The sequence below is a fragment of the Coregonus clupeaformis genome, chromosome 10, assembly GCF_020615455.1.
Source record: "Coregonus clupeaformis isolate EN_2021a chromosome 10, ASM2061545v1, whole genome shotgun sequence".
Taxonomy (NCBI): domain Eukaryota; kingdom Metazoa; phylum Chordata; class Actinopteri; order Salmoniformes; family Salmonidae; genus Coregonus; species Coregonus clupeaformis.
In genome coordinates, this window is record NC_059201.1 from 29,638,920 (window position 1) to 29,903,020 (window position 264,101).

At 44.0% G+C, this 264,101-nt stretch overlaps 10 protein-coding genes, 3 non-coding genes and 1 pseudogene across 16 annotated transcripts; 2 read left to right on the forward strand and 12 right to left on the reverse strand.

The window, feature by feature from the left end:
• Nucleotides 1–12,146: 12,146 nt before the first annotated feature.
• Nucleotides 12,147–16,778, forward strand: LOC121575850 (netrin-4-like). The gene is made up of 10 exons (XM_041889143.1): nt 12,147–12,610; nt 13,190–13,659; nt 13,765–14,109; nt 14,273–14,399; nt 14,674–14,862; nt 15,162–15,378; nt 15,501–15,628; nt 15,747–15,815; nt 15,920–16,090; nt 16,255–16,778. Exons 1-10 carry the CDS (start codon nt 12,526–12,528, stop codon nt 16,422–16,424), a joined length of 1,971 nt encoding a protein of 656 aa, XP_041745077.1. The 5' UTR covers nt 12,147–12,525; the 3' UTR covers nt 16,425–16,778.
• A 1,842-nt stretch (nt 16,779–18,620) lies between these two features.
• Nucleotides 18,621–21,272, reverse strand: LOC121575851 (mitochondrial intermembrane space import and assembly protein 40-A). Its single transcript, XM_041889144.1, has 3 exons — nt 21,115–21,272; nt 20,314–20,412; nt 18,621–20,155 (listed from the first exon to the last, which is right to left on the reverse strand). Exons 1-3 carry the CDS (start codon nt 21,134–21,136, stop codon nt 19,749–19,751), a joined length of 528 nt encoding a protein of 175 aa, XP_041745078.1. The 5' UTR covers nt 21,137–21,272; the 3' UTR covers nt 18,621–19,748.
• Nucleotides 21,273–22,853: 1,581 nt separating this feature from the next.
• Nucleotides 22,854–31,154, reverse strand: LOC121574977 (protein transport protein Sec61 subunit alpha). Its single transcript, XM_041887693.2, has 12 exons — nt 30,911–31,154; nt 29,416–29,483; nt 29,259–29,324; nt 28,865–28,943; nt 28,386–28,517; nt 27,954–28,063; nt 27,519–27,672; nt 27,230–27,390; nt 24,919–25,116; nt 24,337–24,528; nt 24,139–24,215; nt 22,854–24,035 (listed from the first exon to the last, which is right to left on the reverse strand). The coding sequence occupies exons 1-12, from the start codon at nt 30,915–30,917 to the stop codon at nt 23,849–23,851; spliced, it is 1,431 nt and encodes a 476-aa protein (XP_041743627.1). The 5' UTR covers nt 30,918–31,154; the 3' UTR covers nt 22,854–23,848.
• Nucleotides 31,155–47,640: 16,486 nt separating this feature from the next.
• On the reverse strand, nt 47,641–76,933 carry LOC121574978 (inositol hexakisphosphate kinase 2). 2 transcript variants are annotated; one of them, XM_041887695.2, is made up of 7 exons: nt 76,625–76,933; nt 71,458–71,555; nt 52,491–52,924; nt 50,304–50,508; nt 49,560–49,714; nt 49,012–49,187; nt 47,641–48,856 (listed from the first exon to the last, which is right to left on the reverse strand). In XM_041887695.2, the coding sequence occupies exons 3-7, from the start codon at nt 52,726–52,728 to the stop codon at nt 48,293–48,295; spliced, it is 1,338 nt and encodes a 445-aa protein (XP_041743629.1). In that variant the 5' UTR covers nt 52,729–52,924; nt 71,458–71,555; nt 76,625–76,933; the 3' UTR covers nt 47,641–48,292. The 2 variants fall into 2 exon arrangements, with proteins under 2 accessions (XP_041743629.1, XP_041743628.1); XM_041887694.2 differs by lacking the exon at nt 71,458–71,555.
• A 12,756-nt stretch (nt 76,934–89,689) lies between these two features.
• trnaa-agc lies at nt 89,690–89,764 on the reverse strand. The gene has a single exon. It is a non-coding gene; the product is annotated as a tRNA-Ala (tRNA).
• Nucleotides 89,765–90,202: 438 nt separating this feature from the next.
• trnaf-gaa lies at nt 90,203–90,275 on the reverse strand. The gene has a single exon. It is a non-coding gene; the product is annotated as a tRNA-Phe (tRNA).
• Nucleotides 90,276–96,799: 6,524 nt separating this feature from the next.
• On the reverse strand, nt 96,800–147,847 carry LOC121575853 (G-protein coupled receptor 22-like). Its single transcript, XM_041889145.1, has 2 exons — nt 147,582–147,847; nt 96,800–98,786 (listed from the first exon to the last, which is right to left on the reverse strand). The coding sequence occupies exon 2, from the start codon at nt 98,671–98,673 to the stop codon at nt 97,168–97,170; it is 1,506 nt and encodes a 501-aa protein (XP_041745079.1). The 5' UTR covers nt 98,674–98,786; nt 147,582–147,847; the 3' UTR covers nt 96,800–97,167.
• On the forward strand, nt 131,041–131,881 carry LOC123491656 (the record flags this gene model as incomplete). Its single annotated transcript, XM_045223265.1, has 1 exon — nt 131,041–131,881. A coding segment is annotated over one exon (768 nt), but the record flags the coding sequence as incomplete, so codon positions are not given.
• Nucleotides 147,848–151,334: 3,487 nt separating the features above from the next.
• Nucleotides 151,335–151,409, reverse strand: trnat-ugu. Its single transcript has one exon. It is a non-coding gene; the product is annotated as a tRNA-Thr (tRNA).
• A 5,797-nt stretch (nt 151,410–157,206) lies between these two features.
• On the reverse strand, nt 157,207–192,189 carry LOC121575855 (cell death activator CIDE-3-like). Its single transcript, XM_041889146.1, has 7 exons — nt 192,109–192,189; nt 191,793–191,874; nt 185,263–185,356; nt 183,573–183,723; nt 180,202–180,351; nt 158,415–158,602; nt 157,207–157,953 (listed from the first exon to the last, which is right to left on the reverse strand). The coding sequence occupies exons 3-7, from the start codon at nt 185,313–185,315 to the stop codon at nt 157,752–157,754; spliced, it is 744 nt and encodes a 247-aa protein (XP_041745080.1). The 5' UTR covers nt 185,316–185,356; nt 191,793–191,874; nt 192,109–192,189; the 3' UTR covers nt 157,207–157,751.
• A 9,124-nt stretch (nt 192,190–201,313) lies between these two features.
• Nucleotides 201,314–206,496, reverse strand: LOC121574979 (cytochrome b-c1 complex subunit 1, mitochondrial). Its single transcript, XM_041887696.1, has 12 exons — nt 206,389–206,496; nt 205,348–205,488; nt 205,101–205,187; nt 204,846–204,975; nt 204,383–204,581; nt 204,140–204,219; nt 203,443–203,558; nt 203,003–203,307; nt 202,772–202,857; nt 202,610–202,698; nt 202,105–202,180; nt 201,314–201,927 (listed from the first exon to the last, which is right to left on the reverse strand). Exons 1-12 carry the CDS (start codon nt 206,449–206,451, stop codon nt 201,863–201,865), a joined length of 1,437 nt encoding a protein of 478 aa, XP_041743630.1. The 5' UTR covers nt 206,452–206,496; the 3' UTR covers nt 201,314–201,862.
• A 2,347-nt stretch (nt 206,497–208,843) lies between these two features.
• LOC121574980 (tubulin monoglycylase TTLL3) lies at nt 208,844–216,527 on the reverse strand. Of its 3 annotated transcripts, none has more exons than XM_041887697.2 (14): nt 216,183–216,527; nt 214,648–214,761; nt 214,342–214,445; nt 214,083–214,242; nt 213,918–213,967; nt 213,686–213,814; nt 213,398–213,512; nt 213,018–213,137; nt 212,733–212,925; nt 212,476–212,624; nt 212,095–212,338; nt 211,712–211,971; nt 210,081–210,256; nt 208,844–209,928 (listed from the first exon to the last, which is right to left on the reverse strand). In XM_041887697.2, the coding sequence occupies exons 2-14, from the start codon at nt 214,691–214,693 to the stop codon at nt 209,299–209,301; spliced, it is 2,376 nt and encodes a 791-aa protein (XP_041743631.1). In that variant the 5' UTR covers nt 214,694–214,761; nt 216,183–216,527; the 3' UTR covers nt 208,844–209,298. The 3 variants fall into 3 exon arrangements, with proteins under 3 accessions (XP_041743631.1, XP_041743632.1, XP_041743633.1); XM_041887698.1 differs by lacking the exon at nt 216,183–216,527 and adding an exon at nt 215,947–216,046; XM_041887699.2 differs by lacking the exon at nt 216,183–216,527 and adding an exon at nt 215,036–215,474.
• Nucleotides 216,528–244,013: 27,486 nt separating this feature from the next.
• Nucleotides 244,014–252,448, reverse strand: LOC121574981 (RNA-binding protein 38). Its single transcript, XM_041887702.2, has 4 exons — nt 251,956–252,448; nt 249,620–249,758; nt 249,206–249,260; nt 244,014–245,712 (listed from the first exon to the last, which is right to left on the reverse strand). The coding sequence occupies exons 1-4, from the start codon at nt 252,166–252,168 to the stop codon at nt 245,394–245,396; spliced, it is 726 nt and encodes a 241-aa protein (XP_041743636.1). The 5' UTR covers nt 252,169–252,448; the 3' UTR covers nt 244,014–245,393.
• Nucleotides 252,449–260,158: 7,710 nt separating this feature from the next.
• LOC121575875 lies at nt 260,159–261,206 on the reverse strand (annotated as a pseudogene).
• Nucleotides 261,207–264,101: the final 2,895 nt, after the last annotated feature.

Consider the following 264,101-nt stretch of genomic DNA (forward strand, 5'->3'; position numbering starts at 1 on the left):
TTGAAGCACCTTTGTCAGCGATTACAGCCTTGAGTCTTCTTGGGTATGATGCTACAAGCTTGGCACACCTGTATTTGGGGAGTTTCTCCCTTGCTTCTCTGCAGATCCTCTCAATCTCTGTCAGGTTGGATGGGGAGCATTGCTGCACAGCTATTTTCAGGTCTCTCCAGAGATGTTCGATCGGGTTCAAGTCCGGGCTCTGGCTGGGCCACTCAAGAACATTCAGAGACTTGTCCCGAAGCCACTCCTGTGTTGTCTTGGCTGTGTGCTGAGGGTCGTTGTTCTGTTGGAAGGTGAACCTTCGCCCCAGTCTGAGGTCCTGAGCGCTTGGGGCAGGTTTACATCAAGGATCTCTCTGTACTTTGCTCCATTCATCTTTGCCTTGATCCTGACTAGTCTCCCAGTCCCTGCCGCTGAAAAACATCCCCACAGCATGATGCTGCCACCACCATACTTCACAGTAGGGATGGTGCCAGATTTCCTCCAGACGTGACGCTTGGCATTCAGGCCAAAGAGTTCAATCTTGGTTTCATCAGACCAGAGAATCTTGTTTCTCATGGTCTGAGAGTCCTTTAGGTGCCTTTAGGGCTGTCATGTGCCTTTTACTGAGGAGTGGCTTCCGTCTGGCCACTCTACCATAAAGGCCTAATTGGTGGAGTCCTTCTGGAATGTTCTCCCATCTCCACAGAGGAACTCTGGAGCTTTGTCAGAGTGACCATCGGGTTCTTGGTCACCTCCCTGACCAAGGCCATTCTCCCCCGATTGCTCAGTTTGGCCGGGCGGCCAGTTCTAGGAAGAGTCTTGGTGGTTCCAAACTTCTTCCATTTAAGAATGATGGAGGCCACTATATTCTTGAGGACCTTCAATGCTGTAGACATGTTTTGGAACCCTTCCCCAGATCTGTGCCTCGACACAATCTACAGACAATTCCTTCGACCTCATGGCTTGGTTTTTGCTCTGACATGCACTGTCAACTGTGGGACCTTATATAGACATGTGTGTGCCTTTCCAAACATGTCCAATCAAATGACTTTACCACAGGTGGACTCCAATCAAGTTGTAGAAACATCTCAAGGATGATCAATCGAAACAGGATGCACCTGAGCTCAATTTCGAGTCTCATAGCTAAGGGTTTGAATACTTCTGTAAATAAGGTATCTGTTTTTGATTTTTAATACATTTGCAAACATTTCTAAAAACCTGTTTTTGCTTTGTCATTATGGGGTATTGTGTGTAGATTGCTGAGGAAATTGTTTTATTTAATCAATTTTAGAATAAGGCTGTAACGTAACAAAATGTGGAAAAAGTCAAGGGGTCTGAATTCTTTCCGAAGGCACTGTAGATAAAAAGAAAATAGTAACACAATAAAATAACACAATAAAATAACAATAACGAGGCTATATACAGGCTATATACAAGTGTCACGCCCTGGCTCTGGGGACTCTGAAATGTTGAGCCAGGGTGTGGATTTTCTATGTTTAGTTTTCACTGTGTAGCTTCTATGTTGTGTTTTCTATGTTTTGGTTTCTGTTCTAGATCGTATAGATATATGTTGGGCAGGGTGGTTCCCAATCAGAGGCAGCTGTTGCTCGTTGTCTCTGATTGGGAGCCATACTTAGGTAGGCTGTTTTCATCTGTTCTTTGTGGGATCTTGTTCCGTGTTGGTTGTGTTAGACCTAGGACGTCACGTTATCGTTTGTTGTTTTGTTTATTGTGTGCACTTAATAAAATAAGGATGTACGAATATCACGCTGCGCCTTGGTCCCCCTCCTTCGACGATCGTGACAGAAGATCCCACCACACCAGGACCAAGCAGCGTGTCCAGGAACACACGCAGGAGGTAACATTAGTCGATGTCCTCCTCGGTTGGGGGCAGATTACGGAGGAGGAGGCCGTCCGTTGCCGGAGGGCTATGAAGGGGGAGACCCAGGCAGGAGAGGAGAAGCGGCGCCAACCGGGCCGTGGTCGGAGAGGCGAGAGGCACCCCCAAAAATGTTTTAGGGGGGGGCACATGGCATGGACGACGGGGCTGCTGGAGGCAGAGAAGGGGCGAGTTCGTGGACGAGGAGAGAAGGCCACCGGGTTACGGGAGCCATTGGTGAGAAGAGGGAGGGAAGATGTAGAGGCACGGCGAGAGGTACTGAGGTGTATTGCCAGTCCGGTCCGGCCCGTTCCTGATCCCCGTTTAAGGCCAGTGTTGTGTGTTCCCAGTACGGTCCGGCCTGTTCCTGTCCCTCGCACCAAGCCTACGGTGCGCGTCGCCAGCCCGGCCCGGCCTGTTCCTGCCCCTCGCACCAAGCCTATGGTGCGCGTCGCCAGCCCGGCCCAGCCTGTTCCTGCCCCTCGCACCAAGCTTACGGTGCGCGTCGCCAGCCCGGCCCGTCCTGTTCCTGCTCCACGCACCAAGATAATGGTGCGCGTCGCCAGCCCGGCCCGGCCTGTTCCTGCTCCCCGCACCAAGCTAATGGTGCGCGTCGTTAGCCCGGCCCGGCCTGTTCCTGCTCCCCGCACCAAGCTAATGGTGCGCGCCGCCAGCCCGGCCCGGCCTGTTCCTGCTCTCCGCACCAAGCTAATGGTGCGCGTCGCCAGCCCGGCCCGGCCTGTTCCTGCCCCTCGCACCAAGCCTACGGTGCGCGTCGCCAGCCCGGCCCGGCCTGTTCCTGCTCCCCGCACCAAGCCAATGGTGCGCGTTGCCAGTCCGGCCCGGCCTGTTCCTGCTCCCCGCACCAAGCCAATGGTGCGCGTCGCCAGCCCGGCCCGGCCTGTTCCTGCCCCTCGCACCAAGCCAAGGGTGCGCGTCGCCAGCCCGGTCCGGCCTGTTCCTGCTCCCTGCACCAAGCCAATGGTGCGCGTCGTCAGCCCGGTCCGGCCCGTTCCTGCTCCACACACCAAGCCAGGGGTGCGCGTCGTCAGCCCAGTCCGGCCCGTTCCTGCTCCCCGCACCAAGCCAGGGGTGCGCATCGTCAGTCCGGTCCGGCCTGTTCCTGCTCCACGCACCAAGCCAGGGGTGCGCATCGTCAGCCCGGTCCGGCCCGTTCCTGCTCCACGCACCAAGCCAGGGGTGCGCGTCGTCAGTCCGGCACAACCCGTGCCTGGGTCACCGGTGCCTGGTCAGGTACCGGTCAGCTGCTCCACACCGGAGCCTAAGCAATCCGCTCCTACGATGTCCAGTCCAGCTCCAGCCAGCGGGGCCAGACCGGACCAGGGGCGCTACGGGGGGATTGTTGGAGGGTGGTGGTCAAGCCCGGAGCCGGAACCGCCTCCGAGGAGGAATGCCCAGTTTATGTTTAGGCGCGGTCGCAGTCCGCGCCTTTGGGGGGGGGTACTGTCACGCCCTGGCTCTGGGGACTCTGAAATGTTGAGCCAGGGTGTGGATTTTCTATGTTTAGTTTTCACTGTGTAGCTTCTATGTTGTGTTTTCTATGTTTTGGTTTCTGTTCTAGATCGTATAGATCTATGTTGGGCAGGGTGGTTCCCAATCAGAGGCAGCTGTTGCTCGTTGTCTCTGATTGGGAGCCATACTTAGGTAGGCTGTTTTCATCTGTTGGTTGTGTTAGACCTAGGACGTCACGTTATCGTCACGTTATCGTTTGTTGTTTTGTTTATTGTGTGCACTTAATAAAATAAGGATGTACATTTACGTCATTTAGCAGACGCTCTTATCCAGAGCGACTTACAGTTAGTGAATACAATATATATATTTTTTTATACTGCCCCCCCTGGGAATCGAACCCACAACCCTGGCGTTGCAAACGCCATGCTCTATCAACTGAGCTACATCCCTGCCGGCCATTCTCTCCCCTACCCTGGACCAATTGTGCGCCGCCCATGAGTCTCCCAGTCGCGGCCGGCTGCGACAGAGCCTGGATTCGAACCAGGATCTCTAGTGGCACAGTTAGCACTGCGATGCAGTGCCTTAGACCACTGTGCCACTCAGGAGGCTACGAATATCACGCTGCGCCTTGGTCCCCCTCCTTCGACGATCGTGACAACAAGGAGTACCAGTACAGAGTAAATTAACTATTGCAAACAGGGCTGGGGTCAATTCGAATTGAAGGCAGTCAATTCAGGGAGTAAACTTAAATAACAATTCAACATTTTAAAAAACACCATTTATTTTCAATGACTTCTCAATAAACTGAGTAGAAGCTATTTATTTTAAGTTTAAATCACTTCCTGATTTGACTACCTTCTATTTTAATTGACCCCAGCCCTGATTGCAATAGTTAATTTACTATTTATCATTTTCAAAGTATTTCTCCTCTTTATGAGGTGCGCACTCACAACGACAACACCAAGGCACTACATGAATGTCATATGTGCTATTTAATGGCTGAAATAGATACACCGTTAGGGCCGCACATGTCTCATTAACACTGCAGTGTTTTGTGGCTGTGGGTTTTATGAGTGGAGGCCATAGACCAGCGGCGAGAGAGGCTGTCCCTATGGAATGTTGGTACTGACGACCGGCAGGTTGGTGAGGGGGGGGGTAACTTTGACCTCAGTGCCTCCTGGGGGCATTGAAGTGGCCGCTTTGGGTTGGGGCAAGTCACAGGTGGACGCTTGGCATGCTCGTAATGAGAGCATTTAATGTGTGGCGGGTTTAAGGCAAGGACGTGGAGAGACAAAGTGAGAGACAGAATCTCCCAAACCCTGCACCTCTTAGACCCAAAACAGATGCATCTGCATTTGCCCCATTTCTGACTGTGACTTTTAGGGGGGAACAGTTCCCCAGGAACCAAAGTCACATTAAAGCTCAAAAATCAGAAACCAATGGTCGTAAAAGCATTCAGCAGAGGGGAAAGCCCTCACTGATCCAAAGTGACTGCGAGCACTTTGTGTGTCTGTGTGTGTATGTGTGTGTGTGTCTTGACTGTGGACATTACAGAAAGGTCTGCTAGATTTATTGCAGTTTCAGTTTCTCAGTCCTCCCTTACCTCTAAACCAGTACTCATGATGCTGGGAGACCTTGTTCCACTGTTGTCCACTACCCTTTAAATGGCATATCATTAATGGACCAGACAGTGCACAATCATTCATATCCTGGATATCCTGTAGAGTCGTTGGAACAAAACATCATGTAAACCAGGACTTTATGCTTCATCTTCATGGGGAAATGAGTTGCTTTGAGAGGGCAGGATAAGAAAGAGTGGATCTAAATATATGACATACGTGTGTACAAATGTATGCATGAGTCAGGTTGTGCACTGCAGGCATATGTGTTTGTTAGCATGTGTGGGCAGGATAAGAGAAACAAGAAACACTGCTCAGAATATAACATGTGTGTGCAAGTATGGTTATGTGTGTGAGAGTAAATGCGTCTGTGTAGTAGGCATGTATGTTTGTTAACGTGGGTGGGAAGATCAGCAGCGCTTCAGCTGCATTAGTAAAATAAGTCACTGCCAATAAACCCAAACCCTCTTCAATCAAAACCTTGCTTCTTAAAATTTCCAGTCATTCTTTCTTGCTAAAACTTAATAAAGGAGAAATTAAAGGGATTTGAAGTCTCGACACATGTAAGTGTTTACGAACATGGATTCCCTGGTAGTGCGCGCACACAACACACACACACACACACACACACACAGTGCATTATTACTTTGGCAATGTGCCCAAGCGTTGCACAGGGGCCCTGGTCTGTCATCCTGCCTCATCTGGCCTCTATCACTGGCTGGCCTGACAGCTTAATTTGTGTCATTCATTCTCTCAGATCAAAGAACCTCAATTTCAACCCATTACACCCACACGTAAAGACACAGAGACATGTATAGTATACACACATAAAGATACAAACACACACACACATGCGCGAGACAACATAAATGTGGAAATACATAGATACACACACACACACACATTAGAGATACTGTATGTGAGCAAACACTGAATTCAGATATGTGATGCAGCCCAGCGAGGACAGCAGGAATTAGGAGATCTTTCTTCTCTGTCTGGTCATGAGCGTCACCATGGAGGAGTATTTAGTTGAAAGAGTAACAGAGTAAACACTCACAAGAGGAGACCCTAAGGACATTGGACCACCATAAAACAGACCATAAGAATGAGAATTCCCTATTTTATTGGACCTTAACTAGACCTTTGGAAATGACTTCTAACCCAAACTTTAAGAGACTGATAGTATTTTAGGGTCAGATATGCAGAGAAACCCCACCTCGGTGAACTACCTCACTGCCTGCCTTGATGTCCACTGGTTTAGGGTGTACAGTAGGGTTTCACTATGGTGCAGTGTTTTAAGTATCAAAGCATGATGATAATGAATGCACATTAACCTTACTGACCGACCTAGGCTCTTAGTGACACCTCAAGCAGTTCCCATGTAAGAAAATATGACTCTAAGAGCCTTTGCACCAGATATCCACTATGTTTTGATGGTTACCCATAGCTACACAGAACCGAAACATCAATGCTCACCCAAGCACAGTCCACAACAACCATGGTCTTCACCTGTCTCTGTTAGGCCAGGAGACATTATTATGTGACCACCCACCCAGGTTGCCCTCAACCCATAGGCCCTACCACCGTTTTACGCTGCAGATAGTCAACAGTGGCAATGGAAAGAAAGGGCACAGAGTGAACAGACTGAGAGCAATTTCCCCTCTTATCTTATCTTTATACTTAATAGTGAATAGAGAAATGCAGTAACAAAGACAGATTTTTGAGAAATAGATGAATGTCAAACAATTAAGGAACAGGAAAAATATAGAGATGCTAATGATAGACCTAACCGTTTTCTGGTAGATGAAAAGGCTTTCCCAAAAACCTTCTCTATTAAATGTTAACTAGCTACAAAGTAGTATATGCCTACCTGTCAGAATATCATGATTATTTGTATCAATCCAGTGGCCATTTCTTTAGCAATCTCCATCAGTGGCCATTTCTTTAGCAATCTCCATCTCATGTGCAACAGAAACACTACTAACCAAACAACAGTGATAGGTGCCTGAACACTTGAATTAAAGGGTAACTACACTAAAAAAAAGACATCTTAGATTTTTTCCCAGACCTCAAAAGTGGTCTCCTGATGTGGTTCAAGCATTTTTATGGACTTAGAACACACAATTTTGTTGTATTTCTGTATAACAAAAGTGCGACTTTGAGAGCATAGTACAGCTTGGGTTGGCATGACTGTGAAAGACCAATATGGGATACAGTATATGATTTTAGGTCATTCAGAGTATATTTAACTGTTTCTCATATAATTTTTCACACAGGGCGCCTTTCCTTCGCTGGGCGGGCCGTTTGAAAATGTTTTGGCAAAATTAGAGTATACCCACTTCTCCAGGCACCACTACACCACTGGAGAGCAGCAATTAAAAGTAGAGTCATGGGGCAGGTAACTGAACTCTGGGATAACCTGGCTGGTATTTGAACCCTCACAGCTGAGGGCTGTGATGAACATAGAGATAGAGAACAAAACGTATTCCAGGAACAAATGGTGACAAAAGAGAATGTAGCCTACTCCATGTACCATTTTCCCCTTGACTGCTGTCAGAATGCTTGCTGTGTTTGCCAGTAGGGTTTTGCTTTCATTATCTTTTCAAATGTTGTAAACAACAGTTTTATTGCCTGTGGGCTGGCAACTAACTCCTTTTTCATAGTAAATTACCGACAATTACTATCAAGGCAATTAACATTTCAATGTGTTCTGCATTTCAAGCGTACATATGTAGGATCTTAATTTGATCACCCTGTTGCAGGAGAACATTCCTGCAATGCAGGACATGTAATACTTGAAGTGTATTTGAGTTTCAAAGATGCTTCTGAAGTTTGTAATTTCCACTTCGAAATTTCAGACTTGATTTACCCTTACAAAAAAAGCATCAACCACTTACTAAAAATGTCATTAATTATAATCCACATAATAATTAACATTTCCTGTTGCTGCAGGATTATTTTCCTGCTGTAGCAAACTGGCTCAAATTAAGATCCTACATCTGTAAATGAGCAGACAAATATAGGGTTGATTTACATTAGTAAAATATGTCTTCAACATCAGATTTGTAACTTTTCTGCTTACAATAGCCTTGAATGTGGTGTGGCCAAAACCATATTCCTGCTTCATGTGTGAGTGCAGCTATTAGCATACTGTAAATACCATAGTATATAGACAAACAAAATAAGGATAGCAATTCAAACTATGTAGGAGCTTCTCATCTAAACAATATTGCACATAGTGTTGCATAATTGATTAATGCAAGGATTCACAAATGTGTGGATATTTTAAAAGCCTTTCATTTTCAATTTTGCTAACAGAGCAAAAATGCTGTCTACTGGTATTAAGATAATTAAGATAATTATTCCATGGACAAGTGGTGTGGGAGAGCCTTTGTCTTTACACTGTACCACTCAGAGAGGGGGTATGTGGTGTAGATGTCTCCAACACTACCTCCGGAGGTAGAGTGGGAGATAGTGTGGGAGACATCTCTTAAAGAGATATTTGAATCTAGCTCCGTCTCTTTACACTACACAAGTATGTCTCCTAGACCAAGTTTGTGTCGTCAAAGTAGTGTAGTGGAAAGAGGCTCTATAGATGGCTCTTTATAGTGCTGCTTTCAACATGGTTTATAGCCCTCTCTCCCATCCTGTTTAACCCTTTCAGCTCTCATCTCCATGAGCTAAAATGAATCAAAATACATTATTAGATTTACAACAAAACTAGCAGAATTCTAAACGAATTAATAAACAATCCACATTTGCCAAAACTCATCCCAACATATGTCTGGTGTTTTAGCGATGTTTGTTTACTTTGCAGTAACACCAAAGCAACACCATAGTCTGATTCATTTGCATACTCCGTCCACTCTCCATTCTCATTCAATTTCTTGATCTGAATGTCCATATCATCCAATTTGCACACAAAAACTGATTACAGATAGCACACACACACACTTTCAGAAAGTATTTATACCCCTTGACTTATTCCACATTTTGTTGTCTTACAGCCTGAATTCAAAATGGATTAAATATATATTTTTCTCACCCATCTACACACAATACCCCATAACGACAAAGTGAAAACATATTTTTGGAAATGTTGGCAAATTTATTAAAAATGAAAAACAGAACTATTCACGCCCGTGCGTCAATACGTTAGAATGACCTTTGGCAGCTATTACAGCTGTGAGTCTTTCTGGGTAAGTCTCTAACAGCTGCACACCTGGATTGTACAATATTTGCACATTATTCTTTTTTTAATTCTTCAAGCTCTGTCAAGTTGGTTGTTGATCATTGCTAGACAGCCATGTTCAAGTCTTGCCATATATTTTAATGCCAATTTAAGTCAAAACTATAACTAGGCCACTCAGGAACATTCAATGTCATCTTGGTAAGCAACTCCAGTGTATATTTGGACTTTTGTTTTAGGTTATTGTCCTGCTGAAAGGTGAATTTGCCTCCCCGTGTATGTTGGAAAACAGAATGAACCAGGTTTTCCTCTAGGATTTTGCCTGTGCTTAGCTCTGTTCCATTTCAAAGGCACGGAGGCATTCGAAAAAACTCCCTTGCCGATGACAACCATACCCATAACATGATGCAGCCATCACCATGCTTGAAAATATGAAGAGTGGTACTCAGTGATGTGTTGTATTGGATTTGCCCCAAACATAATGCTTTGTAGTCAGGACATGAAGTTAATTTTTTAGCCAATTTTTTATTCAGTTTTACTTTAGTGCCTTATTGCAAACAGGATGCATGTTTTGGAATATTTGTATTATGTACAGGCTTTATTCTTTTCACTCTGTCATTTAGGTTAGTATTGTGGAGTAACTACAATGTTGTTGATCCTTCCTCAGTTTTCTCCCATCACAGCCATTAAACTCTGTAACTGTTTTAAAGTCACCATTGGCCTCATGGTGAAATCCCTGAGCGGTTTCCTTCCTCTCTGGCAACTGAGTTAGGAAGGACGCCTGTATCTTTGTAGTGACTAGGTGTATTGATACACCATCCAAAGTGTAGTTAATATCTTCACCATGCTCAAAGGGATATTCAGTGTCTGCTTTTTAAAAATGTTTACCCATCTACCAATAGGTGCTCTTCTTTGCGAGGCATTGGAAAACCTCCCTGATCTTTGTGGTTGAATCTGTGTTTGAAATTCACTACTCGACTAAGGGACCTTACAGATAATTGTATGTGTGTGGCACAGAGATGAGGAAGTCATTCAAAATCATGTTAAACACTGTTATTGTACACAGAGTGAGTCCATTAAGTTTATGTGACTTTTTAAGCACATTTTTACCCCTGAATTTATTCAGGCTTGCCATAACAAAGTGGTTGAATACTTATTGACATAATTCAACTTTGACATTATGGGGTATTGTGTATAGGCCAGTGGCAAAACAATCTCAATGTAATCCATTTTAAATTCAGGCTTTAACACAACAAAATCTGGAAAACGTTGAGTGGTGTGAATACTTTATGAAGGCACTGTACACACACACACACACGCACACACGCACACACTCTCTCTTTGTCACGCTCTGTGAGACAATTTTACAACATAAGCCTCTCTAATAGGCTTTCGAAAAGCTGACAGTCTCTAAATCATTATTTTTCAATGACACAATCATCCAGATCCTACATCTGTATGTCACTAATGTTACCATCTAACAGCTAATCCCTCAATCAGGATGAATACAATCTCTCATAGAGACATATATGACACATACTGCAGTTTTGGAGAGGGACCAAAGGAGAAACAATGAGATGTTTGAAGATGAAGGAGAGAATTCAGCTTTTTACTGCCTGGATGTCTACCAGACCCTATAGTGGGTGTAAGAGTGGAGTGGAAGAAGTGTGATATTGAAAGAGTTGGGTGGAGTAAGAGAACACAAATGGAGAACAGATAAAGAAATGGTGATGCAGCAGCTACTCTTGCTGGGGTCCACATAAAACATACAAATACATGACAAAGTACAGAACAGTTATAGACAAGAACATATATTACATTAAATAAATAAATAAAAGTTATAGGCCTATTTGGAATGATAATTAATATTAATATTTAAAAATATAAACATACCATTTTAGATTTGGCACATTTTCCTATATATTGTTGAACATAATATACTCTAGGGGCATATGAGAATTCTAGAGTGGGATCTCTGCTAGTTTTAGTGTTATGATCCAATTTGTAAGCATTACCAACAGAGTGAATGTGAAAATGTATTAAAAATGGTCGCCTGTCAACAATACTTCCTCCAAAGTACCCTTATGTAAATTACATTTTGTGTAACTGAAAATCCCCCATATCTGTCTTTTTTTTGTGAGGAATCACCCTTATCCACAGCTGCCTCATAAAGGCTTGCATGTCATTGTATTAGTTGATTTCTCTCCAATTATGTCCGATTTCCTTCCACTACCCGCAATGATAATATGTCAGATACTGAAAATCATAGAGGCCTTCATGTACAGCCATTCTGTTTAATATAAACGTAATTATGCCATGGTGGTTCCAATTTGTGTTCACTGCCTGGAAATGCCATCAGTCTGGTCTGTAAATAGTTTGTATGTTATTAAAGTCATTTATGGGAATAAAATCCAATTGTGTGGGTCTATTCAACAATTCTGAGCCCCTTACATTTACACTGAGCCATAATACTGAAGAGGCATGGTGTTTATTCCATTTACTGGGTATGTGTGTCATAGTGCCAGGGGTCAGGAATGCATCAACAAGTTCAGCAATGGACTGTTAATTTCCTGACATAGGCCTACATGTGGTTGAAAGGGAATTTTGTAGAAGCACTGTGGTATATCAACACTTTGAAGGCCATGTGTTTAACATCGAGCATCACTATAGAAACGATTCACATAAAATTACGTTTGGTAGAGCATGGCGCTTGCAACGCCAGGGTTGTGGGTTCGTTTCCCACGGGGGCCAGTATGAAAATGTATACACTCACTAACTGTAAAGTCGCTCTGGATAAGAGCGTCTGCTAAATGACTAAAATGTAAATGTAAAATAAAAACTACGGATTTCAGCACCAACAGAATATCCTGCATTTACACAGTAAATTGACCTGTGTAAAGTAATCTAGAGCTGATTCAAATAACCAACTCATCATCAAGCTTTGATTATTTGAATCAGCTGTGTAGTGCTAGGGCAAATGTTGTAATGGCTCAGGAGTCCGGACTCGGCATCGTCAGACTCTATCGTTGAGACATGGACCAGCCGCGTACGGGACACACTTCATTGTCATTTATTAATGTTAATGCTGATGCTCTGAATGCGAATACTTTCCCCGTCGTCATTATTAAAGATGTCAGACAAAACATATGGCTGAATCAAACTGCTGCTCTATTGGACTTCAAGTGATAGATAGGGATGTGGGCTAGGCTATGCGGAATTTTGCCGTTCTCATTGAAATGCGCTCATCTTTGGAATAAACAAACGCATGTGCTGCTGAGGCGTATCTGCACTGCTGCCAAGAATAAGAAGACTATTTGACTGTGGGGAGTTTTCTTGTAATTCGGATTGCTAATAATCCATCCAGTGGGAGATTCTCAAAGCCTATGAAACGACTTGAAGGTCGCCTTCGATTTGAGATGCTGGCGATTAACTGCGCTTTAATTGTAGCGCTCATGCACAGCGGGACAGGTGAGTGTCCATCACTTTGAATGAATTTGATATGATGGGATGCACCAATAGGCTAGGCATAATATAGGCTATATCTGGAATTCATCACCCATGCATATTTAATGACTCTTATGAATAATAGCCTAATATATTAATTCCCCATATTAGGTTAGATTTATGTCCGTCATAATAATGCCTGTTGGTTTCGCCTTTATTTGGCGCTAGTGTAACGCAGTGGATTATAGGAATGTATCATAATAAATTCCATTGTGGGATGAATTGTGAACACAGTGCCACCGTGCCTCCAGCTGGCGGTTCCGTTATCTGCCTTGTTATCTTTACAGTTATGACTGGAAAATATCGAAACTCGTTCTTGATAACTCTGATAGCGCAGTAGCCTATCGCCTGATTTACTCTGATATTATTGGGTTACCTTGGAAGATGCAACCTGAGATACACGCGTGCACATCGCTCCCTTTCCTGCCCGACACTATATGAGTGCATTGACACTCTCCCATGGGAAAATAGCCAATATGCAGTTATGAGATCACTTATTTTATATTTATTCTGCATTAACTCTCTTCATCCACCCATATTCAGCCTCCAGGTGTGTAGACCTTGCATGCAGTCCTCCCATGGGCAACCTGGCCAGTGGTAGGACCCTCACAACCCTCTCAGGCTGCTGTGGGAATGGGTCCCACCACTCCCCATGCCCCACTCCCCTCCACACCTGTCCAGATCATCTCCACCCGCCTGTCCACATGGTGGATGATCCCTTCCTGCACCCAGACACCTGGTGGGCCTCGGGCATGGGCACTGACCAAGAGGAGGAGGTCCGTCTGGACCTGGAGACCCGTTTCTGTCTGACCCACGTGGTGCTGCTGTTCCACTCACCCAGGCCCGCTGCCATGGCCATGGAGCGCTCGCAGGACTTCGGCCGGACGTGGGAGACACTCAAGCTGTTTGCACAGAACTGCAGTCTGGCATTTGGTCTTCCTGATGACACCAGTCAGCCTGGCTCGCTGTGCACGTCCCGGTACTCCAGTGCCAAGCCGTGCAGCAGGGGAGAGGTAAGGGGACAGAGTGTCTCATGCACTTTGTGGGGTAACACAAAAGCAGAGTTTTAGAAGCACAGTAGACATACAGTATATAGTAGACCCTTATGTTTCTCACAGGTGATATTTCGGACTCTGGGTCCTGGTGGATTAGTTGACCCCTACAGTCCAGAGGGCCTTTCCCAGCTGACCCTCACCAACCTCCGCCTCAGACTTCTCAAGGCTCAGACCTGCCCATTATCTGTGGCACCTTCCACCACTTCTTCCTCTATGGGACTCTCCAAACCTCCTGCGGACCTGAATCTCCCCCTTCTCCCTTCCACTTCCCCCCAGCCCAGCTCAGAGGCCCCTGCCTCAGCTCCGTTTTCCATTTACACTCTCCTGGCTAGAGGGACCTGTCTCTGTCATGGCCATGCAGAACACTGCTTAACCCACAGAGGCGGACAGGACACACTGAAGGACATGGTGAGTGTGGCCTGCTCAACCTGTGTGTGTGTGTGTGTGTGTGTGTGTGTGTGTGTGTGTGTGTGTGTGTGTGTGTGTGTGTGTGTGTGTGCTTTAAAAACCCTTAAGTAGTAGTATGTTGGTCCTTTATATTTGTGTTAAATAGCCCTGATGTTTATTGCAGGTGCCTGGCAGGTGTGTGTGCACTCACCACACAGTAGGAGAACACTGTGAGAGGTGTGGCCCACTCTACAATGACCGGTCCTGGAAGCCAGCCAACGGCAGCAGTGGGGAGCCACACCCGTGCCATAGTGAGTGCCCTACTAAGAGGGGCCAGGCCCTGTTGAGTTGCCAACTCAAATCAAGCTCATGTTGAGAGATTATAGAAATACTTGTTTACATTGTTTACATTTCAGTTATTAAGTTTCATTCAAACATTAACAAAATCTCCTGGAAAAGTTGTAGAACTTGCAGGGAGGTTAAGACTCCAAGCCAAACCGGGAGTGTTGGCAACCCAACCGTTGGGTGTCATCTCATAATCTATCCTCTCCCCCATCCCGTTGTTGTTGTCTCCCTGTAATCCAGAGTGTGAGTGTCACGGCCATGCAGAGAGCTGTCATTTCTCCCAGAGGGCGTGGCTGTCCTCGGGGGGCACCAGTGGGGGCGTCTGTGACGACTGTCAACACAATACAGCTGGGCGCAGGTGCCAGCGCTGTCGCCACGGTTACCACCGCCAACCAGCCATACCCCTCAACTCCCCCCATGTCTGCACACGTAAGTCAGGACAAACTATAGACAAGTGAAAGTTATAAAGAATAACGTATGATGATACATTTAATCTGTTGTACATTCATTATTGTTCCACATGGCAGTTAATTCCAGTTATACATCATGTATAACACTGCTTGAAACTGAAAACTTGTATATTAAAACATCTATTGTCTCCCTCTACTGGTATGGATTTGTAACAGCATGTGGGGATAGAGCGAGAGAAGACAAGGGAGAGAGAATGTGTGTGTTCTTGATAAGTCTATGTGTCTCTGTTTCTCTCTCTCTCTCTTCCTCTTTCACAGGTTGTTGGTGTGACCCACTGGGTTCATTACCAGCCAGCTCTGGGGAGGAGGGCCCATGGTGCCACCCCAGGAGTGGACAGTGCCACTGCAGACCTGGTGTGGGGGGAACAGGCTGCAGCCACTGCCTCCCAGGGTACTGGGGCTTTGGGGGACAGGGGTGCAAACCCTGTGCTTGTCCCCAAAACTGTGACCCCCACACTGGGCTCTGCCTGGACAGGTAAGCCCTAAGCCTATTTCTCTCTACTAAATCCAACACTTAATATGTGGCTTTCTTTCCTATTTTTCAGTTTCACTCTACAATGACATCTTACCTCTGTGTTCTCGTTGTCACTTCATCAGCTATGCAAATAACCAGGTTTTAAATGTCCCTATGGGGGGCAAGATTCCTGACATGGACCATGCCTTGACCAATGAGGGCGAGACAGTGTGGTCAAAGCAACTGGCAGTCTCTGCCATGCACTACACAGGTAAATGATGATGCACACTAGCATTAGAGTTATGCACCACACACTACTTAATGCTTGCCGTCATGGGTTTGAGTAAACATATTAATGTGCTGCTGACAATGTCTATGGCTCCTTCCAGGGAAATGCAGCTGTAAGGAGAGAAAGTTGAGGAGTGTCTCAGATCTCTGCAAGACCAAATATGCCTATGGTAAACTATTTCCCAAGGTTCTCACATACCTGTTACATCCTACATTATTTTAATGTACCTCTCACTTTTTCAGTGATGTATATGTCTCCGTGTGTTTGTGGCAGTGATCAAAGCCAGTGTGTTGTCGGCTTATGACAAGGGGAGCTACGCAGAGGTACAAGTCAAAGTTCGCAAGGTCCTGCGGTCAGGACAGGTGCCCCTCTCCCAGGGCACCCACAGTCTCTACCCCCTATCCTGGACTAGCCGGGGGTGCACCTGCCCCATCCTTAATCCAGGTAGCCCAACATATACACTGAACAGAGTATTGTGCGACTATATTCAGTATGTTCTAAATATCGTCCTTATTTTTCCACAAGGTTGGTAGCTACTCTGTTAACTCTGATATATGTTCTTCTAAACAAGATTGATGCTGAACTCTCTCCTCTCCCTCTTCTTCCAGGTGTGGAGTACCTGCTGGCGGGTCAAGAGGAGGCAGGGACGGAGCGGCTGCTGGTCACCATGCAGAGTGTGGTGGTTCCCTGGACCCCCCAACTGGGAGCCCACATATCAGAGGGCCTAAGACAGGGCTGCCCCGAACACCCTCTCCAAACCCATAACAGAGCAATTTGAATGGAAATGGACCAAGGGAATCACTGGTTCAATAGATCATTCAGGAAAGGGACTTAAACTCAATGGACAAGTCTTTGCCAAGTGTCTTGACCAAGGACTTCTATGGAAGATCTTGCCCATATAAGACTACAACCCTGCCATACGATACAAAGAGGATGGACTGGAATCTTCTGAGCCAATCTTATTAAGATGATTTAACTAGACAGAAAAAAGCATCCTTCTGGAATCCAATGAATGTTTGGGTGGTTATGGGTGGTCGTATTTGAGACCTTTTCTGCAAGCCAGTGTGAACTATTGGACACAACAAACCCTGGTATACAAGCTTTACAGACTTTGTATGTCAAAAGCCATGCCTTTTATAAATGATAAAAACATCAAAATGATGCTAGGTTCTGTCTCAATACATTACATTCCAGTGCCGTCTCTGCTTTTAGTGTACTATATATTTCTCAGAATCCAATTCCAATCATTTATTTTTCATTTGAAATGTTCCAATTAAAATGCAAAAAATACACCTACTTACTTAAATATTGAGGCACATAAGGCATCTACAAGAGAGTGCACTGCTCTAGTCTGCAGCCTTTTTGGTGTGGTCAGGCCACACTCCCAACTTATTTTCTATTGTTCTTCTCTATGTCTCTCTTGAGCGTAGTGCAATCACAGGGTGCAGGTCTGGTGGTAATCTAAGTCTACACATGTCCCAGCCATCACCATCTTATTTTCCTCAACAAATATGGTCTACAAAGTACATCAAAAGATAAACCTTAGAAATGTAAGTGTTACGGAAATGTAGCTAATATCTTAATCCAAGGCTCAATGTGTGTGGTGCAGTTTTACCAAAGAATGAACTCAGGATCCCTGAGGAAGAAACACTCAAAGCATCATGGTCCAGTCGTATATATGAAGACCTAATTTCATTTGTGCTTGAACAGTATTTAAACATATGATTAGAAATAGGAAATGAGACATGGTTCAGTATGATATTTAATCAGAAGGTTAAATAGAGTACCAGTCCATTAAGGCTTAAATGACATGTTTTAAAAGCAGGTGAAGGAAGTGCCTTCTTCACTGTGGATGGTTACTCAGGCTTTGTACAATTTCATCATTGACAAAATTGTTTTCATACAATGATTGCCTAGCACTTATGAGTGGATGCTACTGTATGTACTCACCAGCCTTTCTTCATCAGAACAAGAGTTGTTGATAAAAGCAGCCAGCACCAAACATATCTGGCCTTCTAGGACCCGAGGCCTCTAACCCGAAATGTCATACACTACATACACAAAAGTATGTGGACACCTCTTCAAATTAGTTGATTCGGCTATTTCAGCCATACCCATTGCTGACAGGTATAAAATCGAGCACACAGCCATGCAATGGCCTTACTGAAGAGCTCAGACTTTCAACGTGGCACCGTCATAGGATGCCACCTTTCCAAAAAGTCAGTTCGTTATATTTCTACCCTGCTAGAGCTGCCCCGGTCAATTGTGAGTGCTGTTATTGTGAAGTGGAAACGTCTAGGAGCAACAGCGGCTCAGCCGTGAAGTGGTTGGCCACACAAGCTCAGAGAACGGGACCACTGAGTGCTGAAGTGCGTTAAAATAGTCTTTCCTCGGTTGCAACACTCACTACCGAGTTCCAAACTGCCTCTGGAAGCTACGTCAGCACAATAACTGTTCTTCGGGAGCTTCATGAAATGGGTTTCCATGGCCGAGCAGCTGCGCACAAGCCTAAGATCACCATGCGCAATGCCAAGCGTCGGCTTGAGTGGTGTAAAACTCTGCGCCATTGGACTCTGGAACAGTGGAAACATATTCTCTGGAGTGATGAATCACTCTTCACCATCTGGCAGTCCGACGGACGAATATGGGTTTGGCGGATGCCAGGAGAATGCTACCTGCCCCAATGTATAGTGCCAACTGTAAAGTTTGGTGGAGGATGAATAATGGTCTGGGGCTGTTTTTCATGGTTCGGGCTAGGCCCCTTAGCTCCAGTGAAGGGAAATCTTAACGCTACAGCATACAATGACATTCTAGACGATTCTGTGCTTCCAACTTTGTGGCAACAGTTTGGGGAAGGCCCTTTCCTGTTTCAGCATGACAATCTCCCCGTGCACAAAGCGAGGTCCATACAGAAATGGTTTGTCGAGATCGGTGTGGAAGAACTTGAATGGCCTGCACAGAGCCCTGACCTCAACCCCATCGAACACCTTTGCCCATAATTTTGGAATGAAATGTTCGACGAGCAGGTGTCCACATACACTACATGACCGAAAGTATCTCAAAGGCCCAAATCCTGAGATTTACACACATTACATCTCAGATGTTCACATAAATCATGTATTGATGTTATTGCGATTTGCATAAAAGTGTGCATTATAAACACACATCTCAAGTTAGGATTCAGCCCCAGTGTTCCAAAGCTCCCCCTCTGATTAGTAGTGTCACTGTCCAATACATTTCCAACCTCTCTCTTCCATGGAGACTGCATTATGCACCCCATAAACAAACCCAAGGCTCACAGTGTTTCATTCTCTCCTTAAGAGGAAATTATTGCATAGACACAATGGATTTCCACTTTCTTAGGGTATGGCTTATGAAGGGTGGTCATTAGATGGAAAAATCAATTAAATAATAGTGAGGTAATGTAGGCTGTGTGCTAAAACTCAGATTTAACTGAAAAATACAGACTGGTGGAAAAACTTGCTGCCACCAGCGACGTTCAGGACTTTTGACAAAACTTAAGTGGAAAAACAGACATGTCACATGATCTTTGGCCAGCAATTGAGTACACAAGAGTAATCAAGCTTTAATACTAGCTCAATCGCTTACTATGATCCGTCAAGCACAAACATGAAGTCAAGTGATCACAAACTAGTCTGACCAGTAACATTGACAGTAGGTTACACACCTCCAGTGTAGCATTAACGCAGAATGGCACAATATATCTGATTTGAAGCTTGATAAGCAGCATAAAATGTTGGTTGCGAGTCTTAACTGTAGTCCTCTGCAGCAAACCACCCCACCCCACCCCACAAACTCGGCACTGTAGGAACCTCAGGAGCTCAACAACCACTACAATAAAGCCTATGAAATAGATTGGTATTGATTTTGTATTGTCCTCCTCTCACAGCATTAACTGATATTCCTGTAAGAGACAACTACTCTGCAGTACTAGGCCCCCTTTAAAGTCATTATCCTTTGTGATTAATGTTAAACGAAGAGAACGGGTCTGAGGCACCAGTGAACACACAGCTGAACTCCCCTGAGAGTGGCCTGTGCTCGGCAGTGGTTTCAGAGAGAGACTGGGGGATGGTGGGTGATTTTAGCTGGCAGCCTGGCTGTCTGTGGGTGGTGTATTGTCGGATGACGGGGCATACTCAGGTGTTGGTGGGGACGTGGTAGAGTTACTAGAGGGCACTGAGGCTGGGGAAGAGTCCTCAGCGGGCACGGGGGCAGGTGCAGTATAATCAATGGGGGGAGGGGCAGCAGCGTCAGCCCCTCCTGGGGTGGCTCCCTCATTCTCATCCTCCTGGGGGTAGAGCTCGGGGTACTTCTGCATACACTCCTGCATAGCACGGAAGTTGTCGATACACTCTGAACCCTTCACCTCCTCATTGCTGTAGTGGAAGCAGGAGAAGGCCTCCTTGAACTGTGTCCCACAGGGCCCGCTAGCCATCCCTCCCAGGCATGGACAGTTCCAGTTGATCTCCCCACTGGGCAGGATTAGGCCTAGAGGAATAGGGATATAAGAATGTATTGACATGGTTGTAATTGCGAACCTTCATCATTCTTCAATATACACCTCTTTGGTATCCTTGTAATGACTACACTACTGATGAGTTTCATAATCCTTCTACATGAATTCACAGAATCCACAGCCCACTGACCCTGATCTTCGTAGGGGTCATTGGGGTCGTCTGCAATGAGCTCAGCGTTGCTGGGCGCTTCATGGTCTTCCTTGGTAACGAAGATAATGCGATCTTTACCTGGCAGGGAGAAAACAGGTGAGAGGTCAGCATGAGAAGATGGCATCTCCAAGGAAACAACAGGCACAGAGTTGTGACCATGAGATACTAAATGCACTTCCCCTCCCCGGTCTCCAGGCTGGTTTTAAATCAAAGTGGGAGACCATTAAAAAGGAATGGTTCACATTGTGTATATTGTCTGACTGACCCCCCAAAAAACACAATAGTGCATTTATCTATTGGATCATTGCAAGCAGTAGGCTATTAATGTTGGCCATAATGTCTGTTAAGTTAACAATTCAACAGCTGTTTTTCAACAGAGTTCTGCACACAGAGTGCTAAGTCAGCAGGGTCCTGATATAAAACAAACGTAACTGTCACCTGACATGAACTGCTCTTAGACAGCTCCGAAAGAAAGTCCTCTAGCCTTGCTAGCTAGTATCTGGCTAGCTAGCATGGAAGCTGATGCTCTCGACTCGCACTACTAATAGCCTAGCTAGCTACCTCTACAAATCGGATGAATACTGAGATAATTATCTGATTGCCCTATTTATAGACCTCGTTGAACCTATAACTGGCAATCTACAAGGAATTACTGCACCAATAAAGCTGGAACAAGCAACGCTGACATGCTACTAGTAGCTAGCTAAAATGCTAGCCCCGTCAATGACATTGCACGAGCGAAATGAATGAAAATGTGAGGATGTGCGCCATTAACGTTACCCTCTTGCTTGCAGTACGACATGACTGCCGGTGGTAATATCCGTCAGTCCTCTACTTGTCTTACAAGCAACGACGGTTTTTGTCGAACAATTAGCAGCTGTGCAGTCATTTAATAACCGCCCGGCTATCAATGGCTTGTCAGCAACACTTAAAAGGTACTTCCGGGTCACGGAATTTCGAAACGTTTCTAAATTAAAGTCCCCCACGTAAAAGTAGAAAAGTGTCAATGGCCTGTATTTATTAACAATTATTCATATTTGTTCATGTAAAAGTGAAAGTTGCATTAAATTTGGGTTTTAAAACATGTTACAAGGTCAAATAAATGACCCCAATGCGAATCACTGTATATGAAATACATATTGGCTTATAGAGCAAAAACTATTCTAGGTGCGCAGTAAAAGTATTGTAGGGAATACTCAGTAGGGTCTGTAGAATGTATATATGGTGTCATTTCATGGGGCTCTGAATAATACGGAGTGTTGCTTGCCTTTTACTCCACCCATTTCATTGGCCACAATGGGAATCACTCTATATGGAATACATATTGGTTTATAGAGCACAAACTATTCTAGGTGTGCAGTAAAAGTATGTTAGGGAATACTCAGTAGGGTCTGTATAATGTATATATGGTGTCATTTCATGCGGCTCTGAATAATACAGAGTTTAAATTAGGGAATGTCAACTGCTCAGAGAAGACCTCAGACTGCCAACTTAATATGCAATATGTACACACTTAAGGATAAATAACCTGCTTCTGATTTTCATCCTGATGTAGCCAAGATTTCGTATGAGGAAGTGTCAGTGGTGCAGCTCAATCAAATATCAGACACCCCAAATAATGGAAATGAATACTACCACTTAGAGACAGAAAGTTGAGGTAGAGGTTTATCAGATGAGGAAATCTCTAGCTCTATGAAAACCAGTAGGCTATTATTATGTTTTGACATTCACTTACTTTAGCTCCAACCATTTCTCAATGTGCTTCACCTTAATATTTCTTATATAAAGTAGTAATTGTCTTTAGTTTAGATTTTCCCCATGTAGTTATTCATATTTTGTTACATTATGCAAATCTGCAAAAAAATATTGATTTCGTATCAGTGTTTTCAATCGGACTTTTATTTTTAAAACAACATTCCAAAAACCGGAAGTGTTCATATGGATAGGGGATCCAGCTAGTGCTGCTGCCATGACACTAATCGCCCGGCTTCTGTCAGACATGCAGTTACCTTTGACCGCTCTATCCTTCGACTCATACTAATGACGTCACCTGGGCGTCCAGTCGTGATTAAAGCATCTCGAGGTAGATCTAGGATCAGATTACACGTCCCCTTGAAGATATAATAATAATATGCCATTTAGCAGACGCTTTTATCCAAAGCGACTTACAGTCATGCGTGCATACATTATATATATTTTTTGTGTATGGGTGGTCCTGGGGATCGAACCCAAATATTGGTTTAAGATAAAATAACAATCTGACCCTGGACCAGTGGTTAGGGGCAACTCCTACCAACCCCTGTGGCGTACCAGACGACTATTTGGCAGTACTGTACCACAGAGAAGTGAAACCTGACTGTGCTGAGCTCTGTTGGCAGTATGTACCACAGAATTATATATAGGTTTGTACCCGGTTTGATGCATATTGTAGTGACTCCTCCTGCCATGTGAATATTCAACACAGAATGATATGCTTTCTAGCTGTTATTGAAAAACATTGGCCTAAACAAAGACATAGGCCCTGTCCATAGTAGCGTTTTATTTGTAGTCGCTGCAATGGTTTCTCTCTGTGGGTGGCATGGTGTATAACATTATGAAATAAGTTAATTTAACTTGAGTGTTGGGAAAAAAAACACTTGTTTTTTTTAATAATACAATTATGTCCAATACAGAAAGTAAAAACCAAAAAAATTAAACCCCTTTCCCTCCCTACCAAACCCGTCTAGGAACTATCTGCAGCGATTCAGTCTGGGAATAAAAGACCACGACAACACAGACAAACCCTTCCCTTTAGGACTCAGAGACAAAAGCACAAACATATGCCCTTGCTAAGACCAGCACGAATACAAATATATTCCATGATTTAAAAAAATATATAAAATGACAAGACTTGTTGGAAATTTCCAGAGCCATTTAAGGAATACAATACATGTACAAGTATATTTAACTTATATTTTTTCACCCCAATATGTGGCTCTTCAAAATCCATGCACAGCTTGCGATGACCTGAAATGAACATGACATGGCTTTCTTTCCACTCTCCAAAAATGTCCAGGTGTAGTGCTTGTGTTGGTTTAAGCAGACTCCTTTAGATGGTGTCTCAGCCTTCAATTTCCTTGAGCACGCTTCAGCCAACCTCGCTTGATGTCAGACAACGACATCATGTCAGACCTTTGTGCTTTTAACCTGTCTATAGGAGATGACAGTCAGCAGAGTAGCCTGGCTGGTCAGATCAAGAGAGGACAGTAATGGTATTGAAAAAACAACAATGGGACAGAACAGGTGCAATTCCATTCTGAACACTGGGACAAATGCTAACATTCTTTCCCCAATGAGATCCAGTCTGCATTTGAACCCTCAAGAGCTACTGGGAACACAAAGAAGCTGAGAAAGAAGATGCATCCCAGAGGCAGAATGTACTGATTTGTGCGCATTAGATACAATGCAAAATAAAAAGTAAGAATTTGTGGAGGGTGGAGGCTGTCTGTCTGTGGTATGTGTTGGAGGGGGGTTTCTAGAAAAGCAGCGCGCCCATGCTTCCCACTTCACTCTGCTCCTTGACGAAGATCTCAAAGTACTGGTAGATGATGGTGACAGCCAATAGGATTCCAGTACCCGAACCGATGGCGCCCATGAAGTCAGCCATGACAGACAGCCCACCTATGCATAGGCCACCGAAGGCTGCAGCCGTGGGGATGTACCTTCACACAGAACACAAGATATTAGAAATGTGTAGAAAGGTATACACACCAATAATTTTTGACACTTGGGCCAGAGTGCAACCAAAGGTGCATATGTTTTTACCTGTTGAGCTCATGCACCATGGAGGTTTCTCTGTGTCCCCTCATCACCATCTGCTGTTCCTTCAGCTGCTTAGCCACCTGTCGGACATACAGACCTGAGTTAGAAACTACCATACATACATACATACTTCACTGTACACAACCTAAAGTACATCTATAACATATGGAGCAAATATATCTGGTGCATCAAGTGACTCACATCTTTGGCAGAGGACCCTGAAACCTCGATCCATGTCTTGGAGAAGAAGGCACAGGAACCCAGCATGAAGACTATGTAGATTGCAGCATGAACGGGGTCATCCAGAACAGAACCAAAGGACTCCGGGGGAGAGAGGAAGTAGCAGAGACCTCCAACCGGGTAGGCACGAGCTGGTCCTCCAGTGGAAGTATCCTATACACAAACAACCACACATACAGTTAATACACGATGTATAGATTTGAGTAAAACCTGCCAAAGGCTAGCCCGCTTACACAGGCCTGCTGAAATGAAATATTTAATTATGTCAACCCTCCCAGTGTTCTTACATAGTAGTACAAAACGTGATCATAACCCCATTATGGCTTCAAATAGACTCTTTGTTGTTTACGGTCACCCATGACTAGACGTCACATAGAAGTATTCAGTACTGTTGAACTCATGAAGGTTTAAATGTGATGCGATAAAATAACCAAGTATGTGCATTTTAAATAGTACTGGTGTAATGAAAGTTAGTAAGGCAAGTCTTCCTCTGTGTGGTGGACACTAAAGCAGCACTCGAAGGTCATTCTGATAGGTACTTACAGACCAGGTGCCCAGCAGGTTAACCAGGAAGTTGCCGCTAAATCGCGTGGAGAGCATCTGAGAGATGACGTACAGGTTGGACACGAGGGCAGATTGGAGGATGATGGGAATGTTGGAGGTGTAGAAGAGCTTGATGGGATAGGTGTTGTACTGGCCACGGTAACGGGCAGACTTGATGGGCAGGTCCACCCTGAAGCCCTGGAAGGAAGAGGAGAGAAGTGTTCAAGACCTTTCAAACAACTACGGAGAGTCAATGGTACAGTGGGGAAAAAAAGTATTTAGTCAGCCACCAATTGTGCAAGTTCTCCCACTTAAAAAGATGAGAGAGGCCTGTAATTTTCATCATAGGTACACGTCAACTATGACAGACAAATTGAGAATTTTTTTCTCCAGAAAATCACATTTTAGGATTTTTAATGAATTTATTTGCAAATTATGGTGGAAAATAAGTATTTGGTCACCTACAAACAAGCAAGATTTCTGGCTCTCACAGACCTGTAACTTCTTATTTAAGAGGCTCCTCTGTCCTCCACTCGTTACCTGTATTAATGGCACCTGTTTGAACTTGTTATCAGTATAAAAGACACCTGTCCACAACCTCAAACAGTCACACTCCAAACTCCACTATGGCCAAGACCAAAGAGCTGTCAAAGGACACCAGAAACAAAATTGTAGACCTGCACCAGGCTGGGAAGACTGAATCTGCAATAGGTAAGCAGCTTGGTTTGAAGAAATCAACTGTGGGAGCAATTATTAGGAAATGGAAGACATACAAGACCACTAATAATCTCCCTCGATCTGGGGCTCCACGCAAGATCTCACCCCGTGGGGTCAAAATGATCACAAGAACGGTGAGCAAAAATCCCAGAACCACACGGGGGGGACCTAGTGAATGACCTGCAGAGAGCTGGGACCAAAGTAACAAAGCCTACCATCAGTAACACACTACGCCACCAGGGACTCAAATCCTGCAGTGCCAGACGTGTCCCCCTGCTTAAGCCAGTACATGTCCAGGCCCGTCTGAAGTTTGCTAGAGTGCATTTGGATGATCCAGAAGAGGATTGGGAGAATGTCATATGGTCAGATGAAACCAAAATAGAACTTTTTGGTAAAAACTCAACTCGTCGTGTTTGGAGGACAAAGAATGCTGAGTTGCATCCAAAGAACACCATACCTACTGTGAAGCATGGGGGTGGAAACATCATGCTTTGGGGCTGTTTTTTCTGCAAAAGGACCAGGACGACTGATCCGTGTAAAGGAAAGAATGAATGGGGCCATGTATCGTGAGATTTTGAGTGAAAACCTCCTTCCATCAGCAAGGGCATTAAAGATGAAACGTGGCTGGGTCTTTCAGCATGACAATGATCCCAAACACACCGCCCGGGCAACGAAGGAGTGGCTTCGTAAGAAGCATTTCAAGGTCCTGGAGTGGCCTAGCCAGTCTCCAGATCTCAACCCCATAGAAAATCATTGGAGGGGAGTTGAAAGTCCGTGTTGCCCAGCGACAGCCCCAAAACATCACTGCTCTAGAGGAGATCTGCATGGAGGAATGGGCCAAAATACCAGCAACAGTGTGTGAAAACCTTGTGAAGACTTACAGAAAACGTTTGACCTGTGTCATTGCCAACAAAGGGTATATAACAAAGTATTGAGAAACTTTTGTTATTGACCAAATACTTATTTTCCACCATAATTTGCAAATAAATTCATTAAAAATCCTACAATGTGATATTCTGGATTTTTTCCCCTCATTTTGTCTGTCATAGTTGACGTGTACCTATGATGAAAATTACAGGCCTCTCTCATCTTTTTAAGTGGGAGAACTTGCACAATTGTTGGCTGACTAAATACTTTTTTCCCCCCACTGTATTTAAAGTTGGTGTTCAATCATTCTATGCATTCAGGTTTTTGGTCTGACCATTTATGTTCACATTGTCAACAGATCCAATGGTCATATCATAGGTCACTTAAAGCTGAAATCCGTAAAGGGGAAAACTGTCACATCTCTTTGGGATATTACAACAACAAAAAAGTTACTTCAAACAAACACTATTTCCTTCGGACATCATTGCACATTTGATAGAACACCAGAATATGCACACTAATTGTTTTACCACACTGCTGGACACTCCTTTCCTCCATTTCATCAACTAAACAAAAACAATAAAGGCGCTGTAGCGAACCGTGGCGTTGTTTCCCATTTACGGATTTCAGCTTTAAGCATTGAATTGAAAGCAATTTGTAAAACCAATCAAAAAACAGCCAAGTTGATATAGGCTACAACTATAGAGGGGGTTGTCTGTCCACTGACCTGGAAGTATATGACTACAGCAAAGACGAAGACAGTGGCGATGAGGTTCAAGAGGTTAGGCAGGTTCTGGCGGTAAAAGGCCTCTCTCAGGGCGCGCACCTTGTCTGTGCGTGTGGCCAACAGGTGGAACAGGGCAATGATGGCACCTTCAAACTCCGTTCCTGAGACACAAAAGACAAGGTTACTCAACCAACCACAGAACAGAAGGGGGAGCAACCCTGACTGAAAAACAAGAGAATGAGTACATTGTCAATACACTTACAGGTAGCAGTAAGGCCAGTATACATACCTCTGCCAGTATTGACAGTGGTGGGGCTGAAAGCCTTCCAGACGATGGTCTCACAGATGTTAGTGGCGATGAACAGGGAGATACCAGAGCCCAAACCATAGCCCTTCTGCAGCAGCTCATCCAGCAGCAGCACAATCAGACCTGCCACAAAAAGCTGGGGAAGAAAGAGAGGGACAAGAGAGCTTCAAATACAGTCTGACCAGGCGGATGAAAGCTGAGCATCGCTGATTGAAAGATTAGAGAAATGGCAGCCAGGGGTTTAAGTAGTGAAAGTTAGAAATGTCTCTGTACTTAAAAGGGTCAAATTAATGAACTGTTTATATGAACTGTCCAGTTCACTCATGACCATTATCCCTAGGGTTTCAACCATTACAGAGAGTGTGGTAGTGGTAGTATTAAGTGTAGTGGTGATGGGGGGGGGGGGGTCTAACTAACCTGAATGATGATGAGCAGGCAGATCCCAGCACCCATCTCTGAGGGGTCTCCGTACATGCCGGTCATCACATACACGATGGACTGTCCAATGGTGATGATCATTCCAAACACTGCAGAGGACAAAGGGAGATGGGTTGTATATAATATAAATAATAATATGCCATTTAGCAGACGCTTTTATCCAAAGCGACTTACAGTCATGCGTGCATACATTTTTACGTATATATTCAATATCCTTGGACAGCTATGAGTTGATAGCCGATGAAAAACGGAATACACCCCAGCTTTATGACAGGCTATAGACCCTTATTCGACTACCCATCACATACAAGCCCACAACTCAGAGAACAGTTGTCAGGTGGTTAAATAACCATCACTTATCTCATTATGATTAATCCCATTCTTGGTAAAAACTTTGTAGGGTGGACATACGTTTCTGCGCTCCATTGAAGAGTGCTCTGTCCTTGGGGGTGTCTCCAACCTCAATGATCTTGGCTCCAGCCAGCAGCTGCATGATGAGACCGGAGGTAACGATGGGTGAGATACCCAGCTCCATCAGAGTACCTGTAGAATGGTGGGATCACAGTACTGTTTTCAGTCAACTATTATTATGAACCAACACTTGTAATGGGAAAGAGGATTATACTAAGGCTAAGCTATGAATACAGCGACAAATCAGCCAAAGAATGTCAGCTCTTGCCAAGACTGCTTGTCAAAAGAGATAAGACCTGATAACATCACAGGGAATAATTATTTATCCATGTAAGAGGTAGGAACAAACAGCGAAAGTATAATAGTGATGTGTTCAAACAAGATCAGTAGCCAAGATTGAGAGCTGTTTATCAATATGACTGATGATAAGATACAGGCAAGCATTCAAACTAAGTAGAACCAGACTGTTGGTTTCTCACCTCTGTTGGAGGCCAGGATTACTCTCATCCAGTAGAAGGGATCTGCGGAGTCTGAGGACATGATGCCGAAGAGGGGAATCTAGAGGACAGAATACAAAGAATGAATCAATACACTGAACCCACAAGAGCTACAACTGCACCTCTGGCCTTAACTATATTATCAGCTGGTGAGAGAAAATGTGCATTATTCCTCATGTTATTTTTAAAAATATATTTTTCTCTCTGCATTGTTGGGAAAGTAAGTAAGCATTTCACTGTTAGTCTACACCGGTTGTTTACGAAGCATGTAACAAATAAAATGTGATTTGATTTGGGCTGCAGGGTTTCTTTGCAAGCGCCATACAATAGATAGAATTACACTGAGAAACAGATTTTCAGGCCGGCAGATACTAACCTGGCAGCACACCAGGAAGATGAAGAGAGTGATGGCAGTCCATAGTACTTTTTCTCTGAACTGAATCTGTAGAGGTAAATGAGGGACATTTTAAAGAGACATCACTAGAGCTAAGATTGTTAAAGAGCTATTGCGGAGAAATTGCAGTATACTATACCTTTCTCTCTGGTTTCTGAATCTCAGGTAAGACCGCACAAAACGGCTTTATGACTTCCAAAAATTTGACTGGAAAAAAACAAGAGGACATTGGTTAGTTTCTTTGGACAAAAACTACATTATACATCAGTGATTTAACATACAGTAATATAAAGTCTTAACCAGTGAATGACATTATGCTGAACAGTGAGGTAGGTCTACATACATAGGTAGGAGGATACTTCTGAAGTAAGGAGTGGGTTGTACTTTGTGGGGAGCTAAAACTTCATCACAGAGTCCCAATACAGAGAATCTGCAAACAGCGGAGACGCCCTGATGACATCGAGATGCCTGCCCTTGGACATGCTGACCTGACCACCACCTCCGACTACCATCTAGCTATGATCATCTCATGACCAAGGCTGCCCAAGCACTCAAACGGACTTGATCTAGCTAGCTACTGTTGTAGCCTATATTTATTTTTAAATTACTTCTTGTTGTTTATTTTTCTAAACAAGCGCTTTGAGATTCTGTCTGTAATGAAAAGTGCTATAAAAGTGTAATTACTATTACATGATTCTACAGCTCATACACCAAAAAAAAACAATATGCACGCATGACTGTAAGTCACTTTGGATAAAAGCGTCTGCTAAATGGCATATTATATTATTATACTCAAACTTTGTCAGGATGAAACGTCATCACTCCCACACATGCAAAAAGTTGGTTCGACTCACTAACAAGATAAAGAAGCTAGTACTGCTAGCTATTCAATCTAGCTAACTAGTTATATTGTAAGTGGGGACAAACTAGTGGTCTTATAGATAATTATGAGAGTATATTAAAAGAGGCAATAGAAATAAGGTTAACTACTGTTACTGTAGATAGCTAGGCTCAAAGAAATTGACATTCATTGGCAATGCACTGGCTTATTCAAATCAATGAGCGAGCTAGAAGCAAACTACAGTCATGATGATAACAGTTACTGTCACATTCATTGCAAAGACGGTGTTACAGTTCCTATAAGGATGACACCAAGACTGTAGAGGGTAGATAATGTTGTAGATGCACACAGCAATCTAAATGCCCCAAACAAGGGCCAACAGCAACAATTGATGGGCCCTCGAGTCTGGCTTACTAAGGTTACAGTAGCTAGCTAACTACCGAGTCCTGCCTTCCTTGGCTTTATCGTTAGCTGCCAATTCCGTTAGTATTGTAACTAACATTAACTACCTAGCTAAATCACAATGGAATATTTTGCAAGCTTCATTTAACAGTTCATTGATAAGTAAATGGTGATGTATGTAACACAGATGAGCAAATGTTAGCTAAGGACGCACAATAACTAGCTGTTACTAGTTAGCCAGCTAGAGTAACAACGTTAGCTACAGCTGATGTTAGCATTACAGCTTCATAGCTACATATCCATTCCTAGCAAAGTTAAATATTTCTAAGATAAATGTAATATGCAGTTCACAGGTACATGAACATACATAGAAGTTGGAAAAATCACTCACTGCCCATGGTGTCCTTGATCCGATTCCTGTTGTGTTAAATTGGTGCCACTTGAAGGATCAGCACAGTTCGCGTGGCACCATCTAGCCTCTCCGCACTGAAAAGAAAGCTCTGTAAAGACACGTCACCAATGAAGCGCCTACTACCATATGCCATGTTCTAGTATTAGTCGGAACAAGGAAACTCTGACATTGTAGTTATACACGAGCCGCGTTCAACCAGTTAGAAAGTCGCACATTTCTGCGTTTCTAGTTCCGACTAGCACGTGAACGCGGCATTTGACATTAAAAACCAGCCAACTACAAGTCAGATCTTGAGGATCTTTCCTCCCGCAGATTTATGGAGCAACGTAGCTGAATGATAACCATAGCTAGTTCACCTTGGGGATATGCTCTGAAAGTAGATGTTTGATTGAACAGATGTGACCACTACCAACTACGTTAGTTTTATTATTGACTGTTTATGTTTGAGATATCTTGACACTTCACAGAAAAAATATGCGTTTGATTCATGTTTGATTATGATAAACAATATTGCTCTTGCAGGAAATTATTACAATCTCAAATTATGACACGAGACTGCTAATTCAGTAGTCTAATTTACCTTCAATTAAATAAAAATGCATGATCATGAACAAATTATGTTTATTTGACGTCAATGATTTCTGAATCGAGAAAATATTGGGCCCTGTGTGACCATAAAGCTATTTAGCCTTGTGTCTAAGAGGTCACTTGTGCTGCTGCAGCCGTTTATTTTTTTATCTCAATATCAAATCATTTCTGGGTAAAAAAATAAGCACCTTAATTAAGTACCATTGTTTTCAAACCATTCAAAAATATAATCTTAGCAAGAGCAATTTCTCAAGCAAGAATTTTGCTATGACTGGTGGAGTTCGTTTTGTATAAATAAACAACAATAGCTTCTTAGGGAGTGGTCGAAATGTACAAAATTGTTACCTGGAGGGAAATGTGTGAGGGTCATGCTTTTTCAATTTCAGTCAGGGGGAGGGTTTAGTATTTTTTAAAATTTAGTCCAGGGGAGGGTCATGTAATTTGTAATTGATTAAATGTCATATTGCTCAGGGTTTGAGAATTAGTTGATTATTATAGTATCTAGATGAGTGCCCAATGATGTCCCTCATCCCTGATTCTCTGCTGGCTAGTGTGGTCTGAATAAAATTATCCTTGGCTATACTATAGGCTATACGCCTAGGCTGAAGATGGCGCCAAAGAAGATGGCAGCCGTTTTACAGCCCTCTAACCAATTGTAATATTATGTGTGTTTTTTCGCGTTATTTGTAATTTATTCTGTACATAATGTTTCTGCCACTGTCTCTTATGACCAAAAAGAGCTTCTGGATATCAGGACAGCGATTACTCACCTCGTATTGGACGACTATTTTTTAATCAACGAGTCGGATGCCAAGGATATCCTACAGACACCCGACAAGGCCCAAATCCCTGTCATTCGCATGAGAAAGAGACAGAGATATCGTGGACGTAGGTCGGGGTGCCTTGTAAGGATCCGACGGCGAGCGAGTAAACTGCCTCTTCCATCAATCCTATTAGCCAATGTTCAATCATTTGAAAATAAATTAGACGACCTAAGATTACGGTTATCCTACCAACGGGACATTAAAAACTGTAATATCTTATGTTTCACCGAGTCGTGGCTGAACGACGACATGGATAACATACAGCTGGCGGGATATAGGCTACATCGGCAGGATAGAACGGCTGACTCCGGTAAGACAAGGGGTGGCGGTCTGTGTATATTTGTAAACAACAGCTGTTGCATAAAATCTAATACTAAAGAAGTCTCGAGGTTTTGCTCGCCTGAGGTAAAGTATCTCATGATAAGCTGTAGACCACACGATTTACCTAGAGAGTTTTCATCTATATTTTTCGTAGCTGTCTTTTTACCACCACAAACCGATGCAGGCACTAAGATTGCACTCAATGAGCTGTATAAGGCCATAAGTAAACAGGAAAACGCTCATCCAGAGGCAGCGCTCCTAATGGCCGGGGACTTTAATGCAGGGAAACTTAAATCCGTTCAACCTAATTTCTACCAGCATGTTAAATGTGCAACCAGAGGGGAAAAAAACTCTAGACCACCTTTACTCCACACACAGAGACGCGTACAAAGCTCTCCCTCGCCCTCCATTTGGCAAATCTGACCATAACTCTATCCTCCTGATTCCTGCTTATAAGCAAAAACTAAAGCAGGAAGCACCAGTGACTCGGTTAATAAGGTAGTGGTCAGATGACGCAGATGCTAAGCTACAGGACTGTTTTGCTAGCACAGACTGGAATATGTTCCGGGATTCTTCCGATAGCATTGAGGAGTACACCACATCAGTCACTGGCTTCATCAATGACATCATCCCCACAGTGACCGTACGTACATACCCCAACCAGAAGCCATGGATCACAGGCAATATCAGCACTGAGCTAAATGGTATAGCTGCCGCTTTCAAGGAGCGGGACTCTAACCCGGACGCTTATAAGAAATCCTGCTATGCCCTCCGACGAACCATCAAAAAGGCAAAGAGGCAATACAGGACTGAGATTGAATCGTACTACACCGGCTCTGACGCTTGTCGGATGTGGCAGGGCTTGAAAACTATTACAGACTACAAAGGGAAGCACAGCCACGAGCTGCCCAGTGACACAAGCCTACCAGACGAGCTAAATCACTTCTATGCTCACTTCGAGGCAAGCAACATTGAAGCATGCATGAGAGCATCAGCTGTTCCGGATGACTATGTGATCAAGCTCTCTGTAGCCGATGTGAGTAAGACTTTTAAGCAGGTCAACATTCACAACGCCACAGGGCCAGACGGATTACCAGGACGTGTACTCCGAGCATGCGCTGACCAACTGGCAAGTGTCTTCACTGACATTTTTAACATGTCCCAGACTGAGTCTGTAATACCAACATGTTTCAAGCAGACCACCATAGTCCCTGTGCCCAAGAACACTAAGATAACCTGCCTAAATGACTACCGATCCGTAGCACTCACATCTGTAGCCATGAAGTGCTTTGAAAGGCTGGTCATGGCTCACATCAACACCATTATCCTAGAAACCCTAGACCCACTCCAATTTGCATACCGCCCCAACAAATCCACAGATGATGCAATCTCTATTGCACTCCACACTGCCCTTTCCCACCTGGACAACGTGAGAATGCTATTCATTGACTACAGCTCAGCGTTCAACACCATAGTGCCCTCAAAGCTCATCACTAAGCTAAGGACCCTGGGACTAAACACCTCCCTCTGCAACTGGATCCTGGACTTCCTGACGGGCCGCCCCCAGGTGGTAAGGGTAGGTAACAACACATCTGCCACGCTGATCCTCAACACGGGGGCCCCTCAGGGGTGCGTGCTCAGTCCCCTCCTGTACTCCCTGTTCACCCATGACTGCATGGCCAGGCACGACTCCAACACCATCATTAAGTTTGCTGACGACACAACAGTGGTAGGCCTGTTCACCGACAATGATGAGATAGCCTATAGAGAGGAGGTCAGAGACCTGGCCGTGTGGTGCCAGGATAACAACCTCTCCCTCAACATGATCATGACAAAGGAGATGATTATGGACTATAGGAAAAAAAAGAGCCCCCATTCTCATCGACGGGGCTGTAGTGGAACAGGTTGAGAGCTTCAAGTTCCTTGGTGTCCACATCACCAACAAACTATCATGGTCCAAACACACCAAGACAGTCATGAAGAGGGCACGACAAAGCCTATTCCCCCTCAGGAGACTGAAAAGATTTGGCATGGGTTCTCAGATCCTCAAACAGTTCTACAGCTGCACCATCGAGAGCATCCTGACTGGATGCATCACCGCCTGGTATGGCAACTGCTCGGCCTCTGACCGCAATGCACTACAGAGGGTAGTGCGTACGGCCCAGTACATCACTGGGGCCAAGCTTCCTGCCATCCAGGACCTCTATACCAGGCGGTGTCAGAGGAAGGCCCTAAAAATGATCAAAGACTCCAGCCACCCTAGTCATAGACAGTTCTCTCTGCTACTGCATGGCAAGCGGTACCGGAGTGCCAAGTCTAGGTCCAAAAGGCTTCTTAACAGCTTCTACCCCAAAGCAATAAGACTCCTGAACAGCTAATCATGGCTACCCGGACTATTTGCATTGTCCCCCCCACCCCAACCCCAACCCCAACCCCCTCTTTTACACTGCTGCTACTATGTTTATTATTCATGCATAGTCACTTTAACTCTACCCACATGTACATATTCCCTCAATTACCTCGACTAACCGGTGCCCCCACACATTGACTCTGTACCGTTACCCCCTGTACATAACCTCCCTAGTGTTATTTTATTTTACTGCTGCTCTTTAAATATTTGCTTTTTTTTCTTCTTTTTTTTCTTAAACTGCATTGTGAGTTTAAGAAAAACTGTGAGTGGCGCAGTGGTCTAAGGCACTGCATCGCAGTGCTAACTGTGCCACTAGAGATCCTGGTTCGAATCCAGGCTCTGTCGCAGCCGGCCGCGACCGGGAGACTCATGGGCGGCGCACAATTGGCCCAGCGTCGTCCAGGGTAGGGGAGGGAATGGCCGGCAGGGATGTAGCTCAGTTGATAGAGCATGGAGTTTGCAACGCCAGGGTTGTGGGTTCAATTCCCATGGGGGGCCAGTATAAAAAAAAAAAATGTATTCACTAACTGTAAGTCGCTCTGGATAAGAGCGTCTGCTAAATGACTAAAAATGTAAATGTTGGTTAAGGGCTTGTAAGTAAGCATTTCACTGTAATGTCTACACCTGTTGTATTCGGCGCATGTGGCAAATACAATTTGATTTGAGCATGCTCGGCAAAGCACAGGGCAAAGTTATATTTCTTAGAAAATGTACTTCCTTCCAGGGTTTTTGCGCTACTGGGATGGTGTATATAAAACTAGGCTACACTGCAATGGATAGGTGTTCCCAATCATGAGCCCCGGCCTGCCCTGCTGTTGCTGATGTAAATAAACACTTTTGTGCTGCCTAACCGATGACTGTTAATTTAAACAGTCTTCATTGTAATTTGACTTTAGGCTACTAACAACAAGAGGGTTTTGTGTTGTAGCCTGTTTCTTCCTATTCATGAAATAAGAGTTTGACAGACAAAATTATAGTCTACTATCCATAGATTTTGTCAGCCAATTCCTTCAGTCACCATACACTCCTTAAATATCTCAATGTCAGTGAAGAGCTTGGTGTGTTAAGTTATATATAATAATAATATGCCATTTAGCAGACGCTTTTATCCAAAGCGACTTACAGTCATGCGTGCATACATTTTTTTGTGTATGGGTGGTCCCGGGGATCGAACCCACTACCTTGGCGTTACAAGCGCCGTGCTCTACCAGCTGAGCTACAGAGGACCACAGGACCACAAGTTAAAACCAGGGCTCGAATTGAGGGTATTGTGGCTTTTGTTAAAATAAATGGCTGAAAGCAAAGGCCTACCCCTTGTTAGCTTATGATTTTGAAAACAATTAAATGGACCTGATTATTTAACGTGATCCATAATGGCGCTTTAGTCCGCAATGCTTTATGCTAGAAACAAGCTGTACTTTTTTTTTTTTTTTGTCATTACGCAGACGCTCTTATCCAGAGCGACTTCCAGTTAGTGAGTGCATACATTTTTCATACTGCAGGGGAAAGACGTAACTCCAATGCATATATAATATATTTGGTTTGTCTCGATGACATTCAGAGGCTGCGCTACAACCTTCTATAGCCGAGGAGACAAAAATTGACTTTGATTGATAAGTAATGTACAGTATGATTCTTTCACTTTCAATTGACATTCAACTGGCTACTAAACAACATACTAACTCTAAATCAGTCAGGAGCAAGCCAGGTAGCCTAAGAAGTAACGAAAATTAATTATTTAGGCTATATTATTATTAGGCTATAGCCTGCCATTTAAGAAATCAAATGTGAAGCATTTTTGACACCTTACAGGCTGGAGCGGTCAGCATTTCAACAACACATCAACAACAGCACTTCAACAACATGCCCACAAATTTCGCATTTAGGCTGTACAAAATTACATTTAAAAACATTATTACTTAGAATTAAATAAGAATGGGAGAGGGGGGGGGGATGTCATATTAGGCGATACAGTCATTATTTGAATTCACTTTTAGATACACGAGTTTGGCCAGTCTTTGGTTTGAAGATCATGCGGTTTGAGCTATGCATGCCTAGTTTTTTTTGTATTTAGCCAAGCAGTTGCTCTTATATTCCCATGTCCACAGTCAACACAAATCTATTTTGCAACAACAACATCATGGAATAAAATAGTATGATCGATTCCCAAATGAAAAAAAGTTAAAGGTGCATGTAGGCCTACCTGATGATATGCGGCTGCTGTGTTAAACAACGAATGTATTTTTCTCGAATTCATTGATGACCAGATACTTCAGTTGTAACTCGTTCTGTTGCACTCAATTTTTACAGTTGAAACTTAAGACTATCCTCTTTTTTAACAATAGCCTGTATAGAAATCAAAACGTCTCCGGTGCTGCAGCATGCACTCATTTGTTGTCATGCTCGGTTGTGGTATTAAAAAAGATTCCGCTTGTCTTCAGTGATGTAAAATGACGTAGAATTTAATCAAATGCGTTTATAAAAGGCTATTTTTTCTCGGACCGCAAATAATATGCTTTTATTATAATGGATATATTCTCAAACCTACCCTTGCCCATGGGGGTCTGCAAATCCACAACATTCTGGCTACTTTGCCATGTAATACTTACAAAACGAAGAAAAGTTTCTAAAACTGCATATCTAAGGCTCTGGTCTGTGACGGTAAACGGTAGGCTATCCACTTTGTTTCCATTATTATTTTGGGTATAGGGGAGGGTCAAGTGTTCAGGGAGGGTCGGGTAAAAATATATTTTACTGAATGGAGGGCCATCCATTTTCATTTCAGAGAGGTCCGATTTTCTCCAGGTATCCCTCATGATAAATAACGTACCTTAGCAAGAGCAATTTCTCAATAAATAATTTTGAAAGGACTGGTGGAGTTCATTTTGCATGGCCCGGTACCCCAGGTGGGTGGAGTTTGCACATTTTAGACCATTCCATTGGTCCTTAAGTGAACTCTCCATTCACCCTGGGCACCGGGCCTTGCAAAACGAACTCCACCATTGTCTGGGAGTGGTGGGGCTGGGCACCGGGCCTTGCAAAACGAACTCCACCATTGTCTGGGAGTGGTGGGGAGGGGAAAACTGAAAACTTTGGTTTGGAACGCTCTTTCTTATTGGTCATTAACTAATTTACCGCCTGGCCAAAACTCAATGCCACCAAAACAGGCAGTCATTTCAGGCTGTCTTTTCAAACAGCTCTTTCACTAAAAGGGCATTATAATAATTTTCACAATTTTAAAGTATTATTCCAAACTCATAGTGTGGAAATATATATAAAACACAGGAAAACAGATTCAAAAGTTACCACATTTTACTGCCACCAGAGGTCAGCATTATACATTTTTTTAAATCACTGTTCCTGGTTGTTTTTCACAGTCTTCCATTAGCTTCCATAGCCAAGTCAGATTCCACAGCCACAAAGTAAAAATTGGCAATTAAAACAAATATATTTTTGATTTTAATTTAAGGGAAGGGCTAGGCACAAGGTTGCAGTGTGGTTAAGGTTAGGTTTAAAATCAAATGTTAAGATAAATTGTAGAAATGGGCAGGGTTTAGCCTTAATTATGACTTTGTGGCTATGGAAGCTAGTGATGACCTCTTCAGTGGGTTAAGGGAAAGGGAAGGGAAAGGGGGATACTAGTCAGTTGTACAACTGAATGCATTCAACTGAAATGTGTCTTCCACATTTAACCCAACCCCTCTAGATATCATACGTGCAGAGTAGTGGATTGTTTGTTGTATTGTAAATGTATTGTTAAAAAAAGTGACCGGTAAAGCATACCAATAAGCAAATAAATATCTATGCATATGTAATTTAATGGAGTTTAGATGAAAAGGGGCTCTCTATTAGGCCTACACTGTAAAAAAATAAAAATAAAAATAAGATTCTCGATGGGCAACTTTGCCCCAGTCTGAACCCTAGAAGTTTATGGTACAGTGTGAAAAAACACCAACACACATGTAGTGGTGGTAGAACTGTGTGGCACGCTTAACCACTGATCCATAATGGCACAATTACTCACACACACACCAACAACACAGGCATGGCTTAACACACCGATCCAAAATTCCAACTGAATGGCGTAGCCTACACAGTCATTCTGCTGACTAGGATCCATTTGGAAGTATACATAATGGGAGAACTCACTGGGCCACAAACTAACATCTTATTTTGTGACAGCAAAAAAACACAGAGAGCAAGAGACCGAGAGACAGAGAGACTCTTGGTTACAGCCTGGGCTCGCTTGTCTGCCCTTAGATAAAGACATATTTGTTCAGCTTGGTTACATAATGACACAGAATGGAGAGCTAAGACAGAGGTGAGGACAAGCAAATACCAACTCTCCTAGTCACTCCATCATAGTCTCTCTTACCTTCTGACACAGTAAATCTTGCACATAAAAACTACATCTATTATCTACCCTATTTCATTCTTGGATTTTTTTTTTTTCTCCATTTATCTGTATTTCGTGCCTGTTTTTTGTACAAAGACTGATTTTCAGTGTACATGTTGTCAGTCAGATATAAAACATTTATTCTGAACTTCTCAATGCTGGTTTTTAGACCTTAAAAAGTCCAAGTCCAATTATTTGACTATGAATATGAGAAACATAATGTTTTGTATCATGGAAAGCAATGTGTGTTTGAATGGACATGCCATGTAAAGTGATCTTGAATGCCTGGATACAATTATATCACCAGTGAAGACATAGAGATCCTAAAGACGTGTATGAAAACTTGACTGTAGAAGTGCTGAAAGGGTGATGAAAGATCAATGATCAGAAGAAGCATCAGATTTCTGGAGTGCTAGGCAACTCCCCTCCCAGAGGCTACATGTCCTTCAATCTGGTTGAGTGGTCATGAAAGAAAGAAGCTGTGTATCTCTTACCTTCAGTTAGGTAAACATACTTAGGTATCAGAGTACATCTATTGCACAGAGTCCCTGAGGGGAGAGCATATACACTAAGTATACAAAACATTAAGAACACCTGCTCTTTCTATGACATCGACTGACCAGGTGAATCCAGGTGAAAACTATGATCCCTTATTGATGTCACTTGTTCAATCCACTCCAATCAGTGTAGATGAAGGGGGGGAGACAGGTTAAAGAAGGCTTTTCTTCTTATCACTTAATGGTCCACAACCCAAAGGACATCCAGCCAACGTGACACAACTGTGGGAAACATTGGAGTCAACATGGGCCAGCATCCCTGTGGAACGCTTTCGACACCACGAATTGAGGCTGTTCTGAGGGCAAAAAGAGGGTGGGGAGGTGGGATTCTCTCTTTGTTCCTTCAGCTATGATGATTATCCCACTCTGGTGAAAGAGCACCATCCTATTAATTAGGACCTCCAATCTAACCCAATCTGTATGTTAAGTGATTTGATGGACCCATCCAGCTTGATCAGCTGCTGTTGTCACTTTACCTGCCTCCATCCTCTCTAATTGATTAATAAGGTCATAAATGTTTGTTTTTTAGGCTTGATTCCATCAGTACAAATCTTACTACCTTCTTCTCCATGAGCTGATTGATTGAACATTGTGATTATAGACAAAATACATATATATTTATTTATAGTTGTTTCAGAAATGCATTACTGACAGCAACATGTCAGACCCGTATTGACACTAAGACTGATGTTGTTGCTCTGCTTTTTCTAAAAGATTTTGGTATAGGTTGTTCTATTTTTCCTTGTGAGGCTGCCCCAAAAGGGTACATGCTTCTCTCGGTCAATGGACAGAGATGTCTGAAGTGCATGTCTGAGTGGTTCACAAGGGATTTGTATTTTCCATCCCTGAGGCTGGAAAGGGAGTTTTTCCTTTGAGAACACTGTGTGTGGCATAGAGTTTTCAATGATCTTATGAGTAGCCGGGGATCACACTGCACAAGTAGGCTACTGTACAAAAAATACATTAGCTCTGACCAAACACTCATATAGCCCCCGCCCTGAAGAAAAATTGGTCTATCTGCACAATCTCATTAACGCGTACATATAGAGAAACACACGTCCACACAGAGAAATGTGCAGACGTGCAGTAGAGACCTGCAGATATTCTGAGGAGTGGGAAGCTGATCTGTGAACAAGAACACATGGTGACGGGGGTGGACAGATAATTTGCGTCCTCTCCAGATTAGACGGTTCTTTTCCTTCTTATTTTTAGAGGCGGCTAAATATACAGCACCCGGCTAGTTGTGGGGGCATGTTTGTGTATGACTATGAGTCAGTCACTCCCTTTAAGAGTGTGCTCCTAATCTCAGCTCGTTATCTGTATAAAAGCCACCTGGGAGCCAGAAATCTTTTTGATTGAGAGGGGGTCAAATACTTATTTCCCTCATTAAAATGCAAAACAATTTATAACATTTGTGACATGCGTTTTTCTGGATTTCTTTGTTGTTATTCTGTCTCTCACTGTTCAAATAAACCTATCATTAAAATTATAGACTGATCATGTCTTTGTCAGTGGGCAAACGTACAAAATCAGCAGGGGATCAAATACTTTTTTACCTCACTGTATTATTGGGGTTTTCCATGTGATGGAACTTAATAGAATATAATGTATTCAAAAGTATTAAATGTAGTCTTTGGCTTCCTACAGATTACACACATCCCTGCCCTATTTACTGTGTATGAAGAGAGCATTGATTAAGGTCAACAACATGGGCGTTTAATGGATAATGAACCCTATTTGTTGGGGTTATAGAGATCAAATCACCCAGTTAACTATGTCTCACTCCATCCATCTCCACTTGGGCTCTCAGTATTACATTTTAGTCATTTAGCAGACGCTCTTATCCAGAGCGATTAACAGTTAGTGAGTGCATACATTTTCATACTGGCCCCCCGTGGGAATCGAAACCACAACCCTGGCGTTGCAAACGCCATGCTCTACCAACTGAGCTACACGGGGCTATTACTACTGGACCTGAGCTGTTTAGCTGCTGGGATACAAACACAGAAACATGCAGCATCCCTCACCTTTACTATTCACATCCACCTCTCCTGGGCACACAACATGGCAGTGAGACAACATTTATGTAAACCCAACACTCAGCGTCAGAGATATAGATGGGGACAAGGAGGGGGAGGGCAGCTATTATTATTGGAAAGAAAATGTAATAAAGAGAAAGAGAGGGAGGGAATGAGAGAGAGAGCGCATCATTATAATCCCTTGCATTAAATTGTTTGTACATAAACATGATAACAGATTTTGTAAGCTCACACTATTTCAGCAATTTTGTTTTCAGGACAACAAAATCTTCTATAACCAGAGTGAGGATGAGGAATCAAGGATGATGATTTACATAGAAATACAACCCAATCACTATTGCAGATAAAGGCATGAAGGCCAACAGTACAACAAGATGAACTTGATGTACAGCCAACATAACATGCATCAATGTATTACAGTAATAATCCTTATGGACAGTAAATTGTCGACATACTGTATCCACTTAATTGGGTGATCATATATCAATAATGACGACTTGTGATGAAGTAGGGTGTGTCATTAATATCTCATTAAAGTAATTTGGATGTTCATCTAAGCCTGTTTAACAGCACAGGCTGTGGACCAGCCCTAACAGGAGCCTTGGGCTAATTCTTACCCTGCTATGTCAAACCACGTCACCGCCGCCCTTATGTAAGAGTCTAATTCCATCTTGGCCTGATTTGTCCTCTTGTCCATTCCTTGTCTCCCTCTATCTCCCTCCATCCATCTCTAAATATGGTTAAACCCCCCTCACAGATGTGAAGGTCACTTGAGCCCAATGGTGAAGCATTATCAGGATCCTCTGTACAGTATAAGCAGCACCTGCAAAGCCAACAAAGGACTGCACAACCCCTCCAAAACAGAGAGCTCTTGTTTTCCCCTAGACCTTGTATTGTGTTAAATATGATCCACTATCGGTAGCCTTTCTTTCCTCTGTCACATTTGTGTGGTTGTTCCTGAGGATCACTAGCAATAGTGGATTATATTAGGCTAACGTATTACAAATTGTGCAATAATTTGGGACATGTAGCCTATTTATTGAACGCAGACCATACATAGCAGTTTAAACCTGGAGCCTGGTGCATGGTTCACGACGACTGGACCATTGTCATCACAGTTCCATAATTAGTGAGGATTATTAGGGTAGATTTATAGGACTACTGTTTAACCCCCATTGTACACTTTTCTCACTTTTCAATATTTCATGGATTGAACAATTGAATATGGCAACTCACAGGATTATTTTTGAACCACTATTTTTGAATCACTAATATATTTTGTGCGTAAAGGCTCTCCAAACCTTTTTTTTTCTCATGATTATTCATAAATACTTTCCTAACCTTAAATAATACACAAGATCAGAGTATTTTTTAAATCTACCAATTGGTGCTGAAAAAGAGACGTGTGTGTATTTACATGGCTTTCCTTCATTGATCCCTAATATTTTGAACAGTTCTCTCCATATATTCATTCTAGTGAGTCTGTTAAGAAAATTCAAATTAAAGGTGGGCTTACACTAAATTAAAAGGGATGGCTTGAGATAAATGTGTTGAAAACCCTATTGAATGAAAACTCCACAAGAAAATCTGTTGGCCAGCAACAGATTTTCAGAGGTTGAATTAAATATGTTTTCCGCACGTGCAAGGGAACCACGCCTGCAAAGCCCGTTACACAATGCCTAATGTTACATCTGAATAACAACTACTGAGAAGTGTGTAGGAAAGGCGTGTGTAGGAAAGACAAGTCTGAATCTGGCCCAAAGTGATTCCAAGATCACAGTACAGTACTTTTGACTGGGAGTAGTATACAGAAGTGTTATATCAGGATCAAATGGGTTTTCATTTAAGCAGGTATTGACAGAGAACTAACTAAACCTGACGAGTGACAGGGGAGAGGGCACTGAAAGAGAAGCAGTCATTTTCACCTAGTTTCCATTCTTGTTTCAATGCACTGGCTGACTTAGAGCAATATGAAGTCACTGAATTTAACCTCTGTCAAAACATGCCCAGCACAACAACCATAACAACACTGGCTTGTTTAGACGCACACACACACACTCGCACACTCCATTTTGAGAGCCGAAAGCGGCAGAGCCACAAGAAATGTGAGTTAGCCATTGCAAGCCTTTGCGTGACAGACAGAGGGATTCTGTGACTGTCTGAGGGCCTATCTGTCTGAGAGGAGGCAGAGGGACTGAGTGAGCGATGGGACTGATAGGGAATTGGTGTGCTTGTGTGTGGGGATGTCTGCCTGCATCCATCAAACTATACAGTCTACTCAGTCCAACAAAGATGAGCAGTACAAATCTGTTTGTTTAAATTTGTTTATTATTTCCCTTGACGCCTTTTGACATTTGCATGCTTCTTGATGTGCCCAACTTGGTCTTCCCGGAACTCTTAAACACACTTAATCTGTGTATGTGTTCGTGAGTACTGGCAGGCTGTGTAAGTGCGTGTGTTTGTGTATGACATTGGGTGTTTGTGGCGGGCTCAGTTGGAATTGTTTATGCATGAGGATTTGATTTCAGGCAAACAGCAAGAGACTGATACGGTGTAAGGCCCAAGAGTGACATCAACCCAAGTTAACCAGTGTGTGTATATTAAGAATGGCCTTTGGCCTAGACACACATGTTTAGAAATGTTATATATCTCTGTCCTTTAGAGGAGGCAGAATGAGGGTTAGGAAGAAAAATAGGAGAGCTAAAACTCTGTTTTGAAGTATATTTGAAGCACATGATACTTAATGGAGTATGACATAAACAGATATGATAAATGGACATGCAGCATTAAGAAATAAATACTTTTGTTTGAAATAGAGGTGAGTGTTTGATGGGGTATGATCACAAACATCTGAGATTCTGGGACACCATTTTATCCTCAGCTTCAGAGAAAACCTAAAAATAGTACACTGTTGTTGCCATAGTGATTTTGTACCACTGTTATACAACTGGGCCATTTGCATTGGTAGCCTGAGCAGAGTAAAACATAACGACAACATACAGCCTAGTAGATAAAACAGTCCACTCGGTGGCTTTTCTGTTACATCAACTAAAGCCACTTTCAAAGAGACTGGAGATATGACAGTTTATACTCTATACAATCACTCCATCTCTCTCTGCAATCTCACACAGGAATGGGACTAGAGACAAATAGATTTAGTATGTGTAGTAATTTAAAGCTGTAATCGTGAATGTGTTTGTGTGTCTGTGTGTGTGTGTACATATACTGCCTGTGTACCCTCCGCCCTGATTCACCCAGCTGTCTACCCTGAGATTGGAGCGATGTCCTCTGGGTCACATCAGCCAGTGGGTCAGACCTGCTCCACATACAGTACAGAGGTTTAACATTTCATAACATGAGACTTCCCTAAAATCAGTCAAACTAACTACAGAAACAAATAGAAGATGCACAGGTAGACAGAGAAAATGGCGTGTGTGTATAGAAGAAAGCGTCTCTGATTGTCAATGTCCACCATACATGTATTGGGGTAGAGCACATAAACTGAGAGCAAAAGACCAAGTTGAGCTGCTGTGTTTCCCAGAGAGAGGGCACTAGGCAGATAATGGTCTATCAATGCTGTGTACACAGGAGAGAGAGAAGAGCTGTCTGAGTGTTAAGGATCCATTCCATGAGTGGATCACGTGTCTCCAGAAGCCTGTGACTCATACCATTCCTCCCAAGACTGGCTGATTCCCTCTCCTCTCCTCCTCTGTCTCGTTCCCGTTCTTTTTGCTTCAGACTGGTAAGGACCTGACCGTGGCTGGCAGAGACACCATCTCCCCTCAGCTTCGGATGACCTCACTCAACCTCTCACTGTAGAACCAGCCCCACCTGCCACCACCACATACACTGTCTCTCTATTCCTCTCTGGATCATGCAGCTATGTACAGCATTTGTGACGCTCTGGAGCCGTTGTGTCTCAGCAACCCAACGTGATCACGATAATGGCCCATCTGACATTTTAATAAACTGAAAGTGATACTTTGTTATTTAGATGGGAATTCTAGCCTCAATTCTTAGATGTTATCTAACAGAGCAGTCTGGCCCTGTGGTCAGTTCTTTCCCCCCTGACCCAGCAGGTGGTGGGAGGACTTTATCATGACTGATATTATTATGGAGCTGCAGTTCTCAAAGCTAATTCTGGTTTAAATAATCTTTCATAAATGGACTGGCATTCGCAGTCATCACTCACCCACACACAAGAGGAACTTTCCCCTCCATCAAATGTATGTAAACGAAGAGCATTGCCAGCTTTCTATTATAATCAGGGGTTACACTAGTTTTCCATGTAAAAACATGAAGAACCATTACAACCAATTGGATTCTGTGTGCCAAAAGGGAGTACGTTTTGCAAATTGGACATAAGTGTTACAGTAAATGACTAGATTTTATTGGTTCCAAAAAGACGCAAGTGACATTTAAATCAATTTGATTGTAAAAAAAAAAAAAAAAAGCTGAAATCTGCATAAGGTGAAATAGCACCACTATTCATCCCCAGCGTCTTTATTATTTTGTTGATGAAACAGAGAGGAGCGACTGGCAGCACGGTTAAAATAATTATAATTGCAGTACATATTCTGGTGTTCTATCGCGCGTGCAATGATGTACGAGGGAAAGAAACTGTTTGTGTTTAAAGTAACTTCTTTGTTGTTGTAATATACCAAACTGACGTGGCAGTTTCACCAACTATGGATTCAAGCAAGATGGGCTGTTTTACTGTAGAAGCAGAAAACACTAGCAATACAAGTTATTTTTATTCTTTTGTACAATTTTGAAAATGTCACTTACCGGTACGCCCCTTAGGCACTCAACCCATTGCTGGCTGTTGTCTGGATTTAGTGAGAATGATCATCACTGTATAACACAGTATTAGCACACAAAGGGATAGAAATGGAAAGCAGAGCATTTGCCACAACCACATTTTTTATTTATTTCTCCTCCAACAAAATGTGGACAAGACAGATACAAGATAGAGGTATCTGAATGTAAAATAACAATATTAATTAATATTATCAGATTAATAACATGGAATGTAGTCTTTGTATCTCCATTCACTTTCTTTTTTAAATTTTTTGTTTAAGAAACATGTAAAATAAATAAAGATCTACAGGTAACTGACAAAATAAAGGAAACACTTGAGTAAATGAGGGATACAAAGTGTATTGAAAGCAGGTGATTCCACACAAGTGTGGTTCCTGAGTTAATTAAGCAATTAACATCCCATCATGCTTAGGGTCATGTATGAAAACGCCCAGATGCCCACTATTTTGGCTACCATGGCTAGAAGAGATCTCAGTGACTTTGAAAGAGACGTCTCAAAGGAGCATAGGGGGTTTAAAGGGTGTGTGTGTATTTTAGTATCATTTGGTATTTTATGTGTGTGTGTCTCAGTCACCAGATCTCAACCCAACTGAACACTTATGGGAGATTCTGGTGCAGCACCTGAGACAGCGTTTTCCACCACCATCAACAAAACACAAAATGATGGGAATTTATTGTGGAAGAATGGTGTTGCATCCCTCCAATAGAGTTCTAGACACTTGTAGAATCTATACCAAGGTGCATTGAAGCTGTTCTGGCTCGTGGTGGCCCAACTCCCTATTAAGACACTTTATGTTGGTGTTTCCTTGATTTGGGCAGTTACCTGTACAAGGCCTTTGTATGTAATCTAATAGCTATCTGAATATACCGCAGTCTGTTCTTTGAATGCGAAGGGAGCGGGACAGCAAAATAAACTGGTATAGTAGAAAAATTGAAGATGTTTTCCCTTTTCTCTCATCAACTTTAATTTCACACAGATACAGCAGTTTCTCTCTTTTGCTTTCTCAAATCTGCCCTATCAGTAGCACACAACATCAGTGCATGTGTTTGTGTGTGTATAAGGCAGGCACCTTGGGACAGTTGGAATCCGTGCTTGCAGTCATGGACTTCATTTCACTGGGTAAAATAACCAAGTTTGTAAAAGAGTAAGCAGATAAGGGTGACAACTCACTGAGTTAACTAAACTGAAGATCGCAAATGTCTCTTTAAACATGAACCATCAGGGCCCTTTTTATCCCGTACGGACACAAACAAAAACACCCAAAAGAAGCACCAAGAACAGAAACAAGGACCCTGTGGAAAACAGGCTACAGCAATGTTCATCATGCCCCTAAGTCCAGCCTCTGTAGTCCAGTGTGATGTTTCTTCCATGAGTCCAAAAGAGAGAAGGGAGACTGTGTGTGTTTTAGTCTGTGCTGTGGTCCTCAAGCTTGGAGATGATGGTGATGAGGTTCTGCAGACCAAAGATGTAGCCACTGTCCTGGCCCTCGTGCACCACACTGTCCTCCACAAAGTCGGGGCAGGTGGTGTGGGCAAAGTCAATCATCCTCACGTCCACTGCCGGGTCAAGGCTTGTATCAGATCGGGCTGCCAGGTGCCCACCACCAGTGCTACCACTACTACTGCGGGTAAACCCAAACGCACCTGCCTCTTCATCATCTTCCTCTTCTACTTCCTCCTCCTCAGACAGACCGTCCTCGGGGGCCCTGTGTGTGTGTGTGTGTGTGCAGGGCGGCTCGCCATCATAGATGATCAATAGGGAGGAGGAATAGAAGCGGTAGGACTCACAGCTCTCTAGGGCCGCCTGCATCTCCCTGAGCCTCCGCAGCACCGGGGAGAGCAGCTCACGCCGCAGATGCCGCCCGTCATGGAAGAACTGGAACAAGGCTTCCTTAAAGCCTGACAGGGTCAGTTTACGCCCAATGTACTTATCCATGAACATGAGCTGACCCGAGTCTGACTGGTACACCTGAGAGAGAGGTAGGAGATGGAGGGGTTCAGAAACACATTTCTTCCTTTTCATTCTGAACAAGAACTAAGCTATGCCCCCCCCACTAGATCATTTCAGGCTCTTCAATTCTGCCCCATCCCCATCAATAACACACAAGTTAACATTGTGCCCACCTGCATGCCACAGAGGCGTACTCCGATGGAGGCAGAGGTGCTTTGCTGGCACTTGCGGATTTGCATGACCTTCTTCTCCTCGGACACGTTGTCACCGTGCTGCCGCGTGCCCATCTTCAGGTCCAGCACGCATGGAACCGTGTGACGCCACGTCAGGTTCTCCAGCAGGATGAATTCTGGGAAGGGGTCCTGAGTCAAGGAACCTTTGACTACAGGAAAATCACATGTTCTAATGGACCTGGTTGGAGACAGCTCTCCATTAATGTAGTAGGAAGACCTGACTCCCACTCAGCGGACACTAATTCATCAGACGGACATGACACCATTCCATCTCTAGCCTTTCGTCACATCAATCTACTTCACTTACAAACACAAAGATGTCACAAGTCGATTATCTGTAAGATTGTGAGGCTACTTTGGGCACAAAATTCTGCAGAGTGAAGAAATAAGCAGTAGTATACAGTAATAAGATCAGGTACATGGACAAACCCTGCAGGCAGGTGATGGATTGCCTGATGTTTAGAGTGGTTGTGGTAATGAAAGGATACTGTACTGGTTGCGGTGCTTGGCGTTCTCCTTCATCCTCTGCAGGTGTTCCTGTTGGAGTTGGAGTCTCCAGGGGTTGTGTTGGATGGCGTTGCAGCCTTCCAGAGGCACCTCCTCCTGCTGCAGCCACTCCAGCTCCTCCTCCTCATGCTTATGACTGGGGGAGAGAGGGGAGTCAGGAGGGGTGGAGAGCAGGGAGGGAGTCCCCTATTGTACCATTAAGTTTACGTTCTAGAACCTTTGATACAATGTGTCTCAACCTAGGTGTCAGGTAATGTTGTATGGAAGGTACATGACAAAGATCAGCATATTATAAGTGTGAGCTTGGTCAGATTGCATCACCTTCGACTGTCCTGTCTCTTCTCTACCCTTTACCCTTTCCCCTGCACTGCCCCTCCTGGCCTGGAGATCACGGCTCTGTAGTGGTTCCATAAACCTCTGGCTTTAACTAACCCCAGCCTGGCCACACCATCATCTACTCACACCAGATGGGTCCTGCCTGCTTGTATTTCAGAGTGTGTATGTGTATTTCAGAGTGTGTATTTCAGAGTGTGTATTTCAGAGTGTGTATTTCAGAGTGTGTATTTCAGAGTGCTTTCTGTGTTTGTGTGTGTCTGTCAGTTATGTGCCAGTGATTGCATTTGTTCACCATAACGATCACCAACTCTGGTGCACTGCATGTCTCTTTATCAGTGTCACAGTAAGTCTCCGTAACAGTGTTTCAATCCGTCTCTGTCCCGTCTCACCTCTTGTCCTCGTCTTCGTGTGAGTCCAGTAGACTCCGGGCAGACAGCTGCTTGTTGCCCCACTGCAGCATCTTGCTGTATGGCTCGCCGTTGACCGACAGATCTATATTCTCCAGGTCCCCCACCCCAGAGTCACTGTGCAGGGGGTACGCTATGAGACACAGGTTGCCCTCCTCATCCTCTTCAAAACCCACAGATACCACACCTGAGAGACAGAGAGAGGAAAGGAAGTAGACAAATCCGTAAGATATCAACCTCATAGAAACAGCAAAGCAATGGTTATTTTGACTCTCTCGATGGAACACTGCATTTAAATTTCCCAGCAGCAAACAAGAAACTGGGAAGTATTTTGAGTCTCTTACCCCAAACTCTTTTTGCTCGCCAGCATTTTTAAAACTTACAGAGCCGTCTGCCCTGGCTTCTCTCAACCTGATAGAGATCAAAGGACCTGGACAAACAACTTTATAACAAACAGAGATACAGATCTCCCAACTTCAGACAGAGAGAGAGAGAGAGATACAGATACAGATCTCCCAACTCCAGACAGCCAGAGAGAGAGAGAGAGACAGCGACAGAGGTGGAGGGCGATGGAGATATGGGGCTTGGGGACAACAAATAGAGGCTGTGTCTATATGGAAATCTTGTTTATATTTGTGTACAGTATGTTGTTGTTGTAAACATACACACTCCCAATATTACACGATCAATCATGCAGAAAAGGAAAGTCACTCCAAAACACAAACCACGCAAGGCTCGAGCAGATGCAATCAAAAAATATTTATTTTAAGTGATTTGAGCTGTTTTATCAAACCATTATAGCAGTAATATTATTACACAGTAAAAAAATAAATAAAACACCTTAAAGACACTGTCACCAACACCATAGAGTACCAAAAACCACAAAATCATGTAAACCTATGCATATTGCCTTAAAACAACTTGTACAGTGAGAGAACAGCACAACAGCATACATAGTCTCTGTAGATGGACCAGACGGATGAACTAAAGCCTATTTCAGTTACTCAGTCACTCTCACGTCATTCTACCCATCCCGTATGTACAACATTCTAACCCCCCTCCCTCATGAGCCATGCCCTACCCTGCCCCATCCAAAACCACCCCCTCACCCAGCCACCATATCTCTCTGTGGGGATGATTCCCCTCTGGGGTGGGGATGCATAGAACACAACAGCTGCAAATTGACATGGAAAGGTAGAGTAGCTCAAAGAGAAAACGGTTGAAGATGAAGATAAAAAGTGAGATAAAGACTAGGATTAATTGGATCCTATCAGATCAGAACACATTTTGTGGTGCGAGTATATATGATCCAAAGCAACTGTGAGTGTCAAGCCACAGCCTTGTTTTAGAATGTTAAAAAGGAGGGAGCAAGCCCCCCCTTTTACGTACACAGGTTCACCTTCCACTTGTCTGTCAGGTACTAAAGACAAACAGCTGCAGTGACCCGTAGTGTTAGATAACCTACTGTTAAACGGCTAAACAGCAGAGGGGAGACGCAGCACTGGTGGTGAACAGTGAGAGTTAACAAGATATGGTGGATGTTAGGACCCTGCAGGTCCACACTGCCTTCTGAACCTCAAGCCTTAGATACTGGTGTCATTGTATGATGATTTAACCCTCTCCTCGCTGAATTATTTCTGAACACGTTAGAAAGCATTTCTGTGTGTGTGTGTGTGTGTGTGCGCGCGTACTCGCTAAACCTGTCTTCATGCATACTATACTGCATTCTACCTGCTCTCTGGGCAGAGAAACACAGCTCCTACCGGTCTGTCTGTGTGACTTACCTCTGCTTCTACACACAGGACAGCACACCCTGGTGGTGCTCCACTGCTACAGTGTCCCCCTGTGGCCAGGTCCAAGAGCACCGGCTACCACACAGCATCCTGGCTGGCCTGCAAAGTCCTAACCTGGGCCTTAGAGAATTGACAGAACCCACCTGATCCACACTTCGACTCCCTAAAAACAACCTACACCCTAAAACCATGCGCTAACATGGACCGTGAACAAGGAAAAGTGCATAGAAGAAAATGCATGCACCTGCAATAAAAACCTACCCTCTTTTCCAACCGCATTCCATACCAATCAAGAGATACAGAAAGAGGGGGAATGGGATATGGTCAAAAGAGACAGAGACAACACAGCAACAGAGGTTAGGGGGTACAGTCTTACCTCGGTACTGGGGGGTGAACTTCCTCATGGCGCTGGGTAGGCTCTTGTAGAACTGGTGCTCTTGGGGGATGAGGGGCTTGCAGATGGTCTGCTCTCCGAAACGCAGCACGCAGCAGTGGCCCCCCACCTGGTGCATGAAGGGCTCAAGCGGGACCCCTTTCTCCAGATAGTGTTGTAGCTGCTGCTGTGTTTGCTGTTGCTTGGCCTGCATGGTCTGAGCCTCCACGGCCGGACTCATCCTCCTCTGACCCTGATCCTGAGCACAGCGACGCCACACGCATTAGCCTCCCTCCTCAGGGACACAGCGCTGCAGGGCCGCAACAGGACAGTTGGACGACCACACACGCAGACCGCAGGGTATCTCTGTTGATGTCGTTTATTTTGATCCCTCCTTTTCTGTGGTTTGATGATCTCTCCTCTGTGCAGGAGGGATTCTGCAAGACGAAAACAAAGAGGGAATGGAAGGAGGAAGAGAGAGAGAGATAGAGAGAGAGAAATATCGGCTCAGCGTTTGTCAATCTTAAATCCCTTTTTTCCTCCTGGCCTTAGAAAGTAGGCAGAGGGGTGTATGAACAGAAAGTCCTTTGTGTCCCGAGGTTGATAAATGAAGGTGTGCGCTGCAGCTGCTGCTCTGCAGAGTGTGGTCTGAGTGCGACACAGCCTGACTGAAAGGCTCGCCTGCTGCCCACTGAAACCCTTCTGACACTGACAGCCTGCGCTCGCTCTGACTGGTAAAACTCACAAGCACAAAAACAGACCCGCCCACTCAGCCCACTTCCACCAATCACAAGCAGGAGCAGGTTGTTGGGTGGTACCCATTGAGGGAAGAGAGGGAGCAAACAAAGAGGGATGGAAGGAGCATGGGGGAGGGGAGAGAAAAAAGGAAAGAAGCAGAACAGAGAGAGGGAGGAGGGATGGAGGCTGAACTGAACTCAGCTGTTTTTTTCTGTATGACAGAAGTGTTTTAACAACCTCACACAACAAGCTGCATTTCCTCATTTCAGACCAACGGCTGAGAGGGTGAAGACTGGTGGTAAAATAATGCAGACCCAGTGCCCACATACAGCCTAGCATCACATACTGACATTTGCAAAGACAGTCAAATATGCCACAAACACACTGGTAAACACAGTAACAAACGGTTTGAATTATGACAAATAACCTTGAGAGCCACAGAATGTTGATTATGGAACAAACAGCGGTCTGGTGCAAATAATGGTGCCAGTTAAGGTAAAGGTAGTCTTAAGGGCAACATAAAACATGGAATAAAACAGTGTTTGTTGTCTTCCAGATTCCTCTGAAGATAAACTGCCAACATTGCCTATAACTACTAGCTAGGCATAACATGCTGACTGGGAGTAGGGCCCTGTACAGCAGAGAGAGAGAGAACAGGGAGTGCTTGTGTTTCCTGAGCTGCAGGGTGGACACTAATCCTTCCCTTCGTGGTAGCCTAGGCTAATCTGTTTCAAGAAGGGAGAACATACCAACTTCTCATTCACAGAATTGCCAGTCACAACAGGACAGGTAGGAGCATTTCCATCGAAAAGGACCCATGAGCACCAACATGTGAAGTTCATAGAAGCATATCAAATTGGGTGTCAAATGAAAGCTAAGTCTATATTTTTGTGAAATGAAGTCAGAGATACATTTTTCAATCATCTTAAAAATGAGGCATAATTAAAGGCTTCAGAAATACATCAAAACACAATAATGTTGACGTAAAGACCCCTGCCAACTAATATCAGCACATATTTTATTTTGGAGAAATTGTTTACCTTCTGTAAGTTTAAGAAATATTGCCTTGTACCTTGTAATTCCGTTAATAAAGCCCACATATCTTTAAGATATTTTCTAATTTCTCTCCCTCAATTAAAGTATCAAGTAATGGTAGACCTGGCAATGAGTTATAGTAATTTTACTGCTATCAATTTTGTTTATGAATTATATATTAATTAAAACTCGTAACAAAAAAATTATTAAGGGAATTACTGCAACTGAATTGGATACAATGGGAAATCATAATAGTCACAAACCACAGTTGGGTCACCTTCTAATGTCCTCCCTCTTCTGGCATACTGTTATGTTCAGCAACCCCTCCCCCTATCTCTCTATCTCTCTCTCTGGTTAAATGTCACCTCTCCCAGCTCTTACAGAAACCTACCCATGAGCCCCCTCTCTTTCCAGCCTCACCCACAGAGCACCGACTGACACCGGATGTCCATGGACGCTAAAAAGTAGTTGAAAGTTGGTCAGTCCACCCTGGCCTTGATGTTAACGTCCACAGACGGACCGGACTGGACCAAATCTGAACCTATCATAGACTTATGTTTCACAAGTTTGGATAGCACAGTGCAGTACAGTGAGTAGAGCACAATAGAGTACAGTCCAATACAATGCAGTAGTACAGTATATTGTAATGTACTCTACTGCCATGTACTCTACTGTGCTGTATTGTACTCTACTCTGCTGTACTGCGATGTCCAAACTTGTGAAACATATGTTTATGATAGGTTCAGATTTGAACAGAATGACATTTATATCCATAATTATGCATTTCTGTGTAGTACAGACCAGGGACCCATGATGTAATTCCGTTACCGTAATTCTGTTACAAGGTGTAAATCCACTTCACTTACTGTAGTTCAATAACCAAAATAGATTTTTTCAAACTCAAGGTGCCACGTCATAGCTGACTCCCCATTCTTTCAGCAGACATCTTTGAATCTTAATTTGGAGCAGATATTTAACCGAGTTTTTGGTCGCATAAAAACCTGAATGAGATTTTACCGTAATTCCGTTCCCAAAGTTTGCATCTGCATAGTTCTTCTAAATTAGTTTTTGTAACATTTTCTGTCGAAATTGTTAAAAGCAGTCCTTGTGCATAGAGTTGTATGGTTTGTTAAACTTTGAAATCAATGGTTTTTGTTTGGCTACATTTTAAAGTGAAAACACTGAGTCAAAGCGTAATTCCGTTACCGTGGAATTGCCCGTAGGGAGTCGGGGGAGTGTGTGTGTGTGTGTGTGTGTGTGTGTGTGTGCCTGGCCCAGTAGCAGAGGAGGGGATAGACACTGGCTGGTTCTCCTCAGACCACAGGCAGCAGCAGCAATCCCCACAGTAATATTTCTAATCCAGCATCCTGGAAAACTACAGGGAGGAAATGGGCCATGGAAAAAAACAGGAACTAAAAAACACACAGACAAACACAGGTTGACGGCACAGGGCACAAAGGGACTGTCAGGTAGGCAACTCCTTGCCACCCTCAGTGGCACCACATAACCACTACCTCAGACATACATTATACAACACTAATGAAGCAATACACTGACACTGCTCTGGCTTTGTCTCTTGACCAATCATCTCTGACCTGAACATTGGTCAATATCCATGCCAACGGTAGCCTACTGCCAGCAGACATGCTGAGTTTGGCTTAGACTTTGCAGACACTTGCAAGACTTTAGGGAGGGGCACAAGAATGTCAGAGAGGGAGAGAGAAATGAAAAACACAGAGACAGAGAGAGGCGTGTGAACTTGCTGATGAGCAGTATCGTGGCATTGGGCCGTTGGCTGTTAGTGAGGTAGGTAAGGCATTAAACAGAGTGTTCCTGTAGTGTGTGCCAGAGAGACAAAGACACAGTGATCTGCTGACAGACCAGGCCATAGCCTGGGAACCCAATAGGAGCACAGAGCTCAGCAAAGCGGTCCTTTTCACCTCCACACAGTCTCCATAGAACGCACACACACACAGACGTCAGACACAGCCCCAAATGACACGTCTTGCCAATAATGTCTGACCTACTGGCAAATAACATTCTCACTCTAATGGTCATTGCCAGCACTGCAGACATGTTGACTTTGGCCTGAACTTTGGAGAGACTTGCAAGACTTTAAGGGAGGGGCACAACAATGGACTCGTTTTTGAGGGAAATATCCTCAGGAGACCCCAAAATGGATTAGAAGCCTCCAGCCAGCAGAGCTGACAGGAAAAGGATGGCATTCTACCCTATGGAGCTGTGTGATTGACTGACATGCTGAAGTAGTTGTGTATACCCTGTCAAACTATGGTACGGAGGTACAAATAAGTTAACAAAAACATAATCCGTCTACACTGTACAGTGACACTGAAGGTCTGACAGGCCTGCTGTTCAGCTGGGGTCCTTGCTATTGTCACCATGCTAGTTTCTCATGGCTGCATGAGGAACGACAGAGGTCGGGTTGTGGTGGAATGTCAACGCGCCTCGGACTGAATGTCTTGGAGTATGGTGGTGGGCACATTGTGGTGCTGGGGTGCTCATAGGGGGCAGGAGGTGGGCAAGGTTAGTTTCATGCCAACGTGAGGCCAGGGGCACTGGCACGTTGAGCAGAACAGAGCAGAGGAGTAAGTGGAGTGGGGCTAATATGTAGGTGCTGAGTGACTTCAGACAGATGGGAGGAGCTACTGTAGTGAACCCAGAGAGCAGCCTGGGGCTATGAAGGACACATGGACAAAGGCTGTAGCTCGTAAACAAGCAAGCTAACACTGTAGGCTAAAGGAAGGCAGAAGTGAGCGTAACTCCACAACATCCTAGGCTATTTGTATAGCTACCTCTAGGAATTTGAGTAAGGCCTATCTTTTAAGTGCTTTAGAACATACAGTGCTTTCAGAAAGTATTCAGACCCCTTGACTTTTTCCACTTTATGTTACAGCCTTATTCTAAAATGGATTAAATAGTTGTTTTTCCTCATCAATCTACACACAATACCCCATAATGTCAAAGCAAAAACAGGTTTGTAGAAATTTGAACAAAAAAACTGAAATATGACATTTACATAAGCATTCAGACCCTTTACTCAGTACTTTGTTGAAGCTCCTTTGGCAGCATTAACAGCCTCAAGTCTTCTTGGGTATGACGCTACATGCTCCTGCGTTGTCTTGGCTGTGTGCTTAGGGTCATTGTCCTGTTGGAACCTTCGCCCCAGTCTGAGGTCCTGAGCGCTCTGGAGCAGGTTTTCATCAAGGATCTCTCTGTACTTTTCTCTGTTCATCTTTCCCTTGATCCTGACTAGTCTCCCAGCCCCTGCCGTTGAAAAACGTCCCCACAGCATGATGCTGCCACCACAATGCTTCACCGTAGGGATAGTGCCAGGTTTCCTCCAGACGTGACGCTTGGCATTCAGACAGATGTGCCTTTCCAAATCATGTTCAATCAATTGAATTTACCACAGTTGGACTCCAATGAAGTTGTAGAAACATCTCAAGGATGATCAATGGAAACAGGATGCACCTGAGCTCAATTGAGAGTCTCATAGCATGGGTCTGAATACTTATGTAAATAAGGTTTGTGTTTTCTATTTTTAATACATTTGCAAACATACAAAAATACTGTTTTTGCTTTGTCATTATGGGGTATTGTGTGTAGATTGATGAGAAAAAAATAATTTATTGGTTTTAGAATAAGGCTGTAACGTAACAAAATGTGGAAAAAGTCAAGGGATCTGAATACTTTCCGAATGCACTGTATTTAGAATGGAATACAGGTGTACTAGGAGTCTTAAGGCAGAATTAATACCACATTAACCCAGACTGACTGACTGTACACAAGGACACACATCTCTGCTGACCAGTCTCCTTCCCCTCTCACTGGGCTGTTTCAGGAAAAATGCTCACCTGGCTCACAGAGTCAGCCTATTCCCCAGACAGACAGACAACGGATCAGTCCAGATGACATCTGATCAGTGTGCTGCTGACCAAGTCTTTACAGGTCACCATGTAAGCCCCCCTTAAAATACCAAAGAGCTACCGGCTATTCAGATAGACTAATAATACACAGCTCCCTCCAAAACACACACACACACACACACACACACACACACACACACACACACACACACACACACAGACACACACACATTTAGACATGCACAGACACACACACACAGACACACACACATTTAGACACGCACAGACAGACACACACACACAGACACACATTTAGACATGCACAGACAGACACACACAGACAGACACACATTTAGACATGCACAGACACACACACACAGACAGACACACATTTAGACATGCACAGACACACACACACAGACACACACACATTTAGACATGCACAGACACACACACACAGACACACACACATTTAGACATGCACAGACACACACACACAGACAGACACACATTTAGACATGCACAGACACACACACACAGACACACATTTAGACATGCACAGACACACACACACAGACACACACACATTTAGACATGCACAGACACACACACACAGACAGACACACATTTAGACATGCACAGACACACAGACACACACACATTTAGACATGCACAGACACACACACACAGACAGACACACATTTAGACATGCACAGACACACACACACACAGACAGACACACATTTAGACATGCACAGACACACACACACAGACAGACACACATTTAGACATGCACAGACAGACACACATTTAGACATGCACAGACAGACACGCACAGACAGACACACATTTAGACATGCACAGACAGACACGCACAGACAGACATACAGTCAGAAACATTCACACAATTGACAGACTGACACTAAGTAGGGTCAGAATGCTTTATCTTTTTTTACACACTGTACCAACATTCTCTGCACACGTTTAGAAACACGAACAGGCTAGACACACGGAGCACATACAGACACACACTTGCATATACTAAAGTTCATATGAGAGGTAACAGGTCCATAAATACCAGCATTAACACCATAGTGCAACGGGTGACATTTGATCACTTCAGCCTTCTGGACGCAGCTGCATCACCTTTGCTACAGGATGTGCCCACAACCCACGGTCCACACACTCAACACACACAAATCCTCTCAAACCTGTCCATGGCATGGATGGAGGGGTCACCCATCTTTCTCACTCCGGAGATGCCAAACTATTTGACCAACTTCTGAGGGCATCATGCTAAGGCAAGCAGGAACTTGAATTATCTTCCTAAATAGAATTTACCCCTCCCTGGATTCCTACAAAACGTCCAAGCCCATCCAAAGCCCCCCTCTTAATGTCTTCTAATCTAAGCCACTGCAGTACGCGAGTCACTTAGCTCTTTGACATAGATTGACTGAGTAATGCCAAACACAGCATCATAATGGCACCCACACACAAACACAGGTTCCTGTCCAACAGCCTGTCTCTTCCTGTTCCCACTAGGGCTAGGCGGTATATATATGCACGGACCGGTTTGAGTTTTTACTTTACCTTCTGTAACAGGATTTCAATGTTTGGTTTATTAAAATGTGATACACAACTCCAGCGCGTATAATGTCAGTTTTTATAGTTTACTCCATTTACCATGAGTCGTCTCTCTCTCCCTCTCCTCCTGCTCTGGCACTTAAGGAGAGAGCAGTTGCTCGACCACGGAGTCACGAGCACTTTCTTCACTCTGCATGGTCAGATGGATGCAACAATGTTGGGGACATGCTGCTTTCCACAAGCGTACCCGATCAATAATTCCTCCCTGGTTTATTCATTCGTTGTCATGTCAAACAATGTATTCAAGGTGCTGCCCACTATATTCCAACCAATTAACTTGGGCTCCCGAGTGGCGCAGCGGTCTAAGGCACAGCATCTCAGTGCTTGAGGTGTCACTACAGACCCCCCGGTTCAATTCCAGGCTGTATCACAACCGGCCGTGATTGGGAGTCCCATAGGGCGGCGCACAATTGGCCCAGCGTCGTCCGGGTTTGGCCGGTGTAGGCCGCCATTGTAAATAAGAATGTGTTCTTAACTGACTTGCCTAGTTAAATAAAAGGTTAAATAAATAAACTATGCCTATATTTTTTGCCCATATCATGCTGCGTGGCACAGGGTGTAAATTATAATAAAAGTGCAGGAAATGTAGAAGTTATTGTAGAAATAATTTTGTTTGGAATTGGATTGAACAGTATAAATGGAGAAAGCCCCATTGAAATCACTTATTTGTGTTGCCAACCTAGGGTCATGGCCTACTCATAAAGCATATTTAGAACTTTTATTACTCAACAACATAAAATACCGTCATAAATGTAAAGAAATATCGTGATATATTTTGTCCGTATCGCCCAGCCCTAGTTCCCACCCTGACTTCATATCCTGCCGGTAACCAGGAAAGCAGAGCTGCATCACTGGCCCCAGCTAAGGCTGTCTGGACAGGAGGACACCCCCCTATAATTGTTTGAATCTTTGAAAGCGGTCTTCGGAGCAAAATGTAATAAATCTATTTGCTTTCAAAATAATCAAATTTTGTAATGCAGTAGTATAGTGCGCTTCTCCTCAAGTTCGTTAATTTAATTTTCTGAGAGTTTAGATATTTTTCATTCAAAGACAGCTCCTGAACACACTGATCAGTGGTGCGAGGGTGTGCACGTCAGAGCCATTTCCCCCTGCTGCTAGGGGTAAACGGTGTTGGTTCAACCCCACTCCTCTGTGTTCAGTCAGTGTCCAGGAACCCAGAGAGCAGCATCTGTTCATAACCAGGCCAAGGTCACAGGGATCTAGCATACCTGTAGTGGGTGGATGATTTGTTTGTGTTTGAATGTTGTGTCATGCCATTTCCATACAGTGGCCAGGGATGCTCAGCCTCAGAGCAACTTTGCAATGGAAATGAAGGCCTTATCCAAAACATGGCCTGAGCCAGCAGGTCAATAGGGTCTTCTTCTGTGGAGAGAGGCAGAGTGTGCGTGTGTGGACTGGAAGTGTGTGTGGAAGGGCATTTAGGGAACGTCAAGGAGTCCATTATGATTAAACCAGGCGTCTCTCTCCTGTCAACTTGACACCCTGGGCTCTACAGTGCGATCATTTTACTTGCATATGTGCCTAAATATTTTGCTGTGTGAACTGGAATTTTAAGGAAAAATTAAGGATTCTAGCTTTATTAACCTTAAATATTTTTTATTGTGCTCCTAAATGTATGTGTGTGCCTAGATTTTTCAACTGTCAAAAAGGTCAGTGTAGAGCCCTGACACCACGGAATAGATGGGTTAGCCGACAAAGTCACGGAAACCATGTGCACGCTTCAATGGGGCAGAAGTCTGTGTTGTGATTCTGGATGGCCAGATGGCTAGCAACAATGACAAGAAGCGGAAATTTAAGTGGCTCGTTTCAGCTAGTTTCATCTTGTTCTTGATACCACGTCTTGTTTTGAGGTGTTTTGACTGATTTCATGGCAATGCTAATATGGCAAAAATTCACAAACTAGCTAACCAACAACTGTAACGATGTAGTTAAGAGACAACAAGTGCTCATTGTGCAAATTTATTTATGTTTTCAATAAACATTGGAGGCTAAATATATTTTACATATTGACAACAACCTAAGCGAACCCCGTATGTTTTGCCCCAGTTGCGCACACGTCGGTTTTGTTGCTAAACAAACAACCCTTCTATAGGTTCAGTGTCAAGTTGGTGTGTGTGTGTGCACCAGCCTTCATGAGATTTCCTCTCCCAGAGATCTCGTCTCACCACACGTGCAGTGACAGGATGGGTGAACACATGCCTTATGACTCATCAACACTAAATATAACCTCGCTCTCACACACACCTCTCGCCCTAAATATCAGCAGTCACACACCTTATCACATGCTATTAAAAGCCTGAGGGGCCTGAGCGCTGACACAAACACAAAGAAATGCCACCACCACTGACCCAAACATCCCATCCATGCACATAGCCCAGGATTAGCTCTCCTTAGGACCCCATGCACTTTGTTCACGTTGTCCTGCATGCATGTTGTCCTTTGTGCATGACCAGAAAATAAGAGCCTACCAGTACAAGTAGCCTATCAACACTGTCCACCTATTTGCACCTGACTGCTGTGTATCAGACACTAACAGGACTAGAGGCACAGGTAAACCAAAGGAAACGAACATGGAGAAGATGGAAAAGGATGCGGAAGAGAAAGAGGGGAGATTACTTATCTGGAGAGGAGAAAGAGTGAGAGAGCGAGAGTCTGGACAGGCTGCCTTAGGGAAACTCAAGCTTGGCTTTTACAGTTCCACTTGGAAATATTATCATATTAAAACAGGAAATATGATCATTACAGGATGACAGGGCTGGAATCTGCTGTCTCACCCTGGAAACGTAATACTTACTTTAAGTAAAGATCCTGCACAGTGCACCCAGTTGAATAGAATGTTGGGAAGCAGCACTGGTGGTCTGATGTAGGTGGGTTATTAGGCTGCTGTGGGTTCATGTTGATAATACGCTTTTGCTTCAGATGCATAGCCATTAGTCAGTGTGTGTGTTATTAAAACAAGTGTGGGCAGTGAAGCAGGCTGTTGATTAAAGTTATTTTGGCAGGAGCACAGTGTGTATTGGTGTCCTGACCAACAATTTGTGCCATGGTTCTGCATTGCAGTGCTTGTGTGAACACGTGAGGGAGAGTGCATGTGTGTCTGCAGATCACAGAGGAAGCCCTCCCTCTCCTCTAATGCCTAATGAACCCCCCCAGCCAAAACTCTCCATCTGCATCCCTTGGTGAATCACTATCACTATCAGAAAGGAAGAGCAGTGTCTGTGATGGATTGAGAGATGGGGTGTCTGGCTGGTTGCTGAGGTGAGCTGGCCAGCCAGTGGATTGGGTGATGGGTGTGATGAAGGCCCCTGAGTGGGTGTTGATGGGGAAACTGGGCCTGGTCCAATGAGCAGGCCACTGCAGAGCACAGTGGAAAAGTACTGCAGCCTGAGTCACAGAAGACAGCGTTCTGATAGAGCAAGACGCACACACATTCAGTAAACACACACACACACACACACACACACACTGAAACAACCCCATAGCCTACATTCTTACAGGCAGCCAAATAGATGAATACATCCACATAGACTGAAATGATGTGCAATAACAAACATACTACAAGTAGCCTTCGTTACAACGATTCAGATCAGAACAGATCAGCTGAGAGAGTTGCAATTTGAAACAGAAAATAATTTGCAATTCAAGGTCTGTGCCAATATAGTCAGTGTGTGAGTGTCAGGGTGACGATGAGAGTGAAGAGTAGTCCCAGTCATTTTTACCTTCTCTCTCACCATTATCACAACTCCCTCTCAATACAACTCCTCTGTCCCCATCGACCCCTTAAAGCTGCAATATGTAACTTTTTGGGTGATGTGACCAAATGCACATAGAAATGTTAGTTATAGATCTGGCATTCTCAATGAAAGCAGTCTAAGAAGCGGTAGATCTGTTCTATGTGCGCTATTTCTATGCTTCCCGTTCTTAAGTTGAGTTTTTGCGTCTTTTACTTTCGGTTTTGTACACCAGCTTCAAAACAGCTGAAAATACAATATTTTGGGTTATGGAAAATATATTTCACAGCGGTTTAGATGGTACAATGATTCTCTACACTATACTTGCTTGTTTTGTCACAAACTGAAATTAGGTGAACTATTAGAATTTTAGCAACCAGGAAATGGCGGAGCAATTTCTGCATAGTGCACCTTTAACAATCCCACAACATCACTACTTTGCACTTCCCTGCTTCCACAATCTGAGACTAAATCCCTTTGCTGTCTCAAATCCCTTCATACTCTTCAAGTCCATAATTTTCTCGGTGATCTGCTGCACGCGATCCCCAGCTGAAGAGAAGAGGAGGGATCAGCCTGAGCCTTTCAGAGCAAAATGGAAAAAGTGGAGAGAGAGAGAGTGGGAGAAAGAGAGTGAGACAGCCATTGTGCCAGAGTATGTTATAATAAGCCAGTGAAAATGAGATCCCAGGCTCAATATAAGGCAGTAATCCTTCAACAAAAGGACATCAGATTCTAATTAGAGTAATAGGGTGCCAGAAAGAGAGAGAAAGGAGGGGGTGGGGGTAGAGTAGGGTAAGGTAGGGTGAAGTAGAGGGAGGAATGTAGGCGAGTTGGCACCAGGACAGGATTCTGCCATGGCCTTTCCTATACCTTCTCCACACTCTACCTAACAAAGCAGGTTGCCACGACTCGGCTGTTACTGTGGAATGGAACCATGCTTGTGTACTCTCAAGGACAAATACCAGGGCCTCCCTCTCTCAATCTAACTGACTTCCCTGGCATAACAGTCACTTGCTTGTGTCACTTATGGAGCCTTATATAGCACACGTCAGCCTTATATAGCTAACTATGCTTCTTAACAACTAGCGAGTCATTCCACCTCAAAAAGCACATGAAAAGAGGGAATTCGACTCCCACCATCTCAGATTGTTCTGAAATCCTTTCTGTAGTTAAGTTCAGCATTCCTGGGGGCCTCCCGAGTGGCACAGCGGTCTAAGGCACTGCATCGCAGTGCTTGAGGCATCACTACAGACCCGGGTTCGATCCCAGGCTGTTTCACAACCGGCCGTGACCGGGAGTCCCATAGGGCGGCGCACAATTGGCCCAGCGTCATCCGGGTTAAGGGAGGGTTTGGCTGGGGGGGCTTTACTTGGCTCATCGCTCTCTAGCGACTCCTTGTGGCGGGCCGGGCGCCTGCAGGCTGACTTCAGTCGTCAGTTGAATGAGGTTTCCTCCGACACATTGGTGCAGCTGGCTTAAGGGTTAAGCGGGCGGGTGTTAAGGAGCACGGGCCATGTTCCGGAGGACGCGTGACTTGACTTTCGCCTCTCCCGAGCCCGTTGGGGAGTTGCATCGATGAGACAAGATTGAAATTGGGAGAAAAAAAGGTGGTAAAATACAAAAAATGATATACAAAATAATAATTAGAATTCCTGAAACACTATTTTGTTGAAATATAATTTAATCTCTTAGACATTAAGCTAATTGACTCCACCCAAATTGGTAATTTTAATTTATAGGATTCCTATAATCTTAAATAAATATAGTACCTAACATCCGATTTGGACCTTAAAGTCTTCCTAACAATGAGTAAGACATGAGGAATCCAATAAAATGATAAAAAGCCACCCACGGGCCCCCCATGCCAATCCCTCCCCAACAACCAGTATTAGTTCTCCATGTTTGACAAGCAGTATGGAGCTGCTGCTTGGAGTATTGCTTCTTCGTCCTTTGTAATGTATTCCCTGTAAATCTGGTTATATTATTTTTCCCCTGTTCTGAGAAATGAGCCATCGAAGTTGCTTGCATTATTTACCATAAATGTGAGAGAGTACCACATTTTGCTCACTAGATGCCGCTGTTCCTGCTAATTGCCACCACACCCTTTTATCCATGTTGGAGGTCTCTTCTGTTTGTTAAATGGATCACAACATTTTCTTTGCAACATTGGTTAGAAAACCAATAGCCTTTGCTCATGATGAAAATAGATTGTATGGTCATCCTCACAATTCAAGCCAGTCCTCCATGAAAGTGATTCAGTTTGTCATTCTCTTTTGCTTAATGTGTGTCCAGGAAACAGCCCCTCTATGTGAGGTTTATTCCCTTCAAAAAGGTATGGATTAGTTAGACCATTACTGGTGAACAAGCAAACCATTAGGCTACAGCAGTTCTAATGGTTTCAATGTTATGGTCTCTTTAACGGTAAAAGTCCCAAATACACACTATATAGTGTTTTGCAATGTTAATGGTATTGGGTTGGGTTTAATGGTAAATGTCACAAATCACACTATATATATATATATATATATATATATATATATATATATATATATGAGATGTTTTCTAATAATTGTATTTTAAAGAACATGACTTCCATGCAATGGTTTATGATTGAATTATTTTATTAGGGTTGTCACAATTTTTGTCACTATCCAATTTCTCCATCAAAGTTTTAGGCTTGTAGGAAAATTATTCATATGAGAATTGCACCATATGGATAGCACTCAGAGAGCTTCCATTTGTTGGACTATTCAAGGAGAGTTGGGTTGAATCATTAGGTTGCTAAGAGAAGGACAAAAGGAATTGCTTTCATGGAGGACTGGCTTGACCACACAATTTATTTTCATCATGAGCAAAAGCTATTGGTTTTCTACCCAAAGTTGCAAAAAGGAAATGTTGTGACTCATTTAATAAACCAGAAATTTTTATAAAAGGGTGTGGTGGCAGTAGCAGAAACAGCGGCATCTAGTGGGCAAAACCTGGTAATGTCGCACTGATTTACGGTAAATAATGCAAGCGACTTCAATGACTAATTTCTCTAAACGGGGGAAAAAACGTTACCAGATACACAGGGAACACATTACAAATGGTGAAGAAGCAATACTCCAACCACAGCTCCATATTAACATGTCAAACATAGAGAACAGATACTGTTTGTTGGGGAGGGATTGGCATGGGCTGTGGGGGGTCCATGGGTGGCTTTTGACAATTTTCTTGGATTCCTCATGTCTTACTTAATGGTAGGAAAAAGTTTGGTACTATAATTTGTTGAATATTATGTGAATCCTATAAATTAAAAACAGCCAATTCAAAATATTTTTCATGAATGCTAATTGTATCTGTTTCTAACTACAGAAATGATTTCAGAACGATCTGAGATGGTGGGTGTCATGGCTTGCTGAAATGACATGGAATGACCCTAGGCTAAGCGTTACAGAGCACAACAACAAAAGAGCAGAGGTTAGGATATATGATTCATGCATTTGACAAGACACCAACACACACTTTACATAACAGTGACCAAATTACTGACTGTGTCTGACCTATGGAGGGAATGATGATTGATGGCAGTTAAAAAGTTGGACTGTGGGAGGTATGGAGGGAGCATTATTGCTTTTCCTGGCAGTGTCACTCCTTGGTTTAGAATTGATGGTGCACAAATAAAGCCATGGTGTCCCTCCAGAAGGGCTTTAGTCTCCCAGTCCCCTCTCGCTCTCCCTCTCAGGGGGCAGGGAAACCCCCTCCCGTCCTGGCAGGAGACTGAGTGTGTGTGTGCATAGATAATATCTGATATGGCTCAGTTGTCAGATCTGATTTCATATGATCCACAAAGTCCTAGAATAGGCCAGCCGGGGGGCCTCCCGAGTGGCGCAGCGGTCTAAGGCACTGCATCGCAGTGCTAGAGGCGTCACTACAGATCCGGGTTCGATCCCGGGCTGTGTCACTGCCAGCCGCGACCGGTAGACCCATGAGGCGGCGCACAATTGGCCCATCGTCGTCAGGGTTAAGGGAGGATTTGGCCGGCTGGGATGTCCTTGTCCCATCGCGCTCTGGTGGAAAATAAGTATTTGGTCACCTACAAACAAGCAAGATTTCTGGCTCTCACAGACCTGTAACTTCTTTAAGAGGCTCCTCTGTCCTCCACTCGTTACCTGTATTAATGGCACCTGTTTGAACTTGTTATCAGTATAAAAGACACCTGTCCACAACCTCAAACAGTCACACTCCAAACTCCACTATGGCCAAGACCAAAGAGCTGTCAAAGGACACCAGAAACAAAATTGTAGACCTGCACCAGGCTGGGAAGACTGAATCTGCAATAGGTAAGCAGCTTGGTTTGAAGAAATCAACTGTGGGAGCAATTATTAGGAAATGGAAGACATACAAGACCACTGATAATCTCCCTCGATCTGGGGCTCCACGCAAGATCTCACCCCGTGGGGTCAAAATGATCACAAGAACGGTGAGCAAAAATCCCAGAACCACACGGGGGGGACCTAGTGAATGACCTGCAGAGAGCTGGGAACAAAGTAACAAAGCCTACCATCAGTAACACACTACGCGGCCAGGGACTCAAATCCTGCAGTGCCAGACGTGTCCCCCCTGCTTAAGCCAGTACATGTCCAGGCCCGTCTGAAGTTTGCTAGAGTGCATTTGGATGATCCAGAAGAGGATTGGGAGAATGTCATATGGTCAGATGAAACCAAAATAGAACTTTTTGGTAAAAACTCAACTCGTCGTGTTTGGAGGACAAAGAATGCTGAGTTGCATCCAAAGAACACCATACCTACTGTGAAGCATGGGGGTGGAAACATCATGCTTTGGGGCTGTTTTTCTGCAAAGGGACCAGGACGACTGATCCGTGTAAAGGAAAGAATGAATGGGGCCATGTATCGTGAGATTTTGAGTGAAAACCTCTTTCCATCAGCAAGGGCATTGAAGATGAAACGTGGCTGGGTCTTTCAGCATGACAATGATCCCAAACACACCGCCCGGGCAATGAAGGAGTGGCTTCGTAAGAAGCATTTCAAGGTCCCGGAGTGGCCTAACCAGTGTCCAGATCTCAACCCCATAGAAAATCTTTGGAGGGAGTTGAAAGTCCGTGTTGCCCAGCGACAGCCCCAAAACATAACTGCTCTAGAGGAGATCTGCATGGAGGAATGGGCCAAAATACCAGCAACAGTGTGTGAAAACCTTGTGAAGACTTACAGAAAATGTTTGACCCGTGTCATTGCCAACAAAGGGTATATAACAAAGTATTGAGAAACTTTTGTTATTGACCAAATACTTATTTTCCACCATAATTTGCAAATAAATTCATTAAAAATCCTACAATGTGATTTTCTGGATTTTTTTCCCTCAATTTGTCTGTCATAGTTGACGTGTACCTATGATGAAAATTACAGGCCTCTCTCATCTTTTTAAGTGGGAGAACTTGCACAATTGGTGGCTGACTAAATACTTTTTTCCCCCACTGTACATTAGAAAAGCAGAACTTAATATTTGGTACAGAAACCTTTGTTTGCAATTACAGAGATCATACGTTTCCTGTAGTTCTTGACCAGGTTTGCACACACTGCAGCAGGGATTTTGTTCCACTCCTCCATACAGACCTTCTCCAGATCCTTCAGGTTTCGGGGCTGTCGCTGGGCAATACGGACTTTCAGCTCCCTCCAAAGATTTTCTATTGGGTTCAGGTCTGGAGACTGGGCTAGGCCACTCCAGGACCTTGAGATGCTTCTTACGGCGCCACTCCTTAGTTGCCCTGGCTGTGTGTTTCGGGTCGTTGTCATGCTGGAAGACCAAGCCATGACCCATCTTCAATGCTCTTACTGAGGGAAGGAGGTTGTTGGCCAAGATCTCGCGATACATGGCCCCATCCATCCTCCCCTCAATACGGTGCAGTCGTCCTGTCCCCTTTGCAGAAAAGCATCCCCAAAGAATGATGTTTCCACCTCCATGCTTCACGGTTGGGATGGTGTTCTTGGGGTTGTACTCATCCTTCTTCTTCCTCCAAACACGGCGAGTGGAGTTTAGACCAAAAAGCTCTATTTTTGTCTCATCAGACCACATGACCTTCTCCCATTCCTCCTCTGGATCATCCAGATGGTCACTGGCAAACTTCAGACGGGCCTGGACATGCGCTGGCTTGAGCAGGGACTCCTTGCGTGCGCTGCAGGATTTTAATTCATGACGGCGTAGTGTGTTACTAATGGTTTTCTTTGAGACTGTGGTCCCAGCTCTCTTCAGGTCATTGACCAGGTCCTGCCGTGTAGTTCTGGGCTGATCCCTCATCTTCCTCATGATCATTGATGCCCCACGAGGTGAGATCTTGCATGGAGCCCCAGACCGAGGGTGATTGACCGTCATCTTGAACTTCTTCCATTTTCTAATAATTGCACCAACAGTTGTTGCCTTCTCACCAAGCTGCTTGCCTATTGTCCTGTAGCCCATCCCAGCCTTGTGCAGGTCTACAATTTTATCCCTGATGTCCTTACACAGCTCTCTGGTCTTGGCCATTGTGGAGAGGTTGGAGTCTGTTTGATTAAGTGTGTGGACAGGTGTCTTTTATACAGGTAATGAGTGGAGAACAGGAGGGTTTCTTAAAGAAAAACTAACAGGTCTGTGAGAGCCGGAATTCTTACTGGTTGGTAGGTGATCAAATACTTATGTCATGCAATAAAATGCAAATTAATAAATCATACAATGTGATTTTCTGGATTTTTGTTTTAGATTCCGTCTCTCACAGTTGAAGTGTACCTATGATAAAAAGTATAGACCTCTACATGCTTTGTAAGTAGGAAAACCTGCAAAATCGGCAGTGTATCAAATACTTGTTCTCCCCACTGTGTGTGTGTGTGTGTATATATATATATATATATATATAAATATAAATAAATAAATAAATAAATAAATAGGGGCTATGACAGTCTATTACAAATCAGCCTGAAAGTACTTTTGACAGTATTTTAATCTTAAGGAAGTATGGTTTGAAGTGAATAATACAGTGGGCTCCAAAATTACTGGCACCCCTGACTGGCAATGCACAAACAATACTTTAAAAATGTTAAACAATATAATTATAGAGATAAACTCAAAATACCAACATGTGAGCCATTACATCACTTCCTGTTTTACTAGGGTATAAAAATGAGGTAACACGCATGCAATTTCCCTTTGTCATCCAACACCATGAAGAAAAAAGATCTGGCAGTTCAAAAGAGAGATGGTTGTAGACCTTCATAAATCTGGTAATGGCTACAAGAAGATCCACAAACGATTGAATATACCACTGAGCACTGTCAGGGCAATTATTAACAAATTAAAAAGATATGGAACAGTTGAAAACCTCACGGGTAGAGGACACAAATGCATTTTGCCCTCCAGGATAGGGAGGAGGATGGTGAGAGAAGCAACAAAATCCCCAAGAATCACTGTGCAGGCCTTGGTGGCGTCTTGGGGTCACCAGGTTTCAAAAAGCACCATCAGACGCCACCTCCACAACCACAGGCTCTTTGGAAGGGTTGCCAGAAGAAAGCCCTTTCTGACCCCAAGACGCAGACGCAAGCGCTTGGAGTTTGCCAAACGTCATTTAAATTATGACTGGAAGAAGGTGCTCTGGTCAGATGAGACCAAAATTGAATGTTTTGGTCAGGTACAGCATCGGCATGTTTGGCGTAGAAACAGAGATGCATACAAGGAGAGGCACCGCATACCCACAGTGAAATATGGTGGGTCAGTGATGTTTTGGGGCTGTTTTAATTCCAGAGGTCCAGGGGCACTGGTTAAGATTGATGGCATAATGAATTCCACCAAGTATCAGGCAATTTTGGCTGACAATCTGATTGCCTCTGCCAGAAGGCTGGGACTTGGCCGTAGGTGGACTTTCCAACAAGACAATGACCCAAAACATACCTCAAGATCCACACAGAAATGGTTCTGTGTCAACAAACTCAATGTTCTGCCATGGTCATCTCAGTCGCCGGACCTCAATCCAATCGGAAATCTGTGGGCTGAGTTGAAGAGGGCAGTTGATAAGCGCAAACCCAAGAATGTGAAGGATCTTGAAAGGATCTGCATAGAGGAATGGTCCAAAATCCCTCCAAATGTGTTCCTTAACCTTGTCAAACATTACAGGAAAAGACTCCATGCTGTTATCCTTGCCAGAGGTGGTTGCACTAAGTACTAAATGAGGAGTGCCAATGCTAAATGAGGAGTGCCAATAATTATGAAACCTTGATTTTGGTGACATTTATTTTGTATTAAATAATTGTATGATTTTGGTTGGTTCCATTGAAACATTAATAAAGTACTGTGTTTCTCACATGTTGGTATTTTGAGTTTCTCTATAATTATATTGTTTATATTTTTTAAAGTATTGTTTGTGCACTGCCAGTCAGGGGTGCCAGTAATTCTGGAGCCCACTGTACATCAGAATATGTGCATCATTGATTGTTATTCCCCCCAACTCTGATTTAGCGCCTGGTCTTGTCCACTGTGTTCTAATGATGCTTGTGGGCATTTTAGAGGAATGGGTTCATTATATTTTGTAACTTAAACCATTCAAAGGATCGAGCCACATTTGTAGGAAGTAAATAGAAACAGCTCTGTTTACTACAACCACTTTTTTTCCCTTTTCTCTTGGCAAAATTACAATTCTAGAATTGGGCTAGGCTATATTAAGGTAATCTGTGTGAGCATATGTGTGTGTGTCTAGAAAGCTTATTAAGGATATGTGACAATGTCTGATGGCTTAGGCTACATACACTACCGTTCAAAAGTTTGGGGTCACTTAGAAATGTCCTTGTTTCCATGAAATGAGTTTGAATAGGAAATATAGCAAATTGCATAGGAAATGTAGTCATTGACAAGGTTAGAAATAATGATTTTTAATTGAAATAATAATTGTGTCCTTCAAACTTTGCTTTCGTCAAAGAATCCTCAATTTGCAGCAATTACATCCTTGCAGACCTTTGGCATTCTAGTTGTCAATTTGTTGAGGTAATCTGAAGAGATTTCACCTCATGCTTCCTGAAGCACCTCTCACAAGTTTGATTGGCTTGATGGGCACTTCTTACGTACCATACGTTCAAGCTGCTCCCACAACAGCTCAATAGGGTTGAGATCCGGTGACTGTGCAGGCCACTCCATTATAGACAGAATACCAGCTGACTGCTTCTTCCCTAGATAGTTCTTGCATAGTTTGGAGCTGTGCTTTGGGTCATTGTCCTGTCGTAGGAGGAAATTGGCTCCAATCAAGCACCGTCCACAGGGTATGGCATGGCGTTGCAAAATGGAGTGATAGCCTTCCTTCTTCAAGATCCCTTTTACCCTGTACAAATCTCCCACTTTACCACCACCAAAGCACCCCCAGACCATCACATTGCCTCCACCCTGCTTGACAGATGGCATCAAGCACTCCTCCAGCATCTTTTCATTTGGTCTGAGTCTCACAAATGTTATTCTTTGTGATCCGAACACCTCAAACTTCGATTCTTCTGTCCATAACACTTTTTTCCAATCTTTCTCTGTCTAGTGTCTGCGTTCTTTTGCCCATCTTAATCTTTTATTTTTATTGGCCAGTCTGAGATATGGCTTTTTCTTTGCAACTCTGCCTAGAAGGTCAGCATCCCGGAGTCGCCTCTTCACTGTTGACGTTGAGAATGGTGTTTTGCGGGTACTATTTAATGAAGCTGCCAGTTGAGGACCTGTGAGGCGTCTGTTTCTCAAACTAGACACTCATGTATTTGTCCTCTTGCTCAGTTGTGCACCGGGGCCTCCCACTCCTCTTTCTATTCTGGTTAGAGCCAGTTTGCGCTGTTCTGTGACAGGAGTAGTACACAGTGTTGTATGAGATCTCCAGTTTCTTGGCAATTTCTCGCATGGAATAGCCTTCATTTCTCAGAACAAGAATAGACTGACGAGTTTCAGAAGAAAGTTATTTGTCTCTGACCATTTTGATCCTGTAATCGAACCCACAATTGCTGATGCTCCAGATACTCAACTAGTCTCAAGAAGGCCAGTTTTATTGCTTCTTTTAAATCAGCACAACAGTTTTCAGCTGTGCTAATATAATTGCAAAAGGGCGTTCTAATGATCAATTAGCCTTTTAAAATGATAAACTTGGATTAGCAAATACAACGTACCATTGGAACACAGGACTGATGGTTGCTGATAATGGGCCTCTGTAAGCTTATGTAGATATTCCATTAAAAATCAGCCGTTTCCAGCTACAATAGCCATTTACAACATTAACAACGTCTACACTGTATTTCTGATCAATTTGATGTTATTTTTAAATGTGACCCCAAACTTTTGAACGGTAGTGTAAGTTGGTGTGTGAGCAGAGACATATAAGGGCAAATGAGTGAGTGTGTAAATTAATCCTGTCCTGACGATGTCTCTGCCCTCTTCATCCTGTTGCTACGGGGCTAACCCTTACCCTGCCCCCCTCCAAGTGTGTGCCTAACCCACTAAACCCCAGTAATCACAGTGCCAGCGGGACAGGAGTGAGTGACAGTGTGTGTGTATAAGTAATCGGAGCCCAAACTTCAGAGGGATCTCAGATGAACAGGAGCTGAGTGACTCACAGCAGACACTGTGGGTCTGGGAGAGGAGGGTGGAGGAGAGGACCAGGGGCGTGCCAATGGGGTAGAGGAGGAAATAAGGAGATGTGGCCTACCAGCCAACTCTGCAATGCCTCTATCGACATACGAGAGTGGTGCTGACAATGTAAGACTTGTGTGTTTCTTTCCCTCTCATCAAAATGACAGAGTAGAATAACACAACACTTAAACAGCTGAGATATCCAGGACCAGAGGTGTCTCAGTCTTGACAACACCGGCAATAATAAAATAACAAAACAACATGCCTTTGGTTGAGGGGAGCCAAACCAATCTAATCTATGAAGGACCGACATGGCAAGATTAGCCCAGTTTGTGTTTGTTCCATCATGATAGAACACATTAATGGCTAGCTATTAAACATGTGAGGCAGCAAATTCTAATCCAACCAACAACTCATCAGGACATAGCCTAGGCCTGATCATGGTTTTAATGGACATCCTCTCCTTGATGTATCTGTTATTGGGGTTGTTTAAAGCTTCAGTAGGCCAGTTTCTTATAACCTACTGTACGCATCAGAGGAACACTGGAATTTCCATGGGTCTTCTTCCCATCCCAACCTGCCATCACCCCACTATGAGATATGGCCAGGTTGTCAGCAGCACTCTCCAACACTCCTTGCCATGTCAGATTGATTTCGCTGCTAAACGGAACCACGGAGTGGCTAGTTCCTGGAACCCCCCAGGAAGTCTGAGGGAAGGATGCAGCATGGCCTCAATTTCTACACAGTAAATTTACCCCACAGGTGCTGGAACAGGAACATACCACCACAGTAGTTGGCTAGCTGTAGAGACAGATACCTCGAGTTAGGGTAAGAAAGGCTTAACGTCACCACTGAGGGGAGGTTTCTCTTATGTAAGGCCTGGAAAAGAACACCATCTAAAGTGAGTAACCCTCAGGGTCAATGACCTGTCTAACATCATGATGAGGATGAGGTACTAGCCAGAGGTGCTAGCCAGGTTTGTCAGACATTAACCTAGTGAGTGCTATCTATATCAAAGAGTGGGCACCTAAGCAAGCTGAGGCGGGTTCCAAATTATAGACGTTTGTTCTGATGAGAGAAAAGGTAATCCTTTGAAACCATAGACATGCCTCTGGAATCCAGTCTCCATGACTGGAACGAATTGCAAAAATCTCTGAAGCTGGAGACTCTTATCTCCCTCAATAACTTTAAGCATCAGTTGTCAGAGCACCTTACCGATCACTGCACCTGTACACAGCCCATCTGAAATTAGCCCACCCAACTACCTCATCCCTATATTGTTATTTAATTTGCTCTTTTGCACCCCAGTATCTCTATTTGCACATAATCTCTTGCACATCTAGCATTCCAGTGTTAATACTATTGTAATTATTCTGCACTATAGCCTATTTATTGCCTTACCTCCATAACTTGCTACATTTGCACACACTGTATATATATTTTCTGTTGTATTTCTGACTTTATGTTTTTTTTTACCCCATATGTAACTCTGTGTTGTTTTTGTTGCACTACTTTGCTTTGTCTTGGCCAGGTCGCAGTTGTAAATGAGAACCTGTTCTCAACTGGCTTACCTGGTTAAATAAAGGTGAAATATAAAAAAAAAAAAAAAAAAAATCAAAGCCTACAGCACCAACAGAGACCTCTCTTCTCTCTCTCTCTCTCTCTCTTTCACACACACACACACACACACACACACACACACACACACACACACACACACACACACACACACACACACACACACACACACACACACACACACACACACACACACACACACACACACACACACACACACACACACACACACACACACACACACACACACACACACACACCCTCTGTAGCTCAGCTGGTAGAGCACGGCGCTTGTAACGCCAAGGTAGTGGGTTCGATCCCCGGGACCACCCATACACAAAAATGTATGCACGCATGACTGTAAGTCGCTTTGGATAAAAGCGTCTGCTAAATGGCATATTATTATTATTATTAGACACAATGCATTGACAGTGAAATGGAAAGTCCCTGTTCCTAAACTACAGGCCTAACATTAAAGACTGGAGGAACACATTTACACACAAGTTACACAAACTCTTTATGAGAGCGTTGAGAAATGTCGAACACACAGTGAAACTTTGCTTTGGGACACATCGGGAGTCTAAGCCTTAAGTGAAACTTGGTCTCTGACATTGCCTTAGAAAAACAATGTTAGCAACCTCTGCAGTTAATGCTGGAAAGTGTTAAGACTGATCCACAACGTTCATTTATGGTTACTGCTAGTGCTACTAGCGGGGGTCCCGTTAGCTTTAGCTTGGTAGCTAGCTAACGTCAGGTCGCTGTGCAAAATACAGTCAGAAATTGTTCTGTAATCATATAGGTAGAATATACTCAATTTGCCACCAGACAAAATCATCAACTTATCAAAGTTATAAACCCGGGGGGGGGGGTTTACCGGTGAATGCACATTTATATTTACCTTGGCACTTGGCTATCATCAACTCGAGATTCCCTATAAACACGCGGTATGAGCAAAAATGTATCGGTGGTATGGGTTTCATGTATTTCCGCTATTGTCAGAGTCCTATTTTCATTGGTTTATAAGACCGTGGGAATTCGTCTCTGGTTGGTTAACTGTACGACCTCTCCCCGATGCTATAGCAACCAGTTGGTTCGATTTATGCGAAGACCAATGTCAAAGACAGTACAGTATGAAGATAGGCTAAAACTGCTTCTCCAATAGAAATTCCCGATCACACTTGTAGGCGATGTCATGGCGACGTTGGCTATCTAAACTCATGCGTAGAAACACGTCATTGGTCTAACGGTCGTCTCGCGCCAAACTGCGCATGTGCAAGCCGTTAAATCAAAGGCACTCCTTCGATATAAAGTTGTTTTTGACGAAAATAAAAACGTGTCTGTTGATCCCTTTCACGAGGTTGGAATAATAACATGTTCAACTACTTAAGACATTGCATTGAACCTAGGTTATGTCTTTAGATTTCGAGAAAATTAACATCTAAGGAATAATTTTCATTTCTCTCATTGACTTCTCAAACCACAAAACCTGGCTTGTTCTGTTTGGTCTGTTTCGCAAGCGTTCCCGAAAGTCTCGCGATATTGCGCACCTGGGTTTAGAAACTGTGCCATGTCATTGCCGGCAAAATACAGCATGTCATACATAGGCATAACATGGAAAATGCAGTTTTGCATAATTTACCTAGAGCCATATCTTTAGATAAATACAAGGCTCTACATTTACCCAAACACCTTTAGAGTGAAGAAATGCATTCCAGGCTTGGCTGCTGCATGAGAAAATGCATGGAGAAAGTACGTTTTCTGATAGAATAGAATGAATAGAAGTGCATGCCAATTGTATGGTTTTAGCTGGTTGAAGACGTGGCAACCCTGACCACCTCAGTGTCACCTGACAGGTTAATTCAATAATAACTCTGAAGCACGTTAAAACGTCCTGCATCAGTCAGCTGATTCTAGCCATTCCTTCTGGTCAGTTCTAGTCGGGCAGCATAGTCTCATTCAGAGGACCCCCACTTTTGTTAGTGTCTTATTGGTCAGGGTCACGCAAAATACTTATCACCACCTCTTGTTCAGCCTATCAGCGGCCTTGATTCCCGGGACTTCAGTTTCAGTTAGTCTATGACTCCAGCACACTGTGTGGTCAGAAAGTGCTTTCCCCATCTTGATGAGCGATTCCACAGTTGACCTCCTGCTGAACTTTAACTACTGTATGTCTGATATTTAATTGTGCATGCATCTAAACGTAAGTGCCTTGAGATATGTGTCATATTATGTGGAGCTAAGTTTTGTGGTCTATTGTGTATAATTACAGTGTGTTGAGCTTGTTAGCGATCTTGCCCTCCCGCTAGCATTAGCACTACCGTTAGCATCTTGCATTGGAATGCATGAGCATTTTAGCATGACTGTTAGCGATTAGCCGTTTATTAGCATTGCTCATTTATGGTGCTGGGCTATTTTCTATTCTATATACAGTGGGGGAAAAAAGTATTTAGTCAGCCACCAATTGTGCAAGTTCTCCCACTTAAAAAGATGAGAGAGGCCTGTAATTTTCATCATAGGTACACGTCAACTATGACAGACAAAATGAGATTTTTTTTCTCCAGAAAATCACATTGTAGGATTTTTAATTAATTTAATGCCCTTGCTGATGGAAGGAGGTTTTCACTCAAAATCTCACGATACATGGCCCCATTCATTCTTTCCTTTACACGGATCAGTCGTCCTGGTCCCTTTGCAGAAAAACAGCCCCAAAGCATGATGTTTCCACCCCCATGCTTCACAGTAGGTATGGTGTTCTTTGGATGCAACTCAGCATTCTTTGTCCTCCAAACACGACGAGTTGAGTTTTTACCAAAAAGTTCTATTTTGGTTTCATCTGACCATATGACATTCTCCCAATCCTCTTCTGGATCATCCAAATGCACTCTAGCAAACTTCAGACGGGCCTGGACATGTACTGGCTTAAGCAGGGGGACACGTCTGGCACTGCAGGATTTGAGTCCCTGGCGGCGTAGTGTGTTACTGATGGTAGGCTTTGTTACTTTGTTCCCAGCTCTCTGCAGGTCATTCACTAGGTCCCCCCGTGTGGTTCTGGGATTTTTGCTCACCGTTCTTGTGATCATTTTGACCCCACGGGGTGAGATCTTGCGTGGAGCCCCAGATCGAGGGAGATTATCAGTGGTCTTGTATGTCTTCCATTTCCTAATAATTGCTCCCACAGTTGATTTCTTCAAACCAAGCTGCTTACCTATTGCAGATTCAGTCTTCCCAGCCTTTGACAGCTCTTTGGTCTTGGCCATAGTGGAGTTTGGAGTGTGACTGTTTGAGGTTGTGGACAGGTGTCTTTTATACTGATAACAAGTTCAAACAGGTGCCATTAATACAGGTAACGAGTGGAGGACAGAGGAGCCTCTTAAAGAAGAAGTTACAGGTCTGTGAGAGCCAGAAATCTTGCTTGTTTGTAGGTGACCAAATACTTATTTTCCACCATAATTTGCAAATAAATTCATAAAAAATCCTACAATGTGATTTTCTGGAGAAAAAAAATCTCAATTTGTCTGTCATACTTGACGTGTACCTATGATGAAAATTACAGGCCTCTCTCATCTTTTTAAGTGGGAGAACTTGCACAATTGGTGGCTGACTAAATACTTTTTTCCCCCACTGTAACTGATTACATTTAATAGTTTAATCAGTTACTCCCTAACCCTGTGCATAAATTACACACTGAACAATCCCCCGGTTGTTCCCTAGCCCAGAGCTGGTTGGAGGGAGCATGCGTGGGTTAGTTATTTTCTGCTGAATCACACAGCAGGGACAACAGAGTGCTTTACTCCCCACACAATGATAGGGATAAGGCACATTCTATCCCCTTACCCAGGGACAAAACTGCTGTGACATTTTGTGAAGAAATAAATGTTTTTTGATGGTAATGCTGTTATATCATAATGGAGTGGGATAGTCACAAATACGTAATGTCAAACACTCTTTCTCTCCTGATGTGGCCAGAACATTTCCTCAAATTGTGGAGCAACAATTGAATAGGCCGTGTCTGTTATGATTGGTAACGGAATTGAAAATGGAAAACAAGAAGCACATGACAGGTGCTGTGCCACATGCGAACTGTCCTTGTGTTTTAGGGCTAGCAGTCTATTTTATTCTGTCGACATGTGTCTAAAAGGAAACTAGCTATAAGTTTACTGAATTAGTTTGAGAATGATGAATAAAGCTGTTTCAGCTCCCGTACGATAAGACAACATGGTACAGTAGTGTACAGAACCATGGAAAGAATATTAGCCAACGTGCTGAATGGAGAAAAACTAATAATAACATGTAATGTGAACCAGTGGTGATGGACGTATCAGCAGCAGGGCACCATGCAGGAAAATGTCGACTGAGGAACACTTTCCACTCATCGTAAATTTCTAGACTTTCTGAGATGTACAGTATTGTCATAATATTAGGCTATACTATACTACTAATGGTGCAACAGTATAATTTAGTGGTATAGAGCAATATTGACCAAAGCAACTTACACACTCAGGAAGTTGTTGTTTATTGTGGTTTGTTAGGATCTCTTTTAGCCCACCAACGGCTAGCTATGAAGATGACCACACAAATAATTACTACCAGTAGCTACTGTCAGAGATCCAGGGGCGGTGTGTTCAATAGGGCGATATGGGCGACGCACTGCCAAACGGGAAAAGGAAGGGATTTTTTTTCTAATCAATTATATCACGGCAACAGTAGTTATCAGTGTTCTAATCTGATCTGACTGCCACTAAATGTCAAATCAGGCTAAAGTCGTGCTTCAAATGGCCCCGCCCGTTTTTGGGGCCGATTTCAGTCATGTTGAAAATCGCCCAGAAGTCTGTCATAGACTCCCATGTAAAATCTATTTTTTCAAATTTCAAAGCTTTCAATACAATCTCTATGGGTGTCTGTGGGCTTGCACTTACGCGCTTTCGTCATACGTGACGTAACCATGAACGTAACTAAGAAAATAGCGGCTAGCAGCGTCTCTGTTGCGACCTGCAGTGTGGCGTTATCTTATGTTTTTAATTTGTACACTTAGTGGCGTTATTTTATGTTTTTAATTTGTACACTTAGTTTACAAACATTCTGCCAACCATGGATTTCCAGTGGTGGGTTTTGGACTGATCTTGTTGATCGTGTACATACCCGCTACGAACGGACTAAATAATGAAAACGCTGCTGGCAGCGGAATCCAATACAGCTGGGAGACTTGGCTGGATGACAGAGTCCCGGACAGAGAAGTGGAGCCGGCCGGCTTCACCCTGGTCAGAGCGGACCGCGATCTGACACAGTCACAGGGAAAATCGATCCTGGTAAGAGAGCGACTCTGTACCCCGACATTGAACTGCTTTCTGTGTCACTGCGACCTTACTATCTGCCCCGTGAGTTCCCCCAATTGTTTGTTACCGTTGCGTACTGTTGATAATCACAAGTTTACTGGAGAACTGAGACCAAGTAGAGACTTTGGACAGGGTGGATATGGTATAATAAAGGCAGTTTATTCAGAGGTAAAGATATCTGGAATCGCGTGCACGGACTCGTTCGTCAAACTCTTAGGGAGCTATCTGAAGAGAGCCCCGAAAACATTGTGTGCAGACATTTTATACAATAAATGATGTAGGTTGAATCTAGTAGTTCTGATCTTCTGATTGGTCCTGATGAGTTGGGCGAGGTCCCCTCCACTGTTGCATTGGCTCTGAGTCGGGTTCTCTGTCTTCAAATGTTCAGCCTAAAGAGAGGGGATTTTTGTGTGTGTGTGTGTGTGTGTGTTTAACAGTGATGATGTGTGTGTGTGTGTGTGTGTTATCAGTGATGATGATGTGTGTGTGTGTGTGTGTGTGTGTGTGTGTGTGTGTGTGTCCTCAGAGCAAGAACTCGTGAGTTGGAAGAACTGAGAGACCTATGGCGTGGGTGTTGTCCTTGGCCACCTGCTGACAAGGCTGACAAGATAGGACTCTTTTGTCCATTGTTATAGGATAGGAACAGCATTGATTGAAAACAAACGCCCAACACAAAATGGGTCATGCACAAGATTTTAGTCAGACCAAGCTATAACATTATATATTTACTACGACAGTACATTCAACCAAAAGCTAATATAACAAAGGCATCAGAGATTATTTATAATCTGTCACAGAAACTGGAATCCATCTCCCCAGATCAGTCAATAAATGCTTCTGGTATTGACTTATATGCTGCCCCTGTCTTCATGTTGTTGCTGGACATATCTTTTTTAAAATGTGTGTAGGTCACCTAAATCATCAGAAAAATTGCCCCTCCTGAGAATTTTTTCAGGAGCCGCCACTGCAGAGATCCCACTTCTCTCACTTTTAATGGTTGTTTACCCTAATCATTCTTTGTCTTATAAACAAGCCATTATGTGACCAACTCTCACTCTCTTGCCTTGTCTCCCTCTCTCTACCCCTCACTCTCTCTTTCTGTAACTGCCTCCTGTCTGTGTCTGTTAGTCTGTCTGTCCAGCTCAGGGCTTGTTTAAAAAGGCCCAGGAACTAAGGAACAGGACAGAGTGTGTTTACTGTGCCTGTAGAAGTCACTGTTGTTCAGGTTATTTAAGCCTTCAGGTGATGCCAACTTTACCAGAATACTTGTGGGAGCGGTTTGGAACAGGACTGAATGGAGGTTAGATTCATTAGAGCAAAAACAGATAATGTTCCTCCCACTGCCTGGGTTGTGTTTCACCTGAATGTTTCATTCTATTACCAAATTGAATCAGTAAGTGGCTTGATTGGCATGTTCAGGCCATTTCCTTTCGAGGAGCTGCCTAAACAAAGAGACTTGGAAAGCCTGCTAGACTTATGGGAAACACACAGCTGGCAGGCATGCCAGGCATAGAGAACAAGCAAATGAGAGAGAGAGGACAGTTACTTAAAGAAACGTTCAGTAGCTGCCTTGTTTAGCAGCGTCTTGCATAATCACACATTGCCACACTGCAGCAAATAACCTAGTAACAAATGTGAGTATATTTGTTGAGATGATACGTATACGGTAACATATTATCTGACATTGTGTGGGTAGGGATGAAAATGAGAAAGGCTGTGGAAGGAACAGAATGTTCTGATGATCACACACACACTATCAAAAGGCTCTTCAACCTCTTCCTCTGCATAGTCTTCATTGCCTAGCAGTACTTGGAACATTGAGCACCTCACTCTGATCCTGTCAAGCTCCCGCCTCACTCTCTCTGCTCTCTCTCTCGCTCTAAAACACTCGCTCCATTCATTTAGAATGCACTGCTGTTTAGAACACTGCCACTGAGAGAGGCAGAGAGGGAGTGCACCATTCACTCATGTTTCAATTGAGATGACGCAAATCCCTGACCTGTTTTGTACTCCGAAATCCTGGGCCTGCTCTCTTCGACCAACGTTCTCCTTACAAATCTTGACCTTGCTGGCAGGTGGACAGACAAACCAGTTATGAGTGGGCCAGAACCCCTATGTGGACTGGACTGGACCAGGCCCAATATTCCTGTCTGTCTGTCACACCCCTGCTGGTGGTGAAAACACTTTCTCTGAGGTGGATATATTGGGTCATAGGTTACCTATGTGGCACTGCCAACAATGCTATCCTGACATGACCCTGTATTATATCATGACCCAAATCCCAAACATAAACACTGCCTACGATAAACATTATGGTAATATGAACATATAGCGTATCAACACAATTTCTTAAGTTGTGGTTTCATGTACTGTATGATGACTCATACTTCTATTTTCAATCATTAACACAAATTATTCAATAAGCCAATTATATTCATTAGCCAACTGAGAATAATTGAACCATTCTGTATATGTTTTGTAGTGCTGTAGGTATTATATTTTCTTATTGATGTTTTTGATCATTAGAGTAGTTAGAAACTAGGCTACAGGCCAGGGCCCAGGCCAAAGAACAGGGTGGATATATGTCAAACTATATAACAGCACCACCTTGTGTTCAATCGAGGAACCTTTTGACAACGCACGTCATTTTCTTACAATTGTAATGGCGCTACTGTAAATACCAAACAGAGGAGGCTGGTGGGAGGACATGCTCATTGTAATGGCTGGTTTCCATATGTTTGATGTGTTTGATACCGTTCCATTGATTCCATTCCAGCAATTACAATGAGCCATTCCTCCTATAGCTCCTCCTACCAGCCTCCTCTGATACCAAATAATACATAGGGCTCTGTCTAAGACCAAAGAATATCTGATAATGCTGTAAACTGGGCTATGTTTGCTTGAAATGTTGCTTCATTTATACACCAGGATAGATCTATTATGTTGCACATCAAAACATGATAGCTGAAAATAATGACAGGGACAAGTAGGTCTAATGAATAAGCAATTTATTCATATCAATACAATAATGATTTTGAAAAGGCAGGGCTTGCACATGACTGTATAACAATGACTACTTGTCTAGGCTATGTATTTTAGTCTGGGCTTGGTCCAGCTGTAGCACGTCGGCAGCAGCCACAGGTGACTCGCTTCACTGCCCTCCAAACAGGGCGGAGGAATCCTCCCTTCTTTCTGGGGTGATTTACGGTCACCTGAAAGATAGGAAGAAGTAATATTTGTATTCACCTCCAAATCTACTACACTCTTTGCAGACCATGTACTGTACATTGATTTGTTGACTCACTTGATAGGTCCTCCTGTGTCAATGATCTGCGAAATGTGTATGAGGCTGAAAAGTCTGCTAGTCCACAATGTAAACAGCATTATTTGTGTGACGAAAAACCTTTAATTGTATTCATAGAGAGACCTTACTCTTTCGCTGATGAACTCTGATCCAACAGCAATGGGATCCGAGAACAACACTGATGGGGTCCAGTGACCTATCAACTTTTCCACAGCCATTCAGGAGACTCTAAAACACAGCTCCTTGTCCTCCATGAAGGCATCAATATTAAGTTGGTTTGCAGGGAATGCTGAAACGTACCCAGAGTAGAGCATATCTCGCAGATCAGAGTCTGCCTTCCCCAGGTTCGCTTCACAGTCAGGTAATTTATTCAAGGCTCGCAGGAGAGCTTTGGCAAACTCGTTTTGGATAATGACCCAAAGCTGATGTGCCAAGCAGAAGTGCTTCCTCATGTCTTCATCCATCACTGTCATGACGGGGTCAATTGGAAAGATGTTATACACAAATGTGTTGATGATGTGCAGAAATTGGGAATTAGGCACAGTTCCAGTAGACATTAGGGTCCAGTAGTTCACAGCTTTGTGTTCTTTGACTCTGCAGTACTCTCCACAATCACCAGGTCTCACAGGGTACCGTTGAGGGTACACATGGGAAGGAGCTACATCATGGCTCTCACAATCAGGCAGGCGATGTCTCTGGACACCATTTGGCTCTTAGAGGAGACATTGTACTGAAGGATCATCTTTGTGCTCGACCAGTCAGAGCGCTGGGCCAGTTGATCATACACAGAAGCTAGAATCTTTTCTACCTCTGCTGGTTTCAAGTGGAAGTTGGCCTCTGTTTCTCCATTGGCCACTGACATTCCAAGGACCGCAGACAGGTGGTTATCCAGATCATCCAGAAAGGGCCAGACCCTTCTTTGGTACATCAGAGTATATTTGGCTCAGCAGTTTGGCTCTACAACCCTGCACAACATTGTGACCAATCACAAGAAGTTCTGCATGGAGAAGAGGGGACTTACTGCCAAGGTGTGACTCAGACTTCTGGATAAAACGGAAGTTTACACAGGAGGAGGGTCCAGTTATTCAGTCACATGTGATAAGCTGACATACGGAGTTACAGGTGTCATAACATATCCGGTAACCTCACTATCTCCAGCACTCAGGGCTTTTCTCAGGGCAATGGGGCCACCAGCCATACTCAGCAGGTCATCAAGAATGGAGCGCACAACCCTGACGCCCACAGGCCTGGAGTAGAGGATCTGCAGCTGCTTCGTATCATTGAAATCATCTGTGATCTTAAGACCACCAGCAAGTTCCTGCAGCACCGAGATCACCACCCACATCATCAGGTCAACCAACGGCATGCTGGTGGAGCCCTCTCCCTCAAAAGAGTCTCTGTCTGCAGGGTAGGTTCCAAGAATCAGACTAGTGACGATTTCCACCACAACCTCAGATGCACTCTGTAGACGGGAGGCTGGAAGGTAGGTCAAGTCACTGATGATGTTCTTAATGGCCTTTTGGAGCAAACTTGTGGTCGCAAACCCAGTAGGTTCCCTTTGAGACACAGTCTGCTCTCCACTTGCAGGGTTTATGCTACAGCAGGACAGCAAATAAAGGCCACACGTTTAGAGACTATGAACACTACAGAGGCCTACAAACAGGGAACTATGGAACTGATATGCATATATTACTAGCTAATAAACACTTGTATCAAGTAAAGGGACACTCATAGGTTAAGAGAGGAAAGGGAGGAACACATTGACCCTCCAATGCCATGCAGTGGCTGAGCAGATGGGTTGTCGCTGTGGGATGCCGTGCAAACTGAGAACACCTCATCCTGTACCAACGCCCTCTCGATCTCATGAAGCTTCAGGCGAGTGTTCACCCCCAAAGCCTGTGTTCAAGAGACACCCCAAAAGGAGGTCATTCACCATCACTGAGGAGAATATTTGAATTATTTGTATCGACCATAAAAAACTGCTCTACCCAAGCCCCCTCCTGAACAGCCCTATCATCACAATGTGTCAATTCAATAGGTTCAGAGCTTAACAGCTAATAAACTCAACTAATACTTTACTACTGCCTATCTTATGACATTGCCAGCTCAACAATGGTGAGATCCCTGCCTTCCCTGATTTATTTTTTAAACTTGAAGTTACAATAAAGTTAATCATGCTGCTAACTGCTTCTCGGTTGTCTTACTGCCTTCACCTCCAATTAACTTTACAGCGAATAACTGATAGTCAAATTATTAACAATGGGGATTATGAAATGCTAGTTAAAGACTCACCTGTCAATGAAGGCTGCCCTCGCTTGTGAGGTAAGCCAATGCTTCATGTCCTCTGTGGTGACATGAGGAGCAACCTTGTGCTGGGCCTGCAAAGCCAGGAACTCCATCAGGGCTCTTTTCTGCAAACAGATGAAAGGTCTCACAATATTTTGTTTGTTCTCTTTCAAGGTTGGCTATTTTACCTGATGGGTATAATAAGATCTTTCCCAGCACAGATCTAATGGTCCTCAGGTATTCATTACTGGTAGAGCAAATGACCTGAAATAGAAATATGGGATTATAAACTAAATATCGTCATCAATAAAAACGTTATAGCCTATAGCGAGACAGAAAGTAAGTAGAGCTAATCTTACCCCACAGTTTTCCTCTTCATCAATCATGATTCACAGAAATTAGGTCTAATTTTGTCAACCTCACCCTATCAGATTTGTGGGATTATTATGATTTCTGTTTGCACATTCTGGAGTGTTTGGCAATTATGATGCAAAATCAATGCAACACTGCATAGAATCAGTGGCGACCCTTCAACAGCCCCACCTGTTTAGCTAAGAAATATATACATGTTTTTTTTTTAAATGTTTTTTTGGGTGCCTGATATGCATGTTATTTTGGCATTAATATGTGTCAAATATCCATTTGCAAACAATGTAAAAAATCTGCATACAAACATGGTCTCTTTTTTGCTTTCTTGAGCTCCAAATTGCAGGTGTTTCAGCCTAGCTCAGTGCTTTCAGTGGTGGTGGGGCAGCCAGCGGAAAATACAAGAAGGCTCAAGGCCATTGGCCACAGATAAAATGACGTCAAATCACGTTATATCTACAGTAGCTTTGATTGGACTGATCATGTCAACATCATACTTTCAAAATCTTAGCTAGCAAGCTAGCAGTCATCATCATGAATCATGTCGACAATCTACTGGCAAATCCTTTTCAACCCTTGTCATATGAAGAGAAATTATGAAGAGAAATGATAGATAAAAAGTATCGGTGCTCATCGGCCATTGGACATAAACATTACACAACAAGTTGGAAATAGCAAATTCAACAATTGGTTTGGAAGGAATCAGTGACTAACTGCAAGCATTGCACAGCAATCACTAGCCTGCTATTCAGTGGAGTGGATGTGTGGTCCAAGTCTGGGTTTAAGGGTCTCTTTTCCAAGCTTAAAATGATAAACATTCAACATTGGCCATGCTGTCAATCCAGTATGACTTCTGCCACGTTCAAAACAACTGGAAACTCGGAACTGGGAAATCTCAGACTTCAGTGAGTTCAAGACAACTGAGTACTCTGAAAAAAACGAGCTCCGACTGGGAAAATATGTTTTGAACAGTCATCCAACTCGGAATTCCAAGTCGGGAACTCGGGCCTCTTTCTAGAGCTCCGACCTGAAGATCACTAACGTCATGATTCAACCTTGTTTTTTTCAGTTCCCAGTTGTCTTGAAAGCAGCATAAATCCAGAGAATGACAGACTTTGGTGACAAAGTTTGATGACAAGATTTGCCCACGAAGGACCACCTCGCCACCTTCCTGTTCAAGTGAGCACAGCACAACAAGGTGAGTCCAAAACTGTCTTGTATGCTGCTGCATAAATTATGTAATATGCCAGGGAGATATGTATACTGTAGCTAAGAAAGTAATACTAAGAGTATGTTGTGTAGTAAGCTGTTAGTAGCCCATGTGCCTCACCCTAATAATTTGGTCCTTTTCCCCCTCATAATTTAGCCTACTGTTCTGACTTGGTGCTGCACATGTAGCCTATAGCCTGTTTTAGAGAAATGTAATCATCGAATATTGTAAGAGCTTTCATTGTCTGCTTATATGCCCCCTTTATTTATCCTACGATTCTGACTTGGTGTACAGGGAGAATACTGTAAGAACGGCCCATGTTCTGAATTCTGTCACTGTACATTTCAAAAGTGCTGAACAAATAATTAAATTGACTACGTCCATCCTAGCTCTCTCATTTAATGTCTCATTCGAAATTACGGATTGCCTCTTATCTGCTCGTCCTCCCGTTATGCTGTAGTTTGTACATCTCAATTGTCAGTAGAAACCACATTTGTTTGAGCAAGTCAGCCATATCAGCTATGTTTTTTTAAAGGCAGCAAATGAGGCTGAATGAACTGTTTCGCTGCCAGACAAGGCTCCGCTGAGAGCCATGTGTAGCGGTGGTAAGGTGTTGTGACTGCTGTTGGGACACTGCTGTTGGGACAGCTATACAGTGCGTTCGGAAAGTATTCAGACCCCTTGACTTTTTCCACATTTTGTTACATTACAGCCTTATTCTAAAATGGATTAAATAGTTTTTCCCCCTCATCAATCTACACACAATACCCCATAATGACAAAACCAAAACAGTTTAAATTTTTTTTTTGCACATTTATAAAAAATACAAAACGGAAATATTACATAAGTATTCAGACCCTTTACTTTGTTGAAGCACCTTTGGCAGCAATTACAGCCTCGAGTCTTCTTGGGTATGACGCTACTAACTTGGCACATCTGTATTTGGGGAGTTTCTCCCATTCTTCTCAAGCTCTGTTAGGTTGAATGGGGAGCGTTGCTGCACAGCTATTTTCAGGTCTCTCCAGAGATGTTAAATCGGGTTCAAGTCCAGGCTCTGGCCGAGCCACTCAAGGACATTCAGAGACTTGTCCCGAAGCCACTCCTGCATTGTCTTGGCTGTGTGCTTAGTGTCGTTGTCCTGTTGGAAGGTGAACCTTCGCCCCAGTCGGAGGTCCTGAGCGCTCTGGAGCAGGTTTTCATCAAGGATCTCTCTGAACTTTGCTCCGTTCATCTTTATCTCGATCCTGACTAGTCTCCCAGTGCCTGCTGCTGAAAAACATCATGCTTCACTGTAGGGATGTTGGCAGAATCTCAAATATATTTTGATTCATTTAACACTTTTTGGGTTACTACATGATTCCATATGTTATTTCATAGTTTTGATGTCTTCACTATTATTCTACAATTACATTTAAGTCATTTATCAGACGGTCTTATAGTTAGTGAGTGCATACATTTTCATACTGCACCCCCGTGGGAATCGAACCCGCAACCCTGGCGTTGCTAGCGCCATGCTCTACCAACTGAGCTACACGGGGCCTACAACGTAGAAAATAGTAAAAATAAAGAAAAACCCTTGAATTAGTAGGTGTTCTAAATCTTTTGACCGGTAGTGTGTATATATATATATATTAGTCCAGTTTAGTGGTTTTAAAGTTTAAACACAATAGTAAACTGTAAGTCGCTAACACTCACTAACTGTAAGTCGCTCTGGATAAGAGCGTCTGCTAAATGACTAAAATGTAAATGTAAAAAATGTAAACGTATCTTCATGTAATGTGGATTGCTACATACATAGGGAGGCTACAATTTCATCACATATAGCCTACCTTTACAGTTAGGCTACTGCAATATAATTACTATCCATTAGATGTCATAGGCTACTGATTTATAATTTAAACATTCATGTATCTTCAAAAAATGCGAACGTGTCCATTCTTTCTATGAAAACGGAAAATGACATTTCAGTCTCGTCTTTGCCGAAACCCGGGATCGAACCAGGGACATTTAGATCTTCAGTCTAACGCTCTCCCAACTGAGCTATTTCGGCGGGCGTGATAAGATACAATCGAATAGACCATTTGAACAACTGCAGTGCCTTATGGGATATGTTAGTTTCTGTGCAATTTGACAGATACACCTGCAGAGGTCGCCATAAGGCTAAAGATGGTTTAGAGTTGTCTTTCTATACCGCAAACGTTTTGTATAATTTATGTTTAATATTATTGTATTAAATTGTGTTACATTGTAAAGAAAATACTTTATTGACCAAAATGCTGTGAAAAACATCTAATCTCGATAGTAGTGCCTGCAGCTCGCTGTTGTTGGTTGATGAACTATTGCTCCTGTGCTTTGCATGTCCTGCACCACACTTCAGCCTGTACTCAAACTGTAGATATTGCTCATAGCAACGGAGAACCCATCATTTGTACGCACGCACACACACACACACAAGTGTATGTGAGTGTGTGTGTGGCTGTGTATGTGAGTGAGTGTGGCTGTGTATGTGAGTGTGTGTGGACATGCATGATAAAGTTGTTACCTTCCTCTTCATCTGCCTCCAGCTGCAGCCCTCACAGCAGGCCTTCCCTTAACACATTTCTCTACTGAAGGAAAGACTTTCATGAAGCACTGTAGCTCCCCAGGCTTCAACTCCAAGCAATTTTAAACCAGGTATTCTAAAGTGGCTGTAGTCATGTAGCACTGTGTGTACTCATCTTTATTCAGGGATGAAATGTGCCTGTTATTGAAAAACCTATAGACAACAAGAACACAGAAATATAGAAGCCAGATTAAAGGTGACTTACTGCAAACACAAGCCCCAATACAATAGTCACATTTATTGATATTTTCATTGTCTTCTCTCTATACATTCAGATACAAGAAAACAACACAATGTGAATTTATACAATGAATACGTGTGATGCATGTGCGTATATAAAGCGTGTGTGAACATTCAGTAGCATAAATCCATCACATTTGTCTCAGGTTTTATGATGATAAATCAACAGGAGGTTGAAGGTCCTTGCGTGCACCACAGAACAGTATGGTGCTGAAATCAAACAATTAGCCAATAGTGTTGTTCTGTATTGTTTTTACCTCGCCTACACCAGTGGAGGCTGCTGAGGGGAGGACGGCTCATAATAATGGCTGGAATGGAGTAAATGGAATGGTATCAAGCACATGGAAACCACGTGTTTGATGTATTTGATACCATTCTACCTATTCCACTCCAGCCATTTCCACGAGCCTGTCCTCCCCAATTAAGGTGCCACCAACCTCCTGTGGCCTACAAATGTTTAACTTCTTCTTTCAGTCCTTTATTTTCACATCTTATTTTTTTACCCTTATGTGCAAATAACGAATAATAAAAAATAAAAAAGTAGGCTAAAATCAAATCAACTCAAATGTATTTGTCACATGCGCCGAATACAACTCATGTAGACTTTACCATGAAATGCTTGCTTATGAGCCCTAAATATACCGGTAGTACACAAACCTACCTGTGTTTCATACAGGCAAATTATGGAAAAAACACTGTCCTGTTCATTTGCGCTGGCTCTGGGGACTTTTGCAGGTACAAAGGTATTTAATTGGTTTGACACAAGGGCTGACAAGATGGCCATGACAGATGTCCTCTACTATAACAACATCACTCTTTGTAACATGACCAAATAGGTCTCCCGAATGGCGCAGTGGTCTAAGGCACTGCATCGCAGTGCTAGCTGTGCCACTAGAGATCTTGGTTCGAATCCAGGCTCTGTCGTGGCCGGCCGCACAATTGGCCCAGCGTCGTCCAGGGTAGGGGAGGGAATGGCTGGCAGGGATGTAGCTCCGTTGATAGAGCATGGTGTTTGCAACGCCAGGGTTGTGGGTTTGATTCCCACGGGGGACCAGTATGTAAAAAATAATGTATGCACTCACAAACTGTAAGTCGCTCTGGATAAGAGCGTCTGCTAAATGACGTAAATGTAAAAATTATCTGAGGACCAACCGACAAGGTGGAAATCACATTGAATAAGTTACAATGTCTATTTAATATACAATATATCGCAATAAATAAATATCAATACATGATGACAAATAGTGATTTGTGGACACATTTCTGAGCTTTGTGGAAGTTTATCTGTCAACATTTAAACATTGTCCTCTCTCTATATATATTTACAGATGCAGACAGAGATTTATCTGGGATCAGATTCCCCCTCAACCTATACTGAACAAAAATATAAACGCAACATGTAAAGTGTTGGTCCCATGTTTCATGAGCTGAAATAAAAGATCCCAGAAATGTTCCATATGCACAAAAAGCTTATTTCTCACTAATTTTGGGCACACATTTTTTTGTAAGCATTTCTCCTTTGCCAAGATAATCCATCCACCTGACAGGTGTGGCATATCAATAAGCTGATTAAACAGCATGAGAGAGAGAGAAATAGAGAGAGAGAAATAGAGAGAGAGAGAGACAGAGAGAGAGAGAGAGCGAGAGAGAGGGGGGGAGGGGATTGTAGATTGGCATTTAGTGATTTATGAACACATTTATGAGCTTGGTGGAAGTTTATCTGTCAACATTAAAACATTGTCAGTCATCTGTTTACTACAAACTATCCAACACAATGCTGTCTATTATATAGTGAGATCTTTAACCTCTATCTCCCCTTCTCTCTCTTCTCTTTCTATTTAAAATGCCTTCAGAAAGTATTCATACCCCTTGACTTTTTCCACATTTTGTTATGTTACAGCCTGAATTTAAAATGAATTAAATTTAGATTTTGTGTCAATGGCCTACACACAATATACCATAATGTCAAAGTGGAATTATGATTTTTTTATTTTTTTATTACAAATTCATAAAAAATGAAAAGCTGAAATATCTTGAGTCGTTAAGTATGTTATGGAAAGCCAAAATAAGTTCAGGAGTAAAAATATGCTTAAGTCACATAAGTTGCATGGACTCACTCTGTGTGCAATAATAGTGTTTAACATGATTTTTTAATGACTACCTCATCTCTGTACCCCACACATACAATTATCTTTAAGGTCCCTCTGTGAATTTCAAACACAGATTCAACCACAAAGACCAGGGAGGTTATCCAATGACTCGCAAAGAAGGGCACCTATTGGTAGATGGGTTAAAATGAAAAAAAGCACACATTGAATATCCCTCTGAGCATGGTGAAGTTATTAATTACACTTTGGATGGTCTATCAATACACCCAGTCACTACAAAGCTACAGGCATCCTTCCTAACTCAGTTGCCGGAGAGGAAGGAAACCGCTCAGGGATTTCACCATGAGGCCAATGGTGACTTTAAAACAGTTACAGAGTTTAATGGCTGTGATAGGAGAAAACTGAGGATGGATCAACAGCATTGTATTTACTCCACAATGCTAACCTAATTGACAGAATGAAAAGAAGGAATACAACTATTCCAAAACATTCATCTGTTCACAATAAAGCACTAAAGTAAAACTGCAAAAAATGTGGCCAAAAATTAACTTAATGTCGTGAATACGAAGCGTTATGTTTGGGGAAAATCCAACACTACACATCACTGAATACCACTGATCATATTTTCAAGCATGGTGGTGGCTGCATCATGTTATTGGTATGCTTGTCATCGGCAAGGACTAGGGAGTTTTTTTTTAGTATAAAAATAAACAGAATAGAGTTTAACACAGGCAAGATCCTAGAGAAAAACCTGGTTCAGTCTGCTTTCCAACAGACACTGGGAGACAAATTCACTTTTCATCAGGGCAATAACCTAAAACACTAGGCTAAATATGCACTGGAGTTGCTTACCAAGACGACATTGAATGCTCCTGAGTGGCCTAGTTACAGTTTTCACTTAAATTGGCTTGAAAATCTACGGCAAGACTTGAAAATGGCTGTCTAGCAATGATTTTAAAATAATTTTTAAAATAATATTGTGAAAGTATTGTACAATCCAGGTATGCAAAGCTGTTAGAGACTTACCCAGAAAGACTCACAGCTGTAATCACAGCCAAAGGTGATTCTAGCATGTATTGACTCAGGGGTGTGAATACTTATGTAAATTGGATATTTCTGTATTTCATTTGTAATACATTTTCTAAAATGTCTAAAAACATGTTTTCACTTTGTCATTATGGGGTATTGTGTGTAGATGGGTGAGACAAAAAATATATTCAACCCATTTTGAATTCAGGCTCAAGGGGTCAAGGGGTCTGAATACTTTCTGAAAGCACTGAATATATGAATAGATGATAGTGTCCACAATATGTACATAGTTTAATCTTATATTTTATCAGCAAGGACATATACATATTCACATTCTTGTTCAGAATCAATGACACAATCAACACCTTTAAACCCATTCTTAAAATAATTAAGGCATGGTAATACAGATGTAGGATCTTCATTTGATCACTCTTTTGTTGCTGAGAACTTGTAGTGTATTCAAGGTTTAAAAAGGCTTCTAAAGTTTGTAATTTCCACTTTAAAATGTCAGACTTGATTTGCCAAAAAATGTATCAAACCCTAAAAAAAATGGCATTAATTATAATCCACATAATAATTCACATTTCCTGTTACTGCAGGATTATTATTTTCCTGCTGTAGCAAACTGGCGTCAATTAAGGTCCTACATCTGTATTTAGCAGAACCAAAATGATATTTATTTGTGTATCTATACAGGTGCCAGTGTTTTTGTGTTGTCTTGGAAGCTGCCTTCCAATGCTTGAGTGGGTGGAATTCTGATCCTCTGCTGGTCAAACAGACACTCATATAGGCTACTGTAAAGAAGTTACATAAGCATCTTAGTGATTGCACTCAGTGATATACAGCAGGGTTTCCCAAACCCGGTCCTGCCCCCCCCCCCAGGTGCACGTTTAGTTTTTTTCCCTAGCACTACACAGCTGATTCAGATAATCAAAGCTTGATGATGAGTTGGTTATTTGAATCAGCTGTGTAGTGTTTGTGAAACCCTGATATACAGTATACAGTGGGGAAAAAAGTATTTAGTCAGCCACCAATTGTGCAAGTTCTCCCACTTAAAAAGATGAGAGAGGCCTGTAATTTTCATCATAGGTACACGTCAAGTATGACAGACAAATTGAGATTTTTTTTCTCCAGAAAATCACATTGTAGGATTTTTTATGAATTTATTTGCAAATTATGGTGGAAAATAAGTATTTGGTCACCTACAAACAAGCAAGATTTCTGGCTCTCACAGACCTGTAACTTCTTCTTTAAGAGGCTCCTCTGTCCTCCACTCGTTACCTGTATTAATGGCACCTGTTTGAACTTGTTATCAGTATAAAAGACACCTGTCCACAACCTCAAACAGTCACACTCCAAACTCCACTATGGCCAAGACCAAAGAGCTGTCAAAGGACACCAGAAACAAAATTGTAAACCTGCACCAGGCTGGGAAGACTGAATCTGCAATAGGTAAGCAGCTTGGTTTGAATAAATCAACTGTGGGAGCAATTATTAGGAAATGGAAGACATACAAGACCACTGATAATCTCCCTCGATCTGGGGCTCCACGCAAGATCTCACCCCGTGGGGTCAAAATGATCACAAGAACGGTGAGCAAAAATCCCAGAACCACACGGGGGGACCTAGTGAATGACCTGCAGAGAGCTGGAACCAAAGTAACAAAGCCTACCATCAGTAACACACTACGCCGCCAGGGACACAAATCCTGCAGTGCCAGACGTGTCCCCCTGCTTAAGCCAGTACATGTCCAGGCCCGTCTGAAGTTTGCTAGAGTGCATTTGGATGATCCAGAAGAGGATTGGGAGAATGTCATATGGTCAGATGAAACCAAAATATAACTTTTTTGGTAAAAACTCAACTCGTCGTGTTTGGAGGACAAAGAATGCTGAGTTGCATCCAAAGAACACCATACCTACTGTGAAGCATGGGGGTGGAAACATCATGCTTTGGGGCTGTTTTTCTGCAAAGGGACCAGGACGACTGATCCGTGTAAAGGAAAGAATGAATGGGGCCATGTATCGTGAGATTTTGAGTGAAAACCTCCTTCCATCAGCAAGGGCATTGAAGATGAAACGTGGCTGGGTCTTTCAGCATGACAATGATCCCAAACACACCGCCCGGGCAATGAAGGAGTGGCTTCGTAAGAAGCATTTCAAGGTCCTGGAGTGGCCTAGCCAGTATCCAGATCGCAACCCCATAGAAAATCTTTGGAGGGAGTTGAAAGTCCGTGTTGCCCAACGACAGCCCCAAAACATCACTGCTCTAGAGGAGATCTGCATGGAGGAATAGGCTAAAATACCAGCAACAGTGTGTGAAAACCTTGTGAAGACTTACAGAAAACGTTTGACCTGTGTCATTGCCAACAAAGGGTATATAACAAAGTATTGAGAAACTTTTGTTATTGACCAAATACTTATTTTCCACCATAATTTGCAAATAAATTCATTAAAAATCCTACAATGTGATTTTCTGGAATTTTTTTCCTAATTTTGTCTGTCATAGTTGACGTGTACCTATGATGAAAATTACAGGCCTCTCTCATCTTTTTAAGTGGGAGGACTTGCACAATTGGTGGCTGACTAAATACTTTTTTCCCCACTGTATGTACAGGATATGTTTCCATTTGTAAACAGAGACTAAATTATCTCAAATACATTTTCTGTCATTGTCTTGTCTTTTATGCTTTGTTTATTCTAACAAGGAATGTATAAGTATTGGAGGCAGAGTAAAGTAGTGGCTGTGGGCACAGACATGGGTTGGATTGTAGTGCTGCAAGAGGTGTTTCTGAAATCAAGCACAGGTTTGCTGGTGGTTATAGTGTAGCATGTCCCAGAGGTGGATCCTACAGTGTACAATTACCTTCACACAGACCTGTATAAGGAGCAGGTGAACACACCTAAGCCCCTCTCCATTCTGTACCTCCTTGTCTGGCTGTTATACACACTTAGGTTATGCTATTCTCACAGGGGCTCTACCAGGCAACGGTCAATGGCTTTGCTGCCCTCCAGCCGTAACTGGCGTCCCTTCCTTGGCTCCACCCAGGAGTTGTGTGTGACGGTCCCTCCTGGCGAGGGGTCCACCTGCAGTAGTGACACCACCCTCTTCTTCACCTTGGCTCTGAGGGCACGCCGCAGCTTCTGCCTGGTGAAGGCATAGAGCAGTGGGTGTGAAATGGTGGTGCCATAGGCCAGGGCCAGGAACCAGAGGCGCAGGCTGACCAGGGTGTCGCTGGGGCCCAGGCCCAGGATCAGCATGTTGGCCACGGACAGAGGAGCCCAGCAACCTAGGAAAGTGGAGACGATGAGGAAGGACATCCTGAAGACGCGCCGCTGGCGCTCCCGCCGGTCCCGGTGACGCCTCACAGCCCGCCGCAAGGCAATGATGGCCGACACAGATGCCTGAACAGTGGGACCGGGGACAGAGGCAGCAGGTGCAGAGGCAGCAGTAGCAGCACCTTCAGAGCTAACCAGAGGGGCTGAGGACAGGGCTGTGGGGTAGGTGGCTGTGGGGGACGGGGAGGGGATGAGTGGAGGGTGAGAGAGGTGCTTGGTTGTGTCTGTACACTGCTCTCCTCCCTCTCTCACTCCCAGCCCTGCCTTCTGCTTCTGTCTCTTACGGCGCCCCCTGCAGTAGGGGCCCCTGAAGCGCTGGCTCTTCTTAATATGGGAGCCGATGTGAATGTTCAAGGCCCGCAGGATCCGTGAGTATGTGAACAGCATGACTGCCACTGTGATAAAGAAGATGGGCACCTGCAGCAGAAGGTGGTAGTACATCGCCAGGCCTGTGTGGTAGCCCTGTCCACCCACACAAAGCAACGTCCGGTTACGCCACACTGGCCTCAGGGTGGTGTCGGGGGAGGAGGAGGTGGAGCTGTGCTGCCCACTCTCCGCCCCTCCGGTGAGAAACTCCACCTCCAGAAAGGGGATGAAGAAGACGGCCAGAGACGTGGCCCAGACGGCAGCCAGCAGCTGCCCCGCCTTCCGCGGGGTGAGCAACCGGTTGGCGGGTCGGACAGAGATGTCGTAGCGGTCCACACTGATGACCAGCACGTTGATGGCAGTGGCGATGGAGGCGAAGGTGACACAGGCCTCGTGGAAGCAGCAGAGCAGGGCCAGGTTGGGCCCTGGGGGCAGCAGCACCACCACCAGGGTCAGAGGCAGACACAGCACGCACAACACCACGTCTAGCACATGCAGGTTAACCGTGACCATGTTGCTGACCGAGTCGACCAGGTTGGACTGAGAGCAATAGAGCACCAGCACGGTCAAGTTGCTGCTGAAGCCCAGCACCAGCTCCAGCATGAGGAAGGCGGTCAGAGACACCTGGAAGCCCAGGGGGTAGGGCATGTACCAGGCTGTGCTGGAGGAGACACTTCCCCCCGAGACCTCCTCCAGGGCCCCCACACTTACCACCGTCCCAGCCCAGTCACTGGGGGCCGGGGTCGGGGTGTAGCTGTCCGTCTCCATCGTGGTGACTTCTCAAGCGTCAGGGGTAGTAGTAACCGTCACAGCCGTGATGTGTTCCCATTGTGCAACCTGGCTCCATGATGATGGTGATGGAGAACAGCGCAGTAACAGTCCTGTAGAGAAAGGGAGACAGGGGGGATGAGTTGTGTGTCTGACAGTGGTCTTGAAATAGTTAAAGCTATAAGGCGAAGATAAGTAATCAAACACACCATTTTAACATTCTGTCATAAAGAGCACATGTTCAACTTGATAAAAAACATGTTTTCTCATCTCAAGAGGTTAAATAATGTGATGAGGTGATGTCGAAGGAATCAGGCGCAGGAGGGTAAATCACAGAATAACAGGCTTTATTCCGCAAATACAGACACTCTAGTGCGCAAAAACAGGCACACTGGAAAATACAAGGCACACGGGGAAATATCCTGGCGATGAAAAATACACTTAGCTCCACCGAGCTTAGCTATCCTCCACAATAAACAATCACACACAAAGACAAGGGGGCAGAGGGAACACTTATACAGGTACTGATGAGGGGATATGAACCAGGTGTGTGTAAAAACAAGACAAAACAAATGGAATGATGAGATGAGGAGCGGCAGTGGCTAGAAGGCCGGTGACGATGAACGCCAAAGCCTGCTCGAACAAGGAGAGGTGGCAGCTTCTGAAGAAGTCGTGACAGTACCCCCCCTTGAAGCGCAGCTCCAGCAGCGCGCAGACACCGGCCTTCGGGAACGGCCAGGAGGACGCGGAGCAGGGTTAGCCGGATGGCGACGGTGGAAATCCAGCAATAGGGAGGGATCGAGGATATCCCTCACCAGAACCCAGCACCGCTCCTCCGGACCATCCCCCTCCCACTCCACGAGGTACTGAAGGCCCCTCACCCGACGCCTCGAATCCAGGATGGAACAGACGGAGTACGCCGGGGCCCCCTCGATGTCCAGAGGGGAAGGAGGAACCTCCCGCACCTCAGACTCCTGGAGCGGACCAGCCACCACCGGCCTGAGGAGAGACAAATGGAATGAGGGGTTAATACGGTAATCTGGAGGGAGTAATAACCTACAGTTGAAGTCGGAAGTTTACATTCACTTAGGTTGGAGTCATTAAAACTTGTTTTTCAACCACTCCACAATTTTTTTGTTAACAAACTATAGTTTTGGCAAGTCGGTTAGAACATCTACTTTGTGCATGACACAAGTAATTTTTCCAACAATTGTTTACAGACAGATTATTTCACTTATAATTCACTGTATCACAATTACAGTGGGTCAGAAGTTTACATACACTAAGTTGACTGTGCCTTTAAACAGCTTGGAAATTTCCAGAAAATGATGTCATGGCTTTAGAAGCTTCTGATAGGCTAATTGACATCATTTGAGTCAATTGGAGGTGTACCTGTGGATGTATTTCAAGGCCTACCTTCAAACTCAGTGCCTCTTTGCTTGACATCATGGGAAAATGAAAAGAAATCAGCCAAGACCTCAGAAAGAAAATTGTAGACCTCCACAACTCTGGTTCATCCTTGGGAGTAATTTCCAAACGCCTGAAGGTACCACATTCATCTGTACAAACAATAGTACGCAAGTATAAACACCATGGGCCCACGCAGCCGTCATACCGCTCAGGAAGTAGACACGCTGGAGGAAACAGGTACAAAAGTATCTATATCCACAGTAAAACTAGTCCTATATCGACATAACCTGAAAGGCCGCTCAGCAAGGAAGAAGCCACAGCTTCAAAACCGGCATAAAAAAGCAAGACTACGGTTTGCAACTGCACATGGAGACAAACTTCTGACCCACTGGGAATGTGATGAAAGAAATAAAAGCGGAAAGAAATAATTACATTTCACATTTTAAAAAAAAGTGTTGATCCTAACTGACCTAAGACAGGGATTTTTTACTAGGATTAAATGTAAGGAATTGTGAAAAACGGAGTTTAAATGTATTTGGCTAAGGTGTATGTAAACTTCCGACTTCAACTGTATATGTAACCTCGTTTATCCTCCTCAGGACTTTGAACGGCCCCACAAACCGTGGGCTCAGCTTCTGGCAGGGCAGGCGAAGGAGCAGATTACGGGTCGAGAGCCAGACCCGATTACCCGGTACCAAGACCGGGACCTCACTGCGGTGGCGGTCAGCGTTGGCCTTCTGGCGACGCACGGCGTGCTGGAGGTGGACGTGAGCAGCAGTCATCCACCGCAGGAGCTTCGGTCTGGCTCTGATGCCACGGTGCCAGAACCGGCTGATAACATAAAACACATTGAAAGGGCGATAGGTTAGTGGAGGAGTGGCAGAGAGAGTTCTGGGCATATTCTGCCCATGGTAAGAACACTGACCACTCCCCCGGCCGGTCCTGGCAGTAGGACCACAGGAACCTACCCACATCCTGATTCACCCATTCCACCTGCCCATTACTCTCAGGGTGAAACACAGAGGTCAGGCTGACCGAGACCCCCAAACGTTCCACGAACGCCTTCCAGACCCTGGATGTAAACTGGGACCCCGGTCAGACACTATGTCCTCTGGCACCCCGTAGTGCCGGAAGACGTGAGTAAACAGGGCCTCCGCAGTCTGCAGGGCCGTGGGGAGACCGGGCAGAGGAAGGAGGCGGCAGGCTTTTGAAAAGAGATCCACAACGACCAGGATGGTGGTGTTACCCTGAGAGAGGGGAAGATCAGTGAGAAAGTCAATACACAGGTGGGACCATGGCCGTTGTGGAACTGGTAAGATCTGTATGTACCCGCTGGGAGGTGCCTAGGTGCCTTACTCTGGGCGCACACCGAGCAGGAGGAGACATAGACCCTCACGTCCTTAGCCAAGGTAGGCCACCAGTACTTTCCGGTCAGGCAGAGCACTGTACGACTGATACCTGGATGACCAGAGGAGGGGGACGTGTGTGCCCAATAGATCAGACGGTCACAGACAAGAGACGGCACGTACTGCAGCTCAGCTGGATACTGAGGTGGAGATGGCTCTGTGCGTAACGCCCGCTCTATGTCCGCGTCCATCGCCCATACTACCGGTGCCACAATACAGGAGGCCGGGAGGATGGGGGTGTTGTCTATGGGCCTCTCCTCTGTGTCGTACAGCCGTGACAGTGCGTCTGCCTTCACGTTCTTCGTACCCGGGATGTATGATAGTGTAAAACCGGGTGAAGAATAGGGCCCACCTGGCCTGGCGAGGGTTCAGACTCCTCGCTGCCCGGATGTACTCCAGGTTACGGAGGTCCGTCCAGACGAGGAAAGGGTGTTTCGCCCCCTTCGAGCCAGTGCCTCCACATGGTCAGGGCTCGGACAACAACCAACAGCTCCCGATCACCAACGTCGTAGTTCTGCTCCGCCGGGCTGAGCTTCTTGGAGAAGAAGGCACAGGGGCGGAGCTTGGGTGGCGTGCCCGAGCGTTGAGATAGGACAGCGCCTATCCCTACCTCGGACGAATCCACCTCCACTACGAACGGTAGCGATGGATCGGGATTGGCCAGTACCAGGGCTGAGGTGAACAGAACCTTCAGGTTACTGAAGGCTCTGTCTGCCTCAGCAGACCAGTGGAGCCGGGACGGCCCACCCTTCAACAGAGATGTGATGGGAGCTGCGACCTTGCCAAAGCCCCGGATAAACCTCTGATAGTAGTTGGCAAAGCCAATAAAGCGCTGTACCTCCTTAACCGTGGTTGGAGTCGGACAATTACGCACGGCTGAAATGTGATCTCCCTCCATCTCCACACCTGAGTAGGTAATGCGGTATCTGAGGAAGGAGACAGACTGTTGGAAAAACAGACACTTTTCTGCCTTGGCATGACGGTCATGTTTCAACAGTCGGGCCAGCACTTTGCGAACCAGGGACACATGCTCGGCGTGGATAGCGGAATACACCAGAATGTCATCGATGTAGACCACTACACCGTGACCAAGCATGTCCCAAAACATCTCGTTCACAAAGGACTGGAAGACTGATGGGGCATTCATCAAACCGTACGGCATCACCAGGTATTCGTAATGCCCCGTGGTTGTGCTGAATGCTGTCTTCCACTCGTCCCCCTCTCGGACATGCACCAGGTTGTACGCACTCCGGAGATCTAATTTTGTGAAGAAGCGCGCCCCATGCATTGACTCGATCACAGATGGAATGAGGGGTATTTTATTTATTTAACCTTTATTTAACCAGGTAAGCCAGTTGAGAACAAGTTCTCATTTACAACTGCGACCTGGCCAAGATAAAGCAAAGCAGTGCAATAAAAACAACACGTTTTTACATATGGAGTTACATATGGAATAAACAAAACGTACAGTCAATAACAGAATAGAAAATCTATATACAGTGTGTGCAAATGTAGTAAGTTATGGAGGTAAGGCAATAAATAGTCCATAGTGCAAGATAATTACAATTTAGTATTAACACTGGAATGATAGATGTGCAGAAGATGATGTGCAAATAGAGATACTGGGGTGAAAATTAGCAAAATAAATAACAATATGGGGATGAGGTAGTTGGGTGGGCTAGTTACAGATGGGCTGTCACGTTCGTTGTGTAAAGGATTGGAACAAGGTGCAGCGTGGTATGCGTACATGTTTAATTATAATAATAAACACTTGACAAAATAACAAAGCAACTGAACGTGAAGTTCTAAAGGCTATACATCAAACAAGCCAAACAAACAGAAACAAGATCCCACAACTAAAGGTAGGCAAAATGGCTACCTAAGTATGATCCCCAATCAGAGACAACGATCGACAGCTGCCTCTGATTGGGAACCACACCCGGCCAACATAGACATAGAAAACATAGATCTACACCTAGAATTTCACACCCTGACCAAAACCAACTAAAGATCTCTATGTCAGGGCGTGACAGTCCTCTCCCTTTCTGCCTCCCCGTTGCACCCTGGTCCGGTCTGGACCTCGGCGCGATGCCTCCCCTCTCAGTCCTCCCACGATGCACCAAGCCCTGGTGTGGGAGGCCCCGACCCTGGAGAGGGGCTGACGTCTGGGCCTGGACCGGAAATCCTCCCGCGATGCACCAAGCCCTGTCTGGACCCTTGTGTGGGAGGCCCCGACCCTGGAGAGGGGTTGACGTCTAGTTCTGGAGTGGAGCCGCTGACCGGGGCTGAACTGGACCCCGGTGGAGCGGACTAATCTGGCTCTGGACTGGAGCAGCTGACCGGGGCTGGACTAGGCACCGGTGGAGCGGACTGCTCTGGCACTGGAGTGGAGCCGCTGACCGGAGCTGAACTGGACCCCGGTGGAGCGGACTGGTCTGACTCTGGACTGGAGCAGCTGACCGGGGATGGACTAGGCACCGGTGGAGCGGACTGCTCTGGCATTGGACTGGAGCAGCTAACCGGAGCTGGATTGGGCACCGGTGGAGCGGACTGCTCTGGCACTGGAGTGGAGCAGCTGACCGGAGCTAGACTAGGCAGCGGTGGAGCGGACTGCTCTGGCACTGGAGTGGAGCAGCTGACCAGAGCTGGACTGGGCACCGGTGGAGCGGACTGCTCTGGCACTGGAGTGGAGCAGCTGACCGGAGCTGGACTAGGCACCGGTGGAGCGGACTGCTCTGACCCTGGACTGGACCGTACCGGGCTGGGGACACGCACCACTAGTCTGGTGCGAGGAGCAGGTACGGGGTCACCGGGCTGGCGACACGCACCACTGATTTGGTGCGAGGAGCAGGCACGGGCCGTACAGGACTGGAGACACGCACCACTGGTTTGGTGCGAGGAGCAGGTACGGGGCGCACCGGGCTGGCGACACGCACCACTGGTTTGGTGCGAGGAGCAGGTACGGGGCGCACCGGGCTGGCGACACGCACCACTGATTTGGTGCGAGGTGCAGGTACGGGCCGTACAGGACTGGGACACGCACCACTGGTTTGGTGCGGGGAGCAGGTACGGGGCGTACCGGGCTGGCGACACGCACCCCTGGTTTGGTGCGAGGAGCAGGCACGGGCCGTGCTGGACTGGAAAGACGCACCACTGGTTTGGTGCGAGGAGCAGGCATGGGCCTTGCCGGACTGGAGACACGCACCACTGGTTTGGTGCGAGGAGCAGGCACGGGCCGTGCCGGACTGGAAACACGCACCCCGGGTCTGTGAAGGTGCCCTGGCGGCACAGTGCGCAACGCCGGCGCATAGCCTGGTGCCTGCACGGTCACACGCTCCTCAAAGCGAGTGCGGTGAGTTGGCTCTGCTCTGCAACCTGGCTTTGCCAGCCTCTGCTCTAAGTACTGATCTCTCTGCTGCTGAAGGGTTAACTCCTCTCTCAGCTCCTCCTGTTGCCTGGCCAACTCCTCTCTCAGTGCATCCACTGACTCCTTCTCCCTGTGAGCCTCCTGTAGCGCCTCCCTCTGAAGGGAGAACTCCTGCTCCCTCTGAGCTAACAGCCCCCGCAATGTGGTGGTCTCCTCTCTTAGACTGCTGAGCTGCAGGTCTTGGAGGGTCTCTACTCTAGCGGCCTCCTCCTCCTCCACAGTCAGCCTTTTCACGGCCTCCTGCTGCTTTGTCGACCACCCCGTGTGCCCCCCCAATAATTTTCTTGGGGTTGCCTCTCGGGCCTCCTTCGTCGTTGTGCACTTCGGATTCGCCGTTTATCCTTTCTTGCTGTCTCCGTCTGCTCCCAAGGAAGGCGATCCATACCTGCCTGGATCTCTTCCCAAGTCCAGGATCCCTTACCGTCCAAAATATCCTCCCATGTCCATGTTGTCTGCTCTTCCTGTTCACGCTGCTTGGTCCATTGGTAGTGGGATATTCTGTCACGTTCGTCGTGTAAAGGATTGGCACAAGGTGCAGCGTGGTATGCCTACATGTTTAATTATAATAATAAACACTTGACAAAATAACAAAGCAACTGAACGTGAAGTTCTAAAGGCTATACATCAAACAAGCCAAACAAACAGAAACAAAATGGCTACCTAAGTATGATCCCCAATCAGAGACGATCGACAGCTGCCTCTGATTGGGAACCACACCCGGCCAACATAGACATAGAAAACATAGATCTACACCTAGAATTTCACACCCTGACCAAAACCAACTAAAGATCTCTATGTCAGGGCGTGACATGGGCTGTGTACAGGTGCAGTGATCGGTAAGCTGCTCTGACAACTGATGCTTAAAGTTAGTGACGGAGATAGCTTCAGAGATTTTTGCAGTTCGTTCCAGTCATTGGCAGCAGAGAACTGGAAGGAATGGCGGCCAAAGGAGGTGTTAGCTTTGGGGATGACCAGTGAGATATACCTGCTGGAGTGCATACAACGGGTGGGTGTTGCTATGGTGACCAATGAGCTAAGATAAGGCGGGGATTTGCCTAGCAGTGATTTATAGATGACCTGGAGCCAGTGGGTTTGGCGACGAATAAGTAGTGAGGGCCAGCCAACGAGAGCGTACAGGTCACAATGGTGGGTAGTATATGGGGCTTTGGTGACAAAACGGATGGCACTGTGATAGACTACATCCAATTTGCTGAGTAGTGTTGGAGGCTATTTTGTAAATGACATCGCCAAAGTCAAGGATCGGTAGGATAGTCAGTTTTACGAGGGCATGTTTGGCAGCATGAGTGAAGGAGGCTTTGTTGCGAAATAGGAAGCCGATTATAGATTTAACTTTGGATTGGAGATGCTTAATGTGAGTCTGGAAGGAGAGTTTACGGTCTAACCAGACACCTAGGTATTTGTAGTTGTCCACATACTCTAAGTCAGACCCGCCGAAAGTAGTGATTCTAGTCAGGCGGGCGGGTGCAAGCAGCATTAAATTGAAGAGCATGCATTTAGTTTTACTAGCGTTTATGAGCAGTTGGAGGCTACGGAAGGAGTGTTGTATGGCATTGAAGCTTGTTTGGAGGTTTGTTAACACAGTGTCCAATGAAGGGCCAGATGTATACAAAATGATGTCGTCTGCGTAGAGGTGGATCTGAGAGTCACCAGCAGCAAGAGCGACATCATTGAAATACACAGAGAATTGAGTCAGCCTGAGAATTTAACCCTGTGGCACCCCCATAGAGACTGCCATAGGTCCAGACAACATGCCATCCGATTTGACACATTGAACTCTATCTGAGAAGTATTTGGTGAACCAGGCGAGGCAGTCATTTGAGAAACCAAGGCTATTTAGTCTGCCAATAAGAATGCAGTGATTGACGGAGTCGAAAGCCTTGGCCAGGTCGATGAAGATGGCTGCACAGTACTGTCTTTTATCGATCACGGTTATAATATCGTTTAGGACCTTGAGCGTGGCTGAGGTGCACCCATGACCAGCTCGGAAACCAGATTGCATAGCGGAGAAGGTACGGTGGGATTCGAAATGGTCGGTGATCTGTTTGTTAACTTGGCTTTCAAATACTTTCGAAAGGCAGGGCAGGATGGATATAGGTCTGTAACAGTTTGAATCTAGAGTGTCACCCCCTTTGAAGAGGGGGATGACCGCGGCAGCTTTCCGATCTCTGGGGATCTCAGACGATATGAAAGAGAGGTTGAACAGGCTGGTAATAGGGGTTGCGACAATTTCAGCGGCTAATTTTAGAAAGAAAGGCTCCAGATTGTCTAGCCCAGCTGATTTTTAGGGGTCCAGATTTTGCAGCTCTTTCAGAACAACATCTATCTGAATTTGGGTGAAGGAGAAGCGGGGAGGGGGGGGGGCATGGGCAAGTTGCAGCAGAGGGTGCAGAGCTGGTGGCCAGGGTAGGGGTAGCCAGGTGGAAAGCATGGCCAGCCATAGCAAAATGCTTGTTCAAATGTTCGATTATCGTAGATATATCGGTAGTAACAGTGTTTCCTAGCCTCAGTGCAGTGGGCAGCTGGGAAGAGGTGCTCTTATTCTCCATGGACTTTACAGTGTCCCAACATTTTTTGGAGTTAGTGCTACAGGATGCACATTTCTGTTTCAAAAAGCTAGCCTTTGTTTTCCTAACTGATTGTGTATATTGGTTCCTGACTTCCCTGAAAAGTTGCATATCGCGGGGGCTGTTCGATGCTAATGCAGTACGCCACAGGATGTTTTTGTGCTGGTCAAGGGCAGTCATGTCTGGGGTGAACCAAGGGCTATATCTGTTCTTAGTTCTGCTTTTTTTGAATGGAGCATGCTTATTTAAGATGGAGAGGAAAGCACTTTTAAAGAACAACCAGGCATCCTCTACTGACGGAATGAGGTCAATATCCATCCAGGATACCCGGGCCAGGTCAATTAGAAAGGCCTGTTCACTGAAGTTTTTTAGGGAGCGTTTGACAGTGATGAGGGGTGGTCGTTTGACCGCAGACCCATTACGGACGCAGGCAATGAGGCAGTGATCGCTGAGATCCTGGAAGAAAGCGGAGGTGTATTTAGAGAGTAAATTAGTCAGGATGATATCTATGAGGGTGCCCATGTTTACGGATTTAGGGTTGTACCTGGTAGGTTCCTTGATAATTTGTGTGAGATTGAGGGCATCTAGTTTAGATTGTAGGATGGCCGGGGTGTTAAGCATATCCCAGTTTAGGTCACCAAGCAATACGAACTCTGAGGATAGATGGGGGGCAATCAATTCACATATGGTGTCCAGGGCACAGCTGGGGGCAGAGGGGGGTCTGTAGCAAGCGGCAACAGTGAGAGACTTATTTCTGGAAAGGTGGATTTTTAGAAGTAGAAGCTCAAACTGTTTGGGCACAGAACTGGATAGTATGATAGAGCTCTGCAGGCTCTACAGTAGATTGCAACTCCGCCCCCTTTGGCAGTTCTATCTAGATGGAAAATGTTGTAGTTGGGAATGGAAATTTCTGAATCTTTGGTGGCCTTCCTAAGCCAGGATTCAGACACTGCTAGAACATCAGGGTTGGCAGAGTGTGCGAACGCAGTGAATAACTCAAACTTAGGGAGTAGGCTTCTGATGTTAACATGCAAGAAACCAAGGCTTTTGCGGTTACAGAAGTCAACAAATGATGGCGCCTGGGGAGTAGGAGTGATACTGGGGGCTACAGGGCCTGGGTTAACCTCTACATCACCAGAGGAACAGAGGAGGAATAGAATAAGGATACTGCTAAAGGCTTTAAGAACTGGTCTTCTAGTGCGTTGGGCAGATTTCCGGGCGTTGTAGAATAGATTCAGGGCATTATGTACAGACAACGATATGGAAGGATATGAGTACAGTGGAGGTAAACCTAAGCGTTGGGTAACGATGAAAGAGATAGCATCACTGGAGGCACCGATTGAGCCGGTCTCCGCGTGTGTGGGGGGTGGGACAAAGGAGCTATCTGAGGCAGGTTGAGCGGCACTGGGGACTCTACAGTGAAAAAGTACAGTAAGAACTAACCGAAACAGCAATAGGCAAGGCATATTGACATGGGAGAGAGGCATAAAGCAATCACAGGTAAATACCTGTCAATTTGTGGAAAAATCACCCTGATTAACTCTTTAGTATTATCCCAGTTGACCTATTTGCTTATGGTCTTGCCTACGCCTAGCGAACAGTTTTTTTTAATTATATGAGAAAAAAAGATTCAATCTTATTTGGATTGGCAAGCCAGACAAAATTAAACGGGCCTATTTATATAATGAATATGAATTCTGAGGACAGAAATTATTAAATATTAAAGCATTAGACCTATCACTAAAAGCTTCAGTCATACAAAAGTTATACTTCAATCCGAACTGGTTCTCTAGCAAATTAGTAAGATTGTCTCACCCAATGTTCAATAATGGCCTTTTTCCCTTTATTCAGATTACAACCTCTCACTTTCAGTTATTTGAAAAGGAAATAATCTCCCAAATATCACTATTTCTAAAAAAAAAGCCATAGAAAGTTGGTTGCAATTTCAATTTAATCCTCCAGAAACGACAGAACAAATAATGCAACAAATATTGTGGTTAAACTCAAATATACAGAGAGGGGAAAAAGTATTTGATCCCCTGCTGATTTTGTATGTTTGCCCACTGACAAAGAAATGATGTCACGTTCGTCGGTAAGAGAGGAGGACCAAGGCGCAGCGTTGAATGCGAACATATTTATTATAGGTGATACACGATCAAAACAACAAAAACGATAACGTGACAGTCAACGGTCTAACACAAACCAACTAGAACAAGATCCCACAACTATTGTGGGAAAACAGCCTGTTTAAATGTGGTTCCCAATCAGAGACAACCAGCCACAGCTGACACTCGTTGCCTCTGATTGAGAACCACACTGGCAACATAGAAAAGAAACAACTAGACCTACAACAGAGAAATCTACACACCCTGGCTCAACATAACAGTGTCCCCAGAGCCAGGGCGTGACAGTACCCCCCCCTAAAGGCGCGGACTCTGACCGCGCCAACCAAATACCACAGGGGAGGGACCGGGTGGGCACTCCGCCTAGGCGGTGGATCCGGCTCCGGGCCTGATCCCCGCTCCCTCTCCAACCCCCCAAAGTACCCCTGGTCTGGTCTGGCCCCGCTGGCCGGAGCTGGACTGCACATTGGTGGAGCGGATTGCTCTAGCTCCGGCGTGAAGCATCTGACTGGTGCCGGACCAGACACCGGTGGAACAGGCACGGGACATGCCGGACTGACGACGCACACCACTGGCTTGGTGTGGGGAACAGGCACGGGCCGTGCCGGGCTGACGACGCACACCACTGGCTTGGTGTGGGGAACAGGCACGGGCCGTGCCGGGCTGACGACGCACACCACTGGCTTGGTGTGGGGAGCAGGAGCGGGCCGGACCGGCCTGGCGATGCGCACCACTGGCTTGGTGTGGGGAACAGGCACGGGCCGTGCCGGGCTGACGACGCACACCACTGGCTTGGTGTGGGGAACAGGCACGGGCCGTGCCGGGCTGACGACGCACACCACTGGCTTGGTGCGGGGAGCAGGAACAGGCTGGACCGTACTGGGGACACACACCACTGGCCCTACGCAGGGATCTGGAACAGGCCGGACCGGACTGGTAACACACCCCAGTACCCTTCGCCGTGCCTCTACACCTTCCATCCCCTCTTCGACCAGTGGCCCCCGTAACCTGGCGGCCTCCTCTGTCAACCCGCTGGGCCGCTCTGTCGCGGTCTCCTGCTGGCCCGTCGTCCACGGCGTTAGCCCCCCCCTAAAAATGTTATGGGCTTCACTCCTACCCGTGGACCAGGTCTCCATACTTCTCGCCAGCCTTTCGCCCTTCTGCTTCCACGTCAAGCCCCTCTCTTCCTCACCCGGCTTGACCCAGTCGAGGAGGCGCTGGATATCCGCTAGGGATTTCCCTGGCGATGGCTCCTGGACCCGCTGCTTGGTCCAGTTTAGGTGGGATCTTCTGTCACGTTCGTCGGTAAGAGAGGAGGACCAAGGCGCAGCGTTGAATGCGAACATATTTATTATAGGTGATACACGATCAAAACAACAAAAACGATAACGTGACAGTCAACGGTCTAACACAAACCAACTAGAACAAGATCCCACAACTATTGTGGGAAAACAGCCTGTTTAAATGTGGTTCCCAATCAGAGACAACCAGCCACAGCTGACACTCGTTGCCTCTGATTGAGAACCACACTGGCAACATAGAAAATAAACAACTAGACCTACAACACAGAAATCTACACACCCTGGCTCAACATAACAGTGTCCCCAGAGCCAGGGCGTGACAAATGATCAGTCTATAATTTTAATGGTAGGTTTATTTGAACAGTGAGAGACAGAATAACAACAAACAAATCCAGAAAAACGCATGTCAAAAATGTTATAAATTGATTTGCATTTTAATGAGGGAAATAAGTATTTGACCCCTCTGCAAAACATGACTTAGTACTTGGTGGCAAAACCCTTGTTGGCAATCACAGAGGTCAGACGTTTCTTGTAGTTGGCCACCAGGTTTGCACATATCTCAGGAGGGATTTTGTCCCACTCCTCTTTGCAGATCTTCTCCAAGTCATTAAGGTTTCGAGGCTGATGTTTGGCAACTCGAACCTTCAACTCCCTCCACAGATTTTCTATGGGATTAAGGTCTGGAGACTGGCTAGGCCACTCCAGGACCTTAATGTGCTTCTTCTTGAGCCACTCCTTTGTTTCCTTGGCCGTGTGTTTTGGGTCATTGTCATGCTGGAATACCCATCCACGACCCATTTTCAATGCCCTGGCTGAGGGAAGGGGGTTCTCACCAAAGATTTGACGGTACATGGCCCCGTCCATCGTCCCTTTGATGCAGTGACGTTGTCCTGTCCCCTTAGCAGAAAAACACCCCCAAAGCATGTCGGACGGTGGGGATGGTGTTCTTGGGGTCATAGGCAGCATTCCTCCTCCAAACACGGCGAGTTGAGTTGATGCCAAAGAGCTCCATTTTGGTCTCATCTGAAACAACACTTTCACCCAGTTCTCCTCTGAATCATTCAGATGTTCATTGGCAAACTTCAGACGGGCATGTATATGTGCTTTCTTGAGCAGGGGGACCTTGCGGGCCCTGCAGGATTTCAGTCCTTCACGGCGTAGTGTGTTACCAATTGTTTTCTTGGTGACTATGGTCCCAGCTGCCTTGAGATCATTGACAAGATCATCCCGTGTAGTTCTGGGCGGATTCCTCACCGTTCTCATGACCATTGCAACTCCACAAGGTGAGATCTTGCCTGGAGCCCCAGGCCGAGGGAGATTGACAATTATTTTGTGTTTCTTCCATTTGCGAATAATCGCACCAACTGTTGTCACCTTCTCACCAAGCTGCTTGGCGATGGTCTTGTAGCCCATTCCAGCCTTGTGTAGGTCTACAATCTTGTCCCTGACATCCTTGGAGAGCTCTTTGGTCTTGGCCATGGTGGAGAGTGTCACGATCGTCAGGGAGAGAAGTAGACCAATGCGCAGCGTGTTGAACGAACATGTTTACTTTATTAAATTAAAGCACGAACAAAACAACAAATGACTCGTAACGTCCACGGTGACAATGACCGAACACGGAACAAGAACCCACCAACACAAAAGGAAAACAGACAGAATAAATATGGCTCCCAATCAGAGACAACCAGCCAACAGCTGACACTCGTTGCCTCTGATTGGGAGTCACTCAGGCAAACATAGAAATACACAACCTAGAACCCCCAACATAGAAATAGAACACATAGAATGAACACACCCTGGCTCAACATATAGAGTCCCAGAGCCAGGGTGTGACAGTACCCCCCCCTAAAGGCGCGGACTGCGACCACGCCTCAATAAGAGCAAAACAGGGGAGGGCTGGGTGGGCATACCTCCTCGGCGGCGGTTCTGGCTCCGGCCTTGCCCACCACCCTCCAATAATCCCCCCATAGCGCCCCTGGTCCGGTCTGGCCCCGCTGGCTGGAGCTGACCTGAACGTAGCAGGAACGGCTAGCTTCAGCTCCGTTGTGGAGCAGTTGAGCGGTACCTGATTTGGCACCGATGACCCAGGCACGGGTTGTACCGGACTGACGACTCGCACCCCTGGCTTGGTGCGTGGAGCAGCAACGGGCCGGACCGGGCTGACGATACGCACCCCTGGCTTGGTGCGTGGAGCCGGAACGGGCTTTACAGGGCTGACGACTCGCACCCCTGGCTTGGTGCGAGTAGCAGGAACGGGCTGGACCAGGCTGACGATACGCACCCCTGGCTTGGTGCGTGGAGCCGGAACGGGCCTCACCGGACTGACGACTCGCACCCCTGGCTTGGTGCGTGGAGCAGCAACGGGCCGGACCGGGCTGACGATACGCACCCCTGGCTTGGTGCGTGGAGCCGGAACGGGCTTTACAGGGCTGACGACTCGCACCCCTGGCTTGGTGCGAGTAGCAGGAACGGGCTGGACCAGGCTGACGACTCGCACCCCTGGCTTGGTGCGAGTGGCAGGAACAGGCCGGGCCGGGCTGGCGACTCGCACCCCTGGCTTGGTGCGAGTGGCAGGAACAGGCCGGGCCGGGCTGGCGACGCGCACCGTAGGCTTGGTGCGAGTGGCAGGAACAGGCCGGGCCGGGCTGGCAATGCATACCGTAGGCTTGATGCGAGTGGCAGGAACAGGCCGGGCTGGCGACGCGCACCGTAGACTTGGTGCGTGGAGCAGGGACAGGCCGAACCGGGCTGTGGAGACGGATAGGAGACCTGGAGTGAAGAGCGGCCACAACCCGTCCTGGCTGAATGCCTACCCTCACACACTCTGTGTGAGGCATCCGCACAGGACGTACAGGGCTGTGTACCCGTACTGGCATAACAGCACGTGACACTGGAGCAGGATATCCGGGACCGCGGAGAGGCATTGGAGACCACGAGCGTTGAGCCGGCACACTCCGTCCTGGCTGCATACCCCCCTTCGCACGACACGTGCGGGGTGCTCGCACAGGACGTACAGGACTATGCCGGACCACTCGTGGCACAGTACGCCGCTCCGCATACCGCGGAACCTGCCCCGTCCCATGCTGCCATGCCTGAGTACGGGAAGTTGGTTCCGCTCTCCATCCAGGCTCCGCCAACCTGCCTTCTGGCCCCCCTAACCCGGTGGCCTCCTCTCCAAATTGCCCTGTGGCAGCCTCCTGCTGCCCAGCCGCCCATGCCGTGTGCCCCCCCCTAAAAAATGTTTGGGGTTGCCTCTCGTCCGTCCGACGATGGCACTGCTGACGCCGCTGCTCCTCTCTCGCCAGGGCCTTAATCCTAGCCCAAGGTCCCTTGCCCCCGAGCATGTCCTCCCAGGACCACGATTTGCCCACCTGGGCCATCGCCAACCTCTCCATCTCCTTACCCGGCGCTTACTCCCATGTCCAGTCTGCCTGCTCCTGGACACGCTGCTTGGTCCTTTTAGGGTTCTTCTGTCACGATCGTCAGGGAGAGAAGTAGACCAATGCGCAGCGTGTTGAACGAACATGTTTACTTTATTAAATTAAAGCACGAACAAAACAACAAACGACTCGTAACGTCCACGGTGACAATGACCGAACACGGAACAAGAACCCACCAACACAAAAGGAAAACAGACAGAATAAATATGGCTCCCAATCAGAGACAACCAGCCAACAGCTGACACTCGTTGCCTCTGATTGGGAGTCACTCAGGCAAACATAGAAATACACAACCTAGAACCCCCAACATAGAAATAGAACACATAGAATGAACATACCCTGGCTCAACATATAGAGTCCCAGAGCCAGGGTGTGACAGTGAGTTTGCAATCTGATTGATTGCTTCTGTGGACAGGTGTCTTTTATACAGGTAACAAACTGAGATTAGGAGCACTCCATTTAAGAGTGTGCTCCTAATCTCAGCTCGTTACCTGTATAAAAGACACCTGGAGCCAGAAATCTTTCTGATTGAGAGGGGTCAAATACTTATTTCCCTCATTAAAATGCAAATCAATTTATAACATTTTTGACATCCGTTTTTCTGGATTATTTTGTTGTTATTCTGTCTCTCTCTGTTCAAATAAACCTACCATTACAATTATAGACTGATCACTTTGTCAGTGGGCAAACGTACAAAATCAGCAGGGGATCAAATACTTTTTTCCCTCACTGTACTAATTGACAAAAAATGATATAATCGGTAGGACTGGTGGAGTTATGTCGCACATGCAGCTAACAAAAACATGGAAATGTCTGCTCTACCCAAAATTACAACCAAATAATTGCAGCATTACCGCAAAAATGGAAGAGGAAAGTGGAAGGGGGAGAAAGTAAGGAACTTGTCTGTCGGCCTTGCATTAAATAACATAATTGGTTAAAGAAAACTGTGAAAATAAAAAAGTATACCAGTTTAATTTAAGGACCAAAGGATTGACAGCCGTCCCATATAGATTGCAAAATAGTTGGGAAGAGATTTTTGACGTACCGATCCCATGGCATAGTGTTTATGAACTGATACGCAAAACGACACTGGATTCAAAACTTAGAATCTTTCAATTTAAATTATTATATACAATTCTTCCTACCAATAGAATGTTATTTATATGGGGGATACAATTTTCCCAGCTCTGCAGATTTTGCCTGCGAAGAGATAGAATCATTAGATAATTTGTTTTGGTACTGTCCATTTGTAGCTTGTTTTTGGAGTCCAGGAATGGCTAAAAGATTGGAATATTTACCTGGAGCTAACCTTGCAGATAGCATTACTGGGTGATCTGAAAAGTCATAGTCAGTCGATTAATAATATAATAATACTTTTAGCAAAAATGTTTATTTTCAATTTACAATCTGTAGAAACAATGAGAATAGAAAGGTTCAGAACTTTTGTAAAACATCACAGTACAGTTGAAGAATATATGGCAAATAGAAATCCTATATGGATGGTGTTAAGACCACTGATACAAGACCACTGATAATCTCCCTCGATCTGGGGCTCCACTCAAGATCTCACCCCGTGGGGTCAAAACGATCACAAGAACGGTGAGCAAAAATCCCAGAACCACACAGGGGGACCTAGTGAATGACCTGCAGAGAGCTGGGACCAAAGTAACAAAGCCTACCATCAGTAACACACTTCGCCGCCAGGGACTCAAATCCTGCAGTGCCATACGTGTCCCCCTGCTTAAGCCAGTACATGTCCAGGCCCGTCTGAAGTTTGCTAGAGTGCATTTGGATGATCCAGAAGAGGATTGGGAGAATGTCATATGGTCAGATGAAACCAAAATATAACTTTTTGGTAAAAACTCAACTCGTCGTGTTTGGAGGACAAAGAATGCTGAGTTGCATCCAAAGAACACCATACCTACTGTGAAGCATGGGGATGGAAACATCATGCTTTGGGGCTGTTTTTTCTGCAAAGGGACCAGGACGACTGATCCGTGTAAAGGGAAAGAATTAATGGGGCCATGTATCGTGAGATTTTGAGTGAAAACCTCCTTCCATCAGCAAGGGCATTGAAGATGAAACGTGGCTGGGTCTTTCAGCATGACAATGATCCCAAACACACCGCCCGGGCAACGAAGGAGTGGCTTCGTAAGAAGCATTTCAAGGTCCTGGAGTGGCCTAGCCAGTCTCCAGATCTCAACCCCATAGAAAATCTTTGGAGGGAGTTGAAAGTCCGTGTTGCCCAGCGACAGCCCCAAAACATCACTGCTCTAGAGGGGATCTGCATGGAGGTATGGGCCAAAATACCAGCAACAGTGTGTGAAAACCTTGTGAAGACTTACAGAAAACGTTTGACCTGTGTCATTGCCAACAAAGGGTATATAACAAAGTATTGAGAAACTTTTGTTATTGACCAAATACTTATTTTCCACCATAATTTGCAAATAAATTCATAAAAAATCCTACAATATGATTTTCTGGAGAAAAAAAATCTATTTTTGTCTGTCATAGTTGACGTATACCTATGATGAAAATTACAGATCTCTCTCATCTTTTTAAGTGTGAGAACTTGCACAATTGGTGGCTGACTAAATACTTTTTCCCCCAACTGTAGTAAGTATAAGCTGGAAGTAGAGGCCTAAGTATTGTTGTTCACTAGTTTACTCTAATTAGGGAAAGGGTGGTGGGGTTGGAAAGTAATAAAGTGGAATATATATATTTTAAAAAAGGATATGTATGTGTATGTATGTATGTATGTATGTATGTATGTATGTATGTATGTATGTATGTATGTATGTATGTATGTATGTATGTATGTATGTATATGTATGTATATACAGTTGAAATCGGAAGTTTACATACACCTTAGCCAAATACATTTAAACTCAGTTTTTCACAATTCCTGACATTTAATCCAGTAAAACTTCCCTGTCTTAGGTCAGTTAGGATCACCACTTTATTTTAAGAACGTGAAATGTCAGAATATTAGTAGAGAGAATTATTTATTTCAGCTTTTATTTCTTTCATCACATTCCCAGTCGGTCAGAAGTTTACATACACTCAATTAGTATTTGATAGCATTGCCTTTAAATTGTTTAACTTGGGTCAAACGTTTCGAGTAGCCTTCCACAAGCTTCCCACAATAAGTTGGGTGAATTTTGGCCCATTCCTCCTGACAGAGCTGGTGTAACTGAGTCAGGTTTGTAGGCCTCCTTGCTTGCACACGCTTTTTCAGTTCTACCCACACATTTTCTATAGGATTGAGGTCAAGGCTTTGTGATGGCCACTCCAATACCTTGACTTTGTTGTCCTTAAGACATTTTGCCACAACTTTGGAAGTATGCTTGGGGTCATTGTCCATTTGGAAGACCCATTTGCAACCAAGCTTTAACTTCCTGACTGATGTCTTGAGATGTTGCTTCAATATATCCACATAATTTTCCTTCCTCATGATGCCATCTATTTTGTGAAGTGCACCAGTCCCTCCTGCAGCAAAGCACCCCCACAGCATGATGCTGCCACTCCCGTACTTCACGGTTGGGATGGTGTTCTTCGGCTTGCAAGGTACCCCCTTTTTCCTCCAAACATTACGATGGTCATTATGGCCAAACAGTTCTATTTTTGTTTCATCAGACCAGAGGACATTTCTCCAAAAACTATGATCTTTGTCCCCATGTGCAGTTGCAAACCGTAGTCTGGCTTTTTTATGGCGATTTTGGAGCAGTGGCTTCTTCCTTGCTGAGCGGCCTTTCAGGTTATGTCGACTCGTTTTACTGTGGATATAGATACTTTTGTACCTGTTTCCTCCAGCATCTTCACAAGGTCCTTTGCTGTTGTTCTGGGATTGATTTGCACTTTTCGCACCAAAGTACGTTCATCTCTAAGAGACATAACGCCTCTCCTTCCTGAGCAGTATGACGGCTGCGTGGTCCCATGGTGTTTATACTTGCGTCCTATTGTTTGTACAGATGAAGGTGGTACCTTCAGGCATTTGGAAATTGCTCCCAAGGTTGAACCAGACTTGTGGAGGTCTACAAATTTGTTTTCTGAGGTCTTGGCTGATTTCTTTTCATTTTCCCATGATGTCAAGCAAAGAGGCAATGAGTTTGAAGGTAGGCCTTGAAATACATCAACAGGTACACCTCCAATTGACTCAAATGATGTCAATTAGCCTATCAGAAGCTTCTAAAGCCATGACATCATTTTCTGGAATTTTCCAAGCTCTTTAAAGGCACCGTCAACTTAGTGTATGTAAACTTCTGACCCACTGGAATTGTGATACAGTGAATTATAAGTGAAATAATCTGTCTGTAAACAATTGTTGGTGTTGGAAAAATTACTTGTGTCATGCACAAAGTAGATGTCCTAACCGACTTGCCAAAACTATAGTTTGTTAACAAGAAATTTGAGGAGTGGTTGGAAAACAAGTTTTAATGACTCCAACCTAAATGTATGTAAACTTCCGACTTCAACTGTATGTATATATATATATATATATATATATATATATATATATATAAACATGGGGGATTGGAAGTGATGCAGACAATTAAATTGATGGAAGTTACAATCTATCTGCAATATTAACAGGTGTTATTCGAGAGAGCTAAGACAACAGCTGGTAATGGCGACGAAAGTTTGAGCTGAGGCTAAACAGATAAACAGGATGGGGTACCGTATAAAGGAACAGTCCAGCAGGCATCAGCTGTGTAGCTGAGTGATCATAAGGTCCAGTGAACAGCAATAGGTGAGTCCAGGAGCAGTTCAGTTCAGTGGCTGCTACGGCACAGGCGAGCGGGAGGCATGGCTGTTGATTGCGTGTGCTAGTGGGCCGGGGCTAGCAGATGGATCTTCGTGGTCGTCGCAACAGGAAGCCTGTTGAAACCACATCAGACGATTACGTCGGCAGACCAGTCGTGATGGATCGGCGGGGCTCCGTTTCAACACTAGGAGGTCCCGTCCGGTTGACAGAGAGGTAGATAGCCGGGAGATGGGCCTGGCTCGAGGCTAGCTCAAGGCTAACTGGGGCTTGCTAATGGACAGTGGTGATTAGCCAACAACAACAGCCATTCGGTTGCAGCTAGCTAGTTGCGATGATCTTGTGTTAAGGTCCAGTGATTCAGTGATTCCGGCAGAAAATCTGATATGCTATGGCTCGATAGCGCGATCTGCAGACTGGCCGAAATTTGTCCAGGCTAGAGCTGGCTGGTAGGTAGTGCATGCCACGGACAATGGTGAAGACCGCTAATGGTGGCTAATAGCAAGTAGCTAGTTAGCTGGCTAGCTGGATAGTTTCAGACGGATGTTCTAGATACGAAGATATAAAGAAAATAATAGAATCCGTTCCACATTGAGTGAGGCGGGTTGCAGGAAAGTATATTTAGTTAAAGGATGGAATGTGAGATTGAGAAATATATACGAAAAAACAAAAAAACAGGCTATTTACATGAGGTCACTACAGAAAACACGACCGCACTGCTACGCCATCTTGGATTCGTTATAATTGAGGATAATTATAACGTATTGTCCCCTTGTTCAGTGCTCGGTAATCAATGCAAGGGCGCAGACCTCAGTCTCTCTTCTTCACAAAAAGAAACTTGAGGAGGCGGGCGAAGTGGAGGGACATATGAACCCCTGCGCAGGGACACGGAGACGTATGTCTCCATCGCCTCCGTTTCAGCCTGCGACAGGGGATACACATGACTCCTGGGAGGCACAGCGTCTATCCGGAGGTTTATCACGCAATCCCTCGCCCGATGAGGTGGTAATTTGGTCGCCTGCGTTTAGGAAAACGCATATTTTTTTAACTCTACCCACATGTACATATTACCTCAACTACCTCAACTAGCCGGTGCCCCCGCACATTGACTCTGCAACGGTACCCCCCTGTATATATAGCCTCCCTACTGTCACTTTATTTTACTGTATATATAGCCTCCCTACTGTCACTTTATTTTACTTCTGCTCTTTTTTTCTCAACACTTTTTTTGTTGTTGTTTTATTCTTACTTTTTTTGTTTAAAATAAATGCACTGTTGGTTAAGGGCTGTAAGTAAGCATTTCACTGTAATGTCTGCACCTGTTGTATTCGGCGCATGTGACCAATAAAATTTGATTTGATTTGATTTGATTTGATATGCCAAATTGAGGTATTCGAGGGGAATGCGCACGGTGGAGGTAGTGTCTGGACTTTCCTCTGTGGTTGCACCAACGGAAACACCTAGACACCTACCCTGACACTCTCGCGACCACCCTGTGAGAACCCTCTGCGGCCATGAAAAGGTGGGGTTGTGTAGTGCTAACCAGGGAAGACCTAACACAACAGGGAAATCAGGAGACTCTATAATAAAAAAGGTGACTTGCTCTCGATGGGTATCGTGCGTAACCATAGTGACTGGTGCTGTAACTTCCCTAACAAACCCGGACCCTAATGGTCAACTGTCAAGTGCTCTGATGGGGAGTGGAATGGATAGGGGAACCAATGTAATGCCTAGACTATGTGCAAATGACCTGTCCATAAAGTTCCCAGCTGCACCTGAATCGACCAGCGCCTTACACTGGGGAGCTACAATGTAATCAGGAAAGTGGATGGGTAGGGTACAGTGCGCAGCAGAGGGCTCTGAACGAGTGTGGGTGTTCGATACCTGGGGTGACGCGAGAGTGCCCTGCATGCCGCCTCCAGACCCAAAAGAACGGCGACAACAACGTGCAGGAAAATGTCCTCTCGTGCCACAAGAGTGACCCAGCTCCATCATCTCGTGATCCGGGTTGGGGGGGTGGAACGGGCAGGCCCCTTCCAGGACGTCCAGGCCACCTCGTTCCACCCGGACCCAGCCGCTAGAGTCCGAAACTCCAAGGCGATGTCCTGCGCGGTCCTCATCCCCTGCCTCAGGTGGACCAGCCGTTCGCCCGCCCGCCTCTCTACCTTCGGGCGGGTGATCGAAGACGGCCCGAAAGAGGCAAGCAAACTCCCCGTAGTTGTCCAACGCGGCACCTCCTTCTCTCCAGACCGCGTTGGCCCACTCCAGGGCTTTCCCCGAGAGGCAGGAGACGAGGGTGGACACCTTCTCCCGCTCCGATGGAGCCGGGTTGATGTTCGAATAGTATAACTCCAGTTGTAGGAGGAATCCCTGGCAGAGTGCAGCCGTCCCATCGAAATCCCGTGGTCAGGATATATGATACCTCTGGATGCTGGGGTGTGGGTGGCTGGATCCGGTCGCTCAGCTGGTCCCGAAAGATCCATCGCTTCTCCCAAGCTGGCTAGCATCATTGAATGCTCCCGGACCCATGCCACGACTCCAGGCATGTGCTCCTCTCCTGCTGACTCCATGTCTGGGTGTGTGATTCTGTGATTAGGTGATGTCGAAGGAGTCAGGCGCAGGACGGTAAATCACAGAATATCAGGCTTTATTCCGCAAATATAGAGTTACGCAGAAATGCGTCAAACACTCTAGTGCGCAAAAACAGGCGCACTGGAAAATACAAGGCACACGGGGAAATATCCTGGCGATATAAAATACACAGAGCTCCACCGAGCTTAGCTATCCTCCACAATAAACAATCACACACAAAGACAAGGGGGCAGAGGGAACACTTATACAGGTACTGATGAGGGGATATGAACCAGGTGTGTGTAAAAACAAGACAAAACAAATGGAATGATGAGATGAGGAGCGGCAGTGGCTAGAAGGCCGGTGACGACAAACGCCGAAGCCTGCCCAAACAAGGAGAGGTGGCAGCTTCGGAGGAAGTTGTGACAAATATATATAAAAATATAATAGTAAGTGCCTATTAAGTGCCAAATAAAGTAACAGGGTTCCTGTAACAGGGTTGATGATTTCATCTTAAATCAGCCATGAACCCCCTTGTGACAGGGGGAATGGAAGCTTGTTGTGTGCAACAGGGATTGGCAATTGAAGCTTCACCACTTTTTGTTACACATTCTAGCCTGTTCATCTATGGGTAACAGGTTTGACGTGTTATGCTCGACTTGTCAGTTTTCCACCACAAAACACCAGAAAATTGCCAAAAAGAGTAGAACCAGCTCACCAACTTTTACACTATGATTTGACTATTAGATGTTCAATGTTTCTTTTGAAAAAAATATTTTAAAAAGGAATAGTTTCACCATATTAAAACAAGTTCAGTTCACATAACAGGGTTGACCTTAAAATGAGGGGCAAATGTAAATGAATCACATGAAATAAATTATCATCTTCAGAAATGACTTTGTCAAAGCAACAAAATAACTAGCGCTTTACAATGATGGTGAAAACTTGGAGAAATATTTGGGTTACGTGGGTTAAAATCTTCCCTAGAAGTCACAGAGGGTGCACAGAGGGACATGTCAAAGTCTTTATTCATATAAAAAATCTGATTGATTGAATTTTCCATGTGATCTATATTAAATGGCACTTCATTGAATATAAGAGGCTTTTAAAATGATATTTTTTGCATAAAGTGAATATACTTTATTGAGCAGTTATGTCATTTGTCAGAATTGACTGCTCTTTAAATACATTTTAGGGCATCATAATCAATTCAGAGAAATGGCAGTAGATAGTCTAGAAGCGTCTGTATAATCCCCTAGAGTTGAAATCTACATCAGGGCTCTCTGACAGATACGGCCTCTTTCATCTCCTCAAAGAGATGCACAGTCAAGGTGGCTTTGGTTTTCAATTCACAGAGCTACTGTAAGATAGTATTTACAGTGCTACATCAGGACACACATCAAAACAGACAAACATGCATGAACTGCACATGACACATGAGAATATTTCATAATAAGATATAATTTGTTATTTATGGTGTCCAATAATTTCCTGACATTCACACTTGAAACTGATATATGCACATGTTTGTGTGTAAGAGACTGGAGGAAGTATTAAATAAACGAATGCAACTGCAGTAAGTAATTGCAAGCTCTTTTTACATCTCTGTACAATAAAGATGTAGCCAACGCACCAATCCACTGCACAGTCTCTCACATACACTGTGTACAATGCACCCGCAGAACCACAGTCAGCCAAACAAAGTACTGTGCTAAGCCATGTGTATCAGTGGAATGAAGCGTTCAGAGATAAAATGTATAATTTGTTTTCTATATTGAGGTGCTCTGGGGTAATCAGATTAGTGTCTACATGCCAGACTATAACCCCATGCTGTATTGACAGCATACCAGTGGTGATGGCCATGACACAATTCCCAAACATTGATTAGGGACCAGCTGCTGAGGGCAATCAATTGATTAATCGAAATCACAATCTTTGCTCTAAATCAGGAAATCAGACCAATCAGGAAATTGCACCAGAGCCCAACCCCCTCTGCACTACTCTAGAAATAACACATTTGGTTGAACAATGGACCCAATTTCTCATGTTGTCGTTGCCATAGCAACTGAGCTGCGAGGGTCTAAATTAATCAGGGCACACAGATGCTGTAGTACTACGGAGCTACTGTGTGACATCATGTTGGTGACAGTTATAGTGTTAAACGACCCACGATAGGCTACAGTTACAGCCTCCTTGTTGGGGTTCTAGAAACAGGCAATGCTTGTAGAGTTTATTCCAGCACTGGAAGGCGCATGAGAACATAAATGAAGACATTTCATGATGAGATAAATGAATGCCAAGGCAGATATACTCTAAAAGAGACAGAAAATAATGAGCCTATAGTGAAAAGAGATAAGGAGAGGTTAGGTAGAAAGGGGTGAGGGGAAAGAGGGGGAAATTAGGTGAGAATTAGAGGGGTAGGACAAGGGAGGGAGGGATGTGTATGGAGCACAGCAGTCCTACACTCCGCTTATTATAGAGATTTCCAGCTGGCTGGGTTCGTGAGCAGACTGCCTAATCACCACTACGCTATGAGACGATAGAGAGATAAGAGGAGAGCGACAGAGTCCCTAAACAAACATACAGTGAGACAGGGACTGCGGCAGAACAAATCAGTTGGACGGGCCTTTGATTTCCATAGGTGGGCACTTTTTTTTGTGTTTGGGGGTGGGGAGCTTACAATTTATCCTACCATTTCTACCGATCTGCCTGACAGTTATGATTATTTTTATATGCACATTTTCGTGGTACACTTTCATTTCAATAATAACGTTTTAGTTTCTCTAAATCATTGTCATGTGGTTAATCATAAAAATCGGAATAAAAAATTATACATCTAAAAGTTTAAATTCAACTAAGGCGAGAGCACCAGCCTGTCACGCCCTGACCTATAGAACTCTAGTTAGTTTGGTCAGGGTGTGAATATCATGTGTGTGTATTTCTATGTGGACATTCTATGTTTGTATTTCTATTTTTGGCCGGGTGTGATTCCCAATCAGAGGCAGCTGTCGCTCGTTGTCTCTGATTGGGGATCATACTTAGGCAGCCAGTTTTCCTGCCTGGGTTGTGGGATCTTGTTGGTGCTCGGTGAGTTTGGCTTGTTAGTGTAGAGCCTGCTGACGTCACGTGTCGTTTTTGTATGTTTATTCAGTTTAATAAACATGTATGCATTTCACGCTGCGCCTTGGTCTGACCCGTTCTTCAACGACCGTGACACAGCCTCTGCCATATGGACACATTGATAGCCTACACTGTGATCCATTGGCGGCTAAAGAAATGAGCGCATGGAATTCAGAGACAGCCTATAGGCCAAATTCAGAAGTAGCCTATAACTTCAATCTTCAACTAAGTAAAATACATAGGCCTAAAGCCGACAAATGAAAACAGAAGAAAATATCCTGATGAAAACTCTGCCTGAGTTTCCGGCACCAGTGAGCTTGGGACAAACAGCTTTTTTTTAACGCATTTACATTAGATATATGGGATCATCAGATCATGATATGTTTCTCTTTCACACTGAGGCTTGGTGATTATCGAGGCCGGGAGAGTGTTGAAAACATTTTTCAAATACTGTGAAGAACTATTATTATTTGCAAAGGATGCAAATAAAAAAACAGACTTTGTTGACTTACTTTGTGAGGTGAAGAAAAAATGAATGAGAAGCTCAGCTTATTAGTGGTGAGTTAAGACAATCAGAAATCCGACATCCCAAATGGGCACTTTCCTACATATGCATGCAGCAGGCCAGGAATGCTTACTTCTATGCCTGCTCAGGCACGCACTCCCTCTGTATGTTCATAGAGAAAAACCAGACACTCATTACTCACATGGAGCACTCCAAACAAAAGACAATGAAAAAATTGACAAAACACGTAAATTATGGTTATGAAATAAACCAAAATGTGTTTCTCACAAGTGTAGCATGTTCTGAACTATGCAAACAATGTTTTTACATTTACTAGGCCTACTGGTGACATGTAATGGTGAATTTATTTTAAAAATAATACAATCAAAGGCAAACAATTCACACAATGAATGTGCAAGAATTGGCAGGAGACAGCTGAGTGCATTCTGGAGAGCTGAGTGCATGTATTCTGGAGAGCTGAGTGCATGTATTCTGGAGAGCTGAGTGAATGTATTCTGGAGAGCTGAGTGCATGTATTCTGGAGAGCTGAGTGCATGTATTCTGGAGAGCTGAGTGAATGTATTCTGGAGAGCTGAGTGCATGTATTCTGGAGAGCTGAGTGCATGTATTCTGGAGAGCTGAGTGAATGTATTCTGGAGAGCTGAGTGCATGTATTCTGGAGAGCTGAGTGCATGTATTCTGGAGAGCTGAGTGCATGTATTCTGGAGAGCTCAGTGCATGTATTCTGGAGAGCTGAGTGCATGTATTCTGGAGAGAGATGTGCCATATCTTTGCCACACACCCCTCTTCTTCTTGTTACAACATTTTAAATTATACTCAAGACACATTATCTCAAATCAATCAAATCAAATCAAATGTTATTTGTCACATACACGTGTTTAGCAGATGTTATTGCGGGTGTAGCGAAATGCTTGTGCTTCTAGCTCTGACAGTGCAGTAATATCTAACAAGTAATATCTAACAATTTCACAACATATACCCAATACACACAAATCTAGTAAGGAATGGAATTTAAGAATATATACATATATGGCCAAGCAATGACAGAGCGGCATGGACTAAGATACAGTAGAATGTTATAGAATAGAATACAGTATATACAGTGGGGAAAAAAAGTATTTAGTCAGCCACCAATTGTGCAAGTTCTCCCACTTAAAAAGATGAGAGAGGCCTGTAATTTTCATCATAGGTACACGTCAACTATGACAGACAAAATGAGAAAAAAAATCCAGAAAATCACATTGTAGGATTTTTTAATGAATTTATTTGCAAATTATGGTGGAAAATAAGTATTTGGTCAATAACAAAAGTTTCTCAATACTTTGTTATATACCCTTTGTTGGCAATGACACAGGTCAAACGTTTTCTGTAAGTCTTCACAAGGTTTTCACACACTGTTGCTGGTATTTTGGCCCATTCCTCCATGCAGATCTCCTCTAGAGCAGTGATGTTTTGGGGCTGTCGCTGGGCAACACGGACTTTCAACTCCCTCCAAAGATTTTCTATGGGGTTGAGATCTGGAGACTGGCTAGGCCACTCCAGGACCTTGAAATGCTTCTTACGAAGCCACTCCTTCGTTGCCCGGGCGGTGTGTTTGGGATCATTGTCATGCTGAAAGACCCAGCCACGTTTCATCTTCAATGCCCTTGCTGATGGAAGGAGGTTTTCACTCAAAATCTCACGATACATGGCCCCATTAATTATTTCCTTTACACGGATCAGTCGTCCTGGTCCCTTTGCAGAAAAAACAGCCCCAAAGCATGATGTTTCCACCCCCCATACTTCACAGTAGGTATGGTGTTCTTTGGATGCAACTCAGCATTCTTTGTCCTCCAAACACGACGAGTTGAGTTTTTACCAAAAAGTTCTATTTTGGTTTCATCTGACCATATGACATTCTCCCAATCCTCTTCTGGATCATCCAAATGCACTCTAGCAAACTTCAGACGGGCCTGGACATGTACTGGCTTAAGCAGGGGGGACACGTATGGCACTGCAGGATTTGAGTCCCTGGCGGCGTAGTGTGTTACTGATGGTAGGCTTTGTTACTTTGGTTCCAGCTCTCTGCAGGTCATTCACTAGGTCCCCCCGTGTGGTTCTGGGATTTTTGCTCACCGTTCTTGTGATCATTTTGACCCCACGGGGTGAGATCTTGCGTGGAGCCCCAGATCGAGGGAGATTATCAGTGGTCTTGTATGTCTTCCATTTCCTAATAATTGCTCCCACAGTTGATTTATTCAAACCAAGCTGCTTACCTATTGCAGATTCAGTCTTCCCAGCCTGGTGCAGGTTTACAATTTTGTTTCTGGTGTCCTTTGACAGCTCTTTGGTCTTGGCCATAGTGGAGTTTGGAGTGTGACTGTTTGAGGTTGTGGACAGGTGTCTTTTATACTGATAACAAGTTCAAACAGGTGCCATTAATACAGGTAACGAGTGGAGGACAGAGGAGCTTCTTAAAGAAGAAGTTACAGGTCTGTGAGAGCCAGAAATCTTGCTTGTTTGTAGGTGACCAAATACTTATTTTCCACCATAATTTGCAAATAAATTCATTACAAATCCTTCAATTTTCTGGATTTAAAAAAAAATAATTTGTCTGTCATAGTTGACGTGTACCTATGATGAAAATTACAGGCCTCTCTCATCTTTTTAAGTGAGAGAACTTGCACAGTTGGTGGCTGACTAAATACTTTTTTCCCCCACTGTACATATGAGATGAGTAGTGCAAGATATGTAAACATTATTAAAATGACTAGTGTTCCAGCCTCTAATGTGCTAGTGATGGCTATTTAACAGTCTGATGGCCTTGAGATAGAAGCTGTTTTTCATTATCTCGGTCCCAGCTTTGATGCACCCTTACTGACCTCGCCTTCTGGATGATAGCGGGTTGAACAGGCAGTGGCTCGGGTGGTTGATGTCCTTGATGATCTTTTTGGCCTTCCTGTGACATCGGGTGCTGTAGGTGTCTTGGAGGGCGGGTAGTTTGCCCCTGGTAATGCGTTCGGCAGACCGCACCACCCTCTGGAGAGCCCTGCGGTTGCGGGCGGTGCAGTTGCCACAGCCCGACAGGATGCTCTCAATTGTGCATCTGTAAAAATTTGTGAGGGTTTTAGGTGCCAAGCCAAATTTCTTCAGCCTCTTGAGGTTGAAGAGGCTGTGTTGCGCCTTCTTCACCACACAGTCTGTGTGGGTGGACCATTTCAGTTTGTCAGTGATGTGTACGCCAAGGAACTTGAAGCTTTCCACCTTCTCCACTGCGGTCCCGTCGATGTGGATAGGGGGGTGCACCCTCTGCTGTTTCCTGAAGTCCACGATCATCTCCTTTGTTTTATTGACATTGAGGTTATTTTCCTGGCACCACACTCCCAGAGCCCTCACCTCCTCCCTGTAGGCGGTCTCGTCATTGTTGGTAATCACGCCTACTACTGTTGTGTCGTCTGCAAACTTGATGATTGAGTTGGAGACGTGCTTGGCCACGCAGTCATGGGTGAACAGGGAGTACAGGAGGGGGCTGAACATGCACCCTTGTGGGGCCCCAGTGTTGAGGATCAGCAAAGTGGAGATGTTGTTTCCTACCTTCACCACCTGGGGGCGGCCCGTCAGGAAGTCCAGGACCCAGTTGCACAGGGCGGGGTTTAGACCCAGGGCCTCAAGCTTAATGATGAGCTTGGAGGGTACTATGGTGTTGAATGCTGAGCTATAGTCAATGAACAGCATTCTTACATAGGTATTCCTCTTGTCCAGATGGGATAGGGCAATGTGCAGTGTAATGGCAAATGCATTGTCTGTGGATCTATTGGGGCGGTAGGCAAATTGAAGTGGGTCTAGGGTAACAGGTAAGGTAGAGGTGATATGATCCTTGACTAGTCTCTCAAAGCACTTCATGATGACAGAGGTGAGTGCTACGGGGCGATAGTCATTTAGTTCAGTTACCTTTGCTTTCTTGGGTACAGGAACAATGGTGGCCATACTGAAGCATGTGGGAACAGCAGACTGGGAAAGGGAGAGATTGAATATGTCCATAAACACACCAGCCAGCTGGTCTGCGCATGCTCTGAGGACACGGCTAGGGATGCCATCTGGGCCGGCAGCCTTGCGGAGGTTAACATGCTTAAATGTCTTACTCACGTCGGCCACGGAGAAGGAGAGGCCACAGTCCTTGGTAATGGGCCTCGTCGGTAGTTTCACACATATTTTAGATGCTTTTCACTGACAGCCTCAACTCAATCAGCTAGGCCTATTGCCACACGCGCTGCCCAAATTGAGGGCTTCCCAAATAGGCATAGGCCTACACAAAAATAAAAATAAGCTAATGATCCACTGTGGCTAAGTCATGCTCTCTGGTGAAGTATTTTGAATGATTTTATCTAGACAGGAGTTACTATATAATTTGGGCAAAACATCAATTTACTTTAGGGGAAGCCAGCATCCGAACAGTGCACTACGCAATTGACACATTTTATTTCCAGTTTGCAAGCCGCTGAAACCAGAGATCTCTATACACAAGTTTTTGAGCCGTTTCCGCTCTACTTCCTGAACTCCTCCCGTCGATGCAATCCACTTCCGTTCTGCCGGGCTGGGTTTGTTTTGCTAGCTAGCTCCGTTGTGCCGACAAAGCACTGATATCGCAGTGACAAAGAGGATATAAAAATTACAATTACAACATGAAGAAAAGTGGTTCGGGAACGACGTGTGCGGTAGTTGGTTGCAAAAACTCGAGAAAGCACCTGAACGAGTGGTTAGATAGAGAGTGCTACGACCACAAACCAGCTATGAAGAGGCAATGTCCATGCGCTCCATTGTTTACATTTTTTCGCAAGCCTGATACCGACTCGGAATCAAGGACCTGGCTGAAGGCATTGAATCTAAAGAAACCACCCCTCAACGTTTTTGTTTGTTCCTATCACTTTGTTGACCAAAAACCTACCAAGGATAATCCTTTCCCAGAGTTGTGGTTGGGATACAATCGCCCTCCCCAGCCAAAGAGGCGTCAACTCACCCAGCGGACCACTGCCTCCCCCCAGATAAAGAAACGCAGACTTGAATCTGAGGGTAAGTTCAGCAACTTTAGCTATGAAGCTGACAATACTGTTAATTATGAAGAAGTTGTCATACATTAACATTGCTACCAGTATTTTGCTAAGGCAGTTGATTGTTTTGGAGATGGGACAAACAATGCCCACGATAGCTACATCATTAATTGTGTGTGTGTGTGTGTGTGTGTGTGTGTGTGTGTGTGTGCCTGCCTGCGTGTGCCTTAGTCTACATCATAAATACAATGCAAGGTGGCAGGCTGTTGTGATGATGATTGTGTGTGTGCGTGTGAGTGCAATGTTGTAGTACACATTTTTCCATTGTGATGTTTGTAGTGAGAGGACTCTATGCCTGCATTAATTTTGCTCCATCCATGTTTTCTCTTCCCCTTTTTAGATGCTCCAGAAACCTGTCAGCCTGTCTGTGAGGCCGAGCCTGCTACACCAAAATTTCGAGATGCCCAGACCCAATGGGAGGATCCGTCACATATTGATCACATTTACTGTTCAACAACACAGTCTGTTAAAGTAGACAAGGCCACACAGTGCGAGGCAGAAATGGGTCCTACTGTGACCAGCACCACGGTCATTGATGATGCTAGGTCCCGGCTGTATACAGGAGTGCTTATGGTTCAATTCTTCACCCTGGTGACGGTGTTGTTGCCTTTCAGTAAGCCATCAATTACCCTTCCTGTTGTTGACCAAATACTTATGACGTTGATGAAACTAAAACTAAACCTAATATTAGGAGATATTGCTCACCGCTTCAATGTGTCTACATCCATGGCAAGCATTGTGATTAGTCACTGGATTGACGTGATGGGTGAACAGTTCAAAGTCCTGATCCCCTGGCTTCCAAGAGAGACCATTCGTGCCACCATGCCCTTGTCGTTTCAGAGGAACTACCCTCGAACCACCTGCATCATTGACTGTGCCGAAAGTGCCATGCAGAGAGCCACAAACCACGACTCAAGGAGTGACACTTTCAGCCAGTATAAATCACGCAACACTGTGAAATATCTCGTCGCTGTGGCCCCTAATGGGCTAATCATGTTTATATCTGATGCCTATGCTGGCAGAAGCAGCGATAAGTTTATCACCATGGACAGTGGGTTCCTAGACTATCTGAGGGCTGGTGATGAGGTCATGGCGGACCGTGGGTTCACCATTCAAGACTTGCTTGATGAGAGAAGGGTCAGTTTGAACATCCCTGCTTTCACCTACAGGCGCAATCAGTTGACCAATGAGGAGACGACACGCACCAGGCGAGTAGCCAATGTCCGCATACATGTGGAAAGAGCAATCCAGAGACTGAAGGTGTTTAAGATTTTATCCCAGAATGTTCCCATCAGCATGGCACCGAAACTGGACAACATCTTAACCATCTGTGCTGGCCTAGTTAACCTGAAGAGTCCACTGATCAGTGAGGTTTAGAATCTTGCCCTGTGTCCCTGTCTACCAACACCCAGCCATGTTGTTCATTAAATACAGATAAACACAACAAATACTGCGTGCATTGTATTTTTAATATTATATATGAATATTTTCATAGTGATGTAATTGTGTGGGCTGCTTTTGTATTTTACTTTTTAATACCTGTTAAGATTAAACACGCAATCTTTCTTGTTGAAGCCATTTGTTTAGTTTCCTCAAAACAATTAATTAATCCAGTGTTATTTATGTACAGTATGAGCTTACTATGAATTATGAACTGTGTTAAAATAAATTGTAGCACTCTAAGGATTGAAATTACATCAAACTTTATTTTCACTCAAACAGTAGGCACACTGATATATTGCACAGCATAAAGAGATCATGTAAACAATGGACATCTGTTGGCTCCTGTGGGCATGACCTAAATAAGGCAGTTTATTTTGGTTTTAAAATGCTGAGATATTTACTGCAGAACTGTAACCTTCCCTCAACAAAATCATCAACAATTTTCGGGAGCATGTGGGCAAAGTAGAATGTGCGCAGCCTTATGATATGCCCCTGGACAAAGCCTTGGTCGTAGGGTACTTCGATTTCTAGGTGCTCAGTTTTGTTCCAGATCACCAACTTGGAGTGCTGAAGCCCTGTGCAGTGCATCCCAATTTGTACCTGCATGTAGTAGCCTTTTGGACCATTGCAGGCAATATGGTAATCTACCATATCTCCGTTTGCCACAGTTGTGATTTCGCAGTTCTTTGTTGCCAAAAATTCTGCAACCGTGTTCCCAAGCTAGCGTCGACATCGCTGTGTTTACACCGGCAGACGTTGTGCAAACAACTTCCGGCGGAAATGAAATGCATTTGTGTAGAGTTATGGCGCCACCCGGGATACAGCGCGTAAACTTGTGTATATAATGACGAGATGCTCATGTCTCTGCCCTAACAATGGGAGTCATTGTCCCAAAGGTGGGAAGGCAGGCTACAAGCTTAGGTCTGCATAATATGCCCATAAACACAGATTGGGCTTATTTTGGACAGATTTTGGTGAGAGTGAGCCCCCTCGCTTCGCCTCTTCCTCTCTGCTAGAGAAATCATCAGAGTGAGCCAAACAGCGCCCCTCTGTCTTCCTATACTTAGCCCATGTATTTGATCATGTCTGGTCAGAAATGGTATGACATGCCACACTTTTTTCCCCAGACAGCATCAGATACATGCTCTACACATCCTGAAACAGAGGGGCGCTATTTCGCTCGCTCGGATGCTTTAAGACAGGGGTCTCCAAACCTGTTCCTGGAGAGCTACCCTCCTGTAGGTTTTCGGTCCAACCCCAGCTGTAACTAACCTGGTTCAGCTTATCAACCAGCTAATTATTAGAATCAGGTGTGCTAAATTAGGGTTGGAGTGAAAACCTACAGGACGGTAGCTCTCCAGGAAACAGGGTTGGAGAGCCCTGCTTTAAGACAAGGAGGGAGGGATGAAGGGAGGGAAGAATGGCAATCATGCTGCACAGGTAAACAAGATGCCCCAGGGAGAGAGGATGGAGTTGTGTTTTTTCCACTCCAATCTCTCCCATCAGCCTAACCCTGTTCCTGCCTGGTCTACTGCTCCCTCTACTCTGTGTTTTCCTCAAAAGGCTTACACACATCATCTACCTTACACACACATCATCTACCTTACACACACATCATCTACCTTACACACACATCATCTACCTTACACACACATCATCTACCTTACACACACATCATCCATCTCACACACACATCATCCACCTCACACACACACATCATCTACCTTACACACACAACATCTACCTTACACACGTCACCCACCTTACACACACATCATCCACCTCACACACACATCATCCACCTTACATACACATCATCCACCTTACACACACATCATCCACCTCACACACACATCATCCACCTCACACACACACATCATCCACCTCACACACACACATCATCCACCTCACACACACATCATCCACCTTACACACACATCATCCACCTTACACACACACATCATCCCCCTCACACACGCATCATCCACCCTACACACACACATCATCCACCCTGTGTGGAGAGCTGCATGATAACAGGTGGTACACTTATTGTCTCTCTTGATAGGGGGAGACAACTTCATTCCTACCTAAAGTGTAGGGAACTGCACTCTGTGATGATGCTAGTGGATCGATGTATAGTGGAATCCTGTTGTACTCTGTATGAATAAAGAGTCTCTCATACATAGTTGTTCTCCTGCATGGCTGTGCTTCACGGATCCCCACCACCACGTTGCGCAACAGACTCTTGAATAAAACTAGGTTATGTCCACCTGCGTTGCCATTGTAAATTATAGGTTCAGGAGCAAAAGCAGACATAGATTTTTCAATGAGGTTTGAGACACTCAAGAAGGTGTTTTGATTTTTAAGAGACGATCCAATATGACTTTGGTTTGACCCCGACACAGGGCCACAGGGTCACATGCCCTTACAGCCACGTCTGATCATTGAACACAGTGGAGTCTCACCTCCTGCCTGTGGAAGACCTTGGTTACCATAGTGTCAGTGTTTTTCCCATCTCAAGGGAGAGCTCCCATCTGGCAGAGCAGAAAAGTGTTAATAGTTCCCCTTGTTAGTTCAGTGTCTAGACAGTCAGTGATGAAAGCACTGCAGAGAGCGCAAGAAGGCTCTACCAGTTTTCAATTCAGCACCAGTTCAGCTACGAGCCGTCCATCCTGATCACTCAGCAGTGAATAATCGGCATGCTCTGCAGGTCTGCACCCTCAGAGTCAGTCCCAAGCTCTGGATAGTGTGAACCCAGGTGAAGCAGCTATGGAGCTAACTTCCTAATTAAGTCCTCTGTTGCTGCTAGAGGAGGAGGCCCACAGGGAAGCTCTGCTCCACCAAGAACACCGGAATTCATATCTAGCACCATTCCCATTTCAAGGTATGGCATACTAAGAGCCAGCTATAGCAGGATCTAATTAATGCCCAACAGGGCACCTGTTGTGTCAGCAGCCTGAATACAATAACTACTCCTTGCACTCTGCTGAGTTTATAATGAAGACTGACTTACTTACATACTGAGAGTTTAAGGGAGAGAGGGAAAAATAATGGGTATAATAATCATAAGGGCTGTGGTAGTCAGTTCGGAGAATAAAGCTGATTCTGCTCTATTGCTATTTGGTGGAATTTATGTGTCCTTTGCTTATCTTAATCAACATGTATCTACAACATCTTTATATAGACAATTTACCTGATTGAAATGCTGTTGAGCAGAGCACACACATTATCTTGACACCCAGGTAAAATGATTTGATATTCATTGAATTTGCAGCATAATATCCTGAACAAAAATATAAAACACAACATGCAACAATTCCAAAGATTTACAGTTCATATAAGGAAATCAATCAATTGAAATAAATGCATTAGGCCCAAATCTATGGACTTCACATGACTGGGAATACAGATATGCGTCTGTTGGCCACAGATACCTTAAAACAAAAGGTAGGGGCGTGGATCAGAAAACCAGTCAGTATTTGGTGTGACCACCATTTGCCTCATGCAGTGCGACACATCTCCTTCACATCGAGTTGATCAAGCTGTTGATTGTGGCCTGTAGAATGTTGTCCCAGTCCTCTTCAATGGCTGTGCGAAGTTGCTGGATATTGGCGGGAACTGGAACACGCTGTCGTACACCTCGATCCAGTGCATCCCAAACATGCTCAATGGGTGACATGTCTGATGAGTATGCAGGCCATGGAAGAACTGGGACATCTTCAGCTTCCAGGAATTGTGTACAGATCCTTGTGACATGGGGCCGTGCATTATCATGAAACTGTAGGTGATGGCAGCGGATGAATGACACGATAATGGGCCTCAGGATCTCGTCACGGTATCTCTATACATTCAAATTGCCATTGATAAAATGCAATTGTGTTCATTGTCCATAGCTTATGCCTGCCCATATCTTAACCCCACCACCATCATGGTGCACTCTGTTCAAAACGTTGACATCAGCAAGCTGCTCACCCACACAACGCTATACACGTGGTAGCGGTTGTGAGGCCGGTTGAACGTACTGCCGAATTCTCTAAAACGGAGTTGGAGGCGGCTCATGGTAGGGAAATCAACATTCAATTCTCTGGCAACAGCTCTGGTGGACATTCCTGCAGTCAGCATGCCAATTGCACGCTCCCTCAAAACTTGAGACATCTGTGGCATTGTGCTGTGTGACAGAAGTTCACATTTTAGAGCAGCCTTTAATTGTCCCCAGCACATGGTGCACCTGTGTATTGATCATGCTGTTTAATTAGCTTATTGATATGCCACACCTGTCAGGTGGATGGATTACCTTGGCAAAGGCGAAATGCTCACTAACAGGGATGTAAACAAATTTGTGCACAACATTAGAGAGAAATAAGCTTTTTGTGCGTATGGAACATTTCTTGGATCTTTTATTTCAGCTCATTAAAACATGGGTCCAACACGTTGCATTTATATTTTTGTTCAGTGTAGAAACACATGCTGCAAACACTTTATTTGGATAGTCCATCTGTAGATGCTCTACAGGTAGTCCTACTATCAACAAACTATCTGTTGATAAGCAACTGACTATCTGTTGATGAGCAACTGCTTGCTAAGGTTAGGGTTAGGTTAAAGTTTGGAATAAGGGTTAGGGTAAGGGTTAGGGTTAGGGTATGGGCTAGGGTTAGGGTAAGGGTTAAGTTTAGGGTTAAAGTTGCATTATGCAACTTTTTGGGTGATGACCAAATTCACATAGAATGTGAGTTATAGATCTGTCATTCTCATTGAACGCAGTAGATATGTTCTATGTGCGCTATTTCGATGCTTCTAGTTCTTAAGTTTCGTTTTTGCATCTTTTACTTTCGGTTTTGTACACCAGTTTCAAACAGCTGAAAATACAACATTTTGTATTATTGAAAATATATTTCACAGTGGTTTAGATGATACAATGATTCTCTACACTATTGCTTGATTTGTCACATAAACTTAAATTAGGCGAACTATTCTAATTTTAGTGAACTATTCTAATTTTAGCATCCAGGAAATGGCGGAGGGATTTTTGAATATTGCACCTTTTAAGATAAGGGTTGAGGTGTCTGTAGAGCATCTAAAGATTGAGTATCCAAAGAATGTGTTACCGAAACTGTCTCCACAGAGCACACTTGAGAGAGTGGTACTAAAAGCACTCACTACAAACAGTGTAAATGATCGGATAAAGTGCTGTTCAAGTAGCTCAGTCTTGGAACAGTTTCTGGACCAAGTAAAGTACCCCCGTCACTGTGGTAGGAAGGAGGATTGTGCATTCATCTTTCTTGTAAGGAGGTGTGAACATTCATGCATTATTTTCTGCTTATTCTTCTGTTTCCCCCACAGCACCTCGGTTTGGCCCTGTCCTCCCCCACAGCTAACTGCTGCCAGGTAGCAGATCCATCATCCTGACGCTGCTCTTCAGTGAGTTAAAGGAAGGCTGGGCCCAGCTCCCTAAAACAGACACGGAGGGAGATGGATGAGGTAGGACACACAGGTAATCTAAATATCTAATAGGGAGATACCTAGTCAGTTGAATGCATTCAACTGAAATGTGTCTTCCGCATTCAACCCAACCCCTATAAATCAGAGAGGTGCAGAGGGCTGCCTTAACTGCCTTGCTCAGAAGCAGAACGACAGAATTTTACCTTGTCAGCTCAGGGATTCGATCCAGCAACATTTCGGTTACTGGCCCAACGCTCCTACCCACCAGGCTACCTGCTTATAGGGTCTTAAGTGATATTCTTTATCGTCTCATCATGCCCAAAATATATCTCTAAAGATTGATGTAAACAATCTCATCCATCGTACTGTGTAGCTATATTATCGCACATATATTTGTACCAATGATGTGTACAAACCCTGGATTGCTGATGCTATGTAATGGCCAATGAGAGGCTTTGAAGCCACTGGCCACCATATTAGTACTCCTCAGAAGGAGCAGTCCTCCATAGGAATGAATGGAATTCTACTGTATTTCAATTAAATGTTTCAAGCACAAAATGACATATATTTATGTATTTTCTTTGTTGTAGTGGGGAAATGATTAGTACTCTCTAAAAAAAACGTTTAAATGTAAATTTTTGGGGTCCCTATTAGATTTTTTAAATTCAATTCAGTCTGGTATGAGAATGGTAGCCCCTATCTGCAAAAGCAGGGTGTCTGCGGAAAGCTGAGTATCTTGGCTGTTGATTGGTGCCTTCAAATCTTTGGTATGACTTACTACGATATATGGGCATACGAATTTATAAGGGCAGGCCGAGCAGATGACCTCATTTCAAGATGGCTGCTACCTACATTCCGGTTAGGGTTGTGAAGCATAAACGAAATAAACACTGAATATGTTGATACACACCGAAAGCCGGGACTCCACAGATCATGAGAATATCTTATTTGTCTGCCTATGACCTACCGTTATTGATCACCAGCCCCGAGAGTCAAAATGTTTATTTTACACAACGTTTTCACTAACAGCAAACATTTTACAAGCTTCGATTTGGTCTGTGTTTGAACTATAGCACATGGGGGGTATCAAATTAATCCTTAGGTTGGTAAGAACATATCTAGCCTATTGCCAATGTTATCTGATGATGCATGACTTAAAGGCAACATCGAATGTCCACTGAGTGACTATATCTTTGCGCATAAAAAATATGATATTGCCTGCTTACGCGCTGTAGGCATCCATATCCCCTGTATGTCCCCCGACACCACCACAATGTTTGAGAAAGGTTGGTGTTGTAGAAATTTTGTTTTTATAGTGAACAATAACTTTTAGGCACATCCAGTGTGCAAAAACAGTGCAATTACCACATTCTGATAGTTTGGAGAGGTTGAAAGGACATTTGAATGTACCCTGGATACCCCAAAACACCACCACAATGTTTGAGTGAGGTTGATATGGTATAAATTGTGTTTTTATACTGAACAAATATAATTTAGTGCTTGCAAATATGTAATAGCACTGGAATTATCTCATTTACAGACATATGCCACTTTGGAGAGGTTTAGGGACACTTGGAAACGTCCTATGACCACACCTGACACCACTTACTAAAACATCTGCCCATTTCTAGTTGTTAGGTCTATCAATCCCATTTTCTGATATTGTTCACATGTTGTGGAAGCCATCTGATGTGTTTCCAGCTCTAGTCATCAATAATTCACTTATAGCTTGTCAATGAAAGATGACTTTCAAAATAAAAAAACAAAAAAACGGTTATTTTGTGTGTGCTTGATCTTGTGTATGTAACTCCTATCTTCTGACCATTTCCTCATAATCTCCCAGATGTCTTCTTTCTAAATATACCAAGTTTTTGCATGTCAGAATCATGTAATTACACATGAATAGCAGTTACTTTTGGGTATGTCAATTTAGCCATTACATTTAATTAAAGTTAAAATCCTTAATGGTGAAACAGGCATGTCCTTTTGCGATATTACAAGAACAAATAAGTTACTGTAAATAACGAACACAGTTTTTTTCCCCTCGGACATCATTGCACGCACAATATGTACTGCAATTATTTTTTTTACCATGCTGTATAACGTCTCCTTAGCTCAGCAACAAAAACAATAACAATGGTGATGGGGCGGCCGTGGCGCTATTTCCAACTGCTGCGGATTCCATCTTTAAGGAATATATTTTTTAAATGTTTTATGTTCAGTTCACATAATACACTGCTCAAAAAAATAAAAGGAACACTTAAACAACACAATGTAACTCCAAGTCAATCACACTTCTGTGAAATCAAACTGTCCACTTAGGAAGCAACACTGATTGACAATACATTTCACATGCTGTTGTGCAAATGGAATAGACAACAGGTGGAAATTATAGGCAATTAGCAAGACACCCCCAATAAAGAAGTGGTTCTGCAGGTGGTGACCACAGACCACTTCTCAGTTCCTATGCTTCCTGGCTGATGTTTTGGTCACTTTTGAATGCTGGCGGTGCTTTCACTCTAGTGGTAGCATGAGACGGAGTCTACAACCCACACAAGTGGCTCAGGTAGTGCAGCTCATCCAGGATGGCACATCAATGCGAGCTGTGGCAAGAAGGTTTGCTGTGTCTGTCAGCGTAGTGTCCAGAGCATGGAGGCGCTACCAGGAGACAGGCCAGTACATCATGAGACGTGGAGGAGGCCGTAGGAGGGCAACAACCCAGCAGCAGGACCGCTACCTCCGCCTTTGTGCAAGGAGGAGCAGGAGGAGCACTGCCAGAGCCCTGCAAAATGACCTCCAGCAGGCCACAAATGTGCATGTGTCTGCTCAAACGGTCAGAAACAGACTCCATGAGGGTGGTATGAGGGCCCGACAGGTGGGGGTTGTGCTTACAGCCCAACACCGTGCAGGACGTTTGGCATTTGCCAGAGAACACCAAGATTGGCAAAATCGCCACTGGCGCCCTGTGCTCTTCACAGATGAAAGCAGGTTCACACTGAGCACATGTGACAGACGTGACAGAGTCTGGAGACGCCATGGAGAACGTTCTGCTGCCTGCAACATCCTCCAGCATGACCGGTTTGGCGGTGGGTCAGTCATGGTGTGGGGTGGCATTTCTTTGGGGGGCCGCACAGCCCTCCATGTGCTCGCCAGAGGTAGCCTGACTGCCATTAGGTACCGAGATGAGATCCTCAGACCATATGCTGGTGCGGTTGGCCCTGGGTTCCTCCTAATGCAAGACAATGCTAGACCTCATGTGGCTGGAGTGTGTCAGCAGTTCCTGCAAGAGGAAGGCATTGATGCTATGGACCGCCCGTTCCCCAGACCTGAATCCAATTGAGCACATCTGGGACATCATGTCTCGCTCCATCCACCAACGCCACGTTGCACCACAGACTGTCCAGGAGTTGGCGGATGCTTTAGTCCAGGTCTGGGAGGAGATCCCTCAGGACACCATCCGCCACCTCATCAGGAACATGCCCAGGCGTTGTAGGGAGGTCATACAGGCACGTGGAGGCCACACACACTACTGAGCCTCATTTTGACTTGTTTTAAGGACATTACATCAAAGTTGGATCAGCCTGTAGTGTGGTTTTCCACTTTAATTTTGAGGGTGACTTCAAATCCAGACCTCCATGGGTTGATACATTTGATTTCCATTGATAATTTTTGTGTGATTTTGTTGTCAGCAAATTCAACTATGTAAAGAAAAAAGTATTTAATAAGATTATTTCATTCATTCAGATCTAGGGTGTGTTGTTTAAGTGTTCCCTTAATTTTTTTGAGCAGTGTATAATTTAAAAGTATGCATTAATGTGTCTAATATAATATATTTGTCAAAGACGATTGTAGACATTAATAAATGCATTTCTATAGCTTCCAAAATCTTTTTTACAATGGAGAAGTGGTACCAAAATGGCTGCACGGTGGCTTTAAAACAGCGCCCCCTGTCACACATCTAATACATATAATTGATTTGTGACTTGCTGCACAAGCGGGTTTGACAGAGATGAAAGATGAATTGCAGTGGAGCAGAATTATCATATTCCTTTGAGACTGCCTGATGTAAGAGGTTGTCAAGATGAAAAAGTGAAAGGATGAGAGTGGAGGAGGGAGGGAAACAGAGAGAATCCCTTGTGACATTAGTGTTAATACTGCTGTATGTAATGTACGTGTTGTATAATATCGCTACAATTTTCCACTGAAAGATAGAACAAACACTGCATCTATCTGTGGTGTATAGTTTTTTCTGCAAACACTGCCAACATTCTCTTGGCTCTTTGTCACAATCCACAGAGTTTGAATGTACTGAATAATAGAGTAGGAGATAGAATGTGAAAAACAAATGGAAGGAGAGACGATGGTCTGGGTAGGAAGAGCAGCACTCTTTAACAACCTCTGGCCCCTGTTCCTCCATCCATCCATCCATCCATCCATCCATCCATCCAACCATAAACAAAACAACCAATTACAATGTCACAGTAAAACACTGGACGACCCTCTATCTATCACTCACTCCAAGACAATAGAATTGAACACATTATTCATAACACAGCGAACCACAAAAAGGCTGCTTTATGATCAACTACAATGACAGATTTCCAACATGAAGCCTCACAACAAGACGTGGTGAATAACAACACAACTAAATGGTGCATTATTGCATACAGTCCAGACTCACATTAGGACTAAGAACATGGGATGGAAAGAACACAGAACAGCATGGGTTCTCTTGTGGAAGACACATTTCAGTTGAATGCATTCAGTTGTACAACTGACTAGTATCCCCCTTTCCCTTCCCTTTCTAACATAAGCACAGACCGATGGGACTGACTAGCTGGCTAACCCTCTATTTGTGTGAGCACCCCACTGAGAAGGCAGACCCCCATTTGTCACCATATCCCGCTTCGGGGGGTTAAATGTCATGTTTACCAAAGCAAAACACGGGCCCCATCTTCAGCACAGTTTCTTGGGAAAGCAACAGAAATACGGCATCGGTACCACAAACACACACACACACAGTAAGCAGCACAGCAGGGCACCGGCTGAGGGTAAGTGGTCTTGTTGGTAAATGTGGAGGTAAATAGATTTATCTCCAGCAGTGTACCAGGGAGATGGCAGAGAGGGATTGTTTGTTTCCCAAATGAATACATGGACAGTTAATGTACACAGTGTGTTATATAAAGTGGCATACACTGACTGTACAAAACATTAGGAACACCTTCCTAATATTGAGTTGCACCCCTTTTGCCCTCAGAACAGCCTCAGTTCGTCGGGGCATGGACTCTACAAGGTGTCGAAAGCGTTCCACAGGGATGCTGGCCCATGTTGACTCCAATGCTTCCAACAGTTGTGTCAAGTTGGCTGGATGTCCTTTGGGTGGTGGACCATTCTTGATACACATGGGAAACTGTTGAGCGTGAAAAACCCAGCAGCGTTGCAGTTCTTGACATACTCAAACCAGTGCGCCTGGCACCTACTACCATACCCCGTTCAAAGGCACTTAAATATTTTGTCTTGCCCATTCACCCTCTGAATGGCACACATAAACAATCCATGTCTCAGTTGTCTCAAGGCTTAAAAATCCTTCTTTAACCGGTCTCCTCCCCTTCATGTACACTGATTGAAGTAGTTTTGTACACGTACATGTATAGTCCCTTGTACTTGTTTCAGCTTTCTTGGTCACTTCCAGTGCTTCCTTTTGGTACAAAATATTTTCTTTTGCAAACAGAATATAGAATATCGTGAGGTACTGCAACGGTCTCCTAATTAGTCATGTGACCAACTCTGTAACACACTTAGAGAGCCATATTCTCAACTCATTAACTCCACGACTTGAAATGTGAATTATCTGTCCATTCCAGTGCTCTGACCTTCACCAATAGCATAACAAAACAGAGCCAATCGAAGGCTACGGGCCTGTTCAACTGTGATTGGCTTATTGACCATCTGTCTGGAATTTTAACAGCCAGTCATTGTGTTACGGACCCATCCTTTCTTTTTATGCAGAAATCCAATTATAATTTATTTCCAGGTCATAAATATTTTTGCTAATTTCAAAATGGTGCTAAGGAGCAGTAAGAGCCGCAGCTATTCTGGTTGAAAGTGTGGTTGCATGAAATAGGGAGAAAATACAAGGAGAGGCAAGAGGACGAAAGTAGGAAAAGAGGAAGATGGTGTACTGGTGGTGTGACAGAGATGTGGAAGATAAGGCCTTCTGTAAAAGTAACATTTAATATACAGTGGGGAAAAAAAGTATTTAGTCAGCCACCAATTGTGCAAGTTCTCCCACTCAAAAAGATGAGAGAGGCCTGTAATTTTCATCATAGGTACACGTCAACTATGACAGACAAATTGAGAAAAAAAAATCCAGAAAATCCCATTGTAGGATTTTTAATGAATTTATTTGCAAATTATGGTGGAAAATAAGTATTTGGTCACCTACAAACAAGCAAGATTTCTGGCTCTCACAGACCTGTAACAACTTCTTTAAGAGGCTCCTCTGTCCTCCACTCGTTACCTGTATTAATGGCACCTGTTTTAACTTGTTATCAGTATAAAAGACACCTGTCCACAACCTCAAACAGTCACACTCCAAACTTCACAATGGCCAAGACCAAAGAGCTGTCAAAGGACACCAAAAACAAAATTGTAGACCTGCACCAGGCTGGGAAGACTGAATCTGCAATAGGTAAGCAGCTTGGTTTGAAGAAATCAACTGTGGGAGCAATTATTAGGAAATGGAAGACATACAAGACCACTGATAATCTCCCTCGATCTGGGGCTCCACGCAAGATCTCACCCCGTGGGGCTCAAAATGATCACAAGAACGGTGAGCAAAAATCCCAGAACCACACGGGGGGACCTAGTGAATGACCTGCTGAGAGCTGGGACCAAAGTAACAAAGCCAACCATCAGTAACACACTACGCCGCCAGGGACTCAAATCCTGCAGTGCGAGACGTGTCCCCCTGCTTAAGCCAGTACATGTCCAGGCCCGTCTGAAGTGCATTTGGATGATCCAGAAGAGGATTGGGAGAATGTCATATGGTCAGATGAAACCAAAATATAACTTTTTGGTAAAAACTCAACTCGTCATGTTTGGAGGACAAAGAATGCTGAGTTGCATCCAAAGAACACCATACCTACTGTGAAGCATGGGGTTGGAAACATCATGCTTTGGGGCTGTTTTTCTGCAAAGGGACCAGGACGACTGATCCGTGTAAAGGAAAGAATGAATGGGGCCATGTATCGTGAGATTTTGAGTGAAACCCTCCTTCCATCAGCAAGGGCATTGATGATGAAACGTGGCTGGGTCTTTCAGCATGACAATGATCCCAAACACACCGCCCGGGCAACGAAGGAGTGGCTTCGTAAGAAGCATTTCAAGGTCCTGGAGTGGCCTAGCCAGTCTCCAGATCTCAACCCCATAGAAAATCTTTGGAGGGAGTTGAAAGTCTGTGTTGCCCAGCGACAGCCCCAAAACATCACTGCTCTAGAGGAGATCTGCATGGAGGAATGGGCCAAAATACCAGCAACAGTGTGTGAAAACCTTGTGAAGACTTACAGAAAATGTTTGACCTGTGTCATTGCCAACAAAGGGTATATAACAAAGTATTGAGAAACTTTTGTTATTGACCAAATACTTATTTTCCACCATCATATGCCAATAAATTCATTAAAAATTCTACAATGTGATTTTCTGGATTTTTTTTTCTCATTTTGTCTGTCATAGTTGACGTGTACCTATGATGAAAATTACAGGCCTCTCTCATCTTTTTAAGTGGGAGAACTTGCACAATTGGTGGCTGACTAAATACTTTTTTTCCCCACTGTAGCTAGGTCCAAACAATCAATTAAAAGTCTCTGTATTTAGAGGCCACGTAAGGGCTATTTAGGGATGGAGTAAGTGAGTAAAATTATATTGAAATAATATATTTTTTATATGTGCTTTATCTTTATAAGATTCCTCTAGTTTAGGTCAATATTGTGAAGCTCCTATATTTTGCGGGAAAACTGGCCAAACAGCATGTTGGTCAGATGGGCTGTTTGACCTTGAGAGGCAGAGACGCGTGGTCACTGTGGGGCTTTGTGTTGTCCTATTACCTGAATAATTTATGGTTGGGCTTTTACAGAAATATGGACCTGAAATAGCCAGATTGTGAAAACTTGAGCAGGAGAGTGATATAGAGTGAGGGAGGGAGCAAGAAAGAGAGAGCGCGAGAGCGAGAAGAGATGCAGAGGAAGAGGTTGAAGAGCCTTGTGTTTGTATGTTTGTGAGTGTGCGTGCGTGCGTGGGTGTGTGCATGTGTGTGTGTGTGTGGGGGGGTGTACAAGCACGTGTGCATTAATGCACATGTGTATTTGTGCATGTGTGTGTACATGTGTGCATGTGACTATATGTGTGTGTGTGTGTGTGTGTATGTGTGTGTGAATGTGTGTTGAGGGGAGGGGCAGAGGATGAGGGACGCTGGACATAAATCCGCTTGGCTAAAATGATGAGGTTACTTATCTACAGCAGGAGGCAATTAGAGGACAATTAATCCAATTCATCTTCTGGTAGGAGAGACAGAGAGCAGAGTGCTGTCTCTGCTGCCAACATTCCTGCCATAATGAATGTGTCTCTGTATGTCTGTCAAGAGGTTGCCCTCCATTCACTATCAAAGTATTTCACAGAATAACACACACATGGCACTACAGGGAGGTAGGAGAGTTCACACCCAAATCATTTCATTAAGATCATACCCCTCTCTCATTAATTCCTTCCTCCCCCCGTTCCCTCTCTCCACCACTCCCCCCGTTCCCTCTCTCCACCACTCCCCCCGTTCCCTCTCTCCACCACTCCCCCGTTCCCTCTCTCCACCACTCCCCCGTTCCCTCTCTCCACCACTCCCCGTTCCCTCTCTCCACCACTCCCCCGTTCCCTCTCTCCACCACTCCCCCGTTCCCTCTCTCCACCACTCCCCCTCTCCACCACTCCCCCATTCCCTCTCTCCACCACTCCCCCCGTTCCCTCTCTCCACCACTCCCCCGTAAACATTTTATCTTCTCATCCCCTTCTCCCTTTCGCCTTTTTCAAATTGGATTTCATCAGCTGGAGCCATCTGCTTTTAGTATCACTTTCCCAACTAGCTCTCACCGTCTCACTGCAGAATTAGACATTAATCCACATTCTCCAAACGTCAAATTTTGAAGTGTTTTTTGTTGATCCTGCTGCTCTGTATCTTTCTATTTCTCTAAACTTCAAATTTTTAAGTTAAGGGGTTAAGTTTAGGCACTCATTCCGAAAAATAAAAAACCAGTGTCCACAACTGGGATCGAACACACAACCTTCTGACTCTGGATCAATCGCAGTTGGGGACACTGGTTTCTTATTTTCGGTTTTAACCATATCCCAGACCTTAACCCTTACCTTAACCATTTGGAAAGAGTGCATAAACTTAATGGTTTAACCCGATCCCAAACCTTAACCTCAATGAGTGCCGGATTTGAAGGCATTTCCTGACGTCCTCAGGACATGGATAGACGTCCAATTTCAACATCAATCTTGAATGACCTGGCTGCACATTCCACTCCCTGTCAATAGGTTCACTTCCACCTCTCTTTCTTACTTCTTTCTCAGTATCTTTGATGTATCTGCACATCACACACTCTCTCCTGGATATAGGCCTACTGTATGCAGAGAGAGAGATGGTTTCCTAGTCAGACCTCTGAAGACTGCAGCGGAGGTATTCCCAGAGGAGTGTGGGAGAAACACACAGCCTCAGCGCCTGCATATGTTCCCACAATAAAGACTGGGGGGTTGAAAACAGCCCATACTCAAAGTCAATCAATACTATTTAGCCTACTTACAGATTTACCACCAAAAACCCCAAAAAACAAAACGAGTACCATTTCTCTTACTACAGTTTACATTATTAGAAATAACGAATCAATATTCAAAGTAATTTGATGCAAAATAAACATTGACCTATTTGGTAGATAACGTACTACACTAGGACACTCTACCACAAGGAACACTGTGCTATGACACAATAATAAAAGCAAAGATGTAGGATTTTAGCTAAATTTAGTTACATGTTGAACAATGTATTTGTATTATCATATGGCAGATAAGGTAAAAGGTGTTATTGGACTACAAGAAAGTAACCAAATAATGTAGACGCATGGTGGGCCACATTCGTTTTAACATGTATTAATTAATGCAGTGTGTTTACATTTTAGATGTTATTTGAAGTTGCTCAGGTAAAATAGGGGAACAGGACTTACCTGTTTGTAGCTCGCTGTCTTCTGTTTCTTGTATTTCATATGTTTAATGGCTATGTAATATGATTATATTAATGCTGTTGTCGCCTACATCCCTGTCACTCATGTAAAAGCTGCGCTGTTGCCTCTGTTGGAGATGATTGTCCTGTAACAGTTTTATGTACTGTGAAGAATCCCTACTCATCTCTCACCGTCAACAGTGTCTTCGGAGTCCACATGCTGCTCAGCGGAGAGTACGTTACCAATGGTCACATCAGACGGAGAGCTGCTTTCCCTCCATCCAATACGGGGCTTGCACATATTGCACGGTGCGGTGTAGGACTCAGTAATTACTTTATTTCACGCCCTGTGTCACAGGAGGGAGGTGCTAAATGTTACAAGCAAGGTCAACTCTAGCGTGTGGAAAAGCATATGCTAAATCCTGTCTAGACAGGATTTCAGTGAGTAGCCAAGATAGGCTATAATGAACGAAAAAAACACACCCTATAACGAATGCAGTCAAGATGAAAAAAGAAGGCTATACTGTGTCTGGTTTGTTTTAGACTGAAGTAAAAGGACAGTGTCTTCAGAAAGTATTCATATCCCTTCACTTCTTCCACATTTTGTTGTGTTACAGCCTGAATTCAAAATTGATGAAATAGTTTTTTCCCAACCCATCTACACACAATACCCCATAATGACAAGTAAAAACATGTTTTTAGAAATTGTTGCACATTTATTGAAAATTAAATACAGAAATTTCATTTACATAAGTATTCACACCCCTTTGCTATGGCACTCCAAATTGAGCTCAGGTGCATCCAATTTCCTTTGATCATCCTTGAGATGTCACTACAACTTGATTGGAGTCCACCTGTGGTCAAAAAAAATGTGGGTGTCATTTAGCTTATCCAGAGCGACTTACAGGAGCAATTAGGGTTAAGTGCCTTTCTCAAGGGCACATCAACAGATTTTTCACCTAGTTGGCTCGGGGATTAGAACCAGCAACCTTTCTGTTACTGGCACAACGCTCTTAACCACTAAGCCACCTGCCGCCAATTCAATTGTTTTGACATGATTTAGAAAGAAAGAAAAAACCTGTCTATATTAGGTCCCACAGTTGACAGTACATGTCAGAGCAGAAACTATACCATGCAGTCCAAGGAACTGTCCTAGTCCAATTTCCAAACGCCTGAAGGTACCACGTTCATCTGTACAAACAATAGTACACAAGTATAAACACCATGGGACTACGCAGCCGTCATACCGCCCCAGAACAACAGCAAAGGACCTTGTGAAGATGCTGGAGGAAACAGGTACAAAAGTATCTATATCCACAGTAAAACGAGTCCTATATCGACATAACCTGAAACGCCGCACAGCAAGGAAGAAGCCACTGCTCCAAAACCACAATAAAAAAAGCCAGACTACGGTTTGCAACTGCACATGGGGACAAATATCGTACTATTTGGAGAAATGTCCTCTGGTCTGATGAAACAAAAATAGAACCGTTTGGCCATTATGACCATCGTTATGTTTGGAGGAAAAAGGGGGTAGCTTGCAAGCCAAATAACACCATCCCAACCGTGAAGCACAGGGTGACAGCATCATGCTGTGGGGGTGCTTTGCTGCAGGAGGGACTGGTGCACTTCACAAAATAGATGGCATCATGAGGAAGGAAAATTATGTGGATATATTGAAGCAACATCTCAAGACAAAGGTCAGGAAGTTAAAGCTTGGTCGCAAATGGGTCTTCCAAATGGACAATGAAGTCAAGGTATTGGAGTGGCCATCACAAAGTCCTGACCTCATCCTATAGAACATTTGTGGGCAGAACTGAAAAAGCATGTGCGAGCAAGGAGGAAATGCTACCAAATACTAATTGAGTGTATGTAAACTTCTGACCCACTGGGAATGTGATGAAATAAATAAAAGCTGAAATAAATAACTCTACTATTATTCTGACATTTCACATTCTTAAAATAAAGTGGTGATCCTAACTGACCTAAAACAGGAAATTTTTACTAGGATTAAATGTCAGGAATTGTGAAAATCAGAGTTTAAATGTATTTGGCTAAGATGTATGTAAACTTCCGACTTCTACTGAACGTGACAGTTATTATTATTTTTATATGCGCATTTTTGTGAAACAGTTTAATTTCAATAATAACGTTTTAGTTGTCACATGGTTAATCATAAAGTTAAAATTCAACTAAGGCAGAGTGCCAGCCTCTGCCATATGGACACATCGATATACTGTGATCCATTGGCGGCTAAAGAATTGAGCGCATAGAACTCAGAGATAGCCTATAGGCCAATGCAGCAGTAAGCCTATAACTTCGTCAACTAAGTAAAATGCATAGGCCTGAAGTTGACAAATAAAAACAGTAGAAAATATTTGACATTCATCTCTCTACTGCTCCCGTCTGCCTCCCTTTCTATCGGACTTGACTTGAGCTATTGCTAGTGAAGTGCAACGTATCAAATCATCAACTGGCTCGGCCCTAAGCTTTCGCCTGCGAACATCCACCATTGTATCAACTAGCCTATACCGGGCCCTCACAGTTTCCCGCGCCAGTGAGCTCGGGGCAGACAGCTGTTTTTTTAAAATGACGCTTTCACTGGATATATGGGATCATCAGATCATTATATTTTGCTCTTTTACACCGAGGCTTGGTGATTATCGAGGCCGGATTTTTTTTAAATACTGAGGAACTATCATTCGCAATGGATGTAAAAAAACAGATTTTGTTGACTTACAGTGTGAGTTGAATAAAACATTACTGAGAAGCTCAGCTTATTAGTGGTGGATGTGGTAAATTATGACAATCAGAAATCAGACATTGTCAAATGGGCACTTTCTTACTTTTGCATGCAGCAGGCCAGGTAGTCCTACTTCTGTGTGTGCTCAGGCGCGTGCATGCTTCCTCAATGTTATCAGGAAAGAGAAACCAGACACATGGTCATTGCTCACAAGACAATGAAAACATTTACAAAACTCATAATAGTTATGAAATAAACCAAAACGTGTTTCTCACAAGTGTAGCTGGTTGTTAACTCCGCAGCAACATTCCCAGTCCGAGAATGAGAACGGTAAATTACTAATTAATACATGCATTAACATAAATGTATGGTACATTTACTAGGCCTACTGGTGACATATCTAATGGGGAATTGATAAAAAAATAAACAAATCAAAGGGCAAACAATTCACACAATGATACAATGAATGCTCAAGAATTGGCAGGAGACAGCTGAGCGCATTCTGGAGAGCTGAGTGCATGCATTCTGATGAGAGATTAACCATATATTTGCCACACACCCCTCCCATTTCTTCAGGTTGCAACATTTTACTCAAGACATTATCTTCAAACATATGAGATGCTTATCACTGACAGCCGCAACACAATCAGCTAGACCTATTGCCACGCGCACTACCCAAATTGTGGGCTTCCCAAATAGGCAAACACACTTGAAACAATCCACAGCTATTAGAAAATAAAATAATCTAATGATCCTCTGTGGCTAAGTCATGCTTCCTGGTTTAGTATTTTGAATGATTTTATTTCGACAGGAGTAATTATAGCCTATAATTTTGGCGAAACATCAATTTACTTTAGGGGAATCAAGCATCCTAACAGTGCGCTGTGCACCCGCCAACTTTCCTTTCCAATTCGCAAAAGGTTGAAACCAGAGATCTGTATATTTACGTCATTTAGCAGACGCTCTTATCTAGAGCGATTTACAGTTTTTTAGTGAGTGCATACATTTTCACACTGTCCCCCCGTGGGAATCGAACCCACAACCCTGGCGTTACAAACGCCATGCTCTACCAACTGAGCTACATGGGACTATATAATGACGAGATGTTCATGTCTCCATCCTAACAATGGGAGTTTTTGTCCTGTAGTGTCTAAGCAATTTATGACTTTGCTAACGTTTGCAAATGGTGTCTTAGAGGATGTTGACTCAGCTTGGGGAAGCATCTGGAGAGCATTTCTATAGGGGCACCCTAAAACAGAGGAAGTCTGTTATGAGGAGTCCTGGGATTGGTCTGTAGGGAAACCACCCATATCATGTCACAGATTATAAATACCATGATTGAAACAAAGGACGGAGGGTAACAACATATTAGATTGGGTCGGTTGTTCTCCAGATGCCTGCAGAAGTCTGTAAATTGACGCTGAAATCTTTTGATATAATAAACCTTTATAATCAAAGTACAGTGTCAGCGGATTCCTTGTTCTCACAGCATAATTAGCATCATTATTTAGTTACTACAGTCCGAAAGGCTGGAAAGCAGGCAACAAGCTTAGGTCTGCATATTATGCCTATAGAAACGCATTGATCTTATTTTGGACAGATTTTTGGCAAGTGTGAGTCCTCTCGCTTCACCTCTTCCTCTCTGCTGAAACTATGTCACTGGAGAAAGCATCCGAGCGAGCAAAACAGCGCCCCTCTATAATGTAGCCCATGTATCTTGTGGTCCTCTGTAGCTCAACTGGTAGAGCACGGCGCTTGTAACGCCAAGGTAGTGGGTTCGATCCCCGGGACCACCCATACACAAAAATGTATGCACGCATGACTGTAAGTCGCTTTGGATAAAAGCGTCTGCTAAATGGCATATTATTATTATCTTATTTGATGCTGTCTGGCCAGAAATAGTATGACATACCATACTCTTTTAGTACAGGCAGCATCAGTTACATAGTCTACACATACTGAGACAGAGGGGCACTGTTTTGCTCGCTCGGATGCTTTAACTGAGATTGATGAGTCTTTCTGTCGGCGCGCGTCTCGGTCAAATAAATGATCAATATTTCATTTGGACGGGCAAGGACCTGGCCGTCACTTGGTGAAGGCTTCAGGACTGAAAATGATTGAATTGTTTTATTTTACCAGGCAAGTCAGTTAAGAACAAATTCTTATTTACAATGAAGGCCTACACCGGCCAAACCCGGACGACGCTGGGCCAATTGTGCGTCGCCCTATGGGACTCCCAATCAAGGCCTGTTGTGATACAGGCTGGAATCGAACCAGGAGGTCTGTAGTGATGCCTCAAGCACTGAGATGCAGTGCCCTAGACCACTGCACCACTTGGGAGCCCTGAGTGCAGCAACCATGTCTATGTCACTAACAAACACAGTCATGGGTGGGTGACTAACATTCACTCAAAAGCACCCTGGGAAATATGCAAATAAGGCTTTACACTCTAGTCTACAGTGTTAAAACAACACCCCCCAAAAATACTGTAACACTACATGTATTATTCCCCAACACTGAGAAAGTGTAACAGCATCAGCTCTAATAAAGTGTTAAGTTGGAATTTGCAACACCCACAGTGTTAGGGACCCAACACTTTGAGGGTGTTAGTTTATCAACACTTTGAAAAGTGTTAGTTTAACACTATTTCGGTGGGTTACAATTTCTGTGTTAAAGTTCTGATCTCAAATGTGTAGTACTGGGGGCCTTGAACTGCAAGGCATCATGAAATCAGCAGATTATCAGGTGTTTTGGAGTCCAATGTTCAACCCAGTGTCCAAAAATTGGGTCTCCTTTGAATGTTGTGGGTCTTCCAGCAGGACAACAACCCCAAACACACATCAAAAAGCACCCAGGAATGGTTCAAGAAGAACACTGGACTGTTCTGGAGCGGCCGACGGAGAGCCCAGATCTGAATCACAGCCAAAACCTATGACGAGAGCTGAAAACAGCAGTTGGTGGAGGGCACCCCTCAAACACTGACAAATTAGAGCAGTTGGCTGCTAAAGAGTGGGCCAAATTGCCAATAGAAAGGTGCAGCAAGCTCAATGATGGCTACCGTTTGTCTGCAGTTCTTGGCCAAAGGCTGTGCAACCAACTACTAGCTCCAGGGTGCCAATAATGTTGTACATGCCATGTCATTTTTTTTCCTAAATTAAAATTGTAAACTTAAGTTTACAGAAATAAAATTGGGTCTGCAATGTTTGAAATCCAATAACAAGGTGTGGAGGAGACCAAACATTTTCTTCAATTTCAACTTATTTTAGAAGAAATAGAGAATTATTTAAGTGCAAGGGTACCTATACATTTGGCCGCAATTGTAAACAGAAACCATCCATGTGAACACATTATTGTATGGTTTATATTCAAAACACTTGTTTCCATTAACCAAAATCACATTAAGATATGCCACCTGGATGGAATGGGGGGAGAGAGGCACTCTACATGTTATTCACTGTGGCCATCTCTCTCGCTCCACAGAACAATGCAAACAAACCAGCCTCATGGAGCATTAGGTAAATGCTTGTGAAGTGGCCACTGACTGTATACAGTGCATTCGGAAAGTATTCAGACCTTGATTTTTTCCACATTGTTACGTTACAGCCTTATTCTAAAATTGATTAAATAAAATATTTTCATCATCAATCTACACACAATACCCCATAATGACAACGCGACAACCGTTTTTTAGAAATGTTTGCAAATGTATTAAAAATAAAAAACAGAAATACCTTATTTACGTAAGTTTTCAGACCCTTTGCTTTGAGACTCGAAATTGAGCTTAGGTGCATCCTGGTGCCATTGATTATCCTTGATACAGTGGCTTGCGAAAGTATTCACCCCCCTTGGCATTTTTCCTATTTTGTTGCCTTACAACCTGGAATTAAAATGGATTTTTGGGGGGTTTGTATCATTTGATTTACACAACATGCCTACCACTTTGAAGATGCAAAATATTTGTTGTTGTGAAACAAGAAATAAGACAAAAAAACAGAAAACTTGAGCGTGCATAACTATTCACCCCCCCCCAAAGTCAATACTTTGTAGAGCCACCTTTTGCAGCAATTACAGCTGCAAGGCTCTTGGGGTATGTCTCTATAAGCTTGGCACATCTAGCCCCTGGGATGTTTGCCCATTCTTCAAGGCAAAACTGCTCCAGCTCATTCAAGTTGGATGGGTTCCGCTGGTGTACAGCAATCTTTAAGTCATACCACAGATTCTCAATTGGATTGAGGTCTGGGCTTTGACTAGGCCATTCCAAGACATTTCAAATGTTTCCCCTTAAACCACTCAAGTGTTGCTTTAGCAGTATGCTTAGGTTCATTGCCCTGCTGGAAGGTTAACCTCCGTCCCAGTCTCAAATCTCTGGAAGACTGAAACAGGTTTCCCTCAAGAATTTCCCTGTATTTAGCGCCATCCATCATTCCTTCAATTCTGACCAGTTTCCCAGTCCCTGCTGATGAAAAACATCCCCACAGCATGATGCTGCCACCACCATGCTTCACTGTGGGGATGGTGTTCTCGGGGTGATGAGAGGTGTTGGGTTTGTGCCAGACATAGCGTTTTCGTTGATGGCCCAAAAGCTCAATTTTAGTCTCATCTGACCAGAGTATCTTCTTCCACATGTTTGGGGAGTCTCCCACATGCCTTTTGGCGAACACCAAAACGTGTTTGCTTATTTATTATTTATTTTTGCTTATCTGATTAATGCCCTCCTTGCCTGGTCCGTGAGTTTTTGTGGGCGGCCCTCTCTTGGCAGGTTTGTTGTGGTGCCATATTCTTTCCATTTTTTAATAATGGATTTAAAATGGTGCTCCGTGGGATGTTCAAAGTTTCTGATATTTTTTTATAACCCAACCCTGATCTGTACTTCTCCACAACTTTGTCCCTGACCTGTTTGGAGAGCTCCTTGGTCTTCATGGTGCCGCTTTCTTGGTGGTGCCCCTTGCTTAGTGGTGTTGCAAACTCTGGGGCCTTTCAGAACAGGTGTATATATACACACACACACTGAGATCATGTGACACTTAAATAAAGTCCACCTGTGTGCAATCTAACTAATTATGTGACTTCTGAAGGTAATTGGTTGCACCATATCTTATTTAGGGGCTTCATAGCAAAGGGGGTGAATACATATGCACGCACCACTTTTCCGTTCTTTTTTGTTTAGATGTTTTATTTTTTTTTACACGTCATTTTTTCCATTTCACTTCACCAATTTGGACTATTTTGTGTATGTCCATTACATGAAATCCAAATAAAAATCAATTTAAATTACAGGTTGTAATGCAACAAAATAGGAAAAACGCCAAGGGGGATGAATACTTTTGCAAGGCACTGTATGTTTCTGCAACTTGATTGGAGTCTACCTGCGGTAAATTCAATTGATTGGACATGATTTGGAAAGGCACACACCTGACTATATAAGGTCCCACAGTTGACAGTGCATGTCAGAGCAAATACCAAGCCATGAGGTCGAAGGAATTGTCCGTAGAGCTCCGAGACAGGATTGTGTCGAGGCACAGATCTGGGGAAGGGTACCAACACATTTCTGCAGCATTGAAGGTCCAAGAACACAGTGGCCTCCATCATTCTTAAATGGAAGAAGTTTGGAACCACCAACCAACAAGACTTCCTAGAGCTGGCCGCCAAACTGAGCAATCGGGGGAGAAGGGCCTTGGTCAGGGAGGTGACCAACAACCCTATGGTCACTCTGGCAGAGCTCCAGAGTTCCTCTGTGGAGATGGGAGAACCTTCCAGAAGGACAACCATCTCTGCAGCGCTCCACCAATCAGGCCTTTATGGTAGAGTGGCCAGACGGAAGCCACTCCTCAGTAAAAGGCACGACAGTCCGCTTGGAGTTTGCCAAAAGGCACCTAAAGGATTCTCAGACCATGAGAAACAAGATTCACAGCCAAGACAACGCAGGAGTGGCTTCGGGACAAGTCTCTGAATGTCTTTGAGAGGCCCAGCCAGAGCCTGGACTTGAACCCGATCGAACATCTCTGGAGAGACCTGAAAATAGCTGTGCAGCGACGCTCCCCATCCAACCTGACAGAGCTTGAGAGGATCTGCAGAGAAGAACGGGAGAAACTCTCCAAATACAGGTGTGCCAAGATTGTAGTGTCATACCCAAGAAGACTCGAGGCTGTAATCACTGCCAAAGGTTCTTCAACAAAGTACTGAGTATAGGGTCTGAATACTTATGTAAATGTTTTTTAAACATTTGCAAACATTTCTAAAAACCTGTTTTTGCTTGGTCATTATGGGGTATTGTGTGTAGATTGATGAGGAAAAAAATCTATTTAAACCATTTTAGAATAAGGCTGTAACGTAACATCAATTGCTACGATGATCGGAGCAGTAGCCACCAGTTTTACATTGGAGTGTCTGAAGTCAATGGAGAGAAATAATGAGACGCATGAAGTCGGGCAGTTTGGCTAAAATGTTCCAAAATTAGTTTGAAGTAAATTACACAATTTTCCTTGAGATGGTAGAGGGAGAGTGGGTCTATTGTTGCTGCTGCTGCCAAAAGCATCATCCTCTCTCCTGTCTGTCTATGTAATGGCTCATTTCCTTGGCCCTGCACTTCAGCCCCCTACAGCTGGGTAACATTCCCTGGCCCTCTCCCACCCCCTGGCAGGCTAAGGAAAGATGGGCTCCAGTTGGCAGGACAGGACAGGACAGGACAGGACAGGCTGGGGGACAATTAGAGGAGTGTAGGTGAGACAACCAGACCTTATGCCAATTACTGTGCCATGAGCCAGTCAGACATGTCACCCATAATGACCTCCAACACTGTGGAGCCAGGTGTGAGTGTGCTTGCATGGATGCATGTGTGTGCATGCACGCATGTCTATGTTGGAGGGGAATAAAGCCGCTCAAAAGGTTAATAAATCATATTATTTATTTTTGCTTATTCATATGAAAAAAGTAGTGTATCAGTTGAAAGTACAGACCAGAAGCAGTCACTGCAAAAGAAAAGTGGGCATTTGCTTGTGGGGTGTTGCAAGCCATATACACAGACAGATATGTAACAAAGCACAAGTGACTGCAGCCAGGTATTTACATAGTGTGGGACAACACAACATTTCCTGTCTCAAAAGTAAATCTAGAGGAGTGACCTAACCAAAAGGTGTGTACCTGTCGCAGTAACCATGACATCAGAGTGATGCAACACTATGACGTGCCATGGTATTGGTCCTGCAGTTTGACTGTACCCATTTTGTTTTTTAGCACAGTCAAATCCCTTTTTGAATATCCTGAAAATCCATCCTTCCTTCCTTTCTCCCTTCCATGAAGTGATCACTAATCTGCCATGACTGGACAGGTGCAAGCTATGTGGTGGAACTTTCCCTTTCACCTGCACAATCAAGTTAGTTGGGTGATTATTAGGGAGAAGGGAAGGATGCATGTTACTAGTATTGGAATAGGTCAAACAACAGTCTTGCCCATCACAGAAGTCCTGCCCTTCAGGATGCTCTGTAGTTGTTTGATCTTGCCTTCCTGTGGCAGTGGTGGCAGGCCCCTGTCTGCCCGGTCATCCTCGTCCAGGAGCTGCTCGATGTAGCAGGAGCAGCCCAGGAGGACGTGGCCTGTGGCCTGCATAGAGAACAGGGTCCATCTCAGAGCCTCCCTACAGGAACAGATGTCAGACAGATAGACTAATACCTGGACTCTAGATCAGTGATCAGACAGGTGAGGTGCAAACCGATAGACAGATAAGCATATAGTAAGGCAAATGGAGAAACACAAACAAATTAGTGAACTCCCGAGTCAGACAGATGGGAATCACAGTGCAGGGATGGAACCTGCATCTCCCTGATCTCTCCTAGTTTAGATACAACTTCCATTCTCTTTCCACTGACTTTTCATAGAGCACAATACAAGCAGAAAATAAAGGAGCCTAGAAAACATTATTTGTCGCCCTTGCACAATTTAATCCTCGCTGTCATAACCGCTCAGCTAAAGCTGAAAATCGGCAGCGCTCAGCACGGATGACATAACCTTCCAAAATTCAACTGAACATATCAACAACCTCCTCCTAGGTCTCACCGCCACACCTTTGACAGTGACACACACTCGCAGGTCACTCACTTCAGCATCTTCTTGGCAGCGTAGCAGCGCACATCATAGGAGACAGAATAGATGCCATAAAGGGTGGCCTTCACGTTCAGACAGCCAATGAAATCCTGAGGGTTGTTCTTGTACAGGTCAAAGGTTATTCTAGCCACATCTTTCCTGCGCTGGGGTTTGAGCTCATTTTGCATTCTGGGAGGAGTGTTCTGGGAGCAGAAATATTGAGAGAGGGAGAGAAAGAAGATAAAAGGAGAAACAAGAGAAAATCATTTCCCCCCAGTTAACAGGAATTAAGTCTGGTCTCCTACAGCTTATTTTTGGTGGGAAACTCAATTTGAGTGTGAAGGAAAACTGCATAGATAACCTCTTTCACTGGCTGTCAAACTAAGATAAATGAATGCAAGACTAGTTAGATCCCCCATGCACACACCCCTCCATCCCCTCCACCCAAGGGCTTCAGTCATCTGCAAAAGAACAAAACGAGCATTAGAATACAGATTAATTCATTCTGAACAGTGGATGGACAACAGGAAAGGAAATGGCATTATGTTAATGTGAGACGCTCAGCATGACAGGAGCCAAGTAAACACACAGGGTGATACTGTTCAGGTGGCAGCTCATCATTTAATGAATATGGAAATTACCTGCTTTGGACAAACAAACACCACTCAACTCCGGCTCAAATTGTGTTTTTATTATGCCTAAAATTGCAAGGAGGTAACTAAATGAGGGGTTTATGATTTGTCATATACAGTTTATTAGGTACACCCATCTAGCACCGCGTCGGAACCCACTTTGTCTCTAGAACAGCCTGAATTCTTCAGGGCATGGATTCTACAAGTTGGAAATGTTCCACAGGGATGTTGGTCCATGCTGATGCGATGGCATCACGCAGTTGCTGCAGATTGGACGGCTGTACACCACCGCCACCAACCTGTACCGTTGACACCAGCTGTCTGTTTGAACTATTGGCACACAGCTCGGACACCCATGATTATCCCACTAGACATGCCACCAGAGGTCTCTTCACAGTCCCCAAGTCCTGAACAGACTATGGGAGGTGCACAGTACTACATAGAGCCATGACTACATGGAACTCTATTCCACATCAAGTAACTCATGCCAGCAGTAAAATTAGATTTAAAAAACAAATAAGAATACACCTTATGGAACAGCGGGGATTGTGAAGCAACAAACATAGACACATGAATACAAACACACGATAACATACGCACTATACACACATGTACACATGGATTTTGTGTTATAGATATGTGGTAGTAGAGGCCTGAGGGCACACACTGAATATGTTGTGAAATCTGTTATGAATGTATATGTTTTGAAAATGTATAACTGCCTTAATTCTGCTGGACCCCAGGAAGAGTAGCTGCTGCCTTGGCTACTGGGGATCCATGATAAATACAAATACACCAGGCAGGTTGCGTCCATGGACTCATGCTGCTTACGCCAAATCCCGAATGCCATCAGCATGATGCAACAGGAACCGGGATTCGTCAGACCAGGCGATGTTTTCCACTCCTCAGTTGTCTAGTGTTGATGATTGTGTGCCCACTGGAGCTGATTCTTCTTGTTTTTAGCTGATGAGAATGGAACCTGGTGTGTTCAATAGCCCATCCATGACAAGGATCGACGAGATGTGCGTTCCGAGATGCCGTTCTGTGCCGTTATTTGTCTGTTTGTGGCCCACCTGTTAGCTTGCACAATTCTTGCCATTTTCCTTCGACCTCTCATCAAAGAGCTGTTCTGCCCACAGGACTGCCACTGACCGGATGTTTTTAGTTTGTCGCATCATTCTCTGTAAACCCTAGACACTATCGTGTGTGAAAAGCCCAGGAGGGCGACCGTTTCTGAGACACTGGATCTGGCGCGCCTGGCACTGACAAACATACCACGCTCAAAGTCACAAAGGTCACTAGTTTTGCCCATTCTAACGTTCAATCTAACAGTAACTGAATGCCTCGATGCCTGTCTGCCTACTTTATATAGAAAGCCACGGCCACGAGACTCACTGTCTGTAGGAGCGATCCATTTTCGTGAACGGGGTGGTGTACCTAAAAAACTGGTGAGTATGTCAGACATAATTTCCCTCAACTCTTCGCCCAGAATAAGAATGCTTTTGCATTTATCTGAAAGGATAAGTATTGGTTTCACAAAGTTCGCTGCTTCAGTGTTATGAGATATTTTTGTCAAATGTTACTATGGTATACTGAAGTATAATTACAAGCATTCCATGAGTGTCAAAGGCTTTAATTGACAATTACATTAAGTTTATGCAAAGAGTCAATATTTAAAGCGTTGACCCTTCTTTTTCAAGACCTCGGCAATCTGCCCTGGTATGCTGTCAATTAACTTCTGGGCCACATCCTGACTGATGGCAGCCCATTCTTGCATAATCAATGCTTGGAGTGTGTCAGAATTTGTGGGTTTTTGTTTGTCTACCCGCCTCTTGAGGATCGACCACAAGTTCTCAATGGGATTAAGGTCTGGGGAGTTTCCTGGCCATGGACCCAACATTTCAATGTTTTGTTCCCCGAGCCACTTAGTTATCAATTTTGTCTTATGGCAAGGTGCTCCATCATGCTGGAAAAGGCATTGTTAGTCGCCAAACTGTTCTTGGATGGTTGGGAGAAGTTGCTCTCGGAGGATGTGTTGGTACCATTCTTTATTCATGGCTGTGTTCTTAGGCAAAAATGTGAGTGAGCCCACTCCCTTGGCTGAGAAGCAACCCCACACATGAATGGTCTCAGGATGCTTTACAGTTGGCATGACACAGGACTGATAGTAGCGCTCACCTTGTCTTCTCCGGACAAGGTGTTTTCCGGATGCCCCAAACAAGCGGAAAGGGGATTCATCAGAGAAAATAACTTTACCCCAGTCCTCAGCAGTCCAATCCCTGTACCTTTTGCAGAATATCAGTCTGTCCCTGATGTTTTTCCTGGAGAGAAGTGGCTTCTTTGCTGCCCTTCTTGACACCAGGCCATCCTCCAAAAGTCTTTGCCTCACTGTGCGTGCAGATGCACTCACACCTGCCTGCTGCCATTCCTGAGCAAGCTCTGCACTGGTGGTGCCCCGATCCCGCAGCTGAATAAACTTTAGGAGACTGTCCTGGCGCTTGCTGGACTTTCTTGGGCGCCCTGACGCCTTCTTCACAACAATTGAACCTCTCTCCTTGAAGTTCTTGATGATCTGATAAATGGTTGATTTAGGTGCAATCTTACTAGCAGCAATATCCTTGCCTGTGAAGCCCTTTTTGTGCAAAGCAATGATGACGGCACGTGTTTCCTTGCAGGTAACCATGGTTAACAGAGGAAGAACAATGATTTCAAGCACCACCCTCCTTTTAAAGCTTCCAGTCTGTTATAACTCAATCAGCATGACTGAGTGATCTCCAGCCTTGTCCTCGTCAACACTCTCACCTGTGTTAACGAGAGAATCACTGACATGATGGCAGCTGGTCCTTTTGTGGCAGGGCTGAAATGCAGTTGAAATGTTTTTGGGGGGGATTAAGTTCATTTTCATGGCAAAGAGGGACTTTGCAATTTATTGCAATTCATCTGATCACTCTTCATGACATTCTGGAGTATATGCAAATTGCCATCATCAAAACTGAGGCAGCAGACTTTGTGAAAATTAGTATGTGTCATTCTCAAAAAGTTTGACCACGACTGTATATTCCATCCCAAAAGTTTACGTAATTCACATTATTTTCTTCCATTTTATCTAAAACGGCTGGTTATACAACTGCATCTTCATCTGAGAACACGTCAGCATTGATAGAGCTTACAGATATGTGGCTGGATGATGATGCTATGCACGTAGTACTAGTGGATTCTCCATGCCACGGCAAGATCGGAAAGCGGCTTCGGGGAAGTCGAAAGGAGGTGGAGTGTGTTTTCTTCATGAACAACAACTGCTGTGCTGCTTCAACTGTGAAGGAAATATTGAGCTTTTGCTCACTTTATCTAGAACACCTCATTGTAAGTTGCAGACCCTTTTATCTACCAAGACCGTTCTCATCCAGAATCATCACGGCTGTCTACATCCCTCCACAAACCAACACCACTCTAACTCAACGAACTGTATGGGGCCATAAACAAAACAAGAAACTGCTCACCCAGAGGCAGCCTTTCTGGTGGGCGAAGACTTTAAACCGTCCTACAGTGCATTCGGAAAGTATTCAGACCTATTGACTTTTTCCACATTTTGTTACGTTACTTTCTTATTCTAAAATGGATTAAATAAATAAAAATCCTCATTAATCTACACACAATACCCCATAATGACAAAGCGAAAACTGTTTTTTAGAAATGTTCGCAAAAATAATAATTAATAAGCAGAAATGCAATATTTACATACGTTTTCAGACCCTTTGATATGAGACTCGAAATTGAGCTCAGGTACCGGAGCATAGACCTACAGTGGGGGAAAAAATATTTAGTCAGCCACCAATTGTGCAAGTTCTCCCACTTAACACAGGTCAAACGTTTTCTGTAAGTCTTCACAAGGTTTTCACACACTGTTGCTGGTATTTTGGCCCATTCCTCCATGCAGATCTCCTCTAGAGCAGTGATGTTTTGGGGCTGTCGCTGGGCAACACGGACTTTCAACTCCCTCCAAAGATTTTCTATAAGGTTGAGATCTGGAGACTGGCTAGGCCACTCCAGGACCTTGAAATTCTTCTTACGAAGCCACTCCTTCGTTGCCCGGGCGGTGTGTTTGGGATCATTGTCATGCTGAAAGACCCAGCCACGTTTCATCTTCAATGCCCTTGCTGATGGAAGGAGGTTTTCACTCAAAATCTCACGATACATGGCCCCATTCATCTTTCCTTTACACGGATCAGTCGTCCTGGTCCCTTTGCAGAAAAACAGCCCCAAAGCATGATGTTTCCACCCCCATGCTTCACAGTAGGTATGGTGTTCTTTGGATGCAACTCAGCATTCTTTGTCCTCCAAACACGACGAGTTGAGTTTTTACCAAAAAGTTCTATTTTGGTTTCATCTGACCATATGACATTCTCCCAATCCTCTTCTGGATCATTCAAATGCACTCTAGCAAACTTCAGATGGGCCTGGACATGTACTGGCTTAAGCAGGGGGACACGTCTCGCACTGCAGGATTTGAGTCCCCTGGCGGCGTAGTGTGTTACTGATGGTAGGCTTTGTTACTTTGGTCCCAGCTCTCTGCAGGTCATTCACTAGGTCCCCCGTGTGGTTCTGGGATTTTTGCTCACCGTTCTTGTGATCATTTTGACCCCACGGGGTGAGATCTTGCGTGGAGCCCCAGATCGAGGGAGATTATCAGTGGTCTTGTATGTCTTCCATTTCCTAATAATTGCTCCCACAGTTGATTTCTTCAAACCAAGCTGCTTACCTATTGCAGATTAAGTCTTCCCAGCCTGGTGCAGGTCTACAATTTTGTTTCTGGTGTCCTTTGACAGCTCTTTGGTCTTGGCCATAGTGGAGTTTGGAGTGTGACTGTTTGAGGTTGTGGACAGGTGTCTTTTATACTGATAACAAGTTCAAACAGGTGCCATTAATACAGGTAAGGAGTGGAGGACAGAGGAGCCTCTTAAAGAAGAAGTTACAGGTCTGTGAGAGCCAGAAATCTTGCTTGTTTGTAGGTGACCAAATACTTATTTTCCACCATAATTTGCAAATAAATTCATTAAAAATCCTACAATGTGATTTTCTGGATTTTTTTTCCTCATTTGGTCTGTCATAGTTGACGTGTACCTATGATGAAAATTACAGGCCTCTCTCATCTTTTTAAGTGGGAGATCTTGCACAATTGGTGGCTGACTAAATACTTTTTTCCCCACTGTGTGTGTGTGTATATACACACACACACACACACACACACACACACACACACACACACACACACACACACACACACACACACACACACACACACACACACACACACACACACACAGTGAGGGAAAAAAGTATTTGATCCCCTGCTGATTTTGTACGTTTGCCCACTGACAAAGAAATTATCAGTCTATAATTTTAATGGTAGGTTTATTTGAACAGTGAGAGACAGAATAACAACAACAAAATCCAGAAAAATGCATGTCAAAAATGTTATTAATTGATTTGCATTTTAATGAGGGAAATAAGTATTTGACCCCTCTGCAAAACATGACTTAGTACTTGGTGGCAAAACCCTGGTTGGCAATCACAGATGTCAGACGTTTCTTGTAGTTGGCCACCAGGTTTGCACACATCTCAGGAGGGATTTTGTCCCACTCCTTTTTGCAGATCATCTCCAAGTCATTAAGGTTGAGGATGACTTTTTGCAACTTGGACCTTCAGCTCCCTCCACAGATTTACTATGGGATTAAGGTCTGGAGACTGGCTAGGCCACTCCAGGACCTTAATGTGCTTCTTCTTGAGCTACTCCTTTGTTGCCTTGACCGTGTGTTTTGGGTCATTGTCATGCTGGAATACCCATCCACGACCCACTTTCAATGCCCTGGCTGAGGGAAGGAGGTTCTCACCCAAGATTTGACGGTACATGGCCCCGTCCATCGTCCCTTTGATGCGGTGAAGTTGTCCTGTCCCCTTAGCAGAAAAACACCCCCAAAGCATAATGTTTCCACCTCCATGTTTGACGGTGGGGATGGTGTTCTTGGGGTCATCGGCAGCATTCCTCCTCCTCCAAACACGGCGAGTTGAGTTGATGCCAAAGAGCTCCATTTTGGTCTCATCTGACCACAACACTTTCACCCAGTTCTCCTCTGAATCATTCAGATGTTCATTGGCAAACTTCAGACGGGCATGTATATGTGCTTTCTTGAGCAGGGGGACCTTGCGGACGCTGCAGGATTTCAGTCCTTCACGGCGTAGTGTGTTACCAATTGTTTTCTTGGTGAATATGGTCCCAGCTGCCTTGAGATCATTGACAAGATCATCCCGTGTAGTTCTGGGCTGATTCCTCACCGTTCTCATGATCATTGCAACTCCACGAGGTTAGATCTTGCATGGAGCCCCAGGCCGAGGGAGATTGACAGTTATTTTGTGTTTCTTCCATTTGCGAATAATCGCACCAACTGTTGTCACCTTCTCACCAAGCTGCTTGGCGATGATCTTGTAGCCCATTCCAGCCTTGTGTAGGTCTACAATCTTGTCCCTGACATCCTTGGAGAGCTCTTTGTTCTTGGCCATGGTGGAGAGCTTGGAATCTGATTGATTGATTGCTTCTGTGGACAGGTGTCTTTTATAGAGGTAACAAACTGAGATTAGGAGCACTCCCTTTAAGAGTGTGCTCCTAATCTCTGCTCGTTACCTGTATAAAAGACACCTGGAGCCAGAAATCTTTCTGATTGAGAGGGGGTCAAATACTTATTTCCCTCATTAAAATGCAAATCAATTTATAACATTTTTGACATGCGTTTTTCTGGATTTTTTTGTTGTTATTCTGTCTCTCACTGTTCAAATAAACCTACCATTAAAATTATAGACAGATCATGTCTTTGTCAGTGGGCAAATGTACAAAATCAGCAGGGGATCAAATACTTTTTTCCCCCTCACTATATATATATATATATATATATATATATATATATATATATATATATAAAGTACCAGTCAAAAGTTTGGACACACCTACTTATTCAAGGGTTTTTCTATATTTTGACTATTTTCTACATTGTAGAATAATAGTGAAGATATCAAAACTATGAAATAACACATATGGAATCATGTAGTAACCAAAAAAAAAGTGTTAAACAAATCCAAATATATTTTAGATTTTAGATTCTTCAAATAGCCACCCTTTGCTTTGATGACAGCTTTGCACACTGTTGGCATTCTCTCAATCAACCTCATGAGGTAGTCACCTGGAATATATTTCAATTAACAGGTGTGCCTTCTTAATAGTTAATTTGTGGAATTTCTTTCCTTCTTAATGCGTTTGAGCCTATCAGTTGTGTTGTGAAAAGGTAGGGAGGGTCTACAGAAGATAGCCCTATTTGGTAAAATACCAAGTCCATATTATGGCAAGAATAGCTCAAATAAGCAAAGAGAAATGACAGTCCATCATTACTTTAAGACATGAAGGTCAGTAAATATGGAACATTTCAAGAACTTTGAAAGTTTCTTCAAGTGCAATCGCAAAAACCATCAAGCGCTATGATGAAACTGGCTCTCATGAGGACCGCGACAGGAATGGAAGACCCAGAGTTACCTCTGCTGCAGAGGATAAGTTCATTAAAGTTACCAGCCTCAGAAATTGCAGCCCAAATAAATGCTTCACAGAGTTCAAGTAACAGACACATCTCAACATCAACTGTTCAGAGGAGACTGCGTGAATCAGGCCTTCATGGTCGAATTGCTGCAAAGAAACCACTACTGAAGGACACCAATAAGAAGAAGAGACTTGCATTGGCCAAGAAACACGAGCAATGGACATTAGACCGATGGACATGTGTCCTTTGGTCTGGAGTACAAATTTGAGATTTTTGGTTCCGACCGCCGTGTCTTTGTGAGATGCGGTGTGGTTGAACGGATGATCTCTGCATGTGTATTTCCCACTGTAAAGCACGGAGGAGGTGGTGTTATGGTGTGTTTTTTTTTGCTGGTGACACTGTCTGTGATTTGTTTAGAATTCAAGGCACACTTAACCAGCATGGCTACCACAGCATTCTGCAGCAATACACCATCCCATCTGGTTTGGGCTTAGTGGGACTATCATTTGTTTTTCCAACAGGACAATGACCCAACACACCTCCAGGCTGTGTAAGGGCTATTTTAACAAGAAGGAGAGTGATGGAGTGCTGCATCAGATGACCTGGCCTCCACAATCCCCCGACCTCAACCAAATTGAGATGGTTTGGGATGAGTCGGACAGCAGAGTGAAGAAAAAGCAGCCAACAAGTGCTCAGCATATGTGGGAACTCCTTCAAGACTGTTCCAGGTGAGCATTCCAGGTGAAGCTGGTTGAGAGAATGCCAAGAGTGTGCAAAGCTGTCATCAAGGCAAAGGGTGGGTATTTGAAGAATCTCAAATATAAAATACATTTTGATTTCTTTAACACTTTTTTGGTTACTACATGATTCCATATGTGTTATTTCATAGTTGTGATGTCTTCACTATTATTCTACAATGTAGAAAATAGTAAAAAATTAAGAAAAACCCTTGAATGAGTAGGCGTTCTAAAACTTTTGACCGGTAGTGAGTGAGTGAGTGATTGAGATATATATATATATATATACACACACACACACACACACACACACACACACACAACCGTTCAAAAGTTTGGGGTCACTTAGAAATGTCCTTGTTTTTTTTTGTCCATTAAAATAACATCAAATTTATCAGAAATACAATGTAGACATTGTTAATGGCTATTATAGCTGGAAATGGCTGATTTTTTATGGAATATCTACATAGGCGTACAGAGGCCCATTATCAGCAACCATCAGTCCTGTGTTCCAATGGCACGTTGTGTTTGCTAATCTAAGTTTATAATTTTAAAAGGCTATTTGATCATTAGAAAACCCTTTTGCTATTATGTTAGCACAGCTAAAAACTGTTGTGCTGATTATAGAAGCAATAAAACAGGCCTTCTTGAGACTAGTTGACTATCTGGAACATCAGCAATTGTGGGTTCGATTACAGGCTCAAAATGGCCAGAAACAAATAACTTTCCTCTGAAACTCATCAGTCTATTCTTGTTCTGAGAAATGAAGGCTATTCCATGTGAGAAAAAACAAGAAACTGAAGATCTCGTACAACGCTGTGTACTACTCTCTTCACAGAACAGCGCAAACTGGCACTAACCAGAATAGAAAGAGGAGTGGGAGGCCCCGGTGCACAACTGAGCAAGAGGAGTGTGTCTAGTTTGAGAAACAGGCGCCTCACAGGTCCTCAACTGGCAGCTTCATTAAATAGTACCTGCAAAACACCATTCTCAACAGCCTCTTCACTGATAAACTTAGATTAGCAAACACAACGTGCCATTGGAACACAGGACTGATGGTTGCTGATAATGGGCCTCTGTACGCCTATGTAGATATTCCATTAAAAATCAGCCGTTATCAGCCATTTACAACATTAAAATGTCTACACTGAATTTCTGATCAATTTGATGTTATGTTAAGGGGGGATAAAATTGCTTTTCTTTTGAAAACAAGGACATTTCTAAGTGACCCCAAACTTTTGAACGGTAGTGTGTGTATATGTATGTACAGTTGAAGTCGGAAGTTTACATATACCTTTACCAAATACATTTAAACTCAGTTTTTCACAATTCCTGACATTTAATCCTAGTAAAAATTCCCTGTCTTAGGTCAGTTAGGATCACCACTTTATTTTAAGAATGTGAAATGTCAGAATAATAGTAGAGAGAATTATTTATTTCAGCTTTATTTCTTTCATCACATTCCCAGTGGGTCAGAAGTTTACCTACACTCAATTTGTATTTGGTAGCATTGCCTTTAAATTGTTTAACTTGGGTCAAACGTTTCGGGTAGCCTTCCACAAGCTTCCCACAATAGGTTGGGTGAATTTTGGCCCACTCCTCCTGGCAGAGCTGGTGTAACTGAGTCAGGTTTGTAGGCCTCCTTGCTCGCACATGCTTTTTCAGTTCTGCCCACACATTTTCTATAGGATTGAGGTCAGGGCTTTGTGATGGCCACTCCAATACCTAGACTTTGTTGTCCTTAAGCCAACTTGCCAAAACTATAGTTTGTTAACAAGAAATGTGTGGAGTGGTTGAAAAACTAGTTTTAATGACTCCAACCTAAGGGTATGTAAACTTCTGACTTCAACTGTATGTATATATACAGTGGGGAAAAAAAGTATTTAGTCAGCCACCAATTGTGCAAGTTCTCCCACTTAAAAAGATGAGAGAGGCCTGTAATTTTCATCATAGGTACACGTCAACTATGACAGACAAAATGAGAAAGAAAATTCAGAAAAATCACATTGTAGGATTTTTAATGAATTTATTTGCAATTTATGGTGGAAAATAAGTATTTGGTCAATAACAAAAGTTTCTCAATACTTTGTTATATACCCTTTGTTGGCAATGACACAGGTCAAACGTTTTCTGTAAGTCTTCACAAGGTTTTCACACACTGTTGTTGGTATTTTGGCCCATTCCTCCATGCAGATCTCCTCTAGAGCAGTGATGTTTTGGGGCTGTCGCTGGGCAACACAGACTTTCAACTCCCTCCAAAGATTTTCTATGGGGTTGAGATCTGGAGACTGGCTAGGCCACTCCAGGACCTTGAAATGCTTCTTACGAAGCCACTCCTTCGTTGCCCGGGCGGTGTGTTTGGGATCATTGTCATGCTGAAAGACCCAGCCACGTTTCATCTTCAATGCCCTTGCTGATGGAAGGAGGTTTTCACTCAAAATCTCACGATACATGGCCCCATTCATTCTTTCCTTTACACGGATCAGTCATCCTGGTCCCTTTGCAGAAAAACAGCTCCAAAGCATGATGTTTCCACCCCCATGCTTCACAGTAGGTATGGTGTTCTTTGGATGCAACTCAGCATTCTTTGTCCTCCAAACACGACGAGTTGAGTTTTTACCAAAAAGTTATATTTTGGTTTCATCTGACATTCTCCCAATCCTCTTCTGGATCATCCAAATGCATTTTAGCAAACTTCAGATGACCCTGGACATGTACTGGCTTAAGCAGGGGGACACGTCTGTCACTGCAGGATTTGAGTCCCTGGCGGCGTAGTGTGTTACTGATGGTAGGCTTTGTTACTTTGGTCCCAGCTCTCTGCAGGTCATTCACTAGGTCCCCCCGTGTGGTTCTGGGATTTTTGCTCACCATTCTTGTGATCATTTTGACCCCACGGGGTGAGATCTTGCGTGGAGCCCCAGATCGAGGGAGATTATCAGTGGTCTTGTATGTCTTCCATTTCCTAATAATTGCTCCCACAGTTGATTTCTTCAAACCAAGCTGCTTACCTATTGCAGATTCAGTCTTCCCAGCCTGGTGCAGGTCTACAATTTTGTTTCTGGTGTCCTTTGACAGCTCTTTGGTCTTGGCCATAGTGGAGTTTGGAGTGTGACTGTTTGAGGTTGTGGACAGGTGTCTTTTATACTGATAACAAGTTCAAACAGGTGCCATTAATACAGGTAACGAGTGGAGGACAGAGGAGCCTCTTAAAGAAAAAGTTACAGGTCTGTGAGAGCCAGAAATCTTGCTTGTTTGTAGGTGACCAAATACTTATTTTCCACCATAATTTGCAAATAAATTAATAAAAAATCCTACAATGTGATTTTCTGAAAAAAAAAATCTCAATTTGTCTGTCATAGTTGACGTGTACATATGATGAAAATTACAGGCCTCTCATCTTTTTAAGTGGGAGAACTTGCACAATTGGTGGCTGACTAAATACTTTTTTTCCCCACTGTATATATATATTCAACTGTATGTATGTATGTATGTATGTATGTATGTATGTATGTATGTATGTATGTATATATATATACATACAGTTGAAGTCAGAAGTTTACATACCCTTAGGTTGGAGTCATTAAAACTAGTTTTTCAACCACTCCACACATTTCTTGTTAACAAACTATAGTTTTGGCAAGTCGGTTAGGACATCCACTTTGTGCACGACACAAGTAATTTTTCCAACTATTGTTTACAGACATTATTTCACTTATAATTCACTGTATCACAATTCCAGTGGGTCAGAAGTTTACGGTGCCTTTAAACAGCTTGGAAAATTCCAGTAAATGATGTCATGGCTTTAGAAGCTTCTGATAGGCTAATTGACATCATTTGAGTCAATTGGAGGTGTACCTGTGGATGTATTTCAAGGCCTACCTTCAAACCCAGTGCCTCTTTTCTTGACATCATGGGAAAATCAAAAGAAATCAGCCAAGACCTCAGAAAAAACATCGTAGACCTCCACAAGTCTGGTTCATCCTTGGGAGCAATTTCCAAACGCCTGAAGATACCACGTTCATCTGTACAAAAAAATTGTACGCAAGTATGAACACTTTGGTGCGAAAAGTGCAAATCAATCCCAGAACAACAGCAAAGGACCTTGTGAAGATGCTGGAGGAAACAGGTACAAAAGTATCTATATCCACAGTAAAACTAGTCCTATATCGACATAACCTAAAAGGCCGCTCAGCAAGGAAGAAGCCACTGCTCCAAAACCGCCATAAAAAAGCCAGACTATGGTTTGCAACTGCACGTGGGGACAAAGATCATCCTTTTTGGAGAAATGTCCTCTGGTCTGATGAAACAAAAATAGAACTGTTTGGCCATAATGACCATTGTTATGTTTGGAGGAAAAAGGAGGCGGCTTGCAAGCCGAAGAACACCATCCCATCCGTGAAGCACGGGGGTGGCAGCATCATGCTGTGGGGGTGCTTTGCTGCAGGAGCGACTAGTGCACTTCACAAAATAGATGGCATCATGAGGAAGGAAAATTATGTGGATATATTGAAGCAACATCTCAAGACATCAGTCAGGAAGTTAAAGCTTGGTCGCAAATTGGTCTTCCAAATGGACAATGACCCCAAGCATACTTCCAAAGTTGTGGCAAAATGGCTTAAGGACAACAAAGTCAAGGTATTGGAGTGGCCATCACAAAGCCCTGACCTCAATCCTATAGAAAATGTGTGGGCAGAACTGAAAAAGCGTGTGCGAGCAAAGAGGCCTACAAACCTGACTCAGTTACACCAGCTCTGTCAGGAGGAATGGGCCAAAATTCACCCAACTTATTGTGGGAAGCTTGTGGAAGGCTACCCGAAACGTTTGACCCAAGTTAAACAATTTAAAGGCAATGCTACCAAATACTAATTGAGTGTAGGTAAACTTCTGACCCACTGGTAATGTGATGAAATAACTAAAAGCTGAAATAAATCATTCTCTCTACTATTATTCTGACATTTCACATTCTTACAATAAAGTGGTGATCCTAACTGACCTAAGACAGGGAATTTTTACTAGGATTAAATGTCAGGAATTGTGAAAAACTGAGTTTAAATGTATTTGGCTGAGGTGTATGTAAACATCCGACTTAGACAGACAGACAGACAGACAGACATCAGCCTCAACAGCATTCTCTGGTGTAGCACCATGGCGTATTTTATTTCTCGTGTCACTTTTTTATTTTAAAACTTTGCATTGTTGGGAAGGGCCCGTAAGCAAGCATTTCACGGTAATGTCTACACCAATTGTATTCGGTGCATGTGACAAATAAAATTGGATGATAATTCACAGAAGTGAGGGCTCTTCACCATTATACCTGGGTGACCTGGTGTAATGGCACCACCTAGTGGACTCTGTGGTAAGAAGGCTCAGGGGAGATATGTCAAATAAAATATATATATTTATATACAGCTCTGGAATAAATTTAGAGACCACTGCAAATTTTTCTTAAATCAGCATCTCTACATGTATGACAGCCATTCCATTCCAGTGTATGTTGAATTCCAACACAGGCACACCTCATTCTACTGAATTAGGTACTGATTAGGTGATCACATGAACCAAATCTTATTTAACGAGGAAAAGTATAAAAAACACTGCTGTGGTCATCATTATCCTCTTGCAATAGGACCAGCTGGATGGCAAAAACAGTGCTAATAGTACCTCAAAAGTAATATTAATCAAAAAATAACTATTGACCATGCCAAAAGAGTTGAAAAGGAAAGTTTTGAGTGAGGAAAATAAGGGTTCAATTCTGGCTTTACTGGCAGAGGGATACAGTGAGCGTCAGGTTGCTTCCATCCATAAAATTTCAAAGACGGCGGTTCATAAGAACAAGGTCAAGCAGCAGACATTGGGGACATCAAAGCTACTGACCGGCAGAAGGCGAAAATGACACTCTACTGACTGGGATGACCGCCAACTCATTCGAATGTCACTCAACAACCGTAGGATGACATCAAGTGACCTACAAAAAGAATGGCAAACGGCAGCTGGGATGAAGTGCACGGCGAGGACGGTTCGAAACAGGCTCCTAGGGGCAGGGCTGAAGTTGTGCAAAGCTAGAAAAAAGCCCTTCTTCAATGAGAAGCAAAGAAGAGCCAGGCTGTGGTTTGCAAAAGACCATTAGGATTGGGCCGTAGAGGACTGGAGTAAGGTCATCTTCTCTGATGAGTCCAATTTTCAGCTTTGCCCAACAACTGGTCTTCTAATGGTTAGACGGAGACCTGGAGAGGCCTACAAGCTACAGTGTCTCACACCCACTGTGAAATTTGGTGGAGGATCGGTGATGATCTGGGGGTGCTTCAGCAAGGCTGGAATCGGGCAGATTTGTCTTTGTGAAGGACGCATGAATCAAGCCACGTACAAGGTTGTCCTGGAAGAAAACGTACTTCCTTTTGCTCTGACATTGTTTCCCAACTCTGAGGATTGGTTTTTCCAGCAGGACAATGCGCCATGTCACACAGCCAGGTCAATCAAGGTGTGGATGGAGGACCACCAGATCAAGACCCTGTCATGGCCAGCCCAATCTCCAGACCTGAACCCCATTGAAAACTTCTGGAATGTGATCAAGAGGAAGCTGGATGGTCACAAGCCATCAAACAAAGCCGAGCTGCTTGAATCTTTGCGCCAGGAGTGCCATAAAGTCACCCAACATCAATGTGAAAGACTGGTGGAGAGCATGCCAAGACGCATGAAAGCTGTGATTGAAAATCAGGGTTATTCCACCAAATATTGATTTCTGAACTCTTCCTTAGTTAAAACATTAGTATTTGTGTTGTTTAAAAATGAACATGAACTTATTTTCTTTGCATTATTCGAGGTCTGACAACACTGCATATTTTTTGTTATTTTGACCAGTTGTCATTTTCTGCAAATAAATGCTCTAAATGACAATATTTTTATTTGGAATTTGAGAGAAATGTTGTCAATAGTTTATAGAATAAAACAAAAATGTTAATTTCACCCAAACACATACCTATAAATAGTAAAACCAGAGAAACGTATATTTTTTGCAGTGGTCTCTTAATTTTTTCCAGAGCTGTATATATATATATATATATATATACACACATACATACACACACACATACAGTGGGGAAAAAAGTATTTAGTCAGCCACCAAATTGTGCAAGTTCTCCCACTTAAAAAGATGAGAGAGGCCTGTAATTTTCATCATAGGTACACGTCAACCAGAAAATCACATTGTAGGATTTTTAATGAATTTATTTGCAAATTATGGTGGAAAATAAGTATTTGGTCAATAACAAAAGTTTCTCAATACTTTGTTATATACCCTTTGTTGGCAATGACACGGGTCAAACGTTTTCTGTAAGTCTTCACAAGGTTTTCACACACTGTTGCTGGTATTTTGGCCCATTCCTCCATGCAGATCTCCTCTAGAGCAGTGATGTTTTGGGGCTGTCACTGGGCAACACGGACTTTCAACTCCCTCCAAAGATTTTCTATGGGGTTGAGATCTGGAGACTGGCTAGGCCACTCCAGGACGTTGAAATGCTTCTTACGAAGCCACTCCTTCGTTGCCCGGGCGGTGTGTTTGGGATCATTGTCATGCTGAAAGACCCAGACACGTTTCATCTTCAATGCCCTTGCTGATGGAAGGAGGTTTTCACTCAAAATCTCACGATACATGGCCCCATTCATTCTTTCCTTTACACGGATCAGTCATCCTGGTCCCTTTGCAGAAAAACAGCCCCAAAGCATGATGTTTCCACCCCCATGCTTCACAGTAGGTATGGTGTTCTTTGGATGCAACTCAGCATTCTTTGTCCTCCAAACACGACTGAGTTGAGTTTTTAACCAAAAAAGTTATATTTTGGTTTCATCTGACCATATGACATTCTCCCAATCCTCTTCTGGATCATCCAAATGCACTCTAGCAAACTTCAGACGGGCCTGGACATGTACTGGCTTAAGCAGGGGGACACGTCTGGCACTGCAGGATTTGAGTCCCTGGCGGCGTAGTGTGTTACTGATGGTAGGCTTTGTTACTTTGGTCCCAGCCCTCTGCAGGTCATTCACTAGGTCCCCCCCGTGTGGTTCTGGGATTTTTGCTCACCGTTCTTGTGATCATTTTGACCCCACGGGGTGAGATCTTGCGTGGAGCCCCAGATCGAGGGAGATTATCAGTGGTCTTGTATGTCTTCCATTTCCTAATAATTGCTCCCACAGTTGATTTCTTCAAACCAAGCTGCTTACCTATTGCAGATTCAGTCTTCCCAGCCTGGTGCAGGTCTACAATTTTGTTTCTGGTGTCCTTTGACAGCTCTTTGGTCTTGGCCATAGTGGAGTTTGGAGTGTGACTGTTTGAGGTTGTGGACAGGTGTCTTTTATACTGATAACAAGTTCAAACAGGTCCCATTAATACAGGTAACGAGTGGAAGACAGAGGAGCCTCTTAAAGAAGAAGTTACAGGTCTGTGAGAGCCAGAAATCTTGCTTGTTTGTAGGTGACCAAATACTTATTTTCCACCATAATTTGCAAATAAATTCATAAAAAATCCTACAATGTGATTTTCTGGAGAAAAAAAATCTCAATTTGTCTGTCATACTTGACGTGTACCTATGATGAAAATTACAGGCCTCTCTCATCTTTTTAAGTGGGAGAACTTGCACAATTGGTGGCTGACTAAATACTTTTTTCCCCACTGTATATATATTTTAATTATTTTACATACATACAGTACCAGTCAAGTTTGGACACACCTACTTCTTTATTTATTATTACAAATAAAGAAAACCCTTGAATGAGTAGGTGTGTCCAAACTTTTGACTGATAGTGTACATCAGCAAAAAAAGAAACGTCCTCTCACTGTCAACTGCGTTTATTTTAAGCAAACTTAACTTGTGTAAATATTTGTATGAACATAAGATTCAACAACTGAGACATAAACTGAACAAGTTCCACAGACATGTGACTAACAGAAATGGAATAATGTGTCCCTGAAAAAAAGGGGGGGGTCAAAAGTAACAGTATCTGGTGTGGCCACCAGCTGCATTAAGTACTGCAGTGCATCTCCTCCTCATGGACTGTACCAGATTTGCCAGTTCTTGCTGTGAGATGTTACCCCACTCTTCCACCAAGGCACCTGCAAGTTCCCAGACATTTCTGAGGGGAATGGCCCTAGCCCTCACCCGCCGATCCAACAGGTCCCAGACGTGCTCAATGGGATTGAGATCCGGGCTCTTCGCTGGCCATGGCATACCACTGACATTCCTGTCTTGCAGGAAATCACGCACAGAACGAGCAGTATGGCTGGTGGCATTGTCACGCTGGAGGGTCATGTCAGGATGAGCCTGCAGGAAGGGTACCACGAGGGAGGAGGATGTCTTCCCTGTAACGCACAGCGTTGAGATTGCCTGCAATGACAACAAGCTCAGTCTGATGCTGTGACACACCGCCCCAGACTATGACAGACCCTCAACGATCAGCTGTCCGTCCTGTCTCCCTGTAGCGCTGTCTTAGGTGTCTCACAGTACGGACATTGTAATTTATTGCCCTGGCCACATCTGCAGTCCTCATGCCTCCTTGCAGCATGACTAAGGCACATTCACGCAGATGAGCAGGGATCTGAGCATCTTTTTTTTGTGTTTTTCCAGAGTCAGAGAGAATTGCCTACCGTCTGTAAGCTGTTAGTGTCTTAATGACCGTTCCACAGGTGCATGCTCATTAATTGTTTATGGTTCATTGAACAAGCATGGGAAACAGTGTTTAAACCCTTTACAATTAAGATCTGTGAAGTTATTTGATTTTTACAAATTATCTTTGAAAGACAGGGTCCTGAAAAAATTGACGTTTCTTTTTTTGCTGAGTTTTACATACATACATAGCAAGCATTCGGAAAGTATTCAGACCCCTTGACTTTCTCCACATTGTTACGTTACAGCCTTATTCTAACTTTTTTTTTTTTTTTATTCCCCTCAATCTACACACGATACCCCATAATGATGAAGCAAAAACAGTTTCTTCGAATATTGTTTTCAAATGTATTACAAATAAACGGAAATATCACATTTACATAAGTATTCAGACCCTTTACTAGGTACTTTGTTGATGCGCCTTTGGCAGCGATTGCAGGCTCCATTCTTCTTGCGTATGATGTAAAGCTTGTATTTGGGGAGTTTCTCCCATTCTTCTCTGCAGATCCTCTCAAGTTCTGTCAGGTTGGATGGGGAGTGTCACTGCACAGCAGTGGAGGCTCCTCAGAAGAGGAAGGGGAGGACCATCCTCAGTAAATTTCATTAAAGAAAGAATTGTAAAAGATAATTTTTTTTTTTTTTTTTAGATAAAACTATACTAAATATAATCACGTCACCAAATAATTGATTAAAACACACTATTTTGCAAAGAAGGTCTACAGTAGCCTCAACAGCACTCTGTAGGGTAGCACCATGGTGCAGCCGGAGGACAGCTAGCTTCAGTCCTCCTCTGGGTACATTGACTTCAATATAAAACCTAGGAAGCTCATGGTTCTCATCCCCTTCCATAGACTTGCACAGTAATTATGACAACTTCCAGAGGACGTCCTCCAACCTATCAGAGCTCTTGCAGCATGAACTGACATTGTCCACCCAATCAAAGGATCAGACAATTAATCTAGTACTGAAAGCATAAACTACAGCTAGCTAGCACTGCAGTGTATAAAATGTGGTGAGTAGTTGACTCAAAGAGAGAAAGACAATAGTTGAACAGTTAACAAATTAATTTATTCCAAACTGAAGGAGAAGCAAGAGAGAAATATATATTTTTTTTCACTTTCACAGCTAGCAAATTCAGCTAGCTAGTTTAGCCTACTGAAACACCCTTCTCAAACAGAGGGATGCCATGTTAGCTAGCTGGCTATGACTTTCCAACACAACACTGGAACTCTTCCAAGTCAAGGTAAGCTTTTAATTTTACTCATTTATTGCAACTGGGGCCAGCCGGTGTAACTGCTTACTGACTGTACACTGTAACGTTACTGCATGATTGTAGCGGGTTTACTAACGCGTTAGTTCTATTAGCTATGCTGACTATGACGTTACTTTAGCTAATATGGTGACAACGATGTAGGCTGTGTGTAGCGGTTTGGCTTGGAAAGGTTTTTTCGCCTGGTCACATACAGCTGATGTGTTGTCTACAAGTGAAGGGAAGAGGTGAGAGGAGGAGAGCGCATACTGTAGATGCGAGAAGGAATACAAAGTTGGGTGCTATGAAAGTGAACTGTGTTTACACGTGATCAGGGGTGTATTCATTCCGCCGATTCTGTTGAAAAATGTTTCTTAAACAGAAGCAAACGGAACAAATTTGTCCAATAGAAACTCTCGTTTGCAGCTGTTGGACTAATGAGTACACCCTATATCAGCTAGATGCAGGCAAGAGTGTGCAAGGCGGTATTGAATGTCACTATCTGTCCGTGTGTCACTGTCTGTCACTTCAAATGTCTCTCGACATGTGTGCACCTACGTTGTAAACTTTCATTCATAGGCTAGGTTGTAGCAACCTCATGATGGGTATAGGGAAAATTAAGAGTATCATGTAGGAGCCTAAACCTATCGCTGTTACATTGAACTAGGTGAATGGAATATGAAAGAGTCATTCAATTTGCTATAATAGAAATAAGGCCATGATCATCTTAAAATGGCACTGACCACCACTGCTGCACAGCTATTTTCAGGTCTCTCCAGAGATGTTCGATCGGGTTCAAGTCCGGGCTCTGGCTGGGCCACTCAAGGACATTCAGAGACTTGTCCCGAAGCCACTCCTGCGTTGTCTTAGCTGTGTGCTTAGGGTCGTTGTCCTGTTGGAAGGTGAACCTTGGCCCCAGTCTGAGGTCCTGAGCGCTCTGGAGCAAGTTTTCATCAAGGATCTCTGTACTTTGCTCCGTTCATCTTTCCCTCGATCCTGACTAGTCTCCCAGTCCCTGCCACTGAAAGAACATCCCCACAGCATGATGCTGCCACCACACTTCACCGTAGGGATGGTGCCAGGTTTCCTCCAGACGTGTTGCTTGGCATTCATGCCAAAAGAGTTCAATCTTTGTTTCATCAGACCAGAGAAACTTGATTCTCATGGTCTGAGAGTCCTTTAGGTGCCTTTTGGCAAACTCCAAGCGGGCTGTCATGTGCCTTTTACTCAGGAGTGGCTTCCGTCTGGCCACTCTACCATAAAGGCCTGATTGGTGGAGTGCTGCAGAAATGGTTGACCTTCTGGAAGGTTCTCCCATCTCCACAGAGGAACTCTGGAACTCTGTCAGAGTGACCATCGGGTTCTTGGTCACCTCCCTGACCAAGACCCTTCTCCCCCGATTACTCAGTTTGGCCGGGCGGCCAGCTCTAGGAAGAGTCTTAGTGGTTCCAAACTTCTTCCATTTAAGCATGATGAGAACCTTCAATGCTGCAGACATTTTTTGATACCCTTCCTCAGATCTGTGCCTCGACACAATCCTGTCTCGGAGCTCTACGGACAATTCCTTCGGCCTCATGGCTTGGTTTTTGCTCTGACATGCAGTGTCAACTGTGGGACCTTATATAGACAGGTGTGTGCCTTTCCAAATCATGTCCAATCAATTGAATTTAGCACAGGTGGACTCCAATCAAGTTGCAGAAACATCTCATGGCTGATCAATGGAAACAGGATGCACCTGAGTTCAATTTCGAGTCTCATAGCAAACGGTCTGAATACTTATGTAAATAAGGTATCTGTTTTTATTTTTTATAAATTTGCAAAAATGCCTAAAAACCTGTTTTCACTTTGTCATCATGGAGTATTGTGTGTAGATTGAAGAGAAAATGTGGAAAAAGTGAAGGGGTCTGAATACTTTCTGAATGCACTGTATTATTGTGGCCCTACCAACCTGTGGAGGCGCCCACTTCTGCCCCTTCTCCAGGACCATGAGGACAGCGTTGTCTTGCAGGGTCAGGAAGAACTCCTCCGTGTCCACCCCCGTCCCGTCTTCATCCAGCACCAGGGCACTGACGCAGGACACGTGCAGAGAGTCCACTGCCTGAGAGGGAACAAACTACCAATTAGCCTGGAAGAGATATGGACCCATTCTAGTCATTAAGGACTGAATCATACCCCCTCAGAGTTAGTTACTTAGCCACTCCATTCTCTTGAGGGTCATAGATTTCTATAGTGAGTAATGCAAGTACCGAGTATATGAATACATTGGCATGTCTCTGCTGAGTAGGTAGTTTCTGGAAAATGTTCGAAGACATGCGTAAAACAGCAGTAATGTCAGTTGGAGAACCAAATCAAGAGAGACAATGTCAGCAATGTCACCACTGGGGCGCCAGGCCCACCTAATCAGATTGGGCCCAAAAATACAAAAATAAAAGATGTATTCTTTGCTCTACTTGTCAGTGTTCCAAACGGGACATTATTTGTCTTTTACCTAAGGACAGTACTTGACATGGGCAGAAGCTTACTGGAACTGAATTCAGTCACCTTACATTTTCTTCAGGTTGAGTTCCTATTATCTCAATAGAGTTGTGGAGTTCAAAATAATTATCTGTAGAGGTCTGAGACAAGATTATGTCAAGGCACAGATCTGGGGAAGGGTACCATCAAATGTCTGCAGCATTGAAGGTCCCCAAGAACACAGTGGCCTCCATCATACTTAAATGGAAGAAGTTTGGAACCACCAAGACTCTTCCTAGAGCTGGCCGCCCGGCCAAACTGAGCAATCGGGGGAGAAGGGCCTTGGTCAGGGAGGTGAACCCGATGGTCACTCTGACAGAGCTTCAGAGTTCCTCTGTGGAGATGGGAGAACCTTCCAGAAGGACAACCATCTCTGCAGCACTCCACCAATCAGGCCTTTATGGTAGAGTGGCAAGACAGAAGCCACTCCTCAGTAAAAAGGCACATGAAAGCCCGCTTGGAGTTTGCCAAAAAGCACCTAAAGGACTCTCAGACCATGAGAAACAAGCTTCTCTGGTCTGATGAAACCAAAATTGAACACTTTGGCCTGAATGCCAAGCGTCACGTCTGGAGGAAACCTGGCACTATCCCTATAGTGAAGCATGGTGGTGGCAGCATCATGTTGTGGGGATGTTTTTCAGCGGCAGGGACTGGGAGACTAGTCAGGATCAAGGGAAAGATGAACGGAGCAAATTACAGAGAGATCATTGATGAAAACCTGCTCCAGAGCGCTCAGGACCTCAGACTGGTGCGAAGGTTCACCTTCCAACAGGACAACGACCCTAAGCACACAGCCAAGACAACGCAGGATTGGCTTCGGGATAAGTCTCTGAATGTCCTTGAGTGGCCCAGCCAGAGCACAGACTTGAACCCGATCGAACAACTCTGGAGAGACCTGAAAATAGCTGTGCAGCGACGCTCCCCATCCAACTGGACAGAGCTGCAGAGAAGAATGGGAGAAATTCCCTAAATACAGGTGTGCCAAGCTTGTAGCGTCATGTAAATGTGATATCAGTTTTTTGTAGTTTAATACATTTTTAAAACCCTGTTTTTGCTTTGACATTATGGGGTATTGTGTGTAGATTGAGGGAAAACAACAATTTAATCCATTTTAGAATAAGGCTGTAACTTAACAAAATAATAATAATAGTTATTTGTCAGATGCCTCAGGACATTCAAGCCCATCTTACATAAAATCTAGTGCTGTACATAGTCTATTTCACCCCCCCCCAAAAAAAGTGTAAAAACTAACAACGGTTCTGGCATGTGTCACTTTGCACAGATACCATATGCAGTAAACAGTAGCTATCGCTGTGTAGGCTACACTTTGTAGGTTACTCACCGTTAGCTAGCCAAGACTCACTAGTCAAAAACAAGTACAATTGCCAAACAAAGCTCACAGTAAAAAAAAATTCAAGAGACTGTGTATAGAAGATGATGTTAGCACATTTGCCAAGTTATTTGATATCAGTGGTTTTGCCATTAAGGGCCTCCAGTCCCCCTTTATTTTAATCACTGATTGCATTTATCTAATCGAGGGCCTTAAAGACAGTTTCAGTACATTCAGAGACAATGATCAGCACTACAACGCTGTTTTTATTCAACACTTTTTGAAATCATGGAACATGCTTCTCCACTTTGACTTCCTCCCTCCACTGAGACATCACCATCAGTCTAGTGAAAAAATAAATAAAACAGTTATTTCAATTTATGCTCCGATGTGCCTCGCAAGTAATAGGTTACAACAACTGACCTATTACCAGTGTCATCATATAGCCTAGCTTGAGACTCAATATTTGAAATGTAAGGGATTCCACGTTATTTATAATAAGAGGTAGACCTACATGGAGAAAATCGGACCTCTCTGCAGGAAACAATATTTCCAGGCAATGTAAATTGCCTATCATTTTTAGGAATTTAATTGGAAATAGAACTTTGCCCTGTGCTTCTCTGCCCATGCACTATAGTTAGGCTCTATAGGCCATTGGTCATTTAATTGATATCACACAATACATTGTAGGCACGCATGACTATGTCGCTTTGGATAAAAGCGTCTGCTAAATGGCATATTATATTATAGGCACACTTGATCTCCCGCGACCCACAGAGAATTGCACTCTGCTTGCATTTTGACTCAGTGTTCTCGACTAAGTAAAGGTTTGTGACCACTGTTCTAGTCTATATAGGCTATGGTTGCCTATTGTGATTATTACTGTTATATCAGGGCATTATGTTCTAGTCTGAGTCTTAATTATAGGCCTATGGTTTATTATGTGTAGGTCTATGTGAGTCGCATGTTAACTGCAAGTCATGGACTTACGTAGGACTACAAGACTATTTGGTCTAATGTGAAATCACGTAAGATGGTTTGTTGTGTGCGATCGATTACAGTACTGTATAGGGTAGGCTATTATTTTATGATAATTTAATGATGATTTGAGTGCACACATTTTTGCCACACCTACATTTTTGCTGGCCCTGCCAGCAACCTATATCTGCCTACGCCACTGGCATGTACTGCAGCATACAAGCCTATGAAGAAAACTGCCAGTTCTCGGCTTCCCTTTGAAAGTCACTGACTCACCCATCCATTAAATCCTCCACTCTTTTATCCATCTCTGAGTCACATTGTTCCGTGGCTTAAATGTATGATGAAGAGGAAGTAACCAGACTCTTTCCTTCTCCCTTCCTTTACTGTCCATCACTCATAAACCACTCTTCTCTCTTATTAAACATGTACTCCTCCTCAAGCATCCTCTTCCTTCTCTTTCATCCCTTCCACATTTCCTCCTCTGTTCTCCTTACCTTGTTGACTAGGTCTCGTAGCCCGTCAGCCATGATTCCCTTTTTAACGCTGCGGTCAGCGCTGGTGACCCGGAAGGGCTTAGGCCGACGAGTCCCGACGAGGAGCTGCTGGGTCATGGAGGCACTGGCTGACACACTGGCTGTCACACACCTGGAGGAGACACATGCAAGCACACAGTCAAAAACTGTAAAATGTATTGGAAAATTATGCTGATCTTGACTCTATGTCCTATGGTGTCAGAATGTGGTCCTCGGAGGGCCTGTTGTCTGGACCTATGGCAGTCTATGGGGATGCCACAGGGTTCAATTCTTGGGCCGACTCTTTTCTCCGTGTATATCAATGATGTCGCTCTTGCTGCTGGTGACTCTCAGATCCACCTCTACGCAGACGACACCATTTTGTATACATCTGGCCCTTCATTGGACACTGTGTTAACAAACCTCCAAACGAGCTTCAATGCCATACAACACTCCTTCAGTAGCCTCCAACTGCTCTTAAACACTAGTAAAACTAAATGCATGCTCTTCAATCGAACGCTGCTGGCACCCGCCCACCCGACTAGAATCACTACTCTCGACGGGTCTGACCTAGAGTATGTGGACAACTACAAATACCTAGGTGTCTGGTTAGACTGTAAACTCTCCTTCCAGACTCACATTAAGAATCTCCAATCCAAAGTTAAATCTAGAATCGGCTTCCTATTTCGCAACAAAGCCTCCTTCACTCATGCTGCCAAACATGCCCTCGTAAAACGGACTATCCTACCGATCCTTGACTTCGGCGATATCATTTACAAAATAGCCTCCAACACTCTACTCAGCAAATTGGATGTAGTCTATCACAGTGCCATCCGTTTTGTCACCAAAGCCCCATATACTACCCACCCCTGTGAGCTGTACGCTCTTGTTGGCTGGTCCTCACTACATATTCGTCGCCAAACCCACTGGCTCCAGGCCATCTATAATCACTGCTAGGCAAATCCCCGCCTTATCTTAGCTCATTGGTCACCATAGCAACATCCACCCGTAGTATGCGCTCCAGCAGGTATATCTCACTGGTCATCCCCAAAGCCAACACCTCCTTTGGCCGCCATTCCTTCCAGTTCTCTGCTGCCAATGACTGGAACGAATTGCAAAAATCTCTGAAGCTGGAGACTTATCTCCCTCACTAACTTTAAGCATCAGTTGTCAGAGCACCTTACCGATCACTGCACCTGTACACAGCCCATCTGATATTAGCCCACCCAACTACCTCATCCCCATATTGTTATTTATTTTGCTCATTTGCACCCCAGTATCTCTATTTGCACATCTATCATTCCAGTGTTAATACTAATTGTAAGTATTTTGCACTATAGCCTATTTATTGCCTTACCTCCATAACTTGCTACATTTGCACACACTGTATATATATTTTCTGTTGTATTTTTGACTTTGTTTTGTTTACCCCATATGTAACTCTGTGTTGTTGTTTTTAATCGCACTGCTTTGTTTTATCTTGGCCAGGTCACAGTTGTAAATGAGAACTTGTTCTCAACTGGCTTACCTGGTTAAATAAAGGTGAAAAAAAAAAATATATATGTATGCACAGATGACTAAGTCTCTTAATGGCATACATTTTATATTAAAATAAACAAACAGAGCTGCCGGTGGATCACATCCCCTCAGTGCTGCGGCATCAGGCACTTACTTGGAGAGAGAGGCAGAGGACAGGAGACTGAGGGACTTCATGGCATAATCCATCCTTTGGATCCTATGCTAGCAGGATCCACTGCTAACAGCACCTGGTGATTCACAGGGAACAACTCAATGTAGTCTTTACACTGCAGTTACAATATATCACCAGCAGGGAAGGCTAACACCACACTGACTGAACACAGCACTTGGGATCTTTTTACGAACATTTTACAAAATATTGTATGAGAGAAACATTTATTTTCTTTATTTAACCTTTATTTAATTAAACATAACTGACAAAGACACAAGCAAGCCATAATTACAGCTCCAAACCGTAATATTACTGGAGAGAAAAGGCAACCCTTGACAGCCTACTAACAGACAGAATAGGTATTGTCACATACAATAGATACTTGAGATGTGAGTATCCTAATGTAGCCGACCACAGACAACACTTAATTATAATGGTTTCTTGTGACTATCTGTCCAAAAGGAAGATATTTTTACTAAAATAATGTATGGTAATTATTTACTATATACACACACACAACATTTAAAAAAACGCTGCTAATGAAATCAATTTAACATTTATACCTTCATAGCTATAATTGACAGAAAACAGATGACTGTTCTGTCACTAAATCTCCTGTCTGTATTGAGTTGAGTTTTGGTTTCCCTTTTCTGGCTTGCTTTCCCGTCTCTGTGAAACACAGGTCCAATTTCTGATCACTAAAAATCGACGGATCCTTGATTTCTCACTGTCGTCTCTTTTTTTGCTCCCTCTCTTTCCTACATCACTGGTTCTTTCACTTTTGTTCTAATCTGTCGACTGTACACAGTCAGTTATATTCAGCAACTCTCTCAAGCTACCAAAAATAAATATGTGATAAATCCCAGTGCTTTAAAGCAATAGATGGCAATAGTAGTGGGCCTACTAATGTCAGTCCAACCGTGGTGTTGTTATCTGACCAATGTATCATACACGTCACTTTAATAACACATCATAGAGTTGGAGTGCCCTCAACTTTATCAGACGATCCACGTTGCACAACCAGGTCCGATTTAGCAATTAGATGGATGTGTTTAGATTCTATGGCTTACATAATGTGGGTCATAATTAAAACAGTGGTAAATCAAATGAGACATATAGTATCAGACTATCAAAATACAAAACTGCTGGTGTAGGCAGGATTCATCTGACTAGCAGCCGAGGTGTGACACAAAACAAAACCATAAATTCAATCACATATTATATTCACACCCCTGATCATTGAGTCTGACCAGACCGGAGCAAAAAATTTATAATCTCCAACTGAGAATAGAAGTGGCATTTTGGGGGCAGCATAACAACTGATGGAAACACTTGTCTTTTGACCTCATGTATGGTGTGGTCCAATGAAACCTCAGGCTCATTGGGGATGGAGGGACCGCCTTGGCTTTCACGTGTTACGGAATTGAAAAAATACATTTCACAGAGCACAGTGTCAAAACCTCCTGCAGTCCTTTAGTTTGGTGAGAAATTACTCTTTCACAATTGACTCTCTGTTACCAGTTATTTCACACACTGTCTGTGACCCTCCAGCTTTTACACACATAAATGCCCCACAGCAATACAGAGCATTCACAAGCTCTCTGGACCATAGGAACATTAACATTTAGAACAAACATACACGCTCAAATGAAAAACACAATTCAACTGCATCTCAAATCTAAAAGGCAAACGCACATGCACACACCCACCCCTCTGGGTGACAGCCAAATAAGGAAAGTGCATAAACAGATTTAGGACAGAGTGATAAAATGCTTAAGTGCACTGCTGTTTATGCTGTCATAACTCACACCTCATTACACAAGACTGGAGGCACATTATTAAACACAGTGGCATTACAGGATCATCTTCACTATTAACCCTGACTCAGTAATACAGCTAGGGTAAATCGCTTCAACTCCACAGTACCAAGTTACCACTTACCACCTCTGCCTTCTTATAGGTGTTTACATGGTTTTGCTCATGTGCCAGGTGATAGATGTTTCAACATCAGTAGCAGCACTCTAAAAAGTCGGGTAAACAATACTTTCCTGTGGATATTTTGTCTTAAATTTTGAGGAGCTGAAGGACCAACTAAACAGACAGTTCAAATGTAATTTCATTCAACTTTTTGGCGTATAAAAAGGTACATTTCCACGGTTTTGCAGTGCTTTGTTTCATCATGTATACCATAAAAAGTCTGATTTCTGAACTGTGGTGAAGTTATCTTTATATTAAAGATTCAGATTTTGCTCGTCAATACCTCAACGGAACATGCCAGGGCGATATAAATGTTATATTCTAAATCAGCTGATGATAACGAACAAGTTACACCCCTTGTTTTTCCAATTTGGTGTCATATTTACTTTTTGGAGGTGAAATGTAGCTAAAACATTTCACTCCTCTGCTCCTAGGGTTAAGGGACCATCTTAAAACTGTAATGCCTCCTATTGCATGTGATTTTTTTTTAAATGTCAATACCTTCTCAACCACATGACGGATGTCAACCAATTTGTGATTGTTCAGAGACCTCTTCTCTCAAATCCATGGCAATTAGTATATCTTTTTTTAACTTAATCTATTTTCTTTTTCACTTTACATAAAAACACTTCCAAAAAACTTCAATAGCTTCCACCCCATTTGACTTTCATGAACACAACAAACGTATTGGTTCAGGGACCTCATTCTTCCAATCAACAGCAATAACTTTTAGACTTTTTTACTCTATAAAAAATAAAAATAATAATTGAGTTTACATGTAAATTAAAAGGGGCACTAAGAGTCTGGATTTAGTCGCTGACGTGAAGACGGAGCGTGATCACCAGGTCCACAGCTGGACTTAGGCTGTGGAGCCAGGGGAGAACGACTGCCCCCTCTCATTGAAGCCATGGAAGTTCAAGACCGACCGCGGTACTACAGGTATTGTTAGCAGAAAACAGTATCCCCCAATATAGTGAATGGAGAAATTGCAATCTTCGTGTAAGTAAAAATTTTTTTTTTTAAGACAGCCAATGTACCAATAATTGCTTCTAATACACCAATGTCCTCGAAACGATTCTTTTAAAATCACTCACAGAAGTTTAAGGAGAATTTAGTTGTTAATGGCAGCCTACAGTACCGCGGTCAGCCTTAAACTTGAGTTACTCAATGAGGGGGTGCAGCACGAAGCTAGCCTGCAACGTCATTTCCAGGATTAGCTCAAACTGCGGATGTTATGTCTCCATGAGACACCATCTTAACCGACTTAATTTGGCTACAATGCACTATTGAGTCTTCACATAGGAAGGAATGGTGTCATGTGATCAATGGCTTTGTCCATTCATATATACTCATTGTTAGGAATGTACAGTCGTGGTCAAAAGTTTTGAGAATGACACAAATACTAATTTTCACAGTCTGCTGCCTCAGTTTTGATGATGGCAATTTGCATATACTCCAGAATGTCATGAAGAGTGATCAGATGAATTGCAAAAGAAAATGAACTTAATCCCCCAAAAACATTTCCACTGCATTTCAGCCCTGCCACAAAAGGACCAGCTGCCATCATGTCAGTGATTCTCTCTTTAACACAGGTGAGAGTGTTGACGAGGACAAGGCTGGAGATCAACAGACTAACAGACTGGAAGCTTTAAAAGGAGAGTGGTGCTTGAAATCATTGTTCTTCCTCTGTTAACCATGGTTACCTGCAAGGAAACACGGCAGGGATATTGCTGCTAGTAAGATTGCACCTAAATCAACCATTTATCAGATCATCAAGAACTTCAAGGAGAGAGGTTCAATTGTTGTGAAGAAGGCGTCAGGGCGCCCAAGAAAGTCCAGCAAGCGCCAGGACCGTCTCCTAAAGTTTATTCAACTGCGGGATCGGGGCACCACCAGTGCAGAGCTTGCTCAGGAATGGCAGCAGGCAGGTGTGAGTGCATCAGCACGCACAGTGAGGTGAAGACTTTTGGAGGATGGCCTGGTGTCAAGAAGGGCAGCAAAGGGGCAGCACCAGGTTGCTTCTCAGCCAAGGGAGTGGGCTCACTCACAATATTGCCTAAGAACACAGCCATGAATAAAGAATGGTACCAACACGTCCTCCGAGAGCAACTTCTACCAACCATCCAAGAACAGTTTGGTGACGACCAATGCCTTTTCCAGCATGATGGAGCACCTTGCCATAAGGCAAAAGTGATAACCAAGTGGCATGGGGAACAAAACATTGACATTTTGGGTCCATGGCCAGGAAACTCCCCAGACCTTAATCCCATTGAGAACTTGTGGTCGATCCTCAAGAGGCGGGTGGACAAACAAAACCCCACAAATTCTGACAAACTCCAAGCATTGATTATGCAAGAATGGGCTGCCATCAGTCAGGATGTGGCCCAGAAGTTAATTGACAGCATGCCAGGGCGGATTGCAGAGGTCTTGAAAAAGAAGGGTCAATACTGCAAATATTGACTCTTTGCATAAACTTAATGTAATTGTCAATAAAAGCCTTTGACACTTATGGAATGCTTGTAATTATACTTCAGTATACCATAGTAACATCTGACAAAAATATCTCATAACACTGAAGCAGCGAACTTTGTGAAGACCAATACTTGTGTAATTCTCAAAACTTTTGACCACGAATGTATAGTGGGGACTGAACCTGGTAACCTGTTGGAGGTTACCAGGTTCAGAGAGCGTGTTTCGGACACCAGATGCCTGTGGTTCCTGGCAGTGGGCCTATAAAGGTCTTAGTGGTGGGTGCTTAAGTGCGGGCGCCCCGGTTCTTGAGGATCTGGAGGTGAATGAGCCCGACCGGAATACAGTTATGGGTGATGTCCAGGGAGAGGGGTGTTGCCCGGGTAGGGAGAGAAGTGTGGAGGCCTGGAGGTCCAGGGAGTAAGCTAGACTCTCAGGCCCAGGGAGAGGGCAGGGAGTGTAGGGCCTGGAGGTCTGGACTTACACTGGAGTTCCACAGACTAAGGCGTGGAGCTCCAGAAAGGGTGAGGCAGCAGTGAGGGACAGACAGGGGTGGCTTGAGTGGGGGAAGAGGTCACCTGGCCAGTGGGGGACTGTCTGGTGCTCCAGAGAGGACCAAGGAGGGTGAGGCAGGAGTGAGGCCCAGACAGGGGTGCCTCAAGTCACAGAGAGGTCACCAGGTCAGTGGGGGCCTGACTGGAGGTCAGGTAGGCCCCAGGGAGAAGGCTCATGTGAGTAGATGTGAGAGACACTGTCCTTCAGGGGGTCAGAGCAGGCAGCCTCTGGAGGTTGGTGGCTCTGTGCCCCTTTTTTTTGGTCTACTGGGCCTCTGGTGTGTGGAGGGCTGGCTGAGGCCTAGAGCTGGGACTGGGCGACAGTGACATACACTGTCCTTCAGGGGGGCAGAGCAGGCAGCCTCTGGAGGTTGGCGGCTCTGTCCTCCTTTTTTTGTGCCTCTGGTGTGTCGAGGTAGCCTGGCGACTCACACTAAATGATTTTGCTGCTTGGTCATTCGCTACATACTTTAGTCTGAGACTGCCATCATTTAAGTCAGTTGTGGTGATGTGGGGCATGAGGGGGGTTGTACAAAACAAAGTCATCAGCGATTGGATCGTCTCTAACCAATTAAGAGTATCAAAGCCAATGACACATTTTCAAACCGCCGATTTAACCCGTGTGTTCTTGCTCTGGCCCAACCCATCAGTTCCTGGACCAATCAGACAGCCCCGAATGTGTTCGCATTCAGTGAAGGATCAGGGAGGTACTCAGATCCAGACTCATTGCGGAGAAAAAACTAATGTCTGTGGGCATGGTGTAGCGTTTGGCCGGAGCAAGGAGTCTGGGTAGCCAGGCAAGTGTGAAGGGCTGGCTGAGACCTAGGTGACAGGGTGCTGGCTGGCTGGAATGGCGACCCCTGTCATCCTTGGATCTCTCTATTTTTCATGTAAATTCAATTAAAAATAATTAAAAAATTGACAAAGTAAAAAAAATACTAAAGTAATTGCTGTTGATTAGTGATATAGTCCCTGAAGCAATAAAAGTTGGTTGTATCCATGAAAGTATTATGGGGTGGAAGCTATTGAAGTTCAGGAAGTATTTTTCACATGTAAAGTCAATTAAAATTAATTAAAATAGCCAGTCAAAAAATACAAATGTAATTGCTGTTGATTGGAGAGGATAGGTCATTTAACTTATTAAAGTTGTTTTGAGAGTTCTGTCATGTGGTTTCAAAACTGTTGGAAGTTTCAGTTAACAGTAGGTTCCAATTGCACTTTTAAGACGGTCCCTAAACTGCGAGTACAAGGAGAATCTGCCAAGGGGTGTAGCTTCTTCGCTATCGTCAGCCGATTCTAAATGTAATATATACCATCCTGGCATGTTCTGTTGAAGAGGTATTGATGAGCAGTCTGAATCTTTAATATAAAGGTAACTTTCCCATAGTGATTTACTGGGCAAACCAGGTTCCTGCTGCGTTAGGCCTACTACTTAGAAATCTTCAATGAATTCTTTGAATGTCATGGGGCAAATGTAAATCTACTAATTTACAATGAAACACACAAACTTACTTGTTGGTATTCCTTTGAGTCAAAAAGCCTCTCCTTATGGCTGTCTGCAGAGTGTAATCCACCTAGCCGTGAGTGGCAGCACCTGTTTAAATCACATGATAAAACAAAATTAGGCCTACTGTGCTGAACATACAGGCTATAAACGCTGAAATTCACTAAATGTGTTTTTAGTAGTTTTGACAAGACTAACCAGGGAGTAACCATAAAAATGAACACGAAAATAATTATGGTATTTTTGCATGGTTTATAAATGCTTCGTCCAACTTTGTGTGAATAACGAAATCATGTGGAAAAATGACGAATAACCTTGCAACACCTGTGAGGCTGCTGTTGGTCGGGCACTGCATCATCTGGGCAACAAAGGGATCCCGCGGCCGTCGAAGCTATCAAATGTGATCTCAATTATGACCTGTCAAAGCACAGAAACTGCTCAATTCACTACCGCTCTGATGCACCTCAGACCGCTTTGGGGTAGTATACAAATGGTAGACCACATGATAAACTGTCAACTGCGGTTTCGGTTATGCAGGAAAGTGCCCAGGGTTCAATGACTCATCTGTATTTTCTTTTCAAATATCCATTTCTATTTCTTAAAATAGCTGTTAACTAACTTATGTTGTCTATGTTGGTAGTGTAGTAGTAGTAGTAGACTACACATGACAACAGAAGCCAAATGGGGAGTGAAACATTCTTAGACAGTTGGCTCATAAAAGGCATTTATTGTATTCTTCAAAAATATATGATATGGGCCTGGCCTATAGGAATCATACAGATTGTGCTGACACTACTTTTAAAAAATATATATATAGTATACCTTTATTGAACAATTTAAGACATAGGCTATATTTCCTTCATAAGCATATTCTTTGATGAACATGATTGTGTTGTATTGGCACCATCATCTCAGGCATTTTGTATACCATATTACCTCACAAACTGTACCACCTGCACACCATCCAGTATTTCCAGGAGTGCAAACTAATGTTTATTTGTAATAATTAGCTTATGTATCTGAGTTAAGTAATGGTCTGTGACAAAAAATTACTCTCAGACTTGCTGTTTTAATTAGCCAATTGACTTGGGATCAAGCATTAATCAACTAAATGGATTATCTCTAACAGGGGCCTCTGTCTCTGAGGTCAATTTCCTCCCTGTGCCATAGTCCTGTTATCAGTCTTCCGTTGGGAATGATGCAGGGTGATATTACTTATTCGTTAGTGCTTTATTGGTTACTGATGCTTGTAATTAATAAACACCTCTGACGTCAATGCAGAAGAAGGAAGCGGTACACACAGAAATTAGGTTACATTATCTGATTTTATTTTCCAACCTTTCCTTAATTTGTTACACATACAAAAACAATAAACAGACTCCAAATGGTTCCCTGTCTATTACTATTTCATAAGATTAACTGCCCATAAATTGTACATTTTGCTAACTGTAGTGGAGACAAAAGACCAGCTTCATCTTATATTTGATCAGTGACATTTAATTGGCACAATTTATTCTATCATTATTTTTATATAATGTTTCTGTACAGGCAGTCAGTGGAACTTTTTGGCATAAAATGAGGTAAGAATTATGCAATAGAAATATAAAACAGATAAAGGGCAAAACTCATTAAAGACTTCAAGATGTCTTTTCCTCTAATAATAACACTTCCTTCCCATAACATATCCATCCATCAACCTGGTTTTGAAAACCCACACCCCCTGGTGAGTTGAGAATTGCCCCCCTTAGCCTTTGCCCATGTGACCCCAGCCCTTATTTCCTTTTGCCGATGCGTGCCATCAGCTCTGCATTGGCAGCAGCCTTGGCTCTCATGTCATGGTTCTTGGCCAGGTCTATGAGGACACTGAGGATGCTGGTGGGCACGTCCAGGGACAGGGCAAAGCGGGACCCTTGCTGGGCTCTCTTGGAGACCTGGGAGGCTGGGCGTGAGGCTCTGGTCTGCCGGAGTGTTGGATGGAACTCTGGGGGGAGCAGAGGGCCCAGGATGCCACTGCGGTTTACGATGTTGACAGCCAACAGGTCTCCTTCTGTGTCTTCTTCTCCCAGCTTGGCAGGGGCAGAGCCCGTTCTCTGGCACTGGCTGCACCATGGCAGCAGCAGAGCCAGGCACAGACACAGATGCATGCCTGACATGGTAAGCACAGTTGATTTGAGGGAGGAAAGGCGGAGAGGAAACTTTAGAGTGAAAATCATCATACAATTTTGAGGCAGATTTGTTCATTTGCTCTAAATATAGCATGGTTCCCTCATGGTCCTTGTAATGATGGCATGGCACACCATTAATGTTTCCTTCATGGTATGTAATTACCATGACTAATGGTTACCCACTGTGATATATTTACATATCAGTGGTTCTACCTGATTACTTAACTCCCAAACATTCTTAACTTGGTACATCAGTGTAGAAATTCTGCCTTGGCCTTCAAACTCTATTTCTGGAGTACATCAGACCATTCAACACTTGGTCCAATTGATAATTAAAGACATTCTCATTCCTTAGAGTTCCTTTTACAATCACATTTACTATGAAAGTTGTGGATCATCCTTGGAAAGTATAAAACATGTAATCATCAGCAATAAGGTCTTACCCAATGTCACGACTTAGGAGTGGTAAGGTCCCCAAAAGGCACTTGTCCCGTTCCTCTTAGATGCAGGGTGGTGGCAGTGTTTTTCTTCTGGTTCTCTCTGTATCTCTCAGTCAGTCTTTGCCCAGCAAGTAAAGAAGTGACCACTGTAATGCACGAACAGATGTTCAACTGGACTTCTCTCTCGTTACCCAAGACTCTACCGTCCTCCCTCTCTATCGTCCACGTGTTACTGTACCGTCACATCCCCCTCTCCCCCTACTCTCTGTTTATCTTGTACATCTCTCCGTCCCTTGCCCTCCCCTCTCATCTTGTCTCATTTCCCTTTCTGTCATTGTTTGCTATCACCCTCTTTGTCTAAAAATAACATGATGGTAATTGCAATTTTGGCTCTGTCTAGATTGGATATTACCCCCATCATCTCTCACAAAGAGATAATAAACACATATTTTACCATGCTTTAGATATGCTAGATTATTCACATGTATTTTGAGTTTTCTTGATCAGTATGAGAAAATGCAAAAATGCTTTGTACACTTTATGAGGCGACCAAAGTGTTTTTTCTTTATGATACAACATTTCAACATCCTTAAACATTAGGTCCACCTGTATCAAGTGACGACACTATGGTTATGGTTGCTACATCTGGTTCAAATGTCTTTTAAAAAATTGGAACACTGAATGCAGATCCCTATATCTGATTTTGAAGTTATCATGATTAACATTTTGCCTTTTGCATGTGATGATCTAATTTTCAGAGTGGAGGAAGTGAAAGTGTCATTTATTTTACTCAGATCAGATTGACTTCACATGAAGGGCCATTCGCCTGTCACAGCACTTTGCCTGCCACTCATGATCATTGTGTTGTTGAGTGCTGTGACAGCAAAGCCATTCTACTGACAGATTCCGTCTGTCAGTCCTGCCAACAGTAAACTGGAGGGTGTATGCAACTAGGGTTTCACTGTAGCTGAGTTAATCAATCTATCAATGAGATCAACGGATCAATTACCAATGTATTGGGTGTGTGTTCAGTACGTGTTGACCCATTTATCATCCCTGTCTAGAACTGCACCAGTACCGATAGCACGTGAAGAAGAAAGAGGAGAAACAAAAAAGGCTGTGGCTGCGAATACGAAGTTTTGACATTGAATTGGAGCAAACACAATCTGCGTTTAATGTGATGAGTTAGGCTAATCTTTGTAGTTGCTACCATATCGTAGGCATTAGCCAGAGTTGCTGAAAAAGAACACTACTACTTTGACTGCCTGTCTGCCTCCTGCTTAGCCAATGTTTGCAATGATGACTCGAAAATAACATTAAATTGCTAATTAGACTGTGTCCACCTCTTTAAGGAATACCTGGGATAGGATAAAGTAATCCTTCTACCCCCCCCTAAAAAAATAAATAAAGAAAAACAAAAAAAAATTGTAAAGTGGTTATCCCACTGGCTATAGGGTGAATGCACCAATTTGTAAGTCGCTCTGGATAAGAGCGTCTGCTAAATGACGTAAATGTAAATGTAAAATGTGTCTTTGTCTTGTTTGTGTTTGATATGCTGCCTAGATAGCAGCATGTAACTCCCCACTTGAGTTTTGCATTGGGGCAAAAAACTATCTGCGAGTTTGTGCGAACATGTTGATCATGTCTTTTGTGCACAACATATAAAATACAGGTAACTGCCAAAATAATGGAAATGCTTGAGTAAATGAGGGAAACAAAGTATATTGAAAGCAGGTGCTTCCACACAGTGTCACCCACTAGTGCCAATAGGCTGCCTAAGTATGATCCCCAATCAGAGACAACGAGCTACAGCTGCCTCTGATTGGGAACCACACCAGCCAACATAGATCTACACATACTAGATAATACAACATAGAACATACACAACAAAGAATATACACACCCTGACTCAACATATAAGAGTCCCCTGAGTCAGGGCGTGACACACAGGTGTGGTTCCTGAGTTAATTAATTAAGCAATTAGCATCTCCTCATACTTAGGGTCATGTATAAAAATGCTGGGCAGGCCATTTTGGCTACCACATCTAAGCCCCCATAGGATGACAATGTCCCCATCCACAGGGCACGAGTGGTCACTGAATGGTTTGAGCATTAAAACAATGTAAACCATATACTATGGCCGTCTCAGTCACCAACCAGATCTCAACCCAATTGAAGACTTACGGGATATTCTGGAGTGGCGCCTGAGACAGCGTCTGCCACGACGGCACCACCATCAACAAAACACCAAATTATGGAATTTTGTTGTGGAAAAATGGTGTCACATCCCTCCAATAGAGTTCCAGACGTGTAGAATCTATGCCAAGCTGCATTGAAGCTGTTCTGGCTCGTGGTGGCCCAACGCCCTATTAAGACACTTTATGATGGTGTTTCGTTTATTTTGGCAGTTACCTGTAACTGCATGGAGCCTCTCTCCTCCTGAAAAAAAACAACATTAAATTGCGCTTATGCTTAATAGCCTACTAAGGCATAGAATGCAATAGTTTGAACCTGTCGACCATGTCCTTTGTGCACATGACGTTTTATAGGCTACACCAGACAAATGCGTTCATCGGTGAAGCAGCAGCAGCACCTGCATGCGCACATGCGCAGAAATCTTTAGCCACGGCAAGTCAGATTCCAGAAAATCCAGAACCGCAGCCACTCCGAACTAAAAAAGAGGGATAGAGAGAAAAGCCGCTGGAGAGAAAGTCCTCAGGAAGAGGGAAAAGGGGAAGTAGCTGTCCACGGAAGGAAGAGAGAGGAAGACAAGCCTCTCGTTTCCTTTGTGACCTCTAGCCCATCAAGACATTATCCTCATCTGACTAATGATAACCATGGTCTTACTTACACAGCCTGAGCCAAGGGACTGGACCCTGAGGGCCACAGAGACAAGGCCCCGCCTCAGTCAGTGACCCCTGTATGGAGGTCATGTACGCATCATACATCGTAGTCAGATAAGTGGAGGCGATACATAAGCTAGCCCCTAGTCTCTGTACCCACAGAAAGGAACAGCCTGAAATAGAGACGGCTTGAACCTAATTCTGACCCCCAGAAAGAATATCAAGAGTTCCACCAGCAGACCCAGTCATAGATCAGCGGTTCCCAACCTAAATTTAGTCAATTTTATCAGTGACGATAACAGATTAATGGTGTATTATTATTATTATTATTATAAACTACAATATTTTCATTGTGAAAAGTAAGATAAAATAGCTTATAAGACTGTTAATACTAATACTCCCAACTATTGTTATTGTTTGAAGAAAATAATTAGACAAAATAAAAACATTCCCCCGTGGACCACAGGTTGAAAACCACTGGCATAGATAAGAGCATACATGATGATGTCCTCATAGGGATGTGAGATTACGTCACAATGTCCATATCATTCAGGAACAGACTTGTGTGTCCTTACACAGCTCGGGGTTTGACAATGATTCTTTAAATAGGCTTTATTCATGTATATGCCAAACAAGATAACCCCAATGAGCTGTTTGCCTGCCATTTGTCCACAACTCATCAGTAATTAATTAATGTATCTGACTAACCATCCAGACATGAGCTAAACTGTGTTCTGTTCCTGGAGATGACTGATTTGAAGAACATGCTCACAGATTACATGTTGATGTTTTTTGTTTTGGGCATGGAATGGTTAGGTTGCGGGAAGGGTTCAGGTTTGGTTTAGCCATACAGCTAGTCATATCTGGAGTGAGAACAGGCAGAGATAGTAGATTTACCGTCTCAGGAGCAGGTAAATAGTGGTCCAATATTGTTGACCTTTCCTAGTGGCATGTACAGTATAAGGGAAAAGGGGATACGGGGAGATACAGTTAGAGAGGGGGGAGTTGAAGCACAAATAAAGGGAGATGAGGGTAAGGGAGCGTGTTTGTTCATCTGCATTTCAGTTTCCTCTTTTCTTTCGCCAGTAGCAGCTGTGTAAAAAAAGAATTTACACTGCATCAGGGGACATATCAAGGGATGTCGGCATAGTCAACTCTGGTATTATCAATAAATAAAATAATCTGGACCAAACATCCGTTAGTGAGTCCTTCACTGAAGTGTAAATTAGAAGTCCAGTCTTCTGTAAAGAAGTGTTGTACAACAGAAACATCTCTGGTCCTGACATGTCTCCATCCATCTGATCCTGCCCAAGCTGATGGTGTTATGCATACAGTGCATTTGGAAAGTATTCAGACCCCTTCGCTTTTTCCACATTTTGTTACATTACAGCCTTATTCTAAAATTTATTAAATTGTTTTTTCCCCCTCATCAATATACACACAATACCCCATAATGACCAAGCAAACACAGGTTTTCAAATTGTTTTGCAAAATAAAATAAATAACTGATCACATTTACATAAGTATTCAGACCCTTTACTCAGTACTTTGTTGAAGCACCTTTGGCAGCGATTACAGCCCTGAGTCTTCTTGGGTATGACGCTAGAAGCTTCACACACCTGTATTTGGTGAGTTTCTCCCATTCTTCTCTGCAGATCCTCTCATGCTCTGTCAGGTTGGATGGGGAGCATCGCTGCACAGCTATTTTCAGGTCTCTCCAGAGATGTTCGATCGGGTTCAAGTCCGGGCTCTGACTGGGCCACTCAAGGACATTCAGAGACTTGTCCCGAAGCCACTCCTGAGGTGCCTGGTTTCCTCCAGACATGACGCTTGGCATTCAGGCCAAAGAGTTCAATCTTGGTTTCATCATACCAGAGAATCTTGTTTTTCATGGTCTGAGAGCCCTTTAGGTGCCTTTTGGCAAACGGGCAGTCATGTGCCTTTTACTGAGGAGTGGCTTCCGTCTGGCCACTCTACCATTAAGGCCTGATTGGTGGAGTGTTGCAGAGATGGTTGTCCTTCTGGAAGGTTCTCCCATCTCCACAGAGGAACTCTGGAGCTCTGTTAGAGTGACCATTGGGTTCTTGGTCACGCCCCCTGACCAAGGCCACTGTGTTCTCGGGGACCTTCAATGCTGCAGAAATTTTTTGGTACCCTTCCCCAGATCTGTGCCTCGACACAATCCTGTCTCGGAGCTCTACGGACAATTCCTTCGACATAATGGCTTGGTTTTTGCTCTGACATGCACTGACAAAATGAGGATTTGTTATTGAATCCATTTTAGAATAAGGCTGTAACGCAACAAAATGTGGAAAAAGTGAAGGGGTCTGAATAATGTCAGAATGTACTGTATATCAGTGGCGGTCTGTGCCGTTTAAGATGAGGGAGGATAATATTTTTTTGAATGAGCATGGCCTTATTTCTATTACAGTATATTGGATGACTGTCATTCATATTCCATTCACCCAGCTCAATGTAACATCGATAAGTTTAGGCTACTACATGACACTCAAATTTTCCCTATATCTTTCCCAAAATCTTTATCTTTACCCCTCTCTAACAATACCGCTATACCATCATGAGGTTGCTACAACCTACGAATGAAAGTTTACAATGTAGGTGCACAGGTCGAGAGAAAAATGTGAGTAATCAAGGTGGCAGACAGTGACACATACAATACCGCCTTGCACACTCTTGCCTGCATCTAGCTGATCTAGGGTGTAATCATTAGTCCAACAGTTGCAAACAAGAGTTTCTATTGAACAAATTAAGGTACGTTTATCCCTGTTTCGTTCCATTTGCTTCCGTTTAAGAAATGTTTTTCAACAGAATCGGCAAAATGAATACACCCCTGATCACCGCAAACACAGTTCACTTTCATAGCAGCCATATTCATTGATCATTTGCTAATTGTATTTCCTTCTCGCATCTACGGGCTCTCCTCCTCTCACCTTTTCCCTTCGCTTGTAGACTTCAGTGCACAATGCAACAGCTGTCTGTGACAGGCAAAAAAAAAAAACTTTCCAAGCCAAACCTTCATACCATAACCGCTATATCGTTGTCACCATATTAGCTAACGTCATAGTCAACATAGCTAGCTACTAGAAATAACGCATTAATAAACCCGCTACAATCATGCAGTACAGTGTACAGCAAGCAGTTTAGCAGTTACACTGGCGGGCAATAAATTAATACAACCAAAAGCTTACCTTGACTTGGAAGAGTTCCAGTGTTGGATAGCTATACCCAGCTAACTAACATAGCATCCCTCTCTGTTTTAGCCAGGTGTTTGAGTAGACTAAACTAGCTAGCTGCATTCTATGGAAAGAAGAGACTGGTAGTCTCTCACGAACACTGAAGGTAATTGGTACTGGTTTTTAAAAAATGAATGGAAGTATGGAGGAAGTTTTGTGCCTCACCAAAAAAAGGGGTTAAATATGTGTAAAATAAAATATATATTTCCTGAGCTTTCTTTTATCTCCTAGATATAGGGCAGTCACTTCAAAACCTTATTCCTGATGATTTATTTTTTTACTTGTCTTTTTTTGTAATTTATGAATGTTATTCAATGCGTTTCTATGGGATTTGGTACTAAAGGCCATTTCAATAGCGTAGCAAATGTTTTTTTTGATATATTATTCATACCTAAAGGGGTCCCAAAATTGAAAATCAAATAGCTAAATGAGCCATGGTATGACCATCTTAAAACAATTCCATGTCAGCTTATAAACCCCCCTCCACACATAATGTCTTAAGCATATGTTGTCTGCTACATGAACTAGCCTACAGCATGGCGCATAGCCAGATAACATACAGTATGCAGACTCATATTCTATTCTTCTGAAATACATATTCTTCATATCATGTTTCTTTAGACCTACCTAAAATAATGGATTCATTGTGATGGTGTATATTAAAATGGATTTATTACTTTTTTTTTTTTTTATGTAATGTTCCAAAGTGGCTTGTAGGCTTAGAGATGCTAAACATGTTTGTCAACTACAAAACAAGGATAGATCATAACATGTTAAGTCTTACTAATCTAATTCTATGTGTGTGGGACAATGACTCAAAAACAAAGTATTTTACAATGTTTTATTTGAATTTGTCGTTATGAGAGCTTCTGTTATGTACAATAGGACAGAAACAAAATGTTACATCAATTCATAAATACTTCTGCTCCACATTAACTGGTTGTACAGTGGCCTGATTTGACTGTATATGTATGACTGAATGTGTTCAGGTGACCCCCTCTCTTCCCCTTCCTCAGAACAGTACCAGGTGCATGAAAAGGCTCAGTGATATTAACAAGAATCTTCCGTATTACAATCTTTCTCGAGAGGTAATTATTGATAATTACAGGGAAACAGAACACTCAGAACTTATTCACACCCTCAACACAGTGGTTCTTTCCCTCATAACCAACTAGAACTAATGTAGCAGGAGGAGAGGGGGGTGCGAGAGAGAGATGGAGGAGCAGGACCTTTGATGGTGCAGATACAGGTCTGTGCTGATGAGCTGAGGCAGTCCTCAGTTCTTCACTCTTGCAGTGATGGGAGGAGTAAGGGAGTGGAGGAGAGTGAAAGGAAGAGCAGAAATCGGACACGCAGAGAGCAACACTATCGGGTTCTTAGAAGCGGAGCCAGTACATGGCACTGCGCATTCTGTTGTAGTCAGGCAGCTGCTCAACGGGGCCTGTGGAACAGAGTGAAAAAGACAGTAAGACGAGATGAGAGAAGGCTTGAGGAATCAGAACATTAGCAAGCTAGGTAGCCACTAGCTGGACTTTCAAACTATGTGCTTTCTTTATCCTGGCAAGTGGATTAAGGTGCAAAGGCTGCTAGGAAGGAATACTGATGTGTGGTAACTTACCAACAGCAGACACAGCGGGACACTTGTCATAGATGTATTTGGAGCAGACGTCACGCACCATCCTGGGCGTCACAGCCTGAGGGGGAGACGGGGGGAGAGAGAGGTGGTGAGAAAAATGTGGGGTGAATGCAGTAGGGGGTGGGGGGAGAAAGAGTGAGATCAGAGAGGCACAGAAAGAGCACCCTCTAGATCAATGGTATTCAAAGTCGGGATATGGGGGAACTGCAGTGGGGTCGGCAAAAACATATATATTGAACAAAAATATGAACGCAAAATGTGCAGTTTTGTCACACAACACAATGCCACAGATGTCTCAAGTTGAGGGAGCGTACAATTGGCATGCTGACTGCAGGAATTTCCACCAGAGCTGTTGCAAGTGAATTTAATGTTCATTTCTCTACCAACGTCGTTTTAGAGAATTTGGCAGTACGTGCAACCACTGCTCTATGTGGTAGGGGAGGTGTAACAGCTGTATATGTGGTGCATGGAAGGGGGTTGTACTCACATCGATGCGGCCGTCCCACTCGGCCAGAGGGATACGGCGGCCATAGTTCAGGACGTGCCTGCCGATGTCATCACATATCGGCGTCGTTCCTACACGAGAGCAGTACGGCAGTGTTAGTGTTGAACAGGGAGAGGTATTTCTGTGAGGAGGTAGAGCTCTTACCATCGAGCTGTCCCACCAGGCTGGCCTTGAGGGCGTTCTTGGCTCTGGCAACATCACTCTCTGTCACTGTGGTGCACAAGTTCATCCTTCAGGTAGAGAGAAAGAAAACAAGGGAGTGTCAATACCATCAAATGAAATATGTAAAAATTACACAGACTGAGGATAAGTTGTTGGACCAGGAGTGTATCCATGTGTAGTGTTTAAGTGTATCTATTGGAAATCACGACTAACCAAGCGTTCTGTGACCAGTGCATCATGTCATCGATGTGGTGTTTGTCGGTGACAAAGTAGATGCCCAGCAGACCAGTGTCGCTGTAGGAGGAGTGGAAGGCCTGGAAGCTGTGGCACAGACTCTCTTCTGAGGCCAGACGAGCAAGGCGGCTGCTCAGGTGCTTTCCACCACCGAAAGTGATGTCATAGCTTCCAATGATGGAGTTGGCCACCATGAGAGGCACGATGTCTGGGCTGGCGGCACTGGCACCCTCCACTGCGATAGCAATGTGTGCAAGGGGCATATCATCATCACGCATGCGGATCTACAGAGGGAGAGAGGAGACAACATATTAACATTCCAAATCGAAAAAATAAGAAAAGCTCTGATGGGATACCTGTGCCCTTGTTCAGACATCTGTCAATTCGGACACACACATTGAGACACGAGCGCTCCTCACCTCGCTGCCAGAGAAGCGGCAGGGGGACAGAACAGGCACGGCATCATCCTCGTACTCAAAGGAAACTCCGCTAAAGTGCTGTTTGGCCAACCCAACCAGCTCCTCATGAGTCACACCTACACAGGAGACAGGCAGTGAGCCATTACAAACACAGACAACCATTACACTCAAATAAAATAAAATAAACAATCAGGGCTGGTTGGTATTGGCATTTTTAAATATATATATATATTTTTTCACCTTTATTTAACCAGGTAAGCCAGTTGAGAACAAGTTCTCATTTACAACTGTGACCTGGCCAAGATAAAGCATAGTAGTGCGATAAAAACAACACAGAGTTACATATGGGGTCAAAAAAACATAAAGTCAAAAAAAGACAACAGAAAATATATATACAGTGTGTGCAAATGTAGCAAGTTATGGAGGTAAGGCAATAAATAGGATATAGTGCAAAATAATTACAATTAGTATTAACACTGGAATGCTAGACGTGCAAGAGATTATGTGCAAATAGAGATACTGGGGTGCAAAAGAGCAAAATAAATAACAATATAGGGATGAGGTAGTTGGGTGGGCTAATTTCAGATGGGCTGTGTACAGGTGCAGTGATCGGTAAGGTGCTCTGACAACTGATGCTTAAAGTTAGTACCTCTATATACAGCCTTAACATGGCAGTGTTAATGTATGGGAGACATACCTCCAGCAGCTGCCAGCACCATGCGGGGGGCCTTGTAGTGGCTCCTGATGAAATCTACCAGATCCTGTCGACTCAAAGTCCTGAAGGGAAGAGACAGACCTTTACTGCTCAACTAACTGGGAGTGCTGTGAAATGTAACAGGATTCTATAACATGTGTATGTGTGAGTTTCCCTGGTGTTTTGGTTTGGCCCTAGCATGCTCTGACACAATAGGATTCCCTGGTAGGCTCTCTGTGTGTGTACCTGGCATTTTGGGACGGTCCCAGCACACTGTGTCCCAGGGGGGTACCCTGGAAAGCTGTGGCGTGCAGCAGGTCCAGACACACATCCTGCAGACTGCCCTCCACCTCCTCCAGCTCTCTCAGCACGACACTCCTCTGCTGCTCAATGTCAGCCTCGCTCAGGGCATTGCTCTGCACTACCTCTGACAACAGCTCCACCGCTGGAGAGAGGAGCACTTCAGTATACATAGCAATCGACAAGGACTACTGGAGACCATGGGAATTGAAGTTCAACACAGGCATGGGAAACTAATTTACCAAAAGGAAACAGGAGCTTTACAACTAGACACACAAACACACTCACCCAACCTCTGTGGAACTAGAAGGGCTTATAAGAACCCAAACCCATATACACACTATAAACAGTCTCCATGCCTTAACCCTCCCTCATTGAAGTGTCTGCTATGCTGGGTAGTATGGCTCACCTTTGGGCAGGTCTTTGGCCAGGGTCTTCATGTAGTAGGCAGTGTGCTCTCGGGAAGTGTACGCACTTAGGTGAGCGCCCATGGACTCTACCTGCTGCTCCAGGGCCATCTGGGTGTGCTTCTTTGTCCCCTGGGGAAAAGGACGGGGGGTGTAAGAGAAACCATTTTGGGCCAGTCTGGTGCAGTAGTAAAGTAAGCGTTTAGCCCCTTGTGAGACTGAAGGTAGATTGCCCAGATGTCAGGGCTGTTGTGTACCTTGAAAGCCATGTGCTCCAGGAAGAACCCAGCTCCATTGTTCTTCTCAGTCTCATAGCGACTTCCACAGCCGATCCACAGCCCAACCTGAGAGACAGAGGTGGAACTTAGCTAGATACTATGCCGCGCCAACAAATAGTCAGGTTCATCTGAAATGTGACTAAGTAAATGCCTTTACTAGGCAATGTTACCCAAATCCATCAAGATGAGTACTTGGATTGTATGATCAATGACAGCAGGTCCTTACAGTGCATGTGCTGTGTCCGGTCTCCTCCGATGCGATCCTCAGGCCATTGTCCAGGGCAGTGAGGCGGGTCTCAGGAGCTCCCAGAAGGCTCTGGGCGTAGGTCACCGTAGCCTGGCCACGCCGCAGAGACAGCAGGATGGGCTGGAGAGAGGAAGAGGATAGTTAGCCTACAACACTGTATGGCTCTGACAAGAGATTTCTCAACATTTTAGTCATTTAGCAGACGCTCTTATCCAGAGCGACTTACAGTTAGTGAGTGCATACATTTTCATACTGGCCCCCCATGGGAAACGAACCCACAACCCTGGCGTTGCAAGCGCCATGCTCTACCAACTGAGCTACTAATAAGTTGGAGGTAAGGAGGGGATATTTGTATCTTTACTGAGGGTCCACCAACAACACTTCACCCACTAACTAGCTAGCCAAGCAGCCCGACACCACAGTTTGAAGTCAAAGGAAACTGAGGTCACATAATTAATGACTAGCTATGTAGCGAGTTAAATTTAACATACTAGCTAAAGTCAGTGGAACTTCATTACCAGAGTTAGCAACGCAACTGGTCAACTACTATCAGACAGCATCCAGTTGGACAAGACAGGGGTAACGTTAGGTAGCTGGTTAGCTAACTGGTTAACATTAGGGCAAATATTAAGGACAACGCGGAAGGATGGTCAAAATGACCTTGTTAGTTCTTAAAAGCGAATAAAGCAACGCAGGTATAGGTTGACTAAAGTGTTAAACATGGATGTCAACATTCCCACTCATATTACGGTTTCTACAGTGAGACATTGCGCCTTTGCTGACAGTGAGTTGACCTTGCGCTAACTCCAAGCTAATGCTAACCGGCTAGCCATCAGTGCTCTGGTTACATAACGTTACCAATGTTAGCTACATACAAGTAAGCTGGTTAGCGCTAGCTACAGATGCCTACTTTTCAATAAAAGTTGCCGACGTGAAGAAAATGCAGATCCCAACCAACAACGTAATTATTCTAACATCCTTACAGACCCCTCAAATACCAAGATGTTCCTGAATACTTACGCTACGGGCTTTGGCAAGAGCTCGACCCACAGTGCTACCGACTCGGCACACGGACGCTGCCATCTTTTCCTGCAAATACAGAAAACTCGTTCCCCAACGTGGACGCCCAAGACGTGCATAAAACTGTGACGTCGGCGCTTCCCACCATTCCCTCAAGCAGCATTTCCAACAAGTTCAGCCAGGTCTCATAGACTAGACGTAACATAGTAAAACCGGGACACTCAAATTAGTATGATGTGTTATGTTCAGTGATGATTTTAGCATGTAAATCTTGGTGAGGCATTAAAATATATATATATGGGGGATGCGTGCCAGCAAAGCCACTGCACAACACAACATTAAACAATACATTAATTGCACTATAATGGTGACAAACGGTTAGGGCCTACATAAAGCTGTCCCAACAGCAGTCTGAACACCTTACCACTGCTACACCTGGCTATCAGCAGAGCCTTATCTGGCAGCGAAACAGTTCATTCAGCTTCATTTACTGCCTTAAAAAAAAACATAGCTGATATGGCTGACTTGCTTAAACAAATGTGGTTTCTACTGACAATTGAGATGTACAAACTATGGCATAAGGGGACGACAAGCAGATAAGAGGCAATCCGTAATTTCGATTAAGACATTAATGAGCAGGCTAGGACGGACGTAGTCAATATAACTTATTTGTTCAGCACTTTTGAAATGTACAGCGACAGAATTCAGAACATTGGCCGTTCTTACAGTGCTCTCCCTGTACACCAAGTCAGAACCGTAGGATAAATAAAGGGGGCATATAAGAAGACAATGAAAGCTCTTACAATATTCGATGATTACATTTCTCTAAAATAGGTTGTAGGCTACATGTGCACCACCAAGTCAGAACAGTAGGCGAAATTAAGAGGGGAAAATATACCAAATTATTAGGGTGAGGCACATGGGCTACTAACAGCTTACTACACAACATACACTTAGTATTACTTTCTTAGCTACAGTATACATATCTCCCTGGCATATTACATCATTTATGCAGCAGCAAACAATACATTTTTGGACTCACCTTGTTGTGCTGTGCTCACTTGAACAGGAAGGTGGCGCGGCGGTCCTTCGTGGGCAAATGTTGTCATCAAAGTCTGTCATTCTCTGGATTTATGTTGCTTTTAAGACAACTGGGAACTCGGAAAAAAACAAGGTCGAATCATGATGACGTCAGTGATCTTCAGATCGTAGCTATAGAAAGAGGCCCAAGTTCCCGATTTACAATTCCGAGTTGGATGACTGTTCAAAACGTATTTTCCCCTTCGGAGCTCGTTTTTTTCCCAGAGTTCCTAGTTGTCTTGAACTCACTGAAGTCAGATTTCCCAGTTCGGTGTTAACGGTTGTTTTGAGTGTGGCAGAAATCATGCTGGATTGACAGCATGGCCAATATTGAATGTTTATAATTTTAAACTTGGAAAAGAGACCATTAAACCCAGACTTGGGACCACACAGGCACTCCACTGAATAGCAGGCTAGTGATTGCTTTGCAATGCTTACAGTTAGCCACTGACTCCTTCCAAACCACTCATTGTTGAATTTGTGATTTCCAACTTGTTGTGTAATGTTTATGTCCAATGAGCACCGATACGTTTTATCTATGATTTCTCTTCATTATTCCTCTTCATATGACAAGGTTTAAAAAGGATTTGCCAGTAGATTGTCGACTTGATTCATGATGATGACTGCAAGCTAAGATTTTGAAAGTATGATGTTGACGTGATCAGTCCAATCAAAGCTACTGTAGATATAACGTGATTTGACATCATTGTATCTGTGGCCAATGACCTTGAGCCTTCTTGGATGGGCACTTCTAATGTAACTCTATGGCAGCACCCAAGGGGCTTGAATTTTCTAGCTCTACCCTTAGATTTGGCGGTGATGTAGTGTCCCCATGAGTGACAGAACACTGAGCCAATCACAGCGCAACTAAATAACATTACCAACCCCTACGCTCCGTATTTTCCGCTGGCAGCCCCACTACCACAGAAAGCACTGAGCTAGGCTGAAACACCTGCATTTTGGAGCTGCCTTACTCAAGAAATCAAAAAAGAGTTTGATGTTTGTATGTGGCTTTATTAACTCTATTATTATTATTTATTTTTTTACATTGTTTGCAAGCTGATATGTGACACGTATTAATGCTAAGATAACATGCAAAACAGGCAACCCCCCCAATTTAATTTTTGTATTTAGCAAAAAATGCCCCACCTGTCATGAATGACGGGTCTCATCATGGACAACTTTAGCATTTTAGCTCATTAGCAGCTTTGACTAGTTTTTAGATACTTTGCAACTACTTAGCATGTTAGCTAAGCCTAACCATTTTAGCTAACCCTCCCATTTAACCCTTTTAGCTAACCCTTCCCCTAACTCCTAACCTTAACCATAACCCCTAGCCTAGCTAACGTTAGCCAGCTAACTAACATTAGCCACCTAGCTAGAACTCGTAACATATCATACATTTAGCAAATTCATAACATATTGTACACTGCGCATATTCGTAGGGTATAATAAGTAAAGTATAATACGAATTGTAATTCGTAACATATCATACGAAATGGGTGATGGACATCCATAAGTTAATACATACCATATGAAACGTAACACATACTAAATGGAGCCTCTCAGATTTAGTACAGAATAATACGAAATGCTCTGAGACCAGGTTTCCAAGTTGGACAAAAAGACTACAGTACACAGTTATCTTAATAAATGACAGCAGTATAAAGGGAAATACAGAAATGCAAAACATACCAAGACTGAAAATGTAAGTGGATTCAATATGGACTTTATTATGATGAGGTAGGCCTACAATGGCTGAGTGCAAAAAGACAGCTTTCAAAATCAGGCAGCAGTCAGTGAATGGTTCAATAACCCATCCATAACCCATCATGAGCTCTTGTGAGTTCCTCTCCCTACACATGCGGTCCTTATCACCCTACGGTGGAGGTTCTGTTGCCTGAGAAACTTCTGGAACCTGAACTCAGCATGGGGGACCAGAGGAGCTGGCACAAGCAGGGCACTGGGCTCCCTGTCTGGGTCTTGAAGGCTGACGACCTCCAGGGGAAGGACAGGGCCTTTGTAGATATCAGGGGCAGCAAAGGGGCGTGCTCGCCCTGACCAGGGCACAATAACCTGGGGTCTCCGCCAGCAGTCCATGGAGCGGGACTGGGCCCTAGGGGGCAGCTGGAGGGAGTCAACCAGGCCCAGGCCCAGACGCTGCAGCCTCCAGGACTCCCCGGCCAGGGGCCTCTCAGTAGAAGGTGGGGTCTGGATTCTGATGTCAGAGAAGGTGAGGTGTCGTACCTCAGCCTTCAGACCCTTCTTAGAAGGGGCCGGCTTGGTTTTCTCTGCCACAGCCTCGTTCTCCTTGCTTTGATGTGGGCGTCTGGGCGCTGGTTGGTTGGTACGACACTTAGAGGATTTGTAGGCTTTTTGAGGAGGAGGGCGGGGCCGTCTGATCTGGGAGCCCTCAACAAGCAGGTTGACCCCTACATACTGAGGCACCTCCACTGCTGCCTATAGACAGAGACAAAGACAGAGAGAGAGAGAGAGAGAGAGAGAGAGAGAGAGAGAGAGAGAGAAAAGAGAAACATCTGTACAACCTCTTATTCAGGGGTACATTAAACTTCCCTTTCCAACTAAAAGGCACACACACCAACACACCTAACCTGTTTGTATATAAGCTGAAAGCCCCCAGTGTGTGACCCTCGGTCCAGGCGACGGTCCAGGACCACCCGGAGAGTGTCCTCCTGCACGGCCGCACACAGGCGTGTTGTCACTGCTGTAGAGGGGGCCATGGTGGGGCTGGCATTGATCTCAATCAGCCATGGCCTTAGGTCACGACCTTTGGAACAGAAGATGTCCCACCATATTAGTATCTACCTATTTATCCTGCTACTGGTCACTATTACGCCTGTTTACATGTACAGTGCCATGCAAAAGTATTCAGACCCCTTGGATTTCTTCACATTTTATTGTTACAAAGTGGGATTAAAATTTATTTCTAATTTTTTTGTCAACAATCTACACAAAATACTCAAATGTCAAAGTTGAAGAAAAATTCATTTTTTAAAACTAAAATATAGTCTTCAATACATGTTAGAAACACATTTGGCATTGATTACAGCTGTGAGTCTTCTTGGGTAAGTCTATAAGAGCTTTGCACACCTGGATTGTGCAATATTTGACCATTATTCTTAAACAAATTATTCAAGCTCTGTCAAGATGTTGGGGATCATGGCTAGAAAGCAATTATTGCCATAGATTTTCAAGCAGATTTAAGACAAAACTGTAACTCGGCCACTCAGGAACATTCACTGTCTTCTTTGTAAGCAAAGTACTCATCTCCATCCCATACATTTTTTATTTAAAAAATATATATAAAAAATCAGGATAAAAAAGAAACGGAATAGAGATAAAGCACAGGCAAAATCCTAGTGGAAACCAGGTTCAGTCTACTTTCCACCAGACACTGGGATATGAATTCACATTTCAGCAGGACAATAATCTAAAACACAATGCCAAATCTACACTGGAGTTGTTTACCTAGAAGATAGTGAATGTTCCTGAGTGGCCGAGTTACAGTTTTGACTTAAATCTACTTGAAACTCTATGGCAAGACCTGAAAATGGTTGTTTAGCAATGATCAACAACCAATTTGCCAGAGCTTGAAGAATTCTGAAAAGAATAATGGGCAAATGTTGCACAATCCAGGTGTGGAACGCTCTTAGAGACTTACCCAGACAGACTCACAGCTGTAATCGCTGCCAAAGATGCTTCTACAAAGTAGCTCAGCTGGTAGAGCACGGCGTTTGTAACGCCAGGGTAGTGGGTTCGATCCCCGGGACCACCCATACACAAAAATTTATGCACGCATGACTGTAAGTCACTTTGGATAAAAGCGTCTGCTAAATGGCATATTATTATTATTATTATTATTATTATTATTGACTCAGGGGTGTGAATACTTATATAAACGTTTTGAAAAACATGTTTTCACTGCCATTATGGGGTATTGTGTGAAGATGGGTGAGAAAAAATTATATTTAATCAATTTTGAATTCAGGCTGTAACACAACAAAATGTGGAATAAGTCAAGGGGTATGAATACTTTCTGAAGCCACCGTATATATATATATATTTTAATTAGTTATACTATTTTGATATTGATGGATTACTGCACTTTTGGGTAGAGCTTGCAAGTTAAGTATTTCACTGTACTTGTGCATGTGACAACAAAACTTGAACTTCACTGCCAACAAAAACAAATACTGATGCAACTAAGTGACATAATTCACACCTAGCATGAAGTCGGCTCCGTAGAGTTCGAAGCTCCCTCGGCGTGACTCCACCAGGTCCTGGGCAGTTTGCAGGGCATGGACCACAGCCTTCTTCATCCCCGGGACCACCACAGACCCCCACTGTGCTGCTCGGCCCTGTCCAGACAGGAAGGCCAGGAACTGGTCACATGACCACATGTTGTCCTCAGGCACCTCTGGGTGACGCTGCTGGGAGGGCTGAAAGTGCTTCTGGATGGAGTTGTTACACAGGTGGACAGAACTGGCAGAAGGGGGATATAGAGGGGAACAGGAGAGATGAGACCATAGGAAATTAGCAACAAGGTGAAATGTGGTATCAATATGGTAAAATGTAGTAGCAACAGGGTAAAGATGCCCCCCTTACCTGTCCAGTGTCTCTACTGAGTAGGGCTGGGTGGAGAAGCGTAGGTAGCACTTCTTATAAAACCAGACAGTGAGAGGGTTCCAGTCAGTCACCAGGAACCACTGGCGCAGGTCGAACTTGGTGCCGTGGACCAGCAGGGGGCGCTCCAGGTACTTCTGCACCACCCACTTACTATCCTTGATCAGGGCTGGGTCACTGTCCACCAGCCTCAGGATATCATCCAGCCGCTTGGCACACATGATGCCTGCACAGGTGGAGGGACATGGAAGGGACACAAAAACGAAGTTACTGTAGGCCTACACTATAAGCAGCATCAAATAAATATTATAGGTAAATACAGCATTAGGATACAGCATCTCTTCTTCCCCTCTTTGAACTCACCTCTGCCCCGGGACTTGGCCCCAGGTTTGACGATCCAGATGTTGTGGATGCCGTCTGTGTCTAGCTGTGGACTGACATCACGAAGCTTCCGCAACATAGCCTGACAGCTGTTCACATAGTGAACACTCTCCTCTATCTCTACACCATCACTGAGAGAGAGGGAGGGAGCGAGAAGTGCCACTAAGATACACTGACAAAGAGATGCATGTACTGACATGACAGAGACACATAATGATCATACTATATGGAGTACTCACTGGACAACCAGGTAGTAATTGTGGATGAACTCCAGCCACTCTTGTTCTGTTAGGGATGGCGGTGTTTCCAAGGCAATGTCTATGTCATTGTGTTCCAAGCTGTCCAGGAAGTCCTGGCAAACTTTTAGTGCACTATCAATCATTCTGGAGACCACCATTGAAATGGCTCGACGCTTGCATGCCTTTTTCTGACCTAAGGGATTGGACAAGACAATGAAGCCTGTAGCTCCCTTTGATCTAAATTGGGGGGATTGATGATGCCTCTTTTTGTGAGGAATGTCTTACTTTGACATGATTGGTCAGTTGATCCAGCTGTGCCACCTCCCTCTCCCTCTCCCCGCTCGCCCCGACTCCTCTCCACAACACACTGTAAAAGGCTGGTGCAGGCTGTCCTCCTGTAGTCCTCTATAGCGAGAGAGAGACAGAGAGACAGCGAGACAGAGAGAGAGAAATAGAGCAAGTCAGATAGAGAGGTTGCCAGAGGAAGGTGAAAACAGATGATCAAGGCTACAGACACCCCCCCCAAAAGTATGGAAAATGAAAGAGAAGGACAGGCAGTACTGTAAATCCCCCTAAGACTATAGAAGTGAGGCATTCTGATAGAGAAGGGGGAAATAGGCAGATCAGAACGCGGGGAGGGGAAAGAGAGCGGTGACGATTCTGACCGATAAAGGCATGTTTCTCATCCTCTGCTCCCAGCCTGTAGCAACGTGGGAAGAAGGAGTCAAGGTCTGCAGCATCAAACCAACGCAGGTTCCTCAGGTTCACACACAACCCAACCTGAGACAGAGAGAGAAATGGAGAGTGAGAGAGATGGAGAGAGTGATGGAAGATTAAAATGTGGAGAGACGGGCATAGCCTACATAGGTGAGGTGAGTATAAAAATGATCAAAGACCGTGAAAAGGTAAAGAGTTTGTTCTTTTCAGGGTCTCCCCTGTGAAAGCCATCAAACCTTGGTGGTGAAGGTGCCTGCTTTGGCATAGTGATTGGTCATCTGCTCCTTTCGCAATGAGCGGTTGTCCACTGTCTCTCTACGTGTCGTCCAATAGAAATATGACGTTTCGTTCCTCACCATGCGAGACTGTAAGATAGAAGGTCGGGGAAAGACATAAAAACTGTGTGCTACCCCCCACACCCCACCCCACACACCCCCCACACACAAACACACACTTTCGTTCTATTACCATGAGGTCATACATGTCATCTGGGTCTTCCTCTCTGTCCTCTGGGCTGTCTAAGCAGAGCATAGAGGAAGATTACAATCTAGTATTTAGGCTAATGGACAATGATAGTTAACAAACAGGTGAGAATGAATTACTACAAGATTTGCAGTGGCCCTCCTGTCTCACCATCGTCATCATCACTGTCATCAGCATCATTCCCATCATCTCCACGGCACCGGCTCCAGTGCTGGTTTGGACGCGGCAGGCGACGCTCTACCCAACCCCTCGCCTTCAGGGAAGCCCGAACCACAGGGTATGGACCTTGTATGGAAAATACCATACGCATCTGAGAGATAAAGACACAGAGAGAGAGAGAGAGATAAATAGTATCGACATTACCTTAAGTATCACATTATTGGAGGGTTGTGCTATTTTAGATTCTTACCTTTACAGCTTTGTCGACCAGTACTTTGGCTGTCCGCAGTCTCTCTGGGTTGATGATGGGCAGGTTGAGCAAGCTGCGCCTCACTCTTCCCTCACCTGGTGGCGCTGATATACACACGTACATAGACACACAAGTCAGATACAGTGGCTGTAATAACCACTTTATAAGCTACGCATTCAAGTCAAACTGTATTCTCATGTGCTATTAGTTGATGGTAGTGTTATAAGTGGTACCCAGGCCAAGTCTGTGTTTAGTATGAATGGCTAGTCAGTGTTACGTTTCTAAGGGTTCTGTGTGTAGGCTTACATGGTATTTGCTGTAGGCCCTTCTCTGTGGTGAGGTTCAGGAACATTTGAGTGTGTCGCTGGCACAGGGCTTTGCTCTGCTGGTCTTTACCGGGGTCTCTCTCTCCTAGTGGGTCTGAATATGAGGAGGGAAAACACAACTCCATCCATCTACATGGGGTTTGGGGTACATATAGTAATACAGTGTTCTAGCAAAGGTGAGCAATGTGCTGTATTCAGTCACACCAAAACACGTTGCTGTGACAATGACGCTGAACAGAGCAGAATCTACTAACTAACAAGTAAGTAACATGACATGCTAGACGCTATTTAAGGGAAAAACATAAGAACACCATCTCCATGTAGGCCTAATGTACACAGCAGATAAATATGTCATGAAGTTCACAAACCCTTGGGAGTGTAACTGAAGCCTCTACCTTGACCTCTTCAGCCCAGGACCGAAAGAGCAAACACACTGCATTTTAATACCTAGCCTCTGTATTCAAACATTTGACCATCTGACATTTTCAAGTGGGACCTCATGACTTATTCAACACTCTTCATACATATAGTATACACATTTGTTCCTAGTCTTTGGCAGACAGATGATTACAGCTGGTTTCCCTCATCACTGTCAATGCATGGTGTTGGGCTTCCATCAGTGCCCTGATCTCCCTCCTCCCGCTGATCTCCCTCCTCCCTCTGCCCCAGCTGGACACACTTTGGGGGCTTGGGGGCCTCCATAGAGACACTGGCCCTCACTGGCCAAGGGACCCCTGGTATCTACTCCCTATATCATTTTGTCTCCAGCTGTGTTCTTCTTTAAAGTTTCTACTGTTTGGCTTGATCAGTTTGCCATAGTAACTGTAAAAATAATTAACAAGTTATTGTGAGGTGTCAATGGTGGAGAACTATAATATCCAATGCATGATTACAAGCACATGTCCTATCTGTGCAAAGGTTTGCATTCACTGTTTATCTAATGCTAGACAGTTGATTGTAGCATGCACTGTGTGTGTCCTGTTAGTGCTGTGGATTGTTAGTAGGTGCAGTGGACTATAAAGTGGGTCAAATTGCTGAGTGGAGCTTGGCTACACCTGTCACGTTTCTTACACCCTGGACAGGGCTGTGTTACACCTATCCTGCTACCTTCATCAGACAGTTGAGCACTGGCCCAGTTCCAAATAGACTAGCTATAGGATATATGTGACATTCACAGAGCAACACAGCAGGAGGATACTTTAGCGAAGGGACTAACCAAAAATCATTAATGACAAAACATAACCTTGTCATTGACCAGACAAACACAAAAATAGACTACCTCTTTCTCATACCAACACTTCCGTATTCGTGATTTTGCTGTTCGTTTACAAGACATCCAAGATTCTAAAGACTCCAGAATCGCTGCACCGACTGCACTGACTGTGACGCCACAATGATCAAAGTGATTGCACGACTGCGCGAATACATTTCCCAAATCGCGCGCACGTTCTATGCGTATGGGGGGGAACTATTTGTCAGATAGCGATTTTTAGGGTATAGGTATACTTCACTCACCTCATCGGATGTGGTGCGTTCTCCAGTTTGCAGGGTCGCACCTGCACAATGTTCACATTGCCATTTCTCCCTGCTGCCTGTTTAGTGTCTCCATACCAACCGCGAATAGGACCAAGACATTTGAAGGGTTTTGACTAGAAGGGATACATCTTATGTCAGAAATGACCAGAATTTACTTTTAGTTGCAGGTTTGGAGAATTTAGGCAGCAGGCTAGGATAAGTAACGTACCAGGTTATGGTAATTAGATTAAGGTTAGGAAAAGGGTTAGGGTTAGCTAAAATGCACAAAAAAATGCAACTGTAGACGTCAATTTGACATAAACTGTATCCTTTCTAGCCATGATCCACGGGAAGGCACTGAGTTAATTAATCTATGGAAATCTAGAAAGTAAGAACTGATATTTGTGATGCGTAGCATTCTGCTCTTGAAAGGTTGTTGGATTGTCTATAGTGAACGAAAAAAACGCTCTCTTGTTACAATGTTGCAATATTTTAGGCTGTAGAAAAACGTGTCATATTTTGATGTATGTTTATGACCACCAGGTGGCGGTCAATGCCAGTATATGGAGAAAAGCGCAAAGGACTATAATCTGATTAAAAGAAACAAGCACTTCAACAATGTTATATTTCTGGCTTTTGTACGACGATGGATTGATATCTATCCATATCTCAATCATGTTTAACGGACATTTAAAGAGAAAATCAGGGGAATCCCACTCCACTCTCATGGCCAATTGCTCCCTGTGGGATATGTCATGACTGTGCAAGGTCATGGTTCTCTTCCTATGGCCATGACCCTCTGGGGCCAGGATCCAGGCCAGTCATTCATGCACCCCTTACCAGGGACATGTCAGGGCCTAACTCCCGTCATGCAGCTGGTGAAGTAATGAAAATGTCGTTTTTTGTTTTTTTGTTTTTTACCATAACATGAGATACTGCATAATACAAGCTATTTAAACTACAGAATTGGCAGTAGGCTTACTGTATATACTGGTATATGAGGCTACCCTCATGGTAGCCTACCTGGAGACCAGTAGGGTAGAGAAACCTCAAATCTAGCTTTATGGCCTCTATTACCTAACCACCATCATGTAAAGCTTGTAAAGGTGCTATCTGGGTAGTCCTGTGTCCTCTAAGCAAATTCATAATATGAACGACCATCATGTAAGCTTTAAAAACAGATGGAGCCATTGAATCCTATTCAAAGAGTTTGTGTAGGTGAATGAGAGGCTGAATAGATATTGGAGGCCCTAAGCACAGAGTTTCTAAACCCAGAGGCACGACACTTCCGGGAATGCTTGCGAAACAGACCAGGCCGGGGTTTGGGGTTTGAGAAGTCAATGAGAATTCTTCATTAGTTGTCAATTTTCTCTAAATCTAAAGGCACAAACTAGATTCGAGCCAATGTAATAAGTAGTTGAATCTGTTATTACTCCAACCTCATGAAAGTAACAAACTGACATGTTTTCATTTTTGTCAAAAACAACTTTATATCGAAGGAGTGCCTTTGATTTGACGGCCTGCACATTCGGCACGAGAGACGACCATTAGACCCGATTATGTGTTTCTATATATGAGCTTAGCTAGCCAACGTCACCATGACATCACCTACAGGGATTTCTATTAGAGAAGCAGTTTTAGCCTATGTTCATATGGTACTGTCTTTGCCCTAAGCCTGGGTGGATTGTACCATAGAAATAGAATGAATAGAAAGGGGATCGCCATTCAATTCAATGATGGCATAATGGAGACTGGCAGCCATTTTGAGTGTAAAAACTGGTTGAATCAACATTATTTCCACGTCATTTCAACAACAAAAAAATCTATGTGATGACATAGATTTCACATTGATTTCACATCAGTTGACAACTCAACCACATTTTAATCAAAACTAGACGTTGAACTGATGTCTGTGCCCAGTGGGCTTCAATAATAATATAATAATATGCCATTTAGCAGACGCTTTTATCCATCTGTGCTGTTTTGTTGAGTCAACCAAAATACACTCTTAGAAAAAAGGGTTCCAAAATGGTTATTCGGCTGTCCCCATAGGATAACCCTTTTTGGTTCCAGGTAGAGCCCTTTTTGGTTTCATGTAGAACCTTCTGTGGAAAGGGTTTTACATGGAACCCAAAAGGGTTCTATCTGGAACCAAAAAGGGTTCTTCAAAGGGTTCTCCTATGGGGACAGCCGAAGAACACTTTTAGGTTCTAGTTAGCACCTTTTTTTCGAAGAGTGTACCATGGAAATTATTGCATCACAAGACCAGGCAGCCATTGCGAGTGTACCTATGAGTTTACCAGTCAAATTGCCAGGGTTAGAGCTTCCAAGCCCGTTCTATTCATTCTATTTCCATGGATTGTACTATGTGCTTTTGTTCCCTTTGTTCTCATTAAACATGAACTGAAGGGCAGGTGGGCTTTGTGTTGATTCAGAGCTCAACTCATACACATTTAATGATGCTCATCCATTGTTTGCACAATCACTTATTGAGTTGCTGTAAATGCCAGTCAAACTCATTTTACTGCACAGGTGTTCTACCATGTTATGAATCTTCATGGCCATAACTTCACCCTCCCTCACACCAGAGCTCTACTCAGTCATAGATATCCCTTCTCCTTCTCAATGTGTTTGTGAAATTCAGATTAGTAGTGAGTGTATCCCCTCCTCTCTGTTATGACCAGTAAACCTTTATGGGTGTTTGAAGAGGATGGCACTCCATTTGGAGGGTAGGGTAAACACAGATCAGCTCCAGAGGTTTATATGGTAAGAAAGGGAAGGAGGTTTATATGGCAAGGAAGGGAAGGAATCAAACAGTGGGTACAGTGTGTGAGGGTAGTGGGGGTGTCGAAGAGAGGATGAATATATTGTGTACAGTGTGTGTGTGTGTGTCAACATGTGTATGCATGTGTTTGTGTGCATGCCTGCATGTGTCTCTACAGAGAGAGGGGCTCTCTGTCCATTGGGCCTTTGTCTTTCATTCTGTGCAAGCCATCTCTTTCTCTCGGTCTCTCCTCCTTCTCCACCTCCATCCTTGCGTTCCAGCGTTTGAGGCAAACAGAGAGAGGGAGTGGGGCGAAGGCAGGGAGACACACAACGGTTCAGACAGCTGCTGTGGTCCTTCCAGTGTGAGGAGCCTCTGTCCAGCTATGCCACGCCCCCGCTCCTGTGCCTCACAGAGCTCCATTGTCCACACCATGACTGCCGCTACTATTGTGATGTCATAGTTTATCATTTCCATAGCTGTGCGGCTGCTGCTAGGGTAAACTGCAATTCACATTTTATTCTGGAGGGAATAATCACTATTACACATGTTGACACGACACGACACGACACGACACGACACACACACACACACACACACACACACACACACACACACACACACACACACACACACACACACACACACACACACACACACACACACACACACACACTTGTTTGTTTTCTTGTCTTTTTCTGTAACCAAGAGGAAGAGATCCAGGTTCTCATATTAACTAGTACTCTCTGGTTCAGAATCTTCTCATGTGGATGAAACTGTGTGTCATGTCTCCTCCCATTGTTCCCCTCCGGTGCTCTGATTCGCCGGTGTACTGAGCCACCGGTCTGAGCGCACCACCTCAGCAACACTGGAATGGAAACCCAACGCACCCTAATCACCTCCAGCGCACCTGCATCTCATCATCTCATCGCCACCCCTATTTAGCCCTGGACTGTTCTGAAATATGTTGTGTGTGATTGTTTTTGCATCGTGTCATGTACTCTCTCTTTGTTTATTATCTTTGTCATTGTTTGAGTTGACCTTGTTAATTCCTGCGTCTGCGTCCTGCCTCTTCATATCCTCAGTACTCGTCACACTGTGACTCATATGACATGGCAGACATAAACATACTGTCTTTAACCCTCACCCTTTGACCCGCACTTTATCATCCCTCATTTGAATCATTTGCATGGCAGTTGGAGCTTGCTATGTACCAATGCTGAGTTTGACAGCAGATGCAAATCAAACTTTTTCTTTCTCATCCAGCTCAGATGACTCATTTAAAAAATGAGTGGTCACGGTAGGGTGGGGATCTCCCCCACTTCCCCTCAGGGGCATTTCTAGGATTTGAAGACATTGGGGGCTCAAAGTCATTAGGGGGGTCTGGGGGCGTTCTCCCCGGCAAAAAAAAGAAGGAATTTCAACAGCTAAATGCATGAATTTGGTACACTTTGAGATGAACATTGAGAGATTAGAACATTGAGAGATTATATCTTTTTCAGGTAACTTACACCTTCCCACCTGCCACAGCAGACACTGCCAGTACTCAATTACAGTTGCTACTGTGGGTCTCTCTACTCTGGAACACTCTCTACTCTGGAACACATACATCTACAGTGTATTGCCAAAAACTCCCCAACAACTTCAAACAGACTCTGACCTGTCCAATGAGCCAAACTGATTAAAGAATCCCACAGTACCCAAACACCCTCTCTCTCTCTCTCTCTCTCTCTCTCTCTCTCTCTGTTTGTCTGTCTGTCTCTCGCTCACAAACACACACACACACACACACTGTGCAGTAATTCGAATCCATAGAGCAGCTTTAAGTGATACATTCTACTGTGTGCTCACCTTAATTTTTTTTTGGGGGGTGCACTGAGCAAATGTCAGGTCTGCTGAGCGCAAACTTGGACATTGTGAAAATTCTGTGCAACTTCTGGTGCAATTTAACTTTGGACACTGAGGCTGTACCCGCTTTAAGATAGACTTTTAACAGTGGCCAAGTAGGCTACTGTGGCTAATTGATCATAATGTAGGCCTACCAGATTGGCCTACCATCAAAGCTGTTCTATCATTCAGCCTACAGTAGCAGCCAATATGTGGTGTTCAATGTAGACTTACATTCCATGAGACTTTTGAAAAAAATATGCAGGAGTTGACATTAACCTGTGTATCCACTTGTCCTTCAGACAAGGAGGTGACTGAAAATGTTGTTGTTTGATGCAAGAAAACACTTTACAAAATAAAATGCATTATCATTCCCATACCATTATTACAGACAATCAGACTAATTATGCTACCATCTGTCTATTGGCTACTTAGCTTATTCAAGACTGTCTCAAAATACAACACTGCCCCTTTAAGACATAAAAAAGCTCTTTACCTGACTCGCTTTTCAAAGATAGCTAGAAATGCACACATTTTGTGCTCTTGTAGGAAGCAACCACTCCCCCATTGTTGACTAGAAATTAGCTATAACTGGGATAATAACTCACTAACTAGCAAAGAATATGAACAAATGTGCACAGGTGGCTACATGCAGCTCTCACTCTGATCTGAAAACAAGCCCACAACCGCTCATGCTGTAAACAAAGTCCAGTTCAAAGTGAATGGCACAGATCCAAATTTGGCAATTGCTATTTGCATATAGGCCTACTGCAGCTCTGATTGGTTACGGCTCACTGGTCTGTGTAGAGTAAGTTTCTGTCAATGCAATAGAATCCTAAACCAATGCGCTCTGCCTACAAGAAAATCTCTTGCACAGTTAGTTTTGTTTCGGTATGTTACATTGAAAGTGGCTAATATTGCGTTGATTCGATCACAATTCCCACAGAGCGAAACGTTGATAATGTTAACTAAAGGGGAAAACTCTAGAAAGTTAATTGATTATATTTATTCTGTGCAGCAGCTTAGAGGGAACATTGCTTACCCCTCCTCTGCCTCTCTCCATCGTTTTTTCTTTGTCATCTGTTGCTGACTCTTATTATTCTATGTTGCTGTCAATTGTTTAAATAGTAATTTTACAGGATTTTTCACCTGACCTGCATAAACCATGTTTTACTTTTTGAGTGTCTGTATTTCACCTCTTATAATTTGTGCAAATAAATAAAACGAATTAGAATCTATAGAGCAGCTTGAAGTGATACAGTCTACTGTGTTCTCAACCCGCCTCTGTTCTCTCTCCATCTGCCCTCTTCAATCACTTTCTCTGTGTCTTGTCTGTTGCTGTTTCAGGTTCTTGTTTGTTACTGTCTCCTTTGTCTATCCTCTTCTGTTAAGGGCTGTCCTGTTCTTCAAGTGTCTCTCTCCATCATATCCTACTCTTGTGTGGTGTGTCTCTAGTTATGCATTCCAAAACTATCAAGGGGATATTGGGCTAGCCTACTCCATGAGTCAGTAGATAAATAATAGGCTACACTTGATTTAGGCTACATTATAGCATGCTAAATGTTTCTGATCAGTGAAGGAATAAATTAGCTAGCACTTCCACTTGTCCAGCCAGAGATCAATTAACCAAATATACAGACAGAGATTCAGTGAAACAAAATCACATTGATTGATTATCAGACAAGTCACAGGCTTTTGGTCGGGAGTAGGCCAGGCTACTACGTGAGTGAAGAGCAAAATCCACTTATATAACATGCTAGCATGTCTGGGTCATCTAAATCATCCTCTTCCCTACCATTTGCCCCTGGCTGCTGCTGTTCTAAGTGCTCCACTGGCCTGCTGTTCTCATCTGTCCTTCTCCTTGGCTCATCTGAAAGGTAGCAAGGTAGAGGTGCAACATGTCATTAGTTCAGCTTTTCCCAAACTAGGGGTCGTGACCCCATGTGGGGTCGCTTGAATTGAACATGGGGTCACGAGAGAAACAAACAAAAAGTTAAATAATAATCACGCTTGGTTCATAGAACTGGGGTTACGTCAGTTCAGTGACGACCCGTCATTCAGAGCCCCACCTGTTTTAAGCCCCACATTTTTTTAGCTTGCCAGTTTTGCATGTTATTTTGGCATTAATACGTGTCACATGTCAGTTTGCAAACAATGTAAAAAAATAAATATATAATTGAGTTAATAAAGCTGCATACAAACATGGTCTCTCTTTTTTATTTTGAGTAAGGCAGCTCCAAAATGCAGGTGTTTCAAAATACGGAGCATTGCACCGTGATTGGCTCAGTGTTCTGTCACTCATTAGAAGTGCCCATCCAAGAAGGCTCAAGGTCATTGGCCACAGATAAAATTACGTCAAATCACGTTATATATACAGTAGCTTTGATTGGACTGATCATGTCAACATCATATTTTTAAAATCTTAGCTAGCAGTCATCATCATGAATCAAGTCAACAATCTACTGGCAAATCCTTTTTAATCCTTGTTATATGAAGAGAAATAATGAAGAGAAATTATAGATAAAATGTATTGGTGCTCATCGGCCATTGGACATAAACATTACACAAGTTGGAAATCGCAAATTCAACAATGAGTGGTTTGGAAGGAATCAGTGGCTAACTGCAAGCATTGCAAAGCAATCACTAGCCTGCTATTCAGTGGAGTGGCTGTGTGGTCCCAAGTCTAGGATTAAGGGTCTCTTTTCCTAGCTTAAAATTATAAACATTCAACATTGGCCATGCTGTCAATGAAGCATGATTTGTGCCGCGCTCAAAACAACTGTTAACTTGGAACAGCAAAATCAGACTTTAGTGAGTTCAAGTCCACTGGGAACTGGGGAAAAAACGAGCTCTGACTGGGAAAATACGTTTTGAAAGGTCATCCAACTGGGAATTGTAAATCCGGAACTCAGGCCTCTTTCTAGAGCTACGACCTGACGATCACTGACGTCATCATGATTCGACCTTGTTGTTTTCCAAGTTCCCAGTTGTCTTGAAAGCACCATAAATCCAGAGAATGACAGACTTTGATGACAAAGTTTGATGACAAAATTTGCCCACGAAGGACCGCCGCGCCACCTTCCTGTTCAAGTGAGCACAGCACAACATTTCAAAAGTTTCAAAAGCTCTGAACAAATAGTTATATTGACTATGGCCGTCCTAACTCACTCATTAATGTCTTAATCGAAATTACGGATTGCCTCTTATACGCTTGTTGTCCCCTTATGCCATAGTTTGTACATCTCAATTGTCAGTAGAAACCACTTTTGTTTAAGCAAGTCAGTCATATTAGCTATGTTTTTTAAGTTTCGCTGCCAGACAAGGCTCAGCTGATAGCCAGGTGTAGCAGTGGTAAGGTGTTGGGACTGCTGTTGGGATTCTGCTGTTGGGACAGCTTTATGTAGGCCCTAACAGTTTGTGGGCACTGTTTGTCACTGTTATAGTGCAATTCATGTATTGTTTAGTGTTGTGTTGTGTAGTGGCTTTGCTGGCATGCATCCCACATTTTTTGTTGTTGTTTGCCCCACCAATATTTACAGTTGAAGTCGGAAGTTTACATACACTTAGGTTGGAGTCATTAAAACTTGTTTTTCAACCACTCCACAAATTTCTTGTTAACAAACTATAGTTTTGGCATGTCGGTTAGGACATCTATTTTATGCACGACACAAGTAATTTTTCCAACAATTGTTTACAGACAGATTATTTCACTTATAATTCACTGTATCACAATTCCAGTGGGTCAGAAGTTTACATACACTTAGTTGACGGTGCCTTTAAAGAGCTTGGAAAATTCCAGAAAATGATGTCATGGCTTTAGAAGCTTCTGATAGGCTCATTGACATCATTTGAGTCAATTGGAGGTGTACCTGTGGATATATTTCAAGGCCTACCTTCAAACTCAGTGCATCTTTGCTTGACATCATGGGAAAATCAAAAGAAATGTCCAAACGCCTGAAGGTACCACGTTCATCTGTACAAACAATAGTACGCAAGTATAAACACCATGGGACCACGCAGCCGTCATACTGCTCAGGAAGGAGACGCGTTCTGTCTCCTAGAGATGCTTGGTGCAAGAAGTGCAAATCAATCCCAGAAAAACAGAAAAGGACCTTGTGAAGATGCTGGAGGAAACAGGTACAAAAGTATCTATATCCACAGTAAAACGAGTCCTATATCGACATAACCTGAAAGGCCGCTCAGCAAGGAAGAAGCCACTGCTCCAAAACCGCCATAAAAAAGCCAGACTACGGTTTGCAACTGCACATGGGGACAAAGATCGTACTTTTTGGAGAAATGTCCTCTGGTCTGATGAAACAAAAATAGAACTGTTTGCCCATAATGACCATCGTTATGTTTGGAGGAAAAAGGGGGTGGCTTGCAAGCCGAAGAACACCATCAGAAACCGTGAAGCACGGGGGTGGCAGAATCATGCTGTTTGGGTGCTTTGCTGCAGGAGCGACTGGTGCACTTCACAAAATTATGTGGATATATTGAAACAACATCTCAAGACATCAGTCAGGAAGTTAAAGCTTGGTCGCAAATGGGTCTTCCAAATGGACAATGACCCCAAGCATACTTCCAAAGTTGTGCCAAAATGGCTTAAGGACAACAAAGTCAAGGTATTGGAGTGGCCATCACAAAGCCCTGACCTCAATCTTATAGAAAATGTGTGGGCAGAACTGAAAAAGTATGTGCGAGCAAGGAGGCCTACAAACCTGACTCAGTTGCACCAGCTCTGTCAGGAGGAATGGGCCAAAATTCACCCAACGTATTGAGGGAAGCTTGTGGAAGGCTACCCGAAACGTTTGACCCAAGTTAAACAATTTAAAGGCAATGCTACCAAATACTAATTGAGTGTATGTAAACTTCTGACCCACTGGGAATGTGATGAAATAAATAAAAGCTGGAATAAATCATTCTCTGTACTATTATTCTGATATTTCACATTCTTAAAATAAAGTGGTGATCCGAACTGACCTCTCAGGAACACGTATGTGTCTTCCGTTTCCCTCTACAATGTCCATAAGACGCATTAGAACAGAGTGGACTAAACCAGGCACTAAATCAGACTGGGGGAAAAAGAACATCAATTAGATTCAGATGGATGGTGTGCGATCTGACTTTGGATAACCTATTTCTGGGGCTAGTTAGGGACTGTCAATAAATTACACAATGTAAATGAGACAATATTATCATGTTGCACACCTTTTAGTTTTCTCATTAAATGCTTTCAATGTTTGTACGTGAATTTCTACAATTTATAGTTGGTTTGAGGTTTTATTAAGTAATTGAAATTTGGAGCTATTGGAATTGTACATTGTGTAATTTACCGATGGTCCCTAACTAGCCCTATAGGATTATCCAAAGTCAACCCAAATTTACCACAGGCGTTACGATCGGGTCGAATGCAGCTGCACTCCGAATTGATGATAACTTGTGTGTTACCAACTATGGGCATGTGGTTAGGATTGAAACAAACCCAACCTTAACATACGGTCAAGGCAACAAAGGAGTGGCTCAAGAAGAAGCACATTAAGGTCCTGGATTTGCCTAGCCATTCTCCAGACCTTAATCCCATAGAAAATCTGTGGAGGGAGCTAAAGGTTCGAGTTGCCAAACGTCAGCCTCGAAACCTTAATGACTTGGAGAAGATCTGCAAAGAGGAGTGGGACAAAATCCCTCCTGAGATGTGTGCAAACCTGGTGGCCAACTACAAGAAACGTCTGACCTCTGTGATTGCCAACAAGGGTTTTGCCACCAAGTACTAAGTCATTTTTTTGCATAGGGATCAAATTATTTCCCTCATTAAAATGCAAATCAATTGATAACATTTTTGACATGCATTTTTCTGGATTTTCTTTTTTGTTATTCTGTCTCTCACTGTTCAAATAAACCTACCATTAAAATTATAGACTAATCATGTCTTTGTCAGTGGGCAAACGTACAAAATCAGCAGGGGATCAAATACTTTTTTCCCTCACTGTGCCGTGAAAAAGTATTTGTCCCCTTTCTGATTTTCTCTATTTTTGCATATTTTTGAAACTGAATGTTATCAGATCTTCAACCAAAACCTAATATTAGATAAAGTGAACCTGAGTTTACAAATAACAAAACAAATATTGATACTTATTTTATTTATTTAATTAACAAAGTTATGCAACACCCAATTCCCCAGTGTGAAAAAGTAATTTGCCTCTTACACACAATAACTGGTTGTGCCACCTTTAGCTGCAATGACTGCAACCAAATGCTTCCTGTAGTTGTTAATCAGTCTCTCACATCGCTGTAGAGGAATTTTGTCCCACTCTTGCATGCAGAACTGCTTTAACTCAGCAACATTTGTGGGTTTTCGAGCATGAACTGCTCGTTTCAAGTCCTGCCACAACATCTCAATTGGGATTAGGTTTGGACTTTGACTAGGCCATTCCAAAACTTCAGATTTTTTGCTTTTAAACCATTTTCATGTAGACTTGATTGTGTGTTTTGGATCATTGTCTTGCTGTATGACCCAGCTGCGCTTCAGCTTCAGCTCACAGACAGATGGCCTGACATTGTCCTGTAGAATTCTCTGAAACAGAGCAGAATTCATGGTTCCTTCTATTATGGCAAGTCATCCAGGTCCTGAGGCAGCAAAGCATCCCCAAGCCATCACACTACCACCACCATGCTTGACTGTTGGTATGAGGTTCTTACTGTGGAATATAGTGTTTGGCAGACATAATGGGACCCATCTCATCCAAAATGTTGACTCAAGTTTGCCAAAAAGCATCTGGAAGCACCTGGATGATCATCAAGACTCTTGGAAGAATGTTCTATGTCCAGATTATTCAAAAGTATAACTTTTTGGACGACTGTAGGATAAGAACCTGCATGCACTTAGCATCAATTAGCCTAGCTAGCTAACGTTAGCTAGCTTAACTAGCTTCTCCTGGTATGATGCAGTCAAGACAGGTACTATGTAATAATATTTGATGATAAATAACCTACACTACATGACCAAATGTATGTCGACACCTGCTCGTCGAACATCTGATTCCAAAATCATGGGCATTAATACGGAGTTGGTCCCCCCTTTGCTGCTATAATAGCCTCCACTCTTCTGGGAAGGTTTTCTACTAGATGTTGGAACATTGCTGCGGGGACTTGCTTCCATTCAGCCACAAGAGCATTAGTGAGGTCGGGCACTGATGTTGGGCAATTAGGCCTGGCTCGCAGTCAGCGTTCCAATTCATCCAATTAATCTGAAAGGTGTTCGATGGGGTTGAGGTCAGGGCTCTGTGCAGGCCAGTCAAGTTCTTCCACACCGATCTCGACAAACCATTTCTGTAAGGACCTCGCTTTGTGCACGGGAGCATTGTCATGCTGAAACAGCAAAGGGCCTTCCCCAAACTGTTGCCACAAAGTTGGAAGCACAGAATCATCTAGAATGTCATTGTATGCTGTAGCGTTAAGATTTCCCTTCACTGGAACTAAGGGGCCTGAACCATGAAAAACAGCCCCAGACCATTATTCCTCCTCCACCAAACTTTACAGTTGGCACTATGCATTGGGGCAGGTAGCGTTGTCATGGCATCCGCCAACCCAGATTCTTCAGTAAGAGCCATTCTACTGCCAATGTTTGTCTATGGAGATTGCATGGCTGTGTGCTTGATTTGATGTACTCCCGAGTGGCGCAGTGGTCTAAGGCACTGCATCGCAGTGCTAGCTGTGCCACTAGAGATCCTGGTTCGAATCCAGGCTCTGTTGTAGCCGGCCACGACCGGGAGACCCATGGGGCGGCGCACAATTGGCCCAGGGTAGGGGAGGGAATGGCCGGCAGGGGATGTAGCTCAGTTGGTAGAGCATGGCGTTTGCAACGCCAGGGTTGTGGGTTCGATAAAATAATGTATGCGCTAACTGTAAGTCGCTCTGGATAAGAGCGTCTGCTAAATGACTAAAATGTAAATGTAATACACCTGTCAGCAACGGGTGTGGCTGAAATAACCGAATCCACTCACTGCGCCACTTGGGATCCGCAGTGGTCTAAGGCACTGCATCTCAGTGCTTGAGGCGTCACTACAGACCCCCTGGTTCAATTTCAGGCTGTATCACAACCGGCCGTGATTGGGAGTCCCATAGGGCGGTGCACAATTGGCCCAGCATCGTCCGGGTTTGGCCGGTGTAGGCCGTCATTGTAAATAAGAATTTGTTCTTAACTGACTTGCCTAGTTAAATAAAATAAAAATTGAAGGGGTGTCCACATACTTTTGTATAAAAAATATATATAGTGTAGCTATGGCAGCTACTAGTCTACTGTACCGCGAGTCAGCTTGGTTGGTTGCTGTCTCTCATCTCTCCCTCCCTCCTCTTTGCTCCCCGTGTCACTCGGTGACAATACGGCCCTTCCCCCTGCCTGCTAAAGTGACACCTCCATCCTCTGAAGCTTTATCAGCTCCGGTTAATAAAGTAACTTTAAAAAATGACTTTTCTGCTGCTTCCCTCACTCGGATCGGACCGGGTCTGAACCCGACCAGATCTATACAAAACTGGTCTAGTTGTCCTTGGGTCATTTCAGAACGGGTCCACATTTTTGGTCCCGTGAAGACCTCTACCACCAACCCTGCACAAACCTGTGGCTAACTCTGCTGCTGTTGCACTTTGGCTTTCTGGCTGTTCTGCCCTCTCCACCTCATTCACTGATGCCTCAACCTGCTCAACCTTCTCACTTTTTTTGCCACTCTTTCAGAAGAAGTTCCAAATATCCATATTTGCTATGTGATATGCTGCAGACTCTGACTGAGTGACAGGTGTTTTGCTGAATGATGACATTGACATCTAACCGGTGCTGTTGTGGTGGGATCAAGGGACGTGAGCGGTCCACTGCGTTGTGAAATCTCGACCAATCACAGCAGGCACCGCGTCACTCCAGGGGCTTCTTGCAGTGCCTGCTACTGCCTAGCGCAGTATATTGTATTTCTTATTTTTTTCATTAAAATGTGTCAGTACTTAAGTACTGCATAGCGCAAGTGATGTGTGGTTATGGAAACCCATATCAGACTGACCATCAAAAGGTTTGGGGCTGGATCAAAAACACCCAGGCCTAACGACACCACTGCATCCCCCTCATTTCCCCTCAGGGCCAGGTAGCACCAGAGGCTATTCACTCTTACAGGATCAGTAGAGGAAACAAGAGTTGAGATGTGAACAAGACAACACACTCCTGTTTACTTTGTAGGCTGTTGTTGGTGCTTTTATCAACAGCAACTAAGACTGGTTATTGAACTGTCTGCTTTAGATATGGATATAATCAACATTGGCTGGAACTTTTGCTGCACTATGCGTTCAATAGGGTTCTTACATCATTCCACACTTCATGGTGACACATTTGATGTTGGACACACCTTGAGAATAAATGGAGGTTGCTCTGGCAACAGATACAAGAGATAGAATAATTTTGATCCAGAGATAATGACCAAACGCTGAATTATCAGTTCATATTTACTTTCTGTATCTTTTCATTGTTGTTCTTCATAAGTCTCACCCACTGTTTAAAATCTCCTATTCCACTAAATGTCCTTATCAGCACATGATCATCATTAACTCCCTCCCCCTACTGCTCTGGACCTATGAGAGAGCCCCCTTAGCTGACAGGGTGTCCCTCGTTGGTTGGCTACCGTTTCCACCACACAAGAGTAGCAGTTCATTAGAATCACTATGGGAGTAAGAGCGATAGGTATCCTGAGGGTGCCACATTAGAGTGCGGTTTGTCTTTCACTGTATTTGGACAGCAGAGGTCAAAGGTCTTGAGAGAAGTCTTGAGTGACGATGGAGATAAGGCCTGATACGAGACGTACGTGGAGAGCAACTTTAAGTTTAGTGCACTCAGAAAAGCAGGCTAGGAAATTAATATACACACACACAGATGTGCGCACACACAAACAAAAACACACAACACAACAAGCACATTTTTGCATATAACTGAAACAATTATAGTCAACCGAGGGTGCCTAAACAATCCAGGAGGTGGAACAGAGTGGAGATACCTGTCAAGGGGGCAGTAGAAGGACCCATGAGGGGCTGATAATACGTGCCCTTTACTGACTTTCTCCATCCCACCAGGCCACTGGCAGACACAGAACACTGATGGGGATTTTGATGACAACCATTGAAGAGCTCCAAATATCCCAGCTAACAACAAATATTCCCAAAACTTTAGTGAACGTTCCCTTAAGAGTCTCATTAGGTTATTAACTAACGTTTTCATAGGAATGTTCCTGTGATGTGCAAGGAATGTTTCCAAAAGACCATTCCCTTAATGGCAAATAAAACATTCCCAGAACGTTGTTACCATTTTCTCAGAACATCAGATATTAATGTTCTGGACACGTTTCATGGGAACATTGCAAAAACATTCATGTGTCCAGTTTTCTGAAGGTTAGGAGAATTTTCCATCAATGTCCCACCAAACATACACAGAGCATGGTTGCCATGTTCTTGGAACATAAAATATGAACGTTCTAGACACGTTTCATGGGAACATTGCAAGAACATTCATGTGTCCAGTTTTCTGTGTGGGTTAGGAGAATATTCCATCAACCTCCCACCAAACATGCACAGAACATTAATAAGTCAAGGGGTATGAATACTTTCTGAAGGCACTGTACATATCTACCTCAATTACCTCGTACCCCTGGATATCGACTGGGTACTGGTACCCCTTGCATTAAGCCATGTTATCGTTACTATTTATTCCTCTGTAAGGACCTCGCTTTGTGCACGGGAGCATTGTCATGCTGAAACAGCAAAGGGCCTTCCCCAAACTGTTGCCACAAAGTTGGAAGCACAGAATCATCTAGAATGTCATTGTATGCTGTAGCGTTAAGATTTCCCTTCACTGGAACTAAGGGGCCTGAACCATGAAAAACAGCCCCAGACCATTATTATTTGTTTTATATTTTTCTCTCTGCATTGTTGGGAAGGGCATGTAAGTACGCATTTCACTGTTAGTCTACACATGTTGTTTACGAAGCATGTTTTCAGAATATAAGATTAAAATGTTGTAGACACATTTCATGGGAACTTTGCAGGAAATGTTTTGTGTATCAGTTGTCAGGACATTGCCTGATTGTCCCAAAGAAATGTTCTCCCCTCAAAAAATGGTTTCATTACACCTTGTTACTGTTGCCGAGCCAATCAAGGGCTTGATTTGTGAACCACTGATCCATTCATAGCTCTTTGTCTGTTGGCAAGGGATATTCACACACAGTGCTTTTAAGCCTACATATTTGACACACTTTGACATACAGTACCAGTCAAAAGTTTGAACACACTACTCATTCAAGGGTTTTTCTTTATTTTTACAATTTTCTACACTGTAGAATAATAGTGAAGACATCAAAACTATGAAATAACACATATGGAATCATGTACTAACAAAAAAAGTGTTAAACAAATCAAAATATATTTTAGATTTTAGATTCTTCAAAGTAGCCACCCTTTGCCTTGATGACCTTTGCACACTCTTGGCATTCTCTCAACAAGGTTCATGAGGAATGCTTTTCCAACAGTCTTGAAGGAGTTCCCACATATGCTGAGCACTGGTTGGCTGCTTTTCATTCACTCTGCGGTCCAACTCATCCCAAACCATCTCAATTGGGTTGAGGTTGGGTGATTGTGGAGGCCAGCTCATCTGATGCAGCACTCCATCACTCTCCTTCTTGGTCAAATAGCCCTTACACAGCCTAGAGGTGTGTTGGGTCATTGTCTTGTTGAAAAACAAATGATAGTCCCTCTAAGCGCAAACCAGATGGAATGGCGTATCGCTGTAGAATGCTGTGGTAGCCATGCTGGTTAAGTGTGCCTTGAATTCTAAATAAATCACAGACAGTGTCACCAGCAAAGCACCCCCACACCATCACACCTCCTCCACCATGCTTCACGGTGGGAACCACACATTCAGAGATCATCCATTGACCTACTCTGAAGCTCTCACAAAGACACGGCGGTTGGAACCACAAATCTCACATTTGGACTCATCAGAACAAAGGACAGATTTCCACCGGTCTAATGTCCATTGCTCGTGTTTCTTGGCCCAAGCAAGTCTCTTTTTCTTATTGGTGTCCTTTAGTAGTGGTTTCGTTGCAGCAATTCGACCACGAAGGCCTGATTCACGCAATCTCCTCTGAACAGTTGATGTTGAGATGTGTCTGTTACTTGAACTCTGTGAAGCATTTATTTGGGCTGCAATTTCTGGCAACTCTAATGAAATTATCCTCTACAGCAGAGGTACAGTTGAAGTCGGAAGTTTACATACACCTTAGCCAAATACATTTAAACTCAGTTTTTCACAATTCCGGACATTTAATCCTAGTAAAAATTCCATGTCTTAGGTCAGTTAGGATCACCACTTTATTTTAAGAATGTGAAATGTCAAAATAATAGTAGAGAGAATGATTTATTTCAGCTTGTATTTCTTTCATCACATTCCCAGTGGGTCAGAAGTGTACATACACTCAATTAGTATTTGGTAGCATTGCCTTTAAATTGTTTAACTTGGGTCAAACGTTTTGGATAGCCTTCCACAAGCTTCCCACAATAAGTTGGGTGAATTTTGGCCCATTCCTCTTGACAGAGCTGGTGTAACTGAGTCAGGTTTGAAGGCCTCCTTGCTCGCACACGCTTTTTCAGTTCTGCCCACCAATGTTCTATAGGATTGAGGTCAGGGCTTTGTGATGGCCACTCCAATACCTTGACTTTGTTGTCCTTAAGCCATTTTGGCACAACTTTGGAAGTGTGCTTGGGGTCATTGTCCATTTGGAAGACCAATTTGCGACCAAGCTTTAACTTCCTGACTGATGTCTTGAGATGTTGCTTCAATATATCCACATAATTTTCCTTCCTCATGATGCCATCTATTTTGTGAAGTGCACCAGTCCCTCCTGCAGCAAAGTACCCCCACAGCATGATGCTGCCACCCCTGTGCTTCACGGTTTGGCTTGCAAGCCACCCCCTTTTTCCTCCAAACATAAAGATGGTCATTATGGCCAAACCGTTCTATTTTTGTTTCATCAGACCAGAGGACATTTCTCAAAAAAGTATGATCTTTGTCCCCATGTGCAGTTGCAAACCGTAGTCTGGCTTTTTTATGGCGGTTTTGGAGCAGAGGCTTCTTCCTTGCTGAGCGGCCATTCAGGTTATGTCGATATAGGACTTGTTTTACTGTGGATATACATACTTTTGTACCTGTTTCCTCCAGCATCTTCAAAAGGTCCTTTGCTGTTGTTCTGGGATTGATTTGCACTTTTCGCACCAAAGTACGTTCATCTCTAGGAGACAGAACGCGTCTCCTTCCTCAGTGGTATGACGGCTGTGTGGTCCCATGGTGTTTATACTGGCGTACTATTGTTTGTACAGATGAACGTGGTACCTTCAGGCGTTGGAAATTGCTCCCAAGGATGAACCAGACTTGTGGAGGTTTATCATTTATTTTCTGAGGTCTTGGCTGATATCTTTTGATTTTCCCATGATGTCAAGCAAAGAGGCACTGAGTTTGAAGGTAGGCCTTGAAATACATCCACAGGTACACCTCCAATTGACTCAAATGATGTCAATGAGCCTATCAGAAGCTTCTAAAGCCATGACATCATTTTCTGGAATTTTCCAAGCTGTTTAAAGGCACAGTCAACTTAGTGTATGTAAACCTCTGACCCACTGGAATTGTGATACAGTGAATTATAAGTGAAATAATCTGTCTGTAAACAATTGTTGGAAAAATTACTTGTGTCATGCACAAAGTAGATGTCCTAACCGACTTGCCAAAACTATAGTTTGTTAACAAGAAATTTGTGGAGTGGTTGAAAAACAAGTTTTAATGACTCCAACCTAAGTGTATGTAAACTTCCGACTTCAACTGTAACTCTAGGTCTTCCATTCCTGTGGCGGTGATTGTGAGAGCCAGTTTCATCATAGCGCTTGACGGTTTTTGCGACTGCACTTGAAGAAACTTAAAAAGTTATTGAAATGTTCCGTATTGACTGACCTTCATGTCTTAAAGTAATGATGGACTGTCGTTTCTCTTTGCTTATTTGAGCTGTTCCTGCCATAATATGGACTTGGTCTTTTACCAAATAGGGCTATCTTCTGTATACCACCCCTACCTTGTCACAACACAACTGATTGGCTCAAACGCATTAAGAAGGAAAGAAATTCCACAAATTAACTTTTGACAAGGCACACCTGTTAATTTAAATGCATTCCAGGTGACTACCTCATGAAGCTGGTTGAGAGAATGGCAAGAGTGTGCAAAGCTGTCATCAAGGCAAAGGGTGGCTACTCCAAAGAATATCAAATATTAAATATATTTTGATTTGTTTAACACTTTTTTGGTTACAACATGATTCCATATGTGTTATTTCATTGTTTTGATGTCTTCATTATTATTCTACAATGTGGAAAATAGTTTTTTTTTACAGAAAAACCCTGGAATGAGTAGGTGTGTCCAAACTTTTGACTGGTACTGTAGATATAATGTTCCCCTAACTAACGGAGAACTGGACACTCAAACATTAGGGGAACATTACGGGTAACATTACAAAAACGTTCTCTCTCCCTAGAAATGTTAGCTGGGATGTGAGGCACAATGACACCCACCATGAGCCTCTCTCTCCTCCTCTTTCTCTCTCACACTGTCTGCCTGCTCTGTTATTATCAAGAACATTATTATTCTCCCTCTCCCCTCTGTTCTCTGGGAGAGAAAGACCTGCCTGCCCGCCCACATGGCTTTGGTGGGATTCCTGACAGCAGCAGAGGGGAAAAAGAGACAAGAGGCTCAATAACGTCTGTCTAAATATAGAGGCTGCAGGCCTTTTTTTCCATCTCTCCTTATAAAGAGCTGTGGTGAATCTGTGTGGAGTATCCTCCTCACTCCGGAGAGAGCAGAGCAGAGCAGAGTGCTCAACCTCGGACTGGGAACACTCCCACACTGCCGATGCACTGGGTATTTTCATGTTTTCTGTCAAAATAATATCTTAACAGAGTTTTTATCTTTACCCGAGAGAGGGCAAATAACTGCACTAAAATAGGAGAGGTTCAAGGGAGAAAAATAATTAAGAAAAATCAGGGCGATAGGGAGTGTGAGGAGTTAGGCCTCACAGAGGAAGATACTGTGGCAGATTAGGAGGTGGCCTTCAGATGAACTTCTACCATGAATACTGCCCAAGTATCTTTGATTCTATAGTCATGTTCGATCATTTCTTATCTCATTTTTATGACCAAAAGACCTTTGTCACCTTTTCTCCTTATCGGTTTCTCCCTCCCTCCCTCAGTTGAGGTCACTTTGACTTTCCCCTAGTAGATTCTCTTGATATTGAATCTAAATGGACAAATCTCACTTAAAACACACAGAGTTATAGAGATAGTTGCACAAGACAGGTGAGGGTCTATGACCCCCCTTGCATCTCCAGACTGTTCCTGTCTATCTCTCAGTCACTTTTATCAGTAATTGAATGCCCTGTTTTCCTCAGCCAGCTGTAGCATGGTGCCACTTTCAGTGTTATCTCCATCATCATTAACAACACAAGCTCCTCCCTCCTCGCATATCAGCAGGCTGAAATAAACACACACCCAAAGACACACCCACACACCCAAAGACACACCCACACACACCCAAAGACACACCCACACACACCCAAAGACACACCCACACACACCCAAAGACACACACTCACACACACCCAAAGACACACACAAACACACACACCCAAAGACACACCCACACACACCCAAAGAGACACCCACACACACCCAAAGACAAACACACACCCAAAGACACACACACACACACCCAAAGACACACCCACACACACCCAAAGACACACACACACACACCCAAAGACACACACACACACCCAAAGACACACACACACACCCAAAGACACACCCACACACACCCAAAGACACACCCACACACACCCAAAGACACACCCACACACACCCAAAGACACACACACACACACCCAAAGACACACACACACACCCAAAGACACACACACACACCCAAAGACACACACACACACCCAAAGACACACCCACACACACCCAAAGACACACACACACACACACACACACCCAAAGACACACCCACACACACCCAAAGACACACACACACACCCAAAGACACACACACACACACACCCAAAGACACAACCACACACACCCAAAGACACACACACACACACCAAAAGACACACACACACCCAAAGACACACACACACACCCAAAGACACACACACACACCCCCAAAGACACACACACACACACAAAGACACACCCACACACACCCAAAGACACACACACACACACCCAAAGACACACACACACACACCCAAAGACACACCCACACACACCCAAAGACACACACACACACACCCAAAGACACACACACACACCCAAAGACACACACACACACACCCAAAGACACACACACACACACACACACACACACATAAAGACACACACACACACACACCCAAAGACACACCCACACACACCCAAAGACACACCCACACACACACCCAAAGACAAACACACACACACCCAAAGACACACCCACACACACCCAAAGACACACCCCCACACACCCAAAGACACACACACACACATATTGACACTTACATAGTGAAACAGATATTCATACATGCCTTTACACAATAACACAGACACAATATCGCTGATAGGTACCAAACTAACTCACAAACTACAACTCTTCATGCTGTTTCCAAGGGTGTTAGTTAACAACAGGCCATCTCTACAGCTGTCTCCATATGACAACAATGACAGCAAAGGGCCAAGGTTCAGAAGTCACTGACAGACAGAGGGAGAGAAAATGCGTCATTGTGTGTTTAACATCCCCCTTACACCTGTTGCCTGCTCTCTCCTGTGGTGTGTGGCCACACACTAAGGCCCTTATGAGAACACATACTGTAGAGCCTTCAAACATGGAGGGGAAGTCTGACTGTGAAGCCTCTCACACACACCCCACTGTGCAAAAACTGGTTGAATCATCTGTTTCCACGTCAATTCAACAAAAAAACTCAATGTAAATCAACTTGGAAAACTGATCGGATTTGAAAAAAGTCATCAATGTAAGGGTATTTAGTCTTTTTTTCACCCAACTTTTAACCTAAATCCAATGACATGGTGTTGATTTCACTTTGAATTTACGTCAGTTGACAAACCCAACCAAATGTAAATCAAAACTAGACGTTGAACTGACATCTGTGCCCAGTGGAACACGTCCGCACCCGCGAACACGCACACGCGTACACACACGCATGCACATGCACACACACACCCACCCACACACACACACATACACACACCTCATGCTGATATTGTACTGGCCGTCTGAAACGAGATCAGTTGAATGCTTCAAAGGCGGCCCTGGGAGGCTGAATAACATCCATGCAGAGCAGATAACAGAGACACACCGTTATATAATCAGCCATTCCATTCCACACTAACAACTCCACAGCACAGCCAGTCAGAGTCAATGTCAAAGTGTGTGTGAGACAGAGCAAGTGTGTATATGTCTGAGTGTATGTGCATTTTCTCTTTGTGTGTTTGTAGATGTGTTGGGGTGTCTGCCTGTATGAGTACATTTATGCTTGTGAGTGTGTGTGTCGAGTGTGTGCGTGTGGGCACACATCCCTGTTTGCGGCTGTGAATGACACACTGAATGAGGAAGCTCAGCTGTCAGAAGGCATCAGGCTTTCAGGCTTCTCTGTCTCTGTAAGTCCTGCCACTCAGCCTCTCCTCTCTTCTCTCTTCTCCTCTCCCCCAAACAGTAAACTCTCTCTGGGGCGCTGCTGCGGGTTAGGGCAGGGGCCCAGCCCTGGGTAGTATGCATGCTGACTAGAGATAAGGAAATCTAGTTTAAAATCAAGGAAACCCCCCTGTGGAGAGAACACGTGAGTTCCCTCTCACATTGTGAGTGTGGGGCATGGTATGGTTTGATCCTTAGCAGTAGAGTGTCATGTTTGGGGTGGGAAACACGGATTAGGAGGAAGCAGAAAGACACGTGTTCCAGTTTGTTAAAAGCGAAACTAACAGTATCAGTGAATACCCCCTCACTCTAACCCTCCCCCTCCCCCCTCCCCCATCACTCTCTACTCTCACCCCTACTCACCCTAACCTTCCTCCCTCCCCCTCACTCTCTACTCTTACCCCTACTCACCCTAACCTTCCTCCCTCACCCTCACCCTCACTCTCTACTCTTACCCCTACTCACCCTAACCTTCCTCCCTCCCCCTCCCCCTCACTCTCTACTCTTACCCCTACTCACCCTAACCTTCCTCCCTCCCCCTCACTCTCTACTCACCCTAACCCTTCCTCTTCCCCTCACTCTCTACTCTTACTCACCCTAACCTTCCTCCCTCCCTCCCTCCCCCACTCTCTACTCTCATCCCCCTACTCACCCTAACTCTTCCTCCCTCCCCCTCACTCTATACTCACCCTAACCCTTCCTCCTCCCCCCCCACTCTCTACTCTCACCCCTACTCACCCTAACTCTTCCTCCCTCCCCCTCACTCTCTACTCACCCTAACCCTCCCTCCTCCCCCTCACTCTCTACTCTTACCCCTACTCACCCTAACTCTTCCTCCCTCCCCCTCCTTACTCAAACCTATTACCCCCTCCTCATAAACTTCACACAACCACACACCCCACCTCACCTCACCCTTCTCTTCTGATCCCTCATCACGCTAACCTTTCCCCTCTTCTCACCTCGTCCCTATGTGACCTCACCCAGAGGAGTGTTAGCCATGCTACATTAGCCACTCATAATGCTCAATGACACACAGCCCTTGTGACTGCACAGAGAAAACCAAGGTCCATGTCCTGTATGTTAGCAGGCTGGCCCCAACCACACATCGCTGGGGAAAGTATGTGTGCTCAGTCCATTCTACTGAGGAGAGTCGTTGTGTGCATTGCTGAAGAGTGAGAGCGTGTATAGCAGAGAAGTGAGTGACTGAGTGTGCACCATGTAGGGCGTGTGAACAGTGCATATAGTCTGGTGTGTGGTAAACAGAGTAGTGGACAGGGGGAAGGATACGGAGATAGAAGGGGTCTGTCTTCTTCGCCTGGCCTGGTCTGTCTGTCTGTCTGTCTGTCTGTCTGTCTTCTGGAGACAATGATTACACACTGATCCTGCCTGCCCTCCCCAAGCTCTAACTGAGTGAGACAAACTCAGATCAAATTACAGGCCTGAAGACATGGAGGACGTGAAGGGAGAGAGAGTAAAACACACATCACAAGGGTGATGGAGAGCACCCACACACACACTCTCTCTCTCTCTCTCTCTCTCACACACACACACTATCTCTCTCTCTCTCTCTCTCTCTCTCTCTCTCTCTCTCTCTCTCTCTCTCACACACACTCACACTATCTCTCTCTCGCTCTCTCTCTCTCTCTCTCTCTCTCTCTCGCTCACGCTTCCTGTAAATTCGTACATATTCACACTCCCGGGGGCACAATCCGTGCAAGCAACAGTCTGTTATTAGCACCAAGAGACTGAATATGTCCCAGTACATCATGGCTCTAGAATAAAACAGGCATGACCTAGCAAACACCCTGCAAACACACACATTCCAATTAACCAACCTCCACTGCCATTTCGTTTTTTCAGCCTTTAATGCACATGACTGACAGTATCAGCCTGCTATAGATACTCTGAAGAGGGGCTGTCTTCATTATCACCACCCACCCATGCCTTTTAATGGCTCTGAGTGTGAGAATCACCCAGAGGTCCGTTAGACCAGCTGATAGGGAGCAAGCCTGTTTTTTGGGAACACACAATAACCCCCCACCTTCCCACTCAACGCTCTGCAGCCCCCTGTCCATAGCAACCTATCCTCTCCTTTCTAGATGATGTCCATAAAAGCAGGCTGTTCACAGGGACATCAAACCTCTCTGCCTTCACAACAAACCCTGCCTGGCTACCCCCTCCCTCTATGCCCCCCATCCCTATCCCGTTCCCAATACCGTATCACATATCAGCCCTCTACCCCGTCCGTATATTTGTATATTTTTATTTAACCTTTATTTAACCAGGTAAGCCAGTTGAGAACAAGTTCTCATTTACAACTGCGACCTGGCCAAGATAAAGCAAAGCAGTGCGATAAAAACAACAACACAGAGTTACATATGGGGTAAACAAAACATAAAGTCAAAAATACAACAGAAAATATATATACAGTGTGTACGAATGTAGTAAGTTATGGAGGTAAGGCAATAAATAAATAGGCCATAGTGCAAAAATAGTTACAATTTCGTAATTAACACTGGAATGATAGATGTGCAAAAGATGATGTGCAAATAGAGATACTGGGGTGCAAATTAGCAAAATAAATAACAATATGGGGATGAGGTAGTTATATGTTTCACATACCTATCCCCAACACTCTACCCCACTCCAGACATGTCCATGTAATCTCTCTGGGCCGGCGCGGGAAGATGACATGGGTCAGGGCTGGGCACTCAGCTCCCTCTGAGAGGGTGGGTAAATATAGAGTTGACCCTATCTGAAATTGCTTCTGATATTACCCAGGCCCCAGCGGGACCACTTCAGACTGTCACACAGGACCACAGATACAGCCAGGTGGAGAGATGGACAGAGAAGCTGAATTTTGGTTTGGGGGGGTGTTTACAGAGGAAACAGAATACAGAGTTGGAGTAGATGGGTCATTGTAATATTGCAACATTGCACAACATTCCAGTAATGGTACGCAATAGGATATTCCAGAATGTCCACATTTTCCTGTTGGTGTTTTGCAAAGGAGTTTCCTTCAATCCATACTGTTCCATCAATGTATTTAACATAGAATACTGTACACTGAGTGTATAAAACATTATGAACACTTGCTCTTTCCATAACAGGTGAAAGCTATGATCCCTTATTGATGTCACCTGTTAAATCCGCTTCAATCAGTGTAGATGAAGGGAAGGAGACAAGTTAAAGAAGGATTTTTAAGCCTTGAGACAGTTGAGACATGGATTGTGTATGTGTTCCATTCAGAGGGTGAATGGGCAAGACAAAAGATGGAAGTGCCTTTGAATGGGGTATGGTAGTAGGTGCCAGGCGCACCGGTTTGTGTCAAGAACTGCAATGCTGCTAGGTTTTTCATGCTCAACAATTTCTTGTGTGTACCAACAATGGCCCACCACCCAAAGGACATCCAGCCAACTTGACACAACTGTGGGAAGCACTGGAGTCAACAAGGGCCAGCATCCCTGTGGAACGCTTTCGACACCTTGTAGAGTCCATTCCCCGACGAATTGAGGCTGTTCTGAGGGCAAAAGACTAATAAGAAAGAGAGTTCCAAACCTCTCTGGCGATAGCAGCTAGTTTTCAGTTTTCCCCTCCCCACTCAGGCCACTCCCAGACAGTCCTAGCTAAATTCTTGCTTGAGAAATTGATCTTTGCTAAGAAGCTATTTTTGTTTATTTTTGACAATTTTAATTGAAAACAATCATAGTAAGTTACTTAACAGCGAAGGAAAGTACATTACTGATATACAGTAGGCTCACCAAAGTAATTTAGATCTCTATATGGCTTTTAGAGCACCACTACATAACGTGACCATGACAGAATTTTCCATAAACACATTATTGACAACAAAAATGTTTTGTCAATATTATAAAAATTGAAAGTGGCATCACAGAGAGTTATAAAATGTGTCTGAGGGATGGTGTGGAAATCCACCTCAAAATGAAAGATCAACACATAGTGAAACCAAGAGGGATGGAGTGAGGGGGTAACTGAGCCAAGTGGAAAAAGTCGTGATTAAAGTGTAGCTGGGGGCTGATAAGAAAGGACTGGGTACATGACAGTTCTGAGGAATCCCTTGACGTCAGAGGGGAGCACGACTCTGAGCAGAGCATGTGGAGAGTTAGATTTGAGTGTGCAGAGCAGCCTGCACTGTAGAATGTGTGTGTGTGTCTGTGTGTGAGGCCTGATGGTGACTCAGCAAAACATGGTCTGCTGGGCCTGTATGACCTCGTTCATCAAGCTGACACTCGGCTCTGTTCTCCCCTCTCATGATTCAGTGAGACAGTGAGAAGGTGAAAGAGAAAGGGGAAGAATGAGAGGGTAAGATAAGAACAACAGAGTGAGGAGGAGAAACAGAGGCACTAGCAAGGAGAGAGAGAGGGGAGGAAGAGAGAGAAAAGAGTGAGAATGAAAATGAGAAACTGTGAGGAGAGAGTGAGGGAGCCAGACGATTGGGAGGAGAGATAGGGAGAGTGGTGAAAACAATGAAAGAGACATTGACAGCACTAACTCCGTACTCTCCAACTAGAACACAGTAACGTCACCTCATTGACCACACACTGGCCATAAACACCTAGGACATGATTCAACAATGTAATTGTAACCCCGGAGACAGCTATTCCATTACCGCACATTGCTTATTTAAACATTCTGTATGAACCAGTACTGTCAAAATGTCCAGCATACTGCAACAAAGCCATCTGGTGTCCCTCTGCACGCTTTAAATATACACATGGTCCTTCTTCCTCAGATAGAGCTTCATAATGAGCCATGTCAGTGCTGCTTCACAACCTTGTACTTTACATGGTCTGTGGGTAAAATAAAACACCTCTCAAAGTGTTAATATAAGGAGGCCTCATGATGTGTAGATACGAAAACCAAACAAGTAAACATTTCATTTGACAGCTGACTAGGGATGACAGTGCGTTTCACCACATACCAACAACCTCCTCCCCTTCTGGTTCTACAGTTCCAAGTTTCTCATCTCCCCAGCAACAGCATGTGTGTTGGGTCAGGGAACACCCCGTGCCCCTGGCAGGTGGTAGTGTTGTGGGCTGATAAAGTGTGGGCGCCTGCTGCTGACCCCCACCAGAGCAGACGGCACAGACACAGAACTGTGATAACGACCATGTCTCACACACTAGCTACTGAACCCTCTCAACCCAACAGGAGCTAGTTTGAAGATCTAGTACACATTAGAAATGACTAATGGAGTCCACACTAGAGATGGTAAGAACCCCAATACTTTATAAATCTTTGGAGAGAATATGGCAAAGTGTAAATGTTACCTGCTCTTCATGAAGTTATGGAAGTATCACATTTGAAAATGTTGCAATTAAATCTCAGTAGATCAGGAAATGAGTCAAGCCCCCCCTTTTTTTTTTTTTTATTATACAAAATTCTTTATTTTTCAAGATTTTTTTGGTATGGCTTCTTTGAAGGGACTGGAAAATACATTTTGCTGAAATGGTCTACAGAGTCTGATCCCAGCCAGCAGCCTGTGAAACTAAAGCATCTAGAGTTGTGCATACAGGAAAATCCATTGGTTCCCAGGAAAAATGGAAAAGAAAAATATGTCCATCATCAAATTAATAAAAGACACATTTGTGGATCTGTACATACACTTACCAAGTTATAGGACTTCAGTGCTGCAACTATTTAGACCAAGTTACAAAAACCTTAACTTAGAATTTCCTATAAATACCTAAACATAAATATTGTAAATGTACTTGATAATTGAAACATTTAAAAATACTGTACATGAATGTCCTTTTTGAGAGATCAACATTTGACAATCTTAGATTAACAGTTACGAGACAAAACAAACAGGTACTGGTTATTGGTGTCAGCTACCTTGCACGTCAACGCCCAATGCTCTTTGACCCCTCCTCCCACTTACTGCATATGATTATCTACATCTGTCTCCAATAATCAAGACAAAGTGAGTCAATAGACTACAAGAGTGTCTGGTATAAATATGAAGAGCCCAGGCCATGTGAGTTAAGGAAGGGGGTAAAAGGAAGTGTTTGTAAAAACAGGAGTTTTATTAAGGCCTCTTTAATAAAAAATATTTTAAAATGTAGTCCTGACTTCTAACGATTTCACATCGTCTCAGAGAAGGGGATCCCAGAATCTCTTTGCTCTCCATTTAGTCCTTGATGACCTCTGAAAGGCCCAGAGGGAATCATGACCACCCATGGTGTTGGAGCAGTAACACTGGGGGTGTATAAGAGGGCAGAGTCCTCACCTCTGGTGTGGATGGAAACAGTTGGCACCGTGCCTCCCACCAAATGCCCAACCACTATGTATCCAAGCAGCAGTGCCTTCACTTAACCCATGCCCTGGCAAAGAGGAGGGGGATGAGGGGTCAATGTCCAGGTAAGAACACCCTTCGCTCTCTTCAAATACAAGTATGTAGCGTGGTTTTTTTGTTGATTGAAACAAAAATATATAATAATTACACTGATAATAAAAGGATACTAACATTGATACAATAAAAGATAGACAGTAATAATAAAAATGAAGTGTCTGCATCTGGAAGCCCTCAGTGACTACGTGTTTTATTCTAGCCTCCCACCCCACCCTGTCATCAAAACTCTCCCACTTCCTCTCCAGACCCACGAGGAGGGGGTTCATCCTGATGCTACAGTGCAATAGTCCCTCTCTCAGCCCATTCCCTGAAAGCCCTGGCTGTGGCATGGGCAGCCCAGGGTGACACCCCCGGCCTATAGGACTCCCTGCATCCTGCCTCTCCTCACTGCATGCGGTCTGGCTGGACGTGCTGCTGGGGGGCGTACTGCAGGAAGGCGGGCGCTGGGCCTGCCCCTGTGGGGAGGGTCTGGTGAACAGTGGCGGAGGCCTGGGAGGGGGCGGCGGCAGGACTGGGGGCGTAGCCGTAGCCCAGGAACCCTGGGGAGGCGGCATAGGGGTACTGCTCGAAGGCGGCCTGCGCGTACTGGGCGTAAGCGGCACTGTAGTCCAGGTAGGGGGAGCTGACGGAGGAGGACACCTGAGAGGGGAGCACCAGGCTGGGCTGAAGGTAGGCCTGGGGGTACACATACTGCTGGGCCAACCTGGAGAACACAGACAACAGGACACAAGTTACATACTGGAAAATACAATGATGAACAGGAGCAAAGAAAACCAAGGCCTGGATTCTGTCATTTACGTTCTCCAGTAGGGTTAGCAGGTCTTGAATATACACTAGAGTTGTGCTGTGTATGTGTTGTGTATCCACAGTAGTGGTGGGCAAGAAACTAGCCAGATGCCACGCCACCCACTAAATGTGACAAAGAGCGAGGTAAGGAGAAGAGATCAACATCTCTCGTCAGTTGAAAACCTACAGAACCTGTTAGGTAGGGCCCCCCAGAGAGAAAGGGAGGGGGTGTGTGGTGGTGGGCGAGAGACAGCCGTTACTGGCAGGTTTTCAAGCCCAGACACCACAGTGTTTTAACAGCTGCTACTCTTCACTCGCCGAGTACACACGGGAAGTGTGATGGCAGTAGCCGAGTTGTGGTTCCTGTTTTGTGCGCAAGTTACATTGGATATCAGCGCATGAGAGGTGGGGAGTCAGGGCTTATCAAGGCAGGCTGTTAGCCAGTTGGGTCTGATGTGCTGTGCTCAAAGCCCTCTCGTACTAGTGATTAGTGTTATGGAGTCTGGGACAGCTCATTCTCCCCAGTCTGATGATGGCAGAGGAAGAGCTAGGGACCCCCCTGCAAAACTGGTGCCGTTTTTGAGACCCCCCCCCATCCTTAATACTGCAGCTGGAGGGAAACAGAAAACCTCCACTCACTGCAAACAGCACACATGAACCAAAAACAGAGTGAGAGAGGAGGAACCTTTCTTCAACCCTCTCACACGGAGTGTCTGGTAGGAAAAGGCAGTATGTTCACGGTGAATGAACGTCAAGACCGTGAAGTCACAGCACACAACGCAACACTTCTCAGCTCGGTCTCAATACGCTGATGGCTTCCTTTCCTTGTCTCCAACTTCACGGCCACTGATGGGGCAAAGGACCAGATAGGTTACCACCATATTGTGTTTACCAGTTTCCATTCAGATCAATGGCCATGACAGAAGACAAGGAAATGAAGCGATGGAAGACTATTGGAGAGCTGTCAACTCAAACACTGCAAAAAGGGAGCGTGCAGGGGTAAGGGGTGACAAGTCCGACGCACAAAATCCAATTGCAACCTGCCTAACACACCACACCCCCAAACCCTTCAGCCCCACACTGGAACAGCAACAGAAGTCCCCACTGCAAACCCCAAACCATGCCATAATAGGAAAGAGAGGCACTCTAATCAGCATAACCTGGCACGCCAATCCATCGCTGCACTTTCAAGCCATTGCTGGCACCTTAGAGAGGGGCGGGAGCAGTCACAGCTGCCTGCTACCCTCCTCCTGGGAGCCTCCAAACAAGGCAGCACGAAGCCTGCACCTCGGGTATCTTCTCTCCCCCCTCCGGCATACTGTTCAGCTGGGAGCACAGAGCAACCATGATGGGGTTGGGGAGGATAGTGGGGGTTAACAATAACATGCATTCATCATCAGATTCCTCATTAATACTATTGTAGCGACGCAGCACGAGATGGCTCCGTCATATGGTGAAAGTGAAGCTAGTGGCTAAGCTTTTTCGCAACGTCAAAGACATTATGTTGATATGATACAGCAGTCTACACCACTGTTGCCTGGGTTCACTCACATAGCAAGTATTTATCTGTGTAGGTAGGCATTGAATAGTTAGGACACTGTAGCCTGCTGAGTGCTATACACTAACAATAAGAAAGTACATGATCGCTATAGAAGGAGGTAATCGGAATCAGGAGCCCGTGGCAGAGGGAGCACATTGTCCACCCCTCTAACGGTCAGCTCCTCACAAAGAACCATTCAGACACCCCCACAGACAGGCACTGACAGATGACCATGCAAGACAGTCAGGCATATGCACATTCACACACAGATGAGCCTCTCCTTTCTGTGGCCTTGTAATAGTGTGGCCACAGGCCTCTAGCTCTGACCTCTGGATGAACTTTCTGAGGCACATTATTAGGAAGTACAACAAAATATGGGTCAATGCTGCAATATTGATAGAAAAGTTAACAAAAACGACTAAAAGAGGATGAGAAGTGCGTGCAGAGAGAAGAGAGCGGAGGAGAGGAAACAGGGAAGCAGAACAGAGCAGTGAGCTCTAACCGAACCGTCTGACGTCACAGGGCCTGTGGGGGTCTGGGTGACAAGAGGGATCAGAGGTCAGCTGTCTTTTTTTTTTTGCTGACGGCCAGCGGGTGTGACACATGCCACTCGACGGATGACAGGGGGGTGGGGCTGGCAGAGCAGAAGGACTGACGAACCAAGCAGACAGACTGACTTCCTCTAGCCATTACGTTTTAGTCATGGTGAACAAATCAAAGGGCTTCATCAAGTCAAGCTAAAGGGATCTATAAGAGGGAACATTGCCCCGCCCCCCCCACAAACATTAAACCCCTCACTCCAATCTACACACCCTATTCCCTCCCACAGTCTCACAGTTGTGTAAATTCAGTGTCGTTCCGACACCCAGCAGAAACGGTGTTCAGACAAGACAGAGCCCAGTTTCCTTTTCCTCCACAGGCAAGAGTGAGAGGGGAGGACAAGAGGGAAGTAGACTATGGGAAAGTGAAGGAGAGAAGTAGTCCCTGGCCTCGCTAAGGGCTCAGACACCAACAGCGTTTGCTGTACTTAGTACCTCTGAACGTAATTTGCAAACCGAGTGTGCACCAATTTTACATGTAGCAGTCAGGCATCTACAGCGGGTGGTCCCTAAAACACTGCGTGCTGAACGATCGACAGACGAACATTCACATTCAGTGTGATGTGTGCGAGCCCCAACCCTGCCAGCTCCCCAGTCAATCTGCTGACTAGGAGAGGAAGAGGAGCACTATGCTACAGTCCAGTCTGGTCTACTCAATCCCTCCCAACCATCCCACCACATGCTGTTTAAGGGTCTGAGCGGAAGAAAGGCTGAAAGAACACTTGTGTGCTCTCCATCTTAGAGCAGCCTGTGTCTGTCACCGGCCCATAGAGATCTGTGCTCTCGCCCTCTTGCTGGGGCTGCAGTCAGTCACAGGGGATTAGGGGTGTAAACGACTGTAATAAGAGCCAACACCTGTTAGACATGCCCACAGAGCACGCTCCCCTGGGGGGCTCCACCCTGCCCGTTACTAAGCAACAAGCACATGGACGGGGACTCTAAGGACCCAAAGTCCATGGACATGATATTATATTATTACATGCATGTAAAGGCTTGGACCTCTGGCTTACAGTAATTAAATCAAAGCTAGGACTTTGGAGGAGGGAGGGGTGGCAACACACAGGGGGGGGGCAGTTGTGTCTATCCCATTTCAGTGACATGGCCATTAAAATGCCCAGCGGAGTGAGCGTCCTGGACACCCGTCACAGACTGGCCTGGGTTCAACAAGATACCTTTATTTGGCAGAGCAGTAGTAGATGTGTAATTCAGAAGATGCAGTACTGTGCTATATAGAGGTCACAAAGAAGGAGTGCTAACTCCCATTCACTTACCCATACTGCCTCTGCATGAGCGCTGGGTGAATAGGCTGCACTCCAATGGATATGCCTGGAAGATCGAGAAAATGACCCGTCAGACATTTGCAATGCATAGGAGAGGCAGAGAGACTGAGCAAAGTTCACTGAAACATGTAGAGTAACTCAAGCAACATACTAATAATATTGAACACATGCAGAAGGCAAATTACGTCGGTGTTAGTTTTTTCCCCTCACAATTACCCAGTCCCCTAATATATAAAGAGTAAGAAAGTTAATCCAGATGTATTTAAATGTTTGTACATTTCTGTTCGATGTGGCATGAGTAGCATGTGTGATTTCTGAATGACCATTTACCAACAAATATGTCTAAAACATGCTGATATGGTGTGTGACAAGTGTAGTGTTGGTGCGTCCGGCGGTTGTACTCACCCCTGGTCGGCTCACCTATCTGCATACTGCGGGGCTTGGCGCCTATGTAAGCCAGGTTTACGTTGGCCTTGCGTCCGTCGATGATAGGGTTGGGGTCTTTACAGGCCCTCTCTGCTGCTCCCTGATCTAGCATCGTCACCTGACACGTAATCACACAGACGTTGACAATATTAGCAATACTAAAAAAAGACCAGTTCCCCCATTTTCACTAGTAATAAAATAGAAAGTAGAAGTCTACTCATCACCATATATGGCAGCCAAGCTATGAAAAAGTATTTCAAGGTTAGGGCCACCCCAACCCTCCAAGCAGAACAAAAGAAAACAAACCCTACTGGTCTGTCATCACAAATCTCCCTGTCCAGCTTCCACCGTTTAAATTCCCCTTTCTGAACAGAGGAGGAAACTGCACACAAAGCACAGTGATTATCACCAGAACACTTGGTCAACTGCCCAGCAGCTTGTCAGCAGCTCAGTCAGAGAGGTCTGCTGAAATATGGATCAGTAATGAATAACAAGGGCTTATCCAATTAGGCAATAGAGAATAAGGAGATTGTTAGAATCTACCCCTCCCTCCCCCTCCTTCCAAGGCATTAGACAGCATCACAGTCTGCTTTGATTGTTTTGTTCTTCTGCCAATTCAAGATCTCACATGACTACATATTTGGGTTTATCTGAGTTGTAGATCTATTCTAGCCTGTTGAGGGAAGCGTACCTCTTTAGACTAGAGGAGATGTTCTAAGCCCACTACAGGGCATGTGTTGTGAACACAAATGAGCATCGAGGCTGTGTTGACACTGGAACTCTATTGAAGGGGGTCTACTAATCCACCTTTGGAGTGTGTTTAAAGGTAAGCCTGGCTTTGGAGACATTTTTCTCCTCCTACTACTGAAGCGGTGAGCAACAGGATTATCGAGTTGGCCCTGTCAGTTAGTTACTGGGAAAACGCTGCTGGGTGTTTTTTGCCATCCGCTGCACGCAAGGTGGCGAACACCTCTTTCCCAGCCTGGAGCACCCTCATATGCCTGAGCCAGTCAGACCTGAAACACTAGACACACTCAGCAGCAGTAACCGTTTATGACTGAGCTCTACTGTTTTTTTTTTGTCAACGCTGATGTGTAAACACAGAGTGCCATTGTCTTACAGTTTTAAACTGGATGAGGAGTAAACACACAGCCTCTATTCGAGGCACCCGTTTTCCATTCCATCTTTGGCCTCTTAAAATGCTGATGCGCCTCTCCAAGTTTGTAGTAAATATTTGCATTTCTTCTGCTGTTCCTGCTCTTTGTAACTATGAGAAGGTGGGTTTATCTGCATCATACATACTTTGTTAATCTTTCCTGCTTGCAAAGGCTGATTACCAGAGGGTCATTAAGAACTCTGGCAGACAATCTGAATGAGCTGTATAAAATGAGGAGCTGAAGATTTATAAAAATGTTACTAGAACCATCTATGGTGATAAAACCCCTCTGTGGTGATTGGGAAAGCTGACACACAGGAGGGGGAAGTGCACCAAACTTCAATCTCTGACAAGGGGAGGTGTTTTGTGGGGTGGGGTGGTTCTGAGTCAGTCATGGTTCGCAATCTGTACTCTCATGCAGTGAGCAGCAGTCCATCTTGGGATACAAAATAACGACTCCCACTTTCACAGCAGTTATGATTCTATAAACACCACTTGTAAGGCCTGAGTGCTTCGGCTCTTTACAATGGGAGGAGGGTCTTGGAGCGTCCCTCGGCGCCAAAATTACCATATAAAGCAAAAGAGGACAGCAGCTCGCACTTCCGTGCGTGCCTTTGCCGCGCTCATAAGCGATGAAGGCACATTAGACATGTGGAGCTATAATCTTATCCGTCAACTCATGTGATCCCTCATCCTGATTAAAGCTGTGATACAGTTAGTCAGCAAGGCTAACTGTATCACAAAAATGATACTCTGCATGTGCGTTTAAGAAGCACATTATAGACAAGGATTAACTTTGGCATGCGTTTGAATGACCGCAATACGCAAGGTGCAACTTTAGCGAAAGCATTTTATTCTGCATGTAATATTTGTAATTAAACAGACATTTGGCGCAGCATCACGTATTCTTGTTTACCTCTATGCAAGTAAATCAGTTACATGGAACAATAACTTGGTGGTGGAAGGAAACATGGCGTGCATGTGCCCAGAGACAACAGGATTGAAAACAAAAGTAGGCTATACCAACCATTAAAATTTTATAGGCAACTCAATTTCCAGGGCTGCCTATTGAGAATTCTTCTCAAATGTATTTATTGGTAAGGCGCACTGCAAGCTGTAGGCTAATTGCATTACCGACAAGTGTCAGAATGTTACTTACAAAGCCATATCCTCTGGATTTCCCCGTCTGTCTGTCCGTTATCACCACCGCCTCGTCGATATCTCCGAAGGCCTCAAAATACTTTCTCAAGGAAGCATCGTTAGTGTGGTAGGGCAAACCACCAACGAAAATTTTTGTAAAAGTAGTGTCTTTTTGAATTGCTGTAGAATGCATCACTTCCAGGCCTCCGTTCATGAACTGATGCAAAAGCATGGCGAGCCGGTAAGGATAATAGGCTAAAGACTAGTGAACAGTTAAAGGTAGTTGGTTAACCAACTATTGATATTTGTCCAGCATCAAATGACTACGCAGCTGCTCGGTTCAAGCGATGTCTTCAAATAGGCGACAGGGGTCTGTTCTCGCTTGCTTTTCAGTTTTTCCTTCCGTGATTCAGTCTTTGAACTTCTTGTTACATGTGTATTTCAGTACACCCCTGTTCTTCAACGTATTCAAACTGTTTGCTTCACTTGCCGCTATTGAAAATGTTCCGGGAGAGCCTTTATACTCGCCAAGCCTGATCACGCCCATTTTAGATGTCTGGCCTATAGGCAATGATTCAGGATGACATTTTTTTTCTAATGCAGTCAAGCGCTCCCATTCGCCCGACCCCACGCGTTCTTCTTGCACCTGCTTTTGTCCTTTACTACACAAAGACAAATCACTACTGTACAGTCAGAAAGCGCGCCTCGCGCACATGTTACATTGTATCACTCTCGTAGTAATAAAGAAACAACTAGGCCTTTAACTCGGTTGTAAGTTACATTCAATTTGAAACAAGGGTGACATTTTCTATAATTATGCGGCGCATGTGATAATGATTTTAAATGCTCAACAATAGGCTTGCTAAAACACACGTATTACCTACACACAAGTATAACAGTTCATCGTGTCATTCTAGATACTTCTCATATTGTTATAAATGCCAAATTTTCACAGCAATTTTCTAAATCCCCAGAGACTTAGCCTACTACAATGGGGTCAGAAGATAACACCGGTTGGCAAACAGGTAATTCCAATATAGGCTACGAATTACATGGATTTCAAGGTTTGTATACAACAATAATGAAAGCCTTTAAGCCACATTTTACACCTCAGTAGGTTCAAGTTTGGCCCAAACATAGACCTCTGTTTCACAAGTTTGGATAGCACGGTACAGCACAGCAAAAACCAGTAGAGTATAGTACAGGACAGTACAATACAGTAGAGTACAGTAGACAGAGATGGGCAAAAATTACAAAATACAATTACAAAATACTACAAAGATCAATGTATCAGAATAAATGACAAAATACTTATATTTTGTAATGTATTTAATTAAAATATTTGTATTAAAAACAATTAAATACTAAAATACATTTGCAAGTAGCCAGCCCAAACAGCAACAACATTCTCATTAAAGGTTACCTAAACGTTTTACTTGATATGAATGTGATATGTTGTTGTTTATCTACCTTAGTTGAATGGACTGACTGTAAGATAAGAGTGTCTGCTAAATGACCAAAACGTATATGTGAAAATGAACATACCAAAATGAAATGCAAAGCACACTGGTTATTATTGTTGTCCTTATTTCGGGATGGAACTCATTAGAATAATCCTCAGCATGTTTTGGAATTGTTCATTTATACATATAGGTTCAGTTCATTTAGCAGACACTCTTATTACACGAGAGTGCCATCAGACTTCAGATACCAATGTAGGGTGAAAGGTGGCTACAAAATTGTGAACCGCTATAAAAAAAAAGGTATAGAAAAGTATTTTGTATTTTAAAAATACAAATTACAGCTCTTTAAAGTATCTTGTTACAAAATACATTGGACTGTAGTTCAGCCCAGTGTAAAACAATTACTATTATTATTATTATTATTATTTATTTAAAACAAAATGGTCAGAAGTAATTGAAATACATAGAGTGGGGAAAAAAAGTATTTAGTCAGCCACCAATTGTGCAAGTTCTCCCACTTAAAAAGATGAGAGAGGCCTGTAATTATCATCATAGGTACATGTCAACTATGACAGACAAAATGAGAAAAACAATTCTCCAGAAAACCACATTTTAGGATTTGTTATGAATTTATTTGCAAATTATGGTGGAAAATAAGTATTTGGTCAATAACAAAAGTTTCTCAATACTTTGTTATATACCCTTTGTTGGCAATGACACAGGTCAAACGTTTTCTGTAAGTCTTCACAAGATTTTCACACACTGTTGCTGGTATTTTGGCCCATTCCTCCATGCAGATCTCCTCTAGAGCAGTGATGTTTTGGGGCTGTCGCTGGGCAACACGGACTTTCAACTCCCTCCAAAGATGTTCTATGGGGTTGAGATCTGGAGACTGGCTAGGCCACTCCAGGACCTTGAAATGCTTCTTACGAAGCCACTCCTTCATTGCCCGGGCGGTGTGTTTGGGATCATTGTCATGCTGAAAGACCCAGCCACGTTTCATCTTCAATGCCCTTGCTGATGGAAGGAGGTTTTCACTCAAAATCTCACGATACATGGCCCCATTCATTCATTCCTTTACACGGATCAGTCGTCATGGTCCCTTTGCAGAAAAACAGCCCCAAAGCATGATGTTTCCACCCCCATGCTTCACAGTAGGTATGGTGTTCTTTGGATGCAACTCAGCATTCTTTGTCCTCCAAACATGACGAGTTGAGTTTTTACCAAAAAGTTCTATTTTGGTTTCATCTGACCATATGACATTCTCCCAATCCTCTTCTGGATCATCCAAATGCACTCTAGCAAACTTCAGATGGGCCTGGACATGTACTGGCTTAAGCAGGGGGACACGTCTGGCACTGCAGGATTTGAGTCCCTGGCGGCGTAGTGTGTTACTGATGGTAGGCTTTGTTACTTTGGTCCCAGCTCTCTGCAGGTCATTCACTAGATCCCCCTGTGTGGTTCTGGGATTTTTGCTCACCGTTCTTGTGATCATTTTGACCCCACGGGGTGAGATCTTGCGTGGAGCCCCAGATCGAGGGAGATTATCAGTGGTCTTGTATGTCTTCCATTTCCTAATAATTGCTCCCACAGTTGATTTATTCAAACCAAGCTGCTTACCTATTGCAGATTCAGTCTTCCCAGCCTGGTGCAGGTCTAACATTTTGTTTCTGGTGTCCTTTGACAGCTCGTTGGTCTTGGCCATAGTGGAGTTTGGAGTGTGACTGTTTGAGGTTGTGGACAGGTGTCTTTTATACTGATAACAAGTTCAAACAGGTGCCATTAATACAGGTAACGATTGGAGGACAGAGGAGCCTCTTAAAGAAGAAGTTACAGGTCTGTGAGAGCCAGAAATCTTGCTTGTTTGTAGGTGACCAAATACTTATTTTCCACCATAATTTGCAAATAAATTCATGAAAAATCATACAATGTGATTTTCTGGAAAATTTGTCTGTCATAGTTGAACATTACAGGCCTCTCTCATCTTTTTAAGTGGGAGAACTTGCACAATTGGTGGCTGACTAAATACTTTTTTCCCCCACTGTATTTCAAATACATGTAACAGAAATACTTCCCATCTGTGACAGTAGAGCACAGTAAAGTACAGTATAATGTACTATATTGTACTGTACCCCACTGTACTGTGCTCTACTGTACTATCCAAACTTGTGAACTATAGACGTCTGATTGGTTCAGATTTGGTCCGGACCGTCCAAATTTGGTTTTGCTTGGGGGTGGAGCTTATTAGAATAATACCCAGCATGCTTTGCTAGTGTTCATTTTCACATTTATATTTTGGGCTTTTAGCAGACACTCTTATCCAGAGCTACTTAATGCACAGTCATAGCAAGAACACCTTTTCTGTAACCTTTACTGAGTGTTCTGTTCTGAAAACTTTGAACATGATCACTGCCAGTTCTAAAGCTTTGGAAAAGCTAACATAAGTGCATGTGACAGATCGGAGCAATAATAACTATTCCATACTGCAATCTTCAGTTTGATTCATTTTCCCATTTTAATTGGAATACATATTTTTTATGTGATATAATGCTTTTTTCATTGACATGTAGACATAAGTGAATGTACACTACCTATGTACACTACTAAGTTTTAGAACACCCACTCATTCAAGGGTTTTTCTTTATTTTTACTATTTTCTAAATTGTACAATAACAGTGAAGACATCAAAACCATGAAATAACACATATGGAATCATATAGTAACCAAAAAAGTGTTCAACAAATGAAAATATATTTTATATTTGAGATTCTTCAAATAGCCACCCTTTGCCTTGATGACAGCTTTGCACACTCTTGGCATTCTCTCAACCAGCTTCATGAGGTAGTCACCTGGAATGCATTTCAATTAACAGGTGTGCCTTGATAAAATTTAATTTGTGGAATTTCTTTCCTTCTAAATGCGTTTGAACCAATCAGTTGTGTTGTGACAAGGTAAGGGGGTATACAGAAGATAGCCCTATTTGGTAAAAGACCAAGTCCATATTATGGCAAGAACAGCTCAAATAAGCAAAGAGAAACGACAGTCCATCATTACTTTAAGACATGAAGGTCAGTCAATACGGAACATTTCAAGAACTTTTAAAGTTTCTTGAAGTGCAGTCGCAAAATCCATCAAGCGCTATGATGAAAATGGCTCTCTTGAGGATCGTCACAGGAATGGAAGACCCAGAGTTACCTCTGCTGCAGAGGATAAGTTCATTAGAGTTACCAGCCTCAGAAATTGCAGCCCAAATAAATGCTTCACAGAGTTCAAGTAACAGACATATCTCAACATCAACTGTTCAGAGGAGACTGTGTGAATCAGGCCTTCATGGTCGAATTGCTGCAAAGAAACCACTACTAAAGAAGAAGAGACTTGCTTGGGCCAAGAAACACGAGCATTGGACATTAGACCGGTGGAAATGTGTCCTTTGTTCTGGAGTCCAAATTGGAGATTTTTGGTTCCAACCGCCATGTCTTTGTGAGACGCAGTGTGGGTGAACGGATGGTCTCCGCATGTGTATTTCCCACCGTAAAGCATGGAGGAGGAGGTGTTATGGTGTGGGGGTGCTTTGCTGGTGACACTGTCTGTGATTTATTTAGAATTCAAGGCACACTTAACCAGCATGGCTACCACAGCATTCTGCAGCGATACGCCATCCCATCTGGTTTGGGCTTAGTGGGACTATCATTTGTTTTTCAACAGGACAATGACCCAACACACCTCCAGGCTGTGTAAGGGTTATTTTACCAAGAAGGAGAGTGATGGAGTGCTGCATCAGATGACCTGGCCGCCACAATCCCCCGACCTCAACCAAATTGAGATGGTTTGGGATGAGTCGGATCGCAGTGTGAAGGATAAGCAGCCAACAAGTGCTCAGCATATGTGGGAACTCCTTCAAGACTGTTGGAAAAGCATTCCAGGTGAAGCTGGTTGAGAGAATGCCAAGAGTGTGCAAAGCTGTCATCAAGGCAAAGGGTGGCTATTTGAAGAATCTCAAATATAAAATATATTTGGATTGTGTTTAACCTTTTTTTGGTTACTACATGATCCCATATGTGTTATTTCATTACAATGTAGAAAATTCTAAAAATAAAAAACTTTTGACCGGTAGTGTATGTATGGTTAAAATTTGGCCATAGAAACAATGACCAAAAAAATACTTATTTTCAATGTCTGGAAATTAATTTTTTTCAACTGTCTGGAAAATATGGCTTTTCAACTTTCATTCAGACCCGAAAATGAACCTGATTTTAACATCTGGAAATATCTTTTAAACATATTTTCAAAGTCATTTTGCTCACTGGGATAGCATTATTATAGGCCCACCACTGCAGAGCGCCCTTTATTATATCAACAAGATGGTTTTGCCAAAGCAGCCCATCATAAAACAAATGCTTGGGTCACGTTTGATTACAACCATGATAACAGCATGCAAATACCTCATAACTCTGTTTACTTAAACGTTGCTGTTATATGCTTCAGGGGGAGTTCACGGACTCCTAAATGGTGTCAGAGTCAGACAAGGTTGTATAACCAGGTATAGGGAGGGGGAGTAGAGCTATCAAATCAAATAATATTTATCAAATTGTATTTATCCCATCCAAGTCCAGCGCACAGTGACAAAATAAAGGTTATTGGGGGTAAGTTATTGTTAAAAAACATCCAGGCTTCTATTTCTTGAATAACCTGCCCTCTGATTTCATCACTAACGGTTTAAGCCACTGCTGAATGTTGCCATGCTCACAGTGGTCTCCAGTATAATATAATTGTTTAATTGTCTGGAGAACATGCCAGGGCAAGTACAATTGGACTGAGTGTGGGTCACCACCATTACTCCTGAATAAGACATTACTTTTCCAGTATATTCATAGCACCTCTAATTACTACAGGAGCATAGTACAGCCTATGGACTATGAAAAGATGGCGTGGAGAGGGTACAGGTAATGAAACATTGGGTTGTAGTATTTTTGTTGTTGTATTTTATTAGGATCCCAATTAGCTGTTGCTGACACAGCAGCTACTCTTCCTGGGTTCAACCGTCCACACAAAACATACAACATAACATAATACAGAACATCAATAGACAATAACAGCTCAAGGACTGAACTATACACAAATGTAAAATAAGAACAATAGAACCAAATAAGGTCCTACTTGACAACACACTGAGAGAAACAGAGACCCATTACTCTAGGCCTACATCCAAATATATTACATCCAAGCACACAACAGTTTGTGAGGAGCCAGTGGACAGTAACACTGTAACTTCCCACCCTCGGTGCCTTGGAGCACATCTGCTAAGTACCTAGGCCCTGGCTGGCAGTGAGGTGACATTCTAATAACCACAATAAAAGGCATTTCATTCACACCTTCTCCATGACCAGTCCATCTTTTCACACATGGCCTTTGTAGCTCCCCACCACCCTTAATTCATATCCTACTGATAAATCCCAATCACAGGCTCCTTTACCACTCAACGCACTCACCTGATTAATCAAACTGCACTGCTTTGATCCTCAACTGACCTCCCAACCTTTCTTTGTCTCTGTCTGGATCACAGCAGGCGCAGAAAGGCAAAACACTCCACCTCGTGGCCACTTGGATTAAAACACTGAGACATAAAAGAGCATCATGGTCATGTTGGTTCCAGTTTTAAGTTAATATATTCATTTTCTAATCATAGCTATACATATTTATTTACAGAGCACTGAAAAGTAAACAGTTCAACATTTTAAGAAATATGGTCTCACAGGAACCTAATTTCATAGTAATACATCCTGCATGTGTGAGAATCCAAACAATACTGATTCGCACACATTCAGTCAAACAGAATCAATGTTATTTTATGCAGAAGGTGTTCCTCAAAAATGGAAGAAAATGTGGGGCAAATTTGTTGAGTATCCAGTTTATATTTAGTCATTTCTCATTTGATATGTAGTAAACATAAACGAGTTACACCACAAAGTGAGAGCAAATCAAATGACAACGTCATGTCTTTGGAAGGCGGTATAAAAACAAATAGCTGCACACATTAATGACATAAAACAACCCTTGAGTTCCTGCCTGACCAGATTGCAGACGCATGCCAGATCCTACAACGCCTGGATAGGATATCAGCTAACCACATCAGATGACATAGCAATCTGATGCCCGACTACAGAGTCGATGACGTGGCACACAACCATTGGGTGATGCAATGCAATGCCTGCGTATCTAGTCGGCCAGGAACTCAACCAAAAACATGACCGACAGTAACCCCTCCCCCATTACTATGACCCCATAAGACCAATAGTCACACAGCTGTCATCAATACTGGGTGAGTAGTCTCCTCTGATTGGTCCATGCACAAAATGCAAAACCACGCCAAGGCATAGGTCTCGATGTTTAGGAATGCACTGCAGGAATGCACTGAAAATCCTTATTTTTCCCACAAATTCAGAAGTTCTCAAATCTTCTCCATTTCAGGAAATCACTGACCCTTCATGGCTAAGGGAGTCTATATGCACAGCATAGCTTAAACCAAAACTGACAGCCTGAATTCAAGTCAGTACACATGCAACTTCAAACTTAGCACTATACAGCAGCACTGAAAACCTCTATCACACTACTTTCAACAGAGCAAAACTAGAACCTGCATTCAAGGAACCATGGGATGCTGATGAAGGTCCCAGCTAGTGTCACAATGGCACTGAGGAAGGGGGGCAGCCCCATCAGGCGACATTGTCTCTGAGGTTACAGACAACAACTGTCCCTCTCTCACCATATCTTGTTCCAAAGCTTCAGCTCCTCAGCAGCGTTCAGCAGGAAAATGTAGTTTTTTTTTCTGGGGATTATAGTACTCATGCTCCTGGGTGTTCAGATATGACATGAGTTAGCAACTGACTGCATTAGAGTGCTAACACAAATGGGTTTAAGACAATACAATAGGCATACAGTAGATTTATGATTTTAGTGAAATCATAAATCTCACCTTTGACCAATCGTAGCTGGAGGCGTAGGCGAATATGTTGCCGTTGTTGTGGAAGCAGCAGGTGGTGATTGGCTGGTCCAGCTGCTCTGAGGTCTTTAACTTGGTGCGGGCATCTTTGTCCCAGAAGCTGAAGCGTCCGTCAGATCCCACAGTGGACAGTGTACCATGGACAGGGTGAAAGGAGATAGCATTCACCTGAGAGAGTGAGGTAGAGGGGGAGGGACGGAGGGAGAGCAAGAGAGGGGGGGGGGTTAAGAGAGAGAAAGAGATAGAAAATATGGTAAGGAGAGAGATAATGCTATGTTGTTTAGTTTGAAGACTAATTGACAACTACTCACATAAAGAAAAGGCACCATTACATGATTTAATAAAGACAAGGCAACATACAGCATACACAGCAGGTCTGGCATCTGCAGAGACATTATGGGACTAGGGGAGCATGTATCCAAGAACTGAGGAGGGGAGGGGAGGGGGGGACAAAGAGATGAGGGCAGGAGATCATCACATCTGACATCCTCCTTTTGTAATTAGAACCAATGACTTCGAAAGTGCATTTCATAACATTCTGAGAGATGACGATTCTCAAATGTTTAGAATGACAGTCTTCAGTGTTTTGTCCCAGCTGCCTGTCATATTACAGCTGTAGTTAGGAGCTTTTATCCAGTGGATTGTCCTGATAGGGCCATCATGCTAGGGGGTAAACATGGGTTTTCATCAAGATCATTTTATCATCATCCTTATGCTACTAGTCTGTTTGGGCAACATGGTTGAAAAGAAAGAGGAGGTCGTTACCTGTGCGATCCTCATTGCCTGGTTGCTGTTAAGGTCCCCCATCTTAGCTGTCTTGTCACAGGAAGACGTGAAGACTTTGCTTCCATCCTATATAAACAGAAAAGTATATCATCAGACCCTGGAATCCAGGTATTTGATATTCCCATTTCCAAGACACCGACATAGCATTGTTTCTCATTGCCCATCCAGCATCTTAAATGTATTGTAGTTATAAGGCAGTAGCTGTGTGAACAATAGTATGTTCATAATTCTCTGGGCTTGCAGTTCTAGTGTGTTATGCCAGGCTTACATCACTCCAGCAGGCCTTAGGGACGGTCTGCACATTGTCCTGCACCTCCCTGCGCTGCACCTTTGGTCAGGGGGCACACAGAGAGCAATTCAGACCAGTCTGAGCTAGAACACGTCTCACATTCAATAGGCTTACCAGGGTTGCCTCAGCTACTCAAATGGGAATCACTGTCACTTTTGTATGGATCAGTGGAAATTCTAAACTGTGACAAAATAGACTACATCTTAGCTAAATGTAATAGTTATCATGTCTGACGGATGTGGGTGGGTGGGTGGTGGAGAGGTCATATGGAGTGTCAGAGATGGTCTGAGATAAATAAACATTAGGGGCATGTGCTGACCACATCGACAGGGCTGTAGTGGAGCGGGTCGAGAGCTTCAAGTTCCTTGGTGTCCACATCACTATCATGGTCCAAACACATCAACAGTCGTGAAGAGAGCACAAAAATGCCTCTTCCCCCTCAGGAGGTTGAAAGGATTTGGCATGTGCCCTCAGACCCTCAAAGTTCTACAGCTGCACCATTGACAGCATATTGACCGTGGCTGCATCACTGCTTGGTATGGCAACTGCTTGGCATCCAACCGTAAGGCGCTACAGAAGGTACTGAGTATTGCCAAGTACATCGCTAGGGCCGAACTCCCTGCCATCCAGGACCTCTATACCATGCAATATCAGAGGATGGCCCTAAGAAGTGTCTTAGACTCCTGAACAGCTTCTACCCCAAGCCATAAGACTGTTGAACAGTTAATCAAATGGCTACACTGACTATTTGCATTGACCTCCTTTTTATTTGCATTGACTCTTTTGCACCGGCTCTATGCACACTCACTGGTCTCAACCCAAACATACTACATTGACACTCCAACACACACACACACACACACATGCGCATATTGACGCCACACACACACTCACACACAGACACACATTCACTCTCTCTCACTCTTCACATACGCTGCTGCTACCCTGTTTGTTATCTATCCTGATTGCCTAGTCACTTTTAACCCTACCTACATGTACATATTACCTCAATTACCTCATACCCCTGCACATTGACTCGGTACAGGTACTACTTGTGTATATAGTCTCACTATTGTTATTTTATTGTGTTACTATTTCCTTTTAAATTCTTAGCACATTTTTCTTACTTTTTAACTCTGCATTATTGGGAAAGTGCTCTTAAGTAAGCATTTCACTGTACAGTTAGTTTACCGTGTATTCAGCGCATGTGACAAATACAATTTGATTTGATTTAACCCTCATAGGATTGTGGCTGTCTGTCGTTGAGCTTCCAAAAACATTGCTTCCTCCAGTTCCAAAACCGGTGCCTGTCCCAAATAAACTAACTTAGAAGCCAAGTAGAGTTGTGCTAAATAGAGAATAACAAGACAGCAACATAACAGATAAACCATCTCTGAAATAGCATCCTGTTGTGCAATGCGTTGACAGGCCAAATATTGACTAAAACCTGCCCCCTAGCTGGCATCCCAGCACTAGCATAACAATAACACCAGAGATGGGGAGAATCTCAATTGGTTTGCTCGCCTCCTCTCCTCTGTCCTCCGTCCTCGCCTCTTTTTGAAAAAGGTCACAGAGGAGAGGAAGCAAAATGCACTTGTGTGAAATGACTCTCCTTCTTTCAATTGAGAACACAACCTGTGTTTTTTTCTAGAAGGAAGGTTGGGGAGGAAATATGCTTGTATGGAAGGAATCTGGAGAGGGTGGGAGGGTTTAGTTTCCTGGGGGTCTGGTTTGACACTCGAATGACATGGGCGGAGCATATTAACAGAGTAGTTATCAAATGAAAATAAAATATTGAATGTGATGAGTTGCTTGTCTGGAAGTGTAGCATATGGCTCAGCAGCTCAGACATCTTTAAAAAAGCTAGATGTTATCCAGGCCCAAGCCCTAAGAATATGTTGTGGAGCACTCAGGACCTCCCAAGTGTCAGCGATGCAGGTGAGTTGGGAGAGATGCCGTTAATGTTCAGAAGACAACAGCTAGCCATTGGGTAAATCTACAAGGACATAAGGTTACACATCCTACAAAAAAGGTGCTCCTAGAGCGCTGGGAACAGGAACACAATCTGAAAACAAGCTTTGGGTGGATAGGCAATGGTATGGCGAGCGAGATGGGGTTATTTGGGAGGGAGTTTAGTCCCTTTGTGGTTATTCCTGCTATCCCACCTTGGTTTCTCCCTCAGCCAGTGATAGATCTAGGGTTGCTTGAGAGGGTAAGAGATGTTGAGGAAGGAGTAGATTTGGTTGTAAGTGAACATTTAAGAACACAATACTATGCTTTCTTGAATATATTCACAGATGGATCTAAGGATCCTAGAAGACAGGCGCAGTTTTTAGTGTTCCTGAGTTTAAGGTGACAGTGAAAAAAAAGGGCAATGGATCATTTATCTGTTTACACAATGGAGTTGTTGGCTATACTATTGGCTGCAGAGTGGATGGAGGAGGTGTGGCCAGACTGGGAAGTCATCTGCTCTGACTCCTGTGCAGCACTGACGAGCTTGAATTAATTTATGTCTCAGAGCAGACAGGATGTATTGTATGAGGTTTTGCAGTGTTTGTATAGGGTGAGACAGATGGGGGTATTTGTGATGTTCCTCTGGGTAACAGCTCATGTGGCAGAAGACGTGA

What these genes read in the sequence shown, in the direction of transcription:
- LOC121575855 (XM_041889146.1), bottom strand. Translation starts at nt 185,315, where the DNA reads ATGGATTATGCCATGAAGTCCCTCAGTCTCCTGTCCTCTGCCTCTCTC. An exon ending in TACGAGACCTAGTCAACAAG is followed by an intron (nt 180,352 to 183,572) that starts GTAAGGAGAACA and finishes GTTCCCTCTCAG; the next exon opens with GCAGTGGACTCTCTGCACGT. An exon ending in AGAAGTGGGCGCCTCCACAG is followed by an intron (nt 158,603 to 180,201) that starts GTTGGTAGGGCC and finishes TTCTGCTCCCAG; the next exon opens with AACACTCCTCCCAGAATGCA.
- LOC121574977 (XM_041887693.2), bottom strand. An exon ending in TCTTCCTGGTGTGCTGCCAG is followed by an intron (nt 28,944 to 29,258) that starts GTTAGTATCTGC and finishes TCTGTCCTCTAG; the next exon opens with ATTCCCCTCTTCGGCATCAT. An exon ending in ATGGTGCATGAGCTCAACAG is followed by an intron (nt 24,036 to 24,138) that starts GTAAAAACATAT and finishes TTCTGTGTGAAG; the next exon opens with GTACATCCCCACGGCTGCAG.
- LOC121575850 (XM_041889143.1), top strand. Translation starts at nt 12,526, where the DNA reads ATGAAACGACTTGAAGGTCGCCTTCGATTTGAGATGCTGGCGATTAAC. An exon ending in CAAGACCAAATATGCCTATG is followed by an intron (nt 15,816 to 15,919) that starts GTAAACTATTTC and finishes TGTTTGTGGCAG; the next exon opens with TGATCAAAGCCAGTGTGTTG. An exon ending in CTGCCCCATCCTTAATCCAG is followed by an intron (nt 16,091 to 16,254) that starts GTAGCCCAACAT and finishes CTCTTCTTCCAG; the next exon opens with GTGTGGAGTACCTGCTGGCG.
- LOC121575853 (XM_041889145.1), bottom strand. Translation starts at nt 98,673, where the DNA reads ATGGAGACGGACAGCTACACCCCGACCCCGGCCCCCAGTGACTGGGCT.
- LOC121574981 (XM_041887702.2), bottom strand. Translation starts at nt 252,168, where the DNA reads ATGCTTTTGCATCAGTTCATGAACGGAGGCCTGGAAGTGATGCATTCT. An exon ending in AATCCAGAGGATATGGCTTT is followed by an intron (nt 249,759 to 251,955) that starts GTAAGTAACATT and finishes ATTACGTGTCAG; the next exon opens with GTGACGATGCTAGATCAGGG. An exon ending in CTCATGCAGAGGCAGTATGG is followed by an intron (nt 245,713 to 249,205) that starts GTAAGTGAATGG and finishes TGTGTTCTCCAG; the next exon opens with GTTGGCCCAGCAGTATGTGT.
- LOC121574979 (XM_041887696.1), bottom strand. Translation starts at nt 206,451, where the DNA reads ATGGCAGCGTCCGTGTGCCGAGTCGGTAGCACTGTGGGTCGAGCTCTT. An exon ending in CCGGACACAGCACATGCACT is followed by an intron (nt 205,188 to 205,347) that starts GTAAGGACCTGC and finishes TCTGTCTCTCAG; the next exon opens with GTTGGGCTGTGGATCGGCTG. An exon ending in GGTGCTGGCAGCTGCTGGAG is followed by an intron (nt 203,559 to 204,139) that starts GTATGTCTCCCA and finishes TCTCCTGTGTAG; the next exon opens with GTGTGACTCATGAGGAGCTG.
- LOC121575851 (XM_041889144.1), bottom strand. Translation starts at nt 21,136, where the DNA reads ATGTCGTACTGCAAGCAAGAGG. An exon ending in GTCGTACTGCAAGCAAGAGG is followed by an intron (nt 20,413 to 21,114) that starts GTAACGTTAATG and finishes TCTCCCTGCCAG; the next exon opens with GTAAAGATCGCATTATCTTC. An exon ending in TGACCCCTACGAAGATCAGG is followed by an intron (nt 20,156 to 20,313) that starts GTCAGTGGGCTG and finishes CTATTCCTCTAG; the next exon opens with GCCTAATCCTGCCCAGTGGG.
- LOC121574978 (XM_041887694.2), bottom strand. Translation starts at nt 52,728, where the DNA reads ATGAGTCCGGCCGTGGAGGCTCAGACCATGCAGGCCAAGCAACAGCAA. An exon ending in GTTCACCCCCCAGTACCGAG is followed by an intron (nt 50,509 to 52,490) that starts GTAAGACTGTAC and finishes TCTGTCTCTCAG; the next exon opens with GTGTGGTATCTGTGGGTTTT. An exon ending in TACGCCTCTGTGGCATGCAG is followed by an intron (nt 48,857 to 49,011) that starts GTGGGCACAATG and finishes CCTCTCTCTCAG; the next exon opens with GTGTACCAGTCAGACTCGGG.
- LOC121574980 (XM_041887697.2), bottom strand. Translation starts at nt 214,693, where the DNA reads ATGTTCCTGAACCTCACCACAGAGAAGGGCCTACAGCAAATACCAT. An exon ending in CAGGCACCTTCACCACCAAG is followed by an intron (nt 213,513 to 213,685) that starts GTTTGATGGCTT and finishes TCTCTGTCTCAG; the next exon opens with GTTGGGTTGTGTGTGAACCT. An exon ending in AACTGACCAATCATGTCAAA is followed by an intron (nt 212,926 to 213,017) that starts GTAAGACATTCC and finishes CCAATCCCTTAG; the next exon opens with GTCAGAAAAAGGCATGCAAG.